Below are 286,688 nucleotides of genomic sequence, written 5' to 3' on the forward strand. Positions count from 1 at the left end.
CCCAGGGATCCCCTCTTTCCTTTCCTCTTTATCATACCCTGTTCTTTAAGAACTAGCTGAGTCTCATCTTCACGAAGCCTTTCCAACCCTAAAAACCATACTTGAAACAAAAGACTGTCTATTCAGCATTATGACTGGCTTCATGGAGTGCTTGAAGTCCTAGTAATTGTATTAAACTTTTATGTACGTGTTCATTATATCATTGGAGTGTGTAGTTTTCATCAGATTTTCAAGAGTCCAGCACCCAACTGAACCACCCCAGCACCCCCCCCCCATATTGATAATTACCTCTCTAAGCTTTTTTTTTTTAAAGATTGTATTTATTTGAGAGAGAAAGCAAGAGAGTACGCATGGGCAGGGGAGAGAAGGAGAGGGAGAAGCAGACTCCCCACTGACAGGCTCGTCTCCGTCCCAGAACTCTGGGACCAGGACCTGGGCCGAAGGCAGATCCATAACCCACTGAGCCTCCCAGGGCCCCCAGATGTTTAAACTTCTGTGGTACTTTCCTGAATTTTTTAAAGATTTTCTTTATTTATTCATGAGAGACACAGAGAGAATGGTAGAGACACAGGCAGAGGGAGAAGCAGGCTCCATGCAGGGAGCCTGACGTAGGACTCAATCTGGGGTCTCCAGGATCATGCCCTGGGCTGAAGGCAGTGCTAAACCACCGAGCCACCAGGGTTGCCCACTTTCCTGAATTTTCATTTGTCACATGTAATATTCTAAAAAATTATCTTCTTTGGTATTTGTCAGCTCATGCTAATAATCTTGTGTTGATATTTAAGTTTCAGTGTATATATGCTGACTTTCAACCAGATTGTAAGTACATTCTAAGATACGAGGGACCATGTTAAAATTGTTTATATCCTCGAATAGTTTTTTTTTTAATAAAGATTTTATTTATTTATTCATGAGAGACAGAGAGGCAGAGACATAGGCAGAGGAAGGAGAAGCAGGCTCCGTGCAGGGAGCCCGATATGGGACTTGATCCCGGAACTCCAGGACGACATCCTGAGCCAAAGGCAGACACTCAACTGCTGAGCCACCCAGGGGTCCCTCAAATATTTATTTGATGCCCACATGTGCCATTCTGTCCTAGCCTTTGGAATGCATCAGTAAACAAAATCACTCAGAGTTTATATTCTTGCAAGGAGAAGACTAGATAAACAATAAACACAAGTTAGTAAATTGTATAGTGATTGTGCTAAGAAAAAGTAATAGCGTGAATAAGGGGGATTGGGAATGCGATGGGTAGTTTGCAGTTTGTGATAACATGGTCAAGGTAAGGTTCAGTGAGAAAGTGACATTTCAGCAAAGAATTGAAAGAGGTGAGGGAGTGGACCATGGGAAGATCTGGGGGAGCCATACATAATTCCCAAGGCAGAAGTGTACCTAACATGTTCAAAAAATAGCAAGACAGAGACACCTGGGTGGCTCAGTTAGTTGAGTGTCTGACTTTGGCTCAGGTCATTATCTTGGAGTCCTGGGATCAAGCCCTGAGTCAGTCTCCCTGTTCTGTGGAAATCTGCTTCTCCCTCTCTCTCTCCCACCCCCCAGCTTATGCCCCCTCCCCTCTTTCCCCCTTCTCTCTCCCTTCTCTCTCCCCTCTCGCTCTGGAGAGCATGCACACGGGTGTGCCCCCCACAGTGACTTTTTTTTTGTATTTTTTATTTTTTAAAAGATTTTATTTATTTATTCATGAGAGACACATAGAGAAAGAGAGAGGCAGAGACACAGGCAGAGGGAGAAGCAGGCTCCATGCAGGGAGCCCGATGTGGGACTCGATCCTGGGTCTCCAAGATCAGGCCCTGGGCTGAAGGCGGCACTAAACTGCTGAGCCACCCGGGCTGCCCCCCACCGTGACTTTATTAAAAGAAATAGGTGGGATCTGGGTGGCTTAGCCTGTTAAGCATCTGACTCCTGATTTGGCTCAGGTCATGGTATCAGGGTCATGAAGTTGAGCCCCATCTGGCTCCGAGATGGGCTTAGAGGTTCTCTTTCTTTCTCTCCTTCTGCCCACCCCCCACCTAAAAAATAAAATTAGAAAATAGAAAGAAATAGGCATACACAGGTGTCTTTAGGAGCCACATTTAAAAACCTTTACTGACTCGTGTAAAGTAACCGATCTTTCCAATTTATCTTGTTGGGTGTGCGTATTCTATTATTATATTATGACTCGGTACTTCCTTATAAGACCATTATGGGACTTGAAAACAAATTTGGAAAACATCACATAACATAGTGTCCTTAATATAGCAAGCCTACTTTCTGCCTCAGATTTGCAAAATGGTAAAACTGACACACAATCAGGATTACTAAATTACAGTGTTTTTAGATGCAAATTGATCTTGCACAAAACATCTTATTCTTTCTTCAATAACTGTTATGAAGTAAATATAATACTTAATGTTTCACACATATCTAGAGATATAAGTGCTTCTTTTTTGAAGTATAGGTACTTTTTAAAGATCTCTTTTTAAAAAATCTTTTTTTTTTTTTTTTAGATTTTTTAAAAAGTTGATTTATTCATGAGAGACAGAGAGGCATAGACATAGGTAGAGGGAGAATCAGGCTCCCCACAGGGAGCCCGATGCAGGACTTGACCTCAAGACCCTGGGCTCATGCCCTGAGCCACAGGTAGCCACATAACCACTGAGCCACCCAGGCATCCCTTTTTTAAAGGTCTTTTAAAGTTTTCCAATCAGGGCAGCCCCGGTGGCACAGCAGTTTAGCACCACCTGCAGCCCGGGGTGTGATCCTGGAGATCTGGGATCGAATCCCACGTCAGGCTCCCCGCATGGAGCCTGCTTCTCCCTCTGCCTGTGTCTCTGCCTCTCTCTCTCTCTCTCTCTCACTGTGTGCCTATCATAAAAAAAAAAAAAAAAAAAAAACGAAACACCTCTATGTATCACCCTTCTCCAGTCCCAGCCTTAGAACATCCCCAGCTGTCTCCCGTCCCTTCATATCAAGACAGCTCCATGTGTGCTGTTTTAATTATCTTAGACTCTAGGGATAAGACAGAAATGTGGGTTCCATACCATAGTAACGAAAGAAAAAATATAGGAAGAAAATGAAGGAATCTCTTGTCACAAAGACTGTGACGTTCTGTCACTCACAGGCACAGAACCAGTTGAATTATTACTTAGAGTATTCTTAGAACTGCACCCAAATTAGGACATCACTTTTTGTAGCTCGATCTTGTAGAGCTTTGCTTTTCATTGTTAAGCTTCTCCAGTTAGAGGTTCAGGGACAGGCTTTCTAGGCAGCCCAATAAACATTGTGGATTTTATCTCTTTAGAGATTAGGGCAAGGGCATTCAAGCTTAATAACCTCAATTACAGTTTCTAACTTCTTCTATCTGAGAACCTTAAACAGGAAAGAGAAAAGGAGATTGAACAAAAAGAGCTAGTATGCTCCGTGTAAAGAAAAAAATTAACATGCTCCTGCTTATACATTACTAGACATACTTCCCAGTCCCTCCCTGGAGAGCTATTGTCAAAGTTTTGGGACTGTTGAGAAGCAACCAGTAAAACTGAGTGATTTCTAGCCACAGGCTTCAGTGAAGTAGCAGTTGGGGGCTTCGAACAGAAAGGAAGATGCATTTGTTAACTTCAAGTTCCATTTTAAGAGTTACTGTTGGCAGCCTGGGTGGCTCAGCGGTTTAGCGCCGCCTTCAGCCCAGGGCGTGATCCTGGAGACCCAGGATCGAGTCCCATGTTGGGCTCCCTGCATGGAGCCTGCTTCTCCCTCTGCCTTTCTCTCTCTCATGAATAAATAAATAAAATCTTTTTTTTTTAAAAGAGTTACTGTTGGGAAAGTAAAAACAGTTTATGATATTAAAAAGATCTAGCCTAGGATGGGGTAGGGAGTATTCTCTGAAAGATTATCTTAAAAGGAGAATGTTCCTATTAGGAACCCAGTCAGGCTGAGTTTATTGAAAGGAGGAACCAGTCTTTTTACTCTTTAGAATTGGAAGAATCCCTAGGATATCCTGAAGCATGTAGTAAATGCTCAATACATACTGAATTAAATTTCCAGTTTTCTCCCTTTCCTTCTTGCTGATATCTTTGTGGGTTTTTTCTCCTTTCCCTTCCTGGAGTTTCTATTTCTGCGTGCTCCCTCACTGAGCTATGGTACTTGTAGTCCCTCATACCTGTCACACCTGCGCTTCTGTGCCTTTGCACAAGCTAGATTCCCTCTCCCCTTGTGTTCACTGGAGGGGCTAGACTGCTGCCTCACCCTTCAGACCTCACCTGCCACATTGCCTCTGCCTCACTGTCCCTCAGATGCCAGCTGAAAGGCTCCAAGAACAGGACCCCCTCTTTTCATCCTTTTGCTTCTAGGTTGGTGGCTGGCATTCTGTAGGTACACTATATATTTGCCAAATGAATGGGCCACCTTAAACATTCTCTGACTTTTAGTACTTCATGTTAATACTTTATTATGACATTTACTACATTGCTGTCTCATCTCTCTAGATTATTAGCTACACATGATTGCAGTTCACATACTTGAAAACATGCTCATTCATGCTTGCTTTTCTCCTACCTTACCCCTGAGGTTAAACTTCACTTTAGGGTCATAGCACTTGTACTTTCAAGTAGTTCTGCTTCTAGCCTTTTTTGGTGGGTGTGGTAGAGGGTAGTTGAGCCCCTTGTTTATTTTATGCATTTGACTTTCAAGTAAATACGTATTTGACATGCCTAACTTGGTCCAATTTCCTCCCCCCCATCCCTAAAAAAACCCAAAACAGATCTTTGGAGAATATTCTTTCTTTAGGGTCACATTTCAATTTTGTAAGATAGAATATTGAATTTGCTGGAGAATTTCACATAAGAATTATTAACTGTATATTCAGCTCCAGATCTGTTTATTGGGGTAAGAAAAGACTATGAAAGGTAATTGGTGCTCAGGACTGTTTTGTGGATTGAATATATACCCAAAAAAGAGTGTTGGACTTAAGGTCAAAAGACATGTCATGAATTCTACTCATGAGTCCATTATTTAATATTGTACTGGATGTGCTAGCCAGTACAGTAGGAAAAAGTTCAAAATGAAGTTACCATAATTTATGTAGAACTATATGTTGGGAAATGTAAGAGGATCAATTGAAAAAGTCTTAAGACAGAGTAATAGGGTAGCAATTCAAACGTTTTCATATGAAAATAGTAACTACTTCAAATAAAACAAAAGTAAACATCACTCCTCTCACAATAACAAAAAGGAGGAATTAACTCACAGTTGCTAGTACCTATCATGAAGGGAAGTGGAGGGCCTTTAACAGTGTGGGTGGTACTCCCTGGGGTTGAGCTACACAATGTATCTGAATATGCTTAGAAAGTTTTCAGAAACTACTTGAAAAATACTACAAAACTCTATAAAGAAACTAAAATAATTAAATGAAATACCTTGTTTTGGGGTAAGAAGATAAAACACTATGAAGATGTTAGTCCTTGTTTGTTTCAAGTTTTTATATAAATTCTAGCTAACATATAGTGTAATATTGGTTTCAGGAATAGAATTCAGTGAACTTATAACATCCATCACAACAAGTGCCCTCCTTAATATCCATCCCATCTAACCCACCCTCCACCCACATCCCTCCAGCAACCCTCAGTGTGTTCTCTGTCATTAAGAGTCTCTTATGGTTTGCCTCCCTCTCTCTTTTTCTTTTTTTTCTTCCTTCCCCTATGTTCATCTATGCTGTTTCTTAAGTTGCATATATGTGTGGAATCATACGGTATTTGTCTTTCTCTGACTTATTTTGCTTAGCGTAATACACTGTAGCTCCATTTATGTTATTGCAAATGGCAAGATTTCATTCTTTATTATGAATAAGTAATCCTCCATTGTGTGTGTATGTGTGTGGATACACACACACACATGCACACACACCACAACTTATTTATCTATTAAGTCAATGGACATTTGGACTCTTTCCTTATTTTAGCTATTATGGACCTTTTGCTTATAAACATCATGGTACATGTATCCCTTCAATCAGTGTTTTTTTTTAAGATTTATTTATTTATTTATGATAGACACACGCACAGAGAGAGAGAGAGAGAGAGGCAGAGACACAGGAGGAGGGAGAAGCAGGCTCCATACCAGGAGCCCGACGTGGGACTCGATCCTGGGACTCCAGGATCGCGCCCTGGGCCAAAGGCAGGTGCTAAACCGCTCAGCCACCCAGGGATCCCAATCAGTGTTTTTGTATCCTTGGGGTAAATACCTAGTAGTACAATTGCTGGGTTGTAGGATAGTTCTATTTTTAACTTTTGAGGAAACTCCATACTGTTTTCCAGAGTGGCTATACCAGCTTGCATTCCCACCAGCAGTGTAAGAGGTTTCCCCTTTCTCCACATCCTCACCAACACCTGTTGTTTCTTGTGTTGTTAATTTTAGTCATTCTGACAGGTGTGAGATGATATCTCATCATGGGTTTGGTTTGTATTTCTCTGATGATGAGTGATGTTGAACATCTTTTCATGTGTCTAGTAGCCATCTGTTTGTCATCTTTGGAAAAATGTCTATTCATGTCTTCTGCCCATTCCTTAATTGGATAATTTGTTTTTTGGGTATTGAGTTTGATAAGTGCTTTATAGATTTTGGATTCTAACCCTTTATCAGATATGTCATTTGCAAATATCTTCTCCCATTCCGGAGGCTGCCTTTTAGTTTTACTGATTGTTTACTTTGCTGTGCAGAAGATTTTATCTTTTTTTTAAAGACTTTTATTTATTTATTCATGAGAACATAGAGAGATAGGCAGAGACTCAGGCAGAGGGAGAAGCAGGCTCCATGCAGGGAGCCTGATGTGGGACTCGATCCTGGGTCTCCAGGATTCCGCCTTGGGCCGAAGGCGGCGCTAAACCGCTGAGCCACCGGAGCTGCCCAAAGATTTTTATCTTGATGAAACCCCTAGTTCTTTTTTGCTTTTGTTTCCCTTGCCTGAAGAGACCTGTCTAGTTAAGAGATTACTATGGCCAATGTCAAAGGGGTTCCTGCCTGTGTTCTCTAGGATTTTGATGGTTTCCTGTGTCACACTTAGGTCTTTAATCCATTTTAAGTTTATTTTTGTGCATGGTGTAAGAAAGGGATCCAGTTTCATTCTTCTGCATGTTGCTGTCCAGTTTTCCCAACACCATTTGTTGAAGAGACTATCTTTTTTCCATTGGATATTCTTCCCTGCTTTGTCGAATATTAGGTGACCATATAGTTGTGGGAAAATGCCAGTTCTTTCTGAATTGAATTAATGTATAAATTGAATGCAATCCAAATCTAAACAGAATTTGCTTTAGAACTTGTCAAAACTGTTCTAAATTTCACTTGGCAGAATAAAATAAAATTGAGTCATGGAAAATTCTGAAAAAAAGAAAAGTAATGGTTGTCTCCCAGATATTAATATGTATTATAAAGCCTCCGTAACTAAAACATCAGTGCACTTATAATAGAGTACAGAATTAGACCACAATAAAAATGGACATATGTTAGAGATAGCAGGGTTAATTTAATAAAAGGTATTGGAACAACCAACTAACTGTTTATAATAAAATGAATGCGGGTTCCTACTTCTCATTCCAAAATAAATTCCAGATGGATCAAAGATTTAAATATAAAAATTAACCATAAGAATGAAAAAAACTATTTGAATAAATATATTTGTGATCTTGAAATAGAAAGACTTTTCTAAACATAGCCCTAAACAAATAAGCCATAGGATATTTTTATTCTGTATCTTGCATACAAAATACCACTAAAAAAAAAAAAAACAACAAACTTGGAAAAAATATTTGTAACACATATGGCAAATGCGTAGAATCCCTAAACTTGAAAATGCTTCTTTATATCAATTAGAAAGGAAACATAACCCAGTAGGAGAAAATAGGCAAAGGACATAAGCAAGCAATTCACAAAAGTTGCATTTATCAGACTTTTAGTTTGACTTCTGTGTTTCCTGTCATGCCTAGGAAGAACTTCTCCCCTCCAAGATGCTCAACTTTTCTAATGAAAGATAGGCAAACTAAAACAATTTTTTACTATCATGTTGGAAAATATCAATTACCAATATATAATTGATCATAGTATTGCCACAGTTTCGTGTTTGTAAAAGTATTCTAAGAGGCATTGGTAGGAATGTAAATTGCCATTATTTGGAGGACAATTTGTGAATGACTGTCAAAATATTTATTGTAGTTACATGATTTGAGTCAACAACTCCACTTCTTAGCAATTTATCTTCACAAATATATAATTTTTTTTTTAAGATTTTATTTGGGACGCCTGGGTGGCTCAGCGGTTGAGCATCTGCCTTCGGCTCAGGGCGTGATCCCAGAATCCCAGGATCGAGTACCACATTGGGCTTCCTGCAGGGAGCCTGCTTCTCCATCTGCCCCTCTCTCTCTCTCTCTCTCTCTCTCTCTCTCTCTCTCTCTCTCTCTCTCTGTCTCTCTCTCTCTCTCATGAATAAATAAATCTTAAAAAAAAATTTTTATTTATTTATTCATGAGAGACACAGAGAGAGGGGCAGAGACACAGGCAGGGGGAGAAGAGGTTCTCTCCAAGGAGCCTGATGTGGGACTGGATCCGGGGACTCCGGGATCACGCCCTGAGCCGAAAGCAGACTCTCAACTGCTAAGCCACCCAGGTGCCCCACAAATGTATAAAGTTTACATACACAAGGATTTTCACTGAAGCATTGTTCTTAATAGTGAAAAATTGGAAATTACCTAAATACCCATCAAAAAAGAGTTAGATATATTATGGAAATTCCATTGGAATTAAAAAATAAATGCATAAGCCCATAAGTATTGACGTGGAAAGCTATCCAAACTATATTAAGTTAAAAAAACAAGTTTCAGATGAGTAAGTATAATATGGTTTCATTTCTGAAAAGTTAAAACTTGTGTATATAGTAGTTACTCCCTTATCCGTGGTTCTGCTTTCTGTGGTTTCAGTTACACATGGTTAACTGTGGTCCAGAAGCAGATGATCCTCCTTCTGACTATCATCAGGAGGTCAGTAGTCACCTCGTGCTACATCACAATGCCTGTGTTATTCACCTCACTTCATCTCATCACATGGGAATTTTATCATCTCACATCTCACCCGAAAAGAGGAAGTGTTGAGTACGGTACAAGAAGATCTTTTGAGACAGAGACCATATTCACTATGTTTTATTACAGTATTTCATTATAATTGCTCTGTTTTGTTATGTTAATTTCTTCTTGTGCCTGATTGGTAATAATTAAGCCTTATTTATCATAGGTACATATGTACAGGAAAAAACATATACACAGGGTTCAGTGCTCTTCATGGTTTCAGGCATCCGCTGGAGGTCTTAGAATGTATCTCGCTTGGATAAAGGAGGATGACTGTACCTATAGAGTTCTTTTAAGCCCTGAGGTGTTTTGTTTTATTAGATTTTATTTTTTATTTGTGAGAGAGAGAGAGAGTGGGAAAAGAAGCAGAGGGAGAAGGACAGACGGACTCTGAGCTGAGTGGGGAGTCCGACACAGGGCTCCATCTAGGACCCTGAGATCACAACCTCAGCCGAAACCAAGAGTCAGATGCTTAATGGACAGAGCCACCCAGGCGCCCCAAGCCCAGAGTTTGAGAACTGACTTCATTCAGAGGATAGGGCAGCCCCTCGCTTTTTAATTTTAGAGAATAATCTCTCTGAATCTGAAAATTCTAAAAAGAATAAATGCGGAAATAGCTCTATCAAATATTAAAAGAGGGACCCCTGGGTGGCTCAGCGGTTTGGCGCCTGCCTTCAGCCCAGGGCATAATCGTGGAGATCCAGGATCAAGTCCCGAGTCGGGCTCCCTGCGTGGAGCCTGCTTCTCGCTCTGCCTGTGTCTCTGCCTCTCTCTCTCTGTTTCTCATGAATAAATAAATAAAATCTTTAAAAAAAAAATAAAAGATGAGACAAACCAAAAAAAAAAAAAAAAAGATGAGACAAAGCTATAATAATAAACATAATAGTGTAGCATAGGCACACAAATAGGCAGGTCAACAGAACAAGAACTCCAGAAATAAACCCAAATATGCAAGTATTTTGTGATTTTTAAAATGTTATTTAAAATGAGTAAGTAAGGGACCCCTGAGTGGCTCAGTGGTTTAGCACCTGCCTTTGGCCCAGGGCGTGATCCTGGAGTCTTGGGATCAAGTCCCGCATCGGGCTCCCTGCATGGAGCCTGCTTCTCCCTCTGCCTGTGTCTCTGCCTCTCTCCCTGTTTCTCATGAATAAATAAATAAAATCTTTAAAAATAAAAAAAAAATAAAAATAAATAAAATGTGTAAGTAAGGGGATCCCTGGGTGGCTCAGCGGTTTGGCACCTGCCTTTGGCCCAGGACACGATCCTAGAGTCCTGCCTCGGGCTCCCTGCATGGAGCCTGCTTCTCCCTCCTCCTGTGTCTCTGCCTCTCTCTCTCTCTATGTCTATCATTCATTCATAAATAAATAAATAAATAAATCTTTTTAAAAATGTGTAAGTAAAAGATGAGTGTTCAACAAATAGGATTAGGACAACTGGGTAGCCATCTAGGGGAAAAAATCCAAGTGAATGAAAAATTAAAATACAATAAAGAAAAATAGCAGTAAAAGGAGACATTTTTAATAATCTTAGAATGTCGAAGGTCTTTCAACAAAACACAAGATGCAAAAGACATTTGACCACACTGAAGAATGTTTTCCCCTCCCAGTACTTCTAGATGCTATATAGTCCCAGGACAACTGTGTGGCTCAGCAGTTAAAGTGTCTGCCTTTGGCTCAGAGCGTGGTCCTGAAATCCTGGGATTGAGTCCCACATCAGGCTCCCCATAGGGAGCCTCCTTTTCCCTCTGCCTGTGTCTCTGCCTCTCTCTGTGTATCTCTCATGAATAAATAAAATCTAAAAAAAAAAAAAAAAAAGATGCTGTAGTCCCTACTACTATAATGGCATTTTGATCCCCAAAATGCCTTTAAGACAAAACAGTAACAAGGGGTGCCTGGGTGGCCTAGTCATTTAAGCATATGACTCTTGATTTTGGCCCAGGTCATGATCTCAGGGTCCTGAGATCAAGCCCCACATGGGGCTTCACACTGAATATGGATCCTGCTTGATACTCTCTCTCCCTCTGCTTCTTGTGCTTTCTCTCTCTCTCTAAATCTTTAAAAAATAAACAAGGAAATACATGTTTCAAGAAGGCAGTTTCCTTCCAGTTCTCCTCGTTTCTTCTTTTTTTTTTTAAGATTTTATTTATTCATAAGAGACATACAGAGAGAGGCAGAGACGTAGGCAGAGAGAGAAGCAGGCTCCTCACAGGGAGCCTGATGCGGGACTCAATCCCAGGACTCAGGATCATGCTCTGAGCCAAAGGCAGACACTAAACCGCTGAGCCACCCAGGCATCCCATCTCCCCCTATTTCTAATACCCCCAAACTCAGACACAATGGAGCTCATCAGGCAAGGCCCAAAGCCTCACTAACTGGGCAGTTAGGAAAGGGTGGCACAGTGGAGGCTGGGGTTGCCTCCTTTCCTCTCTCTACTGTCCCTTTGGCCATGTCCTATTAGGAAAAGCAGAAGGCCCATTAGGCAGCCTGTGGGATGGGGGGGCCTGGCCCTGCTTTGCCCAACCAAGCCACACTGGAAGCTCCCTGCTTAGCTGCCCATCTCATCTTTATGTAAGTTCCTGAATCACCTTTGCATAGAAAATAAAAGTGCTCTGTTAAAATTTTTTTTTCCTTTCTAGTAAACTACTATAAGCAAATTCAACAAACCAGAAATGAAAAAGTAAAGAGCTCCTATAAATCAGTTAACAATACAATGGGCAAAAGTTATGTGAGCAAATACTTCAGAGGAAAAAAAAATGGAAACATGTCTCAACCATGAAAAGATGCCCAATCTTAAACTTAAGAGAAATGTAAATTAAAATAACATAGGTAAAATATTTTTCACAGTTTTTCAAAGTCAAAAAGTTTGACGACTAATTTACAAGGTATGAGAAAACATATATTGCTGTTGGTGATATGTATGATACAAGCTCAATAGAGCATAATTTGACAATAACTAATACAAAGTGAAAATGTATACACTCAGGGCATCTGGGGCGTTCAGTTGGTTAAGCATCCAACTCTTGATTTCAGCTCAGGTCTTGATCTCGGGGTCATGAGTTCAAGCTCCATGAACTGGGCATGGGACTCGCTTGAAATAAAATCACTCTTCAATCCAGCAATCCCACTCTGGGAATTTATCCTGCATATATCTTCATAAATGTAGATTCCTCATCCTCGCAGAAATCTACATGTTTATTTTCTGGAAAAGGCAAAGTGAAAGAATTTCTGTACAGGGGATACTTAGCTAAATTCAGGTCACAAGTAGTCACTTGAAGATGAGGATTAAGAGGGCATGTGATTATTGAATGCTAGGATCCTCATCCCTTTGTCCCCACTAAGCTGACACAACCAAATCTTTATTCTCCATGCAGAAATTTTTAAAGATTATTTTCTGGAGACTCTGGCAATTCCCAAGATCTAGGCATAAGTTTCCCCAACAAAGGTCCCATAAAGATACCCTGCAGTGAACCCCAAAGTCCAGAAGTCCTAAAACCATGTGCTCAGATCTTCCAGAATGTTTTTTTTAGTCCCTGGCTCTAAATCATAAGCAGGCAACCAAGGATTATCCATACATCTGAGGAAAGCCTATAAACATGAGTTTTAAAAATGAAAACAAATGAACAGGGGCAGAGGGGAAGCAATGTTGGAGAAAACAGACTATATAGGGATATGAAAATTTTAAAACATGCTGATATTCTCAGATAAGTTCATAGTGCATCTATGAAACAAACAGGACAACATTTTTATAAGAAACCTTGGATATTAAAAATGTGCATAGCAGGAATAAAAACAGTAGAAGGGTTGGAAAAGAAAATTAAGAAAATCTCCCAGGAAAAGCAAAAAGATAAATCGTAGGAGAAAGTAGAGGTAAGAAAGAGTGCCACCGTGAGAGGTCCTGCATGCAAATACTGGAGGAGGAAATCATCCCCAGAATGTTCAAGAAAAATGTCTGGAACTGAGGGACATGTGTCTACAGAGCAAATGAGCCCACCAGGTACCCAGCGAAATGGATGAAAATAAATCCATACAAGGCACAACATGGGGAACTTTTTGAACACTCGGAATAAAGATGAGATTCCACAAGCTGGCAGAGAAAACATCACATACAGAGGATCAGAAATCAGAAATCTCAGAAACTACTCTAAAACCCAGAACTCAATCTGGAATATAAGCTCTTGGACTCTGTATCTTAGTCTCTACTGTTCACTGATGTAGCCCAAGTGCTTAGAGCACTGCCAGGTGTGTATTAGAGTCTCAATAAAAATTCGTTGAATGAAGGAGAATAATGGAGAAATATTTCCAAAATTCTGAGGAAACGTTTCTTCCAGCCTGTAACTAAACCCATCAATCAAGAATGGAGTTAGGGATGCCTGGGTGGGGGCAGCCCCGGTGGCACAGCGGTTTAGCGCCGCCTACAGCCCAGGGCATGATCCTGGAGACTGTGGATCAAGTCCCATGTCGGGCTCCCTGCATGGAGCCTGCTTCTCCCTCTGCCTGTATCTATGCCTCTCTCTCTCTCTTTCTCTATGAATAAATAAATAAAATCTTTAAAGAAAAAAAAAAAGGAAAGAAGTACCCTGCTCTGATCACCTCTTGAGAGCGACAGGTAGAGCAAGATGAGCTAAGAAGCAGAAAGTACAGCAAAGCCCACTCATCTTGGCACTATTCCTGAGAGACATGCTGAACCCGGCCCACACTGCAGTCCAGCCAAATGGTCCCCAACTGTGGTGAGCCCTAGGTTTCCCATGTTTCAGAACCTTGTGAAGGGTCCCCAAGACCACCCCTAGGTTCGGTGATTCACTAGGAAGATTCACAGAACTCAGCATGTACTTAAGGTTTTGCTTGACTACAGTGAATGGACACAAAATCAGCAAAGGAAAAAGACCAACAGCAAAGTCTAGAGGAAATCAGGTGTGAGCCAGGAGTCTTCCAAGTGATGTTGCGCAGGACATGCTTAATTTCTCCAGCACTGAATGTGTGATAATCCATTACAGACTTAGCACACAAGGTTTTTTTTGGAGGCCAGTCATATAGGCACATACCAAACTTACACAGTCCCAGAAGGAAAGTGAGTATTCAGCATTAATGCTAGTGTTTGCCCAGATTACGCACAAAGGGCCACTCTCATCACTTCGGAACCCTCCTAAGATCCAAGTTCCAAGGAGCAACCTTGGAAGCAAATAGCCTGTTCTAAGGAGAGCACTCTGGGCCTGCTGTGTGAACTCTTCACAGTTGCCCCCAATCTTACCTGGCAGGGGTCCTCTAAGCAGTTTAGTTAGGGAAGTGGAAACCAGACTATGATATAGAATCTCTATTTAGTTATATTTTCCTGGAAGCCTTCAGTTGGATAGTGGTAACTGGTAACGTTGCCTTTTCCTTACACAGGTAGATATGTGCTTGCCATTTAGTTTTTGTTTTATTTACTGAAAGATCCTGTTGAGATACACATCAAGGTGGTAAAAACACAAAGGAAATCAAGGAAATGGGTGCTGGATTTTGTCTACCAAAGCCGATTCTCCCATCTCCCCTGGTAACAGGGTTGTAATTGAGCAGCACGTGGATGGCCATGTGACAAAAGTCTTGCTTCTGGAGCCTAAGTGAAGTATGTGCTGTTTCTGGGTCTGAGTCTGACTTTAGGGTGCCTTTCCCAGCATTCCTTTCCCTTTACTACTGGCTGGCACCCAGAAGTGCCAATGACACACAGTAAAACATCCTAGCGACAGAAAACAAGGGTATAAAGAATCAGTTTCCCTGAATCACCACTTAGAGCAGGAGCTGCCTCACCAGCCTGGACTGTTCACATTCATGTAGATGTGAAGAAGAAACACTTATTTTCTAATGCAATATCTTTTTTTTTAACATTTATTTATTTAAGCAGGGGGTGGGGATGGCAAGGGAGAGGGAGAGAACCCTCAAGCAGACTCCTTACTGAGCTCGGAGCCCAACATGGGACTTGATCCCAGGACCCTGAGATCATGACCTGAGCCGAAATCAAGAGTCAGTGCTTAACTGAGCCCCCCCACCTAGGCACCCCTCTAATGTAGTATCCTTGAATGTCTTTCAATGTCTTCGTTATACCACTTTATCCCCACCCCAAGACAAGCTGGCAGCTACCTTAGGGAGAGGCTCACAGGGCACTTCCAAAATCTGGTAGTGTTTGTTTAACCTGAGTGATAAGACATTGGTATTGGTTTTATTCCTAGTCTTTTTAATCATACGTTTATATTTTACACACTTTTGTATATTTATATGTGTGTATGAATCATTCCACAATTTAAAGAGAAAGTTAAAAATACAGTGATAATGAGTGAGGGGCACCTGGCTGATCCAGTCAGTAGAACATGCGACTTGATCTTGGCGTCATGAGTTCAAGCCCTATGTTGGATTATGGAAATTACATTTTTTTAAAAGATTTATTTATTTATTTATTTATTTATTTATTTATTTATTTATTTATGAGAGACATAGAGAGAGAGAGGCAGAGACACAGGCAGAGGGAGAAGCAGGCTCTTTGCAGGGAGCCTGACGTGGGACTCAATCCCGGGACTCCAGGATTGCGCCCTGGGCCAAAGGCAGGCACTAAACCGCTGAGCCACCCAGGGATCCCCAGAAATTACATTTTTTTTAAAAAAAAAAAGAAGAAATACAATTGTCTAATAAAAATTAAATGAAATGTAATGGCCCATAGCCCTATTAAAGTCAGGACAAGAATTTCTGTCTACCACCGTTTAACATTGTACTGAAGTTATTAACCAGAGCAATCAGACGAGAGGAAGAAATTAGATACATAAAAAGTAGAAAAGACAAAGTAAAGCTTCCGCTATTTGTTGTTGGTATGATCAGGTACTTAGAAAACCTAAGAGAATCAACTAAAAAACTGCTATTAAGAGAACTCAATGAAGTAATAAGGGATACAATTATCTATACACGCAAGTCTTTATGCACACAAACAGATAAACAGCATTACGGCAACCATGCTCATACATGTCCTCTTGTGGACTCGTGTGAGCATTTGCCTTTGGTATGTGCTCAGGAGTAAGATTGCTAGGTCAGAGGGCTTACATATTTTTTATTTGATTGAAACTGCCAGATGGCTCTCTGAAACAGCTGCACCAGCTGACACATCCGCCAGCATCCTTGCCGGTATCTGCCATGTTACCCCAGAGAATGTGCTTCTGCAAAACTAGGGGCTAAACCAAGAAAGAGGATGACATGGGATCTAAGAAAAAAGGATTATAAACAAGAAAAGTGAAAGTAATCACCAGGATGTGCAACAGGCCTAAGTTGGAGCAGAAGGATACATGACTGTGGGAAGGGATCCAGGAAATGAAGAGGCGATGTGCTGCATTTAGCTGTTTTGAAAATATTCCATTGATAGGTAATTCAAGGATCCGTTGAAGGAAACTTTAAAAAAAAAAAACTTTTATGAAACAAAAACAATGCAAACATAAACAAAAGACAGAATAACTGGAATAACAGAATAACTGGAAGTTATAAAAAAAAATGAAGGGCATGTAATGGTACACTTCCTGGCTCATCATTGAGCAATTGTTACATGTCCTTGATAATGTAAACACTGACTTGATTTAGCCGAAGTTTATCATAAACTATGAAAGAATGGGGAAGCAAAATCTGGGGTTGTTAGTGGTAAAAGTGCTAAATCTTCATCTGCCATAACAGGAAGTCAGTAATATCTATCTACTGTTAATTTACAAAATAGCTGTGTAGCCCCTATGACTTGGAAACTGCTGGAAGAGTGACAGTGGCTGTGTGTAGCAGGGTAGAGGAAGGGGGAGTGGTAGGGCAGGGACTGCTATTTTCCATTATAAGCTTTTAAGAACCATTTTATTTTTAAACTATATATTTCTTGGGGGCGCCTGGGTGACTCATTGGGTTAAGCATCTGACTTGTTTGTTTGTTTGTCTTGATTTAGACTCAGGTCATGATCTCAGGGTCCTGGGACCAAGCCCCCTGTCGGGCTCCCTGCTCACCAGGGAGTGTGCTGGAGATTCTCTTTCACCCCCTGCTACCCCCCTCCACGTGTGTACACACATACACATGCTCTCGCTTGTGTGCGCGCTCTCTCTCAAATCTTTATTTCTTGGAAAAAATTAATTTAAAATGTTTATTTTTTTAAGATTTTATTTATTTATTCATGAGAGACACAGAGAGAGAGAGAATGGGGCAGAGACACAGGCAGAGGGAGAAGCAGGCTCCATGCAGGGAGCTCAGCGTGGGACTCGATCCCAGGACTCCAGGATCACACCCTGAGCTGAAGGCGGCACTAAACTGCTGAGCCACCCGGGCTGCCCTAATTTAAAACGTTTAGATCATGGTAAGAACTATGAGTAATAACAAACTCTGAACAGGGACCCCTGGGTGGCTGGTGTCCGGGATGTGGTCAGCATCCCGATGTGGTCCAGGGGCCCAGGGAGGGAGTCCCACATTGGGCTCCCTGTGAGGAAGGAGCCTGCTTCTCTCTATGCCTGTGTCTCTGCCTCTCTCTGTGTCTCTCATGAATAATAGATAAAAATCTTTTTTAAAAAAAGTTCTGAACATTCTGCTATCTTCTAGTAATCCTATAAATTTGGAAAACAGATTCAAAACAGGTGTTTATGATCCATGTAGTAGATCAGAATCAGGAACATTAGAACCTGAGAGCTTAGAAGTCTGCAGTGTTCGCACTGATGTGGATCAAGGCTACCAGTAGAAAAATGTCCACCAATATCCTGAAACTTACCAAGTTGTATGCATTGAATAAATACAACATTGTGGGGCTCCTGGGTGGCTGGCTTAGTCAGTGGAATATCCAGCTCTTGATTTCAGCTTAGGTCATGATCTCAGGGCCATGTGGGGCTCCATGCTGGGAGCCTGTTTGGGATTCTCTTTCTCTCTGCCTCTCCCCCTCCCCCCCCGAAAAAATTTTTTTCTTAAGATTGTATTTATTTATTCATGAGAGACACAGAGAGAGAGAGGGGCAGAGACATAGGCAGAGAGAGAAGCAGGCTCAATGCAGGGAGCCTGATGTGGGACTCGATCCCAGGACTCCAGGATGATGCTGTTGGCCGAAGGCAAATGCTCAACCACTGAGCCACCCAGGCATCCTTGAAAAAAACCTTAAATAAGCACAACATTCTGTATGTCAAACACACCTCAATAAAGTGGTTTAAATGTATATATCCTGAAACTGGTACTTAACAGCAATACAAATTCACATTATATATATTCCACCAAAAATGTTAATCAGATTCCACTGAACTAGAAAGCATGGTCAGTCTTTATATGACATTGATGATAAAGAAGCATTAGATTTTGCCTTTGCATGTCCAGAAAGCATTTTATTTTTTTTAAGTTTGCACATCAACTTTTTTTTTTAAGATTTTATTTATTTATTCATGAGAGACAGAGAGAGAGAGAGGCAGAGACACAGGCAGAGGGAGAAGCAGGCTCCATGCAAGGAGCCTGACGTGGGACTCTATCCGGGGTCTCCAGGAACACAACCTGGGCTGAAGGCGGCGCTAAACCGCTGAGCCACCCGGGCTGCCCCAGAAAGCATTTTAATCTGAATAATCTTCTGGAGTCCCCCAGAAATCTTACCGCTATCCAGTTGTCTCTACATCTACATGTGCCTTAACCCCAAAGAAAACCCTGCAAATAAGCATTAACAGTTTTCCAGAACAGATTCATAACCGGGAGAGTATGAGCTAAGGATGGTTATGTCAAGTCTTATACCAGCTTGAGGAACTGTTATTGGCAGTAAGTGAATTATCAGTCCCCACTAAAGTGTATACATCTACATCCCATCCCTTTGCCATGGCCTCAAGGTGGTCAAGTCTTTCTTTACCCCTTCACTTCACATTTGGCCGTGTGATTTGCTTTAGTCGATGCTAGTGAACATGATAGGAGCAGAGGCTTGAAATGTGATTGTGCTTGGGCATTTGGGCTTGCACTCTCAGATTACTCCAGTAATCTGCCACGATAAGAGCTTCCCTCTGATAACTTCACTCCAGGTCCCAGAATGCAACACATGGAACAGAGCTGTTCCAGAGGCCTGCAGCCTAAAGCAGTGCTGCCCCAGCTAACTCTCATATGCATGGGCAAGAAATAAATGCTTACCGTGTACTTCTGAGCTTCCATGGTTGGTTGTTACCCAGCATTATCGTGTCAGTATCTGACCCATACCTATTCCAAGTAAATCTTTTCTATGATCTTACTAATACATGGCACAGAGCTGAAAAATGGGATTTTATTTTGGTCTGTGATAGTGCCACAGGTTGGGTTCTCCAGGAAGCAGATGCTGAGATGGAGTTAGGAGTACAAAAGGTTTATTGAAGAATAACACTGGTGAAGGAAAGATGGTGCCATCAGACAGCAGTGAAGTCCCAGCCAGCCCAGTAGGGAGCTCTAGAGCCAGTTCCTTGAAGGGAGGTCCTGGGTCAGGGGAAAACAGCTAGACCCTCATACTGCTGTCTGCCTCAGTCATTGACTAGGGACTGCCCAGAAAAGACAGGGCCCTTAGCTACCATGGCTTGCCCTTCATGGATTGGGAGATACCCCAAAAGAGCATGACCTTGATTTGAAACCTGAGATGGAACCCGTCAGCTAAGCCCACTCCTTGCATCTGGGCAGTGGGTCCTTTCTGGAAGGGGATCTGAGCAGAACATCTCCAGGTCACCCACAGATAGCTTTAAGATAGTACATGTATAAAAGATAAGGAAAGGCAGGACGCCTGGATGGCTCAGCAGTTGAGCTTCTGCCTTCCGCTCAGGCCATAATCCCAGGGTCTGGGATCAAGTCCCACCTCAGGCACCCTGTGAAGAGCCTGCTTCCCCCTCTGCCTATGTCTCTGCCTCTCTCTCTCTCTCTCTGTCTCTCATGAATAAATAAATAAATAAAATATTTTTTAAAAAATAAGGAAAAGTATAGAGGAAGCTAGTGTGCTATCTGACAACCTAGAAGTGTTTAAATGACCTATAATTCAGTCCTGCTACTAGTTCCCTCAGGTGGAAACAGTACAGGACTCCTGGTTTTATGCAAGCTGCTTCTTCCCCAGTCCTTTGCATCTCCCTAAACGACAGCTGGCACACATGTAGTTGCTCAGGTGAAAAACTTAGGTGTAAAGAAGAGCTTTTGGAATTTCAAAAGTATTTGTTTTTTTTTTTGTTTTTTTTAATATTTATTTATGATAGTCACAGAGAGAAAGAGAGAGAGAGGCAGAGACACAGGCAGAGGGAGAAGCAGGCCCCATGCACCGGGAGCCTGATGTGGGATTCGATCCCGGGTCTCCAGGATCGCGCCCTGGGCCAAAGGCAGGCGCCAAACCGCTGCGCCACCCAGGGATCCCAAAAGTATTTGTTAAATTTAAAAATATGAGTGCTCAGGGATTCCTGGGTGGCTCAGTGGTTTAGCACCTGCCTTCAGTCCAGGGGTGATCCTGGAGATCCGGGATCGAGTCCTGCATCAGGCTCCCTGCATGGAGCCTGCTTCTCCCTCTGCCTGTGTCTCTGCATTTCTCTCTGTGTCTCTCATGAATAAATAAATAAAATATTAAAAATATATATATGAGTGCTCATTGTAACAGGCCATAATGCAAGATGATGATATTTGTCAAAGTTAACAAATTGAGCAGAAGGGTGCTGCTGACCTGTGTATACATTCTGTTGAGTGTACCAAGTTTGTCTCTATATCATCCACCTTCTGCTTTTTGGTTTCCTGTCTGGGAGTGTCCTGATTCTCATAATCTTTATTTCTATGGTTTTGAGTTCCATTGTATCCTTTCCTGACTGTCATGATTTTTTTCCTTTATCCTCATGATTTTGACTATAAGAATTTTTAGTGTCCATTGTGATATAATAATTATATTTTATATTTATAATTATAAATATAGATTTATATTTTAATGTTTTAACTTTCTGTTCACCTTTTTTTTCATTTTATGTGTTTTGCTTCCCCTAGGTTACCTTTTTGTCACATACGAATTTTGGTGTGATCAATAATTCAGAAAGAATATACAAAACTGGGGTGGCTTAGTTAATTAAGCACCTGCCTTCAGCTTGGATCATGGTTCCAGGGTCCAGGATCAAGCCCCCTGTATCAGGCTCCCTGCTGAGCAGGGAGTCTCCTTTTCCCTTTGCCCCTCCCCTCACTCATGCTCACTAGTCTCTCTCTCTCCCTCCCTCCCTCCCTCCCTTCCCCTCTCTCTATATGAAACAAAATCTTTTAGAAAAAAGAATATACAAAATTTATCTGAAATTAAGACAAATTCAAATGTGTCAGCCACTGTGTTGTAGTGCACCATGTTATTGTAATCAAATTGTTCTTATAATACAGACATTGACTTACTAATGAAAATGTGTGGGAGCTCTGTCATAAAGCACTTATTTCTGAGATGGTTTTGCTGCTTCTGAGACAATTTTGCATGCCAGACTGCATGGGAATAAGACGCATCAGATACACAGATTTGCATTCCAAAAGACTGGGATGTCGAAAACACACGTCTGTGCACACAGATATACTTGGCTCTTTGCAGTATTGCTCCTGGCTCTTGCATAGGACACAGGAATTCTGATCAAATCTATTTCATGTAACTCCTAGCAGAAAAAAAATGTGTGATGTGTTTATAGTTGTGTCTGCTGTGTTATCCAGTATATTCCTAACTGAAGAGATCTGTTCTGATTAAGCATTGATAAGAATTGAATCTTCCACTTACATCTCAGACTTCTGGTAACCGGGAGAATTTTCCACCAGCTATCCCCTGGCTTCATGTGTTTCAAACCTTGCTTCCCCGACTTCTCACACAATTCTGTTGCCAGGCATCTTGGCACCCATTCACATCCCTGAAACCTCTGGCTCCACACCCTTGACTACACAAGAAGCCACAGAGCCATGCCCACAACAGCCCACTACATCTTAACTAAGGGTAGCCATTCAACAGGAGAAGTGGAAATGGAGCAGAAAGAGACCATAGTCTTAGCCATTTGTGGTGAAATATCGTAATTTTTCAAAATCTACAAAAACAGGGACACCTGGGTGGCTCAGCAGTTAAGCGTCTGCCTTTGGCTCAGGGTGTGATCCTGAGTCCCAGGATTGAGTCCCACATCGGGCTCCCCACAGGGAGCCTGCTTCTCCCTCTGCCTGTGTCTCTGCCTCTCTGTGTCTCTCATGAATAAATAAATAAAATCTTTTTAAAAAATTTCACAAAAACATGAGCACATTACTAGGACCTGCCAAAGGGCCCAGGCTAATGAGATACCCTCCATGGCAGTTCCGTCTCTGCTTAGTCCCTCCCCTCCCCCACGATGGCAGCTGCTCTCCAAAACACAGCAACCCCCACTCTGCTCCCACGTCTCACCCCCACGACTTCCCTTTCCAGCACCTTCCCTTGTCTCCACTCTGGTCTGCTTCCCCACAAGTACTTCCAGGTCCTTCCCCGTATGGCCCTCATACCTGCCCACTGCCCTGACAAGGCCTCCAGGATCCGGCAGCAGTGGTGAAGGCTCTGAACGATTCCCCATTAAGCATTAATGTTACCATAGCATTATTTTGAGTCAGATGTTGCCCCTTTTTAACTTATGCTCAATACACTGTCCCCCCTGTTTCAGATGAGAGCCCTTCAGGTGGTGCCCACCTGTCTCATCAGCCTCCCAGGATTGTCCACAATTGCCTCTGTCAGTGCTGCTCAAAGTGCCTGTCCGTAAGGAAGTGAGTTTGCGTAGCACGCAAGCCCTCTGCATCACAGCATACACTGTGGAGGTCAGCCAACTGTCTGGCACAAGGTTGACCAGTGAAGAAGCAGTGCGTCCATCATACCCTGGGGCAAGCGGTCGGGTAGCCAACCTACCAGTCCTAGTTTGAGAGGCACTGTCTGATGACATGACTTGGGGTCTTAGCAGGTTTGTGAATATCCTGCCAGGATTCAGAACTGCTTGAGAGAGGTAAGAGCGGGACAGGTGGAGATTAAGCTATTAGCTGTATCACTGAAAAGCTGATTAGAAAGGAGGGCTGTGCATCTGTGGCCAAAGGGACTTTCCTTTGAAGTCATCTCCCTCACCCTGAGGCAGGCCCCTCCATAGGGCAGGAGGCCTGCTCCGCAGGAAGTTCAGTCAGAAGAGGACCAATTTGAGGGTGCTCCATCCACCTCCCAGACATCACCAGTCATTCCTCTGGGAGATGAGGGATCCAAAGTGTTAGGTCAGCAGTGGTCACAGGTCCTAAATCTGGAGTCTAAGGCCTTAGAGGGTCTAAGTCCCTGAGATTGAATGGGGTGTGTGTGTGATTTTTCTAGAGAGTCTGCAGATGTGGGGCCTTGACCAGATCCCTTTGACCTACCCTCAAAGGCTGCTGTGAGTGTTCCTGCCCACTTCTTGTATGAATTCTCCTTGGCCTAGAGGGAGCTCCTGGCCACAGAGACTCTACCTGCCCCCCACCAGGGAACCTGACTGACGTGGGGGTACAAAGGCCACCCCTTGCCTCCAGGTGGGAACAACACTAGTGCAATTCATGCTCTAGGGCAGCTCATGAGACCAGGTGCAAGCTAGTCTCCAGCTGAGGCCATTTCTTACTGAGCTTCTGACCCCTGCCCTCGCTTGCTTTCCTTTCTCCCCTTCTTAGAGCGCTCCCTCCATAAATTGCTTGTTCAAGAACCCTCCTCTCAGCCTCAGTGCCCAGCAGTGACATGATTCACAGTTCACTGGTTCTCATCAGATTCTGAAAGTGGTTTATGATCTCGTAGTGGGTTGAATGGTGGTCCCACAAGAGATATGTCCACATGCGAATCCCTGCAACCTGTGTGTCACCCGATTTGGGAAAAGGGTCTTTGCAGATGTAATGAAGGACCTTGAGATGAGATCATCTTGGATTAGCCAGGTGGGCCCTAAATCCAATGACTAGTGTCCTTAAAGAGACCTGTGGAGCAGAGAGACCCACAGAGAGGAGGTGGCCCTGTGAAGATAGAGGCAGACACTGCCGCAGGACTGGGTGGCCACCAGCCAAGAAATACCTAGAGCCAGCAGAAGCTGGGAGAGGCCAGAAAGGATCCTCCCTTAGAGTCTGTGCAGGGTTGAAGGTCCTGCCGCACCTTGATGCCTGACTCTGGCCTCCAGAACCACGAGAGAATAAATGTCTTATTTTAAGCCCCCCAGTTGTGATCATTTTTTTCCGGCCACCACAGGACATTACCACCTCCAAAAGGTTAGGAATTCCTTATAGTCATTAAGCTGAAGTCCTGCCACATGGAAATAGGAGTGTGCCAGGGCCAGTTGCTCTCCTGCCTCCCACCTGCATCAGTGGAGTCTCCAGTTCCCCAGCCCCAGGCCCTCTTATCAGCAGCCTGATGGTGTATGGTGGCTGCTCTTCTGTCCACGACGGGGAGTGTAGGTGCCTCCTGAGCTGCACAACCTTGTGCAGTCCCCTATGCAGTGGATCCACCCTCTCATTCTTCTTGTCCATAGGATGGATATCAAAATTCATTTTGATCAAAGGCACTGTGAAGGCCTGTTTTGTTTTCCTTAGGATTTCCAGCAAACCACAGCATGGTCTTCCTGACGGTATTTTTCGGGATTGTGTCATGTTCCAGGATTCATCTCTGATTACGCTCTTTCCTCTACATTTTGTCCATCCTCTCAAAAAATTAGCTCAACAGGGAGCTCGTGCTGGCACACTGGACTCCTCTGTTCCTTCCCTCTTTTTATCTTCATCATGATTATTCATGATTGTATAATCAGGATTTCTTTTTAAAGAAGCTCCTTACTTGATATTAGCTGACAGAACAAAAGGTTCTTGATTCAGTGGTGACTCTTTGCTGCTCACTGAAAAGTCAAAAGCTAATGAAATACTTTGATCAAAATGAATTTTGATATCCATTCTATGAAAATAGCAAAAAAAAAAACTTCCAGGAGCGATTGAGTGGCTGTGTGGACCGATGCTTTCAGAGGTCAAGAACCATCGATCAGGAGTCTGTTTCTGAAAAAGGAACTAGAGAAGCTGGATCTGCTCACACTGTGTGTGCAAAGATGGCATGCAAAGGACTCCTGCCCTGCCAGCCTCCTGGCTCATAGGAGTGCCCCTTCTCCCCCTGGGCCCTCGCAACAGCTTTCTCATCGTCCTCCTGTGCCCAGCCCTGTGATCCTCAAATCCCAGCTCCACCAGCCTCCATGATCTACCTAGAGCACAGATTTCCACATGGCCTTCCCCACTCCCCACCGTCCCCTGCAGGATGGAGACCACGCTCCCCAGATGGGCCCTGCCTTCAGCATAGGCCGCCTTCCCGCACAGCGTGCTCCTGCCCCGCTGCTTCTCACCTTTGTACCTCTGCACGTGCAGCCCCCTGCCCTGGCATGCCCTTCCTCTGCCCTGACCAGATCTCCCTTATGACTCTGCTCGGGTGTCGTGGCCATCGGGAAGCCTTCCGGCCCACACCGAGCTCCCATAACACGAGGAGCCTATTTTTATCCTGGCACTTACCTCAGAGTATACAATTACCGATTCTTGTGTCTGTCTCCCCGGCCGTGAGCTCCCAGGACAGGAAGTGTATCTGGTATACCCTTGAGTCCCCAGACCTAGATCAGTGTGTGTCAAGTGAAGGTTGAATGAAATCTCTTGCCGCCTAGAAGGAATATCAGGGGCTCGATCTCAGGACCCTGAGGTCATGCCCGGAGCCGAAATTCAAGAGTTGGATGCTTAACCAACTGAGCCACCCAGGCGCCCCTCCGTTCTCTATCTTTCATCCACCCTGTAAATTATTTTGGAGTGTTTGAAATACTTATGTTTATTTTTATCCAGAATAAAAAAAGAAATTAGTAATGTTTATAACTTAAAAATCTATTATTCAACTTTTTCATTATTTTTATACGCCCACTAAGTTCTAAAATTATTTGAGGCACATTGTAATAGAAGAGAAAAATATCAAACCTTTAAATCTCCACTGGCAACAGACATCTGTCCTGGTGCCCAGGACCAGGTCACGTGGCCCCTGATGGCTAAGAGGTTGGGGAAGCAGGCACTGTGTCTGTCTGTCTGTCTGTCTGTCTGCCTGGTGGGAGCTGTTCAGGTAGAGGCTGCTGGAAATGACTGAGTAGACAACCAGGAGTGTCTGCCACTGAATGTTGTAAATAGCATTTAAGTCATTAATTAGATTCCTTTCTCATTCAACCCAGGAGTCCTGCCTCACTAGCAAATAAAGTTACATCTCTTCAATTTGTAAGGCACTCTGAGCTCTTCCTAAGAAAGGAAAGTCTTTTTTTTTTTTTTTTTTAGATCCTCCCCATGCCCACCCAACAGCAAACTCCTGGGAACGCTGGCGCGCCATTCAAAGCCTTGGTTGCCAGAAACAGGAACCCAACTCCCAGTAGCCTGAACAGAACGGGGGTCGCTGCCTCCCAGAGCTGAGCCACGGGAGGCACAGGGCAGAGCGGAAGCTCCTCTCCGGCCATCTCTCCTCTCCAACTCTCCCTGGTGGCTTCAGTATAACCTTGAGGCATGTCCCGTGGCCTCTTGCTGGGCCAAGAGCCAGCCCTTGCCCGGATTCCTGCCTCGGCGCCCCAGAGCAGAGGCCATCCCTCCCTCCTGGTCCCAAGCTCAGCTCCATTTCCTAGAACCCAGGGGGCTTTTCATCCCTTTCGGGAAAACCCCACCTTGTTATACTTGATCCTGAGGCCAAAATGAACCACAGAGGGAGCTGAGCCATAGTGGGACTCCCATCTGGTGCCTAGGGATGTCCCTCTGGCCTCTGGCTTGTCCATGGGCACAATTTCCTTCGTAATGAGAAGTATCAGGCCCTCCTAAGAGGCTCTTCATAATGGTGCTACTTTGGAGACCAAACCAGAGGAAGCACATGCCCAATTCTAAATCCACCACCACTTGAGCACTTACTACACACAAGGCATTCTCCCCTACATCTAATTTAATCCCCACCAATTCTCGCAGGAAGGAGGTATACTTATTCCTGTCTGATGCGAGGAGGAGCTCTCACAAGGCAAGCGTGTGACAGAGCCTGAATGTGAACCAGGTTTCTGATTCGGGGGCCCCTCAACACAGAGTATAGAAGCTTGTGATCTACGGGGGCTAAGTCATGAAAGCACTTCGCTCACCAAAGTCTACACACGCACCAGCTGTGTAACTAGTGCGGGCATCGTGCCCACCACTGTGTGCAGATGCTCTGGGCATCATCGGCCATGGCCTCCCGTGATCCCAAGAGCAAAGAGCCTTGTTTTTCATACAACTCAGCCCCTAAAATCAAGTTAGCCCCCTGCGCACCCAGTCAGTGCTCAGAGAAGCACCAACAGCCGTTCCTGGCTGGAGGAAATTCTGCTGCATGTGCCTACAAAGAGGCAGCCTGTCTGGCCCCCGTGAGGTGCCTTCTTAAGGGACTTTCAAAGGGGATTGCCCAGAGCCACTAACTTTTGAACCCAACCAGAACCTTCCACCCTTCAGTGCAGTTTGCCTACATCATCAAAACAGAGCTCCGACGGAGTCTGGGAAAATAAGCAAGTTCCAGTTCTGGTTCTGGCCGCTGGCCTTGTAGCCCAGCCCAACAGACAGTGCCCAACTGACAGCAGAAGTGCCACCTTCCTCAGTAGCCCGGGGGGTGGAGATGAGCCGAACAACATCCCTGAAGGCACCCAGCGCCTTTAACCCTGACTCTGCCCTTCAGACCCGTGCTTGGGTTCCCAAGTAGGAAGAGAACATACTATGTGTTTTAATCCACTTGACGGTAACTGGGAAAGTCTCCAGAAGCCAGGGTATGGCCCGAGGGGTCAGGCCCATGCTCATCCTGTGCCCCCGACAGGCCTGGCATGCAGCAGGTGCTCAGTATGCGTGTGTTAGATGTATTTCTGCCCAATGCAGGAGGGGTCCCTCCCACAAGGTTGCTCTCACCCCCCGCCCAGCCAGTGTTGTTTGTTCTGTTGCCAGCTGGTCTCTGGGGCACTTGGTGGCCACAGTCCCAAGGCAGGCTTCCAGTTGTTTGGAGTTGAATACTTTTCCTACCAATACCTAGAGAAATCCTGGCACCACCATCACTGAGATCTGCCTTAACCTTTACCAACAGAGTATTCCATGGCTTTCTTGTGCTTGTGTTGCATCAAGGCTCTTGCTCATTTTTGCCCAAAGAAAGTCCTGACCGTTCCTGGGGTGTCAGACACGTGTGTCTGGATCCAGCGCTTGTCTCCCTGCTGTCACCTCCTCTGGGTCTCTGTGCTCCACGTCCCTACGTCCTCAGGCTTCAGTTGAAGATAAGGCAGAGGGAGAGAGCTCTATGAGAAAGAATACAGGTGGGAGGGTAGCCCCGGTGGCTCAGTGGTTTGGGCCCGCCTTCAGCCCAGGGCCTGATTCTGGAGACCGGGGATCAAGTCCCACATTAGGTTCCCTGCATGGAGCCTGCTTCTCCCTCTGCCTGTGTCCCTGCCTCTCTCTACCTCTCTGTGTCTGTCATGAATAAATAAATAAAATCTTAAAAAAAAAAAACACAGGTGGGAGGAGGCACAGGAGGGGTCTTGGGAGAGTATTGGCATGAGGTGAGCAGGGAAGCAGAGGTAGGGCCCCAGGGAGGCTGTGCTGAAGACGTTGGACTTGATCCTAACGTCAAAATGAACCACAGAGGGAGTTGAGCCATAGTGGGACTCCCATTTGGTGCCTAGGGACGTCCCTCTGGCCTCTGGTGGGACACAGTGGGTGGGACACTCATAGTCACCTCTACTGCTCTGGGGAATTAGAACGAGAGAGGGAGGTGCTGAAATACCAACTGGAGAGTTTTTGTGATTTGTGGGTGAGGACCCAGCAGGAGTGAGGTCTGGAGATCTTTGAAAGTGGTCACCGTAGAGAGGAGCTTCGCAGGTCAGGAAACGGACGCCCACAGAAGTTCATCTCCTCAAGGGCCCGTAGCCTGACAATGGAGCACGGTTGCAGACCTGTGCCCATAAAGACATGGAAAGATAGCTCTTCTCATTTTTAGCTTTAAAAATCTATAAATTTGGGATCCCCAGGTGGCTCAGCAGTTGAGCACCTGCCTTTGGCCCAGGATGTGATCCTGGACTCCTGGGATCAAGTCCCGCGTCGGGCTCCCTGCATGGAGCCTGCTTCTCCCTCTGCCTGTGTCTCTGCCTCTGTCTCTCTCTCTCTCTGTGTGTGTGTCTCATTAATAAATAAATAAAATCTTTTTTAAAAAATCTATAAATGAAATAATTATTTAAAAATCCCCCCTTTATGGGCAGCCCAGGTGGCTCAGTGGTTTAGTGCCACCTTCAGTCCAGGGCCTGATCCTGGAGACCGGGGATTGAGTCCCACATTGGGCTCCCTGCATGGAGCCGCTTCTCCCTCTGCCTGTGTCTCTGCCTCTGTGTGTGTGTGTGTGTGTGTGTGTCTCATGAATAAATAAATAAAATATTTTTTTAAAAGTCCCCTGTTGAGGGATGCCTGGGTGGCTCAGCGGTTAAGCGGCTGCCTTTGGCTCAGGGCTTGATCCTGGAGTCCTGAGATGGAGTCCCACATCGGGCTCCCTGTAGGGAGCCTGCTTCTCCCTCTGCCTATGTCTCTGCCCCCTCTCTCTGTCTCTCATGAATAAAAATAATAAAATATTTTTAAAAATAAATAATTTTTTTTTTTAAATCCTCCCTTTAGGGACACCTGGGTGACTCAGCAGTTGAGCATCTGCCTTTGGCTCAGGGCGTGATCCCCTGGTCCTGGGATCGAGTCCCACATCAGGCTCCCTGCCAGAAGCCTGCTTCTCCCTCCACCTGCTTCTCTGGCTCTCTGTGTGTCTCTCATAAATAAATAAAATCTTTTTAAAAAAATCCTCCCTTTAAAAGGGAATTGTTTTTTTTTAATTTTTTTAAATTTTTATTTATTTATGATAGTCACAGAGAGAGGGAGAGAGGCAGAGAGAGAAGCAGGCTCCATGCACCGGGAGCCCGATGTGGGATCCGATCCCGGGTCTCCAGGATCGCGCCCTGGGCCAAAGGCAGGCGCCAAACCACTGCACCCCCCAGGGATCTAAAAGGGAATTGTTGGTGAGCCTCCCAACTTTTGTCCTTTTCAAGGAAGGGTGGCAGCGGTGAGGGGAGCCTGGTTCCCAGTGAGTTCCTCCAGGAGTCAGATCTATCAAGGAAATACACATTGATGGGATGCCTGGGTGGCTCAGTGGTTGAGTGCCTCCTTCGATCCAGGGCATGATCCTGGAGATCCAGGATCAAGTCCCACATTGGGCTTCCCACATGGAGCCTGCTTCTCCCTCTGCCTGTGTCTCTGCCTCTCTCTCTCTCTCTCTCTCTCTCTCTCTCTCATGAATACATAAAATGTAAAAAAAAAAAAAGAATGTCCATAGCAGCACTGTTTATAGTAGCAAAGTTTGGAAACAACCCAGATGTTTACCCAGATACACAAATCATAGTATTGTTGTATAGTAGAATATTATGCAGCAGGAAAAAGGAGTAAACTACCATTATAAAAATCAGTATGAATACATTTTCACAAACATAGTGTTGAGAAAAATAAAACGTTGCTGAACACATATGATAACCATTTCTTTATTTAAATTCAAACACATCCATCATTTAAGGACATATGTATGTATATGGTAAAACAGTTCAGCACTATCGATAATGTTGTATATCTGAAGCAGGGTGGCCAATACTCGGCTGCTAACATTATTATCATTCTTTTTTTTATTTTTATTTTTATTTTTTTTAAGATTTTATTTATTTATTCATAGAGACAGAGAGAGAGAGAGAGAGAGAGAGAGAGAGAGAGAGGCAGAGACACAGGCAGAGGGAGAACAGGCCGCATGCAGGGAGCCCGACATGGGACTCGATCCCAGGTCTCCTGGATCGTGTCCTGGGCTAAAGGTAGCACTAAACCACTGAGCCACCCAGGCTGCCCATTATCATTGTTTATAGTTGATCCATGTGATAGATCTGAATCCTGGGAGAGCTGGGAGCTCGGCTCCCCTCACTGCTACCACTCTTCCTCGAAAAGAACAAAAATTGGAAGGCTCACCAACAATTCTCTTTTAAAGCGGGAAGTTTGTCTTTAAAGCTTTTATTTGGGCAGCTCGGGTGGCTCAGTGGTTTAGCACCGCTTTCAGCCCAGGCCGTGATCCTGGGGTCCCAGGATCGAGTCCCACATCGGGCTCCCTGCATGGAGCCTGCTTCTCCCTCTGCCTCTCTCTCTCTCTCTCTCTCTCTCTCTCTCTCTCCCTCTCTCTCTCCCATGAATAAATAAATAAAATATTTTAAAAAATAAAAATAAAGATTTTATTTATTTGAGAGCAAGAGTGTGTAAGAGAGAGCATGAGCTGGGAGAGAGGCAGACTCCCTGCTGAGCAGGGCTTGATCCCAGGCCCCCGGGATCATGGCCTGAGCTGAAAGCAGACACTTAACTGGCTGAGCCACCCAAGTGCCCCTAAAGGGGGAATTTTAATTATATATGTAATTATTTCATTCATAGATTTTTATTTTTTCCTCTTTTTAAGGTTTTTTTTATTTATTCATTTGACAGAGAGAAAGAGTGAATGGGAGCATGTGCAGCTGGGAGGGGCAGAGGCAGAGGGAGAGCCAGACTCCCGCAGAGCCAGGAGCCTGACCCAGGACTCCATCCCAAACCCCGAGATCCATCCCAGACCCTGGGATTATGACCTGTGAGCCCAAGGCAGATGCTTTGCTGACTGAACCACCCAGGCACCCCTCATTTATAGATTTTTTTTTATTTATTTACGATAGTCATACAGAGAGAGAGAGGCAGAGACACAGGCAGAGGGAGAAGCAGGCTCCATGCACCGGGAGCCTGACGTGGGATTCGATCCCGGGTCTCCAGGATCGCGCCCTGGGCCAAAGGCAGGCGCCAAACCGCTGTGCCACCCAGGGATCCCTATAGAATTTTTTTAACCTTAGAGCCAGTTATTTTTCTTTTTTTTAAGATTTTATTTATTTATTCATGAGAGGCACAGAGAGAGAGAGAGAGAGAGAGGCAGAGACACAGGCAGAGGGAGAAGCAGGCTCCATGCAGGGAGCCCGACGCGGGACTTGATCCTGGGACCCCAGGATCAGCACCTGGGTTGAAGGTGGTGCTAAACCACTGAGCCACCCAGGCTGCCCCTATAGATTTTTTTTTTAAGATAAAAATTAGAAGAGATCCTACTAATGACAGGAACACCAATGAGGTACAGGCGGGGGGATCCACAGCTGGGTGGTGGGCACTGAAGTAAACGTGGTCCCTGGCTTCTCACCCATAAGAATAGCTTATAGGCACCCTACTGGCTTAGCTGATAGAGCATGAGACTCTTGATCTCAGGGTAATGAGTTTGAGTCCCATGTTGGGCAGAGAGCTTATATTTAAAAAAAAAAAAGAGAGAGCCCACATAAAGCATATTATTCTTCACCAGCTTCTTCATACACTTGTTCAGTTTAATTCACTGGTTGTGGGCAGCCCTGGTGGCACAGTGGTTTAGTGCCACTTGCAGCCCGGGGTGTGATCCTTGGAGGCCTGGGATCGAGTCCCACGTCGGGTTCCCTGCATGAAGCCTGTTTCTCCCTCTGCCTGTGTCTCTGCCTCTCTCTCTCTCTCTGTGTGTCTCTCATGAATAAATAAATCAAATTTTAAAAAAATAATTCACTGGTTGTTTTCTTGGGATATGAGGATTGAATGTTGAGTGAAATGCAGTGTTGGGTTTATTTCCTGTTCATTCGTTCTTTTGTTCCTTTCTTTTCTTTCTTTCTCTTTCTTTCTTTCTTTCTTTCTTTCTTTCTTTCTTTCTTTCTTTCTTTCTTTCTTTCTTTCTTTCTTTCTTTCTCTTTCATAATCTCTATGCCTAGTAGGGGACTCGAACTCACAACCCTGAGATCAAGGCCAGCCAGGCGCCCCCATTCTGAATTTCAAAGCAGAATGCAAAGTTGCTAAAAGGCCTCTGGATTTATAGGCAGCATGTCGTCTGCTGCCGTAGTGCTGCTCGGAGTAATTGTGAAGTGGCTTACAAATTGTTCTTATACAGCCATTAGCAGCTTCAACTCTGAACTTTCCATTATGATTTGCCACAACATATTCATTGGGACGCAATTAAGTAAAACATTTACACGCTTGTTTGCCCTGACCTCAGAGAAGGTACGAGGGTCTGCAGTGTGTGCAAGTTTCCGGTAACCCATTGGGTGTTCAGATCTATTTAATAATGCACTTGGACCCTAGTTCATCTGTCCTCTGTGAAAGACCTCAGAACCATGCTAAGACAGGTGGAACCTGGACCAGCTGTCCCATCCCTTCCCCCATTTTTCTAGATGAGGAAACAGGCTTCAAGAGGAAGATACTTGCCCCAAAATCAGTAGAGGTAGAACAGAAGACAAACAAAGAAGCAGACACCGCCTCTCCCTGGGGGCTCTTTTAAAGTTTTTATTAATTTATTTGACAGAGAGCACAAGTAGGTTGAGTGGCAGAGGGAGAAGGAGAAGCAGACTCCCCACTGAGCAGGGAGCTCGATGTGAGGCTCAATAGGATCATGACTTGAGCCAAAGGCAGGTGCTCAACCAACTGAGCCACCCAGGTGCCCCCCTTGGGGGCTCCTAAAGGAGGAGTGGGCTTTTTTCTTAAGATTTTATTTATTTATTTATTTATTTATTTATTTATTTATTTATTTATTTATTTATTTATTTATGAGAGACAAAGGGGTGGGGAGGGAGAAGCAGGCTCCATGCAAGGAGCCCGATGTGGGACTCAATCCCCGGCCTCCAGGATCATGTCCCGGGGCCAAAGGCGACGCCAAACGGCTGAGCTACCCGGGCTACCCAGGAGTGGGCTTTTTGCAGGAAGGTGAAAGGGATGGGCCAAGGTGTGAAGGAGCAGGATGCTTGGGGGCAGGGGGGACACTTCACTGCAGGGTTTGAAGGTGAGGGGACAAGCAGCAGGACCAGCTTTTGGAGGACCTGGTAAGCCAGCTCAGGACCTGGAAACGACAACCCCCTTCGTGGCAAGGTGGCCAGACCAAGGTGCTCACGGCCTGGTCAGCTGGCCACATGGACAGAATCCTGACGCGCAAATGACCCCACCCTCGGTGCAGACAGAAAGGAGCTGTTGCCAGGGACCTCACACGTGCCCACTCCCCACCCCCAATTTCAGTGTTGGACCCAACCCCACCCTACCTGGGGTGTCAGGATCAGCAGCCCATCTGGACCTGTCAAGGCCGGCTGGGCATTATCCCACCGGCTGAACAAGAGGCTGCATCCAGGCGGGTGTCAGACGGAAGGGCTTTGCCCTTGTGACAGCTGGGCCCAAGAAGGGGGCTGGGAGGATGGGGCCACTCCACCAGCCTAGGCCACCACCCTGATCGCCCAAGGGAGATCCTAGGGAGGGCGAGGAGAGGAGCAGGGAAGGCTAGACACACTAACGCTCCATGTTGGCACCCAGATGATCCGAATTTCCACTTTTTTAAAACCTTCCTGCCTTTCTTCGTGTGTGAGGTCTTAACAGTGAAATATATATATATTTTTAATTTCAAAAAATTGCCTCTTGTTTTCTTCCAGACAGTTTCCTCCCTGGTCACTGAAAGGCTGAAAGCTCTGCCATGAGCTTTTCAGGGTGACACATTAATGATGGTCCTCTAGACTGGATCTCACATAATTCTCTCTTTCCTAATTCTCCGGTTCATGAGAAATAAACATGAAATCCCTGAACGTCAACGCGGGTTCCTATTAGAGACCTCAAGCAACCCATCAGCGGGCCAGTAGGTGGCGCCGAAGGTCAGGCACTGCCTTTGGACCCAAGGGCTCTAACTGGGGCCTTCACACACGTGCTCGCAGCCGTGCCCTACCCAGAGGGCCGCCTGCCTGTCGTGAGCCAAGGGGGGTGAGGGGTGGCAGGGGGAGGGGTCAGTGAGGAGGTGAAAAACACAAAGTTTAACTTTAATTCAGCCCCACGGGAAGGGGAGGAGGCTCCTAGAGTGAATTTGGCCTGAGGGAGGGGATTTCTCGGCTGAGCTTGGCGGACACCTGTCACCTGGAGAAGGGTCCTGCGGGAGGAACTGCTCTGAGGTTCCAGGCACGTTCGGGGAACAACTGAATGCGGACAGAGAAGGGTCTGGGAAGGATGACCAGGGCCAGGCCACGAAGTCCCTGCGTTGCGGCAATCCTCTTTGTTCCGCGAAGGAATGAAGCATGCCGTGAAGATGTTCCGTCTGAGGGTGATCCTTTCATTGAGGAGCATCATTCCCGCCGCCTGTGGAATGGAGGAGGGAGGCTGGAGCAGAACCAGAGCTCAATGCAGCAACGTAGTCGCCCCCCCCCCCCCCCCGCGCTGCTGTCACCCTTTCCTGTTCTCCCTCCCCCTGCATCTGCTTCGCTGCCGTACCTTCACCTCCCGGCCACCTGGTCAGGGCTGACAGTGGCGCCTCCCCCTGCAGACAGTCCGGGAGGGGGCGTGAGGGATGGGGCGTGAGGGATGGGGCGGGGGGGGGGGCAATCGGCAGCCAGCGTTCCAGGCCGGAGAGCCCCGAGGACAGCTGCAGAGATGGGGGGGACGTGAGTCTCGGGCAGGGACCTGAGCTGGGCGCGGGGTCCCAGGTCTTGAATCCCCGGGGCCCTGGGCATTCCTGCAGTGGGAGGTGGGCAGGCGAGATGAGAACAGGAACGCAAGGCAGGTAAAGCCGGCAAGAACCAGCTGAAGGTGGCCAGGGCAGGGGGCTGAGGGGCTGGGCAGGGTGGGACCCTGAGCACGGAGAGGAAGGGCATTGTAAAGGAAAAATCCACCAGACTTTGCAGCATTCAGAATGTGGGGGCCGAGGGATGAGTCAAAGATGACTCACAAGGTTTGAAGGTGAATCAAGGGAAAGTGACGGGGCTTCCAGGAAGAAGCTGGAGCCCACGCCCAGGGCTGCTGTTCTTTGGGGCCTGAAGAACCAGTCTGGAGTGTCCCACGTGTCTGGAGTGTCCCACGTGTCATTTGCATGTTTATAGCCCGCCCCTCCCCCACTGGAAAGAAAGGTGCTACCTGAGACCGTCCTGCTGTGAGTGCCTGCCCCCCCCCCCCCGCAGGCCAGGAGAGGCAGCCGGGGGCTTCTGCGAGAGGAGATGGGGAGCCTAGGAGGGACAGGGAGGGGGTCACACTGCACCCCTGTCCTCCAGCATCTCAGCTCCTCCCTAGACTGGGCCTGAGTCCTGGGGCAGCCCTGTGCCTGCCCAGCAGACCCAGCTCCCTCCTTCCCATCGACCCTTCCCGCTCCTTTCTACTCGCCCCCCAGGGTCCTATCGCTGGGTGCCCATCCACTTGGATGCCCCGCAGACAGCTCAGCCCAACAGGGCGACACTGAACAGGTCACCTGCTGCGATGGCCAGGGCCCCGCAGTCCCCAAGGTGACTGCAGCGTCCTCTCCCTCCAGCCCCCCACAGGGTCCCCCACGCAGGATCCCATGGGATCCTTCCCCTCACCCGGACTGTCAGCTCGCTCTCCTTGGTCTCTTGCGAGGCGGCCCCTTCTCTCTGGGGGTACAAGCCTACTCGGGTCTCCCTGGGCCTGGTCTCCATGCACACCATAGTCAGAGTGGGACAGCGTCTGAATGGGGGCTCTGGGGACAGCTTCCAATGCTCCTATGACACTCGGGCCACATTTCTAGTCCCCTGATGCAGGGACATGGCAGGATGTGGCACCCACCTTCTGCTTCTGCTCCAGTGGCCACCCTGCCCCTTGCAGGCGGTGTCCCCCATCCCGCCCATCGCTTTTCTGGCCTCCTTTTCCTTTCCTGCCTGGCCTTCTCCCCGTCACCCCCTACAACTCCGCGTATTCCTTCTAGATTTCACTTTTGCAGACACAGTTCCTGGTCCAAATGCCCTTGCCCACCTCCCCCCACCAGCAGCTAAGACAGCTCTCCTCCATTCTCAGAGCCCTGCCAGCACTCATCAGTTTACAAATCCATGTGTCTATGCAGCGTCCGCTTCACGTCTTGTCTCCACCACGCAGCATGCGGTGACCTAATTTTGCACCCACCGCACCCCAGGGCCTGGACATGGGCTTTCAGTCAACAGGCATTAACTGGATGGCGCTCACTGAACAACACCGATTCTCCTGTCAACACGGCCACGCTCTGCTGACAACAGGACGGTAAGGGAGTGTTTGTGGTGCCTCCTTCTGGTGACAGCATGTGCAAGTTGACAGGGAAGTCACGAACCTGTCTGGGCCTCCAAGAATGCGTTAAAACTTGCCAGGAGAGGAACAGTTTTGGTACCAAAGTGCCCTCGGTGTTATAGTCGGTCAGTGGGAAATGGTTTGCTGTGTGGAAATCCATTTCAGGGCCAAGTGCTAAGTGACCAAGTCATCCCACTCCGCCACGATGCTGGCCGCGTCACCCCACCTCCCCTCGCTCAGTCTATCCCTTCCTTCACTTCCTTCGGGACCCTGCCCTCAGCCTTCCCCTTCCCGCTCAAATGTGAGCCTGAACCCAGCAGTTGGGCACAAGTGCAGGACCGCATCATGGTGACCTGGTGACTGTCAGCGCGGGTCACCCTATCTCCCTGTTTTCCATTAAGAGAACAGTACATCCATCCTCTGAGCACTCACCGCCTGCCAGGTGCTGGGGGCTTCCCGGGATCAGCTTACTGTGATCATCACTGTTGTAGAGATGAGAGGACCAAAGCACAGAGAGGTTGAGCAGTTTGCTCGAAGTCACACAGTCACCCAGTGGCAGGGACAGGCTCCCGGTCCAGCTGCAGACCTGTGCTTTAACCAACACCATCCTCTTCCAGGTTAGCTGTGTCTCTTTCCAAAATATGAACCACTGAATTTTCCTATATGATTATAACTCGATTCTGAACATTTCTTCTAGCTCTTTGCTAAACACTAATTCTTAGAAAACAGCTTTATGAGGTATAATTGACATGCAACAAACTGCATATGTTTAAAGCACAATTTGATATGTGTTGACATACGCATACACCTGTGAAACTGTGACTGCAAACAAGACGGTGAGCAGATTCATCAACCGGAGCTTCCTCCTTGCCCCTCTGTCCCCCTACCCAGCTCCTGCCCCCCCCCCACATCCCCCAGCCACAAATCTGTTTTCCCACTAACGGTTAGCTTGCATTTTCTAAAATTATGTCAATGACTGGCATCCTTTCTTCACCATAATAATTTTGTATACAAAATATTTACCAGTATATACAGCATAATCTGGGCCATAAAACAAGTTTCAATAAATTTGAAAGGATTCAAATCGTGCAGAATATGTTCTTGGACCACAATGAAATGAAATATTAGAAATCAGTAGCAGGGACGCCTGGGTGGCTCAGTCGTTGAGCGTCTGTCTTCGGCTCAGGGCATGATCCTGGGGTCCCGGAGTCCCATGTCAGGCTCCCTACATGGAGCCTGCTTCTCCCTCTGCCTGTGTCTCTGCCTCTCTCATGAGTAAATAAATGAAATCTAAAAAGAAATAAAAGAAATCAGTAGCAACAGGCACCTGGGTGGCTCAGTTGGTTAAGCATCTGACTTCAGCTCAGGTCATGATCTCCAGGTCCTGGGATCGAGCCCCATATCATGCTCCCTGCTCATGGGGAGTCTGCTTCTCCCTCTGCTCCTCTTCCTGCTCCACTTATGCTCACATTCTCTCTCAAATAAATAAAATTTTAAAAAAAGAAAGAGGGATCCCTGGGTGGTGCAGCGGTTTGGTGCCTGCCTTTGGCTCAGGGCACGATCCTGGAGACCCGGGATCGAATCCCACGTCGGGCTCCCGGTGCATGGAGCCTGCTTCTCCCTCTGCCTGTGTCTCTGCCTCTCTCTCTCTCTCTCTGTGTGTGACTATCATAAATAAATAAAAATTAAAAAAAATAAAAATAAAAAAGAAAGAAATCAGTAACTAAAAGATTTCTGGAAAACCTCCAGATATTTGGAAACTAACACATTCATAAATAATCCACAGGTCAAAGAGGAAATCAAAAGGGAAATCGAAACTTATTTATTTACTATCATAAACATGCAGTTTCTATGTGCCAGGTCCTGTCCTGGGTCATTTCCAAAAACAGACTTGGTTCATTTAAGCCTCATAACCGTACAAGAAAAGCAATCTTTTCCTGCCCCTGCTACAAATGCAGACACACAGTAAGTGACCTGCCTAGGCCACAAGCGTAGGCAGTAGCAGACCTGAGATCTGGATCCAGTCTGTGTCTTGTGTCCCAGCTTAATGGAGAGACACTGAAGGTGATTGCTTTGGGACCAGCTCAACAAATATTTAGGAGCTAATCTGCAGGACTTGGGCATGTAAGAGAAACACAGTAGAGGAAGCAGGAGAAGACTGATAAGAAAGGAGGTGAAGGGCACAGAAGGGCAGGGGCTGGAGGGCTCCTTGAAGTGGGTGAGCATATACCATGCTGGGGGGAGGGGCCCCACAGTCTTGTATTAACCTATTTATTATTTTTTAAATTTTTTTATTATTTATGATAGTCACAGAGAGAGAGAGAGAGAGAGAGAGAGAGAGAGAGAGAGAGGCAGAGGGAGAAGCAGGCTCCATGCACTGGGAGCCCGACGTGGGACTCGATCCCGGGTCTCCAGGATCGCGCCCTGGGCCAAAAGGCAGGCGCCAAACTGCTGCGCCACCCAGGGATCCCTATTATTATTTTTAAATATTTTATTTATTTATTTATTCATGAGAGATTCAGAGAGAGAGGCAGAGACACAGGCAGAGGGAGAAGCAGGCTTCATGCAGGACCCACTGAGCCACCCAGGTGCCCCTGAACCTATTTATACAAGGGGATTGGCCCTGGTAGGAGGCCAGTCGAGGTGGGAAGGGACCCAAGGGGGCTGAACATCCACTGGGATATTAATGAAAAGAAAAAGAAAGGGAATGGTGTCCAGGCCAAAGGAACAGCATGTGCACAGCCCTCTGGGCTAGTTCGCAGAGTGAAGTTTAAAAAGATGACAGGGTGGGGCACCTGGGCAGCTCAGCAGGTGAGCATCTGCCTTCGGCTCAGGGCGTGATCTCAGGGTCCTGGGATCAAGTACCGCATCAGACTCCCTGCATGGAGCCTGCTTCTCCCTCTGCCTGTGTCTCTGCCTCTGTGTCTCTTGTGAATAAATGATTTTTTACAATAAATAAGTAAAAAATAAAAAGATGACAGGGAGCACAGAGAGCAGAGACAAATAGGAGGGTGGGGTGTCCTGCGGGGGCCGTAAGCCTGGGTAAGGCGATGGTCTGTCTTTCTTCGGGAATGCCGGGTGTCCGTGAGGGTTTGGGGAGGTTGTGGAAGAGAGCATTGCTAGGATGGGATCTGTGTTCTCGAAGGCCAACCTGGCTACAGGGCGGAGACGGGCGCAGTCAGGGAGCTACGGAGGTGTAGGTGAGCTGCTGGTGGTGGTGGCAGCGGCTGTGGGGGAAGGAAGTGGAGCATGAAGGGGGAAAAGAAGCAGATGGCTTCAAGAGGTATTTAGGAGGCGGAAATGGCAAGGCTCCTGCCAGATCCCCCGTGGGGATGCTTGGGGGTTCTAGAGGGTTCTAGAAGGTGGTGGTGTCATCACTTGATAGCCAGTCCTGGAAGAAGAGCAGGTAAGTGGGGCAGAGAGCTCAGTGTCCAGGTGTGGCACTAGGCTCCTCTGTGCACCATCTGCAGCAAGACATCATCCCAGGAGCTCCAGAGAAAGGCTCAAAAGGGGGCAAGTGTGCAGGGACCGAGGCCGGGGAGGAGCAGCCCGCAGGCAGGAGGACCGCAGCGGGTGGGGGGGGGGGGAGGCACAGGCCTCAGGGAAGGCGCGGTGCTTACCCTGGAATGTAGTCACCGGTCAGGGGCGTGGGGCGGGGGCAGGCCGAGAAGGTTCTAAGGCGGGCGGGAGAGCGCGGGAAGCCCGGAGGCCCGGCGGGAGGGGCTGTTAGAACTGGGCCAGCTGGGGAAGGGAGCTTTCCGGAGCGGCCCTGGGGCAAGTTTGTGGAGCGCAGGCTGGGGAAGGCTCTGGAAGCGGAGAGGTTCACAGCTGGGGCTCTGAATGGCCCACCTACAAGAAATCCTAAACTTCCAGGATCAGGACAAAAGTGGGGTGGAAAGGGAGAAGCGGGGCAGGCGCCCCGGTCCGCGGGGCAGGGGTGCGGCTGGCGGGCGCGGGGTGCAGGTGCAGGGCCCGCACGCCCCACGCTCCCCCTCCTCCCCACCCCGCCTCCAGCCCAGGTTGCAGGGAAAACCCGCCGGCGAGGGCTGCCAGGTGCAGCTGGGGGCAGAAACGCAGCTACCAGGTGCCTCAGCAAACGCACAACGCCCGCCTCCCCTGCCCACGTGGCTGGAAGTTTCCGTCCTGTTTTTCCGATGTGAATGCTCGTTAGGAAGCCCTGCGTTGATTTCACACAGTCCTGATGGGTGCCCAAGCCCCAGTTTGAAAACCCTGTTCCTGGAAATGCTGGGTTTCCCCGGAGAGGAGGGGTGAAGGAGGGTTCAGACAGGTTTGTTTACAACGTAAGGAGCTTCCAGATTGTTCGTGGGGGGCTGGGTAGTGGAGGCTGGAGTATTGGGAGGAGCTGGAGGAGGATCAATGGTGGGAGGAGCTAGCGACAAAGGAGCCCAAGGCACGGCGAGGTTTATGGGAACACGCGGAGCTCCAGGCCGGGGGTGGGAGTGGGGTCCTCAAACATGAAGCCATGTGGTGTCTAAGGGCCCCTCTCCTCCGAGATTCTCGGGTCTCTCATCTGCCATTGTTCTTTAGAAACTGGCTTTTGGAGAGTTAATCCCCCCAAAGGTGAGCTAGATGCTTCCCATGAAGACCCCAAATTATGAAAAATGGGCAGTAAAGAAGATGGACTTTACAAAATCGCGGCAGGTGTGCTGTGTGAGCACGCAGTAGTTCAGTGATCCTGGAACTCCAGGCTAGTGCCAAGGACAGGGTTTTAGGGCAACCCAAAGGCAGGTAGGGCGATAGGTATTAAGGAGGGCGCTTGAGATGAGCGCTGGGTGTGGCTACATGGGTGATGAATCACTGCACTCTCCTAAACACGGGCGCACAGCAGGTAGAAATCCCCAAAGGATGGAGAATTTGGGGGTCTGTGTGGCCACTTCAGAACTTTCCCTTGCCCACGGTGCACCCTAAAAGAAGGACCAGCCCCCAAATCCAAGCAGCGGCCTGCAGGTCTGGAGATTCCGCTGCCAAGGGGGCAGGCAGGGATGCCCCTCGTCCCGCCCTCAGGACCGGCCCCCTGGAGGTCCCTGGGGCTCCCCTGGTCCAAACATCCCCCCGCGGTCCGGGGCTCCCCCCAGGCCAAGGCAGAAACCAGGGATTGCGCACAGGCCGGCCCCCGCCCCACACGCGGCCAGGGGCTGGCGTCTCCGCACCCCTGAAGCAGGCCTGGCAGGCACCTGTTGCCCCACTTCCAGGGCTCTGAACCCAGAATCGCTGCCCCGGCCAGAGAGATGGAGCGCCCTACACCTGACCCCCAGTCCCAGCCTCTCTGATCGCCGCCCGGGCGTTCAGATGCGGGGCGACCCCGCTCCGCTCCTCGAGCCCCTGGATCCGCCCTCCCAGCCAGCACCTGCCCCTGCCCCTGCCCCGGGTGCAGACCCCGACTGTGACCCCTGGATCCGCCCGCCCAGCCCCGTACCTGCCCCGGGTGCAGACCCCGACTGTGACCCCTGGGTCCGCCCTCCCAGCCCCGCACCTGCCCCGGGGCCCCGGGTGCAGCCCCCGACTGTGCCCCTGGATCCGCCCTCCCAGCGCTGCCCCTCCCCGGGGCAGCCCCCGACTGTGCTGGGGCGGCCGTGCGCGGGGGCCCCGAAGCGTGCACACTACGCTGGTGGGGGACACGGTCTGGGAGCACCGCGCTCCCGCGGCGGAAGCAGCGAGGGCGGCCTGGGAGGCGCCAGTGCGCCCGCGCGCCTCGCTGGCGGCGCAGGGCCGGGGTGGGGGCAGGGCCCCGGCGCGAGCCGCGCTGCAGACGGCGGCCCCGGACGGCGCGAGACCTTCGCGAGAGTTCCGGGCTGCGCCGGCGCACTGAGGCCGGCGCGGGGACGCGCGGGGCGGCGTCGGGGGTGGGGCGCTCGGGGCGAGCCCGCGCGCGGCCGGGAGAGGGGCGGGGCCGCGGCCAGGGCGCAGGCGCAGGCGCGCGGCCGCGGCGGCGGTTGGGGAGGGTTCTTCCGGAAGGTTCGGGAGGCTTCTGGAAAAGGCGCCGCGCGCCGGGCGGGCCCGCGTCTATATAAGGGAAGCGCGGGGGCGGCGCGCCAGTTGCTTCTGCGTCCTGGTGCTGCGTCGTCGCGGAGCCCGTGCGGTCCTGTAGCCGAGGTGAGGGGGCGGTCCGGGGGGGTCCCCGGAGGGCGCCGGGGGTCGGGCCCCGCGGGGTGGGGGGGCCGCGGCGCGGGGGGGGCCTCCTGGAGCCTCCGGGCCCCGCGGGGCGGCGCGGCCGAGCGCTCGGCGGGGGAGGCCTCGGGCCTACTGCGGCCTCGACCCCGACCCCCGCGGGCGGGACCCCGGGCGGCCGGGCCGCAGCGCCGGGGGCGCGGGGGGCGCGGGGGGCGCCGGGGGCGGGGGGCGCTGGGCGGGGGGTCCCCGCGGGCCTGCGGCGCCCGGCGGCGGCGTGCGCACGGCCCTCGTTGTCGCAGCTGGAAATGAGGTCATCCTTTGTCGGCGGCCCCCGGCTCGGGCCCGGCGGGTGCGGGCCTGCGGAAGGACCGGGCTGGGGGCGCGGGGGCGGGGGGGGGGGACGGGGGCGCCTAACCGGCCCCGCGGCCCTTGCAGATGCCGGAGGAAACCCAGACCCAGGATCAGCCGATGGAGGAGGAGGAGGTGGAGACGTTCGCCTTCCAGGCGGAGATCGCCCAGTTGATGTCCCTCATCATCAACACGTTCTACTCGAACAAGGAGATCTTCCTCCGGGAGCTGATTTCCAACTCGTCGGACGTAAGTGGGGCTGCCGGGGAGCGGGGGTCGCGGCCTGCGGCGGAGCCCTCCCCTCCTCCCCTCCCCCGCTCCCCGGGAGCGCCCGACTCAACCGCTCGCTGCTTGCTTAATAGGCTTTGGACAAAATCAGATACGAGAGCTTGACCGATCCCAGTAAGCTAGATTCTGGGAAGGAGCTGCACATTAACCTCATTCCGAACAAGCAAGATCGAACCCTTACCATCGTGGACACCGGCATTGGCATGACCAAGGCCGACCTGATCAATAACCTGGGTACCATCGCCAAGTCGGGGACCAAGGCGTTCATGGAGGCTTTGCAGGCTGGCGCAGATATTTCCATGATTGGCCAGTTTGGCGTCGGGTTTTATTCTGCCTACCTGGTGGCTGAGAAAGTGACGGTGATCACCAAGCATAACGACGACGAGCAGTATGCCTGGGAGTCTTCGGCTGGAGGGTCGTTCACGGTTAGGACGGATACAGGTGCGCATCAGAACGGCTTCCTGGGTCACTCGGTCGTGGGGGCGGAGGGGAGGGGGCTGGAGATGCTGTGGGATTGGCAAAAACGTGTTTGCTCCCTCCTGTCCTGGAGGGAGCGGGGTGGTGGCACGTAGCACGTGACTGTAGCAAGGAGCCTCTGGTTTCTGCAGTCAGGTCAGGTGGTGAACTGCTCTGGTATAACTAAACCCCACGTGGTAAAGTTGCTCTGAAATTGTTGCATGTGGTGTGGAGAGCGGGATTGTGGAGTTTTTTTTTTTTTTTTTAATCCCAGATACGTTAAATTTGCTCATTCAGATTGAAACTGAGTCCATTTACCCCTTTACAGGTGAACCTATGGGTCGTGGAACAAAGGTTATCTTGCATCTGAAGGAAGACCAGACTGAGTATCTGGAGGAGAGGAGGATAAAGGAGATTGTGAAGAAACATTCTCAGTTCATTGGCTACCCCATTACTCTCTTTGTGAGTGTCCACATGGGGTGTAGTAGAGTCTGAAACTAGTGAATTAAAATTACTACTTATTAGATCTATGGATGAAAGATTTGAACTTGGCATTGACTTGATTAGTGAGAAAAATTATGTCAATGTCCACACGGTGGTTTAGAGACATTAAATGTTGGCTGCTAAATACTTGTTACTTCGGTATTTTAGGCTTTGGTGTAAGTGCCCACGCTGCATTCAGAGCGTGTTTCAGCTCCAGGATGCAGAGGTGATGTGATTTTTGCCTTTTCTTTGGAAGGTGGAGAAGGAACGTGATAAAGAAGTCAGTGACGATGAGGCTGAAGAAAAGGAGGAGAAAGAGGAAGAAAAAGAAAAGGAAGAGAAAGAGTCTGATGACAAACCTGAAATAGAAGATGTTGGTTCGGATGAGGAGGAGGAGGAAAAGAAGGATGGAGACAAGAAGAAAAAGAAGAAGATCAAGGAGAAGTACATTGACCAGGAAGAGCTGAACAAAACCAAGCCTATTTGGACCAGGAACCCTGACGACATCACCAACGAAGAATATGGGGAATTTTATAAGAGCTTGACCAATGACTGGGAAGATCACTTGGCAGTGAAGGTGAGCACCCAGTGCTTTAGACCTAGTCTACCCTCCAGGTCACCTGAGGTGGTTGGGGTGTGGGTGCTGCCTAGGGCTTGGTCATTCCAGCCCTGAAAGTGCTGGAAGTTCTGGGACAGAGCCTGTGGGTGGTCAGGCAAGGTAGCCGTCAGGGACGGTTGGTTGCAGTGTCCCTTGATGACTTCCCGTGTATATTTTTACAGCATTTTTCAGTTGAAGGACAGCTGGAGTTCAGAGCCCTTCTCTTTGTGCCAAGACGTGCTCCCTTTGACCTATTCGAGAACAGAAAGAAAAAGAACAATATTAAGCTGTACGTTCGCAGAGTTTTCATTATGGATAACTGCGAGGAGCTGATCCCCGAGTATCTGAGTAAGTGTGGCTAGATGGGAGGCTCTGTCCCGCCCCGTGGTGAATCTCTTCTGGATTTGAGTTTCAAGCATTTGGGGCACGAGATTGTCTTTGGGTTTTGTTTTTGTTGTGTTGTTGTTTTTGTTTTTTTGGGTTTTTTTTTTTTTTTGCGTTTATGTATTTGTAGGTTTCGTTTTTAGGATGACTTTGTGTTTTTTTTTTTTCCAGACTTCATTAGAGGTGTGGTGGACTCTGAAGATCTTCCTCTAAATATTTCCCGTGAGATGTTGCAGCAAAGCAAAATTTTGAAAGTTATCAGAAAAAATTTGGTCAAAAAGTGCTTGGAACTTTTCACCGAACTGGCTGAAGACAAAGAGAACTACAAAAAGTTTTACGAGCAGTTCTCGAAAAACATCAAGGTAGGTGTAAAACACATTTGATCCTTAGGAGTGGTTGTCCTTGTGTTTTGTCAAATTTTAAGCGATTTTTTTTCAATGCAGAGAAAATTCAAAGCTAATGTTCTCTTCTAGCTGGGAATACATGAAGATTCTCAAAATCGGAAGAAGCTGTCAGAGCTGTTAAGGTACTACACATCGGCTTCTGGTGATGAGATGGTTTCTCTCAAGGATTATTGCACTAGAATGAAGGAAAACCAGAAACACATCTATTACATCACAGGTAAGAACAGGTGTACAATCGGCTTATTCTTACACACACGTGCCTTACACGTCAGTCTGTAGGGACTAGCCTAGGCAGGACCATGTGGGCTGGGCTCCCTTGTGTGGTTAGGTCTGGCTAGACCAAGTACAAGTCTAAAGGAAATGAAACTATTTCCTATTAAAGTTCTGTTAACTTTTCTACCTACACCTCAGGTGAGACCAAGGACCAGGTAGCAAACTCTGCCTTTGTGGAGCGTCTTCGGAAGCATGGCCTGGAAGTGATCTATATGATCGAACCCATCGATGAGTACTGTGTCCAACAGCTTAAGGAATTTGAGGGGAAGACATTGGTGTCAGTCACCAAAGAGGGTTTGGAACTTCCAGAAGACGAAGAAGAGAAGAAGAAACAGGAGGAGAAAAAAACAAAGTTTGAAAATCTGTGCAAGATCATGAAGGACATCTTGGAGAAAAAAGTAGAAAAGGTGTGTGAGAACAGTGCTTCAGTGTGCCTGGGTCTCCTGCTGGTGGGCTGTTCTGTGGAGTGCCCGTGGGGGTTTCCCAAGCTTCTCCATAGGTTTTTCTTAATTTCTATACAAATAGAAAATTAGGTTTTTCTACTTTGAGAAAACTCAACAGTTTTTGTTAAGACCTGGGAAGAGTTAGGATGTGGAGGAAGAAAGTTCTAGGTACCTAAGTTTGTAGGTGGTGTTTCTTGATTCGTGAACACAGTACTTGGAGTCCTTAGGTTTCATTTTAATAAAGCGGATAGAGGTACTGAAAAATGAGAAGTTAGAACAGCAGAATCTTCCCAGGTCCATTTCTCACCTCATGCTTTGGTTACAGGTGGTCGTGTCAAACCGATTGGTGACCTCCCCGTGCTGCATTGTCACAAGCACATATGGCTGGACGGCAAATATGGAGAGAATCATGAAGGCCCAAGCCTTAAGAGACAACTCCACCATGGGTTACATGGCAGCAAAGAAGCACCTGGAGATAAACCCTGACCACTCCATCATCGAGACCTTACGGCAGAAGGCAGAGGCCGACAAGAATGACAAGTCTGTGAAAGATCTGGTCATCCTGCTCTATGAAACCGCTCTCCTGTCCTCCGGCTTCAGTCTGGAAGATCCCCAGACACATGCTAACAGGATCTACAGGATGATCAAGCTTGGGCTCGGTAAGCTTCCCATGATGCAGTGGTGTGTGACCTTTGGCTCCTGAAACAATACTGGGGGGTGTCAGACCCGGTTTGGGTGACCTCTTAAAGTTTTCTCCTAAGGATGTTATAGGGCTTTTTGATCAGAAAGGCTAAAAAACGGAAGTGGTTTTCACCCCCAGGGAATTGCTCAGCCTTTGAAGTTAGGTATAGGCCCACTGTTAGGCTCATTAATTAGCTGGCTTCGGGAAATTCAATGAGAGGGCTTTGTGTCCAAACAGGTATCGACGAAGACGACCCCACAGCTGATGATAGCAGTGCTGCAGTGAGTGAGGAGATGCCGCCCCTCGAAGGTGATGACGACACGTCACGCATGGAAGAAGTCGATTAAGTGCTGTCCTGAGAATTACTTGTATATGTATTCAATACTTTATCTTCATTCCCTCTGATAATATATTTTCAAGGATGTTTTTCTTTATTTTTGTTAACATTTTAAGAATCTGTAAGGCATGACAATATAGCTACTTAAGGGGAAGATAAGATTTCTTTCTGTTTGAGTGTGATACTGTGACGTGTAGGAACTAAAGCTCGGCTAGTTTTTCTTTCCTAGTCCCATGCTGGCTTATTTTAACCGGACAAGGTAACCTATGTTGTAAGGTGTACGTAACCTAATGTTAGCCGTGTGGTCTCAAGTGTGGATTCCGTAGTAAGACCCAAGTGTTTTTGTCACTGAGGTGTTCCGAGTTGTACTTTGATATGTAAAAGAAGAAATACTGGTTAAAACAACTTTGACCTTCTAGGATCTACTTTTTAAACCTTCTGTCCCTTGTAGTTCTCAACTGCATGTACCAGGCCTCTAGAAACTATAGTGAAACTGAACCAACTGGATGGGAGTAGCCACGGATAGGGCTTGTTTTCCAAAGAAGAGCGTTGTTTAGAGTAGCGAAATTCTAAGCCTCCTTAGGCGTGTTGTAAAGCTGTTCAAGAAGTAACTCCACAAGTTTTGTGAGTGAAAATGTGTAGTGCTCAAGTCACATTCTGCTTTAAGAGGTTGTAACAAATACAAACAAATTAAAAAAAGTTCTGTGAAAATGTTTTGTTTGGGGGGGGAGTGGGCATTCTAGATGACAGGGCAGCCGCAGGATGTAAAAACTTTAGTGTTGGCATGTGTTAGGGATGAGGGAGGTGGCAGACGTTGACGCCCTGAAGTCTTAGCGACCTTGCAGTGTGGGCTCCAGTGACAGCCGCGGGGTGGTGAGCATACTGGGGAGCGTCCCACAACGTGCATCCTCTGTGTCCTGTGTTCCAGTTCCTCACAGATAATTATTTTCTTCTTAGGGTTTTCATGTCCAAGCTGCTTTTTTTTGTAGTATTTGTAAAACCTGCTTTATGTCCTAAATATAGTTCCTTAATACCTCAGCCTCCTGAATATCTGAGTTCTTTACCAAATCTCCTTACTGCCGCCCCACCTGAAATCCTTACTCCCTGGTTCTTTACTGAGTCTCAGGTGAGCTCTGTGGAGGGGTGGCTGAGACTCCTGTGAGCAGCAGGTGCTGAGGTGGGGGAGCTTGAGCTCAGGTGTGTGTTTTTTGTTTTTTTTTAAAGATTTTATTAGTGAGAGACCCTAGACACAGAGGGAGAAGCAGGCTCTATGCAGGGAGCCTGACCTGGGACTCGATCTGGAACTCCAGGATCAGGCCCTGGGCTGACAGCAGGTGCCAAACCGCTGAGCCTACCAGGCTGCCCCTTGAGCTCAGGTTTTAAGAACCAACCAGCTTGGGGCAGGGGCAGCAATGGCCAATCCTAAAATAGCATGTTCCTGGGAAGTGGGTGGTGGTAGCAGGTCTGACTTGGAGGCTAAGGTCCCATCTAAGCCATGACCGTGTTAACCTGGGGGAGCGGGCTGGGAGAGAACTTGGGAGCCTTGTGTCCTGGGGGGCGAGGCTGGTTCCCTGGCGCTCTGCAGGCCCTGAGTGCTTGGTGAGTGGTAATCCGTTAATCAGTAAAGCCCTCTCAGAGGTACCCTCCTCAGCCACACAGGAATTGTTTCCGTTTCAGGGGTCGTGTTTTGAGTCCAGGTTCACTTCCAAGGCCCAGTCTTTCTACCGTTCTTAGACATGCTACCACCCAAGAGGAAGTGTGAGGTTTACCAGAAAACGAATGCCAAGAAGGGCAAAGGGGAAGTTTGTTCCATGTTCCCGGAGTCCAGTGAGAATGCTGAAGGTTGCTGTAGACCCGTGAGGGAATCCACGGAGGACCCGTGCGAGTGACCTCCCCACTGAGTCTGAGCACCTGAAGCGGATCAGCATGTACCAACCGTGCATCTGGAGCCATCACCCAGGTAGCCTGCTTGGAACCTGGGCCAAGAGATGGACGCTAGACACTGTAGGGGGGGGGAGTGGAGCCAGCTGACGCGAGACCATGGTAGCCTCAACTCGTGGTGCTTCACCCCTCCTGAAACTGGTGCGGTCCCGTTGAGGAGGGCAGAGGAGTGAAGGCTCCCAGCTACGGGCCCTCCGCGGGGAGGCGACCAGCAAGGCAGCTGCAGAGCTGCAGTGAGAATGCTGGACTCCAGCAACGTCCTTAAGTTCAACATACAGAAACCTCCTGAACTTCCGTCACCGTCCCAAGAGTTGTCACATCTTTCAAAAGTAATTCAGGGGCATCTGGGGGCCTTAGTGGTTTGTGCAGCCTAAGTGGCTGGCTCTTGATTTTGGCTCAGGTCATGACCCTCAGTCATGACATCAAGGCCCGAATCAGGCTCAAGGGGGAGTCTACTTGTTCTCCCCTTTCCCTCTGCCCCTGCCCCCAGCTCACTCTCTTAAAAAGAAATTATTCATAGTAGTGTACCGAATAGACACCTTTTTTTTTTTCTTTTGAAGATCTTATTTATTCATGAGAGACAGGCAGAGGGAGAAGCAGGCTTCATGTAGGGAGCCCGATGTGGTACTCGATCCTGGGACCCTGGGATCACGCACTGAGCCACCAGGGCTGCCCAATAGAAACATTTTTTTTTAATTTTTTTTTAAGATTTTATTCATGAGAGACACACAGAGGGAGGCAGAGATACAGGAAGAGGGAGGAGAAACCGGCTCCATGCAGGGAGCCCCATGTGGGACTTGATCCCAGGATCACGACCTGAGTCAAAGGCAGACGCTCAACCACTGAGCCACCCAGGCGCCCCTAGAAACCTTTTTTTAAAGGTCTTTGCAGGACCTGTTGACAACCAAAAAAGCTGCTGAGTGGAATTGGGAGACGAGAGCGTGAGAGCGCGCTCCTGGCTCTGGATTCTTGTCAGAAGTCTTAGCATTCGGTGAAGAAACAGACCCAACAAACTCCATACTCTGATACCATTTTTTAAGTTTTATTTACTTGAGTGAAAATGAGCGGTGGGGAGTGGCAGGAGAGAAGCAGAGTCCCCGCTGAGCAGGGAGCCCCCTGAGCTGAAGGCAGGCGCTTCACCGCCTGAGCCACCCAGGCGCCCCCAGTTGCATCTTCATACAGTTCTAGGAAAGGCAGGAGGTGGGCAATAGGTTGCCCAGGGCCAGAAATCCTGGTGGGGATTGACTGCAGAGGGCCAAGAGGGGGATCTGGGGGGGGGGGGCAGTCAGAAGCCTGATGAAGTGATGACTGCAGTGACTCTTAAAATCCACGGATGGATCTTAAAATTGGGTGGATCTTAATGGTGTGTGTAAAATAGCAAATGAAAACAAGCATGGGGGGCACTTGGCTAGCTCAGAAAAGCAAGTGACTTTTGAGTTCAAGCCCCACGTTGAGCGTAGAGATTACTAAAATATATATATATATATGGAAGGTGGTCTAATGGTGTTCAGAAGCGACCTTGAGCGAGTCACTGGGCCTCCCACGCCTCCGACCTGGATTGAAAATTAGAAACGATGCTTGGAGGAGCTGTCCTGGCACTTTCTAGGGAGTCGGCTTCACAGATGCCACTTTTACTTGCAAGGACGCTCCTCTTCTCAGGGCCGTTCCTTCCTGTCCTAGGAGCTCTCCGGTACCACACACTCCTCTGGGTGTAACCAAGCTGTTTCTCCATGACCTCTGCCCTCCTCATCTCTCAGTCTTGCCAGTTTTTAGTAATTCCTCCCAGGCACCTATTCACTGAGTTTGTATGCAAAGCCACCAAGAACTTAGCCCAGTCTGGCTCCATGGCCACACTGAAGAAACGGCGTCATGGCGGAAGGCCAGCTACGCCATGGCACCAGCATGAAGGAAGGCCTCGGACTCCCGCTGTGGCACCAGCACAGCAAGGCTGGGCTCTGCTGGTGAGGCAAGGTCTGGGGAAGCTTCTAGGAGGGGCGTCCTGCTGACATAATGCTGACCTGATCTCCACAAAGGAGAGGGGATGAGAGTGCGTGACCAGGTTTGAGACCCTGGACATGCGGCCTGCGGATGGGACCCGTACACAGGCCGAGTGAGGAGAGAGCTGGCGGGGTGACAGTGGGTAACCACGGACCCTGGACACTGGTCATTAGCCATGGCCTGGACGGAGCCTCTGGCCGCCAATGCACCTGGTGGGAAGGCGGTAGCCCGTGGGCAGCCTCTTCAGAATGGGCCTGTGCCCACTTCTTGAGTGAAGTGTCCTACCGGGAACTGGTAGGGCGGTTCCACCATCTTGTTCCTTGAGTGGCCTCATCTTTGTCCCCGGTGGCCCTTACTCCGCACTAGCCCGTGTCCCACCTGCAGAGGGAGGCCAGTGGAGGGTGAGAGCTCGCCAGCTTCCCCTCGGCCGTCTCCCTGTACCTGCCAGGGACCCAGCGCAGGGATGAAGGTGCCAGGCTTGGCTCTGCTTCCTAGGATGGCAGTTCAAGGCAGAGCCCATCCGACTGGTCCTGAGTTTGAATTACGGACGTTCACGATCCCAAATGTGTAGGGCGGAGCATCTGGCCGGTGGCGGGCAATCAAACATTTGTTGATGGATTGGCCAGAGCACTGTAGTTTGCAAACACTAAGTTTCTAACTTCTTCCATCTTTTTCTAAGTTTTATTTTGGAATTCCCTGAACATGCGCAACAGTAGAGGGAGAGAGACTAAGTGTTGATGAGGACGTGCAGGAATCGGAACTCCACACGGCCGCCCGGGATGTGGAGCGGTGCTTTTCTGGAAGACAGTCGGGCAGTTCCTCTAAAAATTAAACAGACTTACCACGGAGTCCAGCGACTCCACCACTAGGCGCCTGCCCAGGAGAGATGAAAACGTCCACAAAAACGCGCGCACACATTTTCATAGCATTATTCATAAAAGCCAAAAGGTGGGAACAACCCACATGTCCATCAACAGATGAGCAGAGAAACCAAGATGTGGTGACCTGTACAATGGAGTATTCTCCCAAATATGTGTTCTTGCCATAAAGAGAGCTGTATCCATGCCACTCTTTGATGAAACTCGACAATATGCTAAGTGAAAAAAATCCAGTCACAAGGGGATCCCTGGGTGGCTCCCTGGGGGGCTCAGCAGTTTAGCGTCTGCCTTTGGCCCAGGGTGTGATCCTGGAGTCCCGGGATCAAGTCCCGTGTCGGGCTCCTTGCATAGAGCCTGCTGCTTCTCCTGCCTGTGTCTCTGCCTCTCTCTCTCTATCATGAGTGAGTAAATAAAATATATATATTTTAAATCCAGTCACAAAAGGCCACCGGTTTGTTGTATGATCCCATTTATATGAAATTTCCAGAGCAGGCAAATCCATGGAGACAGAAGATGCATGGTTGCCAGGGATGCAGGGAGGCGCTGAGGAGTGACTGCTAACGGGCACAGAATTTCTTGAGATGATCAGAATGGTCTGAAATTGTGATGGTTGCATAAAATGCTCTCAAGTCTTTAAAACAAATAAGGACAGGGACGCCTGGGGGCCCCTGGTTTGGCATCTGCTTTCGGCCCAGGGCGTGATCCCGGAGCCCCGGGATCGAGTCCCACGTCGGGCTCCCTGCATGGAGCCTGCTCCTCCCTCTGCCTGTGTCTCTGCCTCTCTGTGTGTGTCTCTCATGAATGAATAAATAAAATCTTAAATAAATAAGTAGATGAACTGTATCGTATATGAATTTTAACTCAAAGCCATTATTTTTTTCAAAGCTGGTAGTTTTACTTTTTAAAAAATTTAAGAGTGAGCACACCAGCAGGGGAAAAGGCCAGAGGCAGAGGGAGAAGCAGACTCCTCACTGAGCAGGGAGCCTGATGCAGGGATGGATCCCAGGACCCTGAGATCGTGACCTGAGCCAAAGGTGGACACCCAACTGACTGAGCCACCCAGGCGCCCCTATTTATCTTATTTTTAAAAAGATTTTATTTATTCATGAGAGACACAGAGAGAGGTAGAGACACAGGCAGGAGGAGAAGCAGGCTCCCTGCAGGGAGCCCAAGGTGGGGACTCGATCCTGGGATCATGCCCTGGGCTGAAGGCAGACGCTCAACTGCTGAGCCACCCATGTGTGTCCCTGGAAGTTTGTTTTTATTTTAAGATTTTATTTATTTATTCATGAGAGACAGAAAGACAGGCAGAGACACAGGCAGAGGGGAAAGGCTCCCACGGAGCCACCCAGGTACCCCATTTCAGACTTTCCTTCCCTGTTAATCCTGAGCACTATGCCGTTATAGGGGTGGACCACCTGTTGTCTACCCCTTCATCCCATCGATGGATGTTTGGGTTGTTTCTACCTCTTGGCCGCTGTGAGTAATGTTCCCATAAACACAGGTGGACACATGTCTGTTCAAGTCCTTCTTTCACTTCTGAGTATATACGTGGAAGTGAAATCGCTGGATGGTATGATAATTTTTTGTGGGACCCCTGTAGTCACTCTACGTTTAAAAAATAACAGCTTTGGGGGCCTGGGTGGCTCAGTCAGTTAAGCGTCTGCCTTCAACCTGGGTCATGATCTCAGGGTCCTGGGATCGAGTCCTGTGTCAGGTTCCCTGTTCAGCAGGGAGCCTGCTTCTCCTTCTGCCTGTGTCTCTGCCTCTCTCTCTGTCTCTCATGAATAAATAAATAAAAATCCTAAAAAAAAAAAAGTCTGAAACGGGAACAACATGGATAAACGTCGTAGATGATGTTGAAGATGTTATGCCGAGTAACGAAGCGCCAGCGCCGGGGGGTTGCCCGCCTCTGAGGTCCCGACGGTGGTCAGATGGAGAGACCCAGGCTGGCGCCGCGGGCAGAGGTTGGTTTGGGAAGATGAAAACATTCTGGGGAAGGATCGGTGAGGGCCGCACAGCGCTGGGAATGTACTTAATGCCCCTGGACTGTACTCTTAAAAGGGGTCAAAATGGTACATTTCATGTTCTATATTTTAACACACATGAAGTAGAAGGAATTGGTGTCTGTGCCCCTGCACACCCGCCAGCCGGCTGCAACGACGATCCTTATGGGTTCTCGGTCGAGTCTGGAATCTTCTGAGGATGGGGTCATTATCAATCCCTCTTGGGAGATGAGAGAAGTGGAGTGCTGGGTGGTCACGTGATCATTAAGCACTGGAAGCACAGACAGACAGACAGACAGCGTCTCCCAGCGCTCACTCCCTGGGCACCGGCTGCAGACCCGGCCCCTTCCCGCACCAGCTTCCCTGGTCAAGAGCCCATGTGAAGCGTGTGAATGGCTGAGCCCAGCGGCAGGGGGTGTCCCCAGAACACAGATCAGCAACCCAAACTAACAGCTGCTCTTTCTCAAGGACTTCACACACCCAAACCCCTTCTGCTTGGGATCATCCTGTTTTTCTTCTATTTTTATTTTTAAGATTTTATTTATTTATTTGAGAGAGGGAGCTGGGGCAGGGGTGCAGAGGGAGGAGCAGACTCCCTCCTGGATGGGAAGCCCTACTTGGGGCTCGATCCCAGGGTCCCAGGATCATAACCTGAGCCAAAGGCTAACTGACTGAGCCACCCAGGTGCCCCTCGTCTTGTTTTTCAATCGTGGTAAAATATACATAACATACATTTGACCGTTTTAAGTGTCCTGCGCAGTGGGATTAAGAACATTCAAAATGTTGTGCAACCATCACCACCATCTATCGGGAAAACTTTTCATATCCCAAGTAGAAACCCTGACCCTATTAAGCAACAATTTGTCCGAAATGGTCTCCGTGTCCCTCTGCACCAGGCTAAATTGCAGCATCGGGCCTCACCAGATCTGTCCTGTCCTTCAGAAAAGCCCTGGCCACACCCTCCTTGCACCGTCTCCCTTTCTCTCTGGTGTCTCTCCCCACTGTCCCTCAACGACTAGCTCATGGCCTGTCTGCCTGTCTCCCTGCCACCTGTGTGCCCACGAAGGAAGGCACATGCCCAGCGTGCCCATCGCCAGCCCAGTGCACCTGATACAGAGCTCCAGATTGAATAACTGGCAGAGATGACTGGCATCTCCTCCTTTCTGTGTAGATGGCAATTTGTTTAAATAAATTTGTATAATTTAGGAGGCTTTTGTTCTCTCTTGCTAAACCTTCAAGATCTACTCAAACCTTTGAAAGTGTGATTACAGATTATTCTTCTATAGGAAGGAACATTGCTTCACCTCCCTGGGAAGAACATTCCAGGAAGCAGAGCTTGGAGTGAGTCACAGTGTATTAATAGCACCATCAAACTCTGAACAAAGATTCCATGATGTTATTGCAGAGCCAACAAGCTGAGCATATGGTCTGCCGAGTGTATCTGTCTGCTTGGAACATACATTAGCTTCTTAGGAAAGTTCTTTAAGGCCTCTACACTTGTCCAGTGACGTTCTAGAGCTTCAAGTCTAGTCCAAAAAGCAACACTGTTCTTTTTTTAAATTCCAGATCTAAAAACAAAACCAACAAAATCAGAATGAAAATAAAAAGGATAAATCATCTACCCGCTTTTTTTTTTAAGGTTTTCTTTTTTAAGTAGGTTTAGGTGGTTCAATGAGGCAGATCTCACAACCCTGAGAGCAAGACCTCAGCTGAGATCAAGATCAGATACTCAATGGACTGAGCCACCCAGGCGCCCCTACTTCATTTTTTTAAAGCAATCTCTACACACAACATGGGTCTAAATCTTTCAACCTCAACGTCAAGATTCAGATGCTCGGGACGCCTGGGTGGCTCAGTGGTTGAGCATCTGCCTTCAGCTCAGGGCGTGATCCCGAGATACCAGGATCGAGTTCCACGTCGGGCTCCCTGCATGGAGCCTGCTCCTCCCTCTGCCTGTGTCTCTGCCTCTCTCTCTCTCTCTCTCTCTGTGTGTGTCTCTCATGAATAAATAAATAAAATCTTAAAAAAAAAAGATTCAGATCTTCTACTGACTGAACCAGCCAGGTCCCCCTCAGCTACCTGCTTTTTCAAAAAGTTGAATAGATGAAACCAATAAAACACGTAATATATGAATTCTGTTCATTGTGGATACAGAAAATGATGCTTTTTTGCAAGTCCCCTGCATCCTATGGGTTCTTCTGGCTCAATGTCCTTCCTTAACCTGAAAGTTTAGCAGATGTTAGAAGATCCCTGGTGATCACAAAAGGGGAACCAAGCACAAGGAGGTATGTTTTTACCCACCAGAATGGCAAACATTTAAGTGTGACATGACCAGATTTTGGCTAGAGTCTGGCCAGTGGGTACCTTACTCTCATGCACCCCTGATGGGAGGCTGAAGCAATACAGTTACTCCAGAGAGCAATTTGGTGAATCTAATGGAGAACGTCCCCCTCTTGTTTGGTGCTAGAGAAAGTCTTATCTACCTGTACGGGGAGAAATGTACATGGGCACCTGGGTGGCTTGGTTGGTTAAGTGTCCAATTCACTTTTGGCTCAGGTCACGATCTCAGGGTCCTGGTAATGGGATCAAGCCCCACATTGGCCTCTGTGCTGGGGCACAGAGACTGCTTAAGATTTTAAAATTCTCTCTCTCCTTTTCCCTCTGCCCGTCCCCCCACTTGTGCACTTGCTGGCACTCTCATAACATTTTAGTATAGTGCTGCTGAAGCAAGTGCTCGCTCTCTAATAAAAAAAAAAGGAAAAAAAAAAAGGAGAAACGTCTAAGAATGTCTTCGCAAGGCTATAGTATGGAAATTTTGAACATAGTCTAAATATCCAACAACAGGAGACTATCCTGGTAATTCTAGTTAATATGAAATGCAGGGGAAGGGGATAGAGGGACAAGCTACACAACACTTGGAGGAAGCAAACAGAGAAATCCAGAAGATTCTGCAGGGTATTTGGTCTGTCCTCTCCCACAAATAAGTGCCATTAAAACAAAATTAAAGGTTAAAAGAGAATTAGGGATACAACCAGTGTTAGCCTAAAACCTTAGTTCTTTCTTTTTGGCTCTACATATTCCTTATTTTACTTTTTTCATTTTTCATGATGTGACTTTCAGAGGTCAAAGTAGATGGAATAATATGGAATATCATGTGCCTCTCATTGTCCAGCCAACTGGTCATGGCCAGTTGGGCCCATCCACACCCCTTGAGCTCCCTGTCCCCCCCCCCCAGGCTTTCTGAAGCAATTCCTGAATTTCATCATATGATTTAATCTGTATGTCATCTTTTCCCTTTTTTGTTTTTTAAGAGAGAGCACGTACAAGCAGGGGTGGGGGCAGAGGGAGGCAGAGATTTATTTATTTATTTATGGGGTACTTGGGTGACTCAGTTGGTTAAGTATTGATTTCAGCTCAGGTAATGATCTCAGGGTCCTGGGATTGAGCCCCACGTCAGGCAGGCTCTGCACTCAGTGGGGAGTCTGCTTGTCCCCTTCCATCTCCTTCTGCCCTCTCTCCACTCATGCTCTTTCTCTCTCTCTCTCAAATATATAAAATATTTTTCAAAAACATTAATTTTAAAAATATTTGTTTGTTTTAGAAGATAGAGACAGTGAGCGAGTAGAGAGAGGGAAAGAATCTCAAGCAGGCTCCCCACTGAATGCAGAGCATGACTCCGGGGCTGGATCTCACCACTCTGAGATCATGACCTGAGGCAAAATCAAGAGTTGGAGGCTTTTTTTTTTTTAAGAGTTGGAGGCTTAACTGGCCCAATCAGGCATTCCTCATCTTTTCCTTAACATACCTTTGTAACTCAAACATAATCAAGGTATGTGGTACTACAATTAAATGCACAATTAAAAACAGCCACTTCCATTCAACACCATACTGGAGGGTTAAATAAGTAAAAGGCATCCTGATTGGACAAGAAGTAAAAAGTACCTCTATTTGAAGATGACATAATCTTGTATATAGAAAACCCTAAGGAGAATAGATGCATACACACACACACACACACACACACACACACACACACACACTTATTTGAACAACCAGTTTGGCAGGGTTTTAGGATACCACATCAATATACAAAAATCTATTGTATTTTTTACAGATTTTATTTATTTATTTATTTGAGAGAGAGAGAGCACAAGCTGAGAGAGAGGCAGAAGAAAATGGAGAGGGATGAAGCAGACTCCCCGCTGAGCAGGGAGATTGATGCAGGTCTCGATCCCAGGACTCCAGGAACATGACCTGAGCCAAAGCAGATGCTTAAAAATCTATTGTATTTCTTTTTTTTTTTTTAATTTTTATTTATTTACGATAGTCACACAGAGAGAGAGAGAGAGAGGCAGAGACACAGGCAGAGGGAGAAGCAGGCTCCATGCACCGGGAGCCCGGTGTGGGATTCGATCCCGGGTCTCCAGGATCGCGCCCTGGGCCAAAGGCAGGCGCCAAACCGCTGCGCCACCCAGGGATCCCAAAAATCTATTGTATTTCTAAACACTAACAATGAACCATCCAAAATTAAAATTAATGAGCTGCTCTCCTTACAATAGCATAGAAAAGAATAAAATACTCAGCAATAAATTTAATACAAGAAACACAAGACTTGCACACAGAAAACAAAAATATTGTCAAGGGATCCCTGGGTGGCTCAGCAGTTTAGCACCTGCCTTTGGCCCAGGGCCCGATCCTGGAGACCTAGGATAGAGTCCCACGTCGGGCTCCCAGCATGGAGCCTGCTTCTCCCTCTGCCTGTATCTCTGCTTCTCTCTCTCTCTCTCTCTATGTCTATCATGAGTAAATAAAATCTTAAAAAAATAAAATATTGTCAAAAGAAAGTAAAGAAGACCTAGAAAATGAAAAGACATCCTATGTTCATGGATTGGAAGATTTAATATTGTGTGTGTGGTGTGTTTTTTGAAGAATAGTTGATGCACAATGTTACATTAGTTTCAGGGGTACCACATAGTGATTTGACAAGTCTATACATCACCCTGTGTTCACTGCAAGTGTAGCTGCCACCTGTCACCATACAACACTATTACAATACCACTGACTGTATTCCCTATGCTTTACCTTTTGTCCCCTTGACTTACCCATTCCATAACTGGAAGCCTATATCTCCCACTCCTCTTCACTTGTTTCGCCATCCCCCTCCCCTCTCTTCACACACACACACACACACACACACACACACACACACACACACATCTTCTTTATCTATTGATAGACACTTGGGTTGCTTCCATAATTTTGCTATTGTAAATAATGTTGCAATAAACATGGTGCATATCTCTTTTCCAAAGAGTGTTTTTATATGCTTTGTGTGAATACCCAGTAGTGGGATTACTAGACCATATGGTACTTCCATTTTCAATTTTTTGAGGAAATTCTATACTGTTTTCCACAGTGGCTGAGACAGTTTATATTCCCACCAACAGTGCATAAGGGTTCCTTTTTCTCCACCTCCTTGCCAAAATTTATTTCTTGTCTTTTTTTTTTCTCTTGTCTTTTTGATACTAGCCATTCTGACACATGTAAGGGGATAGGTCACTGTGGTTCTGATTTGCATGGCCCTGATGATTAGTAATATTGAGCATCTGATATAATGTTAATTTGGCAATATTACTCAAATTGACCGATAGAGTCAACACAATCCTTATCAAAGTCCCAGCTGGCAAACAAACAAACAAACACAAACACCCAAAAAAGCCCAAAAAACAAAACAAAACAAAACAAATCCCAGCTGGCATTTTTGCGGAAATTGACAAGCAGGTACTAAAATTCATATGGAAGTGCAAGAATCCAGAAGGCCCAAACGATCGTGTAAAGGGACAAAGTTGGGAGATTCACACTTCCTGACTTCAAAAATTACTAAAAAAACAAACCCTAGTGAGTTCATGGCTAACATGATTTGTGGCATATTCAATTTGCCAATACCGATGATTCATTCAAAACATATTTTTGAATATATTCATTCAAAATATATACTGGGCTGGCACCTTGGGGGAAAGGTGGGGAGAAGGGCCCTTGGATTGGAACCGCTAGGCTCATCCGCGAGTCTTGTGAACCAGTGGAAACCCATAGGCAGCTTCTGCACAGGCTCATCTGGCCTGTATGAGAGCGCTGAGGAGGGGGGCTCCTAACCGCGACTTCCCAGGTCCAGGGAGGCTTCCTGGAGGAGGTGCCACACTCAGCTCCAAAGGTTAAGAAAGCCAGAGGTGGGGCGGGATGAAGAGAGCATTTCCCCAGAGAAGTCCGAGCTGTGGGTGGCTGGGCGGGGAGGGGGCTTGGTGCCACCGCGAATCTGGAAGGAGGGGTGGCAGTGGCTGCAGCCCAGGTACTGCTGGAGGGGGGAGCCGGGTGGGCGCGTTCAAAGGTTTGGGCGTCCTCCCGGGGCACAGGGGAGTCACTCAAGGTTTTGTGACAAAATTACGGTCTTAGAAGGGCTACTGAGGGGGGCAGTGGGGCGCGGGAGACCGGGTCCCAGCCCCGGGGAGCAGGGCCGCGGGGGGCGCGGGAGGGCAGGGCGTGGGGCCCGGGGTGCGGGGAGCAGGGGGCGCGGGGTGCAGGGGCGCGGGGGCGCGGGGTGCTGGGGCGCGGGGTGCAGTGGTGCGGGGCGCGGGGGTGCGGGGTTCAGGGGCGCAGGGCGCGGGGGCGCGGGCTGCAGGGGCGCGGGGGCGCGGGCTGCAGGGGCGCGGGGCGCTGGGCGCTGGGGCGCAGGGGCGCGGGGCGCAGGGGCACAGGGACGCGGGGTGCAGGGGCGCGGGGGTGCGGGGGCGCGGGGTGCAGGGGCACGGGGACGCGGGGTGCTGGGGCGCAGGGGTGCAGGGGCACGGGTTGCAGGGTGCAGGGGCGCGGGGTGCAGGGGCGCGGGGGCGCGGGTTGCAGGGGCGCGGGGTGCAGGGCGCTGGGCGCAGGGGCGCGGGGACGCGGGGTGCTGGGGCGCGGGGTGCAGGGGTGCGGGGTGCCGGGGCGCGGGGTGCAGGGGAGCGGGGTGCAGGGGCGCGGGGACGCGGGGTGCAGGGGTGCAGGGGCGCAGGGGCGCGGGTTGCAGGGGCGCGGGGGCGCGGATTGCAGGGTGCAGGGGCGCGGGGTGCAGGGCGCTGGGCGCAGGGGCGCGGGGACGCGGGGTGCAGGGGAGCGGGGTGCAGGGGCGCGGGGACGCGGGGTACAGGGGTGCAGGGGCGCGGGTTGCAGGGGCGCGGGGGCGCGGATTGCAGGGTGCAGGGGCGCGGGGTGCAGGGCGCTGGGCGCAGGGGCGCGGGGACGCGGGGTGCAGGGGTGCGGGGTGCAGGGGTGCGGGGTGCAGGGGCGCGGGGACGCGGGGTGCTGGGGCGCGGGGTGCAGGGGTGCAGGGGCGCGGGGGCGCGGGTTGCAGGGTGCAGGGGCGCGGGGTGCAGGGCGCTGGGCGCAGGGCCGCGGGGGCGCGGGCGCCCAAGGGCCAGGAGGGTCGCCGCGGAGATGGCTGTGACGTCACAGAGGTCGGGCCCGCGGACCCCTTCGGGGCTCGGCGCGATCGCTGTGGGGACAGAATGGACCTGCCATTGAGAAGGTGGGTCTGCAGGGGCCGCCAGCCCGCGCCCGACCCCCGCGGCGCCGCGGAAGCATCACCCGGGCCGCACCCCCTGGACCCCTTCCCGGTGGCCCGAGCCGAGGGACAGCGCGCCCCCCCGGCTCCCGGCTACTCGGGGGGTGACTTCCGCGGGCGGGCAGGTGGGCGCAGGTGCGAGGCGCAGGGAGGCCGGTGCGCCCCACCCCCCCTGCGGCGCTTCTCCCCAGGGCCCGCAGCCACGCGGGACAGGGCAGGGGGCCTGCCTCGGGCGGGGGCGCGCGGGGGCCCTGCCCGGTGGACGCGGGGCCGCCTTCGGTGCGGGTGGGCCCGGAGCCCTGGCCTTGGAGACCCCCCTTTCCTCTCCAGGCCTGCAGGGCGGCCAGACCCCGGTGTGCGGCGAGGGCGGAGGTGCGGGCCCCTGGTCTCCCTGGTCTCCCCGCAGGCAGAAGTGCGAGGGACCAAGAAGGGTGCCCCCAGGCTTCTTGCAGTGGTCGGTGGGGGGCGCGGGTGCGGCGGGGCCGCGGGGCGGGAGGGCAGCGGGAGCTGCGAGGCCGGCACGTTGGCCTCCCCCTTCGAGCCCACAGGAGAATTCTAGGACACTGGGAATTACCCTGCGGTTCGGGTCTGCAAAGCTGCACAGCGGTTCTCCACAATATTATTTTGACCTGTAGCGTCCTCTAGAGCAGACGGATTCAAAATAAGAAATGAAATTCCAGTGTCCTGGGCTCTGGCTTCTCTGCGATTCCTTCTGTCTGAATGTCTGTTCTTATTTCGGTTGTAGGACTGTGATCTGATGGATTCTGATACAAGCCCAGGTGCTTTGGAAAAGCTGACTCGCAAACACAAGGTAAAATGAGAATTGGTTTCATCTGAAATGTTTTCTTTCTCTTTTTGAAATTTTATTTACTTATTCATGAGAGACAGAGGCAGAAAGAGAAGCAGACTCCCCACAAGGAGCCCGATGTGGGACTCAATCTCAGGACCCCGGGATCACACCCTGAGCCAAAGGCAAACGCTCAGCCGCTGAGCCCCCCAGGCGTCCCTTGAATGTTTTCCTTTAAAAAAAAAATTCACTTATCTATTCATGAGAGACAGAGTCACAGGCGGAGGGAGAAGCAGGCTCCATGCAGGGAGTCGGTGGTGGGACTCGATCCCAGGTCTCCAGGATCAGGCCCTGGGCTGAAGGCGGCGCTAAACCACTGAGCCACCCGGGCTGCCCAAATGTCTTCCTTTTAAAGTTTGGTTAGCATTGCCTTGAATGAGAGTTCTTGGGGTGTTTTGTTTTTTTTTAAGTAATCTCTTTGCCCAACATGTTTTTTTTTTAAGATTTATTATTTATTTATTAAAGAGAGAACACAAACACAACAGAAGGAGAGGGAGAAGCAGAGCCAGATGTGGGGCTTGATCCCAGGACCCCGGGATAATGACCAGAGCCCAAGGCAGATGCTTAACCGACTGAGCCACCCAGGTGCCCCCCAACGTGGGGTTTAAACTCACAATCCTGACATCAAGAGTCACGTGCTTTACTGACTGAGCCGCCCAGGTGTCCCTGACGTTATTAGTTATGACCTTTTCTCCAGTGGCATAAGGGACAAGAGATGGCAAAATGAAAAAAATCCGCATTCTTTCCTTTTTTATGATATCTCAGAATAATTGCACAAAAAATGTGGTCAAAATAATATCAAATGTGGTATGAAGGTCTCCTTAAAAATTAACCCTGGTGGGGGGCACCTGGGTGGCTCAGTCAGTTAAGTGTCCGACTCTTGGTTTCTGTTCAGGTCATGATGTCAGGGTCCTGGGATCAAGCCCCATGGGCTCCGAGCTCAGCGGGGAGTCTGCTTCAGATTCTTTCCCTGTCCCTGCCCCTCCCCCTCTGTTCCCCCTCCTTCACACACTCTCTCTTTAAAATAAATGAATAAAATCTTTTTAAAAAAAGTTAACACTGGGGTAAAAAAAGAAAAATGCCGCTGTGATTTTTATACCAAAGTACAGACTCTAATACCCCCCCACCCCCAGCAGGGAACTTATAAAGGGTGGAACCTATTTATTTGGAGCCATCCATTCTTGTTCCTTTTTTATTTTATTTTTTTATTTTTTCTTGTTCCTTTTCTATTATTAAGGACTTTTTTTATTTGAGAGGGAGCACAAGCAAAGGGAGGGGCAGAGGGAGAGGGAGAAGCAGATTCCCCCGCTGAGTAGGGAGCCTGACATGGGGCTCTATCCCAGGACCTGAGCCACCCAGGTGCCCCTTGAGAACTCTTTCAGCACATTTTTAAAAAAAGATGTTATTTATTTATTCATGAGAGACACAGAGAGAGGCAGAGACACAGGCAGGGGGAGAAGCGGACCCCACGCAGGAAGCCTGATGTGGGACTCGATCCCAGGACCCCGGGATCACAACCTGAGCCAAAGGCAGACGCTCAACCACTGAAGCACCCGGGTGCCCCCCAGAACAAATTTTATTGCAAGGAAAAGGTGCTGTTCTTGAACTAGAACTGTTGAGATTAATGAATATTGTTAAAAGAGAACTTTTTAAATGTGTTTTTCCTTTAAAGCAGAAATGCAAAATTGATGAGGTACTGAGGTCGGTTTAGTGGTCAACCTAGAGCAAACCGTTCTGATTTCTGACGTCCGAGTGGGTGGGTGGTGGGTGGGTGGGGGTCAAACAAGGCAGCTCGCCGTATTTTTTCTCCTTTTTTTCTTGATCTTGAGAGGAGAGTCGCTAAGCTCCTGTGAGTTGTCAAAAGACCTTTTTTGCATGTGTTCTTTTCTTTCCTCCTTCCTGCAGGCCAGCATCTCTCCCGCCCGCTGCCCTCTTGGAAGCTGGCTTTCTGGACTTCCCCTCCACTTTCCATTTGCGGCCCCCGCTCCTGGGTGCTCCCAGACTCCAGGTAGGAAGCTTCAGATGCAGCTCCTTTCAGCTGGGGAGCTGCTTGTCCCCCCTGCAGGGTCACTCTTCCTGGGCAGGGCTCCAGCGCTGGACTCACGAGGGGCTGGGGCAGGTCCCAGGGAGCTGGAAACGAAACTTAAGGAGTCTTGGGCCTGCACTGCTCCCTCTCCTGCCTCCCAGAGAGAAGGTCAGCCCCGTCTCTGGGGCGGTGGACCATTTGGGGGAAGGAACTGTCCCATCCTCTTTTTCCTCTTCCTGCCTTGTTGGCAGGTGGTTAGTGTAATGATTAAAAAAGAAAAAAAAGGGATCCCTGAGTGGCGCAGCGGTTTGGCGCCTGCCTTTGGCTCAGGGCGCGATCCTGGAGACCCGGGATCGAATCCCATATCGGGCTCCCGGTACATGGAGCCTGCTTCTCCCTCTGCCTGTGTCTCTGCCTCTCTCTCTCTGTGTGACTATCATAAATAAATAAATTTAAAAAATAAAAAATAAATAAAAAAAAGTTTTGCTATGTATTATCCAGTGTTTTTTTTTTAATATTTTATTTATTTATTCATGAGAGACACAGAGAGAGAGAGAGAGAGAGAGAGAGAGAGAGAGAGAGAGAGAGAGGCAGAGACACAGGCAGAGGGAGATGCAGGCTCCGTGCAGGGAGCCGTGGGACTCGATCCCGGGACTCCAGGATCACGCCCTGATCATGAAAGCAGAGCTTAACCGCTGAGCCATCCACGCGTCCCAGATCCAGTGTTTTTTTAATGCACCAAAACATTCTATTTACAAAGCAAAAATTTTAAAGCTTTGTTTGGGAAATTTGTCAGCTGTTCAACTTATAACAAACGTCAAACGACCGCGTTGACCCTTTGCCATCTGGCGGTTGGTACACGTAACCAGCAAACGGGACTTGGTATCTGGCTTGGGACAGACAGGTGGAGGGTCTTAGCACATGTGTAGCTGTCCTGGAGACCGCAAAAGCAGGGGGACGGCTTGCGGGAAATGCATTTGGCTGGGGACGTGGCAGGTGGGGGATCTGTGGAACCTGCATGGACACGTGCATCCAGTAAATGTCTGTTGGGCGTCGACTTGGTGCTCTTGGCTGTGCCAGGCTTTGGGGACACAGCTGTGGATGGAGAAGCGACAAGCCCAGGCAGTGGAGTGCCGGTTAGTTGAAAGGGGCTGTGGACCCCAGAGAGAGCGCAGGAGGACACAGAGATTGCTAGAAAGCCCTGAGGACCAGGGAGCAAAATGCAGCGCACGGATATCGTGTGCACGTGAGAAACGGCAGCAGGTGTGGGAGGCTGAAATGCGAGCTGGTGAGGCCTCGGCTGAGGGTGGCCTTCGTGTAAAGACAGGTTCAGGGATCCCTGGGTGGTGCAGCGGTTTGGCGCCTGCCTTTGGCCCAGGGCGCGATCCTGGAGACCCGGGATCGAATCCCACGTCGGGCTCCTGGTGCATGGAGCCTGCTTCTCCCTCTGCCTGTGTCTCTGCCTCTCTCTCTCTCTCTCACTATCATAAATAAATAAAAATTAAAAAAAAAGACAGGTTCGAAGGGAGGCTCAGTCCTTGAGGTGGGGCCCGCAGCTCTGGAGGGGTGGGGGGCAGAGCTGTGAGGGGGGAGAGGGCGGAGGGAGGCAGGGGGGCTGCAGGAGGGGTCCAGTGTGATTCCAGCAAGTTCTGACAGCACGGCTCTGGGTGGAGAAAGTGGGCAAAGCCGTGGGATGCTGGGCTCATCTGGAAGGTAGAGTCAACACTGGCTGATAACTGGATGCGGAGTCTGGAAGAAAGGGAGGCGGGGTGATAGGAAGATTTTTTTAGCCTGAGCAACAAGATTCCTGGCGTTGCCCGGCGCCAGGCCTGGGACACAGCAGTGGGGCGGTTTGGGGACAGATCCTCAGGGTCCTCAGGACTGTCAAGGTCAGCAGAGGCCAGGAAAGCCTGGGGCACTGTCACAGCCCAGAGGAGCCTGGGCAGACACGGCAACCACGCGGAACGTGGGGTCCTGGATGGGGTCCCGGGGCGGGTTTCCACAAGGTGGAAACCAGTGAAATCTCAATGAAGTCAGTAGTGAAAAACAAAATCGTTGGTTTTTGCTGGGAACCTTTCTAGGCCTTTAAAATGCTGACGCGTCTTGTGCATCTGGGTCTGGTGTTTAGCCTTTCCTGGTTCTCTGACCTTTGCCCGTGTTCCGCGGAGCTCAGTTTGGGAAAGCGGAGTTGGTGACTGTCGCTTCCCCTCAGGGCCTGGCGCGCCTTCCCACGGGGATTCTTGAGGAGAGCACGTGACATGAGAGTCCACGGAGGTAGGTTCACTGTCTCATGCTCTTGGTAAGTTTTTTTTTTTTTTAAGGATTTTGTGTATTTTATTCATGAGACACAGAGAGAGGCAGAGACACAGGCAGAGGGAGAAGCAGGCTCCGTGCAGGGAGCCCGATGCAGGACTCGATCCCGGGACTCCAGGATCGTGCCTTGGGTTGAAGGCAGGCGCTAAACCGCTGAGCCACCCAGGTGTCCCCTAAATTTTTTTTAAAATAATTTATTTATGAGAGAGAGAGAGAGAGAGAGAGAGAGACAGACAGACTGCACGAGACGAGGAGGGGCAGAGGGAGCAAGAGACGCAGATTCCCCGCTGCGCAGGGACCCATAAGTGGGGCTCGATCCCGGGACCCTGGGGTCACGACCTGAGCCACCCCGGCGCCCCTGCATGTTTCTTTAAAATTATCTTTAATTTTTAAAAATTATTTTTGACAACCACACACGTCCTGGGAAGATCTCTCGGTGCTTACGTCCCCTTGGGTGAGGGGGTGGGGCCCCGGCCTGGGCCCACACTCCTCATCTATTAAGTAAAGGGGGAGGACCTTTGAGCTGGGTGGGTGCCCCCCTCAGTCGGGATCCCTCAGTGTCACGTTTGCCCCGAGCACGAGCACGTGTAAGACGGCGCTTCCGGGCGCCCGCGCCGCCTGCACCCCCGGCCCCCCGGCCCCCGGTGACCCCGCGCCCCTGTCCGCAGCGGGCGCCGCGCCATGGCTGCTCTGAGGCACAGCCGACCCCACTGCATCCGGGCCGCGCTCAGCTCCGGCTTCCAGAAGAGGCAGAGGAACGCCTTCCGTCGCTTCAAGGTGAAGGGGCCGCGCCCCCTTGGGGTCTGCTGTCCTGCTTCTCGGCGACACCGGCACGGCCCCCCCCAACACCCCATGTGTCCAAACCCCTGTCTTTTGTCTTTTGATTGAGGAAGAGAGCAAGGGCTGCTTTCTCCCCAGCAGCCTGGAGGGTTCTAGAATATCTGATACCAGCCCCGGGGGCTCTGAGGGGCCCGAGCCAGGCCTGGCCGCTGTCTGGGCCTCGCCGCCTGTGCAGGGGAAGCGGTGAGGACAGGTGATCTAGTATCTTCCATGCTCCTCTGGCTCGGGGTCGAGAGCGAGCGCCAGGTTCTCCGCCCCGGTGTGACGGGATCATGTCCAGCTGCTGAATCTGCCTTCTTGCCGCCGCCTGGTTCGGCCTTTCCTGTTCCCTGGGCCCTGCTCCTTCTCGCCCACCCCGGGGGCTGCCGTCCTCCGGGTGTCCCCGCGGAGGAACTGCGAGAGTGGCTTCCCCGGGTCCCTTGCCCTTGGACACTGGGCTGCTGCCTGCCTGCCCTCACGCAAGGGAGTATTCAGCCTTTTTTCTTTTAACTTCCCCAGGCCAACCACAGAAAGAATCACATGGACTTAATCGAAGGTATCTGGAGAGAGGTACGTGGGAAAGTGACCTGCAGCCGCCCTCACTTAGGGGATGGCCGGGCTGTCCCGAGGCCAAGTCCCAGGACCGGCCGCACGGCGACCCCGCAAGTAGGCGTTGCCAGGGAGAGTGGTTTGGGGCCTGCTGTGTGCGCTCCTGTCTGCTGGGAAAGAGTGGAGCTGCTAGGTTTTAGAAGAGGCTTCGCTTCAATATTGAAATTGATTTTTCCTTTAAAAAAATTTTTTTAGGGATCCCTGGGTGGCGCAGCGGTTTGGCGCCTGCCTTTGGCCCAGGGCGCGATCCTGGAGACCCGGGATCGAATCCCACGTCGGGCTCCTGGTGCATGGAGCCTGTTTCTCCCTCTGCCTGTGTCTCTGCCTCTCTCTCTCTCACTGTGTGCCTATCATAAATAAATAAAAAAAATTAAAAAAAAAATTTTTAAAAAAGATTTTGTTTATTTATTCATGAGAGACACACAGAGAGAGGGAGAAACACAGGCAGAGGGAGAAGCAGGCTCCATGCACTGGGAGCCTGACATGGGACCCGATCCCGGGTCTCCAGGATCACACCCTGGGCTGAAGGCGGCCCTAAACCGCTGAGCCATCCAGGACTGCCCTAAAATTTTTTTAAAAGATGATTTTATTTAGGGATGCCTGGGTGACTCAGCGGTCCAGCGTCTGCATTTGGCCCAGGGTGTGATCCCAGGGTCCTGGGATCGAGTCCCACATCAGGCTCCCTGCATGGAGCCTGCTTCTCCCTCTGCCTGTGTCTCTGCCTCTCTCTCTGTGTCTCTTATGAATAAATATATAAAATCTTTAAAAAATATTTTATTTATTGGGATCCCTGGGTGGCGCAGCGGTTTGGCGCCTGCCTTTGGCCCAGGGCGCGATCCTGGAGACCCGGGATCGAATCCCACATCGGGCTCCTGGTGCATGGAGCCTGCTTCTCCCTCTGCCTATGTCTCTGCCTCTCTCTCTCTCTCTCTGTGACTATCATAAATAAAAAAAAATATTTTATTTATTGATTTGGGAGAGAGAGAACGTGCACAAGTAGCACGGAGGGGCAGAGGGAGAGGGAGAAGCAGACTCCCTGCTACGCCCAACTGGGGCTCAATCCCTGGATCCTGGAATTATGACCTGAGCAGATGCTTAACTGAGCCACCAAGGTGCCCCTCAAATTTTTTAAATAAGAAAAAGACTCAAAATAGTTTGCCTGGAAGTCTGACAAGACTGTAAATTTGCAATTACTCAATCTCAAAATTAATTTATTATTTATTCTAACATTTTATTTTTTTTTAAAGATTTATGTACTCATGAGAGGCACAGAGAGAGGCAGAGACACAGGCAGAGGGAGAAGCAGGCTCCGTGCGAGGGAGCCTGATGAGGGACTCGATCCCAGGACCCTGGAACACAACCTAAGCAGAAGGGAGATGCTCAACCACTGAGCCCCCCAGGCGTCCCTAAAAAGACTTATTTTGAGAGCGAGCGAGCACGCATGTGCATAAGCAGAGGGGAGGGAGAGAATGTCCAGCAGACTCCCCACTGAGTATGGCGCTGGCTCCAGGCTCCATCTCCCAAGCCTGAGGTCATGACCTGAGCTGAAAGCCACAGGTGGATGCTCGACCCACTGAGCCGCGCAGGCATCTGAAAAGATTCTAAGTCATCTCTAAGCAGCCCCAATGTGGGGCTTGAACTCGTGACCCCGAGAGTAAGAGTCACACCCTCCACCCCCTGAGCCAGCCAGTCGCCCCTCAACAGTAATTTCGATCAAAATTAAAATTCACAATTAATTGGGGTGCAGTTAACACTTAGTCTCGGCGTTTGGAGACACGAGGTAATGCTGAAGAGCAGGGCGCGCCTGCCTTGAGTCTCTAACCCGAACCTTCGGAGCCACGAACCCCCGTCCTGCCGGGCCTCTCGGTTTGCAGGGACGGATACCGTTGGTGTATTTGCGGGGTGAGACCATTACGCTCCCCTAGTCTGGGCATTGGCGCCTTGCGGGGCTGCGGACCCCTCGGCGGCGGGTGGGGGCTGGTCACACGGTGCTGGCTTCGTGATTTCCAGAAATTCTGCTAGTTTCTTTCTTCCTCTTTTTTTTTTTTTTTAATTCTGCTAGTTTCTGAATCTGAAATGGACACAGTTGCCTGTGGATTATGGTGTGAAACCACTGTTGTTTTTACCTTTTTGGGGGGGAATACATTGCCTTGTTGACTGTCCTCAATAGACAAGTGAGGTGACCTCGGGGGTCCCTGGCCTGGCTCAGCCCGGGCCCTTTCTGCTCCATGAGGAGTGAGACCCCTCCTACTGGCCCGCCCGACAGGTGACCAGTCCTTGGGCCTTAGCACATCTGGGAGGAGGTGTCGACCTGGCACTGGAGGTTAGCGGGGTGCCGCTCCCCATTGTTAGTGCAGGAAGTGACCGGGCTCAAGCGTGGGGACCTACACTTTCCTGGAGACCTTTGCTGCCGGAGCCGCTCAGTCCGGAGCACAGATGCACGAAGGGAGAAGCTGGAGTGGGAGAGAGGACATTCCGACAGAAGGTCGGGCGAGGAGCCGCGTGACTCCAGGTCCAGAAAGTTCCGAGGCCCCCCACCCCCAGCCAGGGGTCCCAGAGGAAGGAGGCATCCCTGGAGAATGGGCTGCATCCCCCCAGGCGGCTGCTCAGGCACGCTGCACATGCCGCCTTTGAGAACAGTGACCCCTGGACCTAAGTGGGCCACTGGGGACCCCTTTGTGTGGGGGTGGCGGGCAGTGAGGGGCACTGCCTGCTTGGGGGGCGGGGGGCCAGGCACCAGATGTTGGGAGCAAGGGAGCTCAGACCGCGGTGGTGTGGGGCCACCGGTGTGTGTCCACCCGGTGGGTGGTGTGGACTGAGTCCGTGGGGCCAGTGCCCAGCACCAGGACGAGGGCTCTGAGGGGACCCAGATCAGGCCCCCAGTGACGGCAGACCTTCAGGCTTTCCTGGATTTGTCTAAATGCGTTTTTTTTTTTTTTTTTTTAAAGATTGATTTGAGAGAGCGAGCGAGCAGGGGGCGGTGGGGGGAGGGGCAGAGGGAGAGAATCTGAAGCCAACGCCACTCTGAGCGCAGAGCCGGACATGGGGCTCGATCCCACGACCCTGAGATCGCGGCCCGAGCTGAAACCAAGGGCTGGGCACTTAACCGACTGCGCCGCACGGGCCCATCTAATGCATTTCTAAGGATTTGCAAGGCAGATCTGAGCTCTGCAAAGTTTGCCAACGTCAGCGGTGGAAGAGGCGCGTGTCGCCCTTTGCCCCGGGAGAAACGGCTCACGGGCTCAGAAACGGTTTTGTGCTCAGTTTTTAGATCCTTACGATGGCGATTCGGACGATCCCCCCCGTCATCCCGCCTCCGGCTTCAGCGACTGTCCTCCGGGGGCCGTGAGCCGTCCGGGCTCTCCACGCGCACTCAGGAGCGGGGGCCCTGGAGGAGCCAGCTTGGAGGAGCCCCCCGCGTCGAAGCCCCCAGGCCGCCCGAGCCGGGGCCCCGCGCCCCTGGAGGCCGACGACGTGGACATGCAGCCCGCGGAGGCCGGCAGCCCCCAGGCCCGGGGGCGGGCAGCCAGGCGCTCGGGGTCCCCCGACGAGGACTGCGGGATGCGGGAGGACCGCTGGCCCCGGGCGCCCGGCCCCCCCCTCCCCGCAGCGGGGCCCCCCGAGCCCGGCAGACAGGCGCAGGGCCGCAGCAGAGCGGCCCGGCCGCCCCCCAGGCTCGGCAGCGAGAAGGACAAGGGGCCCAAGCTCACCCTCTCCAAGAGGAAACTGGAACTTTTACTTGCGGAGCCTGAGAAAACGAAGAGAAAGAGGCAGTATGTGGCCCAGAGCGAGGTGAGCAGAGGGAGCCGGGAGGGGCGCCCACGCCCCGGGGGAGCCCTCGGCCAGGTGTCCGCGGGCTTCCGTTCTCATGAAGCACCTGCGCGTTTTAGGTCTTAGATACCGAACACTGGGTGCCCCCACTTTGCTTACAAATGGGTTTGCAACTGAGGAAAGCCCTGTGTGGCCCTCGTGGGACCCACCTCTAAATCCGAGAATTTCCTTACTTTTACTAAGTATTTATGTATCTGCAGAACTAGTGGTTTTGACACCCTGACTCCTGCTGCCCCTTGTTCTCGACCCTGAATGTCTGCTGGGCTGGGGGTGGGGGGTGTCCTGCTCTGGGGGGTGCTGGCACACGGAGGCCTGTAAGAATATTTAGAACATGGGGATGCCTGGGTGGCTCAGGGGTTTGGCATCTGCCTTCAGCCCAGGGCGTGATCCTGGGGACCTGGGATCGAGTCCCGCGTCCCTGCATGGAGACTGCTTCTCCCTCTGCCTGTGTCACTGCCTCTCTCTGTCTCTCTCATGAATAAATAAATAAAATCTTAAAAAAGAAAATACTTAGAACAGGGGCGCCTGGGAGGCTCAGTCAGTTAGTGTCCGACTCTTGATTTCAGCCCAGCTCTTGATCTCAGGATTGTGGGTTCAAGCCCTCGGTATGGCTCCAAGCTGAGCGTGGAGCCTAATTAAAAAAAGAAAAAAAGTATTTAGAACAACACACTCGTGGTTGACTCTGGGGTGAACTGGCCTGTCCCCGCCGCCCTCCCCGCACCTCGAGAAGCTGCCCTGCACTGTGTCCCTGTGTCCGTTCCTGTCGCTGTTTGTACGAAGTGAGGATTTTCTGAGCAGCCGGGTTTGGCTCTGTTGACATGATCATGGTCTTGATGCGCTATTATTTAAAAATATTTAACAGGGTGGCGGCGGCTCTTTCCCCCTCTCCCAGTTGCTGGGGGTTTGCTCACGGAGCCTTTTCCTCCCCAGCAGGCATGAACTGAGCACGAGTCTGGTGCCCGCGGCCCACACACCCCAGGACCGCGCTGTTCCCCAGAGCCAATAAAGGGAGGCCTCCCCGAGGACGAGGACCAGAGCTCTCCTTCCTGCTGCGGTGGGCGCGGGCGGGTGGTGGGGAGCGGCCTGGGGTAGGTGTTCACGCCCCCAGCCCAGAGGAGGAGGAGGACTGGTGAGTGGGGGGGTCGGAGGTGGGGGTCCCTCCCTCAGGCCCCACGGGCTGAACTTAGTGTGGGGGTGAGGCTCCAAGAGGCCCTGGAGCCAGGCATCGATTCACATGGGGCTTCAGGAGGCAGCAAGTAGGTGCTTGGCGCCCCTGGGGGGGCGGTGACCTGGGAATCTCTGATGGGGGAGCGTTTACCCCTCTGCCCCCACCCTCCTGGCAAGGTGTCATGGGTGTCCGCTGGCTGCGGCAGCTTCTGCTCATGCTCTTGGGGCTGCTGTCAAATCCCCCTGCCCCCCCGGGACATTTCTCCTGTGCTCGGGACCCTCACCTGTACTTGGTGCGCACGGGACGTAGGTGGGACAGGTGTCATGCTGGCCTGTGGGGCCTGGTCCCAGCTCTCAGGTGAGAGTGGCCTAAAGTCCCATTTAGGAATCCCACCACAGAAAAGCCAAGAATTCCCTCTGGCTCAGAGAAAAACAAAGTGAACCTCAATTTTCAATTGAACACAGCTTTGGACTGCCATGAGGCTTCCCAGGGATGCCTGAGAGAATATTCCAGAACTGGGTGGGGAAGAGGCTCGGACCCCAGCTCCCAGGCCCTGGGGACAGTTGGAGCCTGGCAGCTCCACAGAAGTGGTCAGGGTGGGGGGCAGGGGCTTAAGCACCCACTCAGACCCAGCTCGTCACTTGGCTGGTGGACGAGCACGACTCAGGGTTAGGGGAGCGGATGGCTGGCCGGGGGCCGGGGGCTGGGGGCCGGGCAGTGGCCACAGCAAGAACAGGTTTTCACCCCAGCCTGTGCTAAGGCCCAGCTGGTCGCTGATCAACTCTAGGAGCTGCCGCCAGAAGGTGCTCAAAGACCAGAAACCGGGGGCCCTGGGATCGTGTCCCACATTGGGCTTCCCGCGTGGAGCCTGCTTCTCCCTCTGCCTGTGTCTCTGTCTTTCTCATGAATAAATAAAATCTTAAAAAAAACAAAAAACAAAACCAGAAGCCTGTTTTCACGGGAGACCACACCCATCACGTCCAATGTGAATGGCAAGCTGTCTGCAGAGCCAGCACTTCGACTTGCCGCCACCCTGGGATCTGGGGGGTGAACGCGCAGGGAGGGCACGGGATGGGTGTCCGGGCAGCTGAGGACATCCGCATACCCGCGGGACACAAACCGCCGCCAGGCTCCAGCAAGCAGGGCTGTGGGCTGGGCCCTTCCCCCGGGGCACACAAGCGGCCTGGTCCGACCCAGGATGGCCAGCACTGCTCCGGGGGTGCGGGGCCGCGGGGCCCCCGGGCCCGGGGTTTCCGCAGCGGGGTAGAGCTGAGACAGAAGAGGCGGGAGGCCAGATCGTGCTTAGTGTTTTATTCCCAGCACCAGCCGTGCTCTGGACCCTCCCCTCCCGCAGCACCAAACGCAGCCCTCCTACCCTCCTGGCCAGCAGCCTTCATTTTCCGCTTCCTCCGAACTCAAACTAACGACTTTCCTCCGACACGTCCACTTCTTCCAAACAGTTTAATGATGAAGAAACATTAAATAGAGTTACTACTACAGAAAGGGGAACGAAGGGAGCCTCGTTTCACTCCGTGCAGAGGACGGCAACGCCGCGCTCGTAGAAGCTGCGGGGGTCCTCCTTGGTGGCGATCTCAAAGTCGACTGTGAAGATGAGGTCTGCCCGGGTGAAGTTCAGGTAGACGGGCAGGGTCACCTACAGGAGGGGGCGGACTTAGCACTGGCTCAGGGAGAAGCCGGGGCAGCCAACGGCGGCCCTGGGGACGGGCATGCAGGGAGGGGGCGGGCTTCCCCTGTGCAGCCCTGGGGTCCCGGTGACATGTGGCACCTGCCGACCCCAGACAGCGGCAAGGGGCCACTCACCACATTAGCCTTTCTCTCTGCGTTGGTCTGCTTGACCCAGCGCAGCTGCGTCAGAGGAAGGACCGTGGAGATGGCGTGGGACAGCGACAGCTTGTTGTTACTGCACGTGGCTCCCTGAAGCTTCAAACCTGTGGGAGGAAGTCAGGACCTGTCGCCAGCACAAACGGCTGTGCAAATCTCTGTGACGCCAGAGCGGTGCTGCCACCCACGCCCTCAGGCAGCACATCTGACTGGGAGCGACGCTGCAGGCCACCAGGACCACCTGCGAGGAGGCCCGGGGCAGGGAAGGGGCACCTCACGGAGACGCCCAGAGTGGCTGAGTGTGCCTCCCTGGGACCCCAACTCACCCGTGACCCCAAAGCTGCAGGCATCGAGGGTGGCGCTCTGGGATGTGGTGACATTGACTTCCAGGCAGAGCTCCTCCAGGGACCAGCTGTTGGCCTGGGCCACGTACTGCCTGGTGGCTGTGATGTACGCCTCGGGGACAAACAGGCCGCCCAGGCACACGTGGATGTTCTGTGGGAAGCAGCAATCCCTGGGTGAGGAGTGAGCACCACCCCTTGTCTTGGGTCACACTGGGGTCTGGGGTCTGTGCTCGTCCCCTGGGCTGCCAGGGGCAGCTCCTCCCCCGCCCAGGACGGCCGCCACCCTTCCGGAGCGCTTCCACCACCTTCAGCTCCTTAGCGCCACCGGATGCGGCCGCCTGGGATATGTTCTGTAGCTGTTTGATCCTCTCGCTGAAGTCGGACACCCACTGGATGACGGTCATGCCTGCGGGCACTGTGTAGTGGGACCAGCTCCGAGGCAAGATCCCTGCAAGCAAGGTGACCCCAGGCAGCGTCAGGCACTGACCACTGGCAGGCACACGTGGGTCGAATCAGCTAGTGCTCACTGGCTTCTCCAGCTCCGCCTGCCTCCCTCCCTGGACCACACCCTGCAGGTCCTGGATGGGCCGTCACCACCTCTGCATCTGCTCAGGCCCGGGTGTCTGGAGCAATCACCCCCACATAATGTCTCAGCAGCTAATTCCCATCACACTAGCAGCTGGGCCTCGCCACAACTCAGGCTCGTGGAGTAGGTGTGAGACACCTGGGGGCTCCCTCTACTTTTACACTGTGCCCCCCACTTATTTTAATTTGCTGGCCACCCCCCCCCAAAACTGTTAAGATTTTAATAAACGTTCAGGGAACAGCAAGTAAAAACTTGGGGCCCTCTGAGCCTGACCTCCAGGGAAGGGCCCCCAGCTGCTGAAGGAAACATGTACCAGGCCTGGCCCAGGACCTGCCGACTCTGCAGGGCAGTGGCCCCGTGCCCCGGGCCCAGCCAGCTCTCCGCGCAGTGAGGGGGACGTGGCGAGCGCTGGGGAGCCGGGCCGCTCTGGCCCCGAGCCCCCGGGCGCACACAGGAGGGCCAATACCTTTCACCAGCTCGTTTATGAGGGTGCGCAGGTAGTTGGTCTGTTTCTTCTTCCCTTCACACACTTGGACAACATCTGCGAGATCCTGGCGAACGTCCTGAAGTAACTTAGCTCCCATCTTCACTTCTCTCTCAAAGAATCTGAACAGCGGATCCTAAAATTGTCATAGAGACGAAAGTGAAGAGGGAGGGTAGGAGGGAGCCCCGGGAACCCCAGGCCTCAGAGCCCTGGCCTGAAGCTCATGGCTTTGCCTGAGCTCTCTCTTGGACTGGACTCGGTATGCAGCAGGTCGAAGCCCACCATAGCCTGGTTCCAAAAGGAACAGTGGCTGCGGCCGCTTGCTCTGGGACTCATTTCCCCAGCTTGTGCAGATGGACCCCCTGCCAGGGGCCTCATGCTGGATCTGGGCGCAGATGCCTGCCTGCTCTGAGACCACGCTAAGCCCGCCAGGACCAGGGACACCCAGGCACACCCCTGCCCACTCTTGGCCACCTTGATGTTCTCCACCGTCCGCTTGAGGTGGCTCAGCGTCTGTGGGATGAGGTGCAGCCAATTGGACGCGGTGGTGTGCAGGGTCCGCATCCAGGCAGGACGCCCGTCGGACGTGGAGTCGGTCCTTGCCTTCTTCTCGGTCTCTGCGTAGGCTAGGTCGTCTTCATCCTCCAGCATCTGCATCTTCAGCATCTTGCTGATCATGTCCACACCTGGGCCACATCCCCACCAGAGACACAAGGAGGGAGGGGGCATGGGCAGGAGAACAGAGAAAAAAAGGACTTGAGTGTGCAAGCCATGTAACGTGTCACCCACATGGTACCAAGTGGGGACGTGTGTTTGAAGCAGAAAGCAGGCCGGGCCAGAAAGTGAGGTGGTGGAGACAGAGGAAAACTGAGACCAGACTGAGCCTATTGGGACTGAGCCAACAGTCTGAGCGCAAAGATGAGTGAGGCTGATTCCAAATTCACGTGAATGCGCCAGCGCTGTTGTAGAGGGCTGTGCTCTGGGGCAGGCCAGGCTCCAGCCAGGGGGCCACTGCGCTGTTAACTCCACGGGTCCTGGGCTGCCCACGCCCACCACTCTGCCTCAAACAGCCCCCAGCACAGGCCTTCATGTTGCTCTAGGGTGGACCGAGTGTGACGTCCCTGGCAGAGTGCTGGTGTGATGGTGGCAGCTCATTAGTATTGAGCAGCCTGATGCAGGCAGTTGGCTGCTAATAGAACAGAGTGGGGCACAAGCCCTACAAACCATTTGCCTGGTGTGAGGGCCAAGCTGGGGTCACAGCAGGTACTGCCAGTGTTAAGACCCTATGTGATCTCAGTACTGGCTCCTGCCCAACCCTGGACCTGCCGGAACCTGCCCTGCACCTAGGCCTTCAACTCACAATGGTTGGCCAGCCCAGTTTCTCGTCCTGGTGGCCTATGGGGCCACGGCCGCCTCACAGAGGGCAGTCTGGCATGCATTTTAGGGTGTCCTCAGCGAGCGCTGTAACTAAGGATTCTCATGCAGAGCTGAATGGAACTGTCCTATCAAGTAGCTGTACGAGTTTGGGTGAATCATGAGTCTTTCTGAGCCTGTTTCCCATGAAGAGAAGTCTGGGTTAGATCAGTGGTTTGCAAGCTCACGGACACAGCCGCTGCCAGGAGGGCCTATTGGAGCAGATGGCTGGGCTCTCCTTTGGACTCAGGAGGTCTGACCCTGGCCCCAAGAACGTGCACTTTAGTTCCAACGAGGCTGATGCTGCTGGACTGGGGACCACCCTCTGAAAACTGCATTAGGTTATTTTTTGAATAGTCTTGAAAAAGAAAAGTATAAGGAAAAACATTTTAAAGAAGTATTCTAATAAACTGAGGGTTTCAAAACCTCACGTAATATACTTTTCATCTTCAAAAAGTAAATGAAGTGAAATTATGTGAATTATGTCACACCTGGAAACTGACACGTAATTTTCAGACCTTAGTGACCTGAGCCTAAACTGCAGAAGAGACACCAGCTGGAACTGTTTCCCCGCCGCTGGGTGGGGAGGGCTGGGGGAAGGAAGGCGACTTCCCACAGTGGAGTTGTTCAGAGGCAAGGGAGGGGCTCCCAGGGCGCCGGGTGAGTGGGGTACCCACCCTGGGTGGTGAGCAGGACTCTCTCGGCGTTGTTGGGCAGGCCTAGCCAGGAGGGCGTCTGGGTGTCGGGGAGCAGCTCCACCCACTGCACAAACTCCTCTCGCCTGGAAAAGCAGCACATTTGGAAATGCCATTAGGCATGACGCTGGAAAGTGGCTGGCATGGCAAAGGTCTAGGTCACGGGGGCGGGCTCCTACCTGATGCCGTCTGGCATCTGAATGTCTTTGTGTCCATCGACTTTGCAGGCCAGCTTAAATTCACTGTCGAAACTCTTTGTTGTGAACAGACGCTCCAGGAAGGTGTTGAGCAGACGCTGATCGAACTCGTTGTCCACTCGGCCACCGTAGATGGACTGAGCCATCAAGGTCTTCAGTGCGGACCACGGGATCTTATCCGGGGAGATGTTTTGCCTCCCCTGTGTGAGGAAAGCTGGGACTGTGGGGGCAGGCCGCAGGGGCACCAGCACACCCTGGCTTCACACCCTCATCACATAGGAGGACCCCCACTGTCTGCCGCAACCGTGAATACTTCTGAGCATTCCCCTCCCACCTCTGACTCAGCAGCCTGCACTTGCCTTTGCCGTGTCATCCAGCCACGTGTCCACCGTGTCGCAGGCCGAGCGCAGGTCAGACTCTCCAAATTCATACTTCTTTGACCACCCCAGGGGTGCGTATCGTAAGCGTTCTTGGATGATCGCGTGGAACCAGGCCAGCAGGAAGTACAAGCGAGCACGCTCGTTGGGAGACTGGGTGGGGAAGGTTATGAAGGATGGAGTCCCCAGAAAGCAGCACCTTTTCTAGCTGATGCAACGGGGCCACTCCCCCGTCAAAGTTTTAAGAAGAGCTTCCTACTAGCCTGAGCTATGAACACCAGGACTTCGGATGCAGCACATTAATACTAATACTGTTGCCAGAAATTAAGTGCCAATTTTCCTATTAATAAAGATATCACCTAATGACACTGTGATCAATTATTTAGCCACAATAAATGATACAGGAAGGGATCCCTGGGTGGCTCAGCGCTTTAGCGCCTGCCTTTGGCCCAGGGCGTGATCTTGGAGTCCCGGGATCGAGTCCCACATCGGGCTCCCAGCATGTGTCCCCTCTGCCTGTGTCTCTGCCTCTATCTCTCTCTCTCAAATAAATGAATAAATTAATTTTAAAAAAAAGATATAGGAAACAAATTTTCTGAAATTGTCAGAAAAGGCAGATTATGGCACAAAATAAAATTGTACTGAAGGATCTCTGTCTTCCTGCCCAAGATCCTTGGGGGTGTGGACCATGTTTGGGAGCACAGGATTGCCTGACATCGACCCCAGATATCTGAGATATCTGAGCTCCGGCTAGAGCCCCACTGGAGGCGTCTGCTCACCCGGGAGCCTGACCGTCACATCCTTGCAACCAAACACCGTGTACATTTCTCTTTCAACTTTTTCACAGCAAGGGAATTTTGCCTGAAGTTAAGCAGTAAAATCTCCAGCACGGTTAGCCACTCTGGTGTTTCTGAGAGGTGTGGAGATCTGCTTCTGAACTCAGCAATGGGACTCGGTGTCTCGGATTATCCCAACAGTGTGCCAGGAGAAAGCAACTTTACCTTGCATATCCGTGAGACAGGGATGCTGCTGAATGTCCTCAGCATGTTGGCCTTCACCCCCGGGGGTGGCTCAAACACGAAGATGCGGCCCGCTCGGAGCAGGTTCACAGGCACCTAAGGCAGACATGGCCCCCGTCACCATTCTGGCTCACTTGCACTTTAGCTCAACCACACACACACACACACACACACACACGCACACACAGGCGTTTAGAACAGAAAGAGGTCACACGAGCACTCACAGTACACGCATGAGGCACGCACCTTGGGGTTGATCTCCATGGTAAGAAAGAGTCGGAAGCAGGCGTGTGGCTGCAGGGAATGTAGCTTCTTCTCTAGCTGCATCAGCCACCCTGGGGCCAGGTGGACATTCTTCAGCATCACCCACCTACAAGGGGAGAGAGAGTGACAGCCACACTTTAGGTTTCCGGTCAGAATTCTTGGAAACTAAGGCTTTCTGAAATAAAATACGCCTACCTGCCCGATTTCACGGCTGTATTTATTGCTTTATCTGCTTGGTTGAAGCCTTCTGCTGAGCCTGGTATCAGAAAGCTTAGTGTCAGCATAGCAGGCTTAGACCTCAGTGTCCACCATGAATTCCGAGGGGCCTCAGCCGGTAAAACTGATCAAGTATCCTTACCGATCGCAATTGAAGTGATCTGTGTGTTCTGTTCAGCTGCAAGGTCTTCGACGTGACCACTGGCATCATACCCAGGCACAGAACACATCAGGACGGGAGTATTTGGCTTTACCTATAGACGAAGAGGTCAGAACTAAGAGAGCATCCCACTGGACGGTGTGCATCTGTTGAGGGGAGAGCCCTGCAGGGCTGGCCAAGTGGGAGTCTGCAGCGGGTGTGGCCCTATGAGGAGATGGTGGCGGGGAGTTGGAGCAGGTATGTAGCTAAGCCTCTAGGGAGCCAAAGCCATACCTCAGTGTCCACGATGTGGGTCAGGTCGAGCGGCTGTTCCATGATGGACATGAAGGACTCCCCGAGGTTTGTGGAAACGAACATGTGGGCCATGGCCAGCAAGCGGTCAGGGCGGAAAGCCTGAATCAAGAGCAGGCGGTGGATGGCGTGCCCGATGGGTGCTGAAACAACATGGGAAGGGTTGCGGGGGTGGGCATGGCACAGATTCTGAGTTACCCCAGCTAGGACTGGTTTCGCTACAAGCCTCTGCTTGGCAAATGATCTGTGTACAAGAGTCAGCTCAAATGACACCTCAGAAATGACACTGCCCTTTCTGGTCCTCTCTGCCCCAAGGACTGCCACCACCTCCCGTCTTCAGTGGACACACCCATGACAGCACCTACAGTGTGGGCCTCTTTGTGGCTACTGTGGTGGTTACCAGTTTTACTTACTTATTTATTTAATTTACTTACTTACTTACTTATTTATTTACTTACTTATTTATTTTGTTGTTGTTACCAGTTTTAAATGACTCCACCCACACCTGTTCATTGCAGGTCAAACACCTAAAGGTTCTTAGCCACGTCTAGAGAAGATGCTAGCAATCGCCAGCCTCACCCTGCTGAGCTGCAGCCCCACCTAAGCTGGCTGGCACAGAGCCTTGGGGACCACACTCAGAACAAGTCAATCTCTCCCTTCACGTTGGGCAAGGGCCTTCCTTTCTAGGCCTCTCTTGGTCTTCAAGCATGAGCTGGAAGAGGCATTAGGATCTGATTTTAACCCTGAGATTCTTATTTCAGGAACTGGCGACTTTTTTGGAAATGTCCCTTCACACTCAAGCAGCAAAGCCCAATTTTACATTTGGGTCCAGAATGAAAACACAGGGGAGGCCCTGATGTGGGCTTACTTGAGGGGGCTTCTTCACTCCAGAGGTAAGGGACTGTCTGCTCTGGGGAGCTGCTGTCCAACCAGATGCCAAATTGCTGTGGAGACATGAAAGAAAGCGTCACCATGGAGCAGAGCCCATTTTCATGGGCAGAGAAGTTGAGATCAATCTATCAGATGGCTGATGTGAGTACACAACACACACAATTCCTTACTGCTCATTTCCTGGAAAGAGGCCAGGAAGTGTTCAGAAAACTCACCTCATCAGCCTGAACCTTTGCAATCAGATCTTTGAATGCAGGGAGACAGCTCAACCTCACAACCGCCTCAGCCTGCTCCACGGTCAGGCCCTGGATCTTGGGTGTGGAGCCAGCACTCAGGACGATCTCCTTCCCTCTTAAGAAGTGCTGGAATTCGGCATCGTAGGTGGGCTCCCTGGGAAGGGGGCAATAGGTTAGCGAGGGTCTCAGATTCATTTCTGCCTCCACTAGAAGAGTTTTCCCCCTTCTTTAAGCTCTCATAAAATGCTAGTAGGCAACCCACAAAATGATGACGCTCTGCAGGGGCAAGTGTGGTAGGGCGGCCGACCTTACCCGATGGTGCCCTTCAGTTTGATTCTGGCCAGCAGCATGGCGAAGGTGATGTGGTCCTGGTGCAGCATGCCCCTGGCCACCCGGTTGAATGCCACCTGGAGGTAAGGGCAGGCAATGCTGCTGTCCCCGGAGAACCACCTCCCAGCTTCCCTCCCTGGAGACAGACAAGTGCTGGGTGCTCTACCTGGAAGAGATCCTTTGTTATGATGGAGAGGCGCTGCGTGTGGTCAGTGATGCCCTTGAGGTTTGGGTTCTCATACAGGACGTTGTGATAAATGTCCAGGAAAAACTGGAGGGAGTACTGGTAGAGGAAGTGGATCTGGAAGGGAGAGGGGGATGGCCGTTAGCTGGGAGAGCAGAGGGCAGCATGTGGTCCTGCAGCAGGGGGCTCCTGTGGTCACCTGCTTCAGAGATTCCATGGTGAAGTAGATGCTGCTGCAGGCGGTGGACAGCGGCAGGTACTGCTGCGACACGGTCTCCACCTCCTGCATGACGATGTCTGTCTCCTCCACCTTCCTCGTCACCTCAGCAGCCTCTCTCTTGAGGTTCTCCAGAGTCGTGATGATAGTGTCATCATCCAGAATGCGCCCCTTCACCTCATTCAGGGCTTGCAGCAGGGACTTCTCCAGCTGACGCAGGCGTAGCTGGAATTCCCCTAAAAGATCACAGCATCCCGAGTTCACTAGCACTTACGCTCTTTGAGAAGAAGAGGTTGCCTGAACAAACCTGACGTGCTCTAGTCTCTTCAAAGTGCACCCCTGACCTGCCCCAAAACTCCTGAAGCTACGGACCCAGGAAACACACCTTGAAGTTTAAGAAGGTCGGAGCGCTTTTCATCCACGTCAGGCCTTTCTGCTTTAAGGACTTCATTCAGACACTGGCTCTGTAAACTGCTACGGGTGACCGTGAAGTTGACAAATGTGACCCGGGAACACAAGTCTGGTGGGAACTCCACCTGCCAAAAGGAGTAACAGAACAGTCCACTTTGTCACCTGAGCTGTGACACCAAGTGCCACACCAACTGTGTATCTGCGGTGTATCTCGTTCCTTACGGTTGGATCGCGGGTGGACAGGAAGATGACAAATGACGGTGACAAGTCTATATCCTGGTCGCCGAGGGTGATCAGCACTCTCCCCCCTGTTCGCCGAACCTCGCGGTTCAATACTGGATTCAGCACTGGGTCATAGCTCTCCACGTCCTATGTAGCACATGGGAAGTTTAACCATCAGGGCTCTGCAGTATTTAATTTCACCCAAATAACAGTGCATTGACGCCACCCTCCTGCTCCAGATAAATGCACCTCAGAAGCTACCTACCCGTGTGAATCTGCATCGGCCAGTACGGTAGGCACGGGCCACCTGTGGGCCCTTAATTAAAACACTCAGTTCCTTAGTCACACTGGCTACACACGTGTCCACCACACTGGGCAGCACAGATCAGAGAACATTTCTATCACTGCAAAAGTTCCAGTGGATTGTGATGACCGAGATCAAGCAAATACTGTTTTGTTGGACTGACTTTTTACAGACCTTTGACATCAAACAAAGTCTTACAAAGTTCAAAAAGTACCACTGTTTAGATCCCATACTTCAGTTTTATGTCCTATCAACCGTCGGATGCACACACCTGCACCAGAAGGGGGTTCCCAAACCTCAGCGCGCTCTCCAAGTTCTTCCGGAAGGCATCGTCCAAGAAGCTGGTGCGCGTGATCTTGCGGTCCTTGTACTCATTCATGATGAATTCTGTGGCCTGGCCAGACGGGTCGATGATCAGCGGGTACCTGAAGGTGAGGCAACAATAGAGCAGGTTCAAGGAGCCCTGACAAAGACGATGGGAATGCCATACCCACTGCTCCAGTGCGGTCTCCAGTCTCCCATGAAGACAAACAGGACAAATGGTTGATGCTAAACCCATCTTTTTGAAGCTCTTCTTTAAGGAGCTAACAAAGTCACAGACTCTCTGGAGCAGGGCTATAAAGTTTCTCTTCTCGCGGGGACACAGGTTCTTGTCTCAGCATTCAGTACATGCTTTTCTGCAGATGCTGAGCACGCTACACTAGAATTACTGTTCTATGTGTTCCTGACCTTCTAGACCCTTCAGGAACTCAGGTGTCAGCAACCATGCTGCAGCAGCACCCACGGCTCATGGGCAGAAAGGGTTTAAACCACCAGGGACCCTGACAAATGGCAGATGCAACTTAGTTCTCACAAGGAGCCTGTGAGAAGGTACTGTCAGCATCAGCACATCTCTTTTATGAACAAACAGGATGGGATACTAAGAGGCTATGGCAGGGTGCCCAGGGTCACATTGCCAATTAAAAAACTTTTTAAAAAAACATGTACTGCACATACACGTGCTTGCATAAAACTTAGAAGCTATGAAAGGGCAGATAGTGGGAAAAACCACCCCCTTCTCCTGTATTTGGTCGCCAGTTTCTGGTCTGTGTACTTGGGAAAAGATCCAGGTATTTACAGACACACGTAAATGTGTGTGAGTGGAGTGGGTGTGGGTGCGTGTGTCCACAGGGGGGCCACACTCGCCCTCACATGGCACTTGCCCCCATTGCTCACTGCCTGCTGGAGTGGCCCTCTGCACGCACACTGTATGAGTGGCCTGGTCTACAAGGACCCCAGCCTCCCACTCCTGATATACATAGTGATGTGTGAACCAGCTGCCACGAGGAGCACCACAGGTGCTTTCAGTGTGCTGTTGGTCACATGTGCAGGCTACTGTTGAATAAGTACCTAGGAGTGTGTATTTTTCACTGAGATGAACACAGCCCTGTATAGACCATGAGCATGGGTCGATGATCTCATCAGCACCATCTGGCAAGACATGGAGCCTGAGGGTTTGCTCCCAAAATAAATCACACCCACAAGTCTTCATCCTCTTTGTGTTCCTGGGACAGTGATACACATCAAGGGCTCGAGGATTTGAAGATTCTGAGATAAAAACACCAAGGATGTCTGTGTGTGAGAGCTGCCGCAGAGGCAGCTCGAGCTCCCGAGGGCCAGGGGCCCCGTATGTGGGATGAGCCCTGAGGACCCCCTGAGCCAGTGTTAAGCCTGCCGTCCCTCCAGTCATCCTCCACTTCTGACTCTGGCTTCTTAAGCCATAAACCAGATACCAGTTTCCCCTTTAAATCTTTTCGGCTAAGTATTTTCAGTTATAATATTTGGAGAGGGTCTGTTTCACTGTCCACTGATCCTCAGCCCTGCCAATCAGCTATGAAAGGTTACATGAGAAAGGTTCCTTACAGAACAATTCAGACGGTCAGAAGTGAGGATCATGTGCACCCCACCATCAGAGAGGGGCGCTGAGCCTGCCTGCACCATTTGCCTACTTCCAGGTTTCTATTCATTTCCTCAAAGATGTGTTTTGAAAAAACAAACAAAAGAACGGGACCACTGCACATAGAAACTTTTAAGCTGCTCTCTCTCTGAGCGAGTCCGTACCTGTTGAACCGCTTCAGCATGATGGCATTCTCTGTACACAGGTCATCCGCAGGTAAGGAGCTGGCTTGCCAGCGGAGACGCTCGTCAGCATTGGAGAGGTACTCCGTCCGTGCGATGTCTGTACGGAACTGAAAGGTGAGGGAAGTTACCCTTCCTTTTCAGAACTACAGGTGCGTGATTTCAAGCCAGGACTCGAACAGGTGAGTGAACACCAGTCTGGCCCACGCCTTTAACACCTGTTTGGAATTCCCTGTGGACACTTACCTGGATGTTGGCTTGCTGCAAGTGGTGGGACCAAGTGGTGAACAAGTTTTGGCGCATCTGCTGGTCAAAGTAACCCGCATAGGCAATGAACGCCGCTGACAAGAGGCAGTCCCCAGCAATAGTGGACATCTGGTTTTTGAAAGTCTCACTTGTTTTTTCCCATCGTTCACGTTCAGCAGACAAACTCTTCAGGAGAGCAGTACTCCGGTTTACCTAAAGGGAAAATCAAACAGGATTTATACCATAAAGTGAAAATCTGTTCTTCCACAGGGCTCTGGGTGGGCTAGAGACAGAAACAGACTCTAGTTGTTCACAGTCCCAGAGGATATGGGACCCAGCTCCCCGACGACTGAGGAACCTAAGCAGGGTGTGAGGGGGTGCAAAGAAGCAAGGGTCAGCCTTGAGATGTACAAGGGAGCGGAGATAGGGCAAGAAGAGGGCCTGGAGTGGAAGGTTGGCCAGAGGGAAGAAACACTGCTGGCAGAAGAGGAGAATATTCTGCGAATTCAGGAGGAGTATGGGCTTGGTGATAGACACAGCAGTGGACATGAGGCCTGGACAGACAACCAGGCCTTTGGTGACTCCACTGAAATAGAGGCGGGCAAACAGCCAGGCTGGGGACTGGTGTGGAGAGGGGGCTCACTGGCTGCAGATCGCCTCCTGGTATCCACCTGTCCTAATCAATGCCACTCAGAAAATACTCAGGGAAGCCAGCACGACCGGTCAGACACAAAAAAGCTAGCTGGCGGAGATGAATGTGGGGCACACACATGAGAATGTGCGTTAAGCCCTAGGAGCACCTCGTGTTAAACCCCACAAAGACAGAATTAGAGGGGAGTCAGCAGTAAAATGGCACATGTTTGATGACAATCTTACTTTTGCTTCAACGGCAGCCAGGTCTGCTTTGATGGCCTGGGCCTCTGAGATGAGGACGGCGTACTCTTCCTTGTAGCGGGCGATGCTGGCTTCCAGGTCCCGGATCATCTGCTCTACCTCATTGGCCTTCTGCTGGTTGTCCTTGGCGTCATCCTCCAGCTTCTGCAGCTCATTGCGTAGGGGCTCCACTCGCTTTAACATGTCGGCATAGTTAAGCTGAGGAAGACAAATGGTAGTTATCCTTCACAAGTGACTGGCCTGGCAGTGGCTTTTCAAACAGGAGCTCCCGGTTACACTGGCTACCTGTGCAATTGCCCATTTCACCATTGGCCCACAGGCCAGGGATGCCCGGTTCACAATCTCGTAGTTGTAGCTTGGGTTGGACATGTAGTTTTTCTTCATCTTCTCTCTTATGGCATCACTGCAAAAAAGGAATTGTAGTTCTAAGCATATGTAGAGTGAATGTAGCAGAGTTTTTAGGAACCCAAAATGTGAAGGCTGGTTCCCATCCACTGCCCACACAACCAGACCCACCCATGTTCCATGTAACAGTGGCAACTGCTGCCAGGAAGGCCTCTGACCCTCCTGCCCCCACCCTCCCCTGACGTGAGGCAGTGTCTGACATCAGCTGTGTGGTGTGGAGGCGCTCGCAAGTATTTGTGGGGATGGGGTAGGATTCGGCTCACAGCGGTCAAGGAATCAGAACATTACTGCCAGGGATGGGAAGAAGAAATCTGACTACTACTTTGAAGGAACCAGCCTGAAAGGCATTAACCTAATGGATGCCGCCTCCTAGTGTACGTCAGGCCACAGTGACAGGGCCACACAATAGCAGGAAAACCTCCCGACACCTGAGCACTGTCTTCTACATCCTTCCTGGCAACGCTCACCTGATCTCCTCTGCAGAGAAGTTGACGATGGTGGGGATGAAGTTTTCCCTCATGATGATGGAGCGGATCTGCTTCCAGTCTGTGGTGCTCTCTCCCAGCAGCAGGCAGATGGACTCGAGTGCCAGCTTCACGGCAGCGGGAGGGTTGGCCATGGACCGCACCTCTACCAGGTGCTGCTTCTTGATCGATTTCACCGCTGAGCACAGGGGCAGCAGAAGAGGTAGGGGTGGGAAGGTGACAGAGTGAGCACAGTGAGGGGGCTGCGGCACAGCAGAGCTGTGGCTCTGATGAGGAAGGGGCCACTGCTCAGAAGGTCCAAGTGACCAAGACTTTCTATCTTTAAACCCCCTGGAACGGTGTTAAGTAGCTGACCTTTTAAATAATTATGAAGAGCTTGCTGTACTGACCCCACACTAAACATTCTGGATACAGCAAGATGCTGCTTTCAGGAATGTCTCATAGGACCCCATTAGCTTATTTACCTCCATAAACTTAAATGATTCAAATATTTTAATACTTTCTCAGTGGTTACTCGAAGTGAGAACTCTATTAAGTTCCCATCTAAATCTGACTCTCAAGGAAAATCTAGTTTGGACAGCGTGTGTCACTTTCTCCCGTCCTATAGTAGGGGACTTCATGTCTGAAACAAATGCCAGCAGGCCACGAGGGAGCACAGGTCAGGGGCCCGCTCGGTTGCTGCTACAGCGTCCTGCAGGTGCCTGGTGGAGGAAGAACGGAGGCCAGCACTATCAGCGCATAAGTTTGTGGTCGCCAGCCTGGCCAGGGCACACTCGGGCCACACGCAAGCTTCAGGGCATTTCTGGTGACATTCAAGTCAGGAATTTGTAATAGCACATTCACGTAATTATCACTGGATCTTAAAAACAAAAACATGTATCCACATAAACCTTATGTTGTCAGCTGTCTCTCCTAAGAAGAGTTCTACTCCGGTGAAAGCAAAGCAGCATTACAAGAACTTTGCTTTATGAGATGAAGACAATCTCCAAAAAAAAAAAAAAAAAAAAAAAAAAAGACAATCTCCAACGTTCAGGAAGGCCTTTGGGTATTTACCATGCTCAGCCAACTCTCCACAGCACCACGGATGGAGCACCCTTTCTAAAAAGCCAGACCTCCGACAGCACTGACGTACCATTCTGGGCCTCAATGACAGCAGGCTCCACCTTGTCCAGATCTTCTTTGACACTCATTTGTTTGTCTGCTATCACTTCCTGCTGCTTATGCAGCTGTTCCTGAATTTCTTGGCTCATCACCTAAAACGGAAGAAGGGCTTGGCTGCAGTACTGGTTACTTTGCTAGTGACTCCTAAACGACACTCCTGACCTCCCCGGGACACTGCCGCCCCAACCCATCAAACCCTGAAGACCACTCAGACTACACTTCCTGCTCTCCCCACAGACTGCCAGCGGGGGCCCAGTGGGCGAAGGCTCCTGAGACACACATACCTTCTTTTTCTCTGCCTCCTGCTGGTCTTTCACCATCTTCTTCAGCTTGTCGTTTGCGGCCGCGTTCTTTACCTCCAGCTCTTGGCTCTTTATCCTCAGATCACGCCGGAGCTCTTCCACCTGAGGGACAGACGCCATGTTAGGAAAACAGAATCGTGCAGAAATTACCTGGAAAGGGGTCCTCATACCAGTCCCCTGCCCGTGAGTGAAACGAACCCCTGGGAGGTACCTGGTCAACCGTTTCTTTGATTTTTCTGAGCCCAACATTCAAATGCATCTGCTGCTCCTCCAGCTCGCTCCGCTTCTCATGGAATAGGTTGGCGTAATGGTTAATGAAGTCCAGGTAGTGGCGGGGTGTGATGGCCATCGTCCTGCCCCCTCGCTTTGCCAGCCGAGCGTTAGCCTTTTAGAAAACAGATAAATCTTTTCACTCTTCGGGACGTTCTCCATGATTTAACCTCCAAAAGCTAACTGCTCTGCCTACAGGGATGCCCAGTGATTTGGTGCACGGATGCAGCCCTCAGAAGTCACAACTGAGCTGGGCTCTCAGCTCAGCCTCCTACGAGATCTCAGGGAGCCCCTGAGACCCCTAAGCTTTCCCAAACTTCCCTGCAACACAGAGGTAACCTCGGTGACCTCACACACGTACTCCGTGTGAACAGGCTCTACAGCTGGAGTCGTGTGTGCTCTATCTCTTGCCTCCTGCTTATTTCCCATGGACACCAACATAAGAGATGGCACCAGGACAAGGGCAAGTGGCACAGCTGTGTGACCAGCTGCTCTGGCCCCTCAGGCTCACATAAGGCAGGACACCAACAAGGGAAGCCAGGGCCAGGCCACATTCTGGAGGCAATGGAGATCTGCAGGTGCGGCAAGGAAGTGATCAACGGGACACCCACAGACTCACAGCGGTTTTTACAAAGCCTTTTCAGATGGGAGATTGGACTCTTCCATGATAAGGAGTCTAAAGCCAGGGTCTCCAAACCCTGGCCAATGAGCCAAATCCTGCCACTGCATGTTTTCTGCACACGAAGCACTAGTGCACACAGCCCTACCCATGTGTACATATGCAGGCTGTGGAGGCTTTGTGTACCAAGGCAGGGCTGAGTAGTTAAGAGACCCTCCTGGTCCACAAAGCCTAAAACATGAACGCTCTGGCCTTTTCCAGGAAAAGCTTGCTGACCTCTGATCTGAATGGAGAATCAGCACCCTCCCCAACACACACTGGCAGTGAGATAACAAAAGCAGAGAGGAACGTTTTACAGAGGCAGAAGCCATAAGGCAGTGAAGGTCAATGACCCCAGAAGGTGCAGCCTGGTAACGAGGAGGAGTCACCGCTGACAGAGGTAAGAACAGGCAATGGCACTGTGCATAATACCAGGTACCCTATGGTCTCTTCTTCATTGGTTTACTTTTATGTTAGCAGGATGTTTAGTTTTTTTTTTCCCCATGACCTCAAAATGGAACCAACCTGGTGAAGAGTCTGATGAACAAATACACAGCTATTTACAATAGCTTCCCGATGTGATGGTGGCTGTGGAAGTTTGTCATACACAACTGGCATGTAATCAGGCACAATGTAATTTGGCTTCTCCAGGTCCATTTTACTTGTGAATTCTTTGCCCACTTGATATAGTGCTTCAGTGGACCAGTCCCCAAACCAATTCAACACACACCTGAAAAAGATGCCCATGTCTCAAATAGCTCCCAAGAGCAGGGTTTGCCCCTTGGGAAGAAATTGGCTCTTGTGAACCAGAGCTGAGCAAACATCAGCATACCTGTTGAAAAGTGCTGGGGAAGTGGCTGCGCGGTCCTTGAGCCCCTCTGAGGATGGGTTCATGGTGAAAACAACATGAAGGTTGCGGATGACCTGGCTGGTGAACCATTTGTAGAGTTCCTCATGCGAGTCCAGCATCAAGCCCTCCTTCTGGGCCCCCTCTTTACATTGGGTCATCAGGGTGGCATACTCATCTCCTTCGAAGAGGCCAGGAACCTAGCCAATGAGAGCATTACTACTAACTGATCCTTTTAACCTGCTGCCACTAATACACAACACAGTGTAATGTGGCACTTACTTCCCCATTGGCCAGAAGGGTATTCATTCGCTCCAGGAATCCAGAATCTAATACGTTGGATTCATCCATTATAAATGCTATCTTTTCATTCTTACAGCCAGAACGTCTCAACACCGTGCGAAGATCTTCATCAAAGTCTTCCCCTGTATACTTTCTATGCACCTACAGAAGCAGTTGGCAGGTTAGGTCCATTCTCATTCAAGGAGCCATGTGCAGGAATCAGGAGTTGGTTACTGGGATTAAGAAGTGTCAACTAGACCCACCTTAATCTGGTACACGCTCAAACCATTCATCCAGGCCACAAAGCGGGACAGGGTGGTTTTTCCCGCTCCACTGACACCAATCAGAAGCAAGTGGCCTTGAGGTTGGCGGAATATTCTGAAACATCAGAAAAGATACATTTCAAGGCTTTTATGCTCTGTTCCCCCTTTGACACTTAGGTCCTAAGCTTTTTCAGGAGTTAACCTACAACATTTTTAATGTGTTTATCTTGTATGTTAAACAGTTGTTGAGCAATCTGCTATCTGCTAGGTCTGGAGGAGGTGCAAAGATCACTAGGACATGGTCCTGTCCTCCAGATAATCAGATGGCAAGAGGCAGACAGACCCGATTCTACCAAGAGTTTTCAATCACGGTAGGAACAGACTGCTAGCAGGAGCCAAGTAAGTGCTGCACAATAGACAAGTATGGGGCAAAGAAGCTGGACTTAGAAGGGGGGATGGTCACTTTGCAGAGGAGTTGGAGCTCCAAGGTCAGCTGGGAGGCCTGGCAGGATCCCCACCACTGTATTTAACAGCAGCTTAGGCAGTCGTGAGGCTGCAACAACAAACTCACCGGTCAATCCTGAGCACGTGGTCTAACACTTCATTAAAGAGGACCAAGGGGACGTCAAGTTCTTCTTCATAGAAGACTTTCAGCCGAGCTTTGACATAATCTCTTAGTTCTTCCTGGTCTACTGGGATGTAATCCTGGAGAAAAAAAGGTAAGACCCAAATTGCTAAGAAGACATTACCTTCGTTATTACACCAATTATATTTTCATATGCTCAGATGTGCCTGGCTGGCTCAGTCGGTACAATGTGAGACTCTTGATCTCAGAGTTGTGAGTTTAAGACACACATTGGGCGTGGAGCGTACTTAAAAAAAAAAAAATTTCCATGTACTAAGAAACTATTTTAAAAATGCAACAAAAGAGGAGTGCCTGGCTGGTTCAGTCACTGGAGCATGCAACTCTTGATAATAGGATTGTGAGTTCGAGCTCCATGTTGAGTGTAGGGATTATTTAAAAATAAAATCTTTAAGGACACCCTGGGTGGCTCAGCGACTAAGTGCCTTTAGCTTAGGCTTAGGGCACGATCCCAGGGTCCTGGGATCGAGTTCCGCATCAGGCTTCCTGCAGGAAGCCTGCTTCTCCCTCTGCAGGTCTCTCATGAATAAATAAATAAAATCTTCAAAAAAAAAAAATCCTTAAAAAATGTTACAAAAGAAGGTATCATTTATAACATAACAACAAAAGCTTAAATTAATTAGGACTGAATCTAGAACCATGGAAAATATTTGTTTTTTTTTTTTTTTAAGATTTATTTATTTACTTAAAGATTTTATTTATTTATTCATGAGAGACACACACAGGCAGAGGGAGAAGCAGGCTCCACGCAGGGAGCCCGACATGGGACTGGACCCCGGGTCTCCAGGATCACACCCCAGGCTGAAGGTGGTGCTAAACCGCTAAGCCACCAGGGCTTCTCTTAAAGATTTTATTTTTTCATTCATGAGAGGCAGAGAGAGAGAGAAAGAGAGAGAGGCGCAGAGACACAGGCAGAGGGAGAAGCAGGCTCCATGCAGGGAGCCCGACATGGGACTTGATCCCGGGCCTCCAGGATCAGGCCCCGGGTCAAAAGCAGCGCTAAACTGCTGAGCCACCCGGGCTGCCCCCATGGAAAATATTTGTAGAGAAAGATTTCTTTCTTTCTCTAAACTTCACTGAAAGACCTCACAGAAGGACCTAAATAAATGAAGACAGAGACCACCCTGCAGAGAAAAGCAAACTACTGTAAAAATGTCAGTTCCATCCAAATTGAAAGAGAAAGTCAATGTAGTCCTGGCCTCAATCTCAAGGGTGGACAGTAGTGGTGGTTTTAGCACAACATGACTAGAAGAAAGTGCCAAGGATGGTCAAGATGTCCATAAGGGTCCTATCAGGGTTATGCTATCAGGGCCATGCAGTCTGAGCACAGGGAGTGACAATCAGTAGAACAGTAGAGAGCCTCTAAAATAGACCTGTGCATGCAGAGAACCCATAATGACCCAGAGATGCTGCCAAGTAGAGGATTATCCAACCAACAGTGCTGGGTCCAGTGTTAGGACAATGGACACTCCCCAGGAAAAACTGAAAATGGACTTGTAGCTCACTCCACATATATACACAATCATCAATAGATCATGGTGTTTTTTTTTTTTTTTTTAAGATTTTATTTATTCATGAGAGGCACAGAGAGAGAGAGGCAGAGACACAGGCAGAGAGAGAAGCAGGTTCCATGCAGGGAGCCTGATGTGGGACTCGATCCTGGGAGTCCAGGATCACGCCCTGAGCCAAAGGCAGAGGCTCAACCACTGAGCCACCCAGGGATCTCCTGGATCATGGGTTTAAGTAACAAGGCGTTAACATCATTTGCTCTTCAAAAGACACCATAAGGACAGTGATAGATGAACCACTGGGAGAAGATGGTGCCTATAAATGAAAAGGATTAGAATCTAGAGTCCAGAAATAAACAGAAAATTCCAGCAGCACCAAACCTATCTTGCTATTTTTTGCTTCCATGCAGCCATCTGCCTAGCATGTCCTTCCTGACGAAGGTGTACAAACCCCTTTAAGACCCAATGTCAGAGAGAAAAAAAAAAAGTCCCAATGCCAGGGATGCCTAGGTGGCTCAGTGGTTGAGCGTCTACCTTTGGCCCAGGCATGATGCTGGGGTCCCCGGATCAAGTCCTACATCGGGCTCCCCGCAGGGAGCCTGCTTCTCCCTCTGCCTATGTCTCTGCCTCTCTCTCTTTCTCTCTGTTTCTCTCATGAATAAATAACATCTTTTAAAAAAACCCAAAAAACAAACAAAAACCCAAAAGACCCAATGTCAGGGTTAGCTCCACCGAGATCTCTACCCAGACAGAGCTGTTTCCATCTGTCTCTCCTGTTGGACTGGGAGCTCCCTACAGCAAATCTTCACTCATCCATGTGTCCACACTACCTACCGAATGAAATGCATATCAAAACAACAACTTACTAAAACATCCTACTGTCTTTTGGAAAAAGGACAGCTCACAGCTATTCTAGAAATGTCAACTTTATTTAGTATAATAGTATATAAAGCATTTTCACAAAAATCATTTATAATTAGCTCATTTTTAAAAGGGGAAAGATTTATATGATCGAAAGAGAAACCAGAGCATTAGCTCATTTTTATAGTGTAAGGAAAGTGAAAGCAAAGAGAAAGACTCCTTCTGCTACAAACACATGGAAGCCATGACCCCTGCTGGCTGGAATGGCGTGGCTCTTCTATCAACCACCTCATGGGAGTAAGAAACACAGCTGGTCAGACAGCCCCAGCCACACTCCTGGGATTATCTGCCCTAAATCATCAGCAAATATGTAGCGCATTGTGCCTATAACCAATGCTTCACACTTACTGGGTGCTTCAGGAAAAAGTTTTGATTAGAAGAAAATTCTTACTAAAATGAAAGGAGGAAGTATATCTGAAATGACATATATTTGTTACCTTTGACAACCAGTTGCTGTACAAGATGGGCCGGCTCATCGCCTTCTCTTTGTCTATGTTGGGAAAGTGCTTCAGAGCAACCATATCGATGTTCTCATCCGTCCAGCGCCTTTCCTCATCCTCCACCAGTCTAATGGAAGAAAAGTGACATGCGTATCAGGCCAGAGACCATGGTGAGAAAACACCAGGTTTTGGTGGGCTGGGCTGACTCCAAGGGGTAGAATTAGCTTTTACCAGGAATTTTCATTTTCTACAAATGGAAAAACTTAAGAATCTGAATTCTGGATAGCTTAAACAATCCAAGATTTTGATATTAAATATAAAACTCCTCAAAAATATGGCACCGCTACATGTAAAAAAAATTCCTCTGGGGGCACCTGACATCTCAGTTGGTAGAGTGAGGGACTCTTTATTTGAGGTCATGAGTGCAAGCTCCATGTTGGGTATACAGATTACTTAAAAAAAACAAAAGCAAAGACAAAAGTCAAAAAAATTCCTCTAGAACATTTAATTACATTGATTTTTAAAATAATAACATGAGGGGCACCTGGGTGGTTCAATCAGTTGGGTTTCTGCCTTCACCTCAGGTCATGATTTCAGGGTCCTGGGATTGAGCACTGCATCGGAAGTCGGCTTCTCCCTCTACCTCTGCCCCTCTCCCTGCTCATACACATGCTCTCTCTCTCAAATAAAAATAAAATGATGATAGGAATCTAGTTTCTAAGCTTGCCTACTGTTAAGTTCCCAATATCCTGGGGGCAATAAGAGGACAAGGATGGGGAACTGCAGGACACACTACAGTGCTGGAGACACAGGGCTTGTAAAGAAAACTATGAAGCAAGCAGGTGAGACTGAACCTGTCCTTGTGGATTTGGGGGGTCGGGGGTGGGGACACCTTCTGAGAAGCTGAATATGTGATACACTCAGCAGGCTACCAGGAACAGGTCTGGTGAAGGCAGGTCATGTAGTTACTATAGCCAATCAGAATTTACAAGTACCACTGCCATTGCTGTGTTTTAATGAAAACAAAATTTTGTCTTTGGTATTTTGGGAAATTTGTAAAAATTATAGCTCAAATTTTTTCACTACTAATAAAGAGTGTTAGTTTTTAGTTGTTAGTTAAAAAAAAAAAAAGCTAGTAAGTTCCTTGCTCTGCCTTGCTTTGCTCATCTGGTACACTGGGCTCTTAGGGCAGCTGTGCAAAACTCAAGTACTCCAAAGACCCTGATCTGAAAGCCAGAGATCTATAACGAAGCAACGTTCTGGGACTCCTTAAAAGCATGGGTGAGAAAAGCTGCCTGGAGGCAGGACTCACTGGTCCAAAGGTATAGCTGCCAAACATGTAACTACTTCTCGGTGTGGAGGGAGCCACTGGCCTTGGGTTCTCCCAGGGGACTGACTGTTAACTGAATGCTACCAACCACAAGCATCCAGGACAGTGAGTGGCCAGAGGGACTGTGTCCTCTGCATATGGCCACCTCACACTTACCCTGGGGGTGAGGGGACCTGCCCTGCCATCAAAGGCCTGCTCTCCTGCACTGTTCTGAGTAACCCAGTTCACAGGCAGAACATTTCCCCCAAATAATTTGGGCAGGAAACTGTGGTGCTGCATTAAATAGTAGATATATTATGATTTACTGCTTAGAAATTTAGAGTCAAAGCAACACAAATTTGACTTTTCCTCACCAGCTTAAAATGAACCTAAAAGTCTATGAAGCCTAAAATATGTAAAATTAAAAATACAAAAACAAAACAAAACAAAAAGACAGAGTAGGAGCTGGGAAAATTAAGATTTTACTGTCAAACAAAGGTTGTACTAAACTCTAAAGAATGTAAGAAGTTGGTTATGGCTAAAGGATATCAATAATTTTCAAGATTCCTCAAGAGGTAAAGACTCAACTCTTCACTGGCATTTCCTGGGACTCAAACCACAAAGCCTTCCACCATCTATACTGATCATGATCAGCTCTTTCCCTAAGTATGGGTGACTTCGCTAGAAAAATTCAGAATCTACAAAGGGAACACCTGAGACAAGTGGCCCACAGGTAAAGAGAAAACCAAAGTCCTAGGGACAGAGCTATAAACCCTCTGAGGAGAGTAAAGATCGATGGTAAGGAGTGGTGATTATGGCACTGTATACTAGGGGGTTGTTAGAAGGCATTTAACTATGGGTTGTTGTTGTTTTTAAAGTAATCTTTACACCCAAAGTGGAGCTCAAACTCATGACCTCAAAGATCAAGATTTGCATGCTTCACTGACTAAATGAGCCAGGTGCCCGTAGAAGGCATTTAAATTTGTCAAAAAACTCTAGCTCTGACAAGATTATGCAGCGCCCACTTGACAGCTGCAGAGGTTAATGAAGTACCCTGCCCTACACCACTGAGTAAGCAGTGGTGGGCAGTCCCTGCACCCTGAGACCTGACACGCTGGGGGTGGCTGTGCTTGGTGCCCAGACACAGGGCCACCCTCGCTGCTTCTGTTCCCTTCTACCAGCAGCAGAACCTGCCTCAAATCTGAAAGGCCAGCTTTGCACAGACCCTAACTCAGAGGATGGTAAGAGTCTGAGTAGTGGAGCATGGAGCTAACCTCATCCTCAGCTTTACCTGTCTTGGAAGAGACGGAGGGCTTCGTGTGCCCAAATCCGAATGAGGCCTTCCACAGGTAGAGTCTCCAGAGGTCTCAGGGCCTCGAAAATTCCTCGTACCCACCTCGTCATCTCACGGGGTGAGTAGATATAGTGGGGCTGTGTGTCCTGAGTGAATCTTTCCTGTGGGTTCAGAAAAGCGAAGGTATGCGTAAATACCTTAAGACATGAAAGGTGGGTAAAGGGTCAAATGCTGTGTAAGATTTTTATATTGAAAATGAACAGCCTAAGCCCTGGAATATTTAAGGATGAATTAATAGATAATGTTGGAACAACTGGACAACTATCCAGAACAAAGTTCTATCCAAGTTGTTCACTTTTATACTGAAATTAATTATATTTAAAGGAACGACGAAACATTCTTCAGAAAATACTTTAAAAAATGTAATTCCTGAATTCAAGGAAAGCAGGATTTCAAAAGCAGAAACAAAAAAAAAGATATTCGATGACATTAAAAATTCTGCAAAAAAAGTTGCAGTTCTACAAAATTAAAAGCAAACTAAAAACCAGGAAAAATGTCTGCACAATGGGACAGGCAAGCACTCAAAGCAGTAGGAGGAGCATGACACTGTACCCAAGGGCAGACAGGCAGCTCTTTCTTGTGTCCTCAGGAAGGCTTACAAAGACAGACTAGTCACAACCATGAGAACCACGTCTTTTTACCCAGCAGGCAAAGATCTTTTTCACTAAAGCTTTTTTTAACAGTGTTCTTCAGTGACCAAAGGAGCCGAGAAGCCCCAAGTACCTGAGACATGGTATAGAACTCCACCATTGCAGCGGTGAGTGGCTCGGCGTACGTTCGCAGGGATGGGATAAGCCTCAGCATGGCCCGGTTGAAGGTGCCGTAGATCTGTGTCAGGGAGGCAGGTCCCGGGTAATCCACATACACAACAGGAACGTGACGCAAGAATCTGCACGAGGATAGCTGGCTCAGCCACTCCAGGGAGGGAGCAGGGAGCCTGAGTGGACAGCAGCCCTGTCCCAAGCTGCTTCCCAATCTACCCATAGGCTTCATGTCAGAGTTAAGAGAGATCATAAACCGCTTAGGCCTGGGTCTGACATGTAACAGTAGAGGCAAAAAACTTTAAAAAGAACCTAGCAAAGATGGGAAAATGATTCAGGGACGTGTGGGTGGCTCAGTGGTTGAGCGTCTGCCTTTGGCTCAAGGTGTGATCCCGGGGTCCTGGGATCGAGTCCTACATTGGGCTCCCCACAGTGAGCCTGCTTCTCCCTCTGCCTACATCTCTGCCTCTGTGTATCTCATGAATAAATAAATAAAATCTTAAAAAAAAAAAAAAAAAAAAAAGGAAAATGAGGTTTATTCAGCCCCATCCTGGCCCTACAGACAGGTCTGTGGCAGTCAGCTCGTTACTGCCCAGAGTCCGTGCCTTTATTTTCAAGTGTGTTTTCCTAGTATTGTAGCACAGGGACCTTATGATAAGCAATATTTTGTTACCTTTCTATAATTAAAACTAGATTTTTGTTGTATTATATTTAAAACATATCCTGGAATAGGTATGTGTGTGAGGCCAATGCAGTCTATGGAGCTGTGTGTTACCTGTGGGACAGGGGCTTTCTGCCAGGATCGGTGGGTGGATTACAAGCCCCGACAAACTGGATTCTCTCCAGCTTCACCCATGTTTGATCTGAGGTTCGGTAAAAGCCTCCATGCTCCACCATCTGAGGAAAAATGGGAGTGTTGGCATATTAGGAGCAAATGTGAACGAGGGCAGTGGGGGCCTGTGGGTATACACTCACCTGTCTGATGAAGGATATGACCCTCTGTGTCCCATATTTATCCATGTCCGGCAAGTTGATCTCATCACAGAACAGGACCAGCCACTTTCCTAGTTGAACAGGAGCCAGAACGACCCCATTAGGTGTGCGTCTGTACTCGCAGTAGTGGTCAAAAGTCTTCAGCAAGAGCTCCGGGGTAGTGGCACTCGAGAAGTTAAGGCCCACAACCTTTAGACGGAAGAAGCAAATGAAGTGCTGTAAGCACCATTCCACATTTGAGCCCCAGAAGGGCTGCTGCCCTCATCCCAACCTCTTTACCTCCATGTCAGGCAAGGCTCGGAGGGCGCTGAAGAGTGTCATGGTCTTGCCAGACCCAGGGGGGCCACATAAGACCAGTGGCTTGTGCTCAGCCAGCCAGGTATACAAGAGGGCTTCGTGGCGGACAGTGTCCAGAGTCGGCACGACGACGTCAGGGGCCGCCACCTTGTGTGTCTCCACTTCGATCTGAGGCACCTTGGCCTGCCATGGCGACCATTCTCCACTGATGGACACCTACACCCAGAGAAGGGGCACAGGTCACCCTGGGACCCACACACCTCCTGAGACTTGCTCTCATACAAATCAGAACTTTCATGTTCATCTGTTTTCCTTTTATACCACATAAAACAAAAACCAGAACCCTTTTATGAAACAGCCCAGCTGTTTTATGCAAGCCCAGCTCTGGGTGAGGAGGCCTGAGGATGCATTAACGCAATGTGGCACGATCAAAGGGAACAAGGCCATGCCTCCACGCACTTACTTCATAATCGATAATGGGTATATTGGGTGCGGCAGGCAGTGGCACTGTGGTGATCCTTCGGATGTATTCACCCAACTCTGCTCTCATTTTCAGCCGACTGTCTCCAGACAAGGACCAGAGTATGGCATAAACCAGATACCGCTATGGAAGGAGAAAACAATCCACTTTTGAATAAAAAGTTTCAATAAACACATTCATAGCCACGTTAACTGTGAAGAGTCGTTGCCAGGGTTCTTGGATCACAGACACACACACACAAAAGCCTGACCCTGCACCCAGGAAAGAGAACACACCCAAGCAGGTTCATTGTTTCAGGAGGTTCACAGATGCAGAGCCACATAAGCAGGGCCCCCATTGAGCCCTGCTCCCCGCGATGCAGGTGCTCCCTGACCTGAATATAGCGCTCCAGCTGCTCAATCTGCATGGGGAAGTCAGGGTGGTTGGCGTTGTACTGCGCCACATTCCGACAGGCCTGGTGCAGCATGGAGAAGAGCGAGCCCAGGCAGCGGAGGCGGGTCAGGTCCATGATGTGCTCCAGCTTGAAGGCGTGTTCCAGGGCCTTGATGACCAGGCCGTTGGAGGTGAAATACGGCTGCATGATTGTGGCTGCATCCCTCTGGATCTGCGACAGGCAATAAATGATACTTTAGTATTTTTTATAATTTTATTTATTCATGACAGAGAGAGAGAGAGAGAGAGAGAGAGAGAGAGAGAGAGAGAGAGGCAGGCAGAGACAGACATGGAGAAGCAGGCTCCATGCAGGGAGCCTGACGTGGGACTCGATCCTGGGTCTCCAGGATCACACCCCAGGCTGAAGGTGGCACTAGATGGCTGGGCCACTGGGGCTGCCCAATAAATGATACTTTATCATTTCAAAAAGCCCAGAAACTTTCACATACTCTAACATAAGCCAGGGAGAAGGTCAAGTGACCTGCAAAAAAATTTTTCCCAGATAAGCTTCAGTGACCGATCCTTATTTCTATACCCTGGTGGTTCTTAAAAATCACATTTCCCAGGAACACTGCTTTTCGTCATTGAAATGGAGAAAGGCAGTGTTTCATCAATTTGCAGAGAAAACTCAGATAACTAAGAGAATTTTAAAAATTTTCCCAAACATGTCCTCACTTTGGCACTGAGACTGCCTTCTAAGGAGCTAGTATAAGACAGCACTGATTATGCAACTCTCTAGTGAGCGCCTAGCTTCAACAGATGAGCAGTGACCATCCGGGCAGTACCATGGCCCCCTTGGCTTCCAGACCCCCAGGGGGGGAATGCCTGATCTCACTGCACATGAAGTCCTAGCCCTCTCAGATGCAGATTTGTGGCCATACATGGCAGAGTGGTGATGGCCCTCATACCTGCAGCATTGGGGAAGCAGCCTCCTCCCCCTCGTCCTCTTTGCCCTTGCGCCGACGCTGGGCCTCATCCTCCCCTTCGTCCAGGGGGATGCTGCGCAGCCTGGCCAGGAAGTTGTTGAAGATCATGTCTGTGCTGAGCACGTCCTCGCTAAACCAGACCATACCACAGCGTGACACCGTAGCCAGGGTGGCATATTTTAAGTCCTGCACTTCAAACATTATTCGCACCTTAAAAAGAAAATACAGAGCACATTTAATGATGCAGATTTGATAGAAACTCAGATGTTAATATATATATTTCTACATATACATCAAAAGGGCAATTAAATTTAGCTTTTCTGCACTTGTTTAAAAGTAAAAAATATCTTTAATTGTCATCACTACAACATCCACCAACCACTCTCCATAAGAATCTGGGTAGGAGGGGCGCCTGAGTGACTTGGTCAGTTGGTCATCCACTTGAGATTCACTCTCTCTCTGCCCCTCATCTGCTTGCACACCCAAATGCATGTGTACTCTCTAAAATAAATAAATCTAAAAAAAAGAACCTGGGTAGGAAATGTGTGTGGTGGGAGAAGAGCAGGTTAGCCCCTCCAGACAAGATCTTGGTGGACAGAAGAAACTGCTCCCTTGGAGGGTGCACCAGCAGTGGATGTGCAACAGCCTTGCCCTGGACGGGGTGTGGTTGCCGCACTGCCTGCCTGAACCCACGAACCTTCACATCGACTCCTTGAGGCAGGCATGTCAGTGTCTCTGTTTCACAGATGGGACTGGGTACCAAACCCTGGTCCTACTGCTGGTTAATGGGGCTGAGATTCAAACCAGATGGTTTCAGTCTAGAGCCTTAACCTCAATGTTAACCTGCTTCACAGGAGAGTTTTCTTTTTCTTTTTTTTTTTTTTAAGATTTTATTTATTTATTCACAAGACACACACAGAGAGAGGCAGAGACACAGGCAGAGGGAGAAGCAGGCTCCATGCAGGGAGCCCGATGTGGGACTCGATCCCAGGACTTCAGGACCACGCCCTGAGCCAAAGGCAGGCACCCAACTGCTGAGCCACCCAGGCGTCCCGAGTTATCTGTTTCCAATAATAGTTAGGATCTACCAGATAACAAGCTGTAATAAAAAGACCCAACAAGTCAAATCAAGACACAAGTCGAAGCACACATTTTCAGACTGGTACCAGGCATCCCTGGCTTGGTTTCTGAAGTGATGATAACCACTGCTGCTGACCCAAAAGTTCAGGTTCATCCACTGCTCAGGCAAAATGATTCCTCCATCTCATGCCCACATCTGGCCCTTTGGTGAGTCCCACCAGCATGAATTTTAAATTACACAACTCAGCAGCTTCCATGCTGCCAACTCCTCTGGCCCACATCCATGGCTGTGCCCAGGTTACCACTCAGCTCCCAGACGGTCCTCTTGCTCCCATCCATCCTGTCCTTAACTACTCAACTACTCTGCACGCAACCGCCAGAGGAATCTGATCCAGACCCTCCCACGGCTCCTGACTCACCCCACAGACAAGGGTCAGGCCTCACAGTCTCCCGGCCCAAGCTGATCTGGCCCCTTTCCTCTGATCTCACTCGCCTTTTCCCCCCTCATTCTACACACCTCTGACCAAGCACCCTATTGCCTACCCTTCACCTGGAACTGGAACACCTGGAGGCCCACGAGACTGGCTTCCTCACCTGCCTTGATCTCCACAGATGGTTCTCAATTATGCCATAATGTCATGCTTCCTGACAGTGCATCCTCCAGATCTTGCCGACAGCTACCACTTCCTTTCAGCTTGTTTTCTCCTTACCACTTCACACTGTCTTCCACTACCACTATTTTTCTGTCTTCCATCATCAGAGTGTACACCCCAGGACAGCAAACGTTTTGTCTGTTTTTTTTCCTGCTAGGCCTTTAATAAAATGCAACTCCTTGCCAAGCCCCACCATGTTTCCTTATCTATCTGGTGGTGTGTCCAGGACCTAGACCAAATGCTCACTTTGCCACTTTCCAGATGTACGATAACTTCAGAAATCCTAACAACAACCTGTAACTTTCAGTTAGGAGTGTTACTTGGGAATTATGGAGTATGCTTAACATTCACCAAACAGTGCAAAGTTAACAGTAAGTCCTATGGAACTATTTCTCACTAGCCACGGGAATGGAAAGGTCTAATATATAGAGACTTAGGCATCTCTGAAAACTATTTACACAGTTGCCTGCTACACAGACCCTGGAGCCTCATCTCCAGAGCAATACTCTGTTAGCACGTGGGATATCTGGCTTGACACCCCAAGGAAGGCCACTTACATTGGGTGGAAGGCTGAGGCGCTCGCCATTTGGCAGAGTCAGAAGCTTGTTGTCATCCAGCACTGAGTTCAAGTTCTCCACCCACTCGGGGTCCACGTCACCATCAAAGACAATCCATTGGCGCTTCTGTAGTTCACCCCTCACGTTGTCTATGATCCTGGTTTGGGAAGGTTTTGAAACAGCTATTGACCAACTTAAGATTTTGAGGTTAGAAATCCTCACCCTACACAGCTTCTGCACTGACATTTTATTTTATTTATTTATTTTTAATTTTTATTTATTTATGATAATCACACAGAGAGAGAGACAGAGAGAGAGGCAGAGACACAGGCAGAGGGAAAAACAGGCTCCATGCACCGGGAGCCCGACGTGGGATTCGATCCCGGGTCTCCAGGATCGGGCCCTGGGCCAAAGGCAGGCGCTAAACCGCTGCGCCACCCAGGGATCCCTGCACTGACATTTTAATTCATTCAGTTTTGGTTAGAAAAATAACACGTGCCATTAATTTAAGGACAGAGCACTTGCTGGAATCAAGGTGAACTCACTTTCTCAGGACATGTGTGAACAGTCCATCCGTCCATTCCCTAGTGTTGGGGTCCAGGGTTCCATAAAGGTGGTCTTTGCTGATGGCCTTGGGGTCAATGATATGGGCCACGCCCTCCACGCCCTCCAGCCTCTCCAAAGCCTTTAGGAGCACACGCCAAGCCATGCTCTTCCCACTTCCTGAGGGCCCCACCATCATCAGGCCATGGTTGATCTGGGTGATCTGATAGAGCTGGAGGACCTGCCAGGCCAATCAAACCACATCAGAATCAATCCAGAGAAAGAATGAGAAGTTTCTCTAGCCCCTCCTCATGGCAGCAGATGCGAGACATGTGCTATGAATTCCCAAAAGCAAGTTAGTACTATTCTGGAACTTTTAATATTACATGGGCCACATCTACAAATAATATTTCAAGAAGAGTTTTATAACTAAACCATGGGGAGTTCTTTGTTAAGCCAGGAAGGCTGGGAGCCAGTGGAAAAGGGGATGACTACCAAGCTGCTTCAAAAGAGGGCCGTAAGATCCTCTTTAAAGAGGGTGGAGACCCAATGGATGAGTCATCTGTGAGAGCCGGTACAGTACCACTTAGGCTCAACAAGCAGCCATGTGACAATATGGTTCCTAGTCTTGTAGAAGAAGAAAAGAAGCGAAGCCAATACAAAATATAAAGCGTGTACTGATTAGCAGATTTATGTTGTTAACCTAAGATGTTGGAAAGTCTTATAATAGAACTATTGGTATACTTTCCGTTATAATCATGCTTCTGTCAGAATTTTCAGAAAATGAACTATATCATGAGTGAAATTTTTGGATAAACGGTCATGTCTACTACGTGTAAGAAAAAAGTCTTGGGTCAAATCTTCGTAAAGCAGATGCTGTGCCTCTCTGGCCCTCGTGGTCCTAGTTCTCTCAAAAGTGGCCTATGCAGCTAGCAGGGTCAACCCCAGTTACCTTCTCAACCCACATGCCGCCAACTTCTTCTCCATCTCCATATGTCAGGTACATTTCCTGGCACACCTTCTTCAGCTCTTCTCGGAGCGCAGTCATTTCGCCCCGGTGGTATTGGACCCCGGGGAACACATCTGATAAGAGGCTGAAGAGCAGTGGGATGTCTTCTGCCACTAGCTTGGGCACCATGGTCTCACAGACGCTCTGGATCAGAATCTAACAGCAAGAAAAGGACCGAGCTCTGAGAGGTGTGGAGCAAGGCTTGCACAGCCACTGCTGTATTCCCAGAAGGTACGTAAGATGTGGCTGTTAGTGATTCAGCTCACTGTGCAAATACAGCATCTTCTATCCATCCATCCCAGGACATGTGAATTGCAAAGGGAACTCTCAAGTCATGGCTTAGATGTTGAAAAAGCCAATTTAAATATTAGTGTTTACAGGTGCCTGGGTGGCTCATCAGTTAAGCCTCTGACTCTTGGTTTTCACTCAGGTCATGATCTTGGGACCCTAGGGTTGAGCCCCAGGTCAGACTCTATGCTCAGCGGGGAGTCTGCTTCTCTGCTCCTCTCCTTTTGCCCCTCACCCTGCTTACACCCACTCTCTTTCTTTTTTTTTTAAAGATTTTATTTATTAATGAGAGCCACAGAGAGAGAGAAAGAGAGCGAGAGTGAGAGAGAGTGAGGGGCAGAGATAGGCAGAGGGAGAAGCAGGCTCCATGCAGGGAGCCCCAGGTGGGACTCAATGTCAGAACGGGATCATGACATGAGCCAAAGGCAGATGCTCAACCACTGAGCCACCCAGGCGTCCCCCACTCTCTCTTTCTAAAAAAAGAAATGAATCTTTTAACAAAATTAAGTGTTTAAGGTGTGAGTGATTACAAGAACATGTATACAAACCTCTTGTTCAGGTAGATTTTCTGCAATTTCTCCTTCATCAACTGCTTCCCCTCGTTCTTCTTTCTCCCTCTTTATCTTCTGAATTCTCTCTCTCTTCACATTTCCTGCACTTACCAGCACACTCTTCAGAGCTCGAAGACCAAAGTCATAATGGCTTTGAGATGAGAGTTGCTCATCACACAGTCTGAAAGAGAAAAGGTCTGCCTTAGGACAGTACACTCTAAGCAGCCAGAGTCAAGAAATCAGACATGGACGGTTGGAAAGATGTGCTGTGATTAGAGATGAACCCTAAGCGGCATAACTCACATGCATTAGATACACAGTTGGGGATGACTCTGGGGCACTCACTTGAAGAAAGGGACGATTTTGTTGGCGAGGACCTCAGCAGTGCGGAAGCCCTGCGAATACAGCATGACTTGGGCAATGAGCTGCCGGTCAGGCTTGGTCATGGCCAAGCTCCGGAACAGCTTCTTCAGGTTGTCGGGAAGGTTGGACCTGCCTGCATAGCCAGGGTTCATGGTGATGAAGATGGCCATGTCTGGGCTCACTTTCACTTGCTTGTTGAGCAGCTCACAAGTAATGGGGGCAGAGGCTGAATGAAAGTCAGAGAACAGTGTTAAAATTTGTGATGTTCAAAAACTACGCTAAATTCTCCCTAAAATCACACACAAAATCACCCATTTCCCTGCTGGCCTCTAAAGCCCAAAGCCCAGGACTGCAGAGGAGTTGCTCTCTGGCCCTCCTACCAGCACATCACCCCACCTGGGCAGACCCAGCATTGCACACCTCACCTACATAAAAGCTACATGAATGTATAACAAAGTCACCAGGGGCAGGAAGCACTTACTTTGCTTGCATATTATCGTGTGCCACGAAGTTAACATAAGGATAGAAATGTAGCCCAACAGTAGTTGCAGAAATAGAAATCAATGGGACACTATTGACTGGCTCAGATCATGAGAACTGCCTTTTCCGGGGATCCACCATCAGTACCCACACCCAACCTCCATTACTCCATCACAGAGCACATAGATACTGCTTTCTCTGACACTCCTTTAGTTTCACTAAGGAGGTCTCCAAGTCCTCTGGTAAAGACAAGTTCCTATTATTGCAGAATGAAAGCAACACTAAAAGTTAACTGTGCATGTAAACCGTCCACCACCGGTGCCATTACTTCCTCTAGCACCCACGCTGCCCCTACCAGGCACGCCTGGCTTTGTACAGAATGAGACAGAGGAAGCCGCCCCCGGAGCCTCTCAGAGCAGGTTCTCCTATAGCACACAGGACACGTTCCCAAAGCTCCCAGGAAGAACACTCTGCCAATAGGCAGCCCGGAAAGCTGGCTCTGTGGCATGCAGAGGGGGGAGGGGGAAGGGAGGGCCCACATGGGCCCAATACTCGATGTGGATAGATGCTATGGGAGGGAGCATAGGGACTCTTGTCCACCAGAGGAAGGACAGCCAGGGTTTGGGCTGTTCTGGTCTCTGAGCAATTAGACTGCCTACACGGTATCATCCTGAGTCTCACCACCCTGTCTACAGCAGTGAGTCCTGGAAGTGAAGTTAAATTATAATATAAAGTGGCAAGATGGACCGTGGCCCAAATTTTCCCTCTGCAGTTGCTAAGTAACTTGCAAAGAAAAAGGAAGTCTCACTCTTATCACAGTTGGGGTTGGAGTGCTCTCTCAGTGCTTCCTGAATACACTGCACCTGCTGTGACACAGCTGACAGCATCCGTTCCTCCAGGCGGTTGAACTCGTCAAAGCAGCCCCAGGCACCCACCTGGCAGAGCCCAACAAAGATCCGTCCCATCGCCTGAAACCGGAGCAAAGAAAAGAGCTAAAACTATGTGCCTCCATGCTGATTCCATGGCCCCCATGCCGGCCTGAGCCCTCTGTCCACTGCCCACCCCATGTGGCTACGGAAGGGACAACAGGCTCCCACGAGAGCAGGTACTTCATTGACAACATGAAACATACACACGTGGTACATCGCACCTTTCCTCCTGGGCTAATAAAATCCTAATTATAGAGCTGTTATTTTTATTCTATCACCTTCTGTTGACTAAAAAAAAAATCTTGTCCATAATAGTTGTTTATTCCCAGACATAAGCACGAGCCATTTCTTCCAGAAACACACAGCTCAAATCAGTACCGAAGCACATAAGCACATATGCTAGGTCCTGCTGAGGTCAAAATAACACCATCCCCAGGACTCAGAAGGGCAAATGAGCCATGCTGAGCTGTGAGGTCCGCAGCTTGGAGAGGGGTCCAGGCATGGCGCGCCCCAGCGGGCCTCTCAGCCCATTAGATTTTAGGTGGACTCAGAAAGCTGCTCACCTGGAAATCGAAGGTTTCATCACAGTTGAAGACTAAAACAAAGCGTCCAAGCTGATGGCCAAGAGCTTTGACAGACTCTGTCTTCCCAGTCCCGGCTGGTCCTGTCATTTAAAGAAATGTGACTGAGTACTTAAGACCACGGGGACTCATCTTCAGCTTTACACAATTCACTTACAGAATCAAAGGACATGTAATAACCGCAAACAAATCTAAGATTCTAGAATGTACTAGCTATGTAATTAAAAAATATGCTTAAAACCATTAGTTTAATCTTTACAAGTTATATTTGCCCTCTGACTCTATCTGTCCAGGTCTGTGGAGTGACTTACCGAATGGGGACCCGCCCAGCCTGGCCTCCAAGGCTTGAGTCATGGTCAAGTAGCAGCGGTCGGTGAGGGGAGTCTGCACCAGCTTGTCCTGGACACCCAGGTACTCAAAGCCATAGTTAAATTTGGCATTTGCCATTTGGATCGACAACTGCTGTAGCACATCAGTTTGCTTAGGGTCAAAGTAAAAGCGCATCTGGCTGAGCCATTCGAAAGATTTGGCGTTGTCAATTTTGCTTTTGATCAAGGATCGAGTCACATCCCTCTGGTGAACCAGCTCTGTAATCTGAACAAAGGGTCACTTTAAGAATTAATCATAAACTGGAGAAGTACAGTGCATTTCTTGAGGATGCATCATTGAATAGACTTTTAATCTGAGATGCAAGATTCAGTTATAGTGGCTTTCAGTAAACATTCCAAAGTGGAAATTCACTTTTAAAAACAATGTAACTGTTATTCATACAATGAAATTACATAGAATCAAGAGCTGCAGCAGGACCAAACAACCAACAAAACTACTTTAAGTGAAAACTCTACAACTAGCAGTACATGAGTCTCCGACCTCACTGTCTGGCCCCTGTGGGCTGGGCACAGCACTATTGCTAGCACACCCAGGCCTCCCGGTGCCACCCCCTTGGCGCTGTTTTGAGAAGAGATGAGGAGCAAGAGTGGAAAACTCTGATCAAAGCTCATCACTTCCTGTTTACCGGGATGTGTATATGAAATGTCCTGCTCCAGCATGATCACCTGTCAAGAGAACAGAGAGCCAATACCCCCAACCGAGAGTTCATTAGCATGCCACCTCCTTTTCTCCCTAACACCAATCAGAGAATTTCATAAGCAATGTTTCCCGTAGCTGCTTGAGCTGAAGGCACAAGACCCTAACTGGTGAGGAATGAGTCAGACACGGGACTAACCAAGTGCTCCAGTTTCCGCCTTCGGAGTGGCGGCTGCTCCATGAGGACTGAGTCAGCCAACACGTTGAGGGTGACTTCCACATTGCTCAGCACAGAGTGCAGGGGTGCCGCATCCCCACTTCCCCCGATGCTGGTCAGAGCAGTCTCCACATTTTCAGACCAGGCAATCTGGGCTGACAAAACTACAAGCTGGGCCTGCATGACACAAGACACAGGACCAAAAGATCAGTTTAGACACCAGCCAGTGCATTCACCTTTATGCTGACCACTTCTGCTATACGTTACCTGGTACTTATCAATCCATGTGATATACGTGTTTGGATCGATTGAAGTTGCTTTACCAAAAATCTCAACTTCTGTAACAGATTCAGCAAGAAGTTTAGCCAGAGTAACTCTCATTTCCTTTTCTACCAGTGTGAGCCACTCGTTGATTTTGGGATGTTCAGTAATTGACACGGGAGTTTTAAACATAACCTGAAATAAACATAATTTAAGAATGAAGATCTGCAAGGACAGGAAAGAAGCATTCATAGTTATAATCATAATTCAACTACCTCCTCTCCTTCACGGGATGAAATACCCAAGACGACAGAGTTATCCTCATTTAGGATGATGCTTGAAACCCCAGCAAACATTTTCTTGAAATGTTTCTGTAACTTAGCTACATTCTTACTGTTTCCAATGATTTCAAGCAAATCTTCATCACCCACAAAATAGAACCTAAAATTAAAATAGCATCCAAGTTGCTAAAGTCTTATACATAAACAAGGTCAATCAAAGCATAACTTCAAATCGTGGGAAGGGAAACTGGATTTGGAGGGCAGTGGACAATCTCCAGTCTGAACGAAGATCACATCCAAATTTCTCCCATTGAAGAAATTTGATCCTCAGCAGAAGATCCTTATTTACTTAACAAGATACCAAAAATGAAGTCTACGGATTTCATGTCATTCATCTTATTTCGTGGACTTACTTTTTAAAAGCTTGTGATTTACAGTAAGCAAACTGTTCAGAAAGGAAGAAATGCCACTTGGAAAATAATCAGAGCTAAATTTTTATGAGTTATAAATTGCACGGAAGGGTGGATAATAGTTCCAGTGGAGCTTAATAAACAAATACAAGGAAGAAAATCCTTTATAATTATGAATAAACACACAAAAAGGGAGTAATAGTCATTAAATGGATTCCCAATAACAAAACTCTTGATATCAAAGTGACCAACACACAGAACCAGAAGAGAGAGCAGACGGCTCTTGAAATTAAACTTATCTTACCTGGGGAAAGATGATCGCTCTCTTTCTAGGTATTCTCCCAATGCCTTCTGGATCTTTCCTAGCAGGTCTGCCAATCTCTCCAGAGACCTCTGTACCCCCTGGATGTTCAGAACATCCATAACAAGGGGAGACTTGGATACTTTTTTCATCAGAGCCAAAAACTCTGTGCTGATACTACAAATCAAATTGAAACCGTCATTAGCTTTTCAGTGAAAAACAGTTACCAGCCACATCCACGACTCGGCTCTTTTGCTTCCTGGCTCCACGCTGTACCTCTGGAACCGCTGGGTTTCCACTGGCAATAGGTGCTTGATATCTGCACTGCCCGTGAAGATGCCTTCCAGGTAGACCCACCGTCGCTGCACATCAATCCACACGTCAAAGAGAGCCATGATCCGATTCAGCTTGTCTTCCCAGCTTAGGGCATCTTCTTCGAAAACCTAGTGCATAAATGGAAAGCAGAGCCCAGCTGCTAAACTTTTCATTCATAGATATGCCAAAACTTACTAAAAAAAAAAAAAATATATATATATATATATATGCAAGTTATGTCAATTTATTTGACTCACACTTTAAAAACAGTTTTAAAGGTATAACAGAGAAAGTACAAGAGAATGCTCGATAAGAGAAGGGAGGCTTCCCCATGGTACCTTGTAATACGGAGACAGCTTCATGGCTGAGACGCTGTTGATGTGCTCTTTGACCTTGTTGAAGAGGTCATCCCAGCCTCGGATCAAGCGACACTTGTTCTGGTAGTTAACCAAGTCTAACTCGTAAGTATTCCATACCTCTCTTATCTGAATTAAAACCAAAAAGAGGAACGTTATCAATATGTGGGCATTCACCAGCTGTATAAGCGACCAAGTGTTATGAGGACAAATGGACTACAGATACAGCTGTTTCTACTCAGCTCTAACCTATGGCACAGCCAGAAACATGATGTAAAAACGGCTATCAATTACTCACCTGCTTCAAAAATTCTTCCAAAGCCATCTCCCCTTGTGCCACAAGCAGCACATCCTTGACAACAGCTTCATTTTTCTGCAAGTCAACATCCCAGATTTGACCAAGGGTGAGCTCCGAAACAACCCAATTAACATGAAGCCTTTTCATCAACTGCTTCCAATGGCGATCTTTAAGTGCTTCAGATTTCAGCTCAATCACCAACATGTTTATCTGTGGAGAAAGTAAGCAGAATTACCTGTGCAGCTGTGTTCCTAATGGACACCCAGGATTCCAGCACTGACTTACCTTCAGGTAACCTTTCAGAAGCCTCTGGACAAACTCATAGGATGCGTACTGCCGTAATCGAGCAGGGAAGTTTTTCAGTTGGTTCAAGAGGCCATCCAAATTTTGTCGAAGCTGTTGAAAGAAACATAAGATGATATTTAGTCCACCAACATTTCCTTTAAGTGGTGACATACCTTAAAAAAAAAAAAAAAAAAAAAAAAAAGATGGTTTTAAGGCGTGCCTGGGTGGAGCAATCGGTTAAGCGTCCAACTCTTGAGTTTGGCTCAGGTCATGATTTTATTAGGGTCATGAGATCAAACCCCATGTCAGGCTCCATGTTCAGTGGGGAGTTTGCTTCTCTCCTTCTCCCCTTCCTGATCTTTCCCTTCTGTTTTTCTCTCTCTCTTTTTAAGATTTATCCATTTATTTGAGAGAGAGCACGAGAGCACAAGCAGGGGAGCAACAGAGGTAGAGAGAGAAGCAGAATTCCTATTGGCTCCCTGTGGGGAGCCCAAGGTAGGGCTCATCCCAGGACCCTGGGATCATGACCTGAACTAAGGTAGACACTTAACCAACTGGGCCACCCATGCACCCCTCAAAAATAGTTTTAAAGCAAATTTTCTATCAGTCCAGATGAATACTGTAAATTACCATCCTGTGACATTTTGTGAACTCACAGTAGATCGCAAAGCTTTTAAGTGAAATCTACAACTCTCAACATATGATGTTTTTTTTTTTTAAATTAATTAATTAATTAATTTATGATAGTCACACAGAGAGAGAGAGAGAGAGAGAGAGAGAGAGAGGCAGAGACACAGGCAGAGGGAGAAGCAGGCTCCATGCACCGGGAGCCCAACGTGGGATTCGATCCCGGGTCTCCAGGATCACGCCCTGGGCCAAAGGCAGGCGCCAAACCGCTGCGCCACCCAGGGATCCCTCAACATATGATGTTATACACAACATCTACTTTAACTAGGTATACCTTTCGAGGCTGGACGGAAACCCATGGCTGCTCCTTCATCTGATCAATCTGCTCCCAGACCTTGGAAAGTTCTGACCAAACACCTTTGAGATCCTGCAGTTCTTCTAAGGCCACCTGTGATTATGACAGTGGAGCAGTGAGCCTCTGGACACAGAAACCACTGCAGGTCTGGCAAGGCCCTTAAGATGGACCTGGTCAAAGGCAGAGCCAGGACGAGGAGCCACACCCCTACCTCCCTGCTCCTGCAGTTCATACCTGGACACGCTCTTCACTGCCACTGAGAAGTCCTGTATCGGTCAATTCTAGTGCCTCCTTGGCCTTTGCACACTTCTCCCGGTCATCCTTCAGCCTGCCAAACTTTCCTTCATATATGGTTAGAGCCTGAAGTGCCTCCTCTGGGCGAAGATTGCCCTGAAAGCAGTCAAAGTGCAGAATTGCAGTGCTAGGTCCCAGGACAGATACATGCTTTAGCTCTGAAATGGTGGGGAGAGCCCACTGAAAGTCTGCAAATTTGTGATTTCTTAAATATGTTTCTAGCAAGTAAGTCTTCAGCAAGACATACACTTCTGATTCCTGTACATTACTGAAAGGAACTTTTACTTCTGTATTTGACATAAATAAAGTATGAATAAGAAAGATGGAGCACCAGGGCACCTGGCTGGCTCAGTCAGAAAAGCATGCAACTCTTGATCTTGGAGTTGTTGAGTTCAAGTCCCATGCTAAGTGGGTAGGTGGGTGGGTGAGTAGGTCGGAAGGAAGGAAGGAGGGAGGGGGGGAGGACGGACGGACACCTCTCCATTTAGCCACTGTCTCACTAAGTGCCTTGGGAGACAGAAAGAGAAGAATCAGGACAGACTAGAGCTTAGACAAGGACACTCCCGAGTGAAGGGACATGGCTCTTGGGGGCTGCCAGCCATACCCTCCTTAAAGCACACAGCTATTATGTCAGTTACCAAGAGAAGGATGAGAAATCAAGTAGTCCTCAGTGAAATGGGTTCCAGTTGAGCATTAAACTATTATTTGCTTACTCTTCATTCTAATAACTTGAAAATGACTATATAAAATATCACTGAAAATTTAAACTATAACACAATACTAGCAAAAAATGGCAATAAAAAATACTCAAGTTTTGGTGATCAGAATCTTGCCTATTGATCATTACTCCCTTCCCTGATGGAGAGAATATTCTGCATAAGTACTGGCATTTGTGAAAGATCTTAAAACAGGGGCCCTCGAACCAAAATTAAACACAAAGTAGGACCTTTGGGTCCAACAGTACAGACAGGGCTGAGGCAGGACAGAGCTCTTTGGGGTAGGTAGAAGGCTAGATCCGCCACTGGGCCTGCTGTGGAACACCTACACCCGAAACTAGAAAACCAGATTAACATCTGAAGTATAACCATCTTTCCCCTTTTATTTCCTGTCTATGTCTGTATGCCTAAACAAATCAGACTGAATTCTGCCTCAGGAAACAGGGTACGCTGTTCTGTATTTGCTTGAGCCTTGCACACACTGTCACCTCTGCCTGAACCCCCTCCCCACTATATCTGTGATTTACCAGCTCTCTTTCCTCCCTCTGGTCTCCACTCAGATACCACCCTCCCTACAAAGCAGCACCCCACCATCACCCAGACCTCACCCTCTTCTTCCCAGCCCTCGCCCTTTACCAAAGCACCAATCACTACCTGACTCAAATACGTATTTTCCTTGGTTGTATTTTACCTGTCTCTCCCTCTCCCTACCTCCATGGGGGTAGGGGCTCCTGTTCACTGCTCTAGCCACACCGCCCAGAACATAGTCGGTGCTCAATAAACACCTGAATGAACCAAGAGGATGGACGGTGGTAGGTCCTATGTACAGAAGTAACTACAGTGACAATGACAGCAGAACCTGCCTCCCACAGCACAGAGCTAGGCAGTGGCAACATAAGGCTCGGCCTGTGTTCGTGAGAGATTAAATTCTAATTCCTGAGTATGTCTAAGTAACAGGATACCTAAGAACAGGAAAAACTTTAATTTTTAAAACCACCTCTCGACTTAAATGATTATCATGAGGGGTTCAGGGTAAAAGAGGTCTAAATTGGCTTTCACTTTTCAAATCTACGACATCTAAGTGTTGTTTTAATTATGAAAAAAAAAAGTCCTCATCATTGGAAAGCTAAGCCAGAGCAACGCCTTCTGAAGTGTGGGAGAAACGACATCAGATCACGCTATGGGTTTAAGAGAGGCTGCTGGGGTGGTGCGCAGGGCTCACCGTGACAGGCTTGGTTTTCTCCCAGTCTGCCAGCAGGTCTGTGGTGCGGCTCTCCACGGCCCGGTCCTCCTGCACAATCTTCATCTGCAGGTTTGCCACCTGCTGCTGGATGGCAGAGTCCTTCCGCCGCATGATGTCATTGAAGGCCCCCCACTCGCCCTCTATGTTGTCGATGTAGAGCCAGGAGGGCGGGAACTGGAACCTCTGCTTTTCCAGCAAGCGCTGACCATTGCGGTAGAGCTTTGAGAGTTAAGAAATAGAGTTTTTTCCTTTAACAATAGAAATTATCGTCAGGTCCCCATATAAAGGGAAGACTCTGTGGCTGTCAAACACATATCAGTACATTCACTCCCTTCCACCTCAAGCCTGTTGAGGTGGCTGCGCCCAAGCAGCCTGGAGAGGACTGAAAGCATGCTGCTGGCGGTGCTTCACCCCCAACTTCCAAATCAGAAAAACAAATGCATGTGTGAGGACTCAACGATCAACAGCTAAAGTAAAAGATTTAAAAAGCAAAACACAGTGGTTCTCAAAGCTCCACACACTTCAGAATCACCTGCAGAGCCGATTAAAATGCAGAGCTCCAGGATGCCAGGATCTGTGCTTTACCCTGCACACCAGGTGGATACGAGAGTGACAGTAGGGAGCCATGTGTGCTTTAACTCTAAGTGCCTACACAGCCGATGAGAATTTTAACTATGCATGGAGCTCACCTCAACTTGTTTTTCAAACTGTTTTATCTTTCGTTTCAAAGACTGTACGTAAGTGATGAAGGTCACGGCGTCGGAGGTGCTGGCCGTGTCCACTGAGTGCTGCTCCAGCTCCTGGCGCGACTGTTCAGAGAGAACGCAGAATTTTAACACAGAGCCATGGTTAACCAGTAGCCTCGTGACGCTGCCGGGACCTTGGCTCCTCACCTTTGAGATCTGGGAATGGAATTCCGTCATGTTCGATCCGAGCATCTGCCCAAATTTGCTGAGAACCTCCTTGTGCCAAGAGTCGTACTTCAGGTTGACCTTAGATTGAACCTGCAGGTGAAGAGCCCGTGACGCGATCATTAGTTCCTTCCTGCACCCTCATCACCTACAGATGTCCCCTAGAGCTGGCAACCACGGCCCCTTTCAATGAGACAGCAGAGCGCACCTTGCCGTAATCTATAACTACCGGCCCAAACTCCTTCTTGGTTTCTGCATTGTCAAAAGTGCCTCTGGCCTTCCTTATCTGAACCAGGAGAGCCTGCCATTTGTTGAGATCCTCCCCAAGTCTGTTGTAGATGTTTTCAGCCTGCATGTCCCACAGGCACTGATACTGAAGCCAGACCTGCAGGCGAAGAGCACAGTCAAAGAGCAAAGCAGGGCTTTTCACCCTGTAGCAATATTCATACTTCATTAATAAGACTCACTTTCTTTCGACATTGTTAGAAAAATCACTTCACATTCTCAGAATTTTCATATTGAAAGATAAAATTTACTGCCCTCTGAAATGAGAGTTCATGTCCCACTAGATTTGTTCTACTGTTCACAGTTTTCTTTACAATAAGCAAGAGTTATCTAGCGTGTCATATTATAGACACATCACGTTCATTAGACCTCATACTCACCATATCTAAGACAGAGTTTCTAGCATAATGACGGAGACAGGGAGCTTCTCACCTTGACGTACTGCTCGACCTCAGTCACGATGCCCATAACTGCAGAGTAGGACTCCTCCAGGGCAGCAGGGCCATCAGGCATCCGCGTTAAAGCGTTCCGGTAGAATTTCTCTTCCTCCGTCAGCTCGTAATGCACGCCCACCTGAGCAAGCAGAGCCAGAAGGAACACAGGTGGTGTGTACAGAAATGTTCACCTCAGAGCCACCTTTCACTGAATTCCAATGAACTGAAGGAAGAACTCGCTACAGAAATAGCATCTGAGGGATAACATCCACCTATCCCAGCCACAAGAAATCAGAAGTCTACTCAAACTTCACTCAACCAACAAAGGGAACACCAGATCAACTACAAGCTAGAAAATGGGGCATCACTATGCAAGAACAGTTACAGAACCCTCTGAGCCCTTGGAGCAGAGCCGTTGGAGACCTGAGCCTCTCTGGGAGCAAAACACAAAGGTGGTCTCTAAAGAACCAAGATTAGCGTTCTTTAGAATTAATTACACCGGCTAGGACAATGGAAGTGATGACCCAGTAATCGTTTCAATGGTCTGAGTGTTGCCCACATGCCAGGCGCTGTTGTAGGCACAGGAAACAGCCTGACAAAGATCTGTGCTCACATGGGCCTACATTCTGTGGGAGGAGAGACAGGGAAAAGCAAACTACAGAATGGCAGCGGGTGAAAAGCACTGTGGAGACAAAGCAGGAAAGAGGAGGGCCAGGAGTATGAGGTAGGAGAGGTCAGGGAAGGCCACACTGAGCAGGATCAGGAGAGGGAAGGAGTGAGCTGTGTCAATAATTTTACTACGAGAAGTTCCAAGCAGAGAGATCGAGTGCAAAGGCCCAGGGGCAAGAGCCTGTCTGGCATGTCTAAGGAGAACAAGATGCCAGTGTGGCCGGAGCAGAGTCAGTGAGCAGGAGGCAGGTACTCCAGAGAGGCAACAAGCAGCATATTCCATGGGGCCCAGCACTCTGCCATGGGACGTGGGCTTTCATGAGGAGTGGCACGGAAAGCCATTGGTGGATTCTGGGAAGAGCAGTGTCAGGACCAACATGAAATCTAAGACTGCTGTTGTGCTGAAAATAGATTTTAGGGGAGCAAAAGCAGACATAAAAACCCACCCAGAGGAACTGTAGGAATCCAAGTGAGGGATGATGATACCTTAGACTGGTAGTATCAGGGGATGTGGACAAAAAAATATCAGGGTGAATTTTGAAGACATAGACACTGGGAGGCCAGGGTGACCCCTCGACTTAGGCCTGAGTGGGTTAAGGGTGGGGAAAGGTAGGGAAAGGAAAGGGAAAGGTGGGAGCAAATCTGAGGGAGGAGGTCAGAGACATGTTCAGTTTGATGTGCTCATCAGCCTTGTGGAAATGCCCAGGAGCCAGCTGGACTGAGGCTCTCGAGGTCCAGATAAAGGCTGAGATGAAGGTGGGAACACAGAGTCATCCCATAGGGTCAGTCTTAAAAGAACGGACTGGGTGGGACAGAGTACTGGGAGGAGGAGCACACAGAACAGGTAGAGGCCAGAGGAGGGAGAGCCAGAGAGGAGCCAGAAGGGGACACTGGCCAGAGAGGTGGGGGGACAATCAGGACAGCCCAGCAGAACAGCAGGAGGGGGTGCACACCTGTCATATCCTGCTACTGACACTTCTCATGGGCTGGGAAGACTGCAACAGGTAAAGGCCGGTGACCCTGACACCTGAGAGGTAGGGACCTGAAGCAGGTGTACAGACAAGTCCTTTGTGTTTTTACCAAGGGGAGCCAGAGCTAGAGGATGACAGGGGTCAGGCTTATTTGCTGACAGGAAATTCAGCAGAGGGAAGAGTGCTGAGCCTCAGAGCAAGGACAGGGGACCCAGCAGAAGAGAGACTGGCTTCAGTTCCATCAGATGTGGAGACAAACAGGACAGCAACGCAAACAGAAACATGGCAGGTTAAAAACAGAACATGGTAAGAAATATCCTGCAGTTTGCACAGACTCCCTGAGCAGAAGGAATCAGTATCCACAGCTCGGCTCTGATTAGCTAGACACTGTCAAGTTTTGGGCTAATCACTGCCAAGATTCTGAGTCTATAGGTGGTTGCTACTGCAAAAAAATCTGAGGGCTGAGCCTATGTTGCATATGTTCAAAGCTAAGACTTTCTACAAGAGCTGGTCAAAATAGAGGTTGTGGAGATCTGCTGATGTGAAGTAATATTGCTTAGAGGCCAGGGACTAAACAGTTTTTCGGGTTTTCCTTTTGCTCCAGAGCAGGTTATTAAAACTGTATCTGGGACTTGTTTTAAAATAACATGGTGGGGGAAGGGAAGGGAATTGAAATTTAAAATGGCCACATGATAATAAACAAAGCAAGTTGGTGTGAGCTGGTGAGATTCCTAGATTTATATATATCTGTAAATCTCTATAATAAAGTGGGAGTGGGGAGGAATAGGAATTAAGATTCCCAAAGAAGTTCACGGAGGGAATTTATTTATTTCTTTATTTCATTTCTTTCTTTATTTCCTTCCTTCCTTCCTCCCTCCCTCCCTCCCTCCCTTCCTTCCAAGATTTTATTTATTTATTCACGATAGACATAGAGAGAGAGAGAGGCAGAGATACAGGCAGAGGGAGAAGCAGGCTTCATGCCAGGAGCCTGACGCGGGACTCGATCCCGGGACTCCAGGATCCACCTTAGGCCAAAGGCACGTGTCTGTCAAACCGCTGAGCCACCCAGGGATCCCCCACGGAGGGAATTTCTAAGAGCCTACTGAGATTAGAACTACAGAGGCAAGTATTTGGAAAGGTAGCCACAGGAAAACTGTCAGATCACACAAGGCTTCCTCTAGCTTTCCCTTAGAATGCTGAGCCACAAGTCTGGAGTCTGAGAAGACATATCAAGAGCAAAATTTAAAGAGACATGATAGAGGTGCCACAGAGCCCTGGGGAGGCTGGTCAGAAGGCCCACAGTGTAAGTCTCTGGAAGGCTCACCTGGTACCTCTGACTTTGGATCCTGGGAAGAGACAGCACAACCATCTTCCAGGCAAACATTTCCTGATACAGCTTGTACCTGCACTCTTCAATTGGCGGATTCAAATAGATGACCTGATTGGTTATTCTCAGCTCATGAACAACATTCTGTAAAAGAAAGATTTCATTTCTTACTCAGCAATGAATAAACTTCATTTTTGAAGTTTAATAAATGGCTTTTATTAGCCATTTATTAAAATAATGGCTTTTGATAAAATGGCTTTTATCAATTTGTGATGTCTGAATCATTATTCATGAGAAGCATGATCATTTCTCGGTTAAAAATCTAATACCTAAGTGTGATTCCAAGGTACTAATAAATTGGTGGATGCCTACAGAAGCCACTTGTCAATAAAATGGTACTGAACATATGTGTATATGACTGCTCAGTAATCATCTCAAGTAAAGTCAGGTGCTATGAATGCTTAAGTCTGAAACTGGGTAAAAAGTATACAAATTACAGCTTTTTTTTTTTTTTTGGTCATACGAAGCATTAGAATTATTTCAAAGAAATGTTCTTGATATAAAAGCTTTTTCCAAACTAAAAATAATGGTTTTGATGCATAACACTTTCTCCCCCTAAAATTTTATTAACCCTCTTGAGTCTGAACCATGAGTCTATTACTTTATCAAGAGAACATGGTCTTCTATATTTCATGTATATGGTCCGTGGCCCTCCCCAAAGGGTTTTAATCAGAGGCCAGGCACTGATTAGGTTCCTCCTGGTTTCCCATGTGTAGGTGAACACCATCTGATTTAATGTGCATGGTGGTCTCTGTACACAATGATCTTGGGACCCAAGAACCCTGTGCCACTGATGCAGTGACGAGGCTGGCATTAGCCATCAGACACATGCCAGCATGGATGTAGGTTTACATGTCAAGGTGAGGCTGTGCCACCTCCCAGTGCCTGGTTTAAGCTAAGCAAGAATTCCAACTCTATCACCATGAGTAGTTGCTTTACTTAGATATACCCATTTGCTTTTCTGCACCTCTGTATTTTAAAGAGAATGCTCTGGGGATAAATATATGTAATATTCAAGAACGAAAACATTTTTCAAGCATTAAGAGAAAAAAAACGAGAAGGTAACATCTGGGGAGAAAAAGAATAGCCGATTGTTTCCCCCACATCAAAGTTTTTACCTTCAGTTCTTTGAGGCTTCTGTTTTGTGAAACATTTTTATTGGTAAATTTAACACAAATGCAACAAACCATATAATATAAAATACTGACTTCAGTCACATTTCCTAGGCCCCCACAGCACAGTTTTCACATCTCCTTGATTCCTTCCAACCTCTGACATTTTTCTCAGTTTTTCCTTGTCTTTTTCAAATAACCTTGACACTCTGGAAGAGTACTGGTCAGGTGTTCTGAAGGGGACGTCTGATCTTTTGTCATGATTAGAATGAGTCTGGGAGATGTGAGGACAAGGACGGGGGTGGGAGGGGGTGGGGAATGGCCCTGCCAGCACATCCCACACATTGCAGGCTAAACAATGAGTACAAGATAGCACTGCTGATGCCGACTTGGGTCACCTAGGTGAGGTGGTGTCTGTCAGGCTTTTTCCCTGTAAAGTGGCTCTCTCATCAGTACTTTTCAAAGGAAGAATCTTTTGTTTGATCTACTAGCAAACTGGATGCTATGGGAAATACTTACTTTAATCTTTGGCTCTCCACCAGGCTTGTGACTAACTTGAGGTGCATCTGTATCCATGTCAACTTCTGCTTTATCTTCAGCTTGTCCAAGAAGCACCTGGGTCCAAGCTCTCAGGCCAGCTTGTAGGCGAACGCCCAATATTCTTTCAATCTACAGAGAATGCAGGATCAAAGAAGAGTGTTCTTTCCAAGTTAGCTCAGCAAGCAAGTCAGATAGAAAACCAATGCTTCAGGTCAAGGATGACAGTTGCTACCAAACCCTTCATCTTACCCTGGTTCCCCATCTCACTCTGTCCCTCTCTCAGTCCCAGACAATCTGACCTCCATCTGGAGGCTAACCTAGTCACCAACCCTCCGACTTGTAAGGGACAAGGAGATGGATGCAGACGCAGTCATGGTCTCACTGCTCAACATACTAGAAAATTTATAAAACAAAAGCATTTTCCTAGAAGCCTCAGAGATAAAACTACCAATCTATAATTTGGAAAATAAACCTTTTTTTTTTTGGTAAAATTGAGATAGAAATTGACATAACACATATTAGCTTTAGATAGATAACATAATAATTCCATATTTGTATATACTGCAAAACAACAACCAGGCAAGGCTAGTTAACACCTGTCAGCACATACAGGTAACGGTTTTCTTTTAACAAGTAAGGAACAAAGTCTTCTCTCTGATTGTAATGAGACAAGTGAATGCCCTCTGAATAGGACACGTGTATGTCCTCATGCAAAGTCTGTCTTGGGTCACACAGCCATCCTAGAAATGGTGTAATGGCAGCTGTGATAAAATCTGAGACTTTCAGGAAATTTGGAAGAGTGGGGTTTGTTAACTTTCCTTGGTAGTGTCCTATGTGTGGATACTCTGCATCTTTGTGGTTACAGGCTTTCTCTTCCTTTCTAATACACTTTGGAGTTGCCCATCCACCACCTGTCCACTGCCATGAAATATCCTACTTTCCAGGGCTCTCCATGATGCTGACATCTGTCAACGAGAAAGCCACCATGGGGTGCTAAGTTTGTTTCAAATACACGCACAGGTGCATAGACACACTTCTCCCTACCTGTACACCTCTATAGGGGTGAGCCTGATCCTCTACACCAGGAGTAAGAGGTATTTGGTTGCTGGGCATTTGTTCTTTCTTTCTTTTTTTTAATTAAAAATGATTTTTTTTTTGGAGGGGGGGCACCTGGGTGGTTCAGTCGGTTAAACATCTGCCTTCAGCTCAGGTCATGGTCCTGGGGTTCTGGGATCGAGAACCATGTCAGGCTCTCTGCTCAGCAGGGAGTCTGCTTCTCCCTCTCCCTCTGTGTGTGCGTGCTGCACTTTCCCCCCCGCCCTCAGATAAATAAATCTTCAAAAAAATAAGTTTGTTTTTTTAATTAAGTTTTAGGCCCAACAAGGGGCTTCAACTCATGATCTGGAAGGTCAAGCGTCCCATGCTCTACCGACTGAGCCAGCCAGGCACTCCTGGGCATTTCTTTTTAAATTGGGTGGTTGAGAGGGGGCATCATGTCAGAGAAGGATGCCTGGAGGGGAAGGCCAGGGAGGACAACCTGTTACTAGGTGAACAGGGAGGTAGGAGGCTGGCAGATATTCAGATAATATAGAGAATTCCCTCCCCTCACTACCTGCAACTTGGAATGGACAGGAGCATTGCCAGTACCACATAACTCAACTCCACCGTGAGCTAAATGGGATATCTCGAGGGGAAACGGGACTATTGCTGATAATTTCCACGGGAAAATGCTTTTCAGTGACAAACTAATAAGCTTATAAAACAGAGTCCACCCTTATGTCAACAATGAAAAACTGAAAAACAGTGTAACAACCCATCCCTCACCTCCATGTCAAGCTTGTTGACCCAGATGGGCAGGTTGGAATAGGAGTGCAGATTTAAGTCGTCCACGGCTTTCTGGACTCTGTTCAAGATCTCGGAGAAGGTCTTGTGATCATACATGCAAGTCTCCAGGGAACGGACCTCCAGGTCTATTTTTTCTTCAATAATTAACAGATCATCCACCTAAAGGAAGGTGTATTTAATATTCAAAACACCATTCACTCTATTCATTTAAGTATGTTCTTCTTGATTAACATATGTTTAATGCCTTCTTCCAGGAGGACCTAATGCCACATGTTGGTGTGAGAACACTTATCCCACTCCTGTGCTTTTTCACAGAGGGAAGGGAAATGTATGGAAAGCATCAGCCTCTCCCCACTCCTCCCCTGATCACGGGAAGGGTGACCTCTGACTGAGAAGTCTGGGACCAGGAAATGGCTGTGCTCACAGCAGCAGGCTGGGCGCCAGGAGGCTAACAGCTGTCCAGCTGTGCCGGGGTCTGGGATGGGCCGAAAGCAAGGGCCGTGGCCACAGATCTAGAGCCCACTGTCCGAGCATCTGTGTCAGCAATAAAGCTCTTGTCTCACTCAGTCAGACTCCCATGTCCATCACCTCTCCATTGGTTTTTGAACTCAGGCTGTTACTTAACAATCTTCCCAGAGCCCACCACAGTCAAACAGCCCAGCCAGAGAGTAAAAGAGCTGCTCCTCCCCTTCAGCTCACACAGCCCAATGCGGTATCGGTCAGGAACGCCTCCTGGAGAACTACCGTGCTGAGTGAGCTATTACTACCTTCAGTTCATTCCCAGGACGCTAGAGGATGCAGGGAGTAAATCAGAACACACCTTTTCTTGGAAGTTGAAGACGGTCTCCGCCAAGCGCTGCACGTATGGGTCGAGCTTGTAGGATTCCCACACCAGTGCAATGCCCTCTGCAATCAGAGCCTGCACTTCCTTTTTCAAGCCCGCCACCAAAAGGGAAATGGTGTTCCGCTCCTCCACCTTCTCACAGGTGCGCTCATAGGTGCGCACACTCTCAATCAGCGAGATGGCGAATGGGTACAGCTGGTTTGCTTGGTGAGCCTTGTTCACAATCGCCAGCGGGACTCGGAAACCAAGCCACTTGAGGTTTCGAACTTCTTTGGAAAGTGTGATGATCTCGGGAAGGAAGTTAACTTTAAGCTTCAGGACGTTTCCAGTGCGCCCCCGGACTCGAGTGCTTTCAATGGTGAAGATGCGCCCCGAGACACCAAGGTTGCGCTGCTGCACCTTCCGTGCCCAGTCATCGAATATCTCCTGAGTGTTGAGCTTCATGCGGAAGCTGTCCCCATCCTGCTTCAGCTTCTGGCCCTCCACATGGTTCTCCCAGCCCTTCCCCAGCACATCCTCTACACGCTTCATGTAGGCACTCAGCTGGCGGTCAATCTGCTTCGCCCAGATGATGGAGCCTGACACTGGGGGCAGGTCACGCACATGGCTCATCTTACACGCCTGACTCTGTGGGTACTGGACCTTGAACTTGTCGTGGAGAGACTCGATGTCATCTTTCACACGCTGAATTAGCTGGGTCTGGTACTCGCGGATGGCCCCACGGATGTGAGGCCGGACAAACAGTGCATTGAACCTGGAGAAAATCCTGAACATCTCGTTAGCGTTCTTGGCTGTGCCAAGCTGATCCCTAAGGCGAGCAGTGATGCGGGTCTCCACCCTGTCGATTCGCTCATCGTATCTCTTCATGGCAGCCTCCCAAGCTTCCGTGCCTTCCTTGGAGACATCTAGCCCGTCCACTTCCTTGACATTCTCATAGGCAAGGTTGACCTCCTCAATAGCATTCGCATCCGCGGCATCAAAGAGAACCTCTGCTACTTTCATGTCCTGAGGCTCAGGGACCTCTCCTTGATTCTGTTGTGCAACTGCTGTGACCTGAAAGGGATCCATGACAAAAAAGTTGATCACATGAAGGCTGTCGTTCCATTGTACACCAGGAGAAAACACTGCACAATATAGTCAGCCCTATCTGTGGGTTTTTAACTTTTAGCCAAATGTTTTATAACCACAACCCAACAAAGCTATGAGAAATACCAGAGAGTATATTCTAACTCTGCATGTAAAGATCTTCTGACAATGTAGTTTTAGTTCTTAAGCTAAAATAACATGTTAAAACCTAGGTTTTGGGTACTTGCCTCTTCAAAGTTTTGTCAACAATTAAAACTATATTGGAAAGCTCAGTAATTTGCAGGAACACTACATATAAACTCAGTATCCAACAAAGTCTTCCTTTTTGATTATTAAAACTTTAATTATAATCCACAGGTAAATACCACTGCAGAGGGACAGATGAAGGCTACACCAACTGGGAAGAATCCCTGTTCAGTTCCCCGAAGCTCCCAGAGAGCAGAGCAGAGGATGAGCTTTACCTCAGGAAGCACAAGACTTCCACAGACATCTCTTGCCCATACTCCCACAGAATTATTAAGCAAGCAGGGGCCTTCATTTGGGTCCACAGATGTCTTGGATGAAATTCAGATAGTCTGGAAACTTGTTTGGGGGAGATCATCATTATTATTTTCACTAACCCCTAACCAAAATTTAGCATTTCCTATAATTATGAATGCACACAACAGTCACAGTCATTTGAGGTTCTAAGGCTTTGTCACCAACAAATACTTTCTCATCACATTTGTACATATCTTTTTTTTTTTTAAGATTTATTTATTTGAGAGCGAGCGAGCGCACAAGCACGAGTTGAGTGCACCAGTGTGGGGAGGGCTAGAGGGAAAAAGAGAGAGAAGCAGACTCCTGGAGTGGGGAGCCCAAGGCGGGGCTTGATCCCAGGATCCTGAGGTGATGATGTGAGCCAGAATCAAGAGTTGGATGCTTAACTAACTGAGCCACCCAGGTACCCCACATTTGTACATATCCTGATTATCTTGCTTATGCTCATTACTACTTCAAAATTACAATATTAATATAGATCTTAATTATCACTAGATCTTCCATCACTAGATCTTCCTATTTTATTTGTTCATGGCAAAGCACAGAGATTACTAGATCACAATTTAGATAATTGTTTCCTTGTAAACCTGTGCATTTTATTTCATGCATTTAAAAACATTCTGAGTTGCAGCGGGGCGCCAGGTGCCTTAGTCGATTAAGCATCTTCATTTCGATTGACTTAGGATGAGCACTGGGTGTTTTTCTGTATGTTGACAAATTGAACACCAATAAAAAATAAATTTATAAAAAAAAAAGTTGAAAAAAATAATAGAAAAAAAGCATCTTCATTTCGGCTCAGGTTATGATCTCAGGGTTGTGAGATCAAGCCCTGCGTCAGCCTCCATCCTGGGAATAGAGCCTGTTTAAGATTCTCTCTCTCCCTCTCCCTCTCCCTCTGTTTCTCCACCTACCTTCCTCTTCCTCTCTCTAAAATAAAAAAAAGGAAAAATAGGGCAGCCGTGGTGGCTCAGTGGTTTAGCACCACCTTTGGCCCAGGGTGTGATCCTGGAGACCTGGGACTGAGTCCCACATTGGGCTCCCTGCATGGAGCCTGCTTCTCCCTCTGCCTGTGTCTCTGCCTCTCTCTCTCCCTCTGTGTCTCTCATGAATAAATAAATAAAATCTTTAAAAAAAATTAAGAAAGATTTAAAACCCAAGAAGTCTAGCTCTAGGGCCTGTGCATTTTTAGGGGAGGGATGAATGGATGGAGAAGATTTGGACTAAATACAGAATCACTGCATCACAGAGAGAACAGTGACAGGATACAAATGGAACTCAAGCACTTAGCACAAAACACAAGTGGTTCATGTGCATTCTAAGAAAAAAAAGGAGTGAGGGCGCCTGGGGGGCTCAGTACATTAAGTGTCTGTCTTTAGTTCAGGTCATGATCTTAGGGTCCTGAGATCAGCGCTACATGGGGGAGAGAGTCCCTGTTCAGCAGAGAGTCTGTGTCTCCCTCTCCCTCTAACCCTCCCCTTGCTCATGCTCTCTCTCACTCTCTCTGCCCACCGCCCACTCTCTCTTTATTAAGTAAATAAAACCTTAAAAAAAAAAAGAGGTTATAAAAACTCATGTACGTGTTTTAAAAATGTGATACACACCTGTGGCCTCAAGACCCTGACAATGACAGCTCTCAGCTGTTCGTGCTGGCGTCGAAATTTTCTCATCTGGTCAAGGCGGGCCTGGAGCTTCCTGTGAGCAGGATTGATTCGCCACACCATCTTCAAATTTTCTTCCCTTTTTCTTTTGACAATGTCTCTCAGTAATACCTGAAGCTTCTCATATTCATCATCCCAAGTCTGAAAGACTTCAAAGCATGCGACCATAACCTAGGATATAATTTACGAAAGCAAGCTTATTATTACAGCATGTTTTCATCTCCATGCCCTGAGGATGGTTTTCTGATATATATTGAAACTTACTTTTTCAAATTCTTCATAAGCAACATGCATCAATTTTCTGGTGCCCAATACTTTGAGTAACTGAGAACTCAAGTCTCTTGAAATTGCCTCCACCAAACGCAGTGCCCTCTGAATGGGATATTTTGTGTTTCGGATCTTTCTCAAATGGGTGAAAATTGCAACAAGTGCCTGCCTTATTTTGTCCAGCTCAGTGGCAGACAGTAAATCATTCAGAGGAAAATCTTTCATCAGAGGATTGTAGTCATTCACAGTTTCCAAAGCCTGTTTTAGACCTAGATTAACAGAGAAATGGTTAATGGTTTTCATATAAAGTAATACACATATAATATGTTACATGTCAACCATACCTTCATTAGGGAAAAGTAATACAACTAAGAGGATACTGCTTACAACTTAACACTGGGTAAGTAAACTGAAATACAGTCTTACAACGGAACATTCTGATGTTGCAGAAGAGTCAGTGACACAGAAACTGATATTTGAAAAAAAGAACATGTTATTAACAGGATGATCCTCTGTTAATTAACAGACAGTCTCGTTGCTTTTTTAAGAATATCAGTCAAGTCACAAATACTCTAAAGGCTGTAGGTGATGGCCCCACAGATTTCATTGTTTCCTATACCATCTAAATGTTCTATAAATAACATTAGGTTTAGAAAAACTGTAATTTTATCATCCTTAGGAACACTAAAATGTAAATGTTATACCCATGGCTCATATGAGGTGAATGTGTTATGGACACAGAATCCCAGAAGCACCGGGGTCTAGTCTACTTTGATTCCTCCAGCATAAGATACAAAAAAAAAAAAAAAAAAAAGTATTAGGAAAGAAATAAAAATTTCTGGAGTATTTAAAAACAAACTTTAAGGTGTACCTTTTAGCATTAGTATCAGGTAACATGTGCAATGTGCTCCAACTAACTAGAAGATTTCTACCTGGAAGTTCCTCAAACATTTAAAATGTGGGCAGCATGCCTTTTTGGGAGGGGTAGGAAAAGAACATGATGAGTATCACAGCCCCGATTCCTTGTTCTAACATTCTCTGGTGGTCAGAGCTGTAGAGAAATGCCTAACGTGCCCGGTATCCAAACCTTTGAGTGCCCAGTGTGTGCTAATAAAACATCACTCATACTGTTGTGCATCCAGGAAACTAAATTTATCTTGATCACTTTTCAGAACAGGGAGGAAGGCAGAGAATGGGGAAAAAGGGGCAGGTGAAAGAGGAAGAGAAAGCAGTGTCCAGCTCTCCTTCCACAGTCCTGTGGGCAAACAACTTCTGTTTAATGTCAACTACCTTCCTGCCTGGATTGTCAAAAGCACACTTGACTTCATACTAAAAAAGTAACTATCTCCTCAAGGAACCAGGTAACTGAGAAATAGGAGGAAAATTCTAAGAGTCCAGGGATTCTCTACTCAGGCCTAGAAACTGGCTTATGTTCCCAAAACTCCTGAAGGGGAAGGAAGGTATATGGGAAAATCATTTTCATTACCTAGACCTGGGGGGAAAATCATTTTCATTACCTAGACCTGGGGGGAAAGGAGACAAGACACGAGAAGAAACAGGAAAGATGGTTCATCTATTGACTTTCACTGAAATTATCCATAAGATCTCACAAAAGCCAAATCAATAACTTACTGATCACATTATTAGTCCTAGTTTTTACCTGTGTCAGTGTCAAAACTGACAGTGGCATGGAAACGCTTGCCATGTTTCAAAATATCCAAAGTAAGGAGAACTTCTGGGCTCTCTCGTTTCTCCTGTATGCGGTATAATGCACGTTCCAAGTTTAACCAAAAACTAATTTCCTGCAAGGCTGTTCCTGAGGCAGGGTCTCGATCAAGTTTGGTCACCTTTAAGGATAAATAATATTCAAGAGTATTCACTATTTAAATAAAGGTAGAAAAGTATCATTTAACTGAACACATGCATTACAACTTAATTTTTATATTTCAAGTAGATTTCCTTTCCTGTCAATTGTAAGTGGTTTAATAAGTGAAAGCAAAGGCACATAAGACAGCTGAGATCAATATTCTCTCAAGGTTAATATTTAAATAACTGCACACTATCCCAGCACAAAGGAGAGAACCACTAACATCATTGGAGACTTCATCTCACTGACAAAAACTCAAACCAGTTTGAGATATTAAAGAATACAGTACTTTATAAACACATCCAATACCATGCTCTTACTTTTTGAATTTCTCGTATCCAACGGTTAACTCCTGATTGTAACTGATTGAGAAAAGTTGGGTCTTCAACCTTATCTCCAAAGTCTGTAACTTTTGGCTTTTCTCCACGTTCATAACATTGTTTTGCAACATTTGTAATAATGGGATGAATTGGCAGGCTGATCTCTGGAATTTCAATATTTTGCTGCAAGTGAAGGAGCCCCATTTCAAGTTCTGCGATCTTTTTTTCAACAGAAGGAGCCATTTTATCACCATCCCTAAAAAGGTTAACAAACACTTCAAACTTTAGTGTGCTATTGGTCTCCAAAAGAGCCTATTATCTTAGGTCTGTCAAACATTAATAACATATATCTTATTAATGCAACAGAATTATATCCTCTTGGTTTACTGGCTTTGCCCTCCCAATTTCCGAATTTATATTATCTTTCACAGTGTCTTGTGAACACTAAGTGAAATAGGACATTCAAACCAACAGAGGAAGAAGGGTTTTTACCTGTCTGCCTTGCCAGACTCTCTGATATAGGACTTGAAAAAAGGAGCCACCGCATTGCTAATGAAAGAATGCAGGGTTTCATATGGGGAGTCTTCACTGAGTGTGAGGACTCGGAGCTGAGAAGACACTGGTTTGTCTGCATCAATTACTGGAGTACGTTTAATGAATGCCAAGCTAAAAGAAAGCAAAAAAAGAAATTAGAATAAAAAACCTCATTCCTAACCAGTTTTAGTAACTATTGTCCTCTTTGTGTTGTATGTAAATTAAAAATTCATTTGAATATTTTAAATTAAAAATCATATTAAGAATACATAAAAAAAGAATACATTAAAGAGCTGCTTTTCTAACAGTGAAACACTGCTTTTCTTTCTTTACTCAGGTGAGAACAACTGAATCAAGGTCAAGGTTTTGGGTGACCATGAAACCAGGCAAAATTAATTTGTCTAATGTATGGGTTGAGTTCATAACCTTGCCCTCACTCACATGAACCTCCCTAGTAACTGCATGTTACAAGCCATGATGTGCTTAAATCTGATCATATGCTCATTTGTACCATTCATTTATGGCACTAAGTCACAGATTACCTTTAATAAATAACAGTCACTCACAGGTTAAAGTGACAAGACATTCCAGGCCCCCCACAGCCTGGCCTAAATCTACTCTTCCAGTCTTATCTCCTGTTATGTACCCCCTTCCCTACCCAAGACACTGCTTAAAATAGATGTCCCATTCTCTGAACATTACATGCCTTTGTGTCTTTGCTTAAGAAATCTACATTCATCTGCTGAAATTCCAGGTAACCTAACCCTCAAAACCCAATTTTGGCATTACCTCTTCCATGGGGCCTTCCCTAACCAGAATCACTCTCACCAATCTCCATGTTTCATGGTATTCTGTGCCTCTAATATTTTGCCAAGTAGTACAGTTAGTGGTGTACCTGCTGAGCTTTCTCCCAAAAGATCACAAGCTTCTGGGGACCAGGTTTTATTTCCCTGCATACGTACTGCTATTATCTTACATATAATAGATGCTCAAAGATGGCTAAATTAACAGTTCAAAAAAATTAGTATTTGAATTTTCCATTCCCAGGGCAGTACTTTACACATAATACTTTGTTATTCTAAAAAGTCACTGAAGCCTCCTGATGTGACATACTGAGAAGGAAAAAGTCTTAATAGCAACCCTACCAAAAATGCACAAATATGTATCACCATTGGTCTGTACTTCTCAAAAATGTCAATATCATGAGAGACACAAAATTAGATTCTGGATCAAGGGAGAATTACTGTAAGGGACATAATATTGAGACAATCTGAATATGCACATGGTACATAAAGAGTGCTATTGTACCAGTATTTCCTGAACTTAAAAATTGTACCAAGGCTATGAATAGAAGTGTCCCTGTTCTTAGGAAATATACTAAAGTATTTAAAAAAATAAAAAATTAAAAAAAATATTTAGGGATAAAGGGGCAGGCTGTCTACAACTCTTAGACGGTTCGAGAAGAAAAAAAAAAACAAAAAGCAAAAAACGATAATGCAAATGTGGCTATGTTAACAACGGATACCTGATATCAACTGTATATAATTCATGCAACTCTTTTGTAAGCTTGAAATTATTCAAAATAAAAGGTTTTAAAAAACCAATGCAGTATAAATTAAACATTTACATACTTAAATTTGGATATGTCTACTGGTGTGTAAATTGGCACCATTTCTCTAGGTGGGAAAAACCTGGTAACATGCATTAAAGACTGTAATGACAAATGCATCTGAACCAGTAATGCTTTCTTTAGGGATTTATACTAAAAAGAATTAGACCTCTACCTAAGAATCTTTATTAGGTTTTTACTAGTCACTTATAAAATAAAGAATATTCTGAGAATTTCTGAGAATAATCTGAGAATTATTATTACACATGTTAAGTACGTTACGGCTCAAACCTAAAATGGATGCCATGACGTAGCAATTAAAATAAAACTATTTTAGAATAAATACTGACTTGGAAATCCTCAGAGTTCCAATACATGAAATCAAAGATAGATACTGAATTTAAACAGCAGAAATCTTGAATGTTTTCTTAATGTCTTCATCTGAGTCAATTAAGATCTACATTCAAATCTTACAAGCTTATAAACCAAGGTACCAGTATAGTCACACAACTCACCTATTGGACTTAACTCCATAATGAATGTCTATGTTGATATTATAGGAAATGAATTCTTTTTCTTCTTCTCCTTCATCACCAACATCCTCTACAAATTATAATAAATATGATGTCAAATTCATGGCAATATCAACAATCACCCTACCCCCAACCTGACAGTTAAACCTCCACATGACTTGGCTCTATTTTTCCCTTCCTATCCATTTATTTTCTGACTCTTGACCCAGGCACTTTGCTGTGTGATCCTGGGTAAGGGAGTTAACTTCTCTGCCTGGGGTGCTGGAAGCACCAGAACAGGATCTGGTCCCGGGCAGTGGTGTTCTCTATGGCCAGTGCTCACCACCCACTCCTGGCAGTCTCATCCCTTGTACTCTCCCAACACAGAAGATGCTTTCTACTACCAACTCTGGGTATTCTGCTCAGGTGTTTACTCAACACTCACTATGGACAGGCATTTTACTAAAAATACTTTAGGCATATCACATACCTAACATTCATGACAACACTGTGGGGGTTGGGATGACTATTCTTACCCATGTTTTCCAAGAAATGTAAGTAAATTGACCAATGTGTGTCTGGAAAGGGACAAAGTGAGAATTCGGAAGTCTGTGATTCCAAATCCAGGGTCCTCCCCAGTACACGAACTACTTCATCCCTCATCAAGGTCCTCTCAGTGCAGATACCCATCAAGAAAATTGTTACCAAGAAATATCCTTAGGGTCACCAAGAAGCATTCACCTAGCCCTCCCCTCTGCTCTGACACCACTTTTCAGAGCCTGCTTGGGGGTCGATTTATGAGTGCATCTTCCTCCCCAGTAGCAAGCTCTTGGGGGCAGGGAACATACTGATTCCCCACAGCAAATATCATGCACAGTAGTCATTTTAAAAAGCTTACTGGAATTCAATAGTAAGATAGCTCAAGATGCATGTGAATAAAATGTCTTTTATTTTTTAAGTAGGCTCCATAGTGACCATGGAGCCCAATGCAGGACCTGAACCCATGACCCTGAGATTAAGACCTGAGCTGAGATCAAGAGTCAGATGCTTAACTGACAGAATCACCGAGATGCCCCTGAAAAAAATTTCTGAAAAATTAAAAAAGCACAATGGAAAAATTAAAATTTGTAAGACTGGAAAATAATCCAAAGCACTAGATCTACTAGATGCATAAATGTTCCAGTTGAATTATCTTTGCAATGATATATTGTATGGAATATCTGCATTGGCAAAAATTTCTACCCAAGGATTTTTTTAAAGATTTATTTATTCATGAGAGACAGAAAGGGGGGGGGGGGGGACAGAGACACAGGCAGAGGGAGAAGCAGGCTCCATGCAGGGAGCCTGATGTGGGACTCGATGCAGGGACTCCAGGATCACGCCCTGGGCCGAAGGCAGGTGCTAAACTGCTGAGCCACCCAGGGATCCCCACCTACCCAAGGATTAACATGATATGTGTGTTTTGCCTTCACATTTAAGTCATGATGTAAGAGCAAAGGCAGCAGACTTATCTGAGTGATCTTGGGAAAGTCATTCTTTTTCCTCTGGGTTTCAAATTCATGAAATGAAAAATGGGCAGCAGAGTCAAGGGATGGGTGAAATAAGTGAAAGAGACGAAGAGTATACGTATGATAAATGTACAGAAGTGCTGACTCACTATATTGTACACCTGAGACTACTATAACACTATGTTAATTATATTGGAATTAAAATTTTAGAAACTAAAAAATAATAGGCAGCAGAGGAGGGGGTGGGATATTAAATTAGACGGTCTATAAAGTTTCTTTAAGCACCAACAACTGAAAATCTGGGTATATAGGTCTGAGCAAAAGTCATTTATTTCATTAGCTTTAAGATGAGACAAATACAATATTTACACGAAAAGATGAAAAATAATACTATATCTTATAATTCTTCCAAATTATTGTTTTTAGTATAATTTTAAGAAGAGGAGGTGGCCAACTATTCTAGTATGCCAGGGACTTCCTAGCTCTTTTTAAAAAATAACTTAAAAGAAAAAAAAAAAAAAACTAAACACACCAGTCTGGTTTTCTAACTACCAAAATATGGAAATACCACAATACAGATCATAGTGCCTGAAACCAACCACGCATATGACTGTAATCTCTAAAATGCAAGCACGTGAACAGACATAAAGAAATAATCCCAAACTAGGGGATCCCTGGGCGGCTCGGCAGTTCAGTGCCTGCCTTTGGCCCTGGGCGTGATCCTGGAGTCCCGGGATCCAGTCCCACGTCGGGGTCCCTGCATGGAGCCTGCTTCTCTCTCTGCCTGTGTCTCTGCTTCTCTATGTCTATCGTGAATAAATAAAGTCTTTAAAAAAAAAAAAAAGGAAATAATCCCACACTAAAACAGTTTTCAGGGTGGTAGGGCTATGGAGTATCTTCTCCTTCAATTTTCCAAACTCTGTTCTATGAATTATATAAAATATATGTCATCAAAGTAGCATCCAAGCAGTATCTAGAAAAGTACCATTCTATAATCACTAAAGGAAATTCCTGACATAACTAAAAAACACGGTATATTCATTTTGAATCATTTCTTCCTCCAAGGCAAGATTCACCATCTATAAAATAAAATCACACAGAAAACATGCCAACTGGATGCAGCATCTAGCCACGTTGCCTGCACTTCCTAATGCAAACAAGGTTAAAGGAACTGGGCACTGGGCCATGCGATGAGTCATGGCTCTGCTCTGTCTCAGCACTGCTGGGAACGCCCAGCTCCCCACCAGGAATACCGCAATGCAGCAGAACACTGCCTGAGCTCGGGAAGGCACACCCAAAGACACAGTCCTCAGACAAGGATATCCAATAAGCATCCTCCACTGCTTTGTTAAAACCCTAATTTCTTTTGATGGCAATAATTTAAGGAAATCATAGAACCCATTTTGGATTAGTTTTTAAATGCTTATTCTCCATAAAAGAGATTAAATGAGGTCTGAGTGTCTGATTCCTAGTAGAAAGACCTACCATTGTTTTATAAATTGGCATCAAATGATTTAGCCTTTTTGCCTCCCTCTAAATTATTACATGTTCCAAATAATAACAGTGTAACATTCTAATTCTGCAGAAACATTTTTTAAAATTGTTCAGAGGAAAGTTACTCAGTTAATTCTTAATAACAAAGAAGCTATTAATCCTGCTATATTTACAAGCTTATAACCAATACAATCTGCATATTTTATCAGGCAATACCACTTTCAGGAAAGTCTGAATCAGTTTCCTAATGCTGCTAACATAACTGTTAATACATAATGGGCCAATAGCATATTGCCTGTTAGTTAATACACTCCAAGAATCAAAGTACCAGTACAGAAAGTGTTGAGCCACATTGATACACACATTTAGTGACCTGTAAACATTTCTTTGGTTAACTTCTGAGAGTTCACTGAATTTCTACAGATGTTCAAAATGTCACTTAGCACAAGTCTGTGTATCTATCGAAAACCCAGTTTAATGTATTTCAAACTCAGAGTGATTTGCATCATTACACTGTGAATTAGGTGACCATTGTTTCACTTAGTGAAATATAAAAAGATGTGCACTCAATTACCTTAAGACTCGGACTTCCTCCCCTAGGGAGACTGGGTGTGCTTTCAGAAAGCCTGGTGAACATGCAAGGTTAGAGGGCACAACAGACGGTAAAGGGGCAGGCCAGGCTGCCCAGCTTCCCGGCTCCCTGGTCAGTCCCTCATCCCCCTCCCTCCCACTCTCTCAGCCATGGGGCAAGTTCTTCTCCACCCAGCAAAGGCAGCCAGTAGTTTTCTCTGGCCCACACAAACTACCAAATTACTTGTTACATGTTTTCCTGGTTCTCCTTTATCTTTCATTTTCTTTTCCTCTTAAAATCCAAAACCTACTAACACCACGTTACTCTGGTTGCTCACTGTCACAGATATCTTCCCCATTCTCACACACATTTGCTAGAGATTCCCCCTTTCCTGTATCTGGTACTTTTTCTTGTCACCTCAATACCCATTGCCCCGTAGTCCTTCTCCTTCTTCTTCTTCTTTTTTTTTTTTTTTAAAGATTTTGTTTACTTACTCATTAAAGACACACACAGAGAGGCAGAGGGAGAAGCAGGCTCCCCACTGACCAGGGAGCCCGATGTGGGACTCGATCCCGGGACTCTAGGATCACGACCTGAGCTGAAGAGGCGCTCAACCACTGAGCCACCCAGGCGTCCCAGGGCTGTGACTTCTTTGTCACAACTACTTCTTGCTCTGGCCTGAGGCTCAGGGCACGGGGAGAAAGTCTGAGTTTTATCTCTAACCTGAAGACTTCCATTGATAACACTTTTTACAACATGAAGGGAGGGTTAAATCCCACGTAATACTCTACAATGCTGACAAACAGAATTTCCCTCCATCTTTACTTTTTAAAAAGAAGTGATGATGGTTTTCCCTTTGCTGCTCATAAATGTCATGTGTTTATGCTACACTGCATATTCAAACTTACTGAGCTGCAGACTGGTTTGTCCTATAAAGAGGGCAGGGCCCACCTACAGTGTGACAGCACAGGACAGTAGGAATCTAGGCTGCAAGGCTCCTGGCCTACCGCTTCAAAGGAGTGTACTATCACAGCAAAAGTCTTCCTGCTAATTTATTAACAATTTTCCTAACCATTTTGGGCACAAAGCAAAGGCCAGAAATGAATACTTTTTAGTCATCATTTCTTCATCCATTAGGGAAATTAAGTTCTCAGAAAACTAATTTTTAAAATCCACAAAAACATTCCCCATTAAACCTTCCACACTGCTGTATCTCTAAGAAGTTGAGCACTGTAAAAAGTTCTCGCTTTCTTTCACATTCTAGCTCTAGCCATCTCTGCAATAATGAGAGGTAAAACCTCCTAAATGATGTCTTTTAGAAAAATGTAGGATAAGTATTGACCAAAGGTGGTAACTATTTTCAGTTTTAAAGACAAAGTGCCAAGGCTAAGACACACAAAGGGAAAAATAAACAAAAACTCACAGCATCGACCCCAACCTCAGCCTGGTCACTAACGAGCCGGAGCAGTCCTAGAACCACCATTTTCACCAGCTGCAAACTGAAGCATCTCTCATCTGCTCCCATCTTTACCATCCAATAAAAATGTACTTCAGGTAAAACCTGCTATAGAATGTCATTAAAATTGTAAAATACCTATGAAGTAACGGGCACCTATCTGATTGTAATTTAATTTTTTAAAAGATTTTATTTATTCGTAAGAGACACATAGAGAGAGGCAGAAACATAGGCAGAGGGAGAAGCAGGCTCCATACAGGGAGCCTGATGTGGGTATCGATGCCAGGGCTCCAAGATCACACCCTGAACTGAAGGCAGGCACTTAACTGCTGAGCCACCCAGGCATCCCATATTTTATTATTTTTTAAGATTTTATTTCTTCATGATAGATACACAGAGAGAGGCAGATAGAGATATAGGCAGAGGGAGAAGCAGGCCCCCTGCTGGAAGCCCAATGTGGGACTTGATCCCAGAGCCCCCAGGACCATGATCTGAGCAAAAGGCAGACGCTCAACCACTGAGCCACCCAAGCGTCCCTCTGATTGTAATTTTAGAAGTATACTCTGATGAAACAGTTTTCTACAGGCCAGGAATCACAGAAAAGAGAGTTCTTTTTCAAATCAGAGGGGCTATAATTTAACATTTCCCTTCCCACCAACTCTCCAATCCTTTAGTATCAAAATAAACTGTTAAATTCACAACTTTTATTCTACATTTTAAGGAATACTGTACTTTAACAGAAAAGTTTACAGCTAGCTAGGGTGGTTTAAAAAATACATATATATATCTTATTGTAAAAATGCTTCTGTATTCGATTACAAGTGTTTGGAAAATTGTTTCCATAAAAAGAAAGGGAGGATAAAATAAAATCACTTTCCCTTGTTCACTAAATTATGACTTCATTCTTGTTGACAGTCTTTACTCAGTTTATACAGATTTGTTTTCCACATTACAAAGCAAGCCTGCCTTTTCACTGTAACTAGCTACTGGGTCCTCACATCTGTTTAAATGTACAAAGGCCAACGCTAACTCAAAAATCACCCAGAAGAAAGCCCTCCTATCAAGTGATCTGGGTCAGTACTTGCCCTAAATCATGCTACTTTAGTCAGGATGCCAACTAGACTGAGGGGACCATATAGTCTTTCTTTAAATTTAAGTGAAAAATAAATTACAGACAGGTTGAATTATGAGAAATACTTTTTTATTTTTGTAAATACAGGAATGAGGTAGGATTTCAATCTTAGACACTCTCACTCCTTAGCCCACATTCAAAAGTGCAAGTCATTATGGAACCAAAATCTGGATGCTTGGACATTTGCTTTGCTGAAATAAAAAAATGTACATTAAAAAAACAGATGATTTGCAATGAAAAGTATACTACAGAAATAGTACTTTCCCCCGATAATCTTAGCAAAGTTCAGTTCTAATGTTTGAGAAAAGTCGATTACTGATAAGCAGTCTAGAAGCAAAAACAAAACTTACAAATTTTTTCCATAAAAAAACAAAACAAAAAAAAAACCAAAAAACAAAAACAAAACCTGAGGCCCAAGGTAGAAATCACCAATTTTAAAATACATCAACTGTGCAATGAAAGTACGATCAAGAATTAGCCAAGGTCAAACTACTCAAAACACAGTAATTTAACATAAGATATAGTTTAATAAAACAATGCACAGTCGCTGAAAAATAATCAGACAGATTCCACAACGCTGACACTGGTTATATCTGGCTCAAAGGAGTCCAGGTGATTTTTACTTTATCTGTATACTTTAAATTTTGTATCATGACTAAATACGTACACTTTTTGAAAGATTAAGTGGGTCAAAAAACATTTTTTTTTAACACTAGTGGTTTCCAGCCTGGAAAACATGATCCCCAATACAACAGAAAACCCTAAGCAACATTAATAGTCTAAATGTGTCTGAAAGGCTCATTTTTTTGAACATTGCATGTGTTATCTAGGAAAAACATTTTTTCACACCCTGGGCTGTGTGAAACCCTCCAAACCTCTCACAAACACGAAAGCTACAATGAAGCATCTCTGGGGCAAGAACAGCTTTTGAAAGAAACAAACTATCAGAAAGAAACCTAAGTGTGAGAGTGTGTGTGTGTGGGGGGGGGGGGTGAGACAGTATAAATCCCGTTATTGACAGGCCTTACAGCTGTTTTGAGATTATAAGAAGCTCGCCGGCAAACATTTTCAGACAGTGGCCAGTTCCTTAACCTTTTTGTAAGGTTAAAAAAAAATTTTTTTTAATTTTATTTATTCATGAGACACACACAGAGCGAGGAGGCAGAGATAACAGGCCGAGGGAGAAGCAGGCTCCATTCAGGGCGCCTGATGTGGGACTTGATCCCGGGGCCCCAGGATCACGCCCTGGGCCGAAGGCAGATGCTCAACCGCTGAGCCACCCGGGTGCCCTAAGGTTAAAATTTACTTGGACATCACTCCTGGGTTCCCAGATGGACAGTGCTACACCCATTCTGCGCTGCCAAACACGCTCTCCATCAACCACCAAGCGGTCCTGCAGAGTCCAGACACTCCCTGAGGACAGGCTCAGCCCTCAAGATGAAGGTCACTGTTTGAGGAGACTGCTGGAAAATGCAAACCTTTCGCTCCCTCTCCCCGAGTAGGTGTGCCTATCCGGGTCTCTCTTTAAAAACAAAACAAAACAAAACAACAAAAAACAAAACAAACTTGTAAACTAGGTTCAGATGTCATGGGGGTCACCATTAGGATCATCTAAACACTACGCATATATTATAGGTGTGGTTAGTGAAATCCAGCAGCGTGCTGGACACTGAGACGCCGAGTCTAGACCGAGGGGCTGGGGGCGGGGGGTGGGGGGCAGGGGGAGCTGGTGACTCTGGGCGAGTCCACTTCGTCGCAGCCTGAAACAGGGAAATCCCCCCGCAGACACGGCACGGAGGCTGGGAGCACCGGGCGGCGGCCCTGGGAGCACCGGGAGGCTGGGAGCACCGGGCGGCTGGGAGCACCGGGCGGCGGCCCTGGGAGGACCCGGAGGCTGGGAGCAGCGGGCGGCGGCCCTGGGAGCACCGGGAGGCTGGGAGCACCGGGCGGCGGCCCACGGAGCGGGAGTGCGCACCCGCCGGGCGCAGGGATGCTCGGCTCGCGGCCCGGCACGGCCCGGCCCGGCCCTCCGCACCTGGGTCCACGGGGAAGGGCCCCGACCCCTCCACCCGGGCGCGCACGGCACCTCCCTCCCCGGGGCCGGCCCGGCCGGGACACAAATCGAAACCGAAGAGCTCATGTGACATCGGAGGCCGGGATGCGGCCTCCGCCCGCGCTCGGCCCGGCAGACGCTGTCTCCGCCCAACTCGGCCATCTTGCGGCCGAGCAGACAAAGCGAGCCCATTGTTGCGGGGCACGGCGAGGCCGGGGCGCCCCCTGTCCGCTCCCGCCACCCGGAAGGGGGCACCCGGGGCTCCCGCCCAGCAGGGGGCGTGGCGCCGGGCTCGCCCCAGCCCTCGGGGCGCCCGCAGCGCGGAGGCCCGTGCGCCCCGCCGCCCGCCCGCCCGCCCGCCCGCCGGCCGCCGCGCACCTTTGAGCGTGGAGCGCTCCACCAGGACCGTGTGCACCTGCGGGTCCGACAGGAACTTGCGCATCTGCTCCAGGGCGCTCTTCTCCTCCAGCGCCGCCTCGAGCGCGGCCGGCGCCTCGCCGCCGTCCTCCAGCAGCAGCGGCACCAGCTTGCGCAGGTGCTTCTGCAGCACCGACACGTCGGCCACGTTCTGCACGGCCGACACCTCCAGGCCGGCCGAGCCGTCCTCGCCGCCGCCGCCGCCCGGCTCCGACATGGCGCCGCGCTCGGGACCCGCAGGGAGCGCTGGGCAGGCGGCCGCGGCTCCGCACGAGAGCGAGCGAACGCGAGGAACGGGCGCCGGGAACTGACCGTCCGCCAGCCGCCGCCGACTGAGCGAGCGGGCGCCGGCTCCGCCCTAAAGGCCGCCGCCCGCCTGCCCGCCTGCCCGCCCCGCCCGCCGCCCGCCGCCCGCCGCCTCAGCCACTAGCGCCCGCTCCCCGCCCTGGCGTCACGACGTTGCGCAGGCGCGCGCCCCCTCCCCGGCGACGCCGCCGCTCAGCCTTCTGGGACTTGTAGTCCCAGCGCTGGGCGGGGCCCCGCGTTTCCCCGCACCGCGAGCCCTGGAGGTGGGAACTTCACTTGGCCCATGGGCGGGGCGGGGCGGTCAGAGACTGTACCTGTCGCGTTCGCTGCTGTGGCCGCACAGCATAGAGCCTGAGACACTCCACGAATATTGAATGAATGAATGGCGTCGAATGAGAGCTAACGATTTTTTTTTTGAGCATTTAGGTTATGACCGACATTGCTCTAAGCATTTAATCTGTGTTCTCGCGTTGAACGAATGAATGACTACAATATGTTAAGTGCTAAAATATAGTTGTTAGATATACACGGGAAGAGTGAGAGCCTTTTTTTTTTTTTTTCCCGGGGTGGGGGAGGACGTGAGGGTGCCACCTTGCTAGTCTGGAAAGAGGGGGAGGTGGGGAAGGGGACATTCCCAGCAGAGGAACTAGCCTTTACAAGGCAGAGGGGCCTCCAGGTTGTGGCTGGAGCCCTGACTGCAGAGGCCGTGTCAGGTGAAGCCAGGAGGTGACGCCCACCTGAACCGTGGGATGGAGCCATGCTGCTGCTGTGGGTGCTGGATGCTGCTCATGAAGCAACTCCCCCGGATGCTGTGATGCCCAAGTGGGAGACCTGGGTGACAACATCTACCTAGAATACTGATGCTCTGCTAGCAGCAGGGGCTGGCACCGTCATTCCATGGGCCTCCGCATCTGAGGCCGCAGGAGGAGGGGGCTGAGACGCCTGCCAGCTAAAGCTTTCCCCAGCTCCCATCCACCTGGATCTCCCCCATTACCCCGAGATGACATAAGGGTGGGAGTCCAGGCTGCCCACATTCTTGGTTTAGAGATGACAGTTTCTTCTAAGGAGCGTTCATTGGCCTCTGAAAAATCAGACTCATAACTTGCTTCTTAAATTGGGTGGATGGAGGAAGGGAAACCAAAGGCGTTATTTTTATATCAAAGTGCACAGTCACAGAGCTGAGTCCTGATTGGTAGGATGATGATGGGATGATTTGATTCCCCCAAATCATCTTTGGAAAACTGGGATACATACAATATGCTTATCCTTGCTCAATTACCCAGTGCCAACCCCAGGGACTGCTGGAACATGGAAACTAATTAGATGATTCTTGTCTTTAAGGAGCTCCCGGAAGAGGGGGCAGATTAATACCCCGTCCTCCCGCCCTCCATCAGTCTGCCCTTGTGTGATATGCCCCGACGGATCTAAATAACCTTCCAGGGAAAATATAAAGCAACTGCAATCAGTTTGTGCTGTGATCATACTGGTCAGGGATAATAATAATAATGCCACCGACAGCTAACACTGAATGCTCACTCAATGCTACGCACTCCACTGAGCACCCCTCACCCCCCACCATGTCCTTTGGGGGTAGGAACAGGGATGAAAAGGGAAATCTGTTAGGGGCAGGTTAGTGGACTCTGAATTGACCACACAGCATCTGAGACCCAGAAACCCAGCAGATGGTGAGAGAGGCTGCTTGCAGCCTGCACCGTGAGTCAGCACGTTCGGGAGACCCCTGGAGATGCAGCCACTGGGGCATCCAACCAAGAGACGCTGCAACCTGGCCTTGAGCCAGGGCAGCAGAGCCGCAGCCTTTGGTTTTGCAGCTCTGTGTGCTAGGCTCAAAGTCAAAAGTGTTATTTCTAAGAGGATGGAAACCAAAAAACATCTGAACAATCTACAAGGATTCATACCTTGACCCAAAGTGCTTGCACTTCTGTTTTATAAAAGATATTTGGTGTGTTTAACACATAATAAAAATAGGCAATGTTGGTGGGGTGCTCACTCTCCCCAGGTGCCAAGCACTCTAAATTCCTTCTCCCCCCCCCCCCCCCCCCCCTGACTACCCTGCCCCTGGGCTGTAGGGGGGAGATCTCTTGTGAGACGCCCCTTTGGCGCCCCCCCCCCCGCCCGCCCCCTTCGGTGTCCTCCAAGCTGCCCCTGGGTGCGGCTGGGGGCGCTCCACCGGAGCCTGGCCTCTCCCCCTGCTTGCTCCCCTGCGCATCTCATCTTTCCCTTGTCCACAAAAGAGCTGCTTTCACTTTGTCAGTGGGCAGCGCGGGATGGGGGGGGGGGTGCGTGCTGGAAAGAGAATCCGGTCGAGTTGATGGAGGATAGTGGCTGCTGCTAGGCGGCTTGTGTCTTATCAGAAATCGGCGAGCTGTGTACACGGGGGAGATCGCGTGCATCCCCCGCCCCTCTTCCCTGGGTGGCTCAGGTGCGCGCTGGGGGTTCAGTGCATCCCCATCAGCCCCCCCCCCCGACCCCGGGGTGGCACCGAGCCCGGCTGGCCCTGCAGCTTCACGCTCCTCGCCTGGGATCGCCCCTCCTCTGCCTCCACGTACCATCGTGGGCTTGCCCATTCATTCATTCATTCGTTCATTCACTCATTCATTCAGTGGTTGGTCCATGGCTCATTCCTCCAGGAACGCATCGGGGCCCGGCCCCACGCAGGTGCTTGGTTAGTGGCTGTGGAAGCAGAGCCAGGGAACCGGGTGCCCGCGGAGGGGCCGCCGCCGCCAGGCCACAGGGCACCTTTTGGATTTTGACCTTCCAGCGGCTTTGGGCCAGGCGGGCTGCACCTGCCCCTCGCTCGTGCAGGTGAGCTTCCTCATGAGCTCATCCCGGGCCTCCCCCCCACCTCGCGGTTCCGTCCAGGGGCCTCAGGAGGAGGCTGGAGCCTGCTCGGGCTCCTGGAGGCGGGAGCGGCGCTGGGCGCGGTCGGGGCCCCCCCACCCCCGCAGGGCCCGCGCCTCGAGCGGGCGGAGCGGTCTTTGGCGCCCCCTGGTGGCGCGGAGGAGACCTCGCGCTCCGGGAGCCCCTCCCCCGCCCGCGGCGCACCTGTCCTGGGGGCGCCCCCAGGCTCCCGTTCCCGAGGTCACCTGGGCCTGCCCCCCTGGCCACAGAGCGAGCAGTGGGAGTGGCCAGAGGAGAAGGGCAGCCTGTGGCCTGCCTGGCCTGCATCCCACCGCCCACTGGGGAGGTTAGGAAGTTTGCGTGTAAGGACAGCGGGTTACGGTCCCTCCCGCGCCCAGGGCCTCAGCCCCGACGCTGTCTGTGCTCCTCTCCGGAGGTGTCCTGCTCCTTCTCTCACCTAAGAACAACCTGTGTCCCCCACCACGGCCACGGCTCCCTGCGTGCCCTGGACCCCATCCTTCCTCATGGGCATCACCTCCGAATTCTCCCCTGGCTCCCAGATGTGGTCTGGGACAGTTCCCACTGTCTCCCGGATCCTTTCCAGCGAAGCCCAACCTGCTCGAATGCATCTTCTTTAAAAGGAAAGAAAACCCTGCCAGGTTGCCGGCGCGCCCCCCTCCACCTCTTCGCTGCCGTTTCCAGCAAAATGTCTTGAAAATGAGCAAGGGTGGGCCTGGCGCTCACTCTACCTTGAACACGATCAGGTGCTCCTGCACATCCCCGAGCAAGTGCTCCTGTCCCGGGCGTCGCTGGCATCTGCATGGCCAAATCCAGTGATCTGTTCTCATCTTGCTGGACCGCAGGGCAGCTTGGACACAGGGGGGCCCTATCTATCCCCTTTATTTTTTTTTTTAAGATTTTATTTATTTATGAAAGACACACACACACAGGCAGAGACATAGGCAGAGGGAGAAGCAGGCTCCATGCAGGGAGCCTGATGTGGGACTCGATCCTGGGTCTCCAGGATCACACCCTGGGCCAAAGCAGGTGCTAAACCACTGAGCCACCCAGGGATCCCCTATCTATCCCCTTTAAATGTTTCCTTCACCTGCCCCCCCCCTTTTTAAGATTTAATTTACTTATTCATTAGAGAGAGAGAGAGAGAGAGAGAGAGAGAGACAGGCAGAGGGAGAACCAGGCTCCATGCAGGGAGCCTGATGTGGGACTCAATCCCAGGACCCCAGGATCATGTCCTGGGCTGAAGGTAGACGCTAAACCACTGAGCCACCCAGGGATCCCCCACCTCTTCAAACTACCCCCCCACCTCCTTTGCTGGACCCCCCCCTTCCCTACCCCTAAAGGATTTTGGATTTTGACCTTCCAGTAGCTTTGAGCCAGGCGGGCAGGCACCGTTCCAACTAAAGGTTGGAGTGGCCCGATGCAGTCTTCAGGTCACTTCCGTGTTCTAACAGTCCTCCCCAGGTGACCTCCCCTGGCCCCATGACATTGAACACACATCTAGACACAGATACCTCCCAATCTTAGGAGATTCATTATGCTGCTGTTGGGTTGAGTATTCTAGGAAATACCAATTAGGCCAAGTTGGTTTAAAGTGTTGTTTAGGTCTTCTATATCCTTACCGATTTTCTACTTGTTCTAGCCATTTTTTAAAAAAGATTTAATTATTTATTTGAGAGAGAGAGAGAGAGAGAGAGAGAATGAGGGAGAGGGAGAGGGAGAAGCAGACTCACCACTGAGCAAGGAGCCCCGCATAGGACTTGATTCCAGGACCCCGGGATCATGACCCTGAGCTGAAGGCAGATGCTTAACCAATAAGCCAGCCAGGTGCCCTGTTCTATATATTCTTTTTTAAAAGATTTTATTTATTTATTCATGAGAGACACACAGAGAGAGAGAGGCAGAGACACAGGCAGAGGGAGAAGCAGGCTCCATGCAGGGAACCCGATGTGGGACTTGATGCCAGGACTCCAGGATCACGCCCTGGGCCAAAGGCAAGCCCTAAACCGCTGAGCCACCCAGGGATTCCCTGTTCCTCTATTCCTAATAGTGTTATTTGCCCCATAATTTACTTTGATTATAGCATAGCCACTCTGGCTTTCCTTTGATCAGTGTTGGCATGGTCTGTCTTTTCCCATCCTTTATTTTTTTTTAACTTATTTGGGCCTTTGTATTTAAAGAGGGTATCTTACAGGCAGCACATAGTTGGTTTTTGCTTTTTAAAAACCCTGTGTTGGGATCCCTGGGTGGCTCAGCAGCTTAGCGCCTGCCTTTGGCCCAGGGCGTGATCCTGGAGTCCCGGGATCAAGTCCCACATCAGGCTCCTTGCGTGGAGCCTGCTTCTCCCTCTGCCTGTGTCTCTGCCTCTCTCTCTGTGTTTCTCATGAATAAATAAATAAAATCTTAAAAAAAAAAATCCTATGTGACAATCTACTGGCCCTCCCCTGGGCTGCTTGAGAGCTACCCGTAGGCCCCAGGAGAACAGTCTTTATAAACATAGGTCAAAGTGGTCAGTTCTCTGTGGCTTCACACACCTTTTAGTTGGAGAATGGTTCTTGGCTTGCCCACTTGGGCCCTGAGTGATCTGGGTCCTTGGCTTGCCTCCAAAGCCATCACCTACCTCTGTCCACCTTGGTGTGCTGACCCTCTGTTGTCCCCAGTGATACCAAGCATGCCTCAGCCTGGGGGTCTTTCCCTTGTTCTAGAATGCTCTTCCTCCAGAGTCCTAAAGGGTTCACGCTTTCTCTTCATCAGCACCTTCTCTTCATCAGCCGTCTGCTCAAGAGGACCTCTTTGACCACCTTCCCCACTACTTGCCCCTTTATCACCTTATTGTCTTCAGAGCATGTTTCTCTGCACAATACTTATCTGTGCTTCTCACTCACGGTGAATGCCCCCAACTAGAATCTGATTCCATGAGGTCAAGGACTTTCTCTTGATAATGGCAAATCTTAGTATGTCTGTGCTTGGAACTGCATCTTGCTCTCCCATTTATTGTGGAATAAATCTTTGGGGCATGAGTAAATAAACAGAGTACGTTTGTTCTCTCCAGGTGAATTACACTGTGATTCTAACAGAACTAAAAAACTAAGAAAAAAAAAAGTATTATTCAGCAACTAAGTTATATACACATCAAAGCCTTCTTCTTAAAAAAAAAAAAAAGCCTTCTTCTTCTTAAGAACCTGTCACAGCTTATTTCTGTAACGTTACAAATGTGCACTAAGTGCCCATGTGTCACATACACACGTCAACCCTGGGTCTAATTCAAGCCTTTGCAGTTTACCTCCATTCCTGATCGAAATGTCACCCCTTCCTCTCCTCAAGACTTTTTTTTTTTTTTAAAGATCTTATTTATTTATTCATGAGAGAGAGAGCGAGGCAGAGACACAGGCAGAGGGAGAAGCAGGCTCCCTGTGGGGAGCCTGACGTGGGACTTGATCCAGGATCAGGCCCTGGGCTAAAGGCGGCACCAAACCACTGAGCCACCCGGGCTGCCCCTCCTCAAGACTTTAAGAAGAGGGGGATCCCTGGGTGGCTCGACAGTTTGACGCCTGCCTTCGGTCCAGGCATGATCCTGGAGTCCAGGGATCGAGTCCCGCGTCGGGCTCCCTGCATGGAGCCTGCTTCTGTCTCTGCCTCTCTTTTTCTCTCTCTATCATGAATGAATAAATAAATAAAATCTTAAAAAAAAAAAGACTTTAAGAAGAGGGGATATGAATACGAAGTTCTCAGTGCATCCTCATGAAGATTGTTGGGATATCTGGGGACTTGGGAGGTCATTTGTTGGGGGTTGAACTGTGTCCACCAAAAGACACACAGGACAGTAAAAATGATTCTGCAAACTGAGATTATGCAAAGCAATCTTTTTATTTTTTATTTTATTTTAAAAGATTTTATTTATTCATGAGAGACAGAGAGAGAGGGGTGGAGATACAGGCAGAGGGAGAAGCAGGCTTCCCACAGAGAGCCTGATGCAGGACTCGATCCCAGGACCCCGGGATCACGCCCTGAGCCAAAGGCAGCGCTCACCCACTGAGCCACGCAGGCGTCCCCATGCAAAGCAATCTTGATAGTTGCAGGACACTGTGAATACACAGAAACCCCCAAATCATACACTTTAAAATGATTAAAGTGGTGAATTTTATCTCAATACAAGTAATTTTTAAATGGACACGTGGAGAGAAAAAAAAATCTGCCGGACCAGTGTGATTGTTCAGTGACTTCCCAAACATTACAAACTTTCCCCTTGGTTATAAATACACAGGCAAATAGAAATAGTAAAACTAATATTTATTTACTACACTCTAACTTAAAATATCAGAGGCATTGAGAGTGATGGTGCTTATTTCTTTGTTCGAAAAGCAGCACAGGTGGTAAAATCGGAACGACCCAGAAAGATGAGCGTGTCTCTGCACAACACGGACACACAAGTCTGTGGGGCAGTCCCTGTTTGCCCAGCGGTGTGGACGTACTTGATGCCACAGGACTGGCCACGTGGAAGCAGTTAAGGTGGTGCACTGCATACTACGAGGATTTAACCACAATTATAAGAAAAAAAACTTACCAGGAGCAGTATGAGCAGGGCTTGCCTGTTCCGTGGTGTAACCTAGGATGCGCTGCGAGCATCTCTTCTGGGCCTTTCCCAGCTGTCACCGGCCCTCCCGGGTTGGGATCAGCTCCAGCGTTGCCTGTGCTCTTGGAGCCGTGGGAAGCATCTCCGAGGGCTCCTTCGGTGTGAAGTCTTCCCGATGGCACTGGCTCGGGACACGGTCCTTCTCGTGGCGTGGGCCTCGCCAGGCTCCTCTGGCCGCTTGCATCTGCGCCCCTCGGCGGCGCTTTCTTCTGGGACCCCGATTGTGACCTCCAGGGTTAACACTCCTCTTCCTCGCTGCTGGCTCACCTGGGACAGCCAGGTCCCTGCTTCCGGGATGCACTTCTGTAAAATATCAAGTGTATTTGTCACGGAAGAGGGCACACCTACCGATTTCGCTGGCTGTGTGGGAACCGAGGAGCACGCGTGGTGACCAGTGACCCACGGACTTTGCAAGAAGCGCCAGGTGGTCGCTGATCACGATGCACAGCTGTCATTCATGAAGTCATCTGCGGGCTGGAGAGCTCCCCGAAGTCTGTACCCGGGGCAGCTACTCGGTTAAGACACAGGGTAGCTGGTACTTGAACTGAGTTGTTGGGGGACTAATGTGATCTAATTAGACCGTAGTAATGAAAATTTCTGCATATTGGAACCATGCAGAGCAGGGACCGCGTATATTGAAATCCTGCCCCCCCCCCATCTTACTTTTCCTTCTCTGCATTCAAGGGGGACTTCTTGGCCTGGGGCTGAAGCAGAAGGGGCCTGTGGATCTTCTGAACTTTGTTTTTATTTTCCTCAAAACCCAAGCCCTTAGGAGAACAAGGGGAATGGAAGAGGGACAGCAGAACTGGTGTCTTCCTTGTGGGCAAGGTGTCCTGGAGAAGCAGGGTTGATGAAGCATCTTGGACCACGGGGCCATTCCCCTGGTCTAGGGTGAGGAGGTTCTGGGCCTGCTGCCTCCAGTGCCCAGTGAATGATGCAGGAGGGGTATGGCACCCAGGTGACAGGACCCTAGCAGGCAGGCTGCCCAAAGAGGCCCACATGCCCAGCAAGGCTGCGGACAGCACTGGAGTGTGGGACTCCATGGGGCCGGCAATGACCAGTGTGGACAGATAGGCCGTGGCAGCAGGCACCCCACAGGGCCCTATCCCTGCATGAGTCCTGACTTAGGAAGGGGGCAGGACTCTGAAACTGGTGTCCGTGGTGCGCTGCCCATGGCATCGTGGAATGTGAGGCTTGGGCCAGAAGCGAGGCTGTTACAGGAATGGAGTCCGTGGGATTGCCCGCACCCCCGAGTCTGTGGCTGGAGTCGTGCCCGTGATGCCTGGGCTGTGGCACCACTGTGATGAGCTGGCCGGTCCGAACTGCTACATTCACAGCACTAGAGACGGAGGTTATTACTGCTGCAGTTTGAGGACGTGGAGGTAGCAGGTTCAGAGCGGAAGTAATTGTTTAAGGTCTCACAGGTAACGAGGCGGAGCAGGGGTTCAGACTCAGATACTGTCCTTGCCTGGAGACTGTAAACCCCTAGAAGGGCATGGGCTGGATCCTGTTCCATCATTTTACCATTCCCCAGTGTAGCACCAGGCATGGGCCGGCCTCCAGTGCTCCCTCCCTCTCTCCCAAATGTTGACCAGCACCTGCTCCCTGAGCTTGTTTTCCATCTACAGAGCATGAACTTGGTGCAAACCGTGATCTGAGGGTGCTTAGAGGAACAGGTGCCGCTGTCAGCCTGCGGGGACCCAGCCCAAGCCAGAGGCATCCTGAAACCTAGTGGCTTCTCAGTGTAATTGCAGGCCCCAGCCCCTGATCCCCAAACTCCAGGGCTCTGGTCCTGTTCCTCTCCATCCCTGGGGGGTGAGGGGAGTGTGTGTGGGGGTGTCTGTAGCTGCCTGCTGCCCTCGTTGACTTTCCCTCCTTGCCAGCAGGGCAGTGCTGGGCTAGAAACTGAATAGGCTCTGGTGGATATTTACTCAATTTTATTTAATTCCATAAGATATGGGGCGCCCGGGTGGTTCAGTCCATTAAGCATCTGCCTTCTGTTCTGGTCATGATCCCAGGGTCCTAGGATTGAGTCCTGCATCGAGCTCCCTGCTTAGTGGGAGTCTGCTTCTCCCTCTCCCTCTGCCCTTTGTGCTCTCTCAAATAAACAACCAAAATCTTTTTCAAAAATTCCGTAAGATCTTTCACCCCAGGACCTCGGGATAGGCAGAGGCTGAATCTCCTTCCTTCTTGCTGAGGGAAGCCTACTGCTGGCCTAAAGCAACCACATGACCATCCAAAAACCTGCTCAGGTTAAGCATACAAGTGTTTACTTGGAAGAAAGAACCTCCTACTTCAAAGAATGTAAAATTTTACAGAGACAACCACAAAATTCCAGCAGAATGCCCTGGGTCTGGTGAGGTGCAAAGCACAGGACACAGTGTCCTGCTAGGTTAGGATTTTGTTTGACTTCAGTGCAATGGTCACTTTCACCATGACTGGAGGCAGGGGAACACGTGTACATTTTTATTGACAAGACAAAACCCTTCTTCACCCTAAAAGGGATAGGACATAAAATGGCTTATCAGAAGATGTTATAATTTTATCTCAGCAGCTGCTGGCATCTCCTGGCACTGCCAGCCAGTTTTTCTTTTAAGTTTGACATCAGTTGGTGTTTCTCTATGTTGAAAACTCTAGTATTTATTTTTTAAGATTTAATTTTTAAGTTAATCTCTGTACTCAACGTGGGGCTTGAACTTGTGACCCTGAGATCAAGAGTCACATGCCCTACTGATTGAGCCAGCCAGGCGTCCCTAGTGTTTTCTAAGTTGAGCAAGCAGAGGACCACGAGTAAGACATCGAGCCTCCCTGCACTTCCATTCCTCACCTAGAGTGAAGACAAAACAAAGCAGGACCCCGTACTGCAAAGCATGTTGCCCAGTATGGCACAGGCAGGTGTGCGTGGCAATTTGGAGGCCTGGGGCTGTCAGTGGTTTTTTTTTTGTCTTTTTGTTTTAAAGTAGGCTCCATGCCCAGTGTGGGCATGGCTCATGACCCTCATGACCCTGAGATCAAGAGTTGCATGCTGTAGTGACTGAGCTGGCCAGGTGCCCCGGTCAATGGCTCTTGTAATGAAAATGGGTGCTAGGGTCAAGTAAGATCAGGAATCGCTGGATTAGACAAAGCTTAACCAGTTTTTTTCACGAGAGGAATTCTCAGAGCCTCTAAAAGGTCCTTTGAATCTTTGGGGGGCAGAGGAAGATGCAACATCTCCCAAGTTACTTGCTATGGGGCTCTTTTTGGGGGGAACATCAAAGCCCAGCCCCTGTGGGGTTAGAGATCTATGGTGATACTTAGGGAAACTATCTTACAATAGAGAGCGATGTGCTTAATAAACATGGCCATTATTGTAGGGTTTTTGTTTTAAGAAGGTGACTAACCCGTCCTTTTGCTAGTCCCTTTTTTTTTTTTTTAAGATTTTACTTATTCATGAGAGAGAGAGAGAGAGAGAGAGAGAGAGAGGGGGCAGAGACACAGGCAGAGGGAGAAGCAGGCTCCATGCAGGGAGCCCGATGTGGGACCCGATCCCAGGACCCCAGGATCACCCCCTGGGCCGAAGGCAGGAGCTAAACTGCTGAGCCACCCAGGCGTCCTACTAGTCCTCATTTTGACCAGATGGAGTATCCTGCAGCCACACACCAGCCTCAACCCGTGGCTTGTCGAAGGACACACCTCCGTTATGAGGATGGTTTTGGAGTTAGGGCTGGTTGCAAGCCCTGCAATGGGTGGTGAGAAGGGCCTGGCTCTGACAGGATCCTGGCACTGCTACTACCAGCTGTGTAGCCTCCGGTGAGTCCCTTAACCTCTCTGTGCTAAGTGCCCCTTCTTTAAATGAGACTAATGCACATACCTGCCCCTGGGGCTGTGCGAGGAATGAAGGAGACCAAGTGGTAAAGCTGCCAGCACGGTGAGTGGTCCATCACAGGCAGCCCTACTAATGCCATTATTAGTAGTAATAGTAAAGGTGATTATGCTGGAACCCCGGCTGCACAGATCGCTGATCTCAAGTCTATGGAGGAAACTTACTTATAAGGCCTCCAAGGGGCACTTTCATTTTGTTTTGAAATATACGGGTTTCCTTTATTGAAGAGCAAAGAGCAGAAGTCTTGCTTAGTATACGTGCTGCCAAAGTAAGTGCCAGAAGTCTTGTTTATATTGCATCTTTATTTCTTCACTTAAAAAAAAAAAAAAACACAACACTGTGGTAAAAAAATACATAAACCTCACAATTTTTACCACGTGTAAGTGTGCAATCGGGCAATCAATCCTTGAAGGACATTTGCAAATCTGTGCAGCTACCACCACCACCCATGTCCAGGATGTCCTCATCATCCCAAACATAAATTCACTTCCCTTTAAACCCTGCTCCCCGCCACCCACAACCCAAGGGAGAGTTCGGACAAGGGACACTGGAGGGTGAAGTTCCTCTCAGTGTCCTGCCTGTGCAAGGACCCAGCATCCTACTCCGCTCTCCTGTCATGCAGAACACCAAAACGCAGCCCCATCCCCAGCATTTACAGACTTAAAGCCAAGGAAAAGGTAAGCAGTTACATGCTGCTTTAACCTCCTCTCTGTATATGGCACCTTCAGGAAAAAGTGAGGTGGACAGCTACATGTGATGTGGTGTCCTTGAGGGGACCCTGGCCCAGAAAAATTAAGGAAAAAGTATGAAAATCTGAACTATGGACTCTAGTTAATAATAATCCATCTATGGGCACCTGGGTGGCTCAGTGGGTTGAGCGTCCAACTCGATTTCGGCTCAGGTGGTGATCTCAGGGGCCCTGTGCTCAGCAGGGAGTCTGCTTGGGGGTTCTTTCTCTCCCCCTCTGTACCTCCCTCCTTTTGTACTCTTGCTCTTTCTAAAATAAATAAATTAAAAAAAAAAGTATCAGCATTGTTTTTCCCCAATTGTAGCAAATGTACAAGACTAATATAAGGCATTAATAACAAGACAAACCGTGTCTGTGAGTGGGGTTATATGAGCACTCTGCACTCTCAATTTTCCTGTAAGTCTTAATACTTTTTTTTTTTTTTTGATTCTATTAAGGGCAGCCTAGGTGGCTTAGTGGTTTAGCGCCGCCTTCAGCCCAGGGCCTGATCCTGGAGACCCAGGATCGAGTCCCATGTCAGGCTCCCTGCGTGGAGCTTGCTTCTCCCTCTGCCTCTCTCTCTCTCTCTCTGTGTCTAGTGAATAAATAAAAAAAAATAGTCTATTAAAGCAGAGAAAGCGAGGCAAGGGGTGTCGTGATGATCGCCCAGCCAGAGAGCCCCTCCTATTGAGGACAAGATGGGGCTGGTGGGTGACTTTGGAACTGGGGGCAAGGCTGTGAAGTGGCCATGCTGCATTGTACGGCAGCAGGCCCCGCCCTTGGCTGTGAGCATCACATCTCTGGGCCCATGGTTCAGCACCCCAACTATACTCCCAGACCACAAGCTTTTTGAGACCTGGGAGCACCAGGTTTCCAGATACTGGGGCTGATGATGGAAATACAGTCCCATTTCAGGGCTGGGAACACAAGTGACAGGTGGGGTCTCCAGGATGAGGGCTGAGTCCCTCTTGGAGGTGCGGCATGGTCCTCTTGCAACCTCTGGCCTGAACTGTCACGGGTAAGCCTCTGAGACCACAGGCTGGGCGTTGTTAGGGCACACCACATGGAGATTTCACCGGTACTGGCCATCCAAGCATGTGTACACCCTGCGTGGCAGCCTCAGAGCTCAGAGACCTGGGCCATGAATGATGCAGAGGAAGATGGGACCAGTCAGGGCCAGCTTTTCCCCATGAAGATTCCACAGCCTAGACTGGGGATCAAAGATGGGAAGATCAAATGGAAGGAGGAGGGCTGCTGCCCTGTCCTGGGCAAAAAATGACAGATGTCAGTGTGGTTTTGGGAACAGAAGGCATAGTGCCTTCTGCCTCGGGGGGGTGGTGGTGTCCAGCTTGGTAAGAAGACAAAGCAACTCATGGTGTGTGTGTGTGTGTAGCTGTCTTAAAGCCCTATAATGGATTTATCTTGGTTAAAATTCCAAGTCCTTTTTGGGGCCACCTGTTACCTCTCTGACTATTGCCTATCCTCAAACCGACAATCGCTGCAGGTATCCACCCACCTCTTGCAAGTGCTGTGCCCTCTGCCTGGATGCTCTTCCATCACTTCCCTCAAACTCCCCTTCTCAGTACGGCTTTCCCTGCCCTTTATGTAAATCTGTCCCCAGCCCCTGGACCTCTTCTGTTTTGTTTTTCCCCCAGTGGATCTCACCAATTCTAATACAGTATGAACTGCATCTTGTTTATTGTCTCTTTCCTGCACTAGAAGGTAAATCCTGGGAGGGTGAGGATTTCTACCTCCTTGCTCAATGCTATATCCCTAGTACCTAGAGAGAAGGGCCTGGGAGCAGGTGTTTGATAGATACTCGCTGAACAGAATGAATGAAGCTGCAGGTGGTTCTCTCCGGGGGGGGGGGGGGGGCCTTGCACATTTCTCCCACGTCTCCTTCCAGGTCTGGCTTCTAGGCTCCTCACTCCCATTGCTTCTCTTTTCCTGGCTCTGCCTGAGACCCTCCTGTCCTTGGTCTAATGGGCTCAAGACACCAAACGGTCGTGCCCTAGTCGGGAGCGGAGCCTGGGAAGCAGCTGGCTCCATCCTCCAAGGTCATCAATCCCGTGAGCAAAAAGGGTGTCATCCGGGCTGGGGTGACCCCGAAAGGCACGGAGAGGGGGTGCTCCTGTTGGCGCGCCCACCTTCGCTTGTCAGGCTGTAGAAGCCACTGGCTGCGGATCAGCAGGCTGGTCAGGCTGATGCCTGGGTTCAACCCCGGCTCCTCCACTTCCCGCCCCGCCTGTGGGCCTCAACTACACTACCAGCCACTCCCTGCTGCTGTCAAGGTTTAGTAACGTGAAATAACAAACAGGCCCCAGGTGAAATCCCCTGTGCTAGGCGGTCCCCGGCCTAATACCCCACCTGACTGCAGCTGCAGCCTCTCCACGAAGGGGACCTGGGACCACCCGGCCAGCACGCACATGACTACCCGGTCATGTGCCCGGCCGACCCCTGGCCCTCCCCAGGGGCAGGCAATCCCCTCTTCCCCTTCCGGGCCCCTTCCGCTTCCTAGTAGCCCCTCGGCGCTCCTTCCTACCTGGCGGGGCGGGACGCTGCCCGCGGGGAATGTCTGAGTCCCATCCTCGAGCTCACCCAGCTGCGTCTCACAGAACTAGGACGAACGCCAGGGGCCCGGCACCGGCGCCCGGGCCGAAGCGGGCCGAGGACGGAGGCCCCGCCCTGCTCAGCACGCCGCTGCACCGTCAGCCCCCGAGGCCCCGCTGCACCGCTCGGGCCACCGCGCGGCCCGGCAGGCGGGCTCCTCCCCCAGCAGGTGACCCACCGGGCCCCCCAGCACCGGCGGGAAGCCCCCTGGCGCCGCCGTCCTCGATTCCGGGCCCGGGCCCAGCGCCGCAGCCCTTTCCCGCCACAGGCAACCGGAGAACGCCTCCGCCGCGGTCACGTGACCGAGAGTCGGTGCGGTCAGGTGACCAAGGGGACCAATCCCTGCGCCCGGAACGGAGAGGCCTCGGGATTGGCCCATCCCAGCCAGGGGGCGGGACTTTGCGCCGAGGCCTGGAAGCCTCGCCCTCCCCTTCCCGCCCGCAGGTTACCCGCGTGAATCTCGTTCCGCCGCGAGACCCGGAGTCGGGCTGGGGCCTGTAATCCCCATAGTGCCCCGGGCGGGAGCGGAGCCGTCGCGTTTCGGGGTGCCCGTCGCGCGCCGCTTGCGTCATTTTCCCGCGCCCTGGGAGCTCTGCTCGCCTCCGCACCTTCATCTGCACCAGGAGCGGCTGGGGCGGGCATGGGCGCGGGCCGGGCGCCCGGGGGTCGGGGGTCGGGGGTCGGGGGTCGGGAGACAGGCGAGGCGGCGCGGCTGGAGGTGAGCGCCCCTGCCTTGGGCACCGGGGAGAGCTGGTGCGGGAGCGGCCAGGGCAGGCCCGAGCAGCAGGTGGAGGCTCGCCGAGCCACGACCGGGCTTCTCCTAGGAAGGAGGAGGCAGCAAAGCGAGCGTTTGATCCTCGGAGGGGTGTTGCGCAGAGTGCGGGGTGGCCAGGCCGGTGTTCGGGGGAGACCGCGCTGAACGCAGCCGGAGCCCGAGCCTGTTAGTGCGAGGCCGGCGGGGAGGAACAGCTGAGCAAAGGCTGGGCCCGGCTCTGAGCTCGTGGGGGAGGCCTTCTGGGCCTCGGTTTCCCCACCTGCAAAGTGCGGGCGTTGTCCTCCCCGGCGTTAGGATCCTCCCACCTCTGACTCAGATTGAGCAGTACTGCAGGTGGATGAGGGTTTGTTTATTATTCTATTTTTAAAGATTTATTTATTTATTTTTGAGAAACACACACAGAGAGAGAGAGAGAGAGGCAGAGACCCAGGCAGAGGGAGGAGCAGGCTCCACGCAGGGAGCCCGACGCGGGACTCGATCCCGGGGCTCCAGGAACAGGCTAGGACGCTGAGCCCCCCGGGCTGCCCCTAGGTGAGGATTCCTAAGTGGTTATAGCGGGGAGAGAGAAAGATCATGGGAAGGGAGGCAGGCGGGGAAGAGCGGGCCACGGAGAGAAATGCACGCACAAAGGGGACATGGACGAGCAGGGGGTCGAGGGGAGAGCAGGACCCAGAGGCCTGCCCGGGTCAGACGGCCATCCCCGGACTCGGAGCCTCGACTGCACGGCTGGGTGGCCTTGCGCAGCTCACCCGGCTCCCTAGGCCGGGGACCAACCCATTACATTAACGTCAGGGGACGCTGCCTTTGCGTTTCAGGGGATGCCTAATCAGGACGCTGTGACTCTGAACAAATTCTGCATTAGCTCATAGGCACATAAAATAATTTCTGGAAATTAGAATTATTCGTCCTTAGAATACTTATATATATATATATAATACAGGTGTATTATACAGAATACAGGTGTGTGACACACTTTGCCTCGTGGGATCGAGCTGGGTGGCTGGCTGGTGTGGGGGGAGAGTGCAGAGGATGGAAGCAAACTTTCTTTGACTTTTTTTTTTTTTTTTGATATTATTCATGAGAGACACAGAGAGAGAGGGAGAAGCAGGCTCCATGCAGGGAGCCCAACGTGGGACTCGATCCCGGGACTCCAGGATCACGCCCTGGGCCAAAGGCAGATGCTCAACCCCTGAGCCAGCCAGGCGTCCCGGACTGTTGTTCTTTTTGAATTTTGACCAGTATGGCAAGTCAGAGAGAGACGTCAGGCCTTCATATATCTGCACTGGCCGTGGCTGGGTACATACCGGACTTGAAGGCCCAGGGAGCACGAGCAAGGGCATGTTCTGCATACCTGGACACCTGAGGCCCGAGCGTCTGCCACCAACACACACTGGTTTTCAGTTGCTTCATCCATAGATCTGGGGACCAATGAGGGCTTTCCAGAGGGCAAAGCAAGGTCTTAGGAGCCCACTGGCCTGCCTCTGAATTCTGACTCTACCTTTGACTAGTGAGTTTGGGTTAATCACATAATCTCTCAGAACCTCAGTGTTCTCATCTGAAAAATGGGGACGAACACCACCAGCCTGTGAGAATTCAGTAAGATGCTGTGTGCACAGGCACAGTCCAGCCTGTCGTCGGCGCTCAGGAAGTGCTGTTTCTGTGTTTCCCCCTCTTCGGGCTTTGAAGAGCCAGTGACTGCCAGGCAGGAGAAATGTAACTGATTAGCTGGTGTTTGTTCCTCTTATCCCACAGAGTTTAATTTCATTGAAAGTCCTTTAGAATGTGTGGTCCTGGAAGCACATGTCGAGGAGGACAGAGAGTTCAGTTTAAGGAACAGTCAGACAAGGGATTATGTAAAAAGGGTTGAAGGGTTGGAGGCTCAAAGCAGGTGTTCCATATGCGGGGGCGTGGCAGGGAGATGGCTGGTGGCCCGCCTCCTGGTGACCCCTGGTGGTGAGAAGGGGGATTACAAGTCTGCGTCACAGCCTAAAGGCAAGCTGGGCCTGGCTGTTTTGGATGCTGTACTGAGGCATTGGACACGATTTCTTTTTTTTATTCATTTTTATTTTTTATTTTTTATAATAAATTTATTTTTTATTGGTGTTCCATTTGCCAACATACAGAATAACACCCAGTGCTCATCCCATCAAGTGCCCCCCTCAGTGCCCATCACCCATTCACCCCCACCCCTCGCCCTCCTCCCCTTCCGCCACCCCTAGTTCGTTTCCCAGAGTTAGGAGTCTTCATGTTCTGTCTGCCTTTCTGACACGATTTCTTTTTCTTTTTTTTTTAATTTTTATTTATTTATGATAGTCACACACACAGAGAGAGAGAGAGAGAGGCAGAGACACAGGCAGAGGGAGAAGCTGGCTCCATGCACTGGGAGCCCGACGTGGGATTCGATCCCGGGTCTCCAGGACAGCGCCCTGGGCCAAAGGCAGGCGCTAAACTGCTGCGCCACCCAGGGATCCCCCTGACACGATTTCTTAATAAGGTGATGTCTGTTTGTAAAATCAGTGCAGGTATGCCAGAATGTTCCAGAAAGATAGATGTCCTTAGAATACTTATATATATAATGTTATATATATAACGTTAATAGGTGAAGAAACTTATAACGTTTTATATATATAAATATATAAATACACACATATTCTATGATATTTGGTATATATTACATTTTAAGTTACTATATATATGGGTACGCACATACTACGATTCTATGCACACTGTTTGGGAACTTCCTTGTTTCATCCAAACATAGATGTGCTCAAATCAGTCTCCATTTGGAACAGCGAAAGCCTCTACAAATTGTCTCCTGTGCACTTTTAACATTCTTTAACGCATTCCTTCTTTGAGCACACCCTATCCTGGCAGGGTGTTTTCACATGTATCATGTGTGGAGTTATGACCTTGTTTTTGTCCTTGTTTGGAGATTAAGTATGGATTAAGGAGAAGCTTGTGGGTGCCACATTGACATGGGGTGGACTTGTGATAGATCGTTTTCTATGGTAACTTGGCTGGGCCATGGTACCCAGATATATGGTCAAACGTATTCTGGATGTTTCGGTAAGGGTGTTTTGGGAAGAGATTAACATTTAAATCGTGGGCTTTGAGGAAAGCAGATTGCTCTCCATAATGTGGATGGGCCTCATCCAATCAGTTGAAGGCCAAAATAGACCAAAAGTCTGACAGCGGATGGCCTTCAGCCTTGAACTGCACCACTGGCTCTTCCCTGGATCTCTGGAATGCCAGACTACCTTGCAGATTTTGGATTTGCCAGCCTCTGTGATAACATGAACCAGTTCCTTAAAATCTGTTGTCCATCTGCCCATCCATCCGTCCATCGAACCTATTGGTTCTATATCTCTGGAAAACCCTGATTAATAACAGCATGGTTAAGTGGAGGTTCTTCAAGCATTTTTTAAAATCACTTCTGGTTTAGACTTTCTTGTCTGGGGTTAGAGTTATATTTTCCTAGAAAATTATCCATTTCAAATGGGTTTCAAATTTATCTACAACTATTGTGCAAAGCAGTCTCTTATGATTTTAAAAAATGTCCTCTGTATTAATGCTTATTTTTCATTTGTTATTATTTACTTTGGATATTTAGGGGTTGACGTGCCATTAAAAAAAAAAAACAACTGGCTAGTGACTCATTTATTTGTTGATTTTTTTGAAAAGTAATTTATCAGTTTTACTTTTTTTCTGGTTTCAAACTTCACTAAATTTCAACCCTTTTTTCTTTATTCCTACTTTTTGTTTTTTAAAAATTCTTTTCAATTTCTTTTTCTTAATGAATTATTGCTTTTAGAATAATAAAAAATGTTTTTGTTGTTACACTCTGCTTTCTTTTCAGACCAACCCTTGGTGTTCCATTAGATCATTGGACCCAATATTAGTCTTTATTATTTTAAAATTTTTGCTTATTTATTTAAGGCAGGTTTATTGGGATATAGTTTAAATATGGCAAGATTCACACCTTTAAACATAGTATTCTGTAAATTTTGGCAAACACATATAAGCTGTGTGGTCACCACTACAATTAAGATGTGGAGTTTCCCCATCACCCCCAAAAAGCTGCCTATGCCCTTCTGTGGTTGTTCCTTCTTCACCCCAGGTCCTGGCAACCACTGATCAGATTTCTAGAGCTCCTCTGCCCTAAAGATCATAGCAAAAGGAATCAAACATCATGTAGCTTTTGGTATCTAAATTTTTTCACTTAGAATAAAGTTTTTGAGATTCATCCACATTAAATGTATCAGTGGTTCATTCAAAATTTTTTTTTTAATTGGTGAGGAGTATTCCATTGTACAGATACAACCAACTTGTTTTTCATTCACAGTTGGTAGGTATTTTGTGTTTCAATTTTTGGCAATTAAAAGTAAAGCTGCAGGGTGCCTTGGTGGCTCAGTGGTTGAGCATCTGACTCTTGGCCCTCAGCTCAGGTCTCAATCTCAGTGTTGTGAGTTTGAGCCTCCTTAAAAAAAGCCAGCAAAGCTGCTCTAAACATTCTGATATAAGACTGGAAGAAATATGATTTCACTTCTATTGGGTAAACAAATACTTTTTTTTTCTGGTATTTAGGAAGGCTTACAAATGGAATGATTGGGCCATATGGTAAGTGGAAAGTATATGTTTAATCTGAAAGAAACTACCAGATTGATTTCCAAAGTGGCCACACCATTTCACATCCTCACCAGTGATGAATGAGAGCTCCTGTTACCCTACCTTCTAAATACTTGATGTTGTCAGGTTTTTAATTATAGTTATTCACGTAGCTGTAGATTATAATGATTTTAATTTACGTTTTCCTAATAACTAATGTTAGACATCCTTTTACTTTCTGCTTTTTTTTTTTATTTACTTATGATAGTCACAGAATGAGAGAGAGAGAGAGAGGCAGAGACACAGGCAGAGGGAGAAGCAGGCTCCATGCACTGGGGGCCCGATGTGGGACTCGATCCCGGGTCTCCAGGATTGCGCCCCGGGCCAAAGACAGGCGCCAAATCGCTGCGCCACCCAGGGATCCCTACTTTCTGCTTTTAATAATATTACCTTGTTGCTTTTTTTTTTTTTACCTTTTTTTAAAAAATTTTTTTACCTTGTTGCTTTGTAACTTAAAAAAAAAAAAAATTTAGGGGCCCCTGGGTCGTTCAGTCGGTTGGGCATCTGCCTTCAGCCTGCTTCTCCCTCTTCCTCTGCCCACAGCTCCCCCTGCTTGTGCATGTGTGCTCTCTCTCTGTGTCAAATAAATATAATCTTAAAATATTTTTTTTTAATTTATTTATTTGAGAGAGAGAGAGTGAGCAGAGGAGGGGCAGAAGGAGAGGGTGAGAAGCAGACTCCCTGCTGAATGTGGAGCCCAGCACAGGGCTTGATCTCACGACCCTGAGATCCTGCTCCAAGCTGAAATAAGTCCAATGCTTAACCAACTGAGCCACCCAGACTCCCCTTTTTGCAGCTTTTTATGTTGGATATTCAACTTATTTAAAATTTTTTGATATGGATTTTTAAAGCTATGAATTTACGTCTAAGTATAATGTTGGCTGCATCCCACAGATTCTGATATGTCATCGTTTAGTTACTATTATTCTGAGAAATGCTGCAGTGAATTTGTATTTCTCTCTTGATCTTGGAGTTATTTGGTGGGTTAAAATTTTCTAGGTGGAAAGACCTTTGAGGACGTTTTGTTCTTAATTTCCAGTTTTGTCACATGGCGGGCAGAGTGCTGTTGTGTTATTCTGTTTGGAATTTCAGATTTTTGTGGCTTAGTGTGTGATCAGTTTTCATAAATATTGCAGGTGAACTTAAAAAGCAGTGTTCTCTGATTTAAAGACTAGACTTTGATGTCCATCTGCATGATCCACCTTATTTTATTTAGATCTACTTTGCTTCTAAATTTTTTTAAAAAATTTTCTCTTTTTAATTTGATGTCTGAATCTGAGAGACATTAAAGCCTCCTTCTTTAAAAAAACTTGTTTTTAAAAGATTTTTATCTATTTGAGAGAGAGAGAGAGAGAGCATGTGTGGGGGGGAGAGGGGTGGTGGCACAGAGTGAGAGGGAGAAGCAGCAGGCTCTGGGCTGAGTAGGGAGCTTGATGCGGAGCTCGGTCCCAGGACCCTGGGATCATGGCTTGAGCTGAAGGCAGATGCTTGACCACCTGACCCCCTGATTTTGTGGTTTTCTGAAGCTTGTTCTGCAGGATGTTCCTCAGGAAGGGCTCAAGGGAAGGAACTCCTGCATCCTTGTAATTCTTTCTCTGCTTTTCAAAGCCAATTATCAGATTCACTGGCTATAAACAAAAACAAACAAAAAAACCCTAATCATCCTTGCCTCCTATTTTCTTGGAAATCTTGAACACGTTGCTCCGTTGTGCTTAACACAAGATGTCAGATGAAGCCACCTGGGCCTGTTTTCCCAGTCTTCAGCCTTGACCCGGTGATCAAAGGGTACATTCCACTTGAGGGACTGGAGTGTCACCTGCCACCTCTAACCTTATCGACCCCCTGCGTAGAATTCCTTACCACCTTCTCACTGCCTGCAGGCTAGAGTCCAAATTCCTTAGAAGAATTGGTGGGCTTCAGTGACCCAGGCCTGCAGGGTCGAGGCCACTCTCCCTGGCCACTCTGGTGACAGCCTAGCCCAGCAAAACTTCATGCCTCCCCCATCCATGGATCTTTTATGTGTCCCTTTGCTTGGAGCATCCCCCACTTTCATGGGGGGAGCCCGCCTGTAGTCCTGCCCATTCCCTGTCGTGATATGCACATTTGAACCTGATTTGCTGGGCTGTCCTGGTTACACAGAAGTGGGATGTCTGTGTTGCTCATCAGCACCTCGCTGCTGAGCATCAAAATGTTGCAACGAGCAGGCGTCCTGTTCCCACGGCCCTTCCTGCTGCAGACACACAGTCCCTGGTGTGTGTCCCAGCCCTCTGCACCCTCAACCACTTCACCCAGTGAGCCAAGTACCCTGTTGCATGGAGATGGAGCTGAGTACTAGGGGACAAATGAAAGAGCTGCCGAGGTCCCCATCTACTGGTGGAAGCACTTGACTAAGGAACAAATATAATTACAGATTGTATCAGGGCTCGGAAGGAAATGGGGAGTTCCCAAGCTTGACAGGGTGGTCAGAGAAGGCCTCTCTCAAGAGAAAACACTGACGTTTACACGTGCAGGATAGAAAGAAGTCAGCCATGTGACTCTGGGGATGGGGTGGGCAATGATGGCCTGTGCAAAGGCCCTGGGGTGGAAAAGAGGTGAGAAAGAGAGGCCAGTGATGGACACATGGGATGTGGGAAGGAGTTCAGGCTTCATCTGAGTGCCATGTGAAGCCCCTCAAGGGTTTTAAACAAGAGGGGGATGTGATCACTGTTTTGAGATGCCGTCAAGGGAAGGATAGAGGCCAAGAGCAAAGGTGGGACAGGGCAGGCAGAGAGATGGGTCTGGAGGCACAGTCTCCAGGATCTACGACTCCAGGCTGGGTTTCTGGCTTGGCCGAGGGTGTGGGGCTGTGCCACCACCAGATGGAGACAGAGGCAGGGTGGGGCTGGGGGGGGGATGAGTGTCAAGGCCATCGTCCCAGGCTCCCTGAGGCCCCAGGGCCTGCAGGCCCAGACATCTGGTGACTGGAATCCTTTTGTCCTCACTGAGGTCAAATTTTCACCCTGGGAGGCTGCATTTAATTTTGATTTTTTTTTTTTTGTACTCAAGTTTTGCAAGGTCAAATATGGTAGAAAATATGGGCACTTCTTCTTTTTTTGTTTTTAAAGATAGAAAATGTGTGGCTATAGATGACTGAGCATTTCTGGTCCATCCCGAACAACAGAACGAAGATGATTCCAAAGGCTTCTTACAAATGTTCTGGGAAACTTAGGTTTTAATATGGGACAATTTTTCTATTCAGGAAACATCTGAATTTTTACTTAGTAAAAATGTTTCCATAAGAGGCTCACTACCTATCTCAAACAAACCTTTCAAGTATGCAATTCCTCGAGGCATTAAGAAAAATCCACAACCTAGAAAGAACGCAGGGGCAGCAGCATAAGGGGCTGTCCACAGCTACACTACTCTGAGGTCCTATTAAATGCGTCCAACCTTTTTTTTTTAAGATTTTATTTATTTATTTAAAGTGATTTATTTTAAATATTTATTTATCCATGAGAGACAGAGACAGAGAGAGAGAGAGAGAGAGAGAGAGAGAGAGAGCGAGAGCAGAGGGAGAAGCAGGCTGCAATGCAGGGAGCCCGATGCAGGACTCGATCCCGGGACTCGATCCCACGCCCTGGGCCGAAGGCAGGCGCTCAACCACTGAGCCACCCAGGCGTCCTGAGCATCCAACTCTTGATTTCAGCTCAGGTCATGATCTTGGGGTTGTGGGATCAAGTCCTGCATCTGGCTTTGCACTCAGCGGGGAGTCTGGTTGTGATTCTCTCTCCCTCTCCTTCTGCCCCTCCCCCCCCCGCAGTTCGTGCTCAAATAAATAAAATCTTAAAAAGAAGAAACCCCCAAACCTCCACGTCCAACCCGCTGGGTTGCAGCACTCACTAGTTAGAGGCTTTCTTTCTCTGAGTCTACTTCATTTTCTGTAAAACGAGGACTTTGAAGTAGACCAGGGTTCCCAGAATTCTGGATTTCATAGGTCAGGAGCAGAGTAGGATTGGGGAGGAAGACACAGGATCGCCACCCCTTTCCAAGTATGAAATTATAGAAGAAACTACTATAATTTATGTTTGCCATTTCATGAAGGTACACTGTAGGGCCAGAAGTGGAGGAAGAGCATGTCCGTTGAAGGATAATAAGGCTTTAATGCAATTCATTTTCGAGGAACCGACTTGGCTGGTCTTTTCTCGTCCCTTGATGAGGACATGAAGCACTCAGTCATGCTCTGGGGCGCAGATGGGCGGTGGCGACCCACGCCCTGTCAACAGAGACCTGACGCAGGCCCAGTGTCGCTTGGGTGGAGACTTCGGGTCTCACCTGGTGCCATGCAGGCGTCAGGACTTGGAGACACGGGCTCTACGCTGCCCGAGCCTCGGTGGCCCTGGGTCTCCTCCCTGATGACGTGCTTGCTTGGATTTGAAGTTGTGCCAATCTCCAGGATGGAGAAAATGCTAGTAAGAGAGGATGTTAGTTGCTGTTGACTGCTTTTTTTTTTTTAAGATTTTATTTATTCATGAGAGACACAGAGAGAGAGAGAGGCAGAGACACAGGCAGAGGGAGAAGCAGGCCCCATGCAGGGAGCCGGACGTGGGACTCGATCCCTAGTCTCCAGGATCAGGACCTGGACTGAAGGTGGCGCTAAACTGCTGAGCCACCGGGCTGCCCCTGTTGACTGCTTTTTAGTTTGGGCAGGGGGCCCAGGGTGTTGGTCATGCTGCCTATGAATGAGTGAATGAGTGAATGAGTGAATGAATGAGGTTTCTTTTGCCGGGGATTCCTGCACTCTGGAGGCTTTGGCTGGGCGCCTACGTTGCTAGGTACTAGGTGCTGGTGGCACAGTGGCCGTGCCTGAAAGTGAGGTTCTGTGTCCCGTATTTAATTCTGACGTTGCGTACAAGTGACCCCCAGCCGCCGCACGGAACTGAGCGGGGTCCCCCCAGGGTTGCTGACAGCGGCCCATGTGTCTCAGGGCCAGTTCTTTTTCCGTCAGCAGGTTGGGAGCCCGGCCCTGGAATCCTCCACCTTCTCCAACGGGTTACTGGAAAGCGGGTCCCCTGACCGAGCCCGAAGGCCCGTCCTCTGTCCACCTGTGTCGTGTCGTGGGAGGAGCAGTCAGAGGCCCCAGAGGGACCGCGGGCTCCCGGCCCCTCGACGCCGGTTAGGGACCCCCGCTCCCTTGGCTGCAAGGACCTCCGTCCGGCCACTGCCCCCAGCTCCTGGCAGGTCGCCCCAAGCCCTGGGAAGGTCCTGCTGGACGAGCCTCTTTTCCTCCCTGGGGTCCTTGGGCCACGCTGTCCCGGCCACGCTGCCAACGGGGTCGGGGGTGGCTGTGGGCTGCACGGTGACAGCTGGCCTTGGGGGCGAGGCACAAAGCAGCCAGTAAACGTGCCTCGGCCCGTAACACCCTGGGTGGCCAGGCTCCAGGGCACCTCGCCGCTTGGCACCAGCGGTTGGCCGGGAGTAGCGCCCTGGGAGGGGCCGTCGGGCTGCGGGCCTCGCCTCTCCGGGGGGGCCGCCCGACGCCCCTTCTCCCGCCGCTGACCCGACCCGGGTCCTCGCTGTCATAAACCGTGACCGAGAGTAGCAGTGTTGCTTCCTTCTGGGTCCTTCCAGGGAAGGATGCACCTGGGATGGTCTCGGGCGTCCCTAACGTGGGAGCAGCCCTGCGCCACCGCGCCCTGGGCCACCAGGCCACTCAGGCTCCGGGAAGCCGGGCCCTCTGCACCTGACGCTGGGCGACCCCGCTCACGCGGCCCGCACGTGGCGCGCTTTTTATTCTGGTCTCTTGAAACTCACGAGGGAAACGGTTCTGCTAGAAGCGACCTCCGGCTCTCCTTCGCCGCAGAGCCATCTGGATTTCGACCACACGGAACAAAAGAGAACAATTTATTGAACTGTAAGACTTACCGGGGACGTGGTTTGCTTTTTGGCTCAAGAGCAGCTACGGAGTGCGGCCGAGGGGGTCAGCCTGGTTTTTGTGGGTTCAGCGGTGCCCCAACATTTGCCCAGCCTCAGGGCCAAGTCTTGTTCAGGAGGCGACCCTGCTTTGGTCTCAGGCAGTGTGCTCCGTCTGGACTTTTTTTTTTTTTTAGATTTTATTTATTTATTCATAAGAGACACAGAGAGAGGTAGAGACACAGGCAGAGGGAGAAGCAGGCTCCCCGCAGGGAGCCCAACGTGGGACTCGATCCCAGGACCCCGGGGTCACACCCTGGGCCAAGGCAGACGCTCAACCGCTGAGCCACCCGGGCATCCCTGGACTAACTTCTTGCTGGGGGAACCCTAAACACTCTGTCTTCTCGTGTTCACCCCCACATGCTCATGTTAGGGGCGGAGCGTGGGCTCCTGGAGAAAACCCCAAGCAGGGCAGAGCAGGCGACGACCGTGGCGCAGTCACCGGCTACAAGGTGCCTTTACATTCACAATTAATTTGTGGCCGGTTTCTCCAAGATGCATTTCAGAGACAGAAACGAAGATGCCAAGGAGGTGGCCGCGGCTGGGCCAGCAACAGGCCACCTGGGGCCGACCTCTTGGTGTGCTGCTCCAGGGTGCGGGGCCGCCCAACGTCCCAGGCATCCCTCCCTGACCGTGAGCGGATCCTGTGTGCCCCGGGGAAGGGGGGCGAGGCCGAGCACCCGGACCAGGACCAGACGCCCCGGGGACCCGGCTGCTGCATGCAAGCCGCGGCCCGAAGGCGCCTGGCTCCGTGCTCCCAGGGCGTCCCTCCCTGGCTGTTTGCAGGGCACCCAGGTCCTCCGCGGGGCAAGTGAGCCGGAGGGCGGTGCTGGGACGTACCTGTGGTCCCTGACGGTAGTCCCGTAAGCCACCGCAGGGCCCTGGAGCGCACTTTGCTGCGCCCCCCGCGTCTCCGGGGGACTGGGACCCTGGCGTGATGGCGAGTGACCACCGACGCATCAGCCTCTAAGATAAACCACACGTGCTGAGCGGTTTCTAGAAGCGCCCCGGGGAGCCAGTTGGGGTGTCCCCAGGCCGCCCCGTCGGGAGGCAGGTGGACGAGGCTGCGGGGCCCACCCAGGCTTTGGCAGAGCGCGCGTGGGGCCGGGCGCCTCTCCCGCCGCTGCTCCCATTTCCTTCTCTAGACAGCCCGTCCAGGGGGTCTGCAACTTTCGGACACCGGAATCGGCTTTTCCTCCCCAAAGGAAATCTTACATGAACCCGGTCGCCGAGCCGAAGTCCTGATACACTTGCAGGTTCATTTAGACGTCATAGGGACGTTATAAAGCCAACGCCCGGGACAGAAGCCACTGGCTGCTGGTCCCCGCAGGGGGAAAGTTGGTGTCACGTGCCTGTTTTTTTTTTTTTTTTTGTCATTGAAATACTACAAATCTTGACTTTATGTAAGAACGTAGCTTCCGAAGTGTGAAGGCCGCGGGGCTGGATGCTTCCTGGGTCCCTGCAGTTCTAGAAGCCAAGTGCACGGTGAGAAGCCCTCCCGTGCTCAGAGCCACCCCCTGCACCCCGCCCTGGCCTCGGAGGACCCAGGGGTTCCTCTAGATGTCCCACCTGCTGCGGCGAGGGGACGGACAGGTGGACTCCGGGATCACGCTGCCTGGGCTGAAGCCCGGCTCCACTCAGCACCTCTGTGACCCTGGGCAAGTGACGTGCCCTCTGGTGTCCCCATGTCCTCACCTGTCAATGAGGGGGACAGCGGCAAATACTCTGGCCGGTCGTGGGAGCTGAGTGAAGCGGCCCAGCCTCCCGAGCCCCTGGCACAACGTACCGGTTCTCCCGGAAGGACACAGACCGGTTCCACCTGCTACCTGGGGCCAGGAGCAGCTCGAGGCTGGGCTCGCGGCGTGCGCCCCCTTTTACGGAGTCTCCCGGGGACCCCTGAGCTGCAGATGCCACCGGACACGGCCAGAGCCCAGCTGCACCACACTTAAGGAGTCCTCTGACCCAGTGCACCTGCCCCCGGGGGGGAAGTGGGGCACGTGTGGTTCTCCAAACTCCCACGGGGCTCTGGGTGGTTTGTGGCAATGACTCGGGGGAAGAGCTCGATTCTCGGTCTGTTGTGTTGACTGTTCATTCACGGCGTCAGTGAGGATGAGGCAGGTCCCCCACGAAGACGTGGGTGGGTCCGCCCAGACTCCAAGTTCAGATTCCCAGAGCTTCTACTCTGTTCCCAGGACAGTAATTTCAAGAATCGTTTCGAACGTCACGATTTGGGCTCAAATAATCCTATAAACTGCTCTGTCTCACACTCGTCTACGCAAAGCGGAGAGGGGGTGGAAAGGCACCTCTACTTTCCCCCCAAGGGAGGTGAACAGCAGCCCCCGGAAGGGCCAAGGGAAGCCTGAGAATCACCAGGCCTGGCTGGCCCAACACCATGGCTAAATTTAGTGTCATGATGAGCAATAAAATTCACATGTTCTTTATTTAGTCCATATAATACACCATTTTTAGAGGTTTTTCTTTTTTAAAATTGGATAAAAGAGCATATTAAATGGCACGTGTATGAAGTTTTCTCTTCATAAACAATGTCAGAACAAAAAGTCTTGAATTACAAAATGTTAAAAAATATGTAGGTACTTAACATTTCACTAAAGCGTAAAGTTACAGATATCTTCTAAAGAAAAATAATTGTGCCACTTACCTATTTTTGCTGTTTCTATGAACTTTTTTTTATTCTGTACATAGGACATTTTGTACAAAATATGAAGTCTACATTTTTATTACTTATTACCATAAAACAAAGATACAATGTATGTACAATATTAAAAGGAAGCCATACTAAAGCCACACTAAAAAGACACTCGGAATAGTGACATTTCTGATGTACAGGTACATTTTGGAAAGAGTGAAGATGCCGAAAGAACGCAGAACTTTATGAAGAAAAACAGTCACCGGTTTATTTTCAATGTAGTACTTTTGAAATCAGTTTGGTACAGAATAAACAGTGTATCTATATAATAATATATAAGTTGAACAATTAGCACAGGGAGTCTGAGTACTAACTAGGAAAACTTTAATAGGCCAAAATATTAAATAATACTCTTGTCAAAGAAAATTAGTCTCTCTCAAAACGTATTCCCCCCCCCCCCTTTTTGGTGAATGTTTGTCTTCAATAAAGAGCAGAAATAAAACCTCGACAAAAAGGTGTTCTTACAGGTTGAGCTTTATACAATCACCCAATCGTGGATATTTTGCTTTTTATGTAGGGCAGAAGAGAGTCTTCCCAGAACCCTCTCTCACACACATACTGAACATCCAAAATCAAGGATATTTGAGAGTCTATCAGCTAAAGACGGAAGTTCAAACAATGGTATATCAAAATACATAAGACGCTGCTTTATACAATAAAAAGCACCCTTTTTCCCTCAAAAGGAGAAGGCATCTAAACTTTTTTTTTTAAATTATAAATTTCATAATGGTAAAATGGATAGGTAACTTGTCAAGTTTCTCAGGAAGTGTTTCTTCTCGCAAAGTGGCCTTTCCCACTTTCAGCTGGGGCGATCTTTTTAGTTAGTACTTGGCTCCTAACCCAGAACCCCCCCCCCCCCCGTGATCTTCCTCCAGGGAACAAGGAAATAAACATCGTGGGTGGATGTTAAGTGACACCACATAGGCTTTCCACAATGTTTCCATGGACACCCGAGACCTCGATTAAAATACAGATCCTAAAAGCAGCCACATTTTTATCTTTTATGCATCAAGACATTTAACGTGAACTTTAATACAGTCCAATGCCAGAGACAAAAGAACCTAGAATCACTAGCGGGACGCATCTCAAACAGCTCTCAAGCGGGATAAAAGACGTCAAAATACTGGCCACCCTGAGAGAAATACAGAGCAGACGAAGCACTAGGTGTAAAGGGTTTTCTCTCCGTGCTATTCCATCCCAAACAAAAAGCTCGAACATGCAAGGAAGTCCGTGAACTCTAATAGCAGCATTTGAAGACCGATGGGAACTTAGACGCTGTATTTTCCTTATGAGGTGTTTAGAATGTGTGCTCTTTTGGCCTGGACACGGTTCAGCGGTTCACTGCAGCCCTCCTGCCGCGGCCGCCCGTCTGAGGTCCGGGGACCACGTCGCGGCAGCCAGGGGACATCGGGGCAGCGCCCGGCACCGGCCGTGGCCTCTTGCTACTTTCTGCCCAGAGGCACCTGCAGCTCTCATCAGGCCAGGAACTGGCCCGACTCAAGATGACCTCCTTCTACTTGCTAGAAAACGTGGAAAATGAATTCTTAGAGATGATAACTTTTATTAATTCAAGAGCCTTGTTACAGGGCAATCATGTTTAAGTAGAGAAAAATAAGAGCCTGCAAACGACAACAAAAATGGACACATCATTTTAAAATTCCAATTCCGGTCAAGGTAGACAGAGAAAGCTCTGTTTAAAATAAGTTTCTCCTATGAGCTTAATTCCCGGAGCCCCTGGTGCTGGACCCCGGGCTTGGAAATATGGCTTTAGCTATACACAACACAAGTGACACCGCATACGCGTCACTAATCGAAGTAAAGAGATACCATCGGAAAACACAGCGGCTGAGGATTGTCATGTCACGTTTCCCAGTAAGTTATGTTAGAACGATGACAGCAAAGAACCATCTCAATGAGATAAAAAGAAAGGAACAAAACAGAAAGAGAGAGAGAGAGAGAGAGAGAGAGAGAAGCTATTGGCGTAACAATCATGGAGAAACAATGGAACAAGTTGTAGAGTCTTCAAAAATATGTAATACTTTTTTAAAACTGTTCCTTTGATTTGAAGAACATTGATATTCTCCTAGAACCACTTATTTTATCTTAAATGACGGCGGATTCCGGCCGGGGAGGACGTGAAGAGGCTGGCCAGGGTGCTCTCCTTAGCTCTGACCTGGGGAGCAGTGTGGCCGGGCTGGGCCGCTGGAGAAGCCACCACCATTGTTTGAACTCCTAATCTCGAGCTGAGGCCGAAGCGCGTTATTGCCTACAGAACGGGGTCGAAGAAAAGCTCTGACTCTGAGTGTAACTGATTTGTATGGCACAAAAAGGATGTATTTTCTACAGAATCCGGGGAAGCCCGGGCAGGCCCGCGGGGGGCTAGCGGCCGTCCTGGGACACCAGCTCGTCCGCTCGGCAGTGGGCCTCCAAGGCGTTCTTGGTGTGGGGGTCCTGAGGCAGCTCGGGCTTGCGGCGCACGCCAGGCCGGTCCTTCTTCAGATCTTTCTGGGCCTGCAAGGAAAAAGGCAGCGGTGTTGGCCACAAACGAAGCCGTCGGGGCAGTGAGCTCACGTCCGCGTCCCAAGTCAAAGGGCGGCCGTGAGCTGGGTGCCCAGCGCCCACGTTCGAGGGCTGCTCTGGGACCTCTGTGGCTCGGGCACAGCCAGCTGTCCCCCCCAAATCGGTCTCGGCTACTAGGAGACTGCTAGCGACTGGCGGCGAAGGGGCTGTGTGTGCCACACTGGCACCTGGGACCCTAAAAACATGCTGTTCTGCACAGAGGACTCGGCACCTCTATTTTGCAAAGCCACCAGTTTTAGGAAATGTCATCAACAGCAAAAGCCTCCGATTACACACAGTATTACTGAAGGCATTTAAGCGGCTATGTCCATTATAAAAGCCTTTCAGAAGGTGGAAATGTCCTTTGGAGGTGCATAAAAATGAACGAAAACCACATTAAAGCTGGATTTAAAGTCAAGAAAAATGTCTAAAACTTCTGTCGAATGGGAAAAAGGTCCTTCAAGTAAGAGGTATGAAGTGGACCACTCTGGGGAGCAAACCCTCGAGACCTGGGAAAACTGTACTTGGTTATTTACATAACATTTCCTAATATTAAGGAGTAAAAGACTCCCTTCTCCACCCCATTCTCTTCCTCAAGTTTAGAACATTGGGGTTTTACTTAAAAATTAAAAAAAAAAAGAATCCTATTTTTTGCATGAGGACTTGGAGGATTGTGTCTGCAAAGAGAGTGGGGTGTGTGTGTGTAGGGGGTTCATATGGGGGAGTTTACACCAAAGGCACCCATTTCCAGGAATAACAGTTAAACAGGTCACTCGGTTTTGAGGTAGGGCCACTGCATTAATACCAGTATTTCTGAAACAAAAGCAGCCATCGACGTCATCTAAACAGCGTATACAGAAGACTGCCAATTAGGTAGAGACTTTAACCAGAACCAAGCCTTTCTGCCTGGCGTCTCCATCAAAGAGAAGACAGGCTTTAGAGAGAACAAATGACTTTTGTGGTGGTGAACAAACGTCTAATCGGAAAAAACTCGTTTTAAGTCAATCATCTGACACCAAAAGGGGCAAAACCACAACCACCTCTCGTAGTTTCTGGATATCTAACCTCAGCATAAAGTATACTTTTCCTGACTTTTAAAATGACTCCAGAACCTGCAGAAGTCAGACATGAAAAGTTCACATTTTTGCAGAGCTAATGCTTCTTAGGGTTCTTTGCAAATTTATCTGTGGAAACAGCAAGAACACCGAGGCTTAGGAAGAGCTTTGTGTGACATTTTAGGAACAGTTCTAGAAACGTTATGTGAATATTAACATTCATTTATGGTAAAGGCAGGAGTTTTGCTTTCCCCCCTGAAAATTAGTGTAAGGTGGCTTCGGCTGAAGCACCCCCATCAGGAGGTTGTGAGGGCTGGGCACACGCCCCGAGGGACCTCAGTCACGGTGCTGAAGCGTGTTTGCTCTCGGCCCCCCTGAGAGCTCAAGAGGGAAAATTCTACCCTGGATTTTATGACCCTTCCACGCTGAGCTGTAAACAAGCAAAGTGAAGCCAAACAAAACCAAGGCTTTTCCCTACTCGAGATATTTAATCACTGCTGAAACAGGCACTCCAAAGGGAAGAAACATTTTAAAAGACCAAGGCCAGGGGGACACCGGGGGGCTGGAACCAGTAAATGCCAATGGGAGGGATGGGACATGACCCCAGTAGCGTCTGGAAGGGCACAGAGTGTGCCGGACACGTGTGGGCCTCTGTGCGTCGGCATCTTAGGTTGGCAGGTAAAGCAGAGCATGAGTCTCACGAACCACAAGAGGAGGAACACAGCGGGCAGGGAGGGGTGAGGTCGGCCTGGGTGGGGGTGTGTGTGCAGGCAGTGGGGGGACATGCGGGCAGTGGGGGGGTGCTGGGGGGCATGCAGGTGGTGGCGGGGGCGTGCGGGCGGAGAGCAGGGCACGGCCTCTCTGCCGCGTGTGGGCAGATCTAAGAGGCTAAGTTTATACGGTAAGTGGTAGCAGAACAGGAGGGGTTGGGTGAAGATAATCGTGCACGTTTCTGCTATGCAGTTGAGGACACAGCTAATCGAGATGTCTTGAGGGACCAGATTTGTCTTTACCATCACCAGCTGGGATGACAGGGAGAGAAGGGAAAATACTTCATGTGCACAACGTTCATTTGTCCAGGCTCGTCCTGAGCACGCGAGCCTTACACGCACTCCACGTATTGGGTAAGGAGTACCTTCACTTCCCACCTTTCCGTCTCTACACCTTCCTTATCTGCATGGTTGACACTGCTTTTCTCCCGACCGACTGTTAAAAATGAGAATTGTAAACATTGTAAACGTCTCCGGTATAAATGTCATTCACATGAAATTTTACTATTTTTTCTTGGGATGTTCTAGGTAGGGTTAGACAAGTTTCGCAAAAAAAAAAAAAAAAAAAAAAGAAAAAAAAAGAAAATCATGATTCTGACAGGTCAACACATAATTGAATTTCACAAAATCCCAACCAACTGCATCCCACTTCCACGAGGATTTCCTCCCCTGCCCTTGTGCAGTCCTGCCATTTACCTCTCACCCACGTCCTGTTCTGGTCAACGTTCAAGTCATTTTAAGGAAACGTGGAGTTATTTTGGAAAAATAAAATTAGCCGAAGATAAAATTAAAAGGCTACCGAAAATATTCAGACTTTAATTTTTAGCTGTAACTTCTTATGTAATTTGGTCTCCAAATTGTGCACATAAAGTTTTCCTCCATCGAGGTATTTTCTCTTTGCCTTAACAATGTTTTTGAGAATTTCAGGAATAGGATGCCAACATTTTTCCAATTCAGGAGAATCTATTAAATCAAATATTGTATTTAAGAGACTGTACTATAAATACCTTCATCTAGATAACCTGAGATGGGGATTCAATTGATCCATAGAAATCTTTAATATGTCCTAAACTTGGGTAATATTACTCTTGGGTAGTTTCATTCTTTTTCAAAGTTGTTTTGGCTATTCTGGGTCCTTTGTGTTGTCATATGACTTTTAGAATCCATATGTCATTAAAAAAAAAAAAGTATGCTGGGATTCTGATGGAGATCACATTAATTCAGGGGGAACTGGTATTTTAAAGGCATCGAGTCTTTCAGACCCAGGAACGTGATCATAGAAATCTAAGAGGGAAGAGTGGGGGACTGTTTTTTGTAGGGCTGTCAATTAACGGAAAACTTAGTTACATGATCTTATTATAAGAGTCATGGAAACAAATATGCTACAAGAGTCCTCCAAGAAATGCCCTGTCTGGGGAGTAGAGATTGCCTTTCAGGTAGCAGCGAAGGAGATGTGCCCTGTGCTAAGGGCAGGGGACAGATCAACCGGGTGGAAGTTTTCTTGGGACTGGCTATCACATAAAGACTAGGGCCGACTTCACCCAAGAGGGGAATGCTATTTTGGTTTGCCTTTTTGATCAAATACTTGATTCCTCATAGAGTCACCTTAAATTAGAAATATCACCATAATTTACGTTACATTTTGGACACAGGTCATTATTTTCCTAGCATTAATTATGATCTGTATTGGACCAAAGGATGTTCTAAAAAAAAAAAAAAAAAAAAAACCCTAACCTCCAATCCCCAAATATTTAATGTGTAAGAACTGGCTTGTAAATCATCAGTTTCCTATCCATCTCTAAATGGTCTACACGAGTTAAAAACTAATGTGGTCACAGATTTTTGAGTAGGCTTCCTGGCAGGAGGGGCGCTAATTTGATATCCTCTGTGTCTGCAAGTAATGGGCAAGCTCTCATGTCTTTTTTTTTTTTTTTAAAGATTTTATTTATTTATTCATAGAGACACAGACTGAGAGAGAGAGAGAGAGGCAGAGACACAGGCAGAGGGAGTAGCAGGCTCCATGCAGGGAGCCCGACGTGGGACTTGATCCCAGGTCTCCAGGATCACACCCCAGGCTACAGGCAGCGCTAAACCACTGTGCCACTGGGGCTGCCCTCTCATGTCTTTAGCACACTTTAAGACATAAAATCGAAATGGTAATTTAAAAAACGACCTCAAATTCCTGTCCTAGGAAAACAAAAAACAAAAAACAAAAAAACAAAGTAGGAAAATTAAAGCCCCCATAGCCAAGATGGAGAAAAATAGAAGGATTTTTGCATTTGATTAAATCTGTTCATTGCTAACAACTATGGACTCCAACTGAATCAAGTAAAAACGAGTTACTGACATTCGCTAGGAGCGTATGGAGTCTCTCCCACTGCACTTCTGGTATTTTCAAATTTTGTTCTTACGCTGAGGCTGGGAGCTGGCTGGGCAGGAAGAGGCACGAATGTGGTCAGTGTGGCTGCCTTCTTTGGGCAGCTCTGTGAAAAAGGAGGCTGGACCAATAAAAAAATAACGTGTTCCAAGTATGGAACTCCGAATTTCCCAGCAGCCACAGTAAAAGAGAGCAGAGGGTGAACTTAATTTTAATAGCATTTTAAAATTTAACTTGATATATCCAAAATGCCATCATTTCAACATGTAATCAGTAGTAAAAAGTTACAAGTGAGATGGTTTTGCATTCGTGTGGCTTGTGGCTGCATGTCGGGACACGGCAGCCTGGGTGGTGGAGGTCCTGTGCTCCTGCTCACGCCCGATCCCATCTGATCTTGTGGGGAGTGAACTTTACTTGCATTAAAACCTCTGCTTAAGTGAGTTCCAAGCGACACGAGCACTGGTGAACCACCTGCGTCCAGCGCACAGCGTACCTTGGTCGCTCTGGCCTGCGCTTCAGAATCTTAGCGCCGGATGGCGTTAGGAATTCTCAAGTAGGCCGAAGGGGATTAAAGTTTCAGAGTCAGAAAGGCCCTCGCCCCTCCGCATCCCCATGAGGTCAAGACCACAGCAGCTTCCATGAACTGAAGAGGCAGGTACGCTCGGAAGCACGGCCACCGACAGGCTCCTCACGCCCAGGCAGGACACGTACCCTCTCTAAAGCCCAAATTGGACATATTCCCAACTTAGTACTAAGAGTCTGTCTCGGGATCGGTGGGGATGGGACTATGTATCTCCACCACTTGGAAACAAACCACCTGAACACAGGTGTTAAGGTGAGGCGGTCCTGACAAAGCCCCAGCCTGCGGGGAACCCCGGCTCCTGACCCTTCCTGCGAGGCAGTGCGGTTCTGCTGTCGGGGAAGACGACGAGGCTCGGCCCTGGTGTCCTGAAGCCGAGGGGCAGCAGTGGCTGCTGTTGGGGAACTGCCCGGGGCGCCTCTGCGCCACAGCACGAGTGGAGGGTGCACAGGGAAGGCAGTGCAAAGACACCACCCTTGTGGACTGTTGGGTTTTCTGTTCAGGTGAACATCTGAGGACTGGTGAGGAGCTGAGACTATCACTGTTAACTATAAACGAAGAACATAGTCAAACCTCAGGCACATACTCAAGCCTCAAAAATGACTTCTAGTAGTTTGATCACTGAGATGCATGGACGAAATACCTCCAATGGGCTGACCCGAACTTAGTTTTTAGCTTCAGCTTTGCACAGAAGGCCCTGCTGTAGATCATAGAAGCTCCTAAAACCCTACACGTTTCTTAAGCAACTCTACATGGTGCGTCCCGGCTTAGCTCTGTGCTTTTACCTGGCGAGCCTCTTCGTTCACGGCCTTTCTCAGCATCTGCACATCTTCAAACAAAGGCCCATCTGTCTCCATTGCAACCGGAATGCTCATGGTGCTCGCTTGACTATACACTGTGTACTGCAATGCAAAGTGTGGAATCACTCTCTCTGTTAACGCTCGGGTTCTGGACTCTGGGGCCTCATCCTGGCCAGGGGCATGGCTTCCCACTGGCGCCCTCCCCAGGGCCCTCTCCTGAATGAAGCCTGCTGGGTGGTAATTAAACCAGCTTACACCTGCAGCGCCTCAGACACAACACTTTTACTCCCCTAGGCCACCAGGGGCACCAGGTGAGGACTGTGACATAGGCTCCAGCATCCCTTTCAAGGCCTCTCTGGTCCCTGGGCCGGCACCCCACCTGGCAACCTGGCACCTGAGTCCACGTGCTCATCTGGACGGCTCATAGCCCCCCGCCCCCCCCCCCCCCCCCGGGCTGTGCACACCTGCCGACCTCACTCCTTCACACCACGCTCTAACTAGCTGGAACCCCGTTAGCAATCCCACTGCTTCGTCTACACCTTGGGCGTCTTGGCCCTCTAGCCAAACTCTGAGACCCGGCTGTGCGCTCTGCGGGGCAGCCCTGGGACCCATTCTCTCAGGGCTCCGTGAGCCATGGGCAGGTTTCTGGCTGCTGGCCTCTCCGTTTCTGAGTGGGACATGGGGGAAGGCCACTCCAGAGGAGGCCGTTGTGGTGGTTAAAGTGAGCTAAGTGTGCCCTTTGTGAGGGTGCGAGGGGGCACATGGGTGGGGGAGATGCGAGTGGGGTGCCACCGCAAGCACGTCATACATGGCAGCAAACCCGAGGTAAACACCGTCACTGGGCTGATAGGAGGGGACTGGCGGAGCTGGGGCTCACTCACCCACCTGACCTGCCCACCCCCTTTCTGCCCACATAGCACCCCTACTTCCTCCCCTTGGCTCCTCTGATGGGACCATGGGCTCCAGGGTTGGGTGACCCCTTGGTTGCTGAGCCAGTTTTTGGGTTTTATCCTCCTGGGCCTCTCTGTGGCATGAAGGGCACAACGGATGGACCACCACTACCGCAGGGGCATTCCTCTGCTGCTTCCCTGCCTCCCTGCCCCTGCTGGTGTCTCCCTGTCCCCCTGTCCCCCACTCCCTGCTCCCCAGAGCTCTCGCTAACCCATGCCCTCGGCCTGCAGGGGGCAGCTGTGCCTTCATGGCTCTGGCCTAGCCTCTGTTCTGGGCCCCCAGGACAGCATCCTTGTTATGGCCACTGGCTCACTGGAGCCTTGGCTTGGCTGGCTTCCTCCTTTCCATGCCACCGGGTGCCAGTCTGCCGTCCCCATCAACCCTGCTGCTGCCCACACGTCTACAGGAGCCCCTGGGTGCACTGGCCCCTTCCGGTATACCAGACGTGTCGCTGCCAGAAAGAACTATCTGAAATGCAAGTCTGCCTAGGCCACTTCACTCTTTACGACGCTACCACCTGTGCCCATTCAAGGGGATAAAATCCACATTTGTTACCTCTCCGGCTGCATCCCGAATAATCCAGACCACACCCAGCCCCTCCTGCACAGCTAACAATCCGCCTGTGCTGAACAACTCGGCTTCCTCACTCTGCTCTCTCTGCCTCGAATTCACACTGGGTAGGTCCCCCTGGTTGACACTTCCTCTCCAAGGGGCTCAGCCTCTTGCTGGGGACACCTTGACTGTGGCCGTCCCACAGTGTGTCTTTCTGCATCTCTGATAGAGGCAGGAAGACCTCCTGCCTTCCTTCCTCTCTAGCATCATCTCATCTGTGTTATAATCTGACCACCTGAAATGAATTCTCTTTGCCGCCATCTGGCTCCCCTCTCGGATCCTAAGCTCCTCGGAGGTGTGTCCTGCTCTCATCTTTGGATCTCGGAGAGTTCCATGATTCAGGACACCCGGCTGGCGCCCATCTGCCAAGTGAGGCGGCGGCCTGCTTGGCACCGCGCCTCCAGGGGCTCAGAGAAACACAAGTGACCGCACGACTCCTCAGGTGGTGCCCTGCGTGGACTCCACCAACAGCCGGTGCTCAGGGCAGCACGGGGCTCTGAGTCCTCGCTGGGGCTCCGGGCAAGAAGGACGGACAAGAACGCTACACGATGGTCACAGCAAAGCGAGTGCCCGCAGCAGGCCCTGGCAGGGGAGGGTTCTTACTGGGAATAGAGACCTCTGTCGGGGCTGGAGTCCACAGCAGGGTAAAGGAACACAACGTCCCCGCAGAGAAGCCCACCTCTCAGAGGAAAGCAGCCAGCCGCGTCCTGCACCCCGGGCCTCCCCGCACACTGGGCCCGAGGCCGCAGCAGGACGGGAGCCCCCAGGTGCACAGGAGTGCCTGCCTCGCTTCGCTCACACAATTCTCACCCAAGTCCGGGAGGAGCAAGCAGTAAACTGTTCCTTGGCCTCTCTGGAGGAGGAGGAAACCACACTTACGTTAGAGATCCTCAATATTTCATGATTTATATTAAATCACGCGTGACGTTAAGCGACTCCAACGGACCTGCTACAACAAACACGACCCAAGATTCTGGAGGCGCCGCAGAGTCCCCAAGCCCAGAGGGACGGACGGGGCCCATCCGAGTCTGAGCAGGTGAGCCTCGTGGAGACTTCCAGATACAGCTCAGGGAGCCGGCGGTGGATTCTGGGGGATCCGCTCTACAGAAGAGGCTCTGAACTCACTCTCAAGAAGGCAGATCTGAGATGGAGAGCCATGCTCCAAAACCCCGACGGGAGCCAGGGACAGGAATTTCGAAGATTCCCTCTCTCTCAAGTGAAAAGCAAGTCCCAAGTCCTTGCTTCTCAGCTCTGAGACCTGAGCCCATGAAGTATTTTCCTTTTGGACACATGCATGGGGGAGGGGTGGGGAGAGGTCAGGGCATGCGGGCGGGACTCACGGGGGTTGACTCACACACGGTTCCACCGGGGAGACGGGGAGCACAGCGCGGGGAGCCCCGGAGAGCCGGGGCGCTTGCGGAGTCGCCCGCCTGGCCCGCTGCAGAGGGGGCCCCGGGGGGACGAGAACTCAGGGGAAGCTCGGCCAGAGGGAAATGAGAACAGTGGCTATTTCAGAAGGGACACTTGTTACAGCCCAGCAGTGAAACCAGGCCACGCTTGTTACACAACCGACCAGCTCTTCTTCATTTGTAACATGAAAGCCTCGTGCGGTTTTTCGTGAGATCATGATTTCTACGTCCTAGAATAGAATGCGTCAAACCGGACTCTCTGATTTGTGCACATTTTATGTTTCTCGGGGTGTTGATTCTGGGTGCGTGTGGGGCAAGGTCTCCAATGGCCCTAACTGGGACCCCGTCTGACTGCCCTTGGCACGGGGCTGTCACCCAGAGGCCCCTCTGCCTCCACCTGCCTCAGATTTACGCTTCTGCTGTGTCTTAAATGCCAGTATTTCAACCTCACATTCCGTTTTTTTTTTAATTTTTATTTTTTTTTAAAGATTTTATTTATTTATTCATGAGAGACACAGGCAGAAGGAGAAGCAGACCCTGTGCAGGGAGCCCAATGTGGGACTCGATCCCGGGACCCCAGGATCACGCCCTGGGCCGCAGGCAGACGCTCACCCGCTGAGCCACCCAGGCGTCCCTCACATTCCGTTCCCTACAGCAGATACCCGGGGCTGTCTAGCTCCACGAGGTGCTCACGGGTTCACGGTAACCTTACGACAGCACTTCCGTGGAAGAGCACAGAACAGATGCTGAGTTCTTCCACGCGGGGACGAGGACCTCACTTAGGAACGTCATGCGATTTCCCTAGGGTTTAAGTCTCTTGAATGTGGTTTTTTTTCGAGCGGAACACAATCAATACGTCACACAGATTAAACATATACCTTCGAGCTTTGTGCTCATGTGTCCCTTTTTCCGAAACGTCACATTTAAAAACCTGCACGATGACCTCAGAGCCTGAACAACTTATGCACACCTCTCACCAGAGAACACAGACTGCTTGTCATCTAGATCCACCTTAGCGAACCTTTTAGGATTTTTACGGGGAGCTGAGTGGTTCTCATAAAGTACCATCTTTTCTTTTCGGGGAGGCTGAGGACAGCCCGGGGACCGTTCCTCTGGTGCAGCGTGCGCCCGTGATTTTCAGACAGGCCTCGAGCCAGGAGCGCCTGCAAGGACCGCGCTCCGGTCCATGTGGACCAAACACCAAGGACCACACAACTCAGAACCCCCGGACGCTTGTCACCCGGGGAGCCGGCCCCAGAGTCGGCGCCACGCAGGACGCCGTCACCTGCCGGCAGCTCCGGAGGACACACCGCGTGCCAGGGCGCCCTGGAGCCTCCTCGCTACGACAGGAGAAGGCCTTAGTGGCGAACACGGCACAAGTCAGGCAATTTTTGACAATTAGAGGCTCAGCCTATAGGAACCCGATTTTAGGAGAGACGACACCCACTCCACGCTTCATCTATTTCAAATCTAACTCCCTTTCTTTTTGAATCATTTTGAGATCAAAAAGGAAGGGACGTATCTCCTGAGCGACAGCATCTACGACATTCGTGGGGAGAAAACAAACTGAAATCTTGGCCCAAAATAGAGGTTGTATCCTGGTTTTATTTTTACCACAGTGTCTTGATAAGATTTCCAGCTCATTGAAAAAGCAGAGGCCAAAAAAAGGTCAATTCTGTGGTAAAAACTTTGTGGGGCAAAAATAAGTTACTTGTACAGAAGTTGAGAAGTACTTTTATTGCAGACATTTCCACATACAAGGCTAGAGAGACCGCCCCCCTCCCCTCCTGTGATGAAGCCACACTCAGCTCACAGAAACACTCAGTTATACCCTAGACATTTTCATGTTACTCTTTTTAGTACCTGGGGGTTTGCTTTGGCTAGATTTTCTATTTTAACCCACGCTTCTTCTCGTTCTTTCATTTTTAGCTTCTCTCTGAAAAATAGTAAAACGTCATTGGTATTAGAGAGACGGATCAAATGCAAGAGAAGGCGAGAGGCAAAACGGACATGGCCAGCAACACAATCACCTACTTTTTCCTCTGTCCCTTTCTGGTCTCACTCCACATACTTCACCGTGGTGATCACAGGGTAATGTAACACGGAAAACGAAATGCGAAAGACAAGCCAGACTTAGGGGAAAAAATTTAACAAATAAATAGGCTACAATTTTAACACGTTCAAGACTGCAGGTTCTCAGGAACGCTTATGGGAGGACATGTCAGGTCTCCATCCCTCCTGCTTTAGCTGCTTCTTCAGAGGACCTACATAATTTTGAAGACAAGCTTAGGAAGCCATGAAAAGTGAGCCCCTTCCATGGCATATAGGAACCGGGGTGCATGGCCAAAGTCCTAACGTGGACGGCTTTAAAAAGGAACCTTCTTCAGACCCGATTCTCGCTGCATCATATGGCCAGTGAGTCACATGACCTTGAGCAAATCGCTTAACTTGGACCCAACTTATTTATTCATTTGTTTATTTTAAAATCTGGAGGGTACGCTGCATGGTCTTTAAGATCTTTTGCAGAAAGCTAAGATACTCGCCGTGTGAAAAGCCGACGGCATGTGTGAACACTGTGCTCAGCCCTGCGGGAGCCCGGGAGGCCCCGTGTGCACCTGTCCCCGGGCCCCTTCCCTGCCTTGCCGACCACCACCTTGCGCGCAGCGCGTCTTCCTCACGTGCGTTTCCCTGTCTTTCCCTTCCACGCTACCCGTGAGGGCAAGGAGTTTTGTTGTATTCACTGCTGTGCCGCCAGAACCTACAACGCGGCCTGGGGTCCAGGTCAACACATAGGTACCGTCTTGAAGCATGGACACGAGAGCCGGTTATGTGTCTCCCATAATTTGAATTATACTCGTTCAAAGTTTATCTCCCCTACCCTGCTTCAAGCGACAGGCAAAGAATAAAATTTGCCCAGACTCGACTCTGACGTCCTCGGAGCCTGACAGCAGGCCTGGTCTCGCGAAGGACACAGGCTACGTTCCAGAGGAGGCCCGCGTTCAGTGGGCGCGATAAAGCTACGCTGAGATGAAGATGCTTGCTCCTTCGCGTACACCTCATGGAACAGAATTCCGACTCCTGCCTTATACACCTGAAAAGTTACTGGACCTCCAGCCTTTCAGCGTTCCCGGAGAAAAGCAAACATTCTGAAAGTGAACGTCTTGCCTGCACACACGTTTTGCAGAAGTGACTAACTTCTGTTAAGTGACTAAACTGGTCACATAGTGGAGAGAACAGCGATGTTCTCCGAGAAGAGGTTAACAAATGGTTTCGTTTGCTTCCCAAGTATGCAAGAACCGATTTTACTTTAACGCACAACGTTTTAGGACAAACCGAAGCAAGAGGTTTATTCAGAACTGAGGGAGACAAAAATCCTTGAAAGAGCAGCTTCTGAAAGGGGCAACTTACTTCAGTTTCTCTGCTTTAAACTGCTGGGTGCAGTCGTCGAATAGTTTCTGGTTCATCTCCATGAAGAGCTTCAGCGCGTTGTAGATCAAGCCATGTATCGTCCTGTAAGCAGAGCTTCATGTTCATGCTCCGAACTCTCCGTCTTTCCATCCACTTCCCTGCCCTCCTCAGACACAACCCGCTGCTCCCCAACTCTCCAGCGACTGCAACGGCCCTCCGCCCCACGCCTCCCGGGCTTTCCAACGAGAGCCCGTCATGCTGGATGCACCTGTGTGCACGCAGCCTGCAGCGCGCTCCTGACCAGCTCCTCGCTGAGCACCCCAGCACCCCCCACCCCAGGCCCCTAGCTCTCTGTCCTGGCTGACAGCAGCCAAAAGCCATCTTCCGTGGAAACGGAATAAAAAAAATGTCAAAACTTGAAGAAATGTAATGCAGACAAACCACGATGTGTAGGGAACGATAGTGGAAGCATTTTATTTCCTTATAAATGTCAGTTTCCTTTTCATCTTACTAATTAAGGGCAGGAGAATTTTTAATAATGCCGAAACAGAGCTTTGGAAGGCAGAACATAACATTGCCACGGCCTGGCTTAATGGAACTCAGCTTCCCCGCTCTGACATCCGTGAGAGGGAGGAGGCCCAGCTGCTCTGCGAGCTAATGGAGCCTGGAGATGACGCCAGTCCCACTGGCCATCTGATGACAGCCACACGGGAACCCCCGGTGGGACGGGGACAACTGCCCCGCGGCCTCGTGAGTAGCCACAGGAAATCTCATCTGTCTCCCCGTAACTGCTCTCACCGCTGCCAGGACGACTTCTGCTTTTGCCGTCGCAGGATTCACAGCGACTTCTTAACTCAGTTTATAATAAAACCCAACTCGTATATGGAAACATTTAAAGTGACACGTCTCTCTTTGCAGTGGGCAGGGGTCTGCGGCCAGTCAGTAGTCACCGCTGACCCTCGCATCATATCCTAAATGACACACGGGGACGATGGCTGAGCTCCGAGGCTTTTGTTACCACCTGCCGAGCGCAATAAAAAATGAATGTTGCCAAGAAGAGGCTGCTGAAAGTCGATACACAGACGAGGTCTGCTGGGCCGGGCAAGCAGGCTCCGGGGCCCCTCCAGCTGCGTGCTGATGGCGAACGCTCCCCGGATGCCTGGTGGGTGCCAGGGACTTTCTGTCTATCAACCTGACCTGCATTAACCTTCACAATAGGGTGAAGGGCGCTGCGAAGTGCTCATGTATATTAACGTTATTTTCTTGATGAGCCAGCACAAAACACCAAGGTGGGTGCCAGCGTTTTCTCTATTTCTCAGATGAGGCCACTGACTGAGTGAGATGAGGCCAGAACGTGAGCCAGGCCAGTGGAAGGGTGTGCAGGGGGCCCTGTGAGCCAGGCAGCCGCCAGCCAGCCCGCGAGTGTGGCCCGGCTGCCACCGCCCTGAGCCTGGCTTTCCTCGCCTGTAAACAAGGGGGCAGGATGGGTATCGGGGCTCTGCTCTCCCTGCTTTCGATTCTGATATAATGATTATAACACGGAAAGGAAAGAAATGAAAGGAGGAGGGGAGAGCAAAGCGCTGGTACCCATATTCATGTAAAGGACACGAATACCAGTCGGTATCCCACAGTGACAGGGAGTCTGCCCTGACCGTGCCTTGGAAGGTGTCAGAAGACCACTGCTTAGTGTCCTCTCCTCATCCTTGTTAAGTGACAGGACGGAGGACGCGGTCAGGATGTGTGCCAGCACCTGCTCGCCCCTTGCCGTCCAGGCAGCGAGGACAGGAGGGCAGCTCATGCTCTCAGAGGGGCTCAACAGGGTGTATGGTGGAGGCCTGGGCGCCTCCAAGAACAGGGTGGCCACCGTGCTCTGAGGGCTCTGCAGTGACCTTAGCTGGAGGAGATCTAAGACGAGGCCCTGGGGCGCCTGGGTGGCTCAATGGTTGAGTGTCTGCCTTCTGTCCAGGGCGTGATCCTGGAGTCTCGGGATCGAGTCTTCCATCGGGCTCCCTGCGTGGAGCCTGCTTTTCCCTCTGCCTATGTCTCTGCCTCTCTCTCTGTCAAGAATAATAAAATCTTTAAAAAAAAAAAAAAAAAAGATGAAGCCTGGAAGATGCCACTGCCGATGCAGCCAGGAACGGTGGGTGCCAACAGACGTGCCTCCGTATTGGCTTGAAATGGAGGTGAGGAGGCAATAAAAGGCCACAGATACGACCCACACTTCTCCTTAATTCTAAGCCCTCAATAAAAGCAACATTTTCTTTTCTAACTGCTATTTCGGACTTGGATTTCAATCTGAATTGGTTGGAAGTTTCAGCGAGATACGTGAAATGTTAAAATGCCCCAGTGGGCGACAGCCAGCTGTTTCTTACTTGTTCCAGTGGGTCTTGGAGTTGCGGTACAAGGATGGAAACATGATGGGTAGGATCTTTGCTGCGTTGTCGCTGATTAGGCTCATGATATACTCATTGTTCCAGTAATACAGTGCTCGCTCTGCCACCTGGAAGACAGACGGCACAACTGATGTGGCCGTGACGACAAACATTCATTCAGCAGGACCCTGCCCACAACTCTGCGGGTACGTGGTGAATTATACTGGATTAGCGACTCATTTACACAACCTCAGCACACTCTAGACTGTAACCCCGAGGAGCCCCCGACAGGGAGGCAGAGGGTTTCTTGTACATCAAGAATACATTCATTTCTCTATTCATTTAATAAACATTTATGCTGGGCCCTGGGCCACACGTGGGCCACACACAACCGCCAGATGTGCTCATCCCTCTGCCTCCCGCCCACCCACTCCCATCACAGGTCTGGGACGGGTCTGGTGCTGAGGTGTCAGCAGTGACTGAGGTGACGCAGAACTCCTGCCCTTGTGGAGCTTACGTTCTGGCAGGGGAGACAGTGATGGGAGAATTCATTCTCCCGAAGTGACAGGCCATGTGGCCAAGGAAGGGGGCCAGGAGGAGGGCTGGGGGGATGGGAGCGGGGCTGACACAGGGACCCCCTCTGGCCGGGCTGCCTTGCCCACTGTGAGCTCATGATACATGCCAGCAGGTCCATGGGAGGCAGACGGACGACACAGAGGTCCTGGAGACGACCTCTGAACAAGGCCAGAAGGGCTGAATGAGGAGCCGAGGACAGGAGAGCGGTGTGTGACCAGGGTCCCCTCAAACAGGAACGTGCGTGTGTCAGAAATAAAGTGCTTGTGGACGGGGAGTTTCGGGGCTGAACAGTTCATCTACAAGCATCCACCTCTCAGGTGTGGAAAGCGAGGGTCTACGTGTTTGGGGCGCGCCGAACGTAAAGACAAAGGCACTTGTACGGAGGAGCCATTTCTAACAACTTTTAGCGAAAACTACATGTCTGGTGATGGGGTCACCCTGGAGGCTGCTCCCTCCTTGTCCTCCGTACCTGGAAGTGTGGGCTGGACACACATTTGGCCAACTGCCGGAAGAGCGGCTCCATGATCTTCACAAATTCTGATGGTTCGATTACGTCTAAGATCTCTTCTAGTTCATTTAAGAACATGACTTCTTTTGGACTATGGGTCTTTGGCCAGTATTTGAGAAGTGCCATCACCACCTGCCGAAGAAACACACAGCGTGACGTCTGTGATGCTTGACATCTCTGTTTTGTTGAGGTGTCCCCACCAGGTGTCCCCCCCATCCCCGCCAAGCAAAGCAACAAATTAAGGCGGTGCTTTCTTCCTTGTAGACGGAACAGCTGCATGGTAAATCAGCACGTGGGCTTTTGGGAATTAGAGAAACAGCTCATTTTATATACTTAAGAACCACAACTTTAATGTATGTGACCCACTCTCTCTGATGAACCACCACTGACTGCAGTCAGCCCCTTTAGAAAACAGAAAGATAAACAAGCAGTTAGGAGGGTTTAGAGAGAAAAAGAACAATGGAGAAATATGGGGCTTAGGACGTCGTATATTTGTTTCTGTGCAGAAGTCGCCAGCTCTGGGGCTGCTGGTCACACATGCGCACAATCCGTTTCTATCTCAAACTGATCATTCATATATGGCTCTACACAACCACACGTGGTGTTTTCGATTGTGTTAAATTGTGCTAGAATATATCGGAAGAGGGAGACATGACATAAGCCAATGTTGTCAGCTCACGCATGCAGGGCTGCAGAGGGACCCGGGGTCGGGCCTCACTGCTCTTGGCGCGCGTGACCTGTGACCCTGCGCTGCGAGGACCCTGCATCTGAGGAGGGCTGGCCCGCCGGGAGCACGGCAGTGTGGCCTCAGCTGGGACCCTGCCAGAGCGCACCTGCGTGGCCCGCCCCCGTGAGCCGTGTTCAGCTGGTCGACGGCGGCTTCCTCATTCGCGGGGACTGGACGTTATGTTTCTTGCCCACATCAGACAGGTAGAAGAGCTTTTGCGGGGCAACCTTTCTTTATCTCACTCCTAGAGTTTCCAAATTTCCTACCACAACCGTATCAGTAAAGAGCGTCCACCCGGAGTATCAGATTCGACTTGGTAAGGATTAGTAACGTTTCTAGAGTTTAGCTATCTAAAGGACGCTTGCCCACGTACGATTGCAGCCCACCAGGGCCATTTTGGGACTACTGTCCCAGCCCTAGCTAGCATCAGGACTGCCACGAAAATCACCCCAAGTGCCAGTTCTCTCGGGCTGGCGAGTGGTCTCCCCTGGCCCATCCTCTGCAGCTCTGCAGACAGCACCTCACCGCTCAGCGGGCCAATGCTCCATCGTTACTGTGGCTAAAAACACGGCCGGCCTTTGAACAACATCCATTCAGAACAACTCTACTTAATGCTCTTGACCTTCAGGCTCCTGGATAACCTTTTGTGATACTACACTTTATAAAATTCCAACATTTATAAAAAAGACAAGCCTCCTAGTTTCGGAGTCTGACATAAAAATTTACAACACGATTGTCTTTAAAGGGAATTTCTTAAACAAACAAAAAAAGAGCATTTAATGTTTTTTGTCCTACTTTTTGCTCACAACCACTGAACAGACATTTAGTGAGCACCTACTATTCCCCGGTGTGGGGACCACTGTTAAGAATACAGCAGATGCCAGTCATGTCACAAATCCACTCTTCCTTGTCAAATGGTATTTTAGTAGGAAAAATAGATCAACATGTGAGATACAAAAACTACAACTGGTTTAGCTATTTAACGTCTCTGAAAAAGGTTTTATTTCTGGAATTGGAGCCCCACGCTGGACCTACTTTTCACACTATTTGGAGCGACTTATGGTCGATGCCACGGTTTCAGAGTGCAGCAGCGTTTTGTAAAAGAAGGGTCTGTCTAGGGGATCCCTGGGTGGCTCAGCGGTTGAGCGCCTGCCTTTGGCCCAGGGCGTGATCCTGGAGTCCCGGGATCAGGTCCCACGTCGGGCTTCCTGCATGGAGCCTGCTTCTCCCTCTGCCTGTGTCTCTGCCTCTCTTTCTCGCTCGCTCTCATGAATAAATAGATTAAAAAAAAAGAAAAAAAAAGAAAAAAAAAAAACCAAGGGTCTGGTAACGTAATCTAGGCAAAAGAGGCAGCCTGCTGCTGGGCACATCACACACCGGGCTGTCCTTCGGAGACTCAATGGGCTGCCGCTCTCGGGCCAGGGCTGGGGAGGGCGGGTGGGCTCGAGCATGTGTGCCAGCGGCTCTGTCCCCTCCCTGTCACCCCAGGGAAGAAGAGGGTTCCCACCAGGCCCTGTAGTGAAAGCCGATTATCCTAAAGCAACAGGCAGACGACAAGAGAACATGACTTTACTTCCGTCCTCAGTCCGATGGGCTCCTATTCTTCATATGATAACATACACGTTCAATGTGCCCAGAAAGCTGCTGAGCTTTGTAAAGTGCAGTTTACAAATAAAAATATTAATTGCAGACCTTAAACGGGAAGGATGCAGGTCTTTTAAACGGACCGTACTTTAAACATTCCTGACCTTGGCCATACTGGCTTCTGGAGAGCCTTGGGTCCAGGACCCTGAGAGCCACGCATGTGCCGCGTCCTCCTTAGCGCTGCCGGGGGACACTCACCTTCACAGGACTTTACCCCATTCGTCTAATCATCGACAAGCTTTCAATGCTGAAGGGAGACAGACCAGCCTCTGTATTTTCGTGATACGGGGATTTCAAAGGAAGGAGTTCACCAAGGCGGGGGTCTGAACATTTTTAATGTGCAGAAAATAAAACCTGCTGGTCAAGAGAGCACCCGCCTGTTGTCTGGGCTGCAGGAGATTCAGGAAGCGAATCTGGGTGGAGATCCTGGGAGGGTGGGTGTGCGGGGGCCTGAAGCTTCTCTGCCTGTGCCACCTTAGAGGTTCCCATCGAGGATGGAAGGGCCTGGTGGAAGCCAGCAGCCACCTCGCTCCTCCCATCGGATTAGTGTGGCCAAGGGCTCCCGCTCCTGCAAACCTCTGTGGGCCTTCACATTACTCCCAGGTGAAGGATGGCACAGAGGTGAGCTGGGACAGGATTGGGACTCGGGCTGGGACGGACCCAGCTGGGGACCAGGGCACTACCGTGGGGGCCTGGCCTGGGGTAAACGCAGCCCCACGTCTGGTGGATTCTGGAGCCTGGGGAGTGTGAGAAATACACACTGAGGACAGTCATGAAGAAAAGTGCATGCGTTTTCTCTCCTTCCATGTTTTCCTTTCCCTTTTAGTTCTGAGGTAGGCAAAGGCAGGGTGTGTGCAAATCTGTTCCCACACTACCATCTCTGGTAACGCTTCTCACCCGTTAGTGTGGAGCTACGGGACCATTGAGGCCACCTCAGGTGTCCTTCCCCACCTAGATGCGTCTCCAGTTTAGTCAGGGGAATAAAGAGAACCCTACCTACCGGGAGTAAACACTCCAGGTTTGATACTCAAGACTGGTAAGTTTGGTGCCTTTCCTGGGGGTTGAAGCTTCCAGAATCTCAGAGCCGAAGCAGAGGCATGTGGGGACCCCGGGGAGGGGAGTGGGGCAGGTGCTGGGGGACGTGGCGGTTCCTGGGTGAGTGACTTGGGGTGTCCATGCACGGAGTTCAGCAGAGATCAGATACAGAGCATTAAGGATTCCTCACGTATTTCCACTGTAAGACTCACAACCTCACAGGACCGCTGTGGAAGGCGGCCAGGGGGACAGAGAGATGCTGGAATGACATCTGCCTTTTTTATTCCAACAGTAACTTAAAAAACAACAGCTCAAACACCGAAAGTGACTCAGGACTTCTTACTTTGTTACTCAACAGTAAAAAACAGCCTAGCTGATTAAAAAAAAAAAAAAAAAAGGCAGTGGATCTGAAGATGTTTGTCCACAGACACACAGGTGGCCAACAGGCCATGAAAAGATGAAGAGATGCCCAACATCTTTAGCCATGAGGGAAATGCAAATCAAAAAGCCCCTAAGAGATGCCTGTGCACACTCACTGGAGGCTAGAACAGACCAAGGGACAATACCAGGTGTTGGCGAGGATGTGGAGAACGCGGGGTCCCTGTGCAGCTGCTGTGGAGGTTAGAGGGGCAGCTCCTCACGAAGCCAAACACAGGATCACCAGCGGATCCAGCAGTTCCAAGAGCAGGGACTGGCGTAGACACCTGCATGCCCACATTCACAGCTGCATTATTTGCACTATTCACAGGGGTGGAAGCAGCCCCAGCGTTCACTGACGGGAGCGTGTGAACCACACACCAGGGAGTCTATCCAGCCACATCCAGGGATGGAGCTCTGACACGGGCGTGGCCTGTCTGAACCCTGAGGACATCCTGCACGTTTCCACCCATGCCTGGTGCCCCAAGGAGGCAAACTCAGCAGAGACAGAGCAGGTGAGCGGTCCTGGGGTGGGCAGAGGGGAAGTGGGAGTCAGGGTCTGTGGGTGCAGACCTTCTGTCTGGGGTGACAAAGCTCTGGGAATAGTGGTGTCAGCTGCGGAGCACTGGGATGTAGTTAATGCCACTCACCTGTACATTGAAAATGACAAATTTTATGTGACGTGTACTTAAGCACAATTAAAATAACATCATATACCGAAAAGCCACTGAGTTGTCCATTTTAAATGGGTAAATTGTGGGGTATGTGAATTATAACTGAATAAAGCTATTTGAAAAAAAAAAAGTATATTCAAATGTTTAACCTGGCCCCCGGCACGCTCCACCTGGTTCATCTAGGCCACAATAGCCTTTTACTTCTAATAAACGTGATACGCCAAGAAATCTGGAAATCTACACGCTCCACGGCAGCAACCTGGCACTGGCGACGCGGTGATCACAAAGCAGCTAGCCCCGGGCCTGGAGGAAAGGTCACAGGTCACCTCAACCGGCAGGACCCAAGAGAGCTGCGTGTCCTTAAACCAAGAAGGGAAAGTGCTCAAGGGCACGCCATCCGGCGGCCGCGGCCACTCCGAGTCTGACGGCGTAACGTCATCCCCGCAGTAGAGGAACGTGTAACTCAAGTGACCACACTCTGAAAAACACCTAACACGCGAGGGACACCGGCGTGTTTATCAGTTGTGTGACTTAAGGTGAAAAAGTGGTTTCAACCACTACTCGGCCAGCAGAGCTGCGGTGACACTGCCGTTTGGGGACGCCCATGCGCCACATCCTGCGGCGTGCTGGCAGCAGGGCCAGGCCCCGGCCGGGGCGCGTACTCACCGGTTCAGTGAGGGTGCTGTCCTTTTCTAGAAACTGCACTACACAGTACGCCAGCTGCAAAGTGCACGGAGAGGAGGTATTAGCATTTCGCTTTAACACGGCAGCGCTGCTCTGCCTCCTGGTGCCCTGTGCTGCCCCCGCGCCCTCCGCATCCTCTGGGGCTCTCAGGGGGACTCTCAGGGACCAGGTCCAACAGCTAAAAATATCAGCAAACGGTCTTCTGGGCTTAACATCGACAGGTCAGCCCGGGTTTGAAGGGGATTTCCCTCACGATTATTTTAGAGAATACAATGAACGAGGAATCTAACAGCTGGGGAAAAACCAAATTAAAATCTGGTTCCACCTTAAACCACTGAACAGCTGAGATAACGATCTGGCTAGATGTAAAGCTACGATCACCAGGTTAACAGCAAAAGGAGGTGGAAAAAAAAAAAAAACCCACCTCAAAGTAAAACACGTCCCAGGAAGCCAACGTCCTTATTATCACATAAAGAATTCACTTCCTGTGACTCGTGTTGTGCCCGCTGGCTGTCGGGCCTGCACCTGCTCAGACCCCCAGCGATCACGCAGGGGACCGGACCGCAGCTGGGGGCCGCCCTGTCCCCGACACTCAGCACCTGTCCGTGCAGGGCTCACAAGTGCAAGAGTGAAGGGGAGGCCACGTCTCCCGAGTCCGTGCAGCCGCCTGACCAGGTAGTAATCACTCACTGGCCAAATTTTCAGGGTAACTGTCATTAGATTTCCACAACTGCAGAAAGCCCACAGTTTACTTAAAAAAAAAAAACAAAAAAAAGAAAAAAAAACAAAACAAAAAAACAACAAAAAAACCACCTTTTTCTTAGACCATGTCATTGGCCACAGACATAGAGAGGCTTTTTCTTAAAGGAGCCAGATTTTATGTTTTTTAAAAAATTATTTAAATTCAATTTGCCAGCATATAGTCTATCACCCAGCGCTCATCCCATCAAGTGCCCTCCTAGTGCTTGTCACCCAGTCACCCCATCCAACACCCTCGCCTCCTGCAATGGGGTCTTTGTTTCCCAGAGTCAGAAGTCTCTCACGGTTTGTCTTCCTCTCTGATTTTTCCCCACTCAGTTTCCTAAAGGAGTCAGATTTTAAATCCCACAACAGAAAGCTTCCTGTGAGATCTCTCTTTTTTTTTTTTTCCTCTGAGATCTCTTGACGCAGGGCATCAAGTGAGTCACCCTCTTCTCTGTGTTTAGAACTAATTCTGAAATTCTCCATTCCTGAGAGTTTTCTGATCTTCTTAAAAGGGAATTTCTTTACCCCTGTATGCTTTCAATTAGCACCAGAACCTACATCAGCAATGGGACACGACAAAGACCTGCTCCCAGGTAACAGGGTGGAATTCTGTGTCTTAGACCAATGCTCACACGGAGATGCCATGCTAGCGCACGTCCCCACCTACGTGTCCTGCAGAGCACCCCTTACCTGTGGATGGTAGACACTCAGAGATTTCACTTTGTGCAAAGGTAGCAACACCTTCAGTAAGAAAATCTTGTGCTCTTCTTTTAGTGGTAAGGCAAATCCATTAATTATACTGTGAAAACAGAATTTATTCAAAGTTTGAATATTTACAACTTCCAGATTAAAAAAAAAAACTTGCCTTTTTTTTCCAGCATAAAAAAATCAGTAAGCAAAATGTACGTTGCACAAAAGAGGAGCATATTAGTGGAAACTAAAAAGAAAATTAAAAACCTTCCAAGAAGCATTGTCATTTCTTTCTTTAAGTGTAAGATAATTCTAAAACTCTGGGTTTGCAGGGCATTACCCAGAAGAGCATGACCCCGGGGGCAAAGCCTCCTTTAGACAGGCGGAGGAGGCCGGGAGGCTCAGGTGGGGTCCCCGCCCCGCTCCACGGGTGGGCTGTCCACACCCGGCACCTTCCCTTGACCTTTGCCTATTTTTAGGAATTCACGCTTCCCTGGAGAGATTCGGGCTTGTTATTCTAATGCTGGTGGGATGGATAGAGTCCAAGTGTCCAAGTGGGAGCTGGGTGAGAATCAGCCAGGAAGCTGCTCCCTTCTACATAGAAAGGGGGTCTTATTCCTGGACTCCAAACTGAAGCTTTGTCTCTAACGTCAAGTAGTTTATCTACTGGTTTATCAGTTGGGCAAGTGGGCTTTCTTACTATTTGGTTTTATTATTCGGCAAGCACAGACACGTGTTAGAGCTACAGAGCAGTTAAGGCAATTTCTAGACGGACCCGCACCATCCAGGGGCCTTGGGCACAGGAGTGCTGCAGGCAGGGGTTGTCTGAGGTGGGCACCAGGGGTGGCCTGCTCATTCACATCGGGGGAGACCGTCAAGGTCAAACACCTCTTCTGAAAGGATAAAATTATCGATCCTAGCAGCAGGGAGCCCAGAGTTGCCTGTGTGTGACATGCCAGGCTGCACGGACGCTTCACACGGTCGCACACCCTCCTCGACTCTTAGGAGGTGAGTGGATCCCTCCCCCTCTTACTAAGAAAACAGCAGCCAAGAGTAGTTACGGGAGGTCATACACCTAGGAAGGGCCCTTGACCGCTCACCACGCTCTACTGAGCGGGAGAAACCCGCTGAGTGTGCCAAAACTGGTCAACGTAGAATTCTCCACGAGGACTAACGGTTTTTTCAAATTATATCTAAAATAGCAAGGACAGTTTTCTCACCACTGGAGCACAGATCGACCAGATGACAACACTGTTGCCTGAGAGAGGCTTGTGTTCCCAAAGCTTTGGGGATGTAGAGAGGTGCCCTCTCTGCAGGTCCCTCGGAACCTTTTAGCTGCTAATGCAGCTCAATCCCCAAGGAAGGTGCTGGGAGAGAGCCTTCCAAGCTTTTCAGCTGTGGAACCCCGGGAACAGAGGGCTGGAAGTCTGATATAAAATCCATGGGTCGGGCAGTCCCGATGGCCCAGTGGTTTGGTGCCGCCTTCAGCCTGGGGTATGGTCCTGGAGACCCGGGATCGAGTCCCACGTCAGGCTCCCTGATGGAGCCTGCTTCTCCCTCTGCCTGTGTCTCTGCCTCTCTCTCTCTCTCTGTGTCTGTCGTGAATAAATAAATAAAATCTTAAAAACAAAACAAAACAAAACGTCATGGGTCACTGATTTAAAAAAAATGACAGCAAGCATTTCACTTGGATGAAGATGGCGAAATTTTTGAAATGTCTATTATTGTTAAGTACAGATATGAAAAGTTTATAAAATCCAAGCAACATGAAATATTAGCATTTACTCAATACTCCCAATGTAGGATAAATGATCCACTCTTCTAGGTGTCAACATAAACCTTCTCAAGGTAACGGTCTTGGATGAGGTGTGTGAAACAGAATCTGTGCGTGGAGCCAGGCACACAGGAGGGTTTCCTATCCGTGGCTTTTGACCCTAGACCTCACCAACCCCTTCCATCAAGTGAGATCTTAGTTCCTTTGGAAATGGTTTCAATTTTCCTCGCTCTGGGGAGGGCTGCCGGACTCAGTGAACTGGAGCATCCTGAAATCAACTCCCCTCGCTGCCAGCAACAGAGACGACTCACCTCCCCAAGATTTCCAGTAATTCTGCTATGCCGTTGTGATGCTCTGTTTCATAAATAAACCTAGAAGAAACAATTTGCCATTTAGAATTAGACACTGAAAGAAGAGCTGAAGAGACTTAAATCCTCTAAGGAAACTGTGTGCTTGGGTGGGGGGAGCCACAGGTACCCCTACCTGGTCATCCTCAGTAATAGGAGTCCTCACAGTTGGGGGGTGTGAAGACCCGGAGGCCAGAGTGCACGGGACTGCTCAAATCCCCCCCCCCCAACATTTTGGAAGGTTTCAACCAGAGAAAGGCTGCAAGGTTTGCACCGTGAACACCTGTACTTGAGCCGCTCAGATGTGATGACGAGGGATTTGCCGTCTGCCCCAGCACATGTACATCCCGCGACCCATCCCTCAGGCCTGTTTTGCTCTGTGCCAACCTAAGTTGACGCCTGACTCCATTTTAAAGCCTCCACTTGCCCAGTGTGTGCAAGGGCAGAAGTTCTTTCCTTCCCACTCGGGCCGTCCTGCCTACTGCCTCACAGACACCCTGCAAGGCCCCCACGTGGCTTCAAGCACCACCTCCCAGAATCCCCAATATGAGCAGCCTATTTGTGTCCTTGGAGAAGCCTCTTTGCTGTGCCCGCCTGGTGGGCTCCTTGGGGCCCTTGCAGCATCTGCTGTGCCCGAGGTCAGCCTGAGGACAGGGCTAGGACTTTTGGTCACTGTGTCCCCAGTGCTAGGACTGGGGCTGGCATCTGTCCTGTGCTTGCAACACATGTGTTGACAGGCTGGCGACGATGAGAGGGAACAGGGACACCGAGCAGGGCGGTCTCTCCCTTCCCCGAGGATTTCCTCAGAAGCCAGGAGCCCACTCCTGCCCACACCTCGCTTGCCTGAAGTCCGCCCCAACCAAGGCACGGGTGCCTGCCTGACGTCAGTGGTGTCTGAAAAAGGCTTCTGCCTTTCGGCCAACAACGAGCAGTTTAAGAGTCTGCTCTAAGCCAAAAATAAGAGTTTGTGATGATTAAAAAAAAAAAAATCTGACTCTGAAGTGTCGTTGTCCACGTTTGCAACAATGGAATGGAGACCTCAAGGTAAAGAAGAGGTCAAACAATCTAGAGGATGTGAAATATTCCCAAAGGGTGGGCCTTAAGACCTCTACGTTCTCGGAGGGTCTGAAAGATGTGTGGGTGGTGTGGAGGAGGAGGAGGAGGAGGAGGGCAGGGCTGGAGAGGAGGTCTGCAAAACGCAGCGGGGAGCAGGCCGTGAGGCAGACACGCAGGGGGGTGTCACACGGGTCTGCTGCGACCACCGGAACAGAGAACCACCGTGCCACAGAGACGAGTCTGGCCATGCACCAGGGTGAGGTGGGGTCACCCAGATGGCCCCGGGCACCCGGGTGGAGAGAAACGGGCGGTGTGGTTGTACTGCAGGTGACGGGGCCCCTCGGCTCCCCGCTGCCCTCCACACTGCACCTGCCTGGAGACGGGAAGCTGGCACCAAGGAGTCCCCACCCCTCCATGGTGCCTTTGCTCTGAGAAACACTTTAATTTATGAAACTCAACCTGAGGGCTCCCTTGTGCATCGCGCGTTTTCTGTTTCCATGTGCCAAGTTATAGCTCTGTATAGAGTGCAGCCACGCCGCCTGAGTCACCGCTCCCCTCGTCGGCAGCCTGGAGGGCACGCGGAGACCTCGGGGCTGGGCTCTGGGCCTCCGCCCCGCTCGGGATCTAGACGCTCCAGTGCTCCCATTCGAACAAGGACGGCCTTCAGCTCTAAGCCATTTTGTTTTCCTAAATCAGCAGGACTATAGTCTTACTGATAGATTTGTTTCTCTCTTTTCAACAGGGTTTTTTTTTTTTTTTTTTTAAATTCAAGTTAGTACAGCGTGTAGTATTGGTTTCAGGGGTAGAATCCAGTGATTTATCAGTTGTATAAAACCCCCAGTGCTCATTACATCATGTGCCTTCCTTAGTGCCCATCACCCAGTTACTCCATCCTCCCGCCCGCCTCCCCTCCAGCAACCCTGTTTGTTTCCTAGAGTTAAGAGTCTCTTATGGTTTGTCTCCCTCTCTGTTATCTTTTTTTTCCTTCCTTTCTCTATGCTTCTCTGTTTTGTTTCTTAAATTCCGCATGAGTGAAATCCTATAATTGTCTTTCTCAGACTGACTTACGTCGCTCAGCATCATACCCTCTAGTTCCACCCACATCATTGCAAATGGCTAGATTTCATTTTTCTGCTGGATGAGTACTATTCCATTGTATATATACACCACATCTTCTTTATCCCTTCATCTGTCAGTGGACATCTGGGCTCGTTCCATAATTTGGCTATTGTGGATATTGCTACTATGAGGATGGGGGTGCAGGTGCCCCTTGGATTGGCATGATAAATTCTTTGTTTCTAATTATTTTGACCTGATTTGAAGCAGATCTAAAAAAGAGAAAACAGGCATAGTTCTCCTTACTTTTTCCAAAAGAGGAAAGAGAAGAAGGTGCAGAATGGGTTGAAAGCCATAAAGACGCATGGAGAATAGTCTAGTTTCTCACTCTTCCAGCAAAAAAGGGATTGGGACTCTCTAAAAATGGAGCCAGAACCTGCTTCTGGAGACAGTCTCCAAAAAAGACACGATCGATACCTTTCCTCCTGGTGGGATGTGCCCTGAGCCTCACGGGGAGAGGTGGAATCGGTCTCCCTCCCTGTGGCTCTGTCTTCCTGTGAGCAGCTTTTATCAGCACAGAAGGTAGAAGCGGGTCTGTGCCAGAGATGGGCCGAGCCTCGCAGAGGACTGGTGGGTCCTGAAAGCCGGCTGAGGACCTGCCCTGAGCCACCGTGGGGCAGCCCCCGCAGACCACGTGGGGCAGCAGAACTGCCCAGAGTCCAGTTCCGATTACAGAACTGCGGTCAGTGATCCGTGGTTGCTGACTGCAGTGGCTACGGGGTGGGGCCGTCTGTTACGCAGATGGATCTGAAGCCCTGGTCCGCCCCATCCACCTGGGCTCCAGCTCACCATGGCTGGGTTATCAACGGTGCAGATCTCTGTGTATCTCACACCTTGAACACGCTCATTAGAAGGAGAAACTTCACAAACAGGGACTTTATGTTGACGTTATTGATGAGATGGACCGGACAGGTTGGAGTTATCTTTTCTTACGGATGGGGTCGTGCCACGAATGTCGATGAGCGGGGTACTTCTCTCACGGTTTTTCTCCTTACCTCCTTTCTGCATGATATGAGTGGTGTGGAAGGTGGAGACTAAATCAACTACTAGATCCATGTAACATGTTTGGTTTTGATTGCACAGATCACGAATGATAGAGAAAAGATCGCTAAAACACAAAAGCGCCACCCTCCAGCACTGGGCGCTCAGTGAGAACAAACTAAACTATGTGCAATCACTTCTAAATAATTTAAATATTTTAGTTACTCTATTGAGGTTCTTCATGATTTGTGATTCTGTGATCTGAACAAAACCTATATTTTGACGAACAAAACCTCACTTTACGTAGAGCTTTAATTTTAGGCCTAAAAGGCTATTTAAACTGTACCTGTTCTTTGCTGTTTAAATAATGTATAGAATGTTTTGATAAAAACTGCTGCCACGTAATGATCTCGTTCAAAAGGAATCATGATACCAACAAGCATGAACTGGGGAACACAACACCCAGGAAACGGGATGTCCTTCTCTGATCATATGTGGTGCCCAGTCCTGGGATGTGGGGGACTTGGAACGGGTTCAAAGGAACTGGCAGCTCTAACACTGGATGTCATATCAAGTGTGAAGATGAGAGAGAGGAGCAGATGCCCCGATGACTGCGGAGGGCAGGGTAGGGGACGCCGAGGATGAGAGGGACGGCTTCTAGAATCCCCAGAGGCTGCTGGTCTCCGTGGCGGGATCTTATTTCCCACACCCATGTGTCTCCATCTGTCTCACCTCCCCTGTCTCCCTTGCTGGGTCATGATGCCTAAGAAGGGAACCACCTGGGCTCTGTGGTGCTCCTGGCGATCCTGCATGTCACTCTCCCTCCGGCTCTATGGCTAGACTGGGTGAAACCCACCTGCTTTCACAAGGGGACCTGTCACTGCTAGGATTTTCACTACCTTAGCCATCCTGGAATCAGGGCCTTCAAGGGCAAGATGACCCAGGCAAGCCCAAATTCTTGGAGTAAACTGCTCATAGCAAACTTTCCAGGGACAGATAAGAAACATTAAGTCTTTCATTCATCAACATTCTTTTGGTACCACCACAGGCCAGGTGCAAAGCGGTCACTGGAAGTGTGATAAAGCCGCTAGCACAATGCCTGCCCCAGAGGGAGACCTGCCTGCCAAGCCAGGGAGGCTTTCTGGGGAGGGGGTGTGTCTAGAAGCCTGCGAGGCTGTGGAGAAGGGCAGCTGGTAAGAATGTTCTGGGAGGCACTAGTGGGTAAGGAGCCTGGAGATGAGCAGAGACTCAAGTGAGAAGGCCCGCCCGGACCCACACACCCACACACGGCAGCGCCCAGGGGTGGGGCTCATCCATCCAAGCATGGCTAGTCACCCCGGGTGACTCAGACAGCAGCAGAACCGTGCAGATGTCAGCGGGTGGGTGGAAGGGTGTTCAGATCTTAAGAATCAATGAGAGGCGGTGGCCAGGACCGGGGGGCGGGGGCGCGGGCTTAAGGTGAATATTGCACTTGGAATGCCACAGAACATCCTCTCATGAGCCATGGGGCTGTGCCCTCTTCCACAGAAACCCAGACAGGGCAACTTCTGCACCTAGCTCCCCAGACGGACCAGTCTCTGCAGTCCTGCAGGCCTGGGACGCCAGGGTTTCCAGACCTCTAGTGTGGTTCTCCAGCCTGTGAGCATTTCTAAGGGTCCCCACTTTGCTCCCCACTCCTGCCTTCTCTCTGAGATGCTATCGGGGAGGATGAAGTAACTCGCAGTTGAAAGGAGTGACAGCTGGCTTTGGACAGGTTCTGGATGGCCCCACACCCAGGGTAACGGGACAGCTGGGTGAAAATGGAAACAGAGGAAGGACGTGTGCAGAGGTGCTGGGTTGGTGAGGGAGGGGAGCGAGCAAAGAGGGAATGATGGGGTAGGGGGCACTGAGTAAGATCGCGATCGTCATCATGCAAAGAGAGAAATGTCACCCACACGCTGACTTACCTATAAAATATATTATTTATCTGTTTTCTGATGTAAGCTCTTAAGCCTAAGAATTTTCCATAGATTCTGTGTAGGGTAGTTTTAAGAAAATCTCTCTCCCGAGGATCTTCACTGTCAAAGAGCTCTAAAAGCTTCAAGAAGAAAAAGACACTTAGTGGATCAGTATTCCTGCTCTGCAGATTAGGACTTTCGTAGCTTCAGCTAATTTGTACCTTACCTGCAATACAAACTTCTGATCAATATATTTCTTCGCTATATTAGGTTGGAAATCTGGAGACTCTAAAAATCTTAAGAAAAATTCATAAACAAGCTAGGAGGAAAAAAAAAACAACAATGAGTCAAATAATATGGTATTTTATTAGATGGAGACTAAAAGTACACCACGAGTTGAATCTCTGAAAATATTAGCCTTAAAAAAAAAGCCGCTTATCTACAGAATTAATACCAAATACCATGGCTTAATTTAATTATAATTGATGATGGTAATTGTTTTATTTAGCTCAGAACCACGGACTATGCCCTTAACCGGCATTTAAACGAAATGATACCCATGGCTGGGGTCACTGGCACCTAACTGACGTGGCTGGGAGACGACAGTGAGCGGCGGGATCTGCAGCCCACCATGAGCACGTGTCCTGCCAGGGCCTGGGGGACAGGAAGCTGGGACTGCTTGGTGAGCGGGTCACAGACAGTCACCCGGGGCTGGGATGCTCCTCCCCTTCATGAGTGGGCTGTATGCTGTCACGGTTACACAGCAATCCCACATGCCTTGGGGGATGTTCTGTCCCGAAGATAGCCCCCCCTTTGTAATTGGGTCCCCATCTAGCTCGTTCCCAACTTTCACCTCTCCATCTCCCCTCCTGTGGATGACCCAGGCCCCAAGGTGGTGCATGGCTTGTGCACACTCTGCTCATGCTGAGCTCAGTGTCTTCTCAGGCATCCAGCCTGATCTATGAGCAATTTCTACTTTACAAATGTGTCAGAAAAAGGTGAGTCAGCAGGTGAGCCTTTGGGTGTGTTAAATCTAAGTGCTGAAAACTAGGGAAGCATCTATCTGCAAAAGGCCTCGATTTGATGGCTATCAACAAAGGGGTCACTTTCATTACAAACACATTGACAATTCCAAATAGACAAAAAGACCCATTCAATGTTCTCACTTCTCAAAATACCTTTCTTATCTGCACAGGTTTGCAAGGTCAGCGGTCCACCTGCAATCAGCTGGAGTGAGGCCCTAGGGCCAGTTCACTCGCTTTAGAGAAAAAACCCTGAGAATGCACACACTCAACTCACGCCCCTGTTGCTGGGGCACTCCCAGAGTTCAGTACCTGTAGATGAGGCCAGGCTGCTTCTAACGTGGGCTCGTCTTCCTCGGGGTCAAATTCTGCTCCCGTAGGATTGGAGGAAGGTGGTAACGTTCGAAACATGTTAACTGCAAACTAAAATCCACATATTCTTGAATTATAACCAGGACATTCAAGATATTTACAGAAAACATTACAAAAAAAAAAAAAAGACCATTAAGAGAAATCATTTAAATTCTAACAACAGCTGCTCCCAGTGGTTATCTGGCTCGTCCTTATTCTGAAGATTCAGAAGCAGTGTGGATCCCCGAGAGTGGGTCAAAGCTGCAACAGGAAACCTGGCACAGATGGCCACCGAGACTCCTGCTCGACTCTGAGCTGCCAGACTCATGGACAACCAGCACCAACCAGTGCTGGGGGGCAGCGATGAGTTCACTGTGCCCAGTAAGTGCAGAGCAAGGAGGCGGGTGTAGTGCTGGGAAGAAAAGGATGGGCTTGAGCAGGAAGCAGCAGAGATTAAAGAACTGGTCTCCTGCCCCAGAAGTGCCTGCATTCAGCACCGAGAGAACCATCAGAGGGCAGCCGGCCGTGTGCCCAGGGCGGGACGCTCATGGCCTTAGTCTCTCTGGACTCACAAGGAAATGACTTCGGAAGAGATTTCTTGAGAATGTGAATGACCTCCTCGACAACTTGCTACCTGCCTTTCTTTTATATTGTCCTTCACCACCTTCTCCCACTCTATGCTCCATTTATTTCCAACTTCATAAAAGTCAGTGTTTTACAGGTGTTTCTACATAAAACCTAGAATTCTCTGGAGCACAGGTATACTTTAATGTCCACATGGTTAATTTATTTTTTTTCTCACATGGTTAATTTCTAAATAAAGCATAACATATACTGATAAATTTGTGATATAAATGTTTAGTTTTTGTATATCATCAATTTATAACTTATTCTTCTTTTGTAGTAAGTTTAAATGTGATTAGCTACCTTACGGAAGCTCTGTACCTGCCGTAGGTGGGTTACAGGCCTGGGCTCTGCTGACTGGCTCTCACAGATAATCAAAGCAAGGCCTCCGCCCCCTCACCCCCCAAAGCACAAAATCCAAACACCTGCCAGGCAAGGTAAGACCCAGCTCCATGACAACGAGTGGGAGGTAGCTGCGGACAGTCCAGGGCAAACCTGCTGCTCAGGTGACCAGTCTCGTAGAGACTGAGCTAAATCTCAAGGTCATCCGTTGTTTCTTCTGGTCTTGGCTGTTACTGACGGTGAACTCTGAGCCCCTAACATCATGTTCTGGGAAGGAAAATGCTCCCATTTTACACCATCAGCTATGAAAGCCCCGAGCCTCAAATATCTGTGGTCTGTGCTGTTCAAGAGGAGGAGTGGATGCAAGGAATCACAGCAATGGGGCTGAGAGAGAACAGGAATGGAGGGTACCAGGGATCCCTGCATGGCTCAGTGGTTTAGCGCCTGCCTTCAGCCCAGGGTGTGATCCTGGAGACCCAGGATCGAGTCCCACGTCAGGCTCCTTGCATGGAGCCTGCTTCTCCCTCTGCCTGTGTCTCTGCCTCTCTCTGTGCGTCTCTCATGAATAAATAAAATCTTAAAAAAAAAAAAATAAAGGAATGGAAGGTACTGGAAAAAAAAAAAGGAAATCCAGAAACAAGTAAAAAAAATCCTTTTGTAAAACCAAGAATAATACTCCAAAAACATACATAGAAAGTAAACAAGGTCTGGAAGCTATGAACAGGGTCCTGGAAGAGGCCTCCCAAGTGACAGGTGACTAAGCAACGGAGGTGACAGGTGCTGCGAGGTACGGGAGGCACGTCCTGTCACTGGCCCCCGGGGGATGGGGCAGCAGGGGCTCTCCTGGCACCCTGATCCCAAAGCCCATGGAAGAGAACAAGGAGACAGCAGGAGCTCCCTCGCCAAGGAAAGGCCACAGGCGGGCGAGGGGCAGCAGGCCGCCCCGTCTCCCCGGGCCCTCAGCCCTCCCTCCAGGGCTAGGGAAGTGCGGAGAGTGGAGTCAGATGGAGCCTGGGGCCCGCGTGGGCGTGTGGCCTTCCTGCGCTGGGTTTGCTACCCTTTCCCTCAAAGCCAAATGGCTGGGGGTGTCAAGACAGTTACCCCAAGACGGGAGGGTGCCTTGAAGACAGCCAGGTGGATGCATGCTACGCCCGCCTCTCTCAGAGACTGAGGCCCACCCGGGAAGGGAGCACGCATGAGGGTGGCGGCTGCCCCCTGGCAGGTCCCTCGCTGGCCAGGCGGCCCTCGGGGATTGACGCGTTACACCAGGTGGGGCAGCTGTCCCCACGGAGACTACGCAGGGGCAGGGAAGCAAGGTCTGAGGGGTCATGGCTAGCCCGGGAGCGCCCCGTTATCAAGCACTCATCTGAGCATCACTCGGGAAGGTATTTGTAGCCGTGGTCAGCATCTGCCACCGGCTGGCTTTAGGCACAGGAGAGTACCCGGAGGACATGGGTGGCCTCATCCACTCAGCTGGAAAGTCAGAAGAGCAGGACTGTGGTTTCTCCCCCGAGGAGGAAGAAAATCCCCCTGTCGGGGCAGCCTCAGCTCCTGCCCCAGGGAGTTCCTGGAAATCATCTCTCAGGCTGTCTCTGTTTCTCTCTCTTACTGGTCGTTTCTCTGACTGAACTCTGACACATCTGCTTAGTTAAGATTCTTAGTAAACTGGTTAGAGTCGACCAGCAGTGAAGCTACTGTCCCAGCTTCAAGCTGAAGCTCAGACCGCGGTGTGGGGTCACCTACGGCCCGTCCCCAGCGCCTGCATGGGCACCAAATCCCAGCAGCTCCGGAGTCGGGAGTCTGCAGGGGTGCTGGACCGCCTTGCTTTTAAGGCAATAATCCTCTTTTCAGCATCCTTGAAGGACCCCTCAGACCCAGGAAGTCTTCTCTTAGCCACCTCGGATTGATACGAAGTCATCCCTTTCACATGACAAAATAATCTCCCGCTGGAGCTTCTACCCACCTTTCCTACCACAGTACATTGCATTGATTCAATGCTCGTCTCTGGAAATAACTGTATAAAACTAACATTTGGAAAAGAGAGCAGAAGGCAAATGGCATGCCATCTCAAATTATTTTTGGGTTTCAGTAATTCTGAGCGCCAAGAGCTTCAGAGTCAGGCCAGCTGAGCGCTGTCAGGAGGGGCTGCCAAGCTGTGCGGCCACGAGCACCACGGAAGGTGGTCATTGTCATCCTCGGGCCACAGAAACCGAGGGAACCTTGTTTGTACCATAGGTCGGATGGACCAGATGGACCCATTATACCCTCTCAGCTCACACATGCTGAGCTTCGCACACCCTGAGGTGTGGACATGGCCAGGATCAGGCTACGTGGCCAGGGCGGCAGGGCTGGGTGGGGACAGGCTCCCGGCGCTCTTCCTCCCCAGAAGCAGGAACTGTGCACCAAAAAAACCTGCCCATGCCTTGGAGAAAGAGGGTGAATCTTCTCCCTGCTTTGGGCCTGTGTGGTTACCATGCATGCGGGTGTGCACGTACGTGATGCACACGGCCGTGTGGGGCATGGACAGACTCTGTAATATTAGGAAGCACCTGCTTTCACAGCTTGCTCCATACTCCTACTTTCAGTACTTAAAATCAGCCGCGCAGATGCTCCTCTCCGGAGTGCTAAATTTACTGAATTAGATGCAAACCACACCGGCTTGAGAAGCAAGCAACCTTGTGGGAAATTCCTGCGATTCAGCAGTATCATGAAGCCTTTCTGTGTCTGTGACATTCACGTCCAGAGCGGGGAAGTAATAAGACATTCACGCCATGAGGGAACTGCACTCTGGCAGAACACAGAAAGGTTTAGGATAGGAAGGGACACCACACAAAAGAACACTGATAGTCTAATTTCAGAGACAATGAGTCAGGGGAAGGTTGGTCATTCAGTTCTTCCTCTAAATCACAAAGGTTATTCCACTACTTGATATATTCTGTGTCATTCACAGGAACAGGATTTATAAAGGTGAGTCCACCAAGGGCCAAATCTCAGTTCCTCCAGAGGCTCTTCCTCCCACAGACAGAAACACTAAGTTCTCAGAGTCACAGGAGATAACACTTTGGGGCTGGCGGGGGTGGGGGAAGTGGGGAGGGAGCCCATCAACATTATTACTTCTTTTTTTTTTTTTAACAGAAAACCATATTTGTAAATGTTACAGCATATCTGGAAAAACCAACAGAGACGATAGCAGACCATTGCAGTTGGGCTATGGTACAGAATCCAAAAATATAAATACAAAACAAACAGCAATGTAATTAGGGAACACGATTAATGGGAGGAGCCCAGGGACACAGTCCCAGAAGTGACCGAGGGCCCACTGCTCAGTTACAAGGCCCCAGTGGGGGAGCATAAAAACCCTAATAAAGGGCACGCTAGCTTACATGAGTGAACAGAGGAAACTTTGTGCCCCAGTGGGGAGAGACATCCTATTATAAAGATAACTTCTCCACAAAGCAATCTGCACACTGAATACACTCTTAAACATAATTCTAACTGGATTTTTGATGAACTTGAAGAACGTAATATAAAATTTAGGCAAATAATAAAAATCCCTGTGGCAATCATAAAAGAAACTCTGGGCCTTTATTCATTTGTGAGGTTAGTTCAGATCTGCTTTCCTGATAGAGCCCAGGTGTCGCCCTGGGGAAGGCACACGGACAGCAGGACAGCCTTCACACTGAAAGTCGGTGGTCTGCACACTCTTATAATCAAGAAGCAGAAACTCTCAGAATGAACAGAAAAGTGACACTCAACTCCATGCTATCTGCAACAAGCCCCCTGTAAATATAAGGATACAAACTGGTCAAAAGTAAAAGCAAGGGAAAAAAAAAACCCTATCAGGATTGTATTAGTCAAGAGAGAGCTGGAGTGTCTATATGAACATCAGACAAAGTAGTTTTTGGAGCAAGTAACATGAACAGGGATGAAGAGGGTCACTCCATAATGACAGAGGAACCAACTAATAAATACTAATATCTATGCACTGAATAAGACGATGTAAAACTGGACAGAACTGCAAGAAAAAAGAGACAATTAGAAAATAAACAGCCCTAATTACAACAGCATGAAAGGTGAAATGTTTATGAGTCTAAAAAAAATACATGTAGGATCCATACGCTGAAAGGCACAAAACAAGGAATGCCAAAATGGAGACATACTATGTTCATGGACTGAAAAGTTCAATGCTGCTAAGGTATCAGCTCTGCCCGAATCTACACAGTAATGCAATTCCAATCAAAACCTCTGAAGAATATTTTGTAGATGACAACTGATTCTAAAACTCATATGGAAAGGTACAATAACTAGATAACCAAACTACTTTGAGAAAGAAAAAGATTGAAGCATTCATACTACCTGACCTCAGAATATACTGTGAAGTGATGGTAATGAAGACCATATGGTATCAGTGAGCAGATCGTAATCAGTGGAACAGAATGGAGTCCAGAAATAGACTCACAAGTATGGTCAACTGACTTTTGACAAAGGTGCAAAAGCGCTTGAAAGAATGGTTACTCTTTTCAACGAATGGAATACTTAGACATCCATATGCCAAACAATGAACCTCAGCCAAAATGAATCACAGACCTAAATATGAAATGTAAAACTATAAAGCCACAAAACTTTTAGAGGAAAAATCTTTAGGAGTTCGGGTTAGGCAAAGACTTCTCAAATATGACACCAGAAAAAGCATGGTCCACAAAAACAAATCATAAATTAGACTTCATCTGAACTAAAACTCTGTGAAAGACACCATCAAAATAAAAAAAAAACAAGCTGTAGACTGAGATAAAATATTTGCAAATCATATAACTGGCAAAGGTTTGTATATAGAACATGTAAAGAAGTCCCAAGCTCAATAATAAGAAAACAGAAAACCCAATTAAAAAACGGGCAAATAATTTGAATAGACACGTCACCAAGGAAGACTTACAAATGACAAATAAGCACAAGAAAAAAAGTGCTCAGCATCATTAGTCATTAGGGAAATGCAAATCAAAACCAAAATGAGAGGGATGCCTGGCTGGCTCAGTTGGTGGAACATGAGATTCTTGATGCCAGGGTTCTGGGTTCGAGCCTCATGCTGGGTATATGGATTAGTTAAAAATAAAATCTTTTTTTTTTTTAAAGATTTATTTACTTGAGAGACAGAGAAAGAGGTTAGAGGGGCAGAGGGAGAGGGAAAGAGTCTTAAGCAGACTCCACACTCAGCTCAGAGTCTGAAGCAGGGCTTAATCTCATGACCTGAGCCAAAACCAGGAGTTGGATGCTCACTTGGTGGGGCTACCCAAGTGCCCCCCAAAATAAAATCTTTAAAAGAAAAAAAAAGCCAAAATGAGGCAAAAGGGCTGACGATCCCAAATGCTGACAAAGGCGCAGGGCGACCTCAATTCTCACACCTGGCAAGGGTGCAAAAACAGCACAGTCGCTTTGGCAAACAGTTTAGAAGGTTAAACATATGACAGTGACCCAATAGTTCTGCATGTTTACCTGAGTTAAATGAAAACCTGTGCCCCAAACTTGCATATGAATATTTAGTTGTTTCATGGCCCCAAATGGGAAATAATCCAGATGCCTCTCCACTGGGGAATGGGTAAGCTGTGGTACATCAATGTCGTGAGGCACTACTGGGTCGTCATCAAGAACAAGCCTCTGGGGCGGATCCCAAGCCCATTATGCAGAATGAAGGAAGCTGGACCCAAAAGGCTACCTACCATGTGAGCCCACCTACATGATGCTCTGGAAAAGTAGAGCTGTGGATAGATCAGTGGTGGCCAGGGACAAAAGTGGGGGTGGGGGCAGGCAGAGGAGTAGCCTTGACTACAAAGGGGTAGCAAGTGTAGTTTTTTTGGAGGGTAATGAACTGTTCCCTATTTTGATTGTGCTGGTGATTACATGGGTTATAAGTATTTGTCAAATCTCAGATAACTGTTTACTAAGAAGAGTGAACTTTGCTGTACGTAAATTAAGAATTAATTTTAAAACCTGCTATGAAAGGGTGCTTCTGGGCCGCAAGTTCCCAAAGCTTGGTTCACAACGCCCTTCGTGTCTCAGTGATTTCTCCTCAGTGCTCCTAAATCTAAACACATAGCCTTCTACTTAGGAGCCTAAAAACCCAGCTTTACTGAGTTGTACACATACAACTATTGTGTTTAAAGTGTTTAGGGGCACCTGGGTGACTCAGTTGGTTGTGCCTGCCTTCAGCTCAGGTCATGATCTCAGGGTCTTGGGATGGAGTCACTCACCAGGCTCCCTACTCAGCGGGGAGTCTGCTTCTCCCTCTGTCCCCTCTCATGCTCTCTCTCTTTCCAAGTAAATAAATAAAATCTTAAAAAAATGTACATGTTTAAAGCGTACAATCTGACACATTTATGATATGCATATACCTGTGAAACCATCACAAAAGCAAAATAATGAATTTATTCGTCACCCTGCCTCAAAATTCTTAGAAGCCTTTTGAAAAAATAATACATATAAGTTGGTTGGCTGGAAGTGGGGATGGGTTTAGGCAGAATTGGGGAGGGGTGGAGAAAGGAGTGAAATGAACTCTAATTTCATACACTTTTATATTTATTTCAATTAGAAAACAAACGTGTGTTTCTTTTATAACTTAAAAACATCAAACAAAACAAAGGGAAATTCTCCCAAAGTAATATGAACAAATCTCCAGGGACGCCTGGGGAGCTCAGTGGTTGAGTGTCTGCCTTCGGCTCTAGCCGTGATCCTGGGTCCAGGGATTTAGTTCCACATCAGGTTCCCTCTGTCTATACCTCTCTGCCTGTCTCTCATGAATAAATAAAATCTTAAAAAAAAAATGGTACTTTTTGAAATCCAGAGAATGATTTTTCTATTTTAAATATCAGTAAGCCATCTTTTGAAGATTTTTTTTTTTTTTAAGATTTTATTTATTTATTCATGAGAGACGGGGGGGGGGGGGAGGCAGAGACACAGGCAGCGGGAGAAGCAGGGTCCATGCAGGGAGCCCGACGTGGGATTCAATGCTGGGTCTCCAGGATCATGCCCTGGGCTGAAGGCGGCGCTAAACCGCTGAGCCACCCAGGCTGCCCAGTACCGTATGTTTTAATCTTCTTCTAGCTCATTGCTGAGGTCAGCGCCTCTCTAACTCACGTGTCTGTGACTTTGGCTACATACAAAAAACCCCGAAGCACAAAAGGGGAATGCATGATTTAGATCCTCACTTGAAAGAAATCTGTACACCGTTTGAGACTTTACTGGCTGATACACTATCTTCTTTATTCAAAACATGCTTTTCTCTCCCATTTCCAAAACATCTCCACCTTCACAGCAAGTGGTGCTTTCCAGGACACACTGTGAATATCAGATGTAAACACAGATGAAGGAGAGCATCCAATGTCAACCTTAAAGTGAGCACAGGACAATTACCCCGGGGCTGTGGATGGCACATCTCTCCCAAGGATCCATGAAACACTGCTTTGCCCTCAGTAGAAAATGTGGACTTGAGCCCTAAGCATAAAAGAACAAACTTGTGAGGTACTATCTGGTCATTTTCAAGCAGTACAGGTGAAAATGATGAGATGGACTTGTTTTTCCTGGAAACCCAGCGAGCATCTGGGAAGGACAGCACTGCTCTTCACTGCATAGACAAGGCGTGGTGGTGTAAAGAAAACCTATTTATTAGTTTTTGATGATGACAAATGTGGTACAAAATGACAAATGTGGTATATGATCATTATTAAAAGCTGCAAAAATTACAAAAATCTAGTAAAATGGAAAAATCTGCATAGCCACACCATCCAAAAGTGCTGCTCTTCACAGCTTGTACTAGACTCCTCTGGAATATACGTGGTCTCCTAGGTGAGTAAGGGGTACAGTGTCTCATCCACAGTCGTCACCCGGAACTGCAGGTGTGGGCTGTTCTAGAGTGGGCCACTTGATGCAAAGCACCTTGAGCCTCCTGGCCCATCCCACTACCAATCTAACCAATTCCTTCTCTGCATCACCACTAAGACCTAAGACCAGTTCTGATGTTTTTGTCTATGTAGAAAGCTCCGTACCGAATGAATGTCGACTGAGCTTATGAAAAGCACCAGCCAAACTCAGAGGAAGAAATGGGGGGACAAAAATCAGTCTTTCTCTCCTGGGATTTACAGCCTAGAGGAGCCTGATGTGGCACTTGATCCCAGGACCAGGATCATGCCCTGAGCTGAAGGCAGATGCTCAACCACTGAGCCACCCAGGCATCCCGAGAAGCGGCATTTCTAACAAGCAGCTGGTGGTGCTCACACTGTGGCCTTTGAGCAGTGCCCTTCTGGAAGAGTGATTCTCAAACTCTTTAAAGTCAGGAACTCTTTAAAGTCCTAAAAATTACTAAGGACCCCAAAGAACTTTTGTGTATAAGTCTTTCTGTTGATGTAGATAGACTGTATGAGAAATTAAACCAGAAAAAAAGAAAAGAACACCATGAACCCATTACAAAATAACAAGTCCACTGTCTCAATATAAATATACATTTATGAAAAATCATTTTTCGTGACAATTAATGTTAGTTCTTTCATAAAATCTCATATGACACAGAATACCTGGGGTCACCTGATCCCTGAACAATGCATGGGTTGGAGATGTCGACCCATTGCACATAACTTCTGACTCTGCCCCCAAAAAACTTTACTACTAAGAGCCTATTGTTCACTGGAAGCCTTATCGATAACATAAAGATTGAACAACACATATTTTGTATGCTATATGTAGTACATGCTGTATTCTTACAAAAAGGCAATCTAGGGACGCCTGGGTGGCTCCGTGGTTGAGTGTCTGTCTGCCTTGGCTCAGGGCGTGATCCTGGAGGCCTGGGATCGAGTCCCACATCGGGCTCCCCGCGGGCAGCCTGCTTCTCCTTCTGCCTGTGTCTCTGCCTCTCTTGCTCTCTTTCTCTCTGTGTCTCTCATGAATAAATAAATAAAACCTTAAAAAAAAAAAGGCAATCTAGAGAAAAGAAAATGCTAAGAAAATCTTAGGGAAGAAAAAAATACATTTATGGTGCAGTAATATATTTGTTAAAAAAAATCCATGTATAACTGGACTTTCCTGGTTCAAACCTGCACTGTTCAGAGATCAACTGCATTTCCCAAAATGAACAAGTATTTAGGGAGAAGAGTGGCGTTTTTTATATTTTTGCTAATCTCTTTACTATCTGGCTAAATAGAAGACAGCTGGATTCCCATTCCCATGTCTGCTTCTACATTCGAATGTTGGTTTGGTTGAGATGTAGAAAGAAATAGAGCAGCTCTCTTACAGTTTGTAGTTGAAAAGGGAGGAGTAATCAATAGTCCTTTCAGGTAACTGAGGACCTGCGTGGTACTACACCCTAACCTGACAAATGGTGCTTTCCTGATCAACGAGGGGTCTCTACGTCAAGATCCAATAGTGTGTCTTGCACTTTGAATGGCTCTCTGGCCCACGAATGATTACAGAACATTATTTACTGGGCATCTGGAGAGCACTGGTCCCTATCTCCACTGGCCTCAGCTGGAGAGCCTGCAGCCCCGGGAAGCTGACACCTGCACGGGTGGGCACGAACTTTTTCCAAAATCCAGATTTTTGCTCCCAAACTCAAACTTTGTCCCTGACAACAAACACGGTCAGTTACTTCCCTTTAAGTGGCACTCTTGTGTCATTTTTTTGAGAAGATGCTCGCTAATGTTCGTTTGAGTGACCAGTCGGTCTGTGAGTGACGTAACTTCAAAATGGTGTCTGTGGAAACAGTGGTTTTGCTGTCAGCGTGTTGACTCTAAGACAAATGCCAATGCCTGAAAAACGGATTAACTAGAGAATAGGAAAAACAGATGGCTGATCATATTTAAAATATGACTGAAATTAAGAGATAATGGAGTTTATGTGATTTAGGCCTGCGACTCTCAATGCCAGGAGCTCTCCCGTGGCCACTGCTCCTTTTCATCCTCATCTCTCGGTTTTTTTAATTTGAAAATAAATGGGCTGAATGATCTGTAATGTTCTTTTATGCTCTAGGACCAAAGTCTATGACGTATAAAAACATACTGCACACATGACCAAGATGCTCACCATCATCAATCCCCAGGGAAATGCAAATCAAAACTACAGTGAGATCCCACTTCACCCCCATGAGAACGGCTGTCATCCAGAAGACAGACAAACCACAAGTGTTGACCATGTGGAGAAACTGGAACCCTCGTGCCCCGCTGGTGGGGATGCGTATGGGTGCAGCCGCTACGGGAAACAGTCTGGCCGTTCTTCAAAACATTAGACACACACAGTTAACATGGGACCCAGCAGCCCCACTCCGACGTAAATACTCAGGGGAAATGAAAACATACATGCACATGGCAGCTTGCATGTGAACGCTCACAGTGGCATTATTCACAACGGCAAGTAGCAGAATTGACCCCAGGGCCCATCAATGCATGAAGGGATGAATAAAAATGTGGTACATATCCACATAATGAAATACTATTTAGCAATAAAATGAACTAGTGACACATGCTACGATACGGATGAATCCTGAAAGCATTAGGCTAAGTGAAAGAAGATCATGTATCATATAATTTCAGTTACATGAAATGTCCAGGTCAGGCACATCTATAAAGATAGGAAAGTAGTAAGTGGCTGGGGGTGACAGGTTAGGGAGGAATGGCAGTGACCGTTAACAGATATGGGGCTTATTTTTTAGAGGGATAAAAATGTTATAAAAAATTAGATGTGATGATGGCAGCACAGTACTGTGAATATACTAAAAACCAAGGAATTGTGTATCTTAAATGGGTGAATTGCACGGTATAGGAATTATCTCTCAATACGTTTGTTTAAAAAAAAACATGTAGTAGCCCGTCTAACAGGCAACATATTTAAAAGAAATAACAGGGATCCCTGAGTGGTGCAGCGGTTTGGCGGCTCCCTTTGGCCCAGGGCGCGATCCTGGAGACCCAGGATCGAATCCCACGTCGGGCTCCCGGTGCATGGAGCCTGCTTCTCCCTCTGCCTGTGTCTCTGCCTCTCTCTCTCTCTCTGTGTGTGTGACTATCATAAATAAATAAAAATTAAAAAAAAAAAAGAAATAACACAAGGAGTATAACATCTATAGAGCTTTGGATTCTTCAAAGTGAGTGGAAATGAAGATCTTTAAAAATACCATAACAGAACACACGCACATGCACAGAAACACACAACAGGCGTACTCAAGGGAGCTGGCTAAGTGCTGCCTCGAGGGTCAGCAAAGCATGGAGCATCCACATCTCTTCCACCTGCCATGCTGCATCCAGGCACTGCTTGCGGTGGAGGCCTTCTATTGGCCCCTCGGGTTCTGTACCCACTCTCTACCTCTGAGAGGGCCAGAAACCACTGCCAGCTATCATCCCCTCCCTACTCTGTCCCCATGGAAAGGAAAGCTCTGGAAGGGCAGAAATAATGTTCACCACTCTATTTCCTCTCCTAAAAAAGTTTCTGGCCCACAGTGGATGGCCAACTGTTCAGTACTCCAAAGACCAACTTGAAATCTGGGGTGGGGACAAAGTGAATACAGCATGAAGAGAACCCAGCTAGGACACAACTGTTAACAGGGAGAGAAATTAACGATTTATTTATTTATTTACTTACTTACTTATATTTTTTTAAATTAATGATTATTTAATCTAAAAAAAAAAAAGTTCCAGGGCTTTAAGCATCCTCAGTAGTTCTGGTAATGTGCACCTGCTATGTAAATGCAAGGGAGCATGATCTGAGCAGGGGAGTGGGGCCTGGTTCAGGGCCGGCATCTGATCTAAACCAGGCCAACGGTAGTCTCACGCTCCGCAGATTCTTCCCTCTTTCCTCCTTAAAAACGGAAAGACCTTCCAACCATGTAATTTAATATGTAACAAATTAATGTGCTTACAAACTTAATATATATTAATAAATGGATTTAAAGATAAAATAAATTTAATATGCAATAAAGAAGCTTTTAAAATCAATGGGGAAGGGGTGCCTGGGTTGGGGGCTCAGTCAGTTTAGCATCTGCCTTCGGCTCAGGTCATGAACCCAGGGTCCTGGGATTGAGCCTCCCATCGGGCTCCCTGCTCAGTGGGTAGCCTGCTTCTCCCTCTGCCTCTGTGCCTCCCCCTGCTTGGGCATGTGTGCACATGCACATGCACTCTCTCTCTCTAATAAATAAAATCTTAAAAAAAATTAATGGGGAAAAGGGAATACATGATGTAGAGACAAGTGATTCTTCAGTCATTTTACAAGATAATAAAGTTATATCCCTCCCCTGTACCATTAAAAAAAAAAAGTTCCAGGAGGATTATAAAATGTACTGTGAACAACAAAATTATGAAGGTGTTGGGAGAAAATATTAGATTGTTCTTTGAGATTTGAGGATTTGGGGGACCTTCCAGAGTGAATGAGAACTGAAATTAAGGAGGAAAAAAAAAAAAGAGACTCTTGTTTTCCTTAGTCTGAAGGAGGAAAGTGTCAGGGCTCTCACTGCTCAGGGCACACATCACGCTGGGTCTGGGGAGGGGGATCCATGTGATCCTTGTACACTCGGGCCGGCCACATGCTAGTAAACTCTCAACTTTAAGAGTTAACAAGCTAAAATAATCAAGTTGATCTCAACTTCTGACACAACAGATTGCGAAAACTACAAAAAGGAACATTACTTTCAAATTCTTTTCCCAAAGCCAAATACGCAAGTGAGAAATTAACATATTTTAGGTTATGGGATCAGTCAATTCTGAATTATATAGGTTTGGGGAAAAATCAGTAACTTATGGAGGAGTTCAACGAAAATCAGGATATAAAATTTTATAGTAAGCAACAAGGACTCCTTTATAATCAGGGAGTACTAATTTCAAAGTTGGATAAGACACCAACCATTCCAAAAAAACTCAACAGAAAAATGAGTTCAGGGTCCAACAGTAGGAGTCTGAAATGGGATCCTGAAGAAGGCTTGGAGGGAACAGGCTGCAAAGTAGGAGACACAGAGGACTGAGGTTTGGGAGCTGAATGAAACCAAGAGAGAACTAAGTGTAGGATGATAGAGGCCCCTGGCCAACGGGGGCAGCCTGTTCTGACCCTGGTATTGGCAGTGGAGGCCCCCGGCCAAAGGGGCGGCCTGTCTGACACTGGCATTGGCAGTGGAGGCCACCAGCCAACCGGGGCAGCTTGTTCTGATCTGGGTATTGGCAGTGGAGGCTCCTGGCCAACGGGGGCAGCCTACCCTGACGCTGGTGTTGGCAGTGGAGGCCACCAGCCAACCGAGGTGGCCTGTTGTGAAACTGGCATTGGCAGTGGAGGCCATCAGCCAATTGGGGTGGCCTGTCCCGACACTGGCATTGGCAGTGGAGGACCCTGGCCAATGGGGCAGCCTGCCTGACACTGGCATTGGCAGAGGAGGCCGCCGGCCAATCAGGGTGGCCTGTCCTGACACTGGCATTGGCAGTGGAGGCCACTGGCCAACCGGGGTGGCCTGTCCTGACTCTGGTACTGGCAGTGGAGGCCGCTGGCCAACAGGGCGGCCTGTCCTGACACCAGCTTGGTCCTATCACTATTTTAACTCTGCGCCGTTATTAGCATTTTCCTGCACATGCATGGACAACTTGTTTACTTCTAAATTATAACTGGCACCAGGACATTAAAGAGGGTAAAAACATAAATACAAATGAGCGCTCTGACGTATCTGGCCTGTAGGGTACATGTGGAGTAAAAGAGTTAACGTGTAGGACACTTTGGACCTAGAAGGTACAATTCCTCTCCCTGTTGCCGCTACGACCCTGGACACATTATAAAGATTTTCGTTCTTCGAATGCAAATCCTGCGACAGGGAGGCTTCTTTGTGGGAAGCGTCGTGTGAGGCTCAGTCGGCTCGGCGTACGCCGGGACCAGCAGAGCCCCGTCCGGCACCCGGGCTGGGACGCGCCGGTCAAACGGCGATCACTTACCATGTGGACTACTTCTGGGTAAATAGGCTCTGTGATCACGTTCCGATTATGGGTGATATACTCCACCATTTCACTTAGAGCGGCTCGTTTTACTTCCTTCCACTTTAGGTCACTTAGTGGGTCGGAAACAAAGTCAAAGAGGACACAACACTGACGTAGCTTCTGGATGAAAAGCTTCTCTTGATCAGCAGGAGGAACATCTGAAAGGCAGAAAGCAAAGTATATTGATCGCAAAGAGCTTAACCCAGAATTACTGTGGAACACTCTTAAGCCTCCTCCTACGGTCATTTTTGAATTAATAGAGATTCAAGCTGAGAGACAGGCTAGGGATGAAGCGAGGTCAAACATCCGCCGAACAGAAGACAGCCAGTCACTCAGCTCCTACGCTTCTTACGATAAAACTTCTGTACTAGTTACTCTCCGAAACCACAGCCAGAGTACTGTTCAGCATAAACCCTCTGAATGCATGCGTTCATTCATCAAGGATCATCTGAGGGCCACTTGTCACATGCTGGTGCTGTGCTGGGCAACGGAGCAAGAGCCAAACCACAGGCCCCAGTCTGGGGCGAGGGGCACGGACACTCACACCAGTGGTACCTGCGGATGCAGGGAGGGGCAAGGTGACGAGAGTGACAGGGGGAGGGATGCTCCCTCAGGTCTGCTCCTGTTCTAGACAGGGCACGTGGGTGTCCCCTGGCTGGCTGGCAAACACGGAGCAAGTGGCATCGGACTGAGTGGCTGCAAACACATGGAGCCACCACTCTGGCGCTCCACAAAGCACGTTTCATTCCTCATTCTGGGACACGGTCAACACATGCCACAGAGGCTGCCTGGTGATCTTCATGATGACAGCAGTATCGAAACTGCGCAAATAATAAATAACACTCGCTTTACTTAGGGAGTGCTTGCCTGGGCCGGGGACCATACTAAAGGCTTTCTCCATATTTACACAGTTTTTTTTCTTTCATGTCATCTCACCATGACACAACAGAGATAAGAAACCAGTCTGGAGGGTCATCTCAGGGCAGGGAAGTGAAGGAGCTCTGTACAATCTCCCAGTGTTCTGGGAAGTCTGGAAAACTATCTGCCCGTGTGAGCGTGACAGCTTCCCTGGGGTGAAGATGAGCTCGGGGGTGACACGAATGAAAGGGATTTATTGATATACATACCGAAACGTGTCCAACATTGCAAAATGTCTCAGAAGATTTGCACAACTCAGTGAACCAGTATTTTCATAATGATCAATAATTCGTGTTTCGATATTCAAGGGCAAGCGAACCACTCAGAGGGCAAGTCAGTCTACTGGGTTTTAATGGAATAAAATGTATGGATGGATGGCTCATTATACGGTTGCAGACTCCACAGTGCGGATTCCTTCAAGAAGCTGCCCATTTAAGGGCTGGTATAACATCAGAGAAAATGCCTATTACTATCTGAAGAGATTATCTGTACACTTCAGTAGGGCAACAGAGTGAATGCAGAAGCAGACAGGACAATCCAGTGATCTCCTAGGAAGCCAAACATTAGAGAGATTTGCACAAATATAAAACAATGCCGCCCTCTCATTAATTTGTTTCCGTTTTATAAAACATGGCTCTTTTCTTAAAAAAGGTTATTTTTAAGGCCCATTATTTTTAATTTTAGCATACGTGCTGCCAAAGTGAGCACACAGGCTTATTATTTTTAAATGAATTAACATATGCTTTATTTTTTCTGCTTTGATTTGGGATCTGGTCCATATTGGTAGCCAAGGCAACATGAACAAAAGCTCTTTGGGGTCCCATGTAGTTTTTAGGAGTGTGAAGGGGTCCTGAGCCCGAAGCTGAGACCTACTGCCCCGTGCCTGCCTGCACCCCAATGTGTGCCCCTGGGTCCTTGGGCTTTCCCACCTTCAGCTACTCATGTCATCCCCTCTTCACACCGAGGGTCCTCCCTGCTCCTCCTTCCCCTTCCTGCCCCTACTGTCCCATGTCCACTTCCTGTTCAGGGTCCTTCTATAAAGGCTTTGCTTACTTCCTAGTTGGATGGGTTGCCGTGCTCTAGGCCAGGCGCTCAGTACCTACTATTGCTTTAAGCAGTGAGCTGTCCTGCAGAGTGTTTCTTGCTTCCCCACACGTTCCTTGAGGGCTCAGGCCAGGTGATGATGTTTTCTAGTTCTCCATACTCTCTAATGCCCTGCAATGGGCCTTGGAAACAGTAGGCCACATAGACGCTACCATCTGAATTGGCCCATTTGGTGGGAAACTGTAGTTCCCACAGAAGCAGCACAGGGCAGGGGAGGGGATTAGGAGATGTCGCCCAAGGGAGACTTAGGAGACCACAGGAACCCAACTGGTGAACACTGGAGTGCTCAGTGACTGCTGCATCATTTTATTTTATTTATTATTTTTTTTGTTGCATCATTTTAAATGAGTGACGATCATGACAGTGTTTGGGTCCAACTTTTTCCAATGGTTTTCTTTTCTGAATTCCTCACTTGACTCCTATCCCCACTCCACGCCAGTTTTGCTCCCCCTCCATTTTGCTAGGATCACCTTAGTGATTCAGTTTGCCATCATGGCTTGTATGTTTGGACTCTATCTGGCATTCCCGTGTTCTTGACACCATAGAAAGCGAGAAAGCCTGGGTTTACCCCAAGGGACACCTGATGAGGACCCAGACACCGAGAGCTCAAACGGCTTGTCCAGGGCCACCATGCCATTAAGTGGCACAGCACAGATAGGACAGTGGGATGTACTCAAAAGCAAGGGCATAGCTAGGGTCACTGAGGTGCCGCCAAATCTCCCACATATTGAAAGCATTCGAGAGCATCATTTACTCCTTTTTTTTTTAAATTTTTATTTATTTATGATAGTCACAGAGAGAGAGAGGGAGAGAGGCAGAGACATAGGCAGAGGGAGAAGCTAGCTCCATGCACCGGGAGCCAGACGTGGGATTCGATCCTGGGTCTCCAGGATCACGCCCTGGGCCAAAGGCAGGCGCTAAACCGCTGCGCCACCCAGGGATCCCCATTTACTCCTTTAATACAGCATCACAACTGACACTCAGAATAAAGACAAGGTTGTCTCCAAAAATACTAAATCAAATATATTCCGATTAAGAAGGAAGAACGGACTAAAATAGTTTCCAAGTCTTCTATCTAAAATTCTTCTAAAAGGCAATAAAGTTCCAATTTTCTGGAAATTATGTCGATTCTTCCAGGGTACCAGACAGCTACGGTGTTACTGTACTATTTTCATTTATAGTTTCTAAAAAGTCTGTGATTAAAACCTCCTGAGTTCCAATTTTTAGAACCTCGTTGGCTATTTTTACAATTTCACAGTTTAAAGGTCTGAAGAAAATTTTAAATTAGCATCGCTAACCTTGGAAGAAAAAAGAGGCACGACAGATTTGAACCTGTACTTGACTCCACTCCTCTGATTACCCCTGTAACGTAAACCGAATGTTACAGAACCAACCAGGCCTGGCACTGCTGGTGCATTACACTTGGGCATTCGGTATTCAAGAATGCCCGGCTCTTAATAAACCACCACCCTGGATTTGACCCAAACCTTACAATTTCTTTCTTGCAGCAGAATAAAAAAACAAAAATGGGCTTTGAATTTTTGCTCACCAGTGACCATGGTTTGCTTTATTGTAAACCGCACACAGACTAGTAACACGGACAAACCTGTTTCAGAATACGTCAATGGAGTCTCTTGATCCCAGCATCCCTACAGGCAACAACTGCAGCCTGTTGGTGGTGCCAGGACCCCCCAGTGACAGGGCCCTTTAGCTAGGAGCGGGGTAAGAAGTACACTTGCCCATGACAAGCCCAACACCAGGCCGAAACTGCTAAGAGGAAGAGGGAAATAAAGTTGGTGATCACAGTTCTGGCTGGAGAACATTCTTTTATTATTTCTTAAGAGTTGTTACACTCTGCACGGATAATACCACAAACACTCTGGGTCTGTATTAATCTTTCAGCTCTTGCCCCCCACCCCAAGCGGCCTCGTGACTCGGTTATTGTGAACTGGAGACACTTCCCAACTGTTTCCAGGTACATCCTGAATGATACCTAGGAGCAAAATGTAGGGACGCACTCATGCCAAACCTGTAGGGCGAGAGGGGAAGGAGGACACTAACCCATCGGCAAACAGCATAAACAAGGTGGAGAGAAGCCTGTGTCATTCTTTTCAATACGTATTTACTAAAAGGAAGCCAGTAATTTGTAACTGACAGGGCTGCTCAATGAAGGTTACCATCGGGGGGGGGGGGGCATTTTTAGCTTCATGAATGTTCCTGGTCCCCAAAGTGAGGAAGGGCAGCATGCCTACCCCCACAGCACCAGAGCAGCCATAGGGAACCGGCTTGTTCCTCTGATCCCTGACCTCCAAGGCTGGGATGAACTCCCAGGGGCGCCCAGGGTGGTAACAGCAGAGCTTCTAGGTACCTAAACTTTCTTCTTCTGCAAAGAATAAAATGTAAGCTGTACCAACATGTGGTCTGACACGTAGTGGAGGTGCGTGCTTGAGACCGCTCTGCAGCTGGCATGTGCGGTGGCATCTGGAGACCACTGCAAACCTTCACGAGTGAGTCCTAAGGGGCTAATCGTTTCACAGCCAGCTTCCCAGGTGTGCCTCAATCACTCAAAGGGCAGGGCCCTGACACGACATACTTTTTAACAACTGAATTACGGTATGGTATGGTAAGGCTGAGCCACTGAACTGTAGCCATATGGGAGGAGGCATCATGTGAACTGTCCGTGGACAGAAAAGTGATGAAACTAAAAAAGCCAACCAAGCCCAGTTGCACCTGACAAGTCTTGGTGGTGAAAAGAAACAGGACAAGATACAATAGAGAACCAACTTTTAGCATGAGAGCATGAAAGACAGCAGAATCAGGCCTCCGTGGTATACAGGTGATGGCTTTTTCCAAATAATCTTGACCCCAACACGTAAAGGACGGAACAGCCAAAACCGTCAGCTCAGAGAACGTCACATCAAGAGATGCTCCCCCCAAAGGCACACACTCCTGAGCTGTGAACTGCTTCGTGGTTGCTCACAGAATATTTGCTAAGCAGCTGACGCGGCTTGATTTCTAAGGAGAGTGACCACCGTGCAACCACAGCATCTCTGTGAGCCCTCAAGGGCATGGCACACGGGTTCCACGAGGGTCTGTGAAAATCCGTAAGTCGTGAGCCCACAGTCAGGAGATAGTTCACACACAACGGAGACAAACAAGCAATTCTCTCCAGAAGGAAAGAGCCAAACCTCACCTATGGTGTCATCCTGTCTCTCCCATACATCTAATCTCAGTCCCAGGTGAGTGGGAATAAAGTTGGATTCCATTACTGACAATAGGGAGTAGATTTGGGCATCTTCATTAATATGTGCAGAATTCCCTTAGCTCTAGTTCTTATACGAGGAAGCGCAGCAGATGGCAAGTTTCTCCCACTAGAAAACAAAAGTTCGGCAATACTATTTTGTTTGCGAAAAAGGAATTTTATGTGCCATTTTGGAAATGACCCTTCTTTCCACTGCTGCCTGCGTCCCCTCTGTCCTAGATGAAGGGTCTGTGGGCACAGATCGCTCTGCTGTTGCACGGACGCCCCTCCCAGGCCCCATACCAGCCTTAGCTCCCAGAGCTTTCAGACTGTATCTGTTGGACTAACTCCTTTCACCTTGTTCTGTTCCATGCCCTGACTATTCACGGCCCTTTAAATTCCCTTTATCAATCTGGGAAGAATGGAAGTCTCTGTAACACTGAGTCTTCTGATTCACGGATGTGGACTATTTCTCCCTAAACTCAAGTTTTCCTTAAATGCCTTTCAATAAAGTTTTATCACTTTCTCTTGAAATGTGTTACATATTTTTTAGATTTATTCTTAGGTATTTGTTATGTTCTGATGCCACTGTAAACGGTTATCTTTAAAAAGATTTAATTTTCTAACTGCTGCTGCGATGCACTAAAAAAAAAAAAAGATTTGGGGGATTACTTTTGTATCTAGCTACCCTTTGTTTAACTCTTGTTAATTCTAATACTGCTATCCGTAAATCTTTTCTGTGAATACCATTCTTTCATCTGCAAAGACCAATGGTGTTCTTTTTCCTGCCTGAGCAATGTGCCAGGATGTGGCGGGAGCAGCTCCCTCAGCCTCTCCCAGCTCAGAGGGAAGCTCTTGCCAGATCCCACTGGGCCAGATGGATACACTGGACTCTGTAGATAACGTTCACCAGATGAAGAAACTGATATATTCAGTGCTGTCTCAAACCCTAGTCCACCAGAGACTTCTATGCAACGGGGTAAGTGGATTCTAAAATGCAGAGGAAACATAAGGGGTCAACACGAAACTAGGCCCAGAACAACAGGGTGGGACAACTTGTTCCAGAAACAAGTAAGTAGACTTACTGTAAAGCTTTATTAATGAAAACAGCCAAGCCACAGAGAACAGGGACCAGAAACAGGCATGAGCATACGTGGATTCTCAATTGACGACAGAACTGTTTTCCAGAACAGCAAAGAAAAGTCAGTCTTTAAACATAACATAGTGGGACTAGGTACCCAGGGACAGACAGGAAGAGGGGAGGGAGGAAGAAAGAAGAAGTTGGATCCCACTACAATATAAAAATGAAAATTAAGGGATCCCTGGGTGGCGCAGTGGTTTAGTGCCTGCCTTTGGCCCAGGGCGTGATCCTTGGAGACCCGGGATCGAATCCCACGTCGGGCTCCCGGTGCATGGAGACTCTTCTCCCTCTGCCTCTCTCTCTCTCTCTGTGCGACTATCATAAATAAATAATTTAAAAAAAAATGAAAATTAAGCTATTGGTGGGTTATGACTTTTTTTTAAATTTCTTTTTATTCGAGTTCAATTTGCCAACATATAGCATAACACCCAGTGCTCATCCCATCAAGTGCCTCCGCCCTCAGTGCCCGTCACCCAGTCACCCCCACCCCCCGCCCACCTCCCTTTCCACAACCCCTTGTTCGTTTCCCAGAGTTAGGAGTCTCTCATGTTCTGTCTCCCTCTGATATTTCCCACTCATTTTCTCTCCTTTCTGGTGGGTTATGACTTAAATTTGAAAGACAAAACTCAAAAAAAAAAAAAAAAAGACAGAACTAATGCTTTTAGAAAACAATATGGAAGACAATCTTATGTCAAGAAAGAAGTGGAGAGGACTTTTTTTCTTTTGAGTATAGTTGACACACAATGTGACATCAGTTTCAGGTATATGACAGTAATTCAACAACCCTATAGTCTACATTATGCTACGCTCACAAGTGTAGCTATCATCTGTCACCAGACAACACTATCCAATACTATTGACTATATTCCCTGTGCTCTTTGGTTCCCACAGCAGATTCATTCCATAACTGGGAGCCTGTATCTTCCATTTCCCTTCACTCATTTTTAAGAAAGATTTATTTTGCAGGTGGGGGTGATGGGGAAGCAATTGTGAGCAGGGGGAGGGGCAGAGAGGGAGAGGGGGAGAGAATCCCAAGCCGACTCCGCACAGAGAACAGAGCGGGGCTTGATCCCACAACCCTGAGCTCAAACTGAGTTGGACGCTTAACTGAGCCACCCAGGCGCCCCATCCCCTTCCCTCATTTTGTCCATCCTCCCCTCCCTATTCCCTCCGGCAACCATCAGTTTGTTCTATTTACAGGCTTCAGTTTGCTTTTTGTTTGTTTTGAGATGCCATGTATGAGTGAGATCATAGGGTATTTGTCTTTCTCTGACTTACTTCACTTAGCAATATGCCCTCCTGCTCCATGTTGTTGCAAATGGCAAGATCACATCCTTTTTTACGTCTGAGTAACATTTCATTTTATATATATATATATATCCCACATCTTCTTTATCCATCCATCAATGGATACTTAGGCTCCTTCCACATCTTATAAATAATGCTGTAGTAAATGCAGAAGTGCATATATGGTTTTGAATTACTGTTTTCATTTTTGGGGGTAACTACTCACTAGTGGGATACTGGATCTTACGGTATTTCTTCTTTCTTTCTTTCTTTCTTTCTTTCTTTCTTTCTTTCTTTCTTTCTTTCTTTCTTTCTTTCTTTCTTCTCTTCTCTTCTCTTCCTTCCTTCCTTCCTTCCTCCCTCCTCCCTCCCTCCCTCCTTCCTTCCTTCCTTCCTTCCTTCCTTTCTTTCTTGGAACCTCCATACTGTTTTTCACAGTGGCTATACCAATGTACATCCCGCCAACAGTGTAGGAGGGTTCCTTTTTCTCTACATTTGCCAACACTTATTTCTTGTGTTTTTGATACTAGCCATTCTGACAGGTGTAAGATGATATCTCATTGTGGTTTTGATTTGCATTGATGATGACTAATGTTCGGCATCTTTTCATGTGTCTGTTGGCCATCTGTATGTCTTTGAAAAAATGTCTATTCAGGTCTTCTCCCCATTTTGTAAACCGATTATTTGTGTTTTTTTTTTGATGTTGAGTTGTATAAGCTCTTTACATATTTTGTATATTAGCCCCTTATAGGGTATATAATTTGGAAATATCTTCTTCCATTCAGTAGGTTGCCTTTTTGTTTTGTTGACTGTCTCCTTTGCTGTGCAAAGGGTTTTTATTTTGATGAAGTCCCTATAGTTTATTTTTGCTTTTGTTTCCCTTGCTTTAGGAGACCTATCTAGAAAAATGATGTTACGGCCAATAAAGAAATTATTACCTGTTATCTCCTAGCAGTTTTATGGCCTCACATTTAGGTCTTTAATCCATTTGCATTTTATTTTTTTGTTTTTCCATGTAGCCGTTCAACTCTCCCAGCACATTTATTGAAGAGACTGTCTTTTCCCCACGTATACTCCTACCTCATCACAGACTGACCATATAAACATGGGTTTATTTCTGGGCCCACCATTCTGTTCTATTGATCTATGTGTCTATGTTGTCTATATTGTTTTGATTACTACACCTTTGTACTAGAACTTGAAATCTGGAATTGTGATACCTCTAGCTTTGTTCTTCTTTCTCAAGATTGCTTTAGCTATTTGGGATCTCTTGTGGTGTCATACAGATTTTAGTATTATTTGTTCTAGCTCTGTGAAAAATGCTGTTGGTATTTTGATAGGGATTGCACTGAATCTGTAGATTGCTTTGAGCAGTATAGACATTTTAACGATATTAATACTTCCAATCTAATGAGCATGGCATATCTTTCCATTTATTTGGTCATCTCCAATTTCTTTCATCAATGTCTTATAGTTTTCAGAATATAGGTCTTTCACTTCCTTGGTGAAGTTTATTCCTAGGTAGTTTATACTTTTTGGTGCATTTTTGAATGGAATTTTTCTTAATTTCTCTGCTACTTCACTATCAGTGTATAGAAATGCAACTAATTTCTGGGTATTAGTTTTGTATCCCGTAACTTTACTGAATTCACTGATTACTTCTAGTAGTTTTTTTTTTGTGTGTGTGAGGTCTTTATTACATATAGTATCACGTCATCAGCTAACAACATTTCTTTTCTTCTAGATGCCTCTTATTTCTTTTTGTCTGATTGCTGTGGCTAGGACTTCCAGCACTATGTTGAATAAAAGCGGCAAGACTGGATATATATGTCTTTTAGAGGAAAAGCTCTCAGTTTTTCACCATGGAGTATGATGTTAATCTGTGGATTTTTTACATATGGCTATAAGGTATTATGTTAAGGTATGTTCCCTTTAAATCCACTCTGTTGAGTTTTTATCATGAATGGATGTTGAATTTTGTCACAGGTTTTTTTCTGCATCTATTGAGATGATCCTAGGATTTTTATCCTTCCTGTTGTTGACGTGGTGCATCACGCTGATTCAGAAATGTTGAGCCATGACTGCATCCCTGGAATAAATCCCATGGTAATGATCATTTTAATGTGTTGTTGTGTGCAGCTTGCTAATATCTTGCCAAAGATTTCTTCTTTTTTTTTTCTTGCCAAAGTTTTTTTGGCATCTATGTTCCTCAAGGACACTGGCCTATAGTTTTCTTATTTTGTGGTGTCCTTGTCTGGTTTTGGTATCAGGGTACTGATGACCTAGTATAATGTATTTGGAAGCTCTCCTTCCCCTTCTCTGTTTTTGGAATAATTTGAGGAGAACAGACATTAATTCTTTAAATCTTTGGAAGAATTCACTTGTGAATCCATCTGGTCCTGGATTTTTATTTTTTGGTAGTTTTTTTTTTGGGGGGGGGGCGGTTGGAATTAGTGATTCACTTTCATTAGTAGTGATTGTTCAGATTTTCTATTTCTATTCAGCTTTGGAAGATGGGATGTTCCTAGGAATTTATTCATTTCTTCTAGGCTAGCTAATTTGTTGGCATACAATTTTTTTTGTAGTAGTCTCTTATCTTTTGTATTTCTGTGGTGTTGGTTGCTATTTCTCTTTCATTTCTGATTTTATTTGGTTTTGAGAACTTAACACACAAACATAATAATCATTAAAAGACTGATGAATTGAATATATAAGATCAGATATTTTTCCTCCTCATGACGTCACCCAAAATGACAGAGTAGGGAACTATTTAAATACATAAAACCAGTAGACTCTTGCTCTGTGAGCCAGGAACTGCATTCCTGGGCACAACCTATGAATCTCACGCACACGCAGCACAACACAGGTAAAGAGAATGCTCACATCAGCACTAACAGCAGAAACTGCAAACAACCTGAACATGCATCAGCAGTGCATGTTCTAGAACATTCTGAAACTACAGAGATGAATGAGCCCTAAACAATATGAATGAATCTTACAAAACACTGTTGAATGAAGAAGTGAAGATAAAAGGATTTATTCAGTATGATTTCATTATTATAAAGTACAGAAACAGGCTTCCCTCAACCTATTCAAGACCCACAGGGGCTGTGGGGGCACCTGGTATGAGTGGTGGTTATGTATTTTCTTTATAATTATTCATTACACTTTAAGTGCTCTGTGTATGAGTTGTATTTCAAACTAAAAAGGCTACAAAGTACATGTAGCAAAAACACAAAAACACAACAACCCTCAAAGGCACATAAGAACAGAGAGAGATGAGTCTCCTTCCTCCATCCCCATCCTCTGCCTCCACCTCCCCTCCCAAAGGCAGCCACTGTCCCCAGGGTGGGAGTCCAATACATCTAAGTCTCTTCCACGATGGCTTTAGATGAACCAACACTGACAAATTCTAAATTAACCTCGATCTACTTGGGACTAGAATACAAACATACACACCACAAAACCCTACCACATTCTCTATTGTACATAGTGCTTACATTGGAGAACTTAAGCTCCGGATATCTTTTTCTTAATTGAAAACATTTCCCAATCAAAATGAAGTTTCTAGGGCAGCCCCAGTGGCCCAGCAGTTTAGCGTCGCCTTCAGCCTGGGGTGTGATCCTGGAGACCCGGGATCGAGTTCCACGTCGGGCTCCCTGCATGGAGCCTGCTTCTCCCTCTGTCTGTGTCTCTGCCTCTCTCTCTCTCTCTGTCATGAATAAATAAAATCTTAAAAAAAAAACAAAAATGAAATTCTAAGTGACCTCTATTTTTTTTTCTATTTATATGAAGCTCCTTCCTCTCCTTCTCTCTTGAAGGTCAGCAATTATGATCCCAAATGTATAACAGTAAAATGGTAGTATGAGTTGTTTATCAGATCTAAAACATTTGATATGAAGCAATCAGGGCATAGAAACTAATGTCTCAGGATAGGCCCCAACCCTATGTAGTCTGTAGCATAAGGAATTCATTGCAAAATTCACCCAATTCATAGATGCCAGGCACTGTACTAGGCTCTGACAACACAAAGTTAAATTAAAACACAGTACTTGGGGATCCTGGGTGGCTCAGCGGTTAAGCGTCTGCCTTTAGCTCAGGGCGTGATCCCGGTTTGGGGATCGAGTCCCATATCAGGCTCCCTGTGAGGAGCCTGTTTCTCCCTCTGCCTATGTATCTGCTTCTCTCTCTCTGTGTCTCTCATGAATAAACAAACATAACAAAACAAAACAAAAAACCACAATGCTTGATCTAAAAGAAAAAAGGACTAAACCACATGAGAAGGGCCATGAACAGAGATTTGCGAGTGGCTACAGGGACCCAGGGGAATGGACGTCAGGGATACAGGTTTGGGAAAGGTGTCCCTGGGGAGTACCTGAGTTTGGCCTTAGGAGTGGAGCAGGAGCCAAGTCAGTTCTGCTGTGAAGGGCCTGGGGCCACATTCAGTGGGGGAGGAGTGTATCTCTAGGTCCCTACCTCTTAAATCAGAGGGCCCTGAAGTTACGGGACAAATTAAACAGGAAAATCAACTTTCCTGAAAAAGACAAAACTTTAAATGAGAACGCTGTTTACATTTTACAAACCCCCAATTAATCAGAGGAGGGGCTCTGTCTTGTTCACCTCGTTATCCTCAGGATCTGAAACTGGGCCAGCACATATGTGACCCTCAAATATTTGTTGAAGTAACAGAGCAACAGAGGGGAACACACTCGGATACTGTAACCGAGAGGGACCATAATTCAAAACACATTTACATTAACATAACACCGAATGTATCAGAATAGAAAGCAAAGTCGCCATAAACTCTCAAGATAACATCCAGACCTTCAAAGATACCGCGTGTGTGGGCATCTGGGCACTCGGGACTGTCAGAGGTACCCTGACATGACTGTGAGCACAGATCTGAATCACAGACACACACAGCCTGATTTGGGAATAGGAACATTTCTCTTCACAAGTGACAGAGGGACTGAAAGGAAGGTGCTGGAAGCAAGAAGACCCGTGTCACGAGAAGGGCTGAGTACAGCCTAGACCCAATCTGTGTCTTGTGAGGCAACCAGGACACCCAGCTCTGGTTCCCCAGGGTGCTGGCCTGACAGGGACCATTTCTGGGAGCAGTTTATCGCTTACCCCAGAAAATCCAAACTTCCACAACCTGAAAGCATGATAAACACAGCTGGGTGAAATGTTCACTTTCACGGAGACTCACTTCAAACCCTGACCCTTAGTCCCTGCATAATTTCAGAACTGAGTTAATCCTCTCAATCTGTACCTAACTCGATTATTTTCAAAATCATAATGAAGCTTTCCCAATGTCAAAATGCCAAGTTTCACCATCTATCCTTCCTAACGCGTCCATTTCCCATATCAATGCCCCCAAATCAAGTTGTGTCTTTCACTTCGTGGTTCTTCCTTTCTTTCTTGGTAATCCTTAAAACACGCCTAACCTACAGTCAATCAGTAGTGTCTCAGACTGGATGCGACATGGCACCTTAGCTTCACCACATGCCCTGTGCGCGTGGCCAGGCTTCTCAGTGGGTGTTACCTCATTCAAGAACGGCGCAGGGGCACCTGCCCATGTTCTGTCCATACCACCTGACACAAAGGAGCTGAAGTCACCACTGGCAACTGCAAGTAGGACTTGAAGAACCACGTCTCGGAGCTAAGAGCATGCATGTGCGTGGGAATGCTGAGAGCTAGCTGCCTGCACCTGTCCTGTGTTTGTGGTATTCCAGGAGGATCACCCGGGAGGCACGGAGCACTCTTTCCTGTTGTGAGTATGCTGAGACCATCCTTTCCCACTCCCTGTGGCTGGGATTTCAGGACTCACACAAAATGGAAGCTCTGCCTGCCAAACTACTTTGAATACAGATTTGGTAACGTAAGACTGGCCGGCAGCTTCTACAGTTACGCTTTTGCCTTAAACATGTTTTATTAAGGGGCAATCCATGGCTCAAAGTCCATTATGAATGTTCCCTTTCAGATCCCGGTTCTGCAGTGTTTTTCAGCTTTGTTGCACACATTCACCAAGTTTAGATTCCTCCTTCCTTCCCGAGGGAACAGATCTGCTGACCCCAGGCCCTGCTCGGGACAGCAGGTGTGGTGTAAATCCCACAGCCCAGGGTTTCCCCACAAACCTGACAGCCCTCCTCCTCAGACATCTGAGATCCTCTCCTCCTTTTGGTTTTTCTACATTTGCGAGAGAGAAAGGGTTCCCCTACTGGCCTCTGGCCCACCACCCTGTCTCATGAAATTACAGCACGACTTAATAAGGCAGATATTTTCACTTCAAAAGGCAGTGGCTGGAGCCAGGGTGTAGTCCATTCATGCCCTCAGCCTCCAGAACCAGCAGCCTCCACCAGGGAGTGGGTGGGGGAGGTGGCAGGGTGAGCACAGCCCAAAGCAGTAGGTCAGGAGGAGATAAGACAGGGACCAGGAGAGACTGGTTTCCTCAGGAAAGCTCTTCATCGCGGCACGTGAATTCTTTTTTTTTTTTTTAAAGATTTATTTATTTATGATAGACATAGAGAGAGAGAGAGAGAGAGGCAGAGACACAGGAGGAGGGAGAAGCAGGCTCCATGCAGGGAGCCTGACGTGGGACTCGATCCCGGGACCCCAGGATCACGCCCTGGGCCAAAGGCAGGCGCCAAACTGCTGAGCCACCCGGGGATCCCCGAGGCACATGAATTCTTCAGTGAAGGAAATCACATGGGAGAAACAAACTGACTTCTAGTGTAGACTTCACCGTAAGAACACGGTGAAGTCACAACATCATTCTAAGCCTCGGGGGTTCCTGAAGCTATAAAACCGCTTGGGGACACACGTGCGTAGTCAGGAATGTGTCCCCACCTCCTACTAATACACATGAGGAATTCAAGAGACATTAGTTGAATCTGAAACCTTGTTTTTTGTTTTGTTTTTAAAAGGGAAAGATGACAAGTCAAACTCCCAGGGATAAAGATATAAATCCAAAACTGTGATTTGTTGACACAAGGCCATATTTCCTGCTTAAGAATTTAGTTCTAAAGTGCCTTGTGGGGAATGAGGTTAGACAGCTACCATTAGTACAAATTAGTGAATGTTCAACACCTCTGGTTATGTCACTTTATCTTCCACTTCCACTAGCATTTCTGATGAAATATTGTACAATATTACTGCATCTGGCGACCAGCAGCTCCAGCAACACAGGAGCTCATTTATCGAAAGCACAGGGGCAGGCAGCATTTCAGAAAAAGTCACTGCTTTTATTACATCTGACATATAAGAGATTGCCAAAGGAAGATTCCAGAACCCTTAATATGTTTACTGGCAGAACAGGGTAGAGCTGTGAGAAGGATATACTGAGAACGCGTACGTATTTTTTTCAGCTTTGATTTTATATTCTCTACTTCTTTTCTCAGCGTCTCAGAAAAGAGTGGTTCTTTCTGGACATGAGCAGTCTTAGGATGAATTCTGGGCTCATTGCATGTGATGTCTGGCCCAGAGTGGCAGCAGGGACAGTCAATGAAGGCCACGCTCAGTAAGTCTTCAGGGCCCATGTGCTGGGACCTGCAGAGAACGAGCCTTTGGGTCACAGAGACCTGGGAAACCATGTAGTCGGTGACCATGTGCATGTGCATGTCCAACCTCCAGGGAGGTGACACAGATAAAAAGAGGGGCCAGGCCCCTCAAGTCTCCCTCCTGGGAGCTGCTAATCTCTCTCTGCACACACCCACCGCCCCCCCCCCCTGCAGAATTAGTACGTGCTAATTAGTGTTAACATTTTTCTGTTCTGGGTTCCAGTCTTCATCTCACTGGGCCATCAACTAATGCCTGCCTAAAGGCCAACAGTATTAGGGCCACCAGCCAGCAAAGGTGGATGACAGCTCTTCCTGTCCCCAAGGGACAGTGGCACCCTGACGGCAGGGGAGTGACCGACGCCCTCCTGGGGACCAGACAGGTCTGCCCTGGGGGCTTTCTGACTGGCTCCGGCACAGAACTTGGCCTCATCACTGTCATCAGGTGGCTGTTTGGGGAGGAACGCAGAGGCAAAGAGAGGACACAGCCTCCTGCACCTCCACCATACTCCGTAACAGGCGCTCCACAGATGGACCACGTAAGCTTACGATGCTGGTGAGACCAAACCTCAGGTGCTCTTAACCTGGGATTTGCACACTTCTGTGCAGGGCAAGCCAGGGGCCAGGCTGAGGGGATATCCAGTGTGGGGGCCAGAGAGCATTCTGGGCGTAAATGGAAACCTTCTACGCTGCTTACACCTGTCATGTTACTGTCACAAGTAATACACCAATTATAAAGTGAAGGACTTAAATTCAGAGAGTAGAGACAGAAGAACTGGAAGGCTGCAGGGGTGAGAAGGCAGGCCTGTGCACCTGCGCCCACCAGGCACGATGGGCTGCGGGCCGGGCCCAGATCCGTGACACTGGAGGGCGAGCTGGCTGACGCGCAGAGCCACACGCCTGCCCACGCCCGCACCTCCTCAGACGTGGGCTCCTCAATGGCGAGGTGGCAGGGGTAATTAGTGGTGACACACAGCTCCACAACACAGCCCTCTCCCTCATCCCTGGCATGAGGGATGCTGCGGCTGGGCCAGCGAGTCTAGGTGGGCCTTTGGATGAACCACACACAGCCAGAGGCCAAAAGCCAGGCTCTTGGCTCTCCTGTTTCTCCAAGAAACCCTCCAGCGGTGGCTCACCAACCACACAAGCCCACCATGAGGCAAGGTAACCCACCAGGAGTGCTTCACACCCTCATCCTTTTATCTCTTAAGTTTATTTTTTTTAGTAATCTCTACACCCAACATGGAGCTCAAGCTCGCCACCCTGAGATCAAAAGTCACGTGCTCTTCTGACTGAGCTGGCCAGGCGCCCCCACTCTCCTTTTTTCAGGGGAAGCAAGTGTGCACTGAGACAGTTGGCTGTGGATGGCACGCACCGCCTGCTGCTTTATAAAAGGGCCTTGATTACATCATGCTCCCCAAATCACACACTATCTAAATACACTGAGTGCATTATCCAAAGAGTCAACCAGAAGGCTCATTTCCCCCTCGGAGAAGAACATGCCACCTAAATATCTGATGTTTTTATTACTAGTTCAAACAGGAAACACTCTAGTGTTGGGTATGTGTTGAAGACATTTAGCGGATCTTCGTCTACATATCTGATCCCATATTGCATGGGAAACTCAGATGCTGCTTCTAATCACGTGTGCACACTTCTATCCACAGAGCAAAATCTGTTGGGTAAAATGTGCTTGGCTCTTCTTGGGCCTGGGAAGAAGAACTTTCTGTGATAAGAAGAACCACATACAAGAAGTTCCAACACTGGAGCTCCAACCTCGCTTTTTTTTTTTTTTTTTTTTTAAGATTTTATTTATTTACTCATAAGAGACACAGAGAGAGAGAGGCAGAGACACAGGAAGAGGGAGAAGCAGGCTCCATGCAGGGAGCCCGATGTGGGACTCGATCCCAGGACCCCGGGATCTTGACTTGAACCAAAGGCAGATGGTCAACCACTGAACCACCCAGGGGCTCCAACCCTGCTGTCTTTAAGGCAGGACAGGTGGAACATGAGGGGACAGGACAGGCGGTGCATGTTCCTCCGCACCTGAGCAGGCGGGGGGGCTGCAGCCTACCAGTAACACCTGCAGGACTTCAAGTGATGCCCCCAGTCAGCCCCAGAGGGTCCCTGACTGGCAGGCACTTCCCTTCCTTGTCTCCCTGGGGACCTTTACTCTCAACCACTCTTTCTAACTGCAAGATTTTATTACAAAGAGAACACCACGTGGGTGCGGCCACCCTGGGAAATGCTTGTCTGGACACCCGGAGTAAGCACAGACCTGGACGGGGAGCAACCCTGAGGCAAGCTGGGGCCGTGGATAGACTTGGTGATCCGAGTGGGAGCTATTTGGGCAAACCTTCTCACCTAGTCCTTTAAAGCTGATGTTCCTGTTCTAAGTACTTCCAAGGATTTGTTCTTTATGGTCCCAGTTTTAGATCAGAACAGCTTATGCTCAGAGCACTTTTGAGGTTGTCACCAGGTACAGCTGCCCCTCGCTTCTAACACTGAGTTCTTCATTTGGCAGAAAGCGAGTGGCAATCCCAGGTTGGGAGTCCCAGCTCCACCTGTTACTACCTTTGTGGCTTTAGGGCAAAATACACGATCTCTCCGGGCCTCTGTTTCCTCAGCTGGAAACTGGGGATAACTGTGCCCCACAATGCACTGGACTGTTGTGAATGATCACATGTCATGTACCCAGAGCGATGCCCGAAACAGAGCGTGTCCTCAATCAGTTACTGGTTTTTGTTTTTGCTAATCAGATGCGGTTAGCTTCTATCACTCAATCTTGTTTATGCTCTTATCCTGAAAAAAAAAAAAAAGTCTGTTACGGAAGCAACGTTTCTCATCCTCTCCAAGCATTTCCAAGCAGGCCACTAATGCACTGCACTCAGCAGCTAAATCTGTACCTAACAAAAGGCGGAATCTCAATCTGATGGTGTCTGGCTGTGCATAATTCAATTACGCGGGTGTCCTGGCAAACCGAGCACAGTGATGGTGCTTTGCCGTTCTGGTTCTTAGGACAGTGCAGCCCAAGAGTAGCTACTTAAATGTTCTCTGCGAGAGGCTGAGTGAACCTCAAATCTAATTACTACACATGTGCCTGCCAGGTCATGGAGGAGCCAAGCTCTTGGACGAGCTCAGGGACGTCTTAGTACTATCAATTTGTGGCATAATTAGATTTGAATGGAGAAATATCCTTTGAGTTTCATAGATTTATCAAGGATTATGGTGGAACTAGTGTTTTGGGCGATGGGTGCTGGAAGCTCACATGGGTAAGAAGATAAAAAAGTGGAAGGTGGCAAGCCTAGGGCAGTGGGAGGGCACTGCTCTGAGACCGCTGTGACACCTGCTTGATATTTCTGGGCCTCAGTTTCCATATCTGAACAATGAAGTCCTTTCTGGCTCTCCGAGACTGTGAAAGAACACTCCTCTCAAAGTGCCAGCAGCACTTCCTACAGATGGGAAAAGGTGATATATGACATGGTCTCAAGACACAAATGGGGCCTACACAGAATAGCATGATTTTATTTTTCAGGAGAGTGAAAACCATGAGGAGGAACATATAAAAAACCAAGGGCTTGAACCTATATGTGAGATCATTTTCTCTGCATACAGTTGACCACTGGTCTTTAAATGAAATTTGAACTTAGTATTCAATTGCCAACATCTGATGTAATACATTTTTTTTAAGATTTTATTAATTTATTCATGAGAGACACACAGAGAGAGAGAGAGGCAGAGACACAGGCAGAGGGAGAAGCAGGCTCCATGCAGGGAGCCTGATGTGGGACTTGATCCCGGGTCTGCAGGATCACGCCCTGGACTGAAGGCGGCGCTTAAACCGCTGAGCCACCGGGGCTGCCCCTGATGTAATACATATTTTTAAAGGATTTTGTTTTCAGAAGAGTGATACCCGCTCAACGTAAAAAAAAAAAAAAATCTCCAGACATAAGAAAGGAAAATTCAGAGCTAAGCACTGTTGGCATTTTGATGTCTACCTAGGGGTCTCCTGCGAGCACAGATGCGCTGCATCACATCAATGTACCACTGAGGACCAGGCTTCATACACTTCCTCTCTTTTTTACTGTGTTCAACCTTATGTCAAGAATGCCCTGTAGATCAATAAATAGAACAAGAACACATTGATTTAGTTTTGCTCCCTTCTAAGATTTAACTAAAAAGGTGAATTTTGTGAAGGATTGCTGAGCTGGAGGAGGGAGGCTGGCCCAACACCCGGGAGGACAGCCGTGTGGCCGTGGGACGGCGGAGAAGCAAGCTGGTACACACTGGCAAAGCCCCCAAGGCCTCGGTGAGGATGGCCACAAGCACCACCAAGTAGGGGCGCGGACGGGCCCAGCACAGGAAGGCCGGTGGAAAGGTACCTCGCCGGCCTCCACAGACCCCTCTGCTGGACTGCCAAACGCTGGCTCCTGTCCCATGAGGGACTCTGCTTCTGAGAACGGGGGAGTAGGTAACAGCCGACCTCCCACTGGAGCAGCAAGAAAAGCTTGAGACAACAAATACATATACAAAGACTCTGATTAAAGGGCAACTGTAAGCAGTTAAAGTAGTAAGAAGTTATAGGACCAAGAAGTAAAGATGACAAGAACCCAAAGGGATGGATGGCCCTGACCTGGGGTCTGTCCTCCCCCCGTGAAGGTGGGAAAGGAGCCCCCCCCGCCCTGACAATAAATACACATGTGCGAGACCTGACAGAGCAGATGTGGGGAAAGTGGGCAACACTGATAAAGGAAAGTAATTAATTCAAACAGGCTCCACACTGGGTGTGGAGCCCAACGCGGGGCTTGAACTCATGGCCCTGACATCAAGACCTGAGCTGAGATCAAGAGTGGGATGCTCAAGCGACCGAGTGCCCCAGGCGTCCTGATAAAGGAAATTCTTTACACCGTCCTTCACTCTGCTATACATTTGGGATTATTTCAGAAAGTTTAAATGAACAAACCAGCAGCTGAGAAAAGAAGTTGAGTCTCACTGGATGCCACCCTTGGGCGTACGGAGATGCACCTGCGTTTTCCCATGGAGCAGGTCCTGCTGTCGACTCTGGTCTCTCTCCTCTTTGTCACCAGGCTAGCCCCAGCTCTCCCTGTCACCCTCCTGTCCCTGCACGCCATGGCTATGCCTCCAAAACCTGCTCCTCGGTGGCCTCTTCCTCTTTAGTGTCTTGGTTCATTCACTCTGTATTTAGTGCAATTTTTACTGCATTATGATGACAGCCTACGGTTTTCTACTTATTTCAATTTTTTGGAAACTGCAGAGGTTTTCCCTGGGAACTAAATGTTAAACGCACAACCCTGTGACCACCTGTCTCCGGAAGCCTCTCCTGGTTCATGGCTACCGCGTGTCGTCACCACTTGACCCTGGACAGGCCATGTGGTCTGGCCGTGTCTCCCACCACCACCCGCTTTATCTATTCTGTCTTAGAGTCCCACCAGCTCTTAAGGTTACGTCATCTAGAACACATACGTCCCTGGTGGTTCTGCTATCTGGGGACCCCGAGGCTGGCTTGGCGAAGCAGTTCTGTCTCAGTGATGCTTTTTTGCCTTGAATTGAGCTTCACCTGCTATTAATGACATGCTCCCTACTTTTCTTTTGGGTCTAGCATATCCCTTATCTTCTTTTTAATAATACCCTATTACATTTTATCCATCTCATATTAGGATTTAAAGTCAAAGTTAGATGAACCGTGTTTGTTATATACAGGAACATACGTGTATATATAAATTGTGTATATAAAATATATAATATTGTAACATACATGATATATATAATAATGCAAACAATGTATATATAAAGGTAAATGTAACTTTTAAAATTATGGAAATACACGGGGATCCTCGGGTGGCTCAGCAATTTAGCGCCTGCCTTCGGCTCAGGGCGTGATCCTGGAGTCCTGAGATCGAGTCCCACGTCGGGCTCCCTGCATGGAGCCTACTTCTCCCTCTGCCTGTGTCTCTGTCTCTGTCTCTGTCTCTCTGTGTCTCTCATGCATAAATAAATAAAATCTTTAAAAAAAAACAAAAAAATAAAATTATGGAAATACAAAAAATTATGGAAATGATCTTAAATTTTGGTCACCTAGAAAAATGTGTGCAATACCTCAGCTAGATATTTAGCATTGAGATATAGTTAAATAAATTTCTTCAGATTAAATATCATTTTGAAAAAAAACAAAAAAACAAAAAACTATCTTCCGGTACTTGAGATAAAAATTTCCAAAATAACAAAATGACCCATTTGCAATAACAACTGACCAATGTCACAAACACTAGCTACGAGGGTGTGCGTGACCTAGGTGCTCTGATGCTGGTCTCAAGGCCGGCAGGTCTGGAGCGCAGGAAAGATAAGGGCAGGGGAGCCCCCGCCCACTGCCACGGTTGGGCTTGCATGCCTGTGCTCTCTGCAGCAGCTGCATGGCAGGGGACTCCCAGCCCGCAGCTCTCTGCCCACAGTTCAGGCGACACCCTGTCGGCTCTGCAGCCTCAAACGCATAGAGTATGTCAGTTGCTTTTTTGCTGGAAGCCTCAGCTTCTTATTTTTGCTCTAGGATTGAAGAATCTCCTTAAAACATGTTGAAAATCTAATCTCCCCACTGTATCTTGCCTTACTTTCTATATTATTTTCACTTTCGATCGTTTTAAGGAACACGGACAGCTCACCACCCTGAGTACTTACTATGTGCTAGGTATCCCTCTAACTCCTCCAAGCCCTCGGATGCTCGTAGCACCACACCAAGGGGCTGCTATTCTTCCTGCGACATGAACAAGAGGTCAAAGGGACAGGCTGGTGTCTGAGCCAGGGCAGTGTGGTTTCAGAGTCTCTCGACGGCCTCCAGGAAACAAGCAGCTCCCTGGCAAGGGGACAGTTCTGGCCTCCACACTGGCACTGTCCAGCTGGCCAGCAGCCCTTCCAAACCTCCCAGGGTGGTCGCCTGCACGCTGCTTACCCCGTCCAGGGAGCAGCATGGCCTCATAGCCCCTGCTCCAGATAAAGCCTGTGTCTGTGGCCCCAGGAGACTTCAGAAACCTGAAAAAAAATATCCTAAGGACTTAGAGCTCCTCGATGAAAAAAAAAGATCTGTGAATTAAAATCACTGGTGCCTAGTACACGTAACTGACGTGGGCCATGTTCCCCATCAGCCGGTAGCATGGAGGAGAAGGTGGGATGGTTAAAGGAACCCTTTACACAAACTTAAATGGGATTTTGCCTTAGCTCCAAGTCTGACTTGGTAACATTACTACCCACCCAAATCCAAATCATCAATTCTTCCTTCTCTTGAATACTCAGCAGACTGCAAAATGTGCCCCAAGCTGGATGCCAGGGTGAAGTTCAGACGGTTCAGGTCCGTGGTGTAATTCACCTACAAGCTCTCGGCCCATGTCCAGACCCCAGGCTCTTCCCCAGCCCCGCTGTCCCCCGGCCCCCTTGGCCATGAACATGGTCACCTGCTGCATCTTCCAGACAGTCTTCCTTGGAAGGCCTAGGCCAAGGGACCGTGCTCTCTGTGCTAGGAGGTACGGTCTTCCCAGGCCACCAGCCAGGCTGGAGTCAAAAGACAGGGGCTGCATTTTTTTCCTTACTGTGCATGTGCTTTGAATGCACGCCTAAAAGTAAAATGTTTCTCCAGGAATCTGGCAAGAAAGGAAAGCAAAACAGAAGATCTTGCCAGACCTACCCGTTCTCTGAGGCTTTCTTTGTCATGTGCTCACAGGCAAGCTGAAGTTAAGAAAGTGAATCTCCAAGATTTCAGGACTTTTTCTCAGAGCTTTTTGGCAGCTGTCTTGGGAGAGGAAAGGGTGGCAGCAGTCAATTATAGGGCTAATTTCTGGTTTGCCCAGCGTGTAATGCAGATTCACTCCTCTAACCCCGTCCAGATTGCCGATAAGAACACGGTATCTTAACGCACAAATTCTTTGTACAAATGCCCCCAAGCAACCTGACCGCCCTCGAGCGTTAAGCTCGCATTATGGGACCCCACAATTTTACGAGGCTCACAGCCAGGACTGGCAGCGGGCCTCTGAGGTTTCACCTACGAGACGCCGAGTCTGGGAAGAGAGTTCTCCCCTGGAACAGTCGCCTGAGCTGGACAGGAAAACACCTCCTCAGACTCCGTCAGTTACGGGGGGCCCCTGGGGTGTCAGCAGCGACTCTCAGGTGCCCAAGCCAAGGGCCACTTACTGTCGTGATCTTTCCACACCTCCTGTTTTGGGGGGAAGACTGTTTCTCATCTTGACCGAAAAGACCACTTGGTTCTGAAACGGGCCTCAGTAGCTCCAGGGCCAGGTGCACAGGCCGCTGCTGCTCGGGCAATCAGGGGACCCTTCACATGTGCTGCAAGCACCCGGCCGGGCCCCAGTTGGGCAACCAGAGGAAGAGGCCATCCTCAATCTTTGGATTCAGCGAGGACGGGAAGTCAAAACCAAAAGCACTCCCGGTCACACTGGAGTGAAATTTAAAACAAAACCGTATTTATAGTACTTTGATGTTTTAGACAGCGTATTTACAAACATCACGCTGCCTGATTCTTAGAACCATCTCACGAGAAAATTCTATGTTGGAACAGTTAACAGACTTGACAGTTAACAGAGATGGAACTCCAACTCTCTCACTGTGTGCTCTCCAGAAGAAACCGAATGCACGTAAGGGACGTAAGGGAGGGCTCTCTGGGGCTAGATGATCGGAGGCAGGACTGACAAGGGTGGGCTACCCGGGAGGTAGCTCCTGAAGAATTATCAAACCACGTAATTAAATTAATCCTTTCGGGGCACTCTGTCATCCGCACACAGTCTAGAACTCTCCCAGCTGACCTGCTGTGACCCTATCTTCCTAAAACATCCGCTCCGGTGAGAACAAGCGGGCTGACTCCGAACCACCAGAGGTGAGAGCGGTTCTAGAGCGGGAGCTCACCTCCTTGCTCACGCGGATGAACACCCCAACTCCGGCCAGTAGTAGTGGCGCCTGCTGGCCCCTCCATCAGCCACAGACGCTGCTCAGGCTGTGGGTGTTGGTGACACCTGGGCCGCACTCCCAGGCAGCTCGGGCCCCGAATAAATATCCTGACCCGAGGACGATGCTTTGGCCACATCAAAGCTTTTGTCCTGAACGCTGAAGCTACCATCAATCAATTTTCACCAACTGGAATCTGGATTTGCAAACACGGGGAGGAGCCAGCAGATCTAATCATCATTCCCCGGACGTGTCTGATGCCACTTTGCTCCAGACTCGGTGCCAAGTCCTCTCACCCCTCCTGTCACTGAATGCCCACAATGTTTCGTGAGGGAGATTTATTATTCCCATTTTGCAAATGAAGAAACGGTTACTCAGCAGGTTACGTAACTTGCTGGAGCCACACCACTGAGCAAAAGTTGAGACACGCAGAGCAGTTATCTGCGAAGGAGGGCACCGGGGGGCTGTGATGGCGGAGGCTGGGACGGCAGGGAGGCCGGGGTCAGGGTGGAGGCCACCCTCCGGCCTCCATGGGCCAGCTCCACCGTGCTCACTGCACTTGGAGCCAAACAGAAGACACGGGGGAGCGCGTTGTTGGAATGAACTCGGAGGGGGCCCATTCACTCACAGACGCCTTCTGGATCTTGCCACGTCTGCGCAGAATTATGCTATTACCTGGCGTTTTTCTTTAAACAGACATAATTTTGACTGAGCTCTGTCCTCGGCAATAATAACCCAAGAAATCATGGATTTGACATGCTAATTATATATTTTTATACTCGTTAATGTATAATCATTAAAATGATGTCCCACGCTGCATCACTTGGATCATCTCTTGTGCCACCAGCAGCGTGGACCTACCACACTTGGGAGGAATCGGGACTGCCCCACAGCAGAAAGGAGAGAACAAAATGAGAACTCCCCCATCTTTTGCCTTATTTATGGATTTCTAAGTTGATGCTTATCACTCCACAAAGTGCAAGCTCTGAGGCCTCCACCTACTGTCCTGAGTAGGGGGCAAGAAGGTCATCCTAGCTCACTGTCACTGCTGCACAGAGACCAGATGGACACCACCTCCCAGCCTCCCCGGACCCCCTGTCGGTCTCTGGTTCTACAACCAGAAACTCCTTAGGACCGTGCAAGAGCCTCTTCCATCCACCCCAGCTACCGAGTAGTCACTTTTTTTTTTTAATTTTTAAAGATTTATTTGTGAGAGAGAGCATGCACACATGTGCTTGTGCAAGACCACACCCACGGGGGAGGTGGAGACGTGGGGAGGGGTATAAGGGGAGAGAGACAGGCTCTCAAGCAGGCTCTGTGCTGAGCAGGGAGCCTGACACAGGGCTCGATTTCACAACCCTGAGATCATGACCTGAGCTGAAACCAAGAGTCAGATGTTCAACTGACTGAGCCACTCAGGTGTCCCCCAAGTAGCTACTTCTTTTTAAGGTTTGCCTCAAATTTCTGTCATAATACCGCTGCCAGGGATCCCTGGGTGGCTCAGTGGTTTAGCGCCTGCCTTTGGCCCAGGGCGTGATCCCGGGGTCTGGGATCGAGTCCCACATCAGGCTCCCTGCATGCAGCCTGCTTCTCCCTCTGCTTGTGTCTCTGCCTCTCTCTCTCTGTGTCTCTCACGAATAAATAAATAAAATCTAAAAAAAAAATACTGCTTCAAAAATAAGACTGCTTTTGGACAAATTAAGCTCAACTTTAGCCAGTGTAAGCAGCTAGCTAAATCTCCTTATTTTGGGACTGTACCACTGTCTGGAGGACTGTTCCATCTAATAAACGGACAGGAAGGGAAACATCTTCCTGGGTACACCTGCAATGGTTTTAGTATCATGAACCAAAAGGCAGCTTAAAAAGAGGCTATGCCCATCAGTCATATAAGTTTCCTGAAACCATGTTCCACAACTCCACTCAGAAGCGGAACTGGCCCTCCACAGTGGCTTCTAGTCCCTTTTTTCCCTTTAATAGACTGTTGCATATTTTCTAATACTTTAGGCCACACCACATTCTTTTTTAGAGGTAGCCAAAATATAAATAACATCCCCCAAAATATGCAAGCACATCTCATACACACTGAGACATCATAGATACCAAGAAGAGGAACCCTCTTTCATTAGTGGTTAAACAAATGAACACCACCACACCACACCTCTCTTGCCCAGAGCTGAGCGAGGCTTACTTCCTGCACGTGTGCAAAGCGCCGTATTTGCACACGGATTGCTGGCCTTTACACTCTTCACCGGTGTGTAGCAGGTATGGACACAGGAGTGCTGAGAGGCGTGTGCCAGATGAACACGCCAACGGTGAGACAGCCATGCACCCAACCACTGCACCCCATTACCGCCACCCCTGCCAGTTCCTCAAATCCCCCCTGCCCCGTGCAGTCTGCTCTGCCAAAACCCCCCACGCCCCCAAACCCGTCCTCATGACTGCTCAGCGGCTCTCCCTCCCCTCACCCCATGGCACCTGTGGCTTGAGTGTCACTGTCATGTGAGTTTCCATCCCAGGGACTTCTGTTTTCTTCCCACCTTCCTTCACTGGCTTCCTTATCTTTGTGGCCCTGCTTTATAGTTATAGACTTGCATTTTCCACCTACACCTGTGAACACAAGCATCGGATACAACCGCTAATACCCTGACCCAACTCAGCAGAAATCGGGTTTCTTTTCAATACAGTAATGCCATTAGGTCCTGTTTTGACTACGTGCCTTTGCTAGGTATTGGCTGGGACGCACGCTCAGAGCACAGACAAAACTGCCAGGTCCCCCCCCAAGGGAGACCCTGCGTGGGCCCATTTTCTTTGCTCTGGGCCAGCCCTTGGTTGTCGTCGGCCACCAAGTGGGACCGAATCAGGTCAGAGCTTTCAAAGTCACACTGAGGCTCTGTTTAGTCCTGGGGTAGATCATCCCTCGTGAGTGCTATCCCTGCTCTCGTGTCGGGAGAGCCGCGTGTGGCTCATCAATCCCACGTAGCTGCCAGGGATAACGGGGAGTGGTGGTGGTGGCGGCGGCGGTGGTTCATGGGAATAAAAGGTTACAGGGGTGGCAAGATGCCAATGGATGGATTTGGAAACCTGCTCTCCTGTGGACTGGCAGGTACTGAGCCCTGGGCAGGGCGGGAGAACACCTGGGCACATTTAGGGATTCCACTTTGGTTGTCCTCTGGGTCAGAAAGCTAAACAACAGGAGCTTCTGCATCGACGACAGGCTGAAGGCAGGTGCTTGCTTGACGCACACGGCACTCACGGCTTTTGAGGCCCCGACAGGAGCAAACGGGTCCCATTTCTGCTCCAGCATCCCAGGCAGGAGGGCCCGGCGTTTAGCTCCCAGCTGGGTGGGGGCTAAACACAAGCACTTCTCGAGAACTTTCCCTTGTTGTCACCGTGGGCACAAAGCCAGTGCTGGATTTCTAGGAGCACCATGTCAATACTGCAAACAAGGAAATGATGGAGACAGAGCCCCGCAGACAAGTACAATCCAAAGGTGCCTCCAAGGGTGCTGGGGGTGGGGCTGAGGAACCGCCATGCAGAGCTGTGGTCCCTTCCAACCCCCTGCAGGACCCCAGTGCCCCACCTGGCCCTCTGCCACCAGGGGCGATGCGTGGAAACCCATCGAAACGTCACCGAAGCACAAACATTCACAGATGGAGTGAGTCAAAGTTCAGTGGAAAAACCATCTTCCTTGAGAAGTTCCAATTAAATGGAATATTAAAAGAGATCTGTTCTAAGTTAAAGCATAATCCATACTTTAACAGAGGTTAAGGTGACAAGCTTTCTTTCAGGAAACTAAGAAATCTGGACAGCAGTGAGTGTTCAGGTCGCCCTAGATCCTCAAGGGCAGCCAGGGCCCTAGCCCAGCATTTCTGGAAGCAGCAAGAAGAGAAAGTCTTAAAAAAAAAATACTGTACTCAGAATTCATAAGAATTCTTGCTCCATTAAAAATAATGTAGAGCCTTTCCTTTCCTGGTCCCTTCTTTTTGGGGATGGGGGTGAGGAGGCCAAATCCCATGTTCCCCCCTCTTCCAGGGTTTACAGGACAGAAGTCAACCAGCTGCCTTTAGCATGGTGGCTGGCGTCCCAGTCAACACTAGGAACACAGCCACTGAAAGGAGCAATACGAGAAACTTTATTTGGATTTCTCCAGGAGGTGATTTCAAAACTTTGGCTTTCCAGGGCGAAAGGCTGCAAGAAGTTGGGGAAGATGTATTGTTTCTGAGGTGAGCATATAGAGTACCTTCGAGTCTGGGTGCAGGGTTAGAACAAACCTTCCTGCTGTCCCAGAGCAGAAAGTCTGTCCACCGGTCAGCTCTGGATGATGACACGTGGAAGCACGAAAGCACAGCACACGGCGCGGGGGAGTGTGTGGCCCACACTCACCTGGATTCACGTAACCCCCTCCTGCCCTCCGGCTTCCTACATAATGACACCAGTGAGTGGAGTGGGCTTTTAGAAATTGGAGGTGCAGTCACAGGACATCCAACCAGCCATTTTAAAGTGCGCAACTACCCTCAGCAGCATGAGGTGTGCTCACGACGTGCAGCCACCCTTTCCCCGTTCCCACACCTTTTCACCCCTTCCAGTAATCGTGCCTCACTCCCCGCCCTCCGCCCCTGGCAACCTCTAATCTGCTTCCGGCCTCTATGAATCTGCCTAGACCAGATGTTTCATATAAAAGAAATATTTTTAAAATGAGCATTTAAGTTACACGAATTGCCTAATATTACGTGGTAATCCCAAATGTAAACAAGGTAGAAATCTGATATTTGTGGCTTAAAATGGTGCTCTGGAGTTAGGATTTCACAAACTGGTAAAATTTCACAAAGAATCTTCATGATAGACGTTGGTTTACCACCCTGACAAAGAACGTTTAAAAAAAAAAAATCCCAACAGAAAAGATATTTTAATAGCACAGAGGACAAATCTTAGAATGAAGGAGAGTCCTGTAAATTGAAAAAAATGTAGCCTTATAAAAAAGCAACATTACATCACCCTGGTTTTTGCCTTGGACAGGTGAGAGCCTTGGGAGAGAGGGGCACAGGCTTTTGGGAATGACTGATCCTGGGCCACTACCCTGGGTGCACGTGAATGCAGCTAAACTACGTATGCATGCTCCCTGGCCCAAGGGAGCTCCCCCACAAAGACAGCCTGGGGAATGAGGTGGATTTCTTCCTCTAAGAAGGAATCTTTTTGACGGTGAAGAATGATAAGATCTAAATCTAGCTCGAGAATCAAGAAGGACGGTAGCTTTGCAAAATACATCAATATACTGTAGATCAGGGAATGCCACTTCACCCAGTGTGGACGGATGCCAGCCTGCGGTCTGGAGAGGTTACATAGCACGCAGCCAAAGCAACAACCTTTACAAATAAATACCAGAGCTCTGACAGGCAGGTTCTCCCCAACTTGGCCTTTTAAACTGGGGTATGCAACCTGGGGGGTGCGTAAAGCCACAGGATAAACATGACACACTTCCTGGAGTATCGGTTTGACGATGCAGTTAAACCGTGCTAAACGCTTTCACATTAATGATAATGAAATAGAATACAAAATTCCAAGCTTTTTAGGATAAAACCTGAGACTTCAGAGACTTCAACACTTTGGGGGTTCTTCAAGGACCGAGTCATGAGTCAGGCCAAGGCCCCAGACTCTGCTAAGAGTGGGCTTTCCTGGCTCAGAGTCAGAGGAGCCGCCAGGGAGAGTGTGGACTGGGCTATCCTGATCTGACCGACTCCAGGCCAGATGGGGCTGCAGAGAGACCAGGAGGGCGAACAAACTGGTTCTAATATTTACATGGAAACACGGGACCCTGAATACAAAACAATTTTGAAAAAGAAGAACAAAGCTGGAGGACTCCCACTTCCTGATTCTAAAACTTCTGACAGAGCTACAGTAATCAAGGCGGCAGACATACAGACCAACGGAAACAGCAGAGAGTCCAGAAATAAACCCTCACATTACGGTCCATTGATTTTTAACAAGCATGCCAGTCCGTTTGATGGGGGGGAAAGGATGGTCTTTTCAACAAATGGTGCTAGGAAAATTGGATGCCACTTGCAAAAGAAAGAGGTTGGACCTCACCTAATACCACGTACAAAAATTAACTCAAAATGGATCAAAGACCAACTATGATCACAACACCCTTCGAAGAAACCATGGGAGCAAATCTTTGGATTAGGTGGTGGTTTCTTAGATCTTAGCACCAAAACCACAAGTAGCAAAAGACACATCAGATAAACTGGACTTCGCCCAAATTAGAAACTCCTGAGCTGGAAATGAGATCATCAAGAAAGTGAAAAGATGACCTACAGACTGGCAGTAAATATTTGCAAACTCCAGCCATGATAAGGGACCGCTGTCTGGGTCCAGGTCCACAAAGACTGTGCGGTGACAAAGTCACGACTGTCACTTCCACCTGCATCTTTCAGGCCCCTCAGCACGTCACCAATGCTGGGTCAGCTCCTCTTCAATCTTCATGCTTCCCACCTCACTGGTTCCCCCGGGATTTCTGGCAAAGGCGTCCCCTTCTCCCCTCTGGTGCCACCAGGTAAACCAAAGCCATCGTGCCCTACCATCCCCAGGTTCCTTCTCAAATTCCCTCCCTCCCTAGAACCTTCTGAAAGCCCTATGTACTGAAGAGGACCCCGAACATCTGAGTTTCAGCAGATCTGGTTTTGATAGCCTTATCATTTCACACGTAAGAAAGGAACAGGGCTCACCGCACAGTGACGGGGTCTGAAATAGAGCAAAACCAGTTCACTCACCTAATGAGACGCAATAACCAACCAGCGTGACAGACCGTGAGCGAGCCCCTGGCTGGAAGGCTAGGGGATGACTGACCTGCCCAATCCACCTGCACCCTCGTGCTCTGCTGTCTTCATGAATAGGGGTGCACACTGCAACAGGCCAGGCAAGGGTAAGAGGTGCCCCCGGGGAGAAGCACCAGCAGAGTTCAGTTCTGGCCAAGGCACAACACAAATCCGTGATTTTGGCTTTCCAGTGAGCGGACTAAATGCATAGCAGTAACTTCAAAGGCACAGAAAAATGCAGCCCCAGTGTCTGAGAAGGTCAGGCATCAGCATAAAGCCTCCACTTTTAATGCTATGCCTGTTCTTAATTTTTTGAGTAGGTAATACATTCACATGGCTTGAATACACACACACTCATGGTGAAAACCCTCAGATTTCCTCACCAAAGGTATCGCTTTTAGTTTGTCTGCCCTTTGAGCTTCCCTACGGAACCCCAGGAATGCACCCTGAGGCCTCCCTCCCTCCCCCATGGGCTGACAAGAGTGTCCGGCCTTTCCCCTCTATCCCTCTGATACTCTCCACTAACCAGTCCATAGAGAGATGCTATTTGATAGAAGCCCTCTTCTCAGATTTCTCTCACCACATAGCCATACCCCATATCCCAACATACTCTCTAGCGTGTCAACTAATCCCCCGGCCCCCAGCAGCGTCTGGGGGCCACCGATGGGCTTACCAGGTGTCACTTCTCCTGGGGGGCCCTGCCCTGCCCACTAGGCCTGCTTACCCTCCTGCATGCCTGACTGAAGCAGGTGTAGACAAGCACCCCCAGCACCCTGTATACTGCCAAGCACCCAAGGCGTGATTTCTAAATATTTGCCAAAGGAATGAAACACAGTTTTAGGTGGACATGAGGCAGGAGGTCAAGAGGAAATTTTGTTGTTCTTTCTGTGTTAGGTATACTCCATAAAGGTTTCCTCCCTTCTGAAATGAACTCATTTCACTAACAATTTTTAGTCTTAATTTTAACCCCCTTCGGTACAACAAAGGATGTAGGGCGGCCACACTGCTTGTATCAACAAGAGCACACATACAGAGTACTTGAAAGCCAAGAATGAGGAAGGAAACATTTGCAGAGCTTTATGAAAATGAGGAACTTGAGTTCATAGACTGTTCTTCTACTACAACATAAACATCCCCTCGGTTGTATACATCATCAAGAAAGAGTTGTCTTTACTACTGTTTCCCCTTGGACAAATGCCTATACTATACCAAGTTTTCAGATAAAACAGGCCTCTCCCCATCCAGACCCTCAAACTATATATACTATTATTAATAGGACGATAGATGCAATTTCATACTAAACTGTAAGAATTACTCAAGAGGAATCTTCACCAGTAGTAAGTTTATGTTCAGAACTGAAATCACTTCTGTTGCCTTTGTTGAAAATGCAACCTCACATTTGAGTGTCTCAGGATGTGTGAGGTCCTTAAACCAAGTGGCAAATGGTCAATCCGAGTTTCTCCGGTAGGAGCTTTGGGCTGGGCTGAGAGCAAGTGAGCCCAGTGTGAGGCTCCCCTGAGTTCAAGTTCACGTAGACCCACAACCTCCCAAGGTACAGCCCGACATTCAGGGCTCAGAATCTGTGTCTCCTTTCTAGATGATGCCCTAAGCTCAACCAACACTGGCTTCCGCAGCCCTGCACTCTACACACACCACAAAAAAAAAAAAAAAAAAAAAAAAAAAAGCAACTGAGAGCAGAAAGTACCGTGTAGATGGATCTCGGTGACACAGGAACCTGTAAGAGCCGCCCCGGTGCGCATTCGGAGAGGTGCGAGAGAGGCCAGAACGGTGAGTCAAAACCCCAGTGCTCATCTGGTCTGTCACCAACTCCTTGTGGGACCTCAGGCCAGGCGGTGAACCTTTCTACTTTGGTTTCCACGGCTGTAAAGGTGGGCCTAATAATACCTCTTTGCTGCCTCGTAGGAGAGAAGATGGTTAATGAACACATGCAAGGAGCTTTGAAGATGAACAAGTTTCCTGGGTGCTAATGACAAACAATAACAGTCTACGTGTCCTCTTCCGGTGCCCACTCTGCAGCAGCTGGCAGTCCCGGCCTGCTCCTACTAAACTGGTGTCTTTAAACCATTTTTTTCTCACAGCTCCACAGCTCTGAAAAGCCCCGGAAGAAATGGATGACAGCAATGCTTAGGGTACCAGATGACTAACGCAAGAAAGCACACGCAGGCAGCAGCCGCCAGACCTGCACCAGGTCCTGCGCTGTCCTGCCTCAGGTCTGCACACTCCTCATTGGCATAAATATTTCCATGGGCATGAGTTTCAGTTTCTTTGGGTGGGTGCCACAGTGAAGGCTATCAACTGGCTGAGATGTCCCTTGTTTTTCTGCCAAAGAATGTTTGCCTGAACATGCTCCTTAAACTTCCCTTTGTCATTATTGTTTTTAATATTCACAAGTGAAGTCTGGCGTGGAAAATTATTGGGGGGAGGGTCGGAATGGGAGGCTCCAAGTGTAGCTTACATTTCACTCAAAAGGAGGCTCTCCTTTTTTTCAGATAGAGAAAAGGCTCAAACGGGCAAATGATCAAGCCTATATACTAAAATAACAAGATTGTCGACTGAACTGGTTTTATAAGCTGATATCAGGCTTTAAACAAACATGCGTTCCATGCACCCAGGCACTCAAACACACCCTCCCCATCAAAAGGTATTTTTCCAACCTCCGTAGGCAGGGCAATCTATGTCTGTGTAACTGAATACACAAAATTACAACTGAGATCAAAATTAAATGCACAAAAATTTTCAGGATTAATATTTTGATATATGTTCACATGTAACTGATGCACAAAATTCAGAGGTAAAAAATACAGGATTCAAGCTCCTGGTATTGCATTGTTTGAATTAGCAAAGTCAACCCAAAGGAAGTGTGAGGAGCCTTAGGAGGTCAGTTTGTGAAGGCCTCATCTGGAAAACAAAGGACAGAAAGGACTGCTTTAGGGGAGAAAGGGGCAGGGACTCTGAGGAAAGAATTTCAGGGCAGCCCAAATTTAACATGGCTGAAAGTACAAATTTCAGTTAACCTTTAAGATGAACATCTTTTCAATGTAATTTTATTCATTACTGACTTTATTGCAAAGAGGAAAAGTGTCTGGATTTATCAGAGTTTTAAAAAACCCTTACTCACTGGACAGTCACTGAAGTTTTCGAAGGCAAAGCATTTCTGCTAAGAATAAAGAAAAGGGAGGAAATTGCTCATTCTCTTGACAAGCTTTTGTCCTCAGAGATACCAGATGAACAGAAATGTAAGCACCTTTAAAATCCTTGAAAATAAGTACTTTAATCACATGTGTATCTTCCTATCTACTTACCTACCTACCTGCCTATTTTTAAGTGATCTCTATACCCAACACGGGGGCTCGAACTCAGGACCCTGAGATCAAGAGCTGCATCGCTCCCCTGACTGAACCAGCCAGGCCCCCTTCTCAAGCATGTTTAAGGCATTTGCAGATTCAGGAAGGTATAGAGACTTGGGCAAGGACCCCAGCAAGTGACTGGATCTGAGAGCTCTGGGTTCTGGTAGGAAGAGGCGGGCCACTAACATAACAAGACCTCAGTGTTTCCAACCTCTACTGAAATATTTTAAGAGCAAACACAGAAGGGTCGGCAATGCTTTCTATAGGAAAATGTCTCCTCAGGACCAGGTCTCGAGCAGGGAAAAACAAAAACCCACATTTCTGGCAGCCTGGTGTAGCAGAAGTGGCCTAAGTTCTAGGCAGACGGCGCGAGGTTTCTTCTGGCCTTGCACTCACTGTTTAGTCAGGTGCACTCGGGGGATGGTTTCTAATGCCTGTAATACAAGCCCAGAGCTTTTCTATCCTGCCAGGCTGTGGGCGTTGAGTGTCTGTGACGGCCCCTGGGACAGTCCCAGGCATGTGGTAGATGCTCCACGGGGTGTTCCTCCCAGAGGCCCACCTGGGCCAATAGTTTAAACCCAATTAGCAGAAGGATGTCTGAGATCGCACTTAGAATTTATGCAATATATGTATATAAGGTACAATACACAGGATGATATAATGTAACAGTGTCACTCCCAGGACATCAAAACACCATAGACAGCGACCAAATACTAAAAACCCATAAAACATTTACATTTCTAAAACTGCTCTTGTGTCAATCTTTTTCTTAACCAAAACAAAAAATTCATACTTTCTGTGAATAACTACATTATGTACGTGAACACGAGTGCACGTCTGGAATGAGACACTGTGAACCCAAACAACTCACTTTGAGGCGACATGAAAGGAAGGAGGCTGACTGGGGGGGATAAAGTCAGAGAGATTTTCAGATTTGTAAATAAAACAAAATTTTAAAGTTTTCGCATATGTATTTTTTTTTTTTTTAAGATTAAAGAAAGATACAAGGAAGCAGACTATGGTGGAAAGGGAATTCTGTGTGTGTGTGTGGGGGGTTACTTTACTACCTGCGGTGCAGGCTTGAGCTCAATTACCCAGTCCCTGTGGCCTGGGAGACCTGTTCACAACATTAGGTGGCTGACTTTAATTTGGATTTTTTTGGGAGGTGGGGGGGGGGGAGAGAAAAAAATACAGAGGCCTGGTAAATATAGGGCCAAGGTCACATCCAGCCCAAGGTAGAAAGATTTCCTAGGCCAGTGGCTTCTTTTTTTTTTTTTTTTTTTTTGGTGTTAGGACCCATGTACATTCTAAAAAGTCCAGAGGGCCCTAGAGAGCTTGGATTATGTGGGTTACATCTACTGATATTGGCCAGAAGATTTTATATATATATATACACACACATACACACATATGTTAAGTGTGTGTGAGAGAGAGAGACAGAAAGGAGGGGAAGCGGCAGAAGGAGAAGAAGAGAGCATCTTCAGCAGGCTCCACACCCACCACAGAGCCTGATGTGGGGCTTGATCTCATGACCCTGAGGTCATGACCTGAGCTGAAACCGAGAGTCAGACACTTAACCAACTGAGCCATCTGGGTGCCCTGAGAATGTTTAAAATATTTACGAATTCATTTAAAGCAATAAGAATAGGCTCATTTTGTGTGAACTTAAATATTATGAAAACAACCTCTCTCCCAAATTAGCAAAAAAACCTGTTTTACATTTCTGTGTCTCTCTTAACGTCTGACTTAACAGGACAGAAAAGAGTTGCATTTCTGCTTCTGTACTCAATTTGTTTGATGTGCTGTTTTGGTTGAAGTATGTGTGTGTGGGGGGGGAGGAGCCCACCCTCACACAGATACGTTTATTTGAAGAACAGAGGCATTTTGATGACTTTCTCAAAAAATTGTGGTTATTCCTCTTTGAGTCTCTGCTAACATCCAACAAATGGTAGTTTCTCAAAAATTACTTGCAATACAGAACCTAAAACTATAGTGATGGACATTTTACATCCAAACCCCATGGTATGTCCTACATTTGAATGTCTCTTCTGCCTACATGTGTTGGTAGCATCATTTCTTGCTTGCTTGAACGTATTGGTGTGTGGGGTCATGCAGACCTGTCACGGACACATCAAGACGCTCCATTTGTTAATATTACCAGGACCATCAGCTTGAGGAGCTGTCAAGCTCACGTTGGCAGATACAAGTTTTCCAAAATTCTGTTTTTTGCTTGCAAGCTTGGATTTTATCATGGGCAACAATCAGCATCACTGCTGTTTCCTTTGAATTGACTGATTTGCTTCATTACTTCTCAAGACCGTTTGTCTGCCTTTTGTTCTTTGAAGTAAGAATGTTGAGCCTGAAAAGTGGCTAGTTCAGCTTGTAACTCATATAACTATTTAGTTTTCCTCAAGACAAGCCCCCCTGCCCCAATGCTCTGGCATGCCAGAGGGCTCCGCGGTCCATCAAGACATCAAGATTGGTGGCAGGGATTGAAACTTCGTAAAACTAACCATGTCAAGCTTCATCGAGGACATTCCGAGGTCAGGCTGGTGGGCACAGGACCCACAACCCACCGCCTAGCTCTGTGGAAGGAGCACTTTTACCCACAGGAGCACTGTTACCCACCAAACAAGTCTTCTTGTGAAGACTGTTTTGGCCTCGTAAATCCCTTGAAAGCATTTCTGGGACTCCAGGGGCCCCCGGACCACATCTGTGAACCCTGCCCTGCCCAGAGACTGAGCACCTTCACACCTTCAGATTTCTGAAAACAGTCATCAGATGGATCTACTCCATGAAGGTGAGAAAACCAAACTGTTGACAAAGCAAACCCACATGCATGCACATGCCCTCCCCATCTCCTCCTCCTCGAGGCCTACCATGAACGAGGGAACCCGCAATGCGGAAGAACTGGGCTTGTTCCCTCCAGTGAAGCGTAACTATTCTCATAACTTTAAGTCAGAAGACTGAAATTAGAACCCATCGCTCCTGAATGACACAACCAGCAGACAAAAATCCTCAAGTAGTACAAAGGTTCACGTGCATCAGTGACAAAGGAGAGCGTGAAGAACCCCATCAGCCAGTGTTAAAACAGCTCAAGCTCTATTGTAAACACCACAGCATTAACACAACAGTAAGATCTAAAGTTATCGTTGAGATCCCTCTGAGTTCAAATACTATTGCAAATAAGAAATCCCAGCAAGGGGTGCCTGGGTGGCTCCCATGGGTATTGCAAATAAGAAATCCCAGCAAGGGGTGCCTGGGTGGCTCCCATGGGTAAGCATCCGACTCTTGGGCTCTGGGCTCAGCTCAGGTCATGATCTTGGGGTCCTGGGATGGAGCCTGACATCAGGCTCCGTGCTCAGTAGGGAGCTCTGCCCCTCCCCCCACCTGCTTTCAAATAAATATATCTTAAAAAAAATCTCAACACAAAAAAGGAATTCAGAGGAATTTAATGTAATGGGATTTGACAACAAGACTGTAAACTTTCAGAAGTCAAATTTCTAGAGCATCAGAAGCCTCACCTGCATTGAAACACAACTAAAGGGGAATGACAAGGGAAGTCACCCTGTTTGGGACTAATCACATATCATGTACCTTTGACTCTGAAAATAACATTCTTCCAGAACATTACTGAAAGACCTTTTTCGGGCACCTGGGTGGCTCAGTCAGCATGCTGCTCAGCGGTGAGCCTGCTTCTCCCTCTGTCCCTCTGTCCCCCACCCCAACTAGTGTGCGCTCTCTCCTCTCTCTCTCTCTCTCTCCCTCTCTCGCAAAAATAAATAAAATAAAAAAAAGAGAAAGACCTTTTTCGAAAGTGTTAACAAGGGTGGGGAGGGAGGGAGGGATGTAAGCAGGCGCTGACCTCCTGTTTAGTGGAGCAGACTGGACCCAAGGGAGCTGCAGGATGAGCACAGGGACCAGCGAGGCGGGGAGGTGGTGCCTGTGATCAGCTTACTAGGTGCTTTTACACAGTCTGTAAGTGGGACGCGGTACATGCATACTCCAGGATTATTGATGACGCTAATTTCTTCAGGCTGGTGAAAAGGCAAGCCAACTGGGAGATGAGAAAAGGCTAGCTAAGTGGGGGAGGGAGAGAGAAACAGATACGCTTCAAGATGAACCAACAACCAAGTAATACAGCGGAAGGGGAAAAAAAGTGTGGTTAAGATGCTGGGCTCTGAAGTCTATCTAGAAAAGGGGTGACAACTTGTGGGGAGCCTCGCAAGGCTCCAGGCACCATTTTAACACTTCATCTGCATGGGTTCCTCTTACCCTCATAAAACCCAGGGAGGCAGGGCATCGCATTCCCATTTCCAGGCACAGAGTGAGTCAGCCTGCCCAGGACGGCTCCGCCAGCCAGCGCTGGGGTGTGGGGTGGGGAGCCCGGGGCACCCCGCCTCTCATGTTCAGAGGGAACCCTGGTTTTCTCTGCGTGTGTGCCTTAAAGGCTGTTATGCTTTAAAAGACCAATAAAAGTGCCAATAAACGTCCAAAAAGGTGTACACCCCCAAAACACCGTCTGGTAGGATGGTGCTGCTGTCTGCAGCCGCTAGGAGTCAGCAACTGGGCCCGCTGGCACCCGGCGCCGGGCTGCAGGGCCTCGACGCTGCCCCGCCCGGGACGGCCGATCCCTCACCCGAAGAGTCCACCAACGGCCACGGATTTGTCAACTGGCATAAAGGTTAAAAGGAGGAAAAGCCGGAACTTGAACATAAAGACCACTGCTCACTGTTTAGGAAACAATTTCTGAATAATTACACCTCCTTTGTGCATTTTCCCTAAAGCTGAACATCTTAAGGATACCTCGTAACATTATGGAAAAGTTTATACCTCCACAGAAGCTTGTATACCCGCTTCCCTAGATTCAACAGTTGTTTGTATTTTAGCGTACTTGCTTTACGGAGTTTTTCTGTGTATTATTTCAAGAAAGCTACAGAGCTCATCACACTGCACGCCTCAATAATCCCACCTCTGGTCCCCAAGGAGGAGGACAGTCCCTACAACAGGACCACACCTTTACTGCGCCCAAAACTAATTCCGCAGCATTCCATGTCATTCTGCACTCGACCTTCTCCGACTGTGCCCAAAATGTCCTCCACAGGTTTTTGTTTTTAATTTTTTAGAACAAAGATCTGATAATATATTCATTTGTTGTATTTGTAACAATTTGTCTCTTGATTTATGGACAATTTAAGGACCCAAACCAAAACCAGACTTCACCCGCTATCTATAGTTCGCTGTCCTCATGGGCTCTGGTCAGTGTCCTTCCAAGATTAAAAGACTTTCCTTTAAGTACATTAGTGAGAGAAAACCGATCACCCCATTTTTGAGTTCATGGCATCTCCACATCCTTGGTGGGACTATCTCCATCTGGTAGGGAAGAGGTTTCCTCCGAAGCCAGGCCCAGCAGAGAGTGGTTACCTGCGTCCACTTTTTAAATCAGGTACCTTGTACAGCTTCTCGTGAGCCTGACAAGTACTATCTGATCAAGTAATTAGCTAAAAAACACACCGAATAAACACCATCTGGATGATCCTTCAGAGAAACAGCTTTTTATTTTCAACCCGCCAACAGTGAATGCTTTCACACTCGCGATGATGCTAGAGGTCATGGGAAATATCCAGCTGGCCGTGCCCTTCCTCAGGATACTTATGATCCGTGGAGGAGGCAAGAAAACGAAGCTCACAGTCAACACCTGGCAGACTAGGTGGTGAATCAGGACAGCAGGGAGGGGGATGATCACACTGAGTGGACGAGAGCCATGCAGCAAGCTCTCACGTGGACCTGAGATGAACTCTGAACTCCAGACACTCGAATATATTACGCTGGGGACAACAGTAACAATCAGAAGGCGCATGTGATGTGGAAGCTTCATGATTATCTCTCAACACCTGGATGTGGGGCAGAGGGGAGAGCATGATCTGAGACTCTGATTCCTTCATTCTCTGTGGCCCGGGCCTTGCACTCTCCATAAATGCTGCCTCCCCTCCTAGGACGGCCACTAGCAGCAGCTTGGGGACATGTAGCTGGCACCATGGGCAGGGCCCCCCCCCCCCCCCACCCCCCGACTCGGCCTTACAGGCTGGCGACCTTGGGGACGGGAGACACTGGCACGTGTCCTGCTCACCTCCCAGGCAGGAATGCTGGCAGGAACCACTCCGTGTTCTCGAAAAGCACCACTCTGCAACTGTATCTGACGTATGGGACCAGAAGCCAGATGAGGAGGAGGATGTACCCCAACCACTCAGCCCGTGAGGAGTCTGTCCTCTTCCAAGGCTTAAAAACACACACCCTTTTCTTGACTGTCAACCTCGTGTCTTTTTCTCTCATTCTTCCTATTTTAGTGAGAGAATTCTGGGAGTTTAGCTTTTGCTGTAAGGCAAGAGTCACGGTCAGAAAACTCTTAGGAGATGTCACACCCAAGTTGGAGGGAAGACTAATTAAGAAAAGGTGTGCAGACTTGATGCAAACACCCCCACCCCAAGGGAGCTAGTTACTTTGGTTACCTTCCCGGCACCCTGGGGAGTACGCGAGAAACATCTTTACATACAGGATCACTACAGGTAAGCTTTAAAGGTGTACTTCTAAAAAGCTGCTTCAGAGAGCAGCACAGGTGCACAAAATAGAGATGTCTGTGAAGTAAAACTCCTGAGCTGACCGATGCGCTGTGCAGAGAGGTTCACCGTCTGAGCTTTTGGGAGGTCTTTTATCTTTGGTCGCCACTGAAACGTCTGGGGAGTGTGGGGCTGCTGGGTACCGTCCTCGTCCTCACGGTGTGGTGTTTGCTGTCATCCCGTCACACGCGAGTGTCCGACGTCTGGCCGGCCACCTGCATGGTGCAGCCGTGCTGGCTAAGCCACGGGATTGAGCTGGACTTCCTCGCTGCCGCTGGCACATTTTACTCGTGAGAAAACAAACTCTTCTGCAGTCAGACCTCAACGTCCCAGGAAAAATGGGTTTCCACGAAAGGAATAACTGGCTCCTGAGCTCCCCACCGGGCCACGGCTGTCTCTCAGTCCTTCAAAGCCAGACTCCTCAACCGAGGGAGTTTACGAACAACTAGAACAAGATGCAAGCAGTTAACTCTCCTGAGGCCAGAGTAACGCAGCTGGAGAAGGGTCAAGAGCTCTCTCTTCTCTTGCCATTAACAGCATTTTGGCTTGGCTATTCTCGCCTTAAACCTGATTCTGGAAGTAACACGTTTTACTACACGAAAACCCACAGAATGGTCAAAACTCACGGAACGGTCAAGAATGGGGGGGTCGGCAAACTGGGTCCCAAGGGCCAAATCTGGCTTGCCACCTGTTTTTGTAAATAAAGCTTTCCTGGAACACAGGCGTGCCTATTCACTTACTTACTGCCTATGCCTGCTTTCACGGCCAAAAAGATTTATTTACAGGCACACCTCATTTTATTGCGCCTCGCAGATACTGAGTTTTTAAACTGAAGGTTGGTGGCACCCTTGTGTTAGGCAGGTCTGGGGGCACCATTTTTCCAACAGCATTTTGCTCACTTTGTGTCTCTGTGGCCTAGTTTGAGAGATTCTCGCAGGACGCCGAACTTTCTCATTATTACTATATCTGTTATGGTGATCTGTGATCACAGCCTTCTGGGAGCTCGGACAATGGTTAGCATTGCTTTAGCAATGAAGTATTTTTAAATTAAGGTATGTACACTGGTTTTTTTCCTGCCGTGGTGCCACCGGACACTTAATGGACCAGAGCAGGGTGTAAACATAACTTTTATAGGCACTGGGAAACCAAAAACTTCATTAGATTTGATTTAATGTGACACCAGCTTTCCTGCAGTGGTCTGGAACAGAACCTGCAACGTCTCCAAGGTTCGCTTGTCCTATCCAGCCCTTTTTGGAAAAAGTGTCGATCCCAGGCTAGAGCTGTGCTGCCAAGTACAGGAGCCACTAGACATGAGTGTCTATTTAAAGTTGAAGTAGCTATAATGAAATAAACCCAAAAATCCAGTTTCTGAGTTGCACGAGCCGCATTTTAAGTGCTCCACGGTCACACGCGGCAGGGGCCCCCGCAGTGGCCAGCAGAGAGAACACTGCCACCAACACAGGCAGTTCTCTTGGATGGCACTAGAGGATCAGGATTTAAGTCATCGAGCTAAATTTACAGGCTTTCAGTTCAGGTGACGTTCTCTCCTACAGACAGAAAAGTTTATATAAATTTCAATTTCAACCTTATGTTCCTCTCACACTTGAACTTTTTTTTTTTATATAAGCTAATTCACTGTATGAATTGCAAACTCTAGATTATTTAATAGGAGATAACTATCCAGCCAGCTGGGACCTACTGATCAGTTTAGAGGTGTACGGATGTTTTTGTTTACTTGACTGTGCCACCCTGCTGGGGGCTGTAGACCCCCAAGGCTGGGCCACAGTGCTGGCTTGCTGCGTGTCCTGAATTGAGGACCTGCTTCGCACGGTGTGGCAGGGAACTGACAAATTTTTGTAAAATAAATGAAGAAATGAGCCCTGGGCACAGAACTGTCACACACAAGAGGCCGATGAAACAGATGAAAGTTGATAAGGTGCTGGGAAAAACCGCAAGTATAATCCTGTGACAAAAGGTTCTACAAACTGCCAAAGTTTCTATTTAAAAATAAGTTGGTTTATTATTTTTTTTAATTATTTTTTAAAGATGCCAAAGAAAACAGCACAACTGCCTGGCCTCTGGATTCTGGCCTGACCACGTGTGGGCTGTGTGACCTTGGAAGGTCATTTACCCTTCAGTGTGGAAGACCCCTCCTCCCTAAATGGGAACCTCAGCGCACCGGCAGAGGGGGTGGCCCTCAGTGTCGCCCCCTCCTGGACGCCGCCTCTCCCCAGCAGCAGCGCATCAGTCCCTGCTACCCTGCATCTGCGCATCAGCCCACTTGCCCAGAGTTAGCGCTCGTGTGTCCCCCTCCAGCACCAGGGCCCCTGGGTAGTGGTGCTGCTGGTGGTGGGCCTCCCTGCAAAATCCTGGGCTCTGGGGTGGGGCTGTGCTTCTCAGTCACGGATACTGACCCTCAGCACTGGACACGCACGCAGGACAGCGGCTGACGGGATGTTTAATCGGTCAGGACTCTGAAAACCAGTATGAGCAAAACAAATCTTGCCAAACTGCACACTAACATGCTTGCTCTAAAAACTGGTGAGGGGTAAACAAAGAGTTTTTCAGGTTTTGAAATTAAAAATCACTCCCCTGTTGGAATGAAAAGTTACCGTTTGGTCCCTACAAGTTACCCGGCCTCTTAAAAACTTGTCTCTTTCAGGTTAGTACACTCCACTACTTTTTCCCTTCACGGTTCGATAGCAAGCAACCAATGGCTCAACCAAAGGCAAAAAATCCAACCTGGCTATAATAAAGCCTTGGTTTAAGCAAACAAACAAATCAGCGTGCTATAATAGGTCATAAAGCCAAATGATTCCACTTCAGAATAAAGTTAGTTCAAAAAATGGCTAGTTCCATCACTGCCTAATAAAATCAGAAAAAAAAAACTCACAAAAAATCTTTTATAAGATACCTTAAAACCGTAAAAAAGTATTTTACATGTAATAAAGTCATCTTATTACTGACTCGTCAGTATTTAAGAACGAACTCAAACCTAAACACGATCACATTTTTATTTTTACCCGTTTGGTTCCTGCCATTAAAATATCTGCAGGCTGTCTGTGGTCACCACGGGCTCCCTCCTGGACACACGCTATAAAATGATGAATGCGTAGCCCAACCTACAAGTTGCTCGCTGTGGGTATTAATTTTCACCAGCTTTATTAAAGAGGGTTTGGAGAGCAAAGCAACACCCATTTTCTTCCAACAGATTGAGTATGCGTACGGTTTATCTTCCCTGGATACACCCTACGATCTGAAAAATCTTGTCCGGCATTTTAGTCACACGGACTATTAGTCACCTAGAGATGCTGCCCCCACCCTTCCTGAACGCGGGTCCTCAGAGGAGATTCTGACAGTGACAACTGTTTTGTCAGGGCGGAGCTGTGACATTACACATTTTAAGGTGATCTGATAAAGCTTAACATCCATTTTCCTGTCTCTCTCGATTGTGAACAAATTTTTTTTTATATGACACAGGTTTCAAAATACCAACTCGGAGCAAGTATACTACTACCCCGGGATGCACACTTTAATATAATCATTATTTAAAAAAATTATTATTAATCACCCCGGTAATTGCGTTTTTCAGCTACATCTTGAGCCCAAATTTCGTATGAACTACAAGAAGCGAGATGTATGTGCACACCGAGAACTTGTTGCCATTTTAAGATTTAAAGTCAAGCGTCACGCAGAGCCTACCGAAATGCAAAATATTTCCCACTAGTCCGCGAACCCGCTAACGTCTGAGAAATCGTGACCCACAATAGATCTCTGTCTCGCGAAGCTTGAGCCTATTTCTCCTTGAGGCTCCGCAGCAGGGATGCAAACAATCCTTTGAAAAAGCAAGTTCTCCTCCGGATTATCTCTGCATATTTTCCGACGGCGATCCATCTTTATTACAGAGATGTGCCCCCGATGAAACGTTTGCAGCGTCGAGCGGCACAGATGCAACAGAAACTCGGCGGACGGACAACTTGGCCAGGCGCTGCCGCCCGCCTCTCCTTCCCACCTCCACCCAATACCTTCCCCGGGCAGTGACTTCACATCCTTTGACATCAGCACGGCTCCGAAAGGGGGATGGGAGAGCGAGCAGAAAGCAGAAAAACCAGCTTTGAACTATGCGTGCAAGGCCTCTCTCAAGGCTCCGATCGTGCGAGGCGTTCGGGGGAGGCCGGACCGCGGTGACACAGCCCCCCTCCCGCGGCCGGGTCTGCAGCGCCGGGAAGGCTGGGCCGCGGGGACTTCCTGGCCCTCTCCTCGGAAGCACAATAGCCATTTATTAACTAAGCACGGGAGGTTCCGATTCAGCGAAACGCACAATAACTTACCTCGGATATGGAGAAGGGCCACGGGCTGGAAAGGCCCGTTGGAGTTCGCCGCGTCCACCACCATCCTGCTGCCCGCTTTATTACATGTCCACATCTAGACTCCAGCGGGAAAGGCAATGTACTCCTTAAGGCAAGAAAGCAGCCTCCATTTTAGTTTAAAAAAAAAGACAAACTGAAGCTCTCTGCAGCTGGAGGGAACTGGCTGCCCCGTGATGTCAGCAGGCACGGGGCTCGCTGATTGGCCGGAAGCTGCAACTTAAAATGACACTAAAAAAACTGCAAATGGAGAGAGCGCCCTGCTCGGCTGTCAGTGTGCGCGGCTCCCGGCCCCGGGCTCCCGGCTCTCGCCTCCCGCAGGCTCCGCTCCCCGCCAACCTGCAGCCCGAGAGCCCATCTCCGAGGGTGCGGGGTTGAGGCTGGGGACCCCCCTCCCCAACCCCTACTCCGCCGGACCGGGAGCGGCCGGTGGCGCGAGCCGCAGGACCTCCAGCGCCGGCGCCCCGGGCCGGCCCCCCAAAGTCAGGGGCGCCTCCTTCCCGCCAGCTGCCCCCGGCTCCAGGTGCTCCCACATCCCGAGCGGAGCTAGCACGCGGGCAACCTGGCCTCGTGCTGTTTAAGCAAAGGGCTGTCCAAACATTATGCAATCCCAGATCGCCACTGCGGACTCGAGCTCAGCCCCTCCTGTTGCCGAGTAATGAGCTGATCCTCAAATGCCAGTTTTTCTCGAGATCTAGGGTTTTCATTGGGAAAACTTAGTCAAAAAATTACACGGGGCACGAAAGCTTCCTTAAGTTGAATACCTAGAAAGCGCTACAGATTAAAGGCAGTTAAGAGAGAGCCATAAAATGAGATGGCAGTGTTCATTTTTGTATCTCAAAGACGTCAACACATTACATACTCTTAAGTTTTTAGAGATTTTAAGTACGTTTAAAATCTCTAAGCTAAAAAAGGATATTTCCCGTATTTTTATGGGGCTACTTGTAAAAGCTACAATTCAGATCTTTGTTTCTTACCCTCGAGAAGAGTTCGTGTAAAAAGCTATTATGAGAAAGACACTTCTGGAGTATGAAGAGGGGATCAAAGAGGTGATCCCCTAACAAAAAGAAGCATCAAATAAACTACAGGAAAAGTCCTCTGGCAGATACAACTGTAAACAAATTCCTCACTTCTTGACACACACGACTAAGTCTGTCCAAAACCCATCTCTTTTCACGCGGTCTCATACAACTCCTTTGTGTGAACAAGAACGCAAAAGCCCCCTGGTTCCCACACCTCATTCACAATAGTAAGCAGCACCTGACGTGCACGTGAGGTTAGCAGTTACACCTGTGGGCTGGCTCAGCGTACATTTCCAGGAATGACTGAACCACTACAATGGCTCAGTAAGGCCCCCTCACCGGCAAGAAGGTAGTTTTTCCAATATGCATCAATACCGATCACGAGAATAAATAAGTAAAAGCCAACTAAATCCCACCCCGGCCTCCCTCCTTCACAGAGCTGAAGGATGCTGCTGGATTCTAGAACTGGCCACGCAATTATCTACAACAGGCAATGGGGACCAGTCCTGTGGACCCTTGGCCTGTACACACACTTGGCCTCACCCCTGCCTGCCTCCTCTGCTAGTCCAACAAAAACTGCCTGTGCTTTCAGTCAGATAATGTTCAGTCTGGATTTCAGTTCTGGCCGTTGATCCTCTGGTCTTGTCAGATGGAGGAGAGGACGGCTCCCTTAGGATCACCACCACCTTCTCATTCAGACTGATGCCCGATGAGCTCAGACAGGTCTGCAATTAGGAACGAGGGGGCTTGATTAAGGGGTCCGGGGCAGATGCTTCCCGCAGATCTGTACTTTAAAAAGACAGTCTCTCTCTATCTCTCATAAATAAATAAAATCTTAAAAAAAAAAAAAAAGGGATTCCTGGGTGGCTCAGTGGTTTGGTGCCTGGCTTCAACCCAGGGTGTGATCCTGGAGACCCGCGATCGAGTCCCGTGTTGGGCTCCCTGCATGGGGCCTGCTTCTCCCTCTGCCTGTGTCTCTGCCTTGTGCATACTCTCTTTTTCTAATAAATAAATAAAATCTTTAAAAAAAATAAAAAAACAGAGACCTGCCCTCAAATAATTTGCTATATCATACAGGATGAGAATGGGTAATGCGCCTGTCCCAAGACTGTGCTGATGATCTAAAATGAAGAGATGAGGGGGAAAGACTCCTAAAATCTTTCCATAAAATATACAGATTAGAAGTCAACGAACAAGTGAAGACATTCCTTGATGTATTTTTCCTAATGATTTCAAAGGATCTAAACTTTATTAGTGATTTCCCTCTATGCTCTTTTGAAGTCTTGTCCATATAAAGTGATTCTTTAAAGAACTCAAGTTCTGTGCTCTGGAAATCAGTCATGAAACACATCCTAAATATAAATAAGCAAACAAACAAATAAGTAATATGGAGAGAGGAAAAAAACACTTGAACAAATACACAGAAGGCAGACTCCTGGACTGAAGTATAAATACTATAAACATGCTGGTGTTAATTTTTCCCCAAATTGATTGGCAGGTTTAAGGCAATTCTGGTCAAAATCTGGTCGGGTCTCTTTATTTTCCTGTCCAGAAATTTTTTTCTTGACAAAAACAATTTTAAAGTTCCCCTGGAAAAATAAAAAGCAAGAGAATGAGATAACTTGTGAGAAAGGCTAGTCCCACCCACTGGAAAGCTTGTGAATTCCTGCCTGTGGGATGAGGGCCTAAGAGGAGGTCAGGTCCGTGGGACAAAGCTACAGCCCCCAGAGTGGGAAGCATATGCATCCAAGTGTGTTATTACGACAAAGAAAGACTCCCAAATCAGTGGAAAGGGGACAATTAGATAACCGGTTGGCTATGTGGGAATAAGCGAATTTAAGTCTTTGCACCAAAATAAAATTTGAGAGGAGTTAAATAAAAAAACCAAACAAATCCAAATCACCCTGTAAATCCCTAAGGCTTTCAGAAGAGGAGTATCAAGAAAATAGGACATTTAAAAACTATGGAAAAACCCTTAATGGATATTGCTCACATTAAAAAATTTACAAATTTCTGATGTTCCCTCCAAAAAACCAGAGTAAATAGAACTGCTATAAATATAAGGAATTAATAACACACTAGAGTTGATTATAAAAAAACGAGTCCTTGATGCTGAAATGATTCAGTTCACAAAAGAACTATAACCGATCATAATTGTATAAAGAAGTATTTCTCTACCTATCAAATCAACAGTAATTTTAACAAATGGTAGTTACTCAACGCTGGTAAAGGCACGTTGTGACCCTGCCAACAAATCTGTAAGTTGTTTTGATCCTTTCGGAATTAAAATAATCTGGCAAGATGGATCAAGATTCTTTAAGTAATTCTACTCCTGGGAATCTATTCTAGAAATGTTTCTATTCTAGAAACATAGTAGTAGAGTGTAGCATCACATTTTAATATTTGTTAAATTGGGCTAAAATACACATTTTATAAAATTCACCATCTTAACCACTTTTAAGTGTATAGCTCAGTGGTATTAAGTACACTTAAGTCGTTGGGCAGCCACTGCCACCGTCCATCCACAGAGCTCTCTTTATCCTGCAAAACTGACACTCTGTCCCCATTAAATACTAATTCCCCAGCACCCCACCCCTATTCTACTTCTGTGTCTGGGGATCTGCATCCAAGCAGATTCAGGCAGGATTTTTCCTGTGGCAGCCTTACCTCACTGGGTGTAACATCCTCAAGGTCCCTGCCACAGCAGGTGTCAGCATCTTCCTTTGTAAGGCTGAGTAATATTCCGTTGTGTGAATGTGCTGTTCCATTCATCCGCAGATGGCCATTCGGGCTGCCTCTGCCTTCGGGCTACCGTGAATAAAGCCGCTATAACATGGGTGCGCAAGTATCTATTTTAAGTCCCTGCTTTCAGTTCCTTGGGGCACACACCCAGAAGTGAAAATGCTGGAACATATGGCATTTCTATGTTTAACTCTCTGAGGAACTGCCATGATTTTTCCCACAGCAGTAGGATCACTTTTGCACTCCCACCAACAGTGCACAGGGCTCCAATTTCTCCATATCCTCGCCAACACTGGTTGTTTTCTGCTGTTTTTTTTTCTTTGATAGTAGGCAGACTAACAGATGTGAAGTAGTATCTCAATATGATTTTGTTTAGCATGTTCCTAACGATTGGTGATGCTGATTATGTTTTCATCTGCTTGCTGGCTTTGTGTATGTCTTCTTTGGAGAATGTTTCTTTGGGTCCTTTGCCCATTTTTGAATCTGGTTTTCTTGTCGTTGAGTTATAGGAGTTCTTTATATATTCTGGATATTAATCCCTTCTCAGATAAATGACCCTTATTTCCCCCATTCTTCAGAATGCCTTTTCACCTCATTGATTATGTTTTTTGATGCACAGAAATTTTAAGTTTTGATGTTGTTCAACTATTTGTACTTTCATTGCCTGTGCTTTTGGTGTCATTTTGAAGAAATCATGAGCAAATTCAATTTAATGAAGCTTTTCTTCTAACAGCTTGTATTCTCAGCTCTTATATTTAGGTTTTTGATCCACTTTAAGTTACTTTATTTTTTTTAAAGACTATACTTATTTATTTTAGAGAGAGATAGAAAGAGATAGTATGAATGGAGGGAGGGGTAGAGAGAGAATCTCAAGCAGACTCCTCGCTGAGCACAGAGCCCGATGGGGGGCTCGATCCCATGACCCCAAGATCATGACCTGAGCCAAAACCAAGAGTCCAAAGCTCAACCGACTGAGTTACCCAGGTGTCCCTGAGTTACTCTTTGTGTATGGTGTGAGGTAGGAGTCCAACTTCATTCTGAACATCTGGTTCTTCTAGGGCTATTTGTTGGAAAGACTGTCCTTCCCCCACTGAGTGGGTGGCACCCTTATTGAAAATCATGTGACCGTCTATGTGAGGGTTTATTTCCAGGCTCTCCAGTCTACTCTGTATTGGTATATATGCCTGTCTTTATGCTGGTATCACAACTGTTTTGATTACTGTGGCTTTGCAGGAAGTTTTAAAATCAGAAAATTTAAGACTTCCAAGTGTGGTGTTCTTTTTCAAGACTGCTTTGGCCATCAGGGGTCCCTGGAGATACCATGTAAATTTTAGGATGGATTTTCCACTTCTGGAAAAAACACTGTTAGGATTTTGATAAGCCTAGCAATATGGTCTTCCAGTCCACAAACACAGACGTTTGTCCAGTGACTGGCATTGTCTTTCAGCGTCTTGAAGTAGTGTACAAAATACAAGTCTTTTACCTCCTTGGCTAATTCATAATTTTTTTTTGGAGAGCATCAAATTTTTATTTATGATTCTAAAATACCAGAAACCACCTAAATGTCAAAGGGATGATCCTACTCAATGAAATATTACACATCCACCAAAAATCTTTATAAGTATATAAAATGAAAATAACTGAAAAGGGCAGTGTGTAAGTTTCAAAAATAGCATGATCCATAAAAAGAAACACTCCCCAAACAACAGCAGCAGTCACTGTTGAATGTTATGGCAACGGGTGGTTTTTATTCCTGAAACTTCTGTGTATTTTTCAGTACTGCTAAAATCAGCATATAATACTTTGATAAAAATGACAAGTAACAGTTTTTAAAAAGACATCCAAATGAAGTTACCACAAGGAGGAACCCTCAACAAACACTGCCCCTTGGGTGTAGGTGAAGAATCAAGAAGGGTCTGTGATGGGAAGGATGTATGATCCCCAAAGGTTTGTTCACTGTGATACATCTATGACCTCATGTACGTAAAAACACACCATCAAAAACTGGCCTAAGTTGGGCAGGACAAATTGAACCAACAAACTAGAGGATGTGGAGTCCCTGTCTCAAAGATTCAGTCATGGACTAGTTAATTTTTCCCACCACATCTGCCACCTTTGCTTGAATTCTGTACACACACAAGCTATCAGGGTTCAACCAGTCCCCGGAGTACTGTCTTCACTGATGAAGCAAGCACTCAGTGGATGCTCCCAGAAGAGGCTACTACTGCAGCCACACCCCTGTCACTGGGCTGCAAGTTTTTGCCACCTTGCATTACCCTGGGATGGTTCTCTTTCCTCACTTGGAAAAGGAGGTATATGTGATATTCCATCTCCTCGGTTGTTAGGAGGCATAAATGTCACAGATGGAGTATACCACCCTGCTGTGGTGAGGGGCAGAGCTTGGGAGGGAGTGGCTCCAGCCATTAGAGGTGTCATGCTGGAAACCACCCGAAGAACATTGGCCTCTACCAATGGTGCTTCAGAAAGATCTCCAGGCTGCAGTGGGATCTCTGCTTAGACTTAGACCCTCACCCCTACCCCCACCCCCACCGCAGAAGCCTTCCTACTTCCCACCCCACGCCACAGACTCTCTCCTCTGGCCAGCTCCCAGATGGTGCCTGGCACACAGCATGTGCACCACCAAATATACTGAATGATGGACAAATCAAGCAGCAACACTTATTCTGATGTTCCCAAACCCCCTTACTACTCTTTAAACCTCTTCCCTGTAGCACATATCCAAAATGGACATGTCACATAGTTGCCTGGATAGTAACACTTCCCGTCTCCTGGGCACACAATGCCTGTCCCACTGTGCCCTCCAGTACCACCTGTGATGGGCCCCCCTGCTTTCCAGGATGGCCTCAAACCGGGCTCCTGATTCTCCAGCGATGACCGCCCCCCTCCCCTTTCCTGCTGCTGCAGCTGTGCCACCAAGAGCCTGAGCTAATGCCGAGGGGGGAAAGGCACCTTTCTGGGCTCAGGGCGGTGTGCCTTCCAGAATAGAAGGCCGGCAAACAGACCCACTGTTCCCCGTGCACTTTCCCATCAGAGATGCAAATGCAAGCAACTTTGTGCTGCACCAAAGTGAAGGTTTTAAAAGGAATTACTCTTTATTCTCTGGTCCCTCTGTCACTTTGTTTTGGTCTTTATTTAAAAGCAAACTGCCTGTAAATACATCCCACTGATTTTATTTCTGATTTAGCATTTCTGAATAAAACTTTCCAGTTTTCATTTCTAAATTTGGCGTAAGGTTTTTATTTTTCATCTCCCAGCAATTTTGTAGGCAAATTAAATCTGCTCATATTTTAGTGGAGAAGTTTTATAGTTTCTTTCGTTAAAAGAAAGTTGTTTTTGAACCTAGAGAGCCATGGCGCCGTCACAGCAAAGCAAGGCCTCTGTTCTGACCAGCACTATTTTTTTTTAACTGGAAACTGCATGAGCACGGGTGATGTATGTTTTGTTGGGTAAGAGAGCTAACCTAAAACATTTGGCTTCACTTAGAGTTTAAAATAGACTTTTTCCTTAGGCAGATCAAAGATACCTAACATTCAGCTGTGTTCAAAGGTTGCCAGGGAACTTCTGCTTGCCAAAAGCAAGGACAAAGGGACAGGCGCTTGTGGGCCTGTCGCCCTGCAGATCCGAGAGTCCTGCGAGTAGAGGCGTGGCCGGGCTGGTCCCCAGGGAAGGCTGGCGGGGGTGAGTGGAGTAGACCAAGTAAAACTCACCCCCAGTGCTTGCTGGGCTTCTCCCCACAGCTGGGCTGGAAAGCTTTAAAGCAGAGCAAGTGTTCACAGCCCTTCCTTGTTCCAAGAAGGCAGGGCGCCCACACAAGGTGTCTCTAGCACACGTGACATATCAAGGTGCTCTCACGTCAGCTATTAATAACAAACCTCCTCTACACAGAAGAATCTGAGGTGGAGGAGCGGTGAGGCCATGGCAGTTCTCTGGAAACAGAAGGGCGTGTGGAAGGAGCAGTCGGAGGGCCTGGAGGGCTCTCCACTCCTCCCGTAGAGCGCATCTCCATCCTTGGCAGATGCTCCAAAACAGACATGTGAGCAGCTCTGCCCTTGGTGGCACTTCACCCAAGAGCACCACTTGTGGCACCTCCTGCCACCTGAGTGTCCATCGGCAGACAGATGGATACACTCAAAGTGGTCTAGCCATACGATGGAATATTATTCAGCCTTAAAAAGGAAGAAATCCCATCACTGGCTACAGCAAGGATGATCCTTGAGGACATTATGCTGAGAGAGATAAGCCAGAGCCAGCAGGACAAATTCTGCATGATCCCAATTCCTGGAGGAGTTGAAATCAGAGAGCCAGAAAGTAGAATGGCAGGTGCGGGGCTGGGGGAGGGTGATGGGAGGCACCGGAGGCACTGTTTACCAGGGACAGGGCTTAGTTGGGGATGAAGAGATAGTGGTGATGGGCATACGGCACTGGGAACATACTTAATGCCACTGAAATGCACACTTAGGAGTGGCTATGATGACAGATACTACACTATGCAGATTTTGCCACAATTGCATGCATAGATAAGGCAGGCTCGAGCCAGGTGGTGCAGGACACATCGGTGTGGGCAGAAGCAGCAGGGCACGGCGGCTGCCTCTGAGGTTGGCAGAGCACAGAGGAAAACCGGGTGCTGAGGGTGACAGAGGATGGCCCTTCCAAGGAATGGCATGTGTGTGCGGTCATGAGCCGAATGCGAGGTGCCGTGAGAAATCGAGGTGAGGTGTGGGCGAGGCCTGAGCCAGGCACGAAGTGTGAGAATACAGCTGGCAGCTGGAAGCAGATGCCCAGGTTCTGCCCCGGGGCGGCTGCAGAGGCCTTAGCCTGAGCCTTGTGTAAAAGCCGCGTCTGTGGCCCAGGGAGAGCAGACAGGAGAGCAAGGTCTCGGGAGGACCGGGCTGGCCGATGTGGCATCAGCTCTGGGTTATGCACACGAGTGGCCCTGGTGGCGTCTCTGCTGCCCAGCTGCAGTCAGAAGGTAGCCAAGAGAAGCCTGAGTCGGGAAAGCACAGTGGATCTGGGTCTGCTGGCTCCTGGAGGGCAAGGGCCACCTCTGGCCGTTGTCATTGTCCTGACCACCTCCCCATGCTCCAGACAACCTGGATGGTCAGGAAATATTTGCTGTGAACTGGCACCGGGGGCCATTTCCTCTGTCATGGTGCGCAGCCAGGAGCAGACACAGAAATCCAAGCATAGGGCAGAAGACGGGAGTGATGAGAGCAGTTTCTCAGGCCACCAGAACTAGGGCAGGCACTCTGGCAGCTGCTCTTACTCCATTGTTATAATTCTGCAACTAACGGCCAAGAGGCAAAGCTCCCCTAAATACATGCACAATTCATGTTTAGGCAGTAAAAATGACCTGTAAGGCCAAACTTTCAACTGTATCAGAAAATGAACTGTTATGAATAAGGCTGAAGTATTGCATTTTCACTAAAGGAGGGCAAGAGATGTAAGATTTTAACTGCCATTCAAAACCCAAGTTTTAAGAATTCACAATAATAACGTAGCAACTTCTTTCACAAAAGCCCAAGTGCTTAGCAACACCAAATTTCTGCCCCAAGGTTTCCAGCCAATTGCTGTTAAGTCCTAGTTGTTCCTTTACGACCTGACTCCTCCCAGGCTCTTTTCCATCAGGAGAATGGCCCCAAGAAACAAACTGGGCAACTGATTTACCCCTCCTACACATCACCCAAAGCATCACCCTTCAATTAGCATCTGCTTCTACCATGAGGAAGGGACTAACTCAGGAGGCTCTCTAAATGCAAAAGGCCGAAGACTACATTCAGCCTTACTGTTAAATGAGTAAAATAGGAAATGCTACTTTCCACTTAACAAATGACTCAGGTGTTAAATGACCCCGGTCTGGAAAAGGTGTGACAGGACTGGTGTCTCATCTGCTCTGGGTAGAGTGTGTACAGTGCCACCTCTCTGGACAGTATCTGGGCAGTATCTCTCAGGGATTGTGAAAACACACAGGCTCTGATCCAGTACTTCCTTTCTGAGCCCACCTTAAGAAAAGGTTTAAAGATGTGAACAACAATGAAAGGTTTACGTTATGCCACAATCTATACAGACTTAAAACCAAGGTTTCACCACACAATGGAATAACACAATCGTTAAAAAAAAAAAAATCCTGCTTCTACTTCCATTAAAGTCAGAAACAAGACAAACATGCCTGCTTGCACCACCACCTATAACGCCTTAGTGGAGTTTTCAGCCAGTTCAAGAGGAAGACACTAGAGGTACAAGAATTAGGAACAAAAATGTGAGGCCATCTTTAAGCACAGATCTAATTAGATACCTGGAACAATCAAAAGAAATCAATGGAAAAACTACTGCAAAGAATAAGATAATTCAGTAAGAAAGCGGAGGTGAAAGCAAGATACAGAAATCAACAGCCTTCCTAAAAATAATTAACTATTCAGAAGACACAACAGCAACAATAACAGAATATCTAGGTGTAAAACTTAATAAGCAATGTGCAAAACCCACACAAGGGAAACTTTAAAACACCCAAAGAGAAATGAAAGTGGCCTTCACATAGCACACTCTTAGGCCAAAGGATGAAAACATTCTCAAGGTGCCAATCCTTCCTGCACATTTAAAAAATGTGATAGGATCCAGATAAAAGCACAACCACTTTTTCTGCAATGAAATGAGCCAATTCAAAGTTCCTGCTGTTTGTAATAATATCAGCATTATTGTTGTGAATTATTTTAATAGGATACAGCAATAATTATGTCAATGATGTCAGAAAGCAAGATTTGCAGTGTAAAAGAGATAAAACTGAAAATTCAAGAATCATCTGAAAACACCATAATGAAAACTGAATTGAAAATGTCAATATGAATGTATAACTAATACATATTTATACTTATATTCCATCTCCCTCCATTGACAGCACCTAAAAGCAACACCAGTCCAATAGCAACAAGCACCCTTAGTACCCAGATTTTGGTCTCTAAAATCAGGTCCCACTGAAAGGAATCAGGGCTTGTTGAAAATAGCTGGTTCCAAGTCTGGGGCAAGGAAGGTACAAAATGAGGCTGGGGGACATCTTACTGTGTTAGAAATCAAGGAATCAAAAATAAATGTGTCCGTGTCAAAAAATACACAGAAGAGAGCCTCAAGAATACCCAATGGTTGAAGTTATGCAGCCACACATCAGAAAAACAGTAATTTTAGTTGGCTGAAGCACACTGAAATCAATGAAATACCTAAGTCCATAATGATATTCAAAAAAAAGAAAACCAGAAAAAAATCTCTAGTTTTCACCAGTTGAGGGAAAGTCTAACTCGAATGCAGAGCATTACACCTGTTCTGACTTTCCGTAGGAACTGTATGTCAAGATAACCAAGTATCTCCAGTTGGTAAGAAACAGCTCTGCTTTCAGAAGAATGCCAGATTAAATGTTAACTCTCTAGTGACACTGCTGACTCAAGCAAGGACTGTCTCATGGTATACATGGCATTAGCACACGGCTGGTGGGGAACAGACCTTGCAGATCGCCATCAGTACTTCGGGACAGCCTAGTCACAGGGGGAAGCATCGTGGTCTGATGGAGAGATCAACCTATCATTACCCTAACACGGTGTAGAATCTGGCATCACTTATGACAGTCACCAGATCGAACAATTATCCTGCACTACCACCAACATCTCCCGGGTTATACAGTAACACGTCTGATGTATTCCATCCAAAAAAGACTTCTATTTACAGGAACTGCAGGGAATAAGCGGGATATTTTACATGACAACCGGCCTGACTAATTTAACAAGTCATAATAAACTAGTGCTGCGACTTACAACATTCCCAGACTGCTAGCGAACCAGGTATCTGGTAGAAGGAGCAAAAACAAATCCCTATTGAAGAAGATACTTTCATTTTAGATTTTAACTTATTTTAAATAGTTGAGTACAATGACCAGCATATACTAGAAAATAGTCAGGTACTCAAGGAAATAAGACAACACAAGCACACTGTGATAAGGATGATAATACCATGTGACACAGAACTCGAAGTAGCTGTGCTTACTGCACCCCCAGAAATGGCAAGCGTGATCTGCGACAGAACAGGAAAACATGAGAAAGTCATACTGCAGATTAAAAATGTAACTGCAATAAATGGAAAAGGATATGAGATGAAAAAGCTCAACAAAGGGGACTTCAGCACATGCTAGGCAGACCTGAAGATTCCCAGCAAGGTAACAGAAATTAAGCATGGTGCTCAGAGATTCTGACAGCAGCTCAGCAAGGCAATTTTATATCTACTGGCCGTAATAATACAAAAAGGCTGCATTTTACATTTCATTTGTATAGTTATTCATTTTCACGGTATTTTATAGAAGTATCAGTCCATGAAGGGTTGAAAATCAAGAAAAAAAAAGCTTGGTCCTTCATCAGAGATAATGTGAGACTCTCTCAATGGGAACATAGCATGGGAAGTCACAAAAAGTGAAAAATACAGGTGAGGATTACAAAGAAAGACGGTAAATGGAAAAGTCCAATACATGTTTGATTAAAGCCAAAGACGAATGTAGAAGACATAATGGCTGGGAACCTTTCAGCACTGAGGAAGTATAATAATCTATGAATGTGCAACAAATCCCAAAAAAGGCTGACTGAAAAGAAATCCACATTTGGACACCCAGCAGTGGAACTACTGAAAAATCAATGTTAGAGACAAGAATCAGAAAAGTAGCCAGAAGCACAGTCCCTTCAAAGACTAACTTTGGTTTCTCAATTGTAACAAAGTCAAAGGTGATGAAATGCTTATCTTCCTTGTTCTCACAGAAAATAACTACACCTGCAATTCAATCCTCAGTGAACATCTTTCAAGAATGAGGGCAGAATAAAGATCTTTTCTAGATAAATAATCTGCCACCACTAGACTCATTTCATTAGAGAAAGTTCTACAAGACATATTCCAATAGAAAGAAAGTGATCCTGGAGGAAAGTCGAAGATGCAAGGAGGAATGAAGAATAAAGTGATAAATAAGTGGATAAATCCAAACGATCACCAACAGAATATGACAGTAACGCTGTTGTGGAGGATTTTTAAGGGCTGGAAGAAAAATTCGAAGATCCAACAAAGGAGGGTCTCAGAGGATGGGAAAAGTAGCACTTCTTTTCTTTTTTCTTTTCTTCCTTCCATCCTTTCTCTCTCTCTCTCTTTCTCTTTTTCTTTCTTTCTTTCAAAGTAGTGGACTTTAACTTTCAGGCTTACAGAAGAATCAAATGTGAAGTACAGTTTTCATATTACCTGCCACCTGTTGTCCAATATTAACATTTTGCATTACAGTGAGTGCATTTGTTACAATGGATGAGCCAATACTGATATATCATTATTAATTAAATACCTTAGTTTACAGGAGGGTGTGTTGTGTCATACATTTTATGGGTTTTGGCAAATGCAAAATGCCACATACTCACTATCCTGGTATCGTACAGAATAGGTTCACTGTCTTCAAACTATCCTATGCTCCATCTATTCATCCCTCCCCAAAATGACTTCATGTGCATATTATCTATGAGGAAGCTAAACCAAAATGTAAGCCAGATCCATGTTCTGCAGGCTGCAGGGAGTAGACAGCCTGGATTCCTAGCAAGTGAGGGGCAGGAAGTACATCTGTGAATCCAGAAACTGCTCATTCCCTCCATCCCTTCCTTCTTCCCTCCTCCTCCCCGACACGTCTGGCACCTCTGCCCTGAGCCCTTGCTATCTGCCCTGCAGTGTGGAAGGCGCTGGAACACACCTGTAAAGAGGATGCACTTCCTGCTCTGGGTTCATGCGTCTCACAAAAGACCTGCTGTTATGAATTGGAGGTATGAAAAATGTCTGATGTTTTATTTATCATGCTAGTCTTATGTTTTAGTAAAGATAAAGGTTTTCAGAGGTTCATGGCTGACTTTGGTCAAATTTGACTTTCCTTGATTTTATGAACTTCAACGTCAACATCTCCTAGGGGAGCACATTTAGGGACTGAACACCCTCGGACGGAAAGAGGTGACTGTGCCATTATGGGGGGAAATTCGAAGCAAAGGGCACCATTCCCTGACTAATCTCAAATAGGAAACCCCTGGGCAGTGTAATCCCTATATGACTCACAGGGAAAGAGTCCACAAAAGACCACGGTTACAGTCCTCACTTCTCCAATACCAGGAAAGTGAAGAGGCTCTACTGTAGCTTTTATAACCTGTCTCCTGCAGTGGCTCCTTTCTGAATCATAGAGCCCACAGGTGACAAATGCAAGAGAAGACTGACTTGAAGGGAATGCCAGCTAGCTCAGTTACATAAAGAGACGTATGTCTTCCCCTGTCTTTTCTAGCGTGTTAGAGCTAGAACACATTCTCGATTACATTTTTATCTCAAACAGCTCTGGAATCTGAAATATCAGTTGCGTAAATCAGTTAGTGGCATTTAATTGAAAAACAACAACAACAACAACAACCCTCAACAAGGAGGACCCGAATGAAACATAAATACAGCAGAAGCAGGAAAAAGCGGGCCAACTCTCCAAACACTCCTCCTCCCTAAACAGGCACACTTTGACTTTTAAAACACAAATAATAGAGATTACCTTTTAGAGACGGCAGTTTTTGAAGCTCTCTGTTATTGCTGGCATTAAACCTGGAGGAATTTTGCCGCTTCTCCTTCTTCACTATGGGCTGAGGGACTGGCACTTTTATTTTGCTGGACACTGTAGACAGGGGAGCAGCAAGGTTGTTTTTCCTGCTGGAAGTCTGTTTCCAAAATAAAAACAGAAACAAATGCATGCCTCAAACGGTCGTGGTTTACAGCACAGTTAGAATCTGGAAAATCTATATGAGTTTTGCTCAGGGACAGTCCCTCCACTTGGCCGTAAACATCGTTCCTTAAAGTGGCCTGAGTGGAAGCTAGATCCCACCTCTGGATGCTGGATTTCAAGGGATTCACAGAGATGCCTCATTACTCACGGCTTCCTTCAAACTTTTTACTTCTAAACATTTACTACATAGGCTGATGCCTGTATACACAGGCGGATGATAACGACCCTTCAAAGATGTTCACATCTGACTCCCTGGAAGCTCTGAATATGCTTCCTTACTTGGCAAAAAGGACTTTGGAAATGGGACACGGTAAAAATCCAGGACTGTCAAAGCGGGCCCTGTATAATCACACAAGGTCTCGATAAGACAGGACAAGGCAACACAGAAGCAGATGACAAAGCAGAGGTGAGAGCCTCGGAGAGATTGCAAGAAGCCATGCTGCTGGCTCGGAAGGGAGAGGAGGGGGCCGTGAACCAAGAAACGCAGGAGGCCTCTAGACGCTGGAAGAGACGTAAATGGAGTCTCAACCGGGCTTCCAGAAAGACCTAGACATGCTGACATCTTGATTTCAGCCCCATTTCAGACTTCTGACCTCTGGAACTGTAATAAGTTGGTGATCATTTGTCCAGCAGCCATAGGCATCTTGCAGAGCAGACACCTTCTCTGCTGACGCACCACTCAGCCCTCAGCAATCTGTGATAATGACTGAAAAGTGCTTGTCCCTCAAGCCTCAGAAAATGCTCTTCTTTCTAGCCTCCCCGTCCTTGCATTCATCTCCAGGCTCCAAATCTAGTGCGTTCATCTCTGCACTACAACACCTGGGTTGTCTGAGGACAAGTGGCCAGCTTGCAAGGGGAGAAGGAGCTGTGCAAACACCCAAGCAGATGGGGGTGGGCATCGAGAGCATGTGCAGCATAGTCGGGGGTCCTGCTGCCCAGGTTGCTCAGGTGTGCATGGTCCCCTGCGGGGATGCCAGGGCGAGGGTCAATGAAGCATCGACTGTCAAGATTCTTTGTGCAACCCGCTCACTCCTCCCACACCTCCAGGCTGCCCAAAGGAATGGAGTTTGTATGTGCATGTAGGCGCTTCTCAAAAGCCTACCAAACTCACCCTAGAAACATAAACCCACCAAGCCTTTTCTAATCACACGAGTTACGAGAGCAGATGCACCAACTTAAGCACCCGACGATTTCCTCTCCTCCTTGAATGGAATTTTTACTAAGAAGTCAGAGCAGCTTTATTTTAAAATAAGGTGCTTAGGAATAGTTGGCAAGAGTTTTCCAAGACGCAGGACGCCCAGACATAGACAGGATTTTGAATAGGGAGCGAGGGCCTGGGCTCCCTCCTCTCCCACAGTTGGCAGCTTTTCCCTTGAAAGGGCTTTCCCGGATGTCATTTTTAACATGTGCCATTCTTTCCACCTGACCGTGAAAGTTGGGTCTTCATCCTTAAAAACCCTATTCATACCTCTCCTCCTCCCCAGAATTCCCCAGAAGCCCTAGTTTTCACCCCCCAGTGACAAACAGCTCTTCCTAGGCCATGTACCTGTCTTAAAATGTTAAGTTATACACACATGTGTCTAGTAGTTACACCTCCTTTCCACCTTCTATAATGCTGAATCCCATGTGCCACACATGAGGACCCTGAGGACAACAGGGCACGTGCCGCTCCCTCCCAGACAGGAGTGGACTGGCCATCTCCTGCAACAAAGCTTGGAACACTGGCATTGGGTGATGGGGCTAGCTCATAAACAGAATTAACTCCATGCATATCCACAGCCCATGCATGACACACGCTGAGGCGAGGCTTCTAATGTCTGACAGGGAAAAACGTTATCCCTAAGACCTGCTGACTCTGAGCCACTGGCTCTTCTGCGTGGGCCCTGCTGGCTGCCCTCCTCCGAGCACTGTCCTTGGGACAGGCAGAGAGAGCTTCTAGAAAGAAGACCTAGTCCCATCACCCAGGCTAATCCACTGTAGTCACTTCCTAGGCCTCGGCTTCAGCCCATTGGCTTAACAGTGGTCTCTAGAGCCCCACGCTCAGGTCATCAGCTCCTGCACCAGTCCGCTCAGGTGAGGAGCCAGGAAGTGCACTGCTCACTCTGAGTGCAGCTCCCTGAGGCCTCCAAGAAGTGTGGTCAACTCCGTGGGCTGCCGCCTGCCTGGTTGAGCTCTGTTACAAGGTGGCTGTCTGGTCTTTCCCTCAATGGGATGTCAGCTCCAGGAGGGCTTGGATGCCACGCTGGCCTGTTCTGTGAGAGCCAAGGACTGCCCCACACCGGCCAGGTCAGGCAGGCTCCTCTGAGGGCATGTGTGTGTGTCCTGGGGGGACAGCATTCAGGCAGGGCCACCAAGAGTGGGGGTCAGTGTGACCACCCTCGCTGCAGAGAGGTGAGCAGGCATCCGGGGAGCCTGGGGGCCACAGGTGCCTGCAGAGCCCTCTAGCCCAGGTCAGCGTCTGACCCTTGCCAGACGGGCACCTGGAAGCCATGCAGGAGGCACTGAGCAGAGTGACGGTGTGAATTTATCTTCCTGTTCAAAAGGCGCTTCGGGCTGCAGTGTGGCCTGCAGACGGGAAACGAGGAGGCTAGAGGTCTAGACCGCAGGTGGGACTAGTACCTGCAGCAGACCAGTAGCTAGCAGGTGCATGGGGAGTTCCGGGGGGGGCACGGCAGAGGGCCGGGGAACCAGCGGATGGGCAGCTGGGGGCACCAGTCACAGTGATGAGAAGGAGAAGTGGGCCAAGAAGCTGGGTTGTGAGCATGCTGGGTCCAAGTCAAAGACACGGTGACACCCATCCTCACTGCCCCCCGAGCTCTCTGCTTTGTGGACAAGGGCCAGAGTGCTTGCTGTCCTCGGTGTCCTGGCCACCGCCTGGCGCCCTTGGCTGCCTTCTCCACCCACCCAGGGCCTAGCTGTGTGCCTGGTCCTTGGACACCTTGTGCAAGCTGAACACGAACTTTGCAGTTACCCGTCTCCATGGTCACTGAAGTCACCGAATGAGGAGACCACCCAGCAGAGGAGTGCAGAGTGGAAGAGGTGGAGGGGTGAGGGGCTGAGGAGAAGGATGAGGCTGAGAAAAGACAGTCTTTGAAGAAGGAGGAGGTCAACCCACCAAATGGCACTCAAAGCCAAAGTCTGCAGACTTGGACTTGGCATTTTGGGGCTGGTGGAGGCTGCTGAGGGCAGTGGGGCAGCAGGGAGAGGCTGCCGGATTGAGGCCAAGGTGAGGAGGCCTGTAACAGCTTCGGGAAGGTAGCCGGGAAGAGCGTCAGGGCAAGCAGCAGAGCCTCAGGAGGGACCTCGGACTGTCTGGAGGGCAAGAGGCTTGACCATGCTGGGTGCTGACTGGGAGGCCACCAAGGCTCGGCTGAGTGACAACGGAACAAGCGAGATCTGGGCCCTGACGTGCAGTGACAACAGGACAGAGGATGGACAAGACAGGACAGCTGTCAGTCTGATGGCCAGGAGTCAGATATCTGAGGGCCTCCCCTGTGTGCACAGACACATGTGGTCACCTGCAAGAAGCACTCTGAAGGGAGGCGCGGCCTGAGGAGGTGAGGACCCTAAGGGGTCCCTGAACAGCAGAGAGAGGCAGGGGCCCAGAGAAACAGAGACACTCTGAACACCAAATACCAGCAGCCAACTGGACATGTAGTGGTCGGTGCCCAGGGGGCCCACTGCCTACACAGAACAGTCGCTGGGACCCCCCAGCCTACTCACGGCCAGCTGCTGTCCTGAGCCTGAGCCGGGATGGGTGCTGTTACCCCAGGGCCCTGCAGCGCCCTGCCCCATGGTGCAGTGTGATCTCCTGGGATCATACAGGGAGCAGTGATGCCAGCTTGGACCTTGCTTGCTCCCTGGACTTCAGACACCACCTCCCTTGTGTCCCATATCCCAGCAATTCTACACTCCAATATCTTCTAAATTTCTTCTAAAATTCTCCCCTTCTGCAATTAGACGATCACTATGATGGACTATCACCACTGTGTGCCAGAGACCGTGATTCAGAGCTCAAGAAGTATTTGCACACTTTTTAAGATCTTGAAAAAACAATTCATCTAAAGAGTATGGTACTGGCATAAAGACAGCCACATAGATCGATGGAACAGAATTATGACCCAAGACCACTTGATGGGAGATGACTCTCTTCAACCGGTGGTGCCGGGACAGCCCTGCTGTTTGGCACGGTCAGCCTCGAGTGTTTGTGAGGGCAAGAAAGGTGGTCTCCAGAGAAACCAGGCTGTCTAGGAAAAACTAAGGCTGCTAGTGTAGGAGCTGGCCCCTCGAGCAAAGCTCCCTGCACTCGCCTTTCAGGGCTGGAAGCCACAAGAGCCAGCTCTCAGCTCAGACCTGCCAAGCAAGCTGTTTGCTGACAAGCCCACCCAAGTCCAGCACCCACGGCCCGCTGTGCTGCGGCCTCAGCTCTGGGTATGCGGTACCCGGGCATCTGATGGACCTGCTGCCAGGGGGTCCCCTGGTTTCAACTTTTGTCCCTCTATTTCCTACACAGCAGCTGCATAGAGCTTTAATTTATTTTTTTGCAGAGAGCTTTTTAAATACATGTCAGATCATCCTCCTTTCCTGCTCAAACCACGTCAATGGCACTGCAGAACCCACTAGCCCAGGTCAGAGTCTGACCCTCAATGGCTTCCTGTCACCCTAAGAATAAAACCCAAGGGCTGCTGACGAGATCCCACTGGACCTTCCTTGCCTGTCCCCATCTCTTTGTCCCTTCTGCTCAAGTCTCCCTCGTTTCTCTTCAGCCAAATTGGCCTCCCTTCCAGTGGACACACAAGCTCACTTGTGCCATAGGGCCTGTGCACTAGCTACTTCCTCTGGCTGGAACGCCCTTCCCCAGATCTCTGCACCACTGGCTCCTTCTTCACATTCGGGAGTCACCTCTAACATCCTCTCCTTGGTGAGACCATCCCGGGCCACCTGAAGCAGCCTCTGGAAACTGAGTAGCTTTGATATCACAGGGGTCAGGGGGTTCTCCTGATGTTGAGAGCTCTGGGGCCACTGCTCCATAGGGTGTGAGAAACCAAATACCAACAGTGCCCCTTACACATACCAGCGCACCTGGCCCTCGCTGAAAGCAAACTGCGCGAGTGCACGGGCCCTGCTGTGTCCCGTGCTGCACCCCCAGCACCCATGATGGCACCCAGCACTCGGGAGGGGGTCAGAGTGTGCCTGCGGGGTGACTGGGAAGGGGTCACCTGGAAGGAAGCCTGCAAGGTGGCAAAGCAGGCGTCCAGGGAGGAAAAGGACTTGGGGAGAGAGAAAGGTCACTCCCATGATGGACAGGGCACCCTCCAGGGCCTGCCCTCTGCCATGCGATACTTCCTCCCATAAGATCTGGACCAGGATGCCAATCAGGAGAGCAGGTAAGAAAGCTTGCTTCTAAGGCTACACTGGGTGAAATGAGAGAGTATCGAGTTTTAAGCTATTTTATTTTTTAACCATGTGTGTTTTGATCCCCAAAACAAAGATAAAATTTCTAAAAAGGAAAATGGGAAGCACATTGTTTCCCCTGGGCCTCCCCCAGGCCTGCTCCTATGGGAGACGGCGAGGCCTTGTCCGGGTGTCAGGTGTAAGTCTTTGCAACTCAGGCAGTCCTGGGCTGGTGGGGAGCAGGGCCCCTCCTTCTCACCCCCACATTCCCTTCTCTTCTACCATCCGCTTTTCCCTAACTTCATCCACTTCCATCTAAATTTAATACTTCGTATTAGGAGTGACAGCCGATGAAGTTAAAATAAGTCACACGCACTTGAATTGAAATTATTTTGGAAAACGCTACTGGTGCCTTTCTGTGAAGCAAGAAATATTCTTTACCTGCTGTCCAGTGGGGTAGCCACCAGCCACCTGCAGCTCCTGAGCACTCGAAATGTGGCTAGTACGACCGAAGAACTAAATTTTCAAATTTAATTTGATTTCTATCCACTTCAAGAGCCACATGTGGCTAATGGTTAGCGTTCTCCAGGCATTTTGGTGTTCCTGCTGGGTAAGAACAGCACGGGGCCAGAGCTACCATCCCGCTAGAATCATGCTAAGTTTCGTCTTAATAAAATATTTAAAATGAAGGAAATCCAATGTCCTCAAACTAATATCCAACCCCCCTTCGATTCTGGCCTTGTCCTCTCACTCCCCCAGGTGGAGGAAACGAAGATGACAGCATTGCCTGGATTTGGGCAGCAGGGCCTCCCTGCAGTGGCCCTTCCTAGACCTGACCGGAGCAGGAGCAGAGCCCCGGAAGTCTTAGCTGAACACAACATACCAGCAGGAAGGTGCAAGGCCATCACCTATAATGTGTCAAGTTAGACACCGCCAAGCCCTGACCTTTGGGCACCCGATGTTTTAAGGAAACACTGGAGACTTTTTACAGTGGAAATCTTTCACATGAATTTTCCCTGTGACTTGGGGAAGTATCACCGTGATTCATGTTGGGGGCAGACTGACTCACACAGCAGATGCAGGTGGAGGGCTCTGCACCCGGACGCGCAGGGCTACAGGCGTGCACTCACCCCGCAACGGCTTTAACATGGGAACTCTGTGCTTTTTCCATGAATTGGAAAACTTTTATAAATGATTTCATGTCATTCACTGAACTCTTTCTAGAATTATGTATCCTGTAAATGGAGCTTTTCCTGAAGAGGGAGACGCGTACAACACATGCCTAAGGTCCAACACACTTTCTGGGGCTCCATATTTAATGGTGACCTTGTGTTTGCTGA

The 286,688-nt window shown here is 48.5% G+C and overlaps 3 protein-coding genes and 2 long non-coding RNA genes across 14 annotated transcripts in view; 2 read left to right on the forward strand and 3 right to left on the reverse strand.

The window, feature by feature from the left end:
* The first annotated feature begins 43,143 nt into the window (after positions 1-43,143).
* Positions 43,144-49,055, forward strand: HSP90AA1 (heat shock protein 90 alpha family class A member 1). Its single transcript, XM_055304449.1, has 11 exons — positions 43,144-43,303; positions 43,757-43,918; positions 44,032-44,398; positions 44,742-44,875; positions 45,153-45,473; positions 45,677-45,842; positions 46,050-46,240; positions 46,352-46,499; positions 46,694-46,962; positions 47,324-47,657; positions 47,918-49,055. Exons 2-11 carry the CDS (start codon positions 43,757-43,759, stop codon positions 48,025-48,027), a joined length of 2,202 nt encoding a protein of 733 aa, XP_055160424.1. The 5' UTR covers positions 43,144-43,303; the 3' UTR covers positions 48,028-49,055.
* Positions 49,056-75,346: 26,291 nt separating this feature from the next.
* Positions 75,347-143,145, reverse strand: DYNC1H1 (dynein cytoplasmic 1 heavy chain 1). Its single transcript, XM_055303672.1, has 78 exons — positions 142,732-143,145; positions 134,143-134,230; positions 131,977-132,150; positions 131,485-131,740; positions 130,958-131,144; positions 129,295-129,566; positions 128,974-129,201; positions 125,723-126,799; positions 124,882-125,061; positions 123,037-123,186; positions 121,343-121,489; positions 118,377-118,517; positions 117,868-118,044; positions 117,642-117,752; positions 117,438-117,557; positions 116,728-116,967; positions 114,730-114,885; positions 114,475-114,588; positions 113,514-113,624; positions 113,229-113,438; positions 112,913-113,059; positions 112,536-112,702; positions 112,263-112,436; positions 111,543-111,708; positions 111,274-111,462; positions 110,989-111,183; positions 110,075-110,357; positions 109,746-109,846; positions 109,062-109,221; positions 107,756-107,999; positions 107,408-107,591; positions 106,515-106,727; positions 105,565-105,803; positions 105,020-105,176; positions 102,712-102,939; positions 101,745-101,975; positions 101,354-101,494; positions 100,873-101,106; positions 100,576-100,782; positions 100,376-100,497; positions 99,563-99,728; positions 98,777-98,940; positions 96,174-96,303; positions 93,236-93,369; positions 92,665-92,779; positions 92,402-92,563; positions 92,105-92,319; positions 91,798-92,002; positions 90,556-90,729; positions 90,327-90,446; positions 90,014-90,134; positions 88,864-89,059; positions 88,277-88,394; positions 87,974-88,189; positions 87,098-87,310; positions 86,834-86,961; positions 85,005-85,158; positions 84,430-84,576; positions 84,182-84,332; positions 83,779-84,032; positions 83,562-83,696; positions 83,378-83,472; positions 83,045-83,219; positions 82,807-82,882; positions 81,921-82,081; positions 81,630-81,741; positions 81,467-81,527; positions 81,254-81,377; positions 80,990-81,103; positions 79,971-80,141; positions 79,594-79,811; positions 79,397-79,500; positions 77,781-77,992; positions 77,289-77,442; positions 76,542-76,684; positions 76,219-76,387; positions 75,872-75,999; positions 75,347-75,704 (listed from the first exon to the last, which is right to left on the reverse strand). Exons 1-78 carry the CDS (start codon positions 142,985-142,987, stop codon positions 75,576-75,578), a joined length of 13,941 nt encoding a protein of 4,646 aa, XP_055159647.1. The 5' UTR covers positions 142,988-143,145; the 3' UTR covers positions 75,347-75,575.
* Positions 143,146-149,802: 6,657 nt separating this feature from the next.
* LOC129496098 (uncharacterized) lies at positions 149,803-158,052 on the reverse strand. The gene is made up of 3 exons (XR_008661664.1): positions 157,718-158,052; positions 150,518-150,889; positions 149,803-150,036 (listed from the first exon to the last, which is right to left on the reverse strand). It is a non-coding gene; the product is annotated as an uncharacterized LOC129496098 (long non-coding RNA).
* Positions 158,053-158,466: 414 nt separating this feature from the next.
* LOC129496099 (uncharacterized) lies at positions 158,467-162,205 on the forward strand. Of its 2 annotated transcripts, XR_008661666.1 has the most exons (3): positions 158,467-158,503; positions 158,951-159,091; positions 159,645-162,205. It is a non-coding gene; the product is annotated as an uncharacterized LOC129496099 (long non-coding RNA). The 2 variants fall into 2 exon arrangements; XR_008661665.1 differs by lacking the exon at positions 158,467-158,503 and having other exon boundaries at positions 158,514-159,091.
* A 9,390-nt stretch (positions 162,206-171,595) lies between these two features.
* The window catches only part of PPP2R5C (protein phosphatase 2 regulatory subunit B'gamma), a 122,277-nt gene continuing 7,184 nt past the window's right edge, over positions 171,596-286,688 (reverse strand). For 2 of the 9 annotated variants that reach the window (XM_055304081.1, XM_055304082.1), the window contains exons 3-16: positions 279,727-279,889; positions 219,955-220,154; positions 205,019-205,129; positions 203,911-204,003; positions 203,694-203,824; positions 198,559-198,618; positions 196,474-196,582; positions 195,022-195,075; positions 189,820-189,990; positions 188,775-188,902; positions 186,403-186,504; positions 184,858-184,930; positions 180,008-180,124; positions 171,596-174,392 (exon numbers count right to left, since the gene is read on the reverse strand). In XM_055304081.1, coding sequence (XP_055160056.1) covers positions 174,261-174,392; positions 180,008-180,124; positions 184,858-184,930; positions 186,403-186,504; positions 188,775-188,902; positions 189,820-189,990; positions 195,022-195,075; positions 196,474-196,582; positions 198,559-198,618; positions 203,694-203,824; positions 203,911-204,003; positions 205,019-205,129; positions 219,955-220,154; positions 279,727-279,889 — 1,644 coding nt within the window. In that variant the 3' untranslated portion in view covers positions 171,596-174,260. Of the gene's footprint in view, positions 174,393-176,630; positions 176,702-180,007; positions 180,125-184,705; positions 184,931-186,402; positions 186,505-188,774; positions 188,903-189,819; positions 189,991-195,021; positions 195,076-196,473; positions 196,583-198,558; positions 198,619-203,693; positions 203,825-203,910; positions 204,004-205,018; positions 205,130-219,954; positions 220,155-252,724; positions 252,865-265,335; positions 265,561-279,726; positions 279,890-286,688 lie in introns of those variants that run through there. The other 7 variants (XM_055304083.1, XM_055304085.1, XM_055304086.1 and 4 more) reach the window with 7 other exon arrangements.

Source organism: Nyctereutes procyonoides, unplaced genomic scaffold, assembly GCF_905146905.1.
Source record: "Nyctereutes procyonoides isolate TBG_1078 unplaced genomic scaffold, NYPRO_anot_genome, whole genome shotgun sequence".
Lineage (NCBI taxonomy): Eukaryota > Metazoa > Chordata > Mammalia > Carnivora > Canidae > Nyctereutes > Nyctereutes procyonoides.

What these genes read in the sequence shown, in the direction of transcription:
- HSP90AA1 (XM_055304449.1), top strand. Translation starts at nt 43,757, where the DNA reads ATGCCGGAGGAAACCCAGACCCAGGATCAGCCGATGGAGGAGGAGGAG. An exon ending in CACGGTTAGGACGGATACAG is followed by an intron (nt 44,399 to 44,741) that starts GTGCGCATCAGA and finishes ACCCCTTTACAG; the next exon opens with GTGAACCTATGGGTCGTGGA. An exon ending in AAGATCACTTGGCAGTGAAG is followed by an intron (nt 45,474 to 45,676) that starts GTGAGCACCCAG and finishes ATATTTTTACAG; the next exon opens with CATTTTTCAGTTGAAGGACA.
- DYNC1H1 (XM_055303672.1), bottom strand. Translation starts at nt 142,987, where the DNA reads ATGTCGGAGCCGGGCGGCGGCGGCGGCGAGGACGGCTCGGCCGGCCTG. An exon ending in TCAACAAGCTTGACATGGAG is followed by an intron (nt 123,187 to 124,881) that starts GTGAGGGATGGG and finishes CATTCTCTGTAG; the next exon opens with ATTGAAAGAATATTGGGCGT. An exon ending in TCCAAAGTCAGAGGTACCAG is followed by an intron (nt 118,518 to 121,342) that starts GTGAGCCTTCCA and finishes CTGCTTGCTCAG; the next exon opens with GTGGGCGTGCATTACGAGCT.